The sequence below is a fragment of the Aphis gossypii genome, chromosome 1 (assembly GCF_020184175.1).
Source record: "Aphis gossypii isolate Hap1 chromosome 1, ASM2018417v2, whole genome shotgun sequence".
In the NCBI taxonomy this organism is placed as follows: Eukaryota; Metazoa; Arthropoda; class Insecta; order Hemiptera; family Aphididae; genus Aphis; species Aphis gossypii.
In genome coordinates, this window is record NC_065530.1 from 50683911 (window position 1) to 50972268 (window position 288358).

At 27.5% G+C, this 288358-nt stretch overlaps 11 protein-coding genes, 3 long non-coding RNA genes and 1 pseudogene across 19 annotated transcripts; 7 read left to right on the forward strand and 8 right to left on the reverse strand.

The window, feature by feature from the left end:
* Nucleotides 1-18444: 18444 nt before the first annotated feature.
* On the forward strand, nt 18445-28923 carry LOC114130026 (uncharacterized). The gene is made up of 3 exons (XM_027994912.2): nt 18445-18747; nt 25096-25763; nt 27480-28923. The coding sequence occupies exons 1-3, from the start codon at nt 18675-18677 to the stop codon at nt 28509-28511; spliced, it is 1773 nt and encodes a 590-aa protein (XP_027850713.2). The 5' UTR covers nt 18445-18674; the 3' UTR covers nt 28512-28923.
* A 3405-nt stretch (nt 28924-32328) lies between these two features.
* On the reverse strand, nt 32329-47116 carry LOC114130018 (very long-chain-fatty-acid--CoA ligase bubblegum-like). 2 transcript variants are annotated; one of them, XM_027994900.2, is made up of 17 exons: nt 46352-47116; nt 40181-40269; nt 40048-40094; nt 39913-39941; nt 39545-39743; nt 39336-39470; nt 38963-39158; nt 37539-37640; nt 37316-37462; nt 37191-37259; nt 36929-37110; nt 35252-35417; nt 35057-35191; nt 34815-34964; nt 34607-34747; nt 34290-34536; nt 32329-33956 (listed from the first exon to the last, which is right to left on the reverse strand). In XM_027994900.2, exons 2-17 carry the CDS (start codon nt 40247-40249, stop codon nt 33880-33882), a joined length of 2091 nt encoding a protein of 696 aa, XP_027850701.2. In that variant the 5' UTR covers nt 40250-40269; nt 46352-47116; the 3' UTR covers nt 32329-33879. The 2 variants fall into 2 exon arrangements, with proteins under 2 accessions (XP_027850701.2, XP_027850702.2); XM_027994901.2 differs by lacking the exon at nt 46352-47116 and adding an exon at nt 45906-46012.
* A 906-nt stretch (nt 47117-48022) lies between these two features.
* On the reverse strand, nt 48023-50252 carry LOC114130048 (cryptochrome-1). The gene has a single exon (XM_027994935.2). The coding sequence runs from the start codon at nt 49968-49970 to the stop codon at nt 48363-48365; it is 1608 nt and encodes a 535-aa protein (XP_027850736.2). The 5' UTR covers nt 49971-50252; the 3' UTR covers nt 48023-48362.
* A 21660-nt stretch (nt 50253-71912) lies between these two features.
* LOC114130044 (Golgi phosphoprotein 3 homolog sauron) lies at nt 71913-78896 on the reverse strand. The gene is made up of 4 exons (XM_027994932.2): nt 77946-78896; nt 74933-75179; nt 74671-74846; nt 71913-74562 (listed from the first exon to the last, which is right to left on the reverse strand). Exons 1-4 carry the CDS (start codon nt 78141-78143, stop codon nt 74314-74316), a joined length of 870 nt encoding a protein of 289 aa, XP_027850733.1. The 5' UTR covers nt 78144-78896; the 3' UTR covers nt 71913-74313.
* A 3158-nt stretch (nt 78897-82054) lies between these two features.
* On the reverse strand, nt 82055-83519 carry LOC126550699 (uncharacterized). 2 transcript variants are annotated; one of them, XR_007604753.1, is made up of 3 exons: nt 82407-83519; nt 82286-82343; nt 82055-82217 (listed from the first exon to the last, which is right to left on the reverse strand). It is a non-coding gene; the product is annotated as an uncharacterized LOC126550699 (long non-coding RNA). The 2 variants fall into 2 exon arrangements; XR_007604752.1 differs by having other exon boundaries at nt 82058-82147; nt 82199-82343.
* A 3200-nt stretch (nt 83520-86719) lies between these two features.
* On the forward strand, nt 86720-92400 carry LOC114130020 (phosphatidylinositol 4,5-bisphosphate 3-kinase catalytic subunit delta isoform). Its single transcript, XM_027994903.2, has 16 exons — nt 86720-87040; nt 87143-87371; nt 87448-87676; nt 87745-87986; nt 88052-88298; nt 88366-88766; nt 88831-89030; nt 89092-89232; nt 89298-89576; nt 89640-89783; nt 89855-90124; nt 90201-90389; nt 91159-91301; nt 91370-91521; nt 91588-91758; nt 91819-92400. Exons 2-16 carry the CDS (start codon nt 87225-87227, stop codon nt 92065-92067), a joined length of 3204 nt encoding a protein of 1067 aa, XP_027850704.1. The 5' UTR covers nt 86720-87040; nt 87143-87224; the 3' UTR covers nt 92068-92400.
* Nucleotides 92401-94371: 1971 nt separating this feature from the next.
* Nucleotides 94372-100037, forward strand: LOC114130014 (vacuolar protein-sorting-associated protein 25). Its single transcript, XM_027994897.2, has 5 exons — nt 94372-94592; nt 94689-94834; nt 98571-98658; nt 99252-99370; nt 99745-100037. Exons 1-5 carry the CDS (start codon nt 94543-94545, stop codon nt 99858-99860), a joined length of 519 nt encoding a protein of 172 aa, XP_027850698.2. The 5' UTR covers nt 94372-94542; the 3' UTR covers nt 99861-100037.
* A 187-nt stretch (nt 100038-100224) lies between these two features.
* Nucleotides 100225-176672, reverse strand: LOC114130012 (low-density lipoprotein receptor-like). 4 transcript variants are annotated; one of them, XM_027994893.2, is made up of 16 exons: nt 176166-176672; nt 158021-158194; nt 119356-119484; nt 114770-114892; nt 114138-114364; nt 111491-111752; nt 110808-111071; nt 108847-109147; nt 108433-108651; nt 107952-108306; nt 107001-107199; nt 106570-106641; nt 102155-102273; nt 101852-102007; nt 101647-101664; nt 100225-101418 (listed from the first exon to the last, which is right to left on the reverse strand). In XM_027994893.2, exons 1-16 carry the CDS (start codon nt 176233-176235, stop codon nt 101374-101376), a joined length of 2733 nt encoding a protein of 910 aa, XP_027850694.2. In that variant the 5' UTR covers nt 176236-176672; the 3' UTR covers nt 100225-101373. The 4 variants fall into 4 exon arrangements, with proteins under 4 accessions (XP_027850694.2, XP_027850697.2, XP_027850696.2 ...); XM_027994896.2 differs by lacking the exon at nt 114770-114892; XM_027994895.2 differs by lacking the exon at nt 106570-106641.
* LOC114130017 (uncharacterized) lies at nt 114285-115222 on the forward strand. The gene is made up of 2 exons (XR_007604751.1): nt 114285-114423; nt 114484-115222. It is a non-coding gene; the product is annotated as an uncharacterized LOC114130017 (long non-coding RNA).
* On the reverse strand, nt 125021-125440 carry LOC114130015 (mitochondrial import inner membrane translocase subunit Tim10). Its single transcript, XM_050202686.1, has one exon. It carries the CDS (start codon nt 125438-125440, stop codon nt 125195-125197), a length of 246 nt encoding a protein of 81 aa, XP_050058643.1. The 3' UTR covers nt 125021-125194.
* Nucleotides 125469-126947, reverse strand: LOC114130016 (uncharacterized). Its single transcript, XM_027994899.2, has 2 exons — nt 126762-126947; nt 125469-125613 (listed from the first exon to the last, which is right to left on the reverse strand). The coding sequence occupies exons 1-2, from the start codon at nt 126797-126799 to the stop codon at nt 125469-125471; spliced, it is 183 nt and encodes a 60-aa protein (XP_027850700.1). The 5' UTR covers nt 126800-126947.
* Nucleotides 163371-165412, forward strand: LOC126550692 (uncharacterized). Its single transcript, XM_050202666.1, has 7 exons — nt 163371-163462; nt 163711-163868; nt 163926-164049; nt 164126-164285; nt 164390-164576; nt 164642-164808; nt 165132-165412. The coding sequence occupies exons 1-7, from the start codon at nt 163408-163410 to the stop codon at nt 165340-165342; spliced, it is 1062 nt and encodes a 353-aa protein (XP_050058623.1). The 5' UTR covers nt 163371-163407; the 3' UTR covers nt 165343-165412.
* Nucleotides 176673-260292: 83620 nt separating the features above from the next.
* Nucleotides 260293-262278, reverse strand: LOC114130034 (uncharacterized). The gene has a single exon (XM_027994920.2). The coding sequence runs from the start codon at nt 262276-262278 to the stop codon at nt 260293-260295; it is 1986 nt and encodes a 661-aa protein (XP_027850721.2).
* A 3873-nt stretch (nt 262279-266151) lies between these two features.
* Nucleotides 266152-269649, forward strand: LOC126548914 (uncharacterized). The gene is made up of 3 exons (XR_007603032.1): nt 266152-266406; nt 266495-266797; nt 267946-269649. It is a non-coding gene; the product is annotated as an uncharacterized LOC126548914 (long non-coding RNA).
* Nucleotides 269650-271149: 1500 nt separating this feature from the next.
* On the forward strand, nt 271150-273483 carry LOC114130045 (venom serine carboxypeptidase-like; annotated as a pseudogene).
* Nucleotides 273484-288358: the final 14875 nt, after the last annotated feature.

The window sequence follows — 288358 nt, forward strand, 5'->3', positions numbered from 1 at the left end:
ATGAAAATGATTTCTATCCGGTTTGCATATGAACAAAAATATTGAATATACATGAAACATTACATTCATTTAATGGTCGTATTTACATAATAATCCCATGTACCTTAAATATACATCATGATACAAGAGTAAATGCGTTTATGCATGTGTAATAATATCATACCGGTCCTTTAGATTAGTAAAATTATTGTTTTTTTTTTTTTTTTTGTTTGTTTGTTTTAGAAAGCGTTATTATCATACTTCTATTATTTGTAAAAGGTTATGCTAATTCAGTTGTATTTTATTTTTAAAACGGGGACAACAAGCATTGTGTATAAACGTGAATAATAAAAAAATAAAAAAATAAATGGTAATTATTCAAAGAAAATAAAAGTTATTATATAGGTACATACATACTTTAAACGAAAAAAAAATCGGCTCAAAGCTAGAAACGTTTTTATTTATATACATAGTATCGGGCGGTAAAACGTAATTGTTTTATGTTTATTCAGGCTAAGAAATTAATTTAAAATGGAATCTATATTTACAAAAGATTCAAAGTACTCATTTAATTAACCATTTTACTATACAAACAAACAATAACAACTAATTATTGAAAACTTTATGATTTGTACGAAAACGATATATCTTTTACAAGAAATTTCAATAATATTAATGAAAACTTATATTGAAAATATTAAATAGATAAATCTAATTTGTATTTATAGTTTTATGTTTGAATGTAATATTATTAAAAGAGTAGAACAGAAATTATTTTCCAATATTATATTTTAATATTGTATCAATCTATAATCTACAAAGTATAAAACGATAAATTATTAGCTTTGAGCTTATTTACGATTTATTTTTTAATTTCAATTATAATATTCAACAAACTGCTGTTTATACAATATATATTATACTATATAATATGGTAGATGCATTTATTATAAAATAATCATATGGTTAAATTATAATTCGTGAATATTTAAAAAACAAAAAGGTACAAAACTAAAGACTTTATTTATGCAATACATATTGCATACTTTTAAGCATCTTGTTAAAATGCTTTGACAAAATCGACTATAATAGAAAAACGCAACATTCGTTGATTAATCGCGAGATACGATGACGTAAATAATTTAAAAGTATAATTTTTACGTACACTTTTCGAAAATCGATTAATAGTTGGTGCATTACTTAAATTTACTGTTGTAAACAATTTTTGCAGCTACTCGTGATAAAATATTTGAAACTTTGAGTTTAGGAAATGAAATAATGCGAAGATACAAACGTTTTATGTATAAAAAAAAAATTAAAAATACAACGTTTCTCTGAGAAACGGAAAAAAGCCATTCGACCATTATTATATCGCTGCAGTACACCAAAGAAATATTATACACATGCACTACACAGTGACAACGTAGAAAATTTAAAAAGAAGCAAATTCAATTAAAAAAAAAAAAAAAAGTTTTTCGCAAAAAGACGAGTTTATGAAGACTCTTATAACAATATACTGCCACCGCCGGAGATGATGCATTTTTGTGTATATTGTTGTATTATAATATTATATAATAAAAAGTAAAAATAAATTTTACGTTGAAAAATTCGGCTCGTATTAGCTAAACGACATTTCGGCGTGTGTGAGTTACGCGTAACGTAATATTATTAAAAAAGACTCGTATGATATTATTTCAAGTGCTAACTACCACCAAGGAGTCAGTACTATGTAGGCATATTATAGGAACTTTTAATATTAATATATTATACTCGTACATATAATATTGAACGTATATACTAAACTTGTATTATATGTCTGTATAATATGTTATTCATTAGTCGTCGTTTAGAAATAAAAATTGAAAAATTGTAAAATTACGAGTATGTAATTGATGGCGGTTTTTCGAGTAATCAATATTTTATACATGAACGGATCGTAATTTTTAATCATACACACCTAACATAAGTATTTATTTAAAATTTGTTCAATTTTTTATTTAAAAAAAAACAAAATAATTTTGTATTATCTATTGAACGCAACGAGTAGACAAAGACGCGATCCTATTAACTTCTAAAAATATTTTTTTTTTCTCCTATTACCAACTACTCCTTATAAACGCTCACATTATATAATATTATATTATGTAAGTAATATGAAATATAGTATTATATTTTCTCTTGGTAAATACAATTTTTGTTGATTATAAGTATTTATTAAATTCGCTCAATCCTTAAAATCAATAATCATCTTAGAGTTATAGATTTTCATTTTAATTATAATGGATAAAATAATGATAATAAAAGGCAAAAAAATTGTTTCTTTATTTTTAACGTGTTTAATGAATCAATAAGACGTGATTAAATTTAACTAGGGTATGCTATTAAATCACCAAAGCGCTCCTAGTTATGACAATAATTGTGTGTATTATAATAACATTGTCTGTCTAACGTATGACTGAAATATAATAATAATTATATTAATGACGATAATAATAAGTTCGTCGTTTTATGTTTAAGCGATCAAATTAAAAAAAAAAAAACAATCCATTTACCTACTAAACTCATTTTAATGTAAGCTTTTAATTGAATATTAATTTGAGACGTTTTCGACTGACGGTCGGGTGATAGGCGTACCTACATTGTTTTCATTGTTATAATGTACGGACATACACAGGCTTCAGGTTATTGAGGTTAACTATTGACAAGTATTCATTTTTCTTGTTTCTGTACTATATTTGGAAATGAATTATTTAGGTTGATGAAACGATTTCTCAGTATTTTGTTATGAAAATATACCGGCGTGCTTTGCTCCTTTTGATGTAATATTACTTTTCCGAGAATTTATATAATATTACTTCATTCAAATTTGAATTAAATTAAAAATATTAGTAATCAGATAATGTAATTTGTGTATTTGGTATTATGTTAATTAATAGTTATTTATCTCAATAGTTATATTACGAAAATATTAAATGCATTGATAAAATAGTTGATAGTGTTCGTAACTAATATTGTGTAGTTACAAGATAATATCAAATTACTCATGGAAATTATTCAAAAACACGCACTATATCTTTTAAGTCATCGAAACGTTTAAGATAATTAAAAAACTACTTATAAACGTTACAAACTCTTATCTTAAAAACGCGTTAGAAAATATAAACATATTTTTATACCCCGTTTCTTATTATTATTGTTATTCACATTGTCGACTTCAATTATTATTATTATGTATACTTTTGATTCCAATCGGGTAATGAAATTATACAAGAAAAAATGCAATATTTGTTTATGAATCACGTAACAAACTACTATAAATATAATCCCTAATATAATTATTATTATTTACTATACATTTTAATGTATTTTCAAGTCATTGTAATGAAAATGAAAATATAATATTAGTATGAATTTAAAATTAGAAATTAGAAAGGAGTTTGAGAAATTAAATATTCATTAATTATTATTATAGTGGTCGAGGGTCTCATTATACCATCCAACTATTGTTTAATTACCTAAAAATTCTTAAATGTTTAAAGCAATAACCCATTAATCATTAACTGTATTGTGTTGGTTATTATTTTTATTATTATTATTATTATTATTATTATTATCATCTAAAAATTGTTGATATCAGTGACGAGATAATTATATTATCAGATAAAATCATAGTATTTACATTTTTCAAGATTACTTTTTAAACGATGACGAAATCAATTTAATTTATAAACATTTTATTTAAGTATTGACTGCTTTTATTGAAGGTGCGAGACTTTCAATAAATTAGTGTTTATATTTTAATTTGGTATTTTTTCGGAGTTCGAAAAGTATGTTTTTGACTGTCTGTGATTATAATCAGATAGTGTACCACAAGCTTGACATAGAGGTTGATTTGACTTTACTATAAAATAATGAAGTTGAATTTATTAATATTTTTTTATAAGTCTAGACCGTTTATAAATTACACACATTGCCTAGTGCTTTTTAACATTTTATAAAATGTTCAAACATGATATTATGTGTATATACCTTACCTAATGGATTATTACAATATACTTTGACTGTAACATATATATATATTGTGTATAATGAAATGTATATGAACACATATGCTTTGCCAACGACATTGTAGTAAATTTTTACATGCTAAATAAACACATGTGAAAATTATATTACAAAATCAGTAAACCTAAGTAAATAGTAAATACTCCACAAAAGTTCACAAAGGTTACCCTATATATAGAATATACAAATTAAATATGTACAATGTAAACACGTTTATGTGAAATATACATAAATATATATTTCTATATAATATAAATAGGTATAAAAGGATACAATATGCAGATGAGTAATAAAATAATATAATATATAAAGTGAGTGTTATATTATTTCTTTGCAGTTTCCTCTACGTGGTAAACGTTTATTTTCAATTAAAAATAAGTATACTGAGTAGGCGAGAGCATAATATTTAAGAGAAAAAATAAACTTAATTCAACATAATATTATTTTACCAATTATTTAGGTGTTTTATTAAAACCTAGTATTTATTTTGCATCTATTTTACATATTATAATTATTTTACTACGGTATACTTAAACCTTTGTGTTTTAAATTTCAAGTGCTTGCCGTATGAGTGAAATTGGTGGCTAATTACAAACAGTTTTCAGAAAACACGTTTTAATTAATTGTAGAACATATTTTTAAAGCGTAACGTTTCTGATTATAATAAAAATTTGGAATCGTCAAATATTTCAAAATAAAAGATAAGTACTAATATGGAAATAATATTGTAAAAACATATTTCATATCACTCACTATGCTTTTATTATTTAAAATATAAAATTAAGTATAAATAAATAAACAATACTTAATCTATATAATAAATTATAATATTAAAAAATAGAAAAGTAGGCACCTAACCACTCTGCTGTAGAGTATTATTCCAATATACCTTATCAAAAAGAAGGTCACTGTAATGAATGTATTAAATTTGATTCAATAAAAAATTATTAGGCAATATAAAAAATGGTTATGAACAGACGTTCTGTTAAATTGCTTTTAATTATTATTGTAGTTTATTTAACTATTTACAGTTAACTATACTATAAATATGCAAAAGCATAAAATTAAACTAAATGTTTAAAAAATGTTTTCATTGTATATATTATAAAAGATAATAATAATATACACAACAATTTTAAATACCCTCGAAAAATATATTTTTGAATTACAACAAAATAACTAAAATCGTTGTTCTTAGTTTGAATATAAAAATATATCCAAATTTTAACTTAAATTTTTAAAACAAAATCATGTTTATATATTTTTAGATTTTTTTGTTTCTGTATGAAATACTTATAAGAGACCTTAAATTTAATATTTAAGCCATAGCTATGAAAATTGAATACTTTGTATCTAAATTCTAAACTACAAAATAATTAAAAATTTGCTGTGCTTTTAACTGATAAATAAGGTAGATCAAAAATTTAAATCAAAGTATTTTTTCTTATATATAAGTCTATATATTGTAGGTACTTTTCGGTTATCCCGACTACCACGAGTCTCAATTCCATATCTCGACTACGTTCTCAAAGTTATAAACTTATAGCTAATATATAAGTGATAAAAAAAAACTGAAAACAGTTTTAAATTTACCGTCAAAACTAATTTAGATCGACTTTCTCATATTTTTAAATCCCCTAAATTCTAAAAAGAAAAAAGAAAGAGAGGCATATGAGTACTTTTCTGTACTATATTAGATGTAGAGTTAATTACTTTTATAGCTATGTTAAATTTGAATTCAATAATATATCTTTATAATCAAAAAATAAAATGATTTTGAACGGAAAAAATCTGTCAACCTATTTTACCTATATTATATTATATTATATTATTGTTATTAACTTTTTAATTAGTATCAAAATAGCGTGAATATGGGATTATAGTATGAGTATATAATATCTTAAAATGAAATTATGTATTTTATTAATATCTTTGCACATACAGTTAAATATCATAATAAACGTAAAAGATTCAATTCCCGATGAAAAATAGTTTTGAATTGTAATATAAATAAAATATTTATTCATCATTAACTACGTAATTTCGTCCAAATTAAAACTTCAAATATACATATAAAATAATTGTGATAGTATACTTCTATATTATTTTAGGTTTTTTAATTTCATTATTAACTATACTTAAAAGAAATATTGTATTAAATGTTCACACATTATAATTTTAAATGCATCTTAAAAACAATTATGCCTATGTATTTTTTAAATACTTATACGGATAGGTACTAGCTAACCCAAAAAATGTTGGTTTGCTCAAAGAAGCACTTGTAGTATTTTTCAATTTTCTTGAAAACATTTCAAATTTTAAAATAATTTACAATTTTATGTAATTATAAATCTATAATACCCAATATATCATATTTGTTTGGTCATGTTCTATCGACATGTGGGTCAAGACAAATACATCACAATAAAAATCAATTTATTTTAATAAGAAAACACGTGATTATAAAACCAATACTATACATTCATCGCTCAGGGTCGTAACCACAAATAGATAAAAAAAATTATAATATGCTACGCGTAGTGCGTAAATATAGTTTGCGATAAGCCTTATTGTTCAATAGTAATAAATTAATGATATGCTAACTTTATATAATCGACCGGAAATAGGTAATGATGCTTATTTTTAAGTATCTATTTTAATAACATCGCAAGTATAATTCGGCAGTTTCATAAAAAAAAAAAAACAGCGCTGCAAAGTGACTTCGGTTCCAATAACCAAACTGACACGACATCACGTCATCTCATAATAATAAATAAAGATAAATAACGTCTAAATAATAACAACATTCATACAATGTACACAAATATACATGATGCACCTAGATTTTATACATTAAAAAACCTGTCAATCCGAGAATATCCGACGTATTTCGCATCCGGGAAAACGAACGCGACAATATTCAAATATCATATTATTATCATAATAATAATAATAATGTATAATATTGGTAAACGCGTACCCGCGTAATGCTATTTATTATACCGTCGGACCATCTAGATAAACATTCTTTAATTTCCTCCGGCGCTGACGATGAAAAGTTTTTCGCCATTTCATAAATTTGATGGATTTAATATAATATATTTTTTTTCGACAGACCAGCAATATAACTCGCGCGCGTTTTCTTCGCGTTAAATACGGTTAACGGAGAAAAAAACCTTCGACATCAGCGAAATCGCAAACATATTATATATAATATGCACCATTATATAATATTATTATACACAGTCGAAGCACATCGCAGCCGATACATAGGTGGTACAAATAGAGTTCGTTTAAAAGTTTCTTTTATTCTCGGTACTCGGTGGGCGATATAATTTAATTTATGACGTGTATTTATATATATATGTTTGTGTGTCTGTGTGTGTGTGTGTGTAGTTAAACGCGTATTATTGTGTTATTAAATATTTCTTCGCCGACCGGTCATTACTGCAGTTTATCCAACACGCAGAATTCAGTGGCAATGAGTGTCCGAAAACATCGAACACGCATACACTGCACACAATATCTAATACCATATATTATATTATATTACGATCGATCACAATGGCCGTAATCATTGCGGCTATACAGTTCTGTTTATTTTCTCCCGTTGCTGCTGGCGCTCATAAGGAAAATAATATGTAGAAAAAAAAAATCCTGGAAAAATATTCAGCCCGTAATTCGATTGGACCGAACGCCCCGGAAAAAGTTTGCTGACGCTCGTTTGCGGAAATCGACGGGACACAACAAATATTGCTTTACAGAGATGATTACACTTGACATCGGCGGTTTTTAAAAGTCATTCGCCACGCCGGAACACGGGAAAAATGTTTTCCCGAAGTTTATGCGTGCGGGGAGAGAGAAAAAATATGCTCTAGATAAATATTGTATGTATACATGCGTGATTATAATACAAATTTGGTTCTATATATACCAAAAACTTACTCACGGTTTATCAAAAGACCGGAAAACTTCCAATCAATACTAAAAAATTGTCACATGCGTGTGTGTGTGCGCGTGTACACGCAAAACGAATACCTTGAAAACGCAGTTTAAAATCACGTGTGAATTGAATCATAAGTAAACGGCATGCGTTGAAGTAAAGGGTGCATGACTATAATATATACCACGTGGTTTAGTTCCAGTATTGAGAAGTCTTTAAACGGTGTTCGTCGATTGTTCAGGTTTTTCTAGACTGTCTGAAATGTATACATTTTTGTGCCAGTGACTTCATCACAAGTCAATTAGTTGTGCATCAATTATATCAGAAAAATATTCACTTAGATATTTTTAGATATTTTATTTTAATCTGTAAAATATAACCCTTAAAATAATTTGCAAAACATATAGTATAATTTTAATAAATATAGATTCATAATAAATTTTGAAAGAAAAAATTAAAATAGCGTACACAATTTTTCATTGAAAATTTTTAGGAGGGAGAAAATCGTATTCACTTTCTTCTTTTAATATTATAATTTTACTCTCGTTGACATACGATTCAAAGTTAGGTTACACCGACACTTAAATCTAATTTTAGTAAATTCATCACATGAAAATGTATAATTTTTATAAAGAATTAGTTCTCTACCATGTTCACTCAAAATGACTTCCAATAGGTATAATACTATAATACACTAAATTGATATTTTAACGACATCAGACGATTATACAACCGACGAAACAATACTGATCATTTGGAAACAATAGTTATGTAACTTCATATTTTATTTTATCTTCAGATAATATTTTTATCGTATCTGTTTTTTGTTAATAAATATTCCGTTGTGACAAATCTATAATTTTATTGCATATAGATGGAACACGTTGATATACAAACGATATATACCTACGGCAACGCATATTTATTAACGTCAAAATATTTTTTTCAATACTAAAATACTTACTCAAATACCTACCTAATAATATTTTAGCAGGTAATTTCGTCTTTCGTCCGGCGCAATGGACGTATTATAACGTCTGCAATAGTATATTATATTAAATTGTCATTACTCATTACATTACAACCCTTCTATATTATTCAACCATATAATTTTTAGAATATTTTATCCCTTGAAAAGTTATTTACCTATTGTCAAATATTAGAACTAGTCTTTGATGCTTATTAATACAATATAATATAAGAATCATTTTTTTTTTTTTTTGTAATTTTCTATTGTAATATTTACCTAACGATTATTGAACAAACGTCGATATTGTTTCTATTCCAATAAAATATACTCAACGTTTAAATTAAATTAGTATAAAGTCATATAAATAAGTACCTAATAATGAAAAATACAAAAAAAAATTAACGTTATATATTTTTTCTGTCCTGTTCAACTTCTGAGAAATCGGGTCTTAGAATTGATTCGGTTTTCAACATTATACATAATAAGTCTCCGTTTGAACGAAAATTACTACGCTGATCTCATCAGGAATTAGATTGTTGCTTACACGCTGATTAAAAAAATATTAGGTATGAAGTACTCGAGTAAACTTAAATAAACTCAGTCAGAATTTGAATAAAAGTATTAATAAAGATTGTGGTATATATATATATAATATAGAGGTGTGAGCTTTCAGTTAAGACACGCGTTTATGTACATAATATATAATATAATTTTATGAATTTATGTGCATGAATTTTATGTATATCTACAATATTTAATTATACAAATAAAAAACTTTTGATACCCTCATCATGCAAATGTGGTATGACTGGATTCTAAAATTTTCCATAGATAATTCGTTTTATACATTAAGCTTTTTAAAAACCTTAGGCCTTAGAGACATTTGAGAACACAAATTATTATATTATAATGATTTGAAAAATATGTTTTCAAACAATTGTTGATGGTTACCGCTTATTAGTTATTGTCTCATAATTTTTTTTTTTAACTATACCAAAATAGTATGTAGTACTACCTACTAAAGTTTGTTTGAACAATCATTTTATATAAACAAAAAGTAATTTGAAACCATGTTCATATTATGTTAGTGTATGTAATATTATTTAACATTTAAATACAATGGTTAGTCAATTCGAGTGCCTTCTAATCATCAAGAGGAAGATAACCACGTAATTTGATCATATTTTTCTATACTCATAATATCATCAGCTAGAAAACTATAACTTTTTTTATTAATTTTATATTTTTTTCATTATTACATAAATAAGACCACTAGAAGGTGTTATAAACATACAAGAGTATAATATATTTGAGTGCTGTGATTAATTGTATTTGTTACGTCAACTTAGTAGAGAAAGACGTTATCAACTAGTTCTTAATATATAGATCTTTACGATCAACTAATAATTTATAATATTTTTAAGAACGTATAAATATTATACTTTTAAGTTTGGAACCAACGGCGAGTGGGAACTGCTTAAGCGTTACTTCCACGAAAAACAATATTTTATAAATTTTTTTTCAAAATTTGTTTTTATGTATTTGTATTTCAATCGTTACCATCAAGGGTCTTTATCAAAGTCTTTTTGTTTGGAAAGGGTAGAGTGCAGTGTGTAGCACTTGTATCCCCTTCTCTAAGAAGATAATTTTCACATGTGTGTGAAATTCACTCCCAGTGAAGTTGGTCCAGTGGGGATAAATGTAGACAATTAGAACGACGGCTGAGGAGACAAACTACTGCAAATTCTGCAGAATATTTTTTGCACTGAGCCGGGTTTGAACTGGTATATAATAAATATTACTAAAATATTATTATATATATTGTCCACGCCGTCCAACGTATCGTCGCCAAATTGTTTACTATTATATACCTGACAATTTACTTGAGGTTTTAGTACCACTTTTGTTAAGGAACATGTATGAATATTTTGACATTTTCAAATTTTTACGGATATATATTGTTTTTTGTATCTAAACACACTATTTTGTGTAAAAATGAAGCACATCTACTACTTACTAGTAACTATGTATGTATCTTTACTTAATTTTTTTTTTCGAAAAGAGAACATAATAAGTTACACAAAATAAGTTTTGTGTTTCTCGTTTAAAATTTGAATGTTGACGTATATGTGTTATATATATATATATATATATTATATATATTATTCAAATTAAATCAAATTTTAATATGCACATACTATTACTATATGAATACTTAGATTTGTTTCGTTTTCACACCAAATAGCATATTTCTGTGAAAATCTAAAAATGTCAAAATATTGGACATGTTCCTTAAAAAAAGTGGTTCTAAAACCTCCAGTGAACTGTCAGGTACCTATAACAGTAAAATATTTAGTAACGATATGTTGAACGGTGTGGATTTATAACTGTGACAAAATTATAATAAAATATAATATAGATTAGGTACTTATCAGTCTGTTTTTTATTTAATGAGTGGTAATAATATAGCCATAGATGCTTTATTATCTGTCACTACTTTTTTAAAATGTTCTATTTAAATTATGATGTACATGTAGTAACTATAGTAACTGATCAGTGATAAGTTGAATAAAATATAGTATTATAATATTTCATTTTATTTTTATCATTTACATTTTATTTCAAGTGATTATATTTTATTGGATATTTCTTCTAGATTGGAAACAAATAACATATTTTTTTAACTCATACGCAATTCTCTTGGCACTTGTCACAAGTTTCTGATTGTCAGATCAAATCAAAATCGTATTTATGAGATGATAGCTCTGGAAACTAGCTCACCGTTTCTAACACCTCGATAGGTATTTTTACATGTTTACATTATTTTAGGTCCTTAACGCTCCACAATAATTGCTATCAGCTGTATGCAATAAGCATATTATTTAAATATATTATATCGTAAATGTTTTAATACGTTAAGATACGATAGAGATAAATTAAATCGTATAGATTATATTTGAGTGCTGTATCGTAAGCCACAATTAGTTACCCTATGTATTTTACAGATATAACCAATAAAAATAAAAGCGCACTTTTTAAAAAGTTAAATGATGGCTTATTATTTTTTACTCTTATTCCCGATGATAAGAAAGTCTATAAAAACCGAATTTAATACACATATCTAACATTTCGTCTCGATAACTATCGATTATCAAAATGTGAGTTTTTATATATTTAATGTTGTCCAGCTGTTTGATGTTCGACAAAGTATGTGATGTCATTTTCTTGATGTTTAATGAGAATAAAATATATATTTTTACGACTATGGTGTACAACTTTGTAAATGTTATAAATATATGATTTATGAATAATGAATTAATTGCTCGCTAAATGACTGGACAGCGTGGCGAGCTGAATAATATTTGTATTGAGTATATTATTATATAAAAAAGTTAATTGTAAAATTTAAGTTTTCGTAAAAAAAACAATACCAAGTAATATTTAATATTATTAAGTAATTGGATAAATAAAAATGTTAATGAAATAATTATGGTCAGTTGAAATTTTCACCAAATGTTTACATGTGCAGACAGGCGTATAGGCCTAATTGAACTAAAACACAAAAAATATAATATATCGGTCAACATTTTATAGTCATTTTCAAAGCGATACAACGAATGCGATGAGTTTAGTTTTTGCTTGGAATTGTTGCCATGTGCATAGTCTATTCAGTAGAAAATATCTTATAGAAATGCGTATCATATTTTAGGTAAACACTTAGAAATTTGATAAAGAGGTAGTATAAATTAAACATAAATTACAACATTAACATGGTATATTATAATATGTATACAATGTAATACAAAAAATATATACAGTATATACGTCATATATATTAAATATACATTATTTTTAATGGAAATTTGCATGAGAAATCTAACAAAACAGGATACAAGTCGATTAATTGACAATATAATATAATACAAGACAAAACGAAATATATTGTATACTGTATATTAATTTGGTGTTTGAAAAAAGTCTGTGTGTTGAATAGTATTAAATAATAAAAAACATAATATAGACTTATGTAGGTGCGGCGATGATACACTATTATCTAGAGCTCTACAATATTATATCTATTAAACAAAATACGTTTTTACGTCATAACGAAAGGAAATATAATAAAAGTAATAAATTATTTTATTTCAATTACAGTTGTTTTGGTATGATGATTCTATGTTAATATAGTCAGCGCTACTTGACAACAGTTTCTAACGATATAACATCTATTATTATTCAATCAAAATATTTTAAATTTAATTTATTCTAAAAACTTTTAAACGTAGAAAATTAATATCAGACACGCAGTCATCAGGAAAAAACTATTTAAAACTGCAGGCGCACAGCGAATAACACCCTTTACATACCTTTTTTTCCATCCGAACGCTATTTTCCTTCAACAGTTATAAGCAGTAAAATATAACACTAGTTGATCCACTTCGTTTTACCGTTTCACCGCATTTTACTATTTTAAATGGACAAATCCCGCCACCCACCGCTAAGACCCATCCCATGTCACAATAAATTGCATTAGCGGTAGAAAATCAAAAATAGCTATAGTGTACTATTTGCGAACTAATTGTTATGCCAATATTATAACGTAACAATTGCGAAAACGGATTTCATCATCAAAATACTAATTATGAACATCAATTTAATAAAAATCATATGTGAGTTACAAACATAAATATTTTCCCTTACCACTTTTTTAGGATTTAGGATAAACTGGTAGGCGAGATTAAAAATACTAGTATTTGTGTCTTGTAAAAAAATAATCATTTGGAATTTTTCTTTGTACATTTCACTAAATCGTTAATAAATATGAGAGATATTTAAACAACCACGAGTAAGGTCATCGTTATAATGATTTAAAATATATTTTGATATCCGTCTCAAAAGCTCCAACGCAATAATCTTAGTTTATGTAAACAATAATGTCTGCAATCGTCAATATCAAATACGAATTCCCTAACGTTTGCAATCGTTACATCAAAACTAATTAATAATATGGGAAATCCGTCTGCAATTAGTATGTCACATTTTAAGTTTCGTCCGCAACTCGCGTGTTTTTATTATTTTGCCCAAAATTAGGAAACACCACCAAAAACATAAAGTGTGTATTATTCGGCCGCTGTTGATTGTTTGGATTCAATTATCGATATAACATTAAGGTTGTTTCTATGATCAATATTTTTTTCCAAAGCTAATACACGAAAAAAAACGATAATATTCACTCTTGTGAAATTAGTTTTATCTCATGACATCAATAATAGTTTAATCTATGCAATTATTAGTTTACAACAAAAAAATAATCAAAGTCGAATTCTTGATTTGATTACATAATCATATAGTATCTAGTTTTCTAAGATCAATAAATAATTAGGTAATATAATAGTAAACAGCTTTCTCCTTCTACATAAGTAAGTGATAACACTTACTAAACAATTTTCATAATCCTAAATTTTCAATAAAACGTTTGAAACATTTGACCTTTCTTACAACATAATTGCAGGTTAGTGCAGTGTAAGATTTAAATATAGATTTAGTGGTTATTGAATAGTTTATCGACTAAGATGCTGCACAAATTTTGACCTCTTCAATTTTGTAATTTTATTAAACGGTAAATGCAAAAACATTTATATAACTTAAATTTATACATACTAAAAATGTATTATTATATATGTAATAACAATTAATTTTTCTATTTAAAATTAATTTTTACATTCACAACATAACGTTGTATACCACCCATTACTATAACAAAAAGAAATGTGCAGCATATTTTCTAATGATTTTATGTTAATTGTTTTTTACTATACCTGTCAATGCTGCTTGTTCTTTTTCTAGCAAATTATTTTTCGATTTTCCATTGTATTAATGACTTTTTGTATCTCTGTGAATTGTCTGGTATACATTTTGTTTATTTTCTTTATAATTTGAAATTTTTTATTTGTTACTTTTTGATACTTACTATTAATAAGATCAAAAAAAAAATAAACTTAAAAGTTATGAAAGGAATCTCATAAACACTCCAGAGTGCACACAAAAGGATCCAGAATTCCAGTAACTACTAACTTAATACCCGTTTGGATAACCGAGTACTGAGTGCATGCATTCATTTTAAATGAATGAAGAAATTTTGATGTTATCCACTTAGTCATTTATTATTCTAGTGTACAATATAACTTTTTAAAAATATTTTATAAAATTATATTTAATATAATATTAATAATATTTTAATTATTTTATCATTATATAATAACAAAATATATTACGATTCTGCAAACCATCATAAGAGTTCGATTTAGTGGTTTTAAGCACCTTTTAACCTATGTATGTATACAGTATTCATGACCTACGCTCTTATTTATTCTATTACAAATTACTGACGTATATCACCGATTATTACCGTTCTATAACTCCTGAAAAAATAACCAAATTTGTTTATGTTTCATTTTTAAAGACGCGCGTAATCTATAACTATTTACAGAGCAGTTAGTTTAGTACAAAATTATATTAGTTATCAAAATAGTTACAGAAAGCTAACGAGTTATAAAATGTAATAAACAATGATAAGTATATTAAGTACTGGTAAACAAATAACAATACATACCTGAGTACAATCACAGACCATTATTGTGTGAATAATTAACAATTACAAAATTATAAACAATGTTCTAAGACAATAATTTTATTAACAAGCACTCGAGTGATTTATAGTATTATATCTACTATGTAGCACCTAATGATCTTTGATACAACGAAAAACACGCAATTTGTAAATTATCGAAAAAACACGTTATTATTATAGTAAATATAGATAATAATTATTATTATATTGTTATGATTTGGTTATACGTACATTAAATAAACATCATACTCGTGTAAACACTGAAACCGATTAACCGTTAACCAAATGAACTTAAATAAACATCAATCAGTGAAAATAGTACCTATTACAAAATGCCTGTTGCATGTATTATTGTGAATGGAGTAAATAGTTGATACATTATATCACTAGAACAAATTATAAAAAAAAAAACTTTAATGGTTATATACGTTTTTTTATTTTATACAAATAAATTTAAAATTTTATTTTCATAAAAACAATCAATAATACATACCTAAAAAATAAATCCAAAATCGTACATGAACGTCATACAAGATACTAAAAAAATTTCATTCGATCAAAAGTATTTTCACGGTGGTTTATATATTGCTGTTTGAGCTTTTAGTAACTTTCATTGAGGGAATATAAGTGATTCATTCAACCACTATTTTAACCAGCTGTGACAAATAATAAAAAAAACATATAGGTACTCAATAATTATATTACTGGTGGTGATCTTTATTACTTATATTTCTATGTGTAAATCCCGTAACCATAAAAAATAAAAATAAAACATGAATTCATTTCCGGTAAACGTCAGCCAGATAGTCGCAACTATAGTGAAATCTTTTCCATAACTCTATAATATTAGGTAAGGCTGCAGCAATGCATCAATATATGTATAGAAAAAGAGATGAACAGTAAGCTGGAAAGATTGAAAGACAGTAAGACTTAAACTTTTAAAAACATTTTTGAATGTGTCAGCAAAAACAACAGTTGTCTTGTTTAAGAATATTTCATACACACCCACACATGAGGATTTAAAAATTAATAGAACTAACAAAAAAATAATATTTTGGTAAATAACAATATATTAAACGGTTATCATTGAACACGAGTATAATTATATAACTGAATATAATAATAATAATAATAATAATAGATACATAAAATATGTAATAAATACCATTATACTTAATTATATTAAAAAAAAAACATGTATAATATCCATAATGTATCCTATATTCATTAAACCGCTAAAATAATTTTGAGTTTTTCATTCAATTAAGTAATCAATTTAATTATTTTATCATATTATATCAAAACAATGTTGTATTTCTATTAGGAATTATTACTCAAAGACTAATAATTATTGGCATAAATTGTTGAAGTTTTATTCCAGGAAATTGACCCTTCTGAAACATTTTATCTAAACAACGGACGCTGTATTAAAAACCATCATCTGAAATCAAATTACCTATATATATATAATGGGTTCTGCGTTTTATTTATACTAAACGATATCGCCAAAACAATAACCAATTTCGCATAGATATATTTTCATAATGTTATAAACGAAATTTTTCTTACTAGCAAATTTCTGTAACCGGGTCACTATAGATTTCAGTCGTAACTGTTTGAATTTATATTAACCGATATAGGAGTAACAATTTTCAGGATGCCGACTGCGAATTGACATAATATTGTGAACTGTGCGGTATCATTACTATCTAATAGGTAAGCTTTGGCATCTAGGTGTTTGGTATCATCTCATCTTAAACAATTTACTGCGCTGCAATTCATCACAATAAAAATTTACCAAAAAATTTCTCATCACAACTTAAAACAGTATAAAAGCTATTTTAATATTTATAGGCACAAAATATAAAATTAATAAAAAATATTAAGACTAAATACAATTAAACTTGCAAACTACCTTCGTACTAATTAATAGCAAATTACAATAGTACCCACTACCTTTTACCTATATATATTATATATATATATATAGCTATATTACATATTATTTATATTTAATACACTCAAAGTCACAGTTTTAAAATATTTCTTTACCTATACCTCATCATGTAATCACATTAGCAAAAATAAGTTTTATTTATATTATGCGAATGGTAAGTTAATAACATTTAGAGTCTTCAAACGATGGTGACCCAACTTGACTTTTTTGAAGACTCGTGAACATATTTTAAGCGTAGCATGTATTTTTTAATACATTGATTGGTAATCATTTAATACGTACATTTTTATTACAAATGTGAGCTTTATTGAACATAATAGTTGGTTGCCGCTGTTTAAAACTAGTAAAATGGCTGAAGACCCTTACTATATTCTTACAACGAAAGTTAACGACTAACTCAGATATAGAATAAAATAATTTTATTTTTATTTTTCTTGACGATGAATTAATTGAAATCTGCATTGATTTTGATTTATTGATTTTTTTTTATCGACTCTCTTTGGACACCTAAACACATAGTTACAATCACATTTTAATGGCTCAAAAAAAAAAAATGTCCAAAAGTGGCGTGCGTTGCGTTTTATTCAATGACGAAAAGTTTACGCGTAAATTTAATCCGATAAGGTGGCACTGACAAAATATAATACCTATGTGTCTAGTCACCGAACGCAATGTTGCGTACGGTACATTGGTACATACATATTAATATCATATTATACGCACATAGTAAAACACACACATACAAATATCATATCATATGTATACAGCATACACGTCTTTATTATTGTTATAAATGTACCTATGGTAGATGTATAATATTATAAATTTAACGTTGATAAGTCGTCTGGGGCAAAGGGGCATCACTCCGTAGTCGTCCTAATCGCGGCGGCGGCAGAGTCCATCGAGTCGTATCGAAACGTCCGGGCCGGCACACAGTTACTCGCGGACTCGATAACTGCGCGCACACACGCAACGCGGCCCACCCGGTGTGTTAAATAATATCAATCATAATACATCAAATCTGTCGTACGGATAATATTATTTGTCGGATGCCGACAACCGTCTCGTCGTCGCCCATCAGCACCACCGATCGGTCCACGAAACTTTCCGCGAAATTGTGATCGTCGGCATGAAGACGACCGTCGCAGTAGCCATCGCGCTGTCTCTGTGCGGAGTGCTTCCGTTCGTCGCACGTCCGGCAGGTACGTAACACACAAACTCAATTGTGCATTATCACTATTATTAGTATTCATAATCGCTGTGGTTATTTTACACTCGACGACCTCGAAAATGCATCGCGCTTTTTTACGGTCGTCGTTGTTATAATATTATTATTGTTATTTTCGCCGTTTGTCTCTAACCGCCGCCGTTTTAAGCCCTCTTCGCGTACGACCGTTTTACGATTGCAATATCGCGTGAAAAGGCGCACGATACATAATAAAATCTATCATTGCGACCGCGGACGACCTGTGCGAACGCCTGTGGTGCAGCGGAGATTTCCATTTGCAAATTGTATTTTCCGTCCGCGCGAGCGCGTACACATACGCGATTACTGACGTCGCCTTAAATCTCGAACCACATATTATTATTATTATTATACATATATATTATGTATATACGCCGAGTATAAATCCGACCGCCATTACGCCTCTGAAGTCCATAAATACACACAATATTTGCACCCTATATATCATATGGTAGGTACACACGTATTATATATGTGTACCATCAATGTAATGCACGGCAACTCGTACACACGCGTGTACGCTGCAGTACACATAATGTTACCTATATACGGCTACGGATCGGAGTAATTAATGATTGCCGCCGTTGTAATATATAATATCATAATGTGTACTTTACTCGACAGTTGGTCGTCTGTAGTAGAAAGTCTTAAAACAATACTAAAAAATTATGCGATGTATAACAGGTAGGTAGGTATAATATTGTAATAGCGTATATATTCGTCGGTCAACGATGTTTTCGTCACGCTCTGGATTAAAGTATTACAACAGCAGTATTATCACACCATAATGTTAATAATTTATAAATAATACCATAAAAGTCTCTCCGAAAATGTAATGTATTTTATCGGAGATTTAACCCTCGTGAATGTGGCTGCAGATTGGGATTTATATGATATAATAATTTCAAATTCTTTCTCATCGTTGTGTTGTACTCGACAGTATTGCCGATTATTATTGTTAATCGTAATTTGAACTCTTAAGATATGTTTTCTATCAACAAAAAAAAAACAGCTTTTGCACAATTCGTCCATGTCTTTAACACATGTTTATTTCAAATGCTACGACTACAGCATAACTAAAATAGTTCGAAGATAACACAGTATGTCCCCTTTTTATTTGTACAAATAAACTAAAATATAAATAATAAAGAGCAATATTGTTTCCGCAAGTAATACTTAGAATATAAATCTAAATAAATTGTTGCAATCAACATTTTAAATCACTGTGTAAACACATATAACATTAGACGCGGTACTATGTCGGTTTACACGTTATTGAACACATTATTTAAATATATTCAGTAAATAACTAATTAATAGCCAATAGGTATTATAATTATATGATATCCCATTTTTATCCTACATTTATGTATTGTTATCAATATGAAATACGCTGCTTTTCAATAAAATAATGATTAATTAATATATTTTTTATTTTTTCGACATTGTTAGCTATATGCACACAATGCACAACGTAAGAATAACATTGCGTACAGATATATACGATTAAAAACGACTAGAAACTGTTATTTTGAGATAACAAGTAATTAAAAAATATAATACTTTACTATAATTATTGCCTATATAGGTTATTCATTTTATTCATTTAATATTAAAATGATAACAAAATAAACATACTGAGAATATGCAATTGTGAATTGTCTATGTTATAAGAATAATATTGAAAATGAACCATATATTATTTTAAGCTCGTATATGTTGTTCAGCAAACGCAGTTTTAATGTAGTAAAAATTATCATTTATCAAAGAATACATTTGTATCTCACAAACAACAATTTTATTTATTTATTTATAAAAAATAAAACCAAAGTTATATTTTAAATAGTATTAACGCATTATGAATCGAATGATAATTCTTTTAATAATATATTATATTAAAAACCATTTAATGATTGATAAATGATAAGTAATACTTCCGATCATTTAAAATTAAACTGTTTTTATACTGAATTCCAAAAATATATTTATAATTCATTTTCTAATCTAAATACGTTATCTTTTATTACTCAAAAAGGCATACCGTGAAATAAGAAACATATATAACTTTTAAACCATTTGCAACACTCAAAGTATGTATATATAATATGATGCATGTAATAAAAAGTATAGATAGGAATGCTAAATACAAAGAGTTGATGTTGCGAGAGGTGTCCTCTATACAAGCTTTTGTTGTATTATTATAGCGAGTTGATGAATAATCTTATTCGTATAATCATTCTGAGAAGTCTACAACTATAGTGTTATATGTGAGATTTTTACAACATTTTAATCGTTCATAAAAATAAACACCTTTAAATTATCATTGTTTAAATAACTCTACGTTAAAAATAATTAATAATGATAGGTAGTGTAAAAACGGATTAAAACCTCAAATCTTAATTTACTTGAATTATGAAGTATATAACTATAAAACTATAATTTCTTCGTAATAAATATTGTTATTACATACGAATAACGTTATTGTTGCGTATGATATTTTAATAAAGGTCACGAGCGTTTACAGTCAATACCATTATAATAGTGTTATTGCTACTTAAAACGTAAAATTATTTAAAACAAATATGTACCCATTACAGAGACGTACTATTTTATTTTTGTTTACTTGGCACTATTAAAGTGTTAAATGTTTCAAATGGAACATCGTTATTAAATAGTATTCTAAGTTTGTATACCTATACAATAGAAATATTTTTATAGAAGTAAATTTGTTTGATTGAATTTGATTGATACTCGTGTATGCAACCATCCGGGATGGTGACTTCATGTGTAGGTTAAAAAAAAATACATTATGAGACTAATACCATAATCCTATTGCTTCCCTCGAAATCTAATACAATTGTATAATGTATATATAGCGACCAGCGGCGTAGATAGTACGTGTTAGTCAAGCAAATTGGTAATTCCTTTGATAATATTATGTTCTACAACCGTAATACACGCCGTCTGCACAATTTTGCTGGTTTAGACTATGTATTTTATATAAAGCTATAATATACAAAAGTAATACCGTCATCAGAGATTTTATTCTTTTGTCATATAATGTGTACACGGATAATTTTCACTATGAGACTCGCTATTTTACACATTTTATCAACATTTTTTTTTTTCAAAGTTCGAATGTCCCGACGTCCATGATGGTTCTAGCTCAGTGATGACCATTATTTTTTTACCAAGGGACATAAAAAAAAATTCGATGTACCAATAATTTAGACTTTTCCTTTTAATTGATTATTATTATATTTTATTAAATGGGAAATGGTAATTTATATTACATTTTTACATTTTTAAAAATCTAAATTAAATTTTTCTTTTTCAATTTTGATTAATTTGACGGGTCGATTAAATTAATGACCTCGGGCCGTACTTTGTTACCACTGTTCTAACTGAATAACTATAATGTGTGTGCTAAATTAGCCATATTTTATTTTAAAATTCATAAGACACATATCGGAATAATGGTTTTTAAAATTATTCACTCTGTTATAATATGTACTACATATAATAAAATAACAGTAATAAGTATAATACTTTAAATAAATTCTACTTTTAACTTTTTTTTGTTTCTACATAATAATTAATATTATGTACACCAAGCACGTTGAATCTCTTTTTTCCTTCAAACACTATGGGTTTATATAAATTCAGATTTTTGGAATTTTTAAGCAAATTTCAAATTCATATTAAACAAATTTCTTTTCAAATCATCATTTTCAGGTTGTACATTTTTTAGAGTGTGTTATAAATGGTAAACAATTAATATAAATACCTAAAATACCTATAAAAACAATTCGTCTTAAGGCTTAAAGATAATTATTGAAAATGTCAACAAAAAAAATCACAATCTGAATAAATGCATTATTAAAGGACGAAAAAAAGTTGATTCTTCATAAATGACCTAGTGTAATATTATACAAAATATTATGCTACTGTTCGCTTTCGGTCAATTAAATTAAGCCACGTGTATTTAAGTGCATGCAATATTTGTTTGTACAGAGCTATATAACCTCGCGTTCTCGATGACCCGTTAAACTATGCGGTTTCACTGGAATTTTGTCCATGAAAAATTCGTTTTACATAATATTATATTCTTCGAAAACCTTATTCACTTATGCTGCACAACTCATTACATTATCATAATTTTAAAAATATATATTATATTATTACCATTTATTAATGTCTGTATTTTTTTCAGCTCATACTTTAAAATATGTTGCATGCAACTAAAATTTGTTTAAATATTTATTTCATACAAACAAAAAAGTATCTAATTTTAAACTGTTTGATTAAGTGTGAGACTAAATACTTCACTTCTAGACTAAAATCAAGAAAAAATGTCTTTAAAAAATATTTTTAATTAATAAACCTTAATATGCTAGCTGTCTTTTAGTTTTAGATACAATTTTGTGATAATTATATATTTTATATTCTCTATCAAATAACTATTATAACTAGTTAATGTGATGATACCTACAAGGTCTCTAAATACAATTATAATAATATTATATTTATGAAAAAATGTCACAATTCATTTAAAATACTTAAAATACACTCTATCTATAGACATGTGAACAAAAACAATTTTTAGAATTATTAAGCAGTGTCATTCATTGAAAATGAAAAATCAATGATAAATCTTGAAATTCAAAAAAATATTCTAGTACAATTAAGATCTGTGTACTTCAATGATTATATAATAATAAGTTCCTAGACATTTTAAAGGTTAGTTATGAAATTAATAGTCGAGTAATGATTTTCAAAATGTATGGAATATATTATAATTAGTTAAGTATTAATATTATGATATGATTAATCTTGTAAAAAAATGTGATTATTTATAATTATTCCAAAGTACAAAAAAATGCCATAATTCTATTGTTTTTATGCAAGTATTTTGATATTTTGAAATTTGAATGCACAATATAATCATAATATCACAATAATTAATACTATCTTATTATTATTTTAATAATTTAAAATTAGAACAAAATATACATTTGTCATTATAATATTATATATTATATTACTTTAAAATAAATTTTCTAGTATTAATTATTGTAAAATTGTATTTTATTTTTCAATTCCGATTTATAATTAATAATATTCGAGGCAAAAAAAATTCTCAACATCATTTTCATGATTTTCCAAATCAAAGCAAAATATCGTATATAATATTATATATGCCTAATTTTATTAATTTATTCATTCAAAGCTCAAGTACCTATCTAAATATAGTTTATTATTATCCGTTTTATTGTTAGTTAAACATTTTTAAAATTAATGTATTTATGATTATCAGCATAATAGTATGTGCTTACCTTAATATAGATTTAATTTAATTTAAATTTTGGTCGCACCGTCAATAAATCCAACTTTAAGCCTTTTTCTCAACCAATAACGAATAATTCGATTTTAAAATGTGTCAGGTTTGATAAATCTGATCTTAGATTAATATTGAAACTAAAACGATATTTCTTTTTTTCATTTTTTTTCTTTAATGGAATTTTCTAAGAACATTTAAATTGATACACAAATTAAAGTCAAGAAACCAAATTTAATTACCCATCAATATTAAAAGAAATAATTATATAAAAGAAAAAAAATGATTTCTTCATTTCTTGATGTTATGAATATATTTTATAACGAGTATATACACGAATTTATAAATGTACTTCTCCATTTTATACTTTTATCAATATTATTTCGTCATAAATTTATAGTTTATTATATTGACATTGAATAAGACCAAAACATATAATAAGATCAGTGGCCATATTGCTATAACGTCGGTCGTGTCGTTGTTTGGCGATTGCATCTGATAAGTCGTTTATTGCTCGACATATACGAAAATGGTCCGAATAAATATGTCTTTTGCCGTTTTTGGATAAACTTGCTGATAAAGTTTCGAACGCAGAAAAGGTTCTCTTAAACTAAACGTCCATATCTGTTAACATAAATAATATACCATAAAATGTTCGATTGCAATCTATCGGAAAGAGTATATATTATTTTTCTTATTATATCATCTAAAACATATGAAATGAATTTTCGATGAAATCATTATTGTATATTTATAGAAGAAATGTCCAGTGTAACTGACTATTATACACAATTAATATTTTTTAAACCGAACATTTTATTATGAAATAGATCATCATGAAATTATAATAATTATAATAGCACATATTATAATATGATAATATCTAGTACAGATTTTAAGTGTTTGTTTTTCAATATTATCGCAAATATAAATCATTTGGTGACTAACATTTTTTTTTTTTTTTAGTCGCCTTACCGGTAGCTGCAGATGAACAAAATGAAAGTTTGACGACTGCCATAGAGGACTCTACCACTATCAAACCTCTTGAGCCCACGACCGAGAATGTGGTTCAGACCACTGCTGAACCAGAAGTAGGCACGACCGAATATGTGGTCCAGACTACCACTGAATCAGAAGTAGGCACGACCGAGTATGTCGAGATCACTACTAAACCTATATCTGATACCTCAACCAACATTGAAGTCCAGACCACCGCCGAACCAGAAGTAAGCACGACCGAGTATGTCGAGATCACTACTGAACCTATACCTGATACCACTATCGAAAATGTGGTCCAGACCACCACCGAACCACCGCCGGAAGAAACCAGCAGTAGCACGGAAGTTAGTATACCAACAACGATGGAACCAGAAAAAAATGTAGAGGACGGCAACAACACGATGCCAGCAGAAGTAGTCAAGGACAAGCTAAGCGAGCAGATCAGAAAAATCCTGAGACACTACCAGCGACCTGACCCTGTTGGGTTTCCAGGCGCCCCGATTCCCGATCCACTTAGCATACCTCCAATGAACAAAGATTTTGGTATGGTATTCATGACGTTCAAAAACATGACCGTACACGGATTGTCAAAGTTTAAAGTGGAGCACGTCAATACGGACTTAAAAAATATGCGAGTAAGTGTTTTTTGTAAAAAAAAAAAAAATTGTTCTGTCCATAATATTTAGCATAGTATTAAGCTGAGAAAGTTAAATACGACCCAATGAACTAAAAATGATGTAGTAACTCTTGAGTTTTTGTATATTTTTTTTAATTTACCGTATTTTTACAAAACGTAGTACTATAAATCAATAACATTGCAAATCGAGACATACTATATATCTATATATTATAATTTCCAATAAATTCATTTTTACTTTTCAAAATAAAAACACTCTGAGGTTCGTTTTACAACTGTATGATATTACAACAATAGTATCTCTATTGCGAGTATTAATTAAAAGATTATGTCAATCATAATAACATTGAAAACCACACAATTATCAAAATCAGTCATAACTTTTATTAAGTATAGTTTGATCAGAACCATAATATTATTATGTTTCGGTATGGGACAATACCTATATAACATGAATTGAAGGATATATATTATATAACTACCTATAAAGATTATTACTAAATTACTTTAACATATGATATTTTTATTCACCAGATAATTCCACCCCATGAAATATAGTACTCTTAAATATATATGTAATATTATTCGTTTATAAATTTATTAAAATATTGTAATTTGTGCAATTTTTAAATACCTAACTATGCCCTCTTTTTTACTATAGAGATTTTTAATGAAAATGTCGATTACTTATAACTTAATCGAAATTTAAACAGGTAATTTTTGAGTTAGATAACAAATTAGGTTAATATGTGTATATACATAGTGAACGCATATGGCAAGAATAATCTATACTCCTAGTTATATATTATACGTAATACCAATATACTAACGTCTATTGACGTTTAGAGGGCTACTAACGTTTCACAAGTTTTTTTTCTTAAGGTCTATCACAATCTCTCACTCTAGAAGACCACAGTCGTTCGATTTCTTAAAGCCATTCGAGTACCTATAATATTATTATAGGTCTACTACCATTATATTTTTTTGAACTCGAGCACCATATTTGGGCATAATATTTCCACCATAGGTATATTTAATAAATAACTTGTATAAGTACCTTATATACTACCTATATTATGTTCTCGGTGTTTAATAATATAATAGAGGTAGGTACCGTCCGCGATTGCCATTGCAACGCCACTCAATCGAGTCTTTATTAACATTCCGATGCGGTGCCCTTGTAAAGTAAATACTTTATCCAAGTACCTAAACCTTTTTTATACGTACCTACATTGTACAATAATACGTTTTAACGCGTGTGTTCGTTTGAAATATACCTTTGGCTATTCGATCGTTTCTTTGAAATCGTACATCGTTAGTATGTTTATTAGCTTCGAAGTTCAAAGTCATTTGAACAAAAATGATTTATAATAATATGTCGACGTATAATAACTTGAACAACTTCCATACTTCCATGTTAGGTATACGATTAATACTATATATGTATAGTCGTATATTATGTACAGTGGTCAAGTGTACGCGTTATACAACACGCTAGTTTTATACCACACTTATAATAATATAATATTACAATATTTATTAATGAAAATAATCATTAAAAATTGAATAGTCGAATTTTCGGTCGTTTATCAAACCTTAAGTTAGGGTGACCTGCTATATAATTATATTATCTCCATCACCGTACAACCCTTTCCGTACCCGATCTATACCCGACCAGCGTTTATAAACTCTAACAATGCAATGGCGTTTGCAGGTGTACGTGCTATTGAAAATCAAACGGATGTACGTACTTGGAAACTACACAATGAGATCGTGGCTGAGCCGACCGGCGGCTGGTCCGTTCAACGTGACGCTCATCGACGTGGAAGCCGCCGCGGAGGCTGCGCTGGAACCGGACGAGGACGGCGTGCTGCAGGCCACCGACACCGAGATGGACATGCAGTTCAAGGACTGCGAGTTGGACTTCAAAAATCTCGGATTCGGCGCTTCCATGTTACAGGGCGTCATCAGCACGATGGGGTCGGTGCTGTTCGAGGGCATCAAGCCGTTCATCATCAACGAGGTGAACACCAACCTGCGGGCGGACGTCAACGCCCAGGTGAAGGCCATCACTAGCAAGCTGCCCAAGCTCACGATGCCGGTGCCGGACATGGCGGTGGCCGAGGGCCGGGCGTACGTCCGGCGGATGGGTTTCGACCCGTACCACATCGCCGACCGGCACATCAAGGAGGGGCCGCTTAACTTCACGATCACCGAGCTCACCATCGCCGGGCTGTCCAACTTCCAGCGGGTGGGCGACATCGGGCTGCAAGTCCGCGGCCCCGTCCTTCAGCTGGCCGTGCACGTCATCACCGGCTCGGTAAACGGGTCGCTGAGGTGGAGCTACCAGCTGGGCCTGGTCAAGACGTTCGGCCGGACGGGCGTGTCCAACTTCACGGTGGACCACATCCAGGTCCGGGCGCTGGTCAACCAGACGCTGGACATCCGCAACAAACCGGTGCTGGAGAAGCTGGACATCGAGGTGGGCAAGATCGAGGTGCAGATGGACCGGAAGGAGCCGCTCGACTACGTCATCGAGATCGCGGTCAATTCGTTGCCGTCGCTATTGCGGCACATCATAGTAGACGCGCTCGAGGAACCCATCAAGATGAAAGTGCAGACCATACTGGACGACGTTAAGGTCGAGAAGCTGGTCGAGGACAGGCTGCCCGAACTCGACCGGTTGGCGGGTGATGAAACGACCACTGCCTCGCTCACCACGCCCCGTCCATCCTTATCGTCGTAGGTCCTTTTCGATTCGCCTACGTCAAATCCTGGGCCTAGAATTTTACATTAAATGTACAAAACATATTATCTTATGCTTAAGGTATACGTTATTGAAACCATCGCCGGCCACTTCGACAAATTATCTACAATATACATCACACGTCTTATGAATTACCTCATCGTGTATGTATACTGTATTATGTATACTGTATGATTCGTCATTTGGAATTTTCTATACATATTTTATTATTGCGAAACGTATATAAGTATACATTTCATTTCGATGTTTGTTTATTATCTATCACGATTGTAACATCCCGCCTAATATAATAATATGTGTAACTGTACGGACATTGTATTTGTGTGTAATTTTATCTCTAGGTATTTCATCATTTGCAATTATGAAATATATGGGTCATATTATACTGAGACTATAGAGGGCTTTTTTTCATAATAATATGTAACATTATACTGGTTTCAAAATGTATATTATAAAAATTGACCTTTTATACAGTTTAAGTGCCTACTATTATAATCGTGCAACGGATTGTTTCCGTATTGTAATGTTATTTATTATTACACACGGACGGGCATTGCCCATTTGCACTTAAAAATTAAAAATAAATGTTTATCTATACTGGGTTTCTATAGCCCATCAGTTCTAAAATTCAAAAAGGTTAAGTGTGTATCGACAGCCCTTTTGTGCCAAATTTATCTACGCTTACATTATAAATTTATTTAACTTGACGCTGGAAAAGGAAGTTCAAAAAAGTAACCCTGAACAAAAAAAAATAAAACAGTAGATAAAATTAGGTGAATCAAAATTTCAACTCCGAAATAATTATGGAAAAACAGCATATACACGGTAGCTCAAAGAACGATTTTGCCAGAGAATGTACAAGCTCATTTGGATTAGGATAAAAATGAGTACATATACATATTTGACAAGAATTCAAGTAATTCTATAGTTTCTTGAACTCCTAACACTTATAACACTAATAACTTATGAGTTATATATAGGAAAAAAAATCTATGGTTGATTTTTGACTCTCGCTTGATGCGAACGCTAGAAAGTGGAAGGTTTTTATAATATAGAGATTAAGGATCTTTATTGAAAACCCTATATAGTAGATGAAATAAGAAAAAAAGAGGTAACTCTCTTGGGGGCTACACGTAACTAAAAGGTTGTTCGGTAAATTCCCACACGAAGCATGGCAGCGAAGCGTTTACATATCATGTAAGTTCCTACACCAAAAAAACAAATACGTCCATACGTATATAAATTATAAGAAACTACAGGAACATAAACACCAATATACAATATGTAATTTCTTACATGGCGATAAAATGAAATACATTATAGTATCATCTACTATCAAGACTTAACTTTATTAGTTAAGCTAACATCGAGTAATAATATAGGTATAGGTACTGCTATAATAGTTATAATAAATAAGGTTCTTTCCCATTATTTATAATACGAAAATTAATATTATAGTTGTAGATAGGTAGGTAATCCAATTTTTTAGGATACGCAGTATACTCGTTGATTATTTACATTTCTCATCACACATTTATAAAACCAAACTTTATTTCTTTTATGTTTAATGAAAAAAGAAAAATTATTTTCATATAATATTATAATAACTATAAACATAGGTAGACGTAGCTAGGATTTCATTCAGGAAGGGGCAAATGGAAAAATTACTCGAAAAAACTCTTTAAAAAAACTCGATTTCTTTTTAAAGTATTTATTTAAATTATTTTTTTTAAATCTAGAGTTTTAAGTCTTAAGTCTTCGCAAAATCAAACTATTATACCAATTCCTAAATTGATTTTAATGTAAAATTTATACGTTTCGTATAAAGAAATAGATCTCAATTTGAGGTATATAGGAGAGAGGCAAGTGCCTACTACTATAAATTATTTTAAATAACTATCGAAATGATGGTAGGTATGATGATAATATATATTCGTTTAAGATTCGAAATTTTTTTCTTCTCAATAGGTACTTATACCTATTGAATTTGTACATTTACAGGAATTTCCTACACATGACATTAGGCACAATCATGATAATATGAAAGTTTTTCTTAAAAATAATGAAATAGTTAACTCTTTTAATGTACAGTATACATATAAACTAGATAACATATTATACACGATAAATACTTCTATTCAAATGTACTTAAAATACTTAAAATGGGTACTTACTTTTTTAATAATATTATTAACGACCATTTTCTAGGAGTTCGATATAGGCAATTTTCAAAGTTTCTGTGGTCGCGTAAATGGCGCATATAGTTAGTGATCACTGCAAACCAATAATCATTAATTTCGTTGTTTATAGCATGACGCCGTGGCCCGTGAGGTGCGATTGTAATACATCAACAATCTGTGATCGTCGGTCGACAAGACAAGATATTTTTCACGCCATGAAATGTGTTTATTTTGATCATCATATAGGGTACTGGACAACACTACTAGCTAGTAATGCGGAAATAAATGTCTGAAAACATATGTAATTCATTATGAAGTTAATATTCAACCCCCTTCTTCCCACCAACATTTATCTATAGGTAGGTAGGTACTTACAATTTTCACTGTTTAGTATTTCAATTTTCAATATCATATCACCTCTCGTATATTAAAAACAGTATAGGACATAGGCAAATAAATAATACCACTACGACTATCATAGCAAACATATATCATGTATGGAAACTATACACGTCATACGTATTTTTATCAGTTTTTTATTTTTCAATTTTTGTTTTAAACAGATAAGCACCAACAAAAATCACAGAGAAAAAATTATTTTTCGCAGAACAGTTTTTTTTTTTTTTGCTCGAATTAGATCTCTTAAAAGTTAAAACAAAATGATTGCTTTTATAGTCTGTTATTATAGTAATTATTTCATCCTAAATTATAATTGTAGCACGTACTGAGTAGTGTAAAGTGTAAAGTGTAAATACCCCTAAACGATACATGTTATAATTTAACCCAGTTCTTTATATATTTGTTTTCTATTGTATATTTATAAATAAAACCTGATGAAGTGGCGAATTAAGGGGGGCCAAAGGGGGCAATTGCCCCGGGCAGCACTTTTTTGGGGGGCAGTAAATTTAACTGGAAGGTTTTATTTTAAAATTGATTTAAACAGTTATATAAAAAAAAAATGTGTTCCCAGGGCAGCAAAATCCTAAATACGCCTTTGACCTGCAGTATTATATTCATCTAAAAAAAAATGATTTCACTAAAAACTAAAGCTTCTAATACATAGGTGTAGAGGTCTAGTACCTTTTCGTTTAAGTGAGCCATTTTTTCAAATACCTACCTAATTGAAACAAATTGTGGTTTTTAGACAAAAAAAAAACATGCTATAGTAAAAAAAATGACTGATTTATTTCAATGAATCACTTCATCAAAAATTGGTAGACATTAAAAACATAAAAATTAGTCTTAAATTTAGAAAAACTTTATTTTATCATAATTGAATTGAATTTTAATTTATATTTTAATGCTATCATTTTGTCAACATCTTAAGATTAATACACGATTCAAAGAGCTTTAAGTTCCTGATCCCTACACTAGAGTCCAGTCATGGACTAAAACAAAGAATATATATTCTTCAATTTGAATGTATATAGTATATACCTACAAATTTGATATTGATATTGTACATATAATACATCTGTCATATGATGTCTTATCACAACTTCAAAAGTCACTGGTTATTGCAAATTAGACAATTATTATACGCATAGATGATAGTGCCAAAGGAGGGGATTAATAAAAATAATAAATAATAACATTAAAAAATGCAACAATACCACTTGTCATCTTACTTTTGTTTTTTTTTTTTTAATAACATTTGACCATATTGCACATCAAAACAATCACAATTAAAAAATATTATGTTCTATAAGCTCGTAATAAATAGTGTCTAATGTTTTATACATTGTTTATATAAAAAAAGCTCATCAAACTGTTTGTAAAAAATATATCATTGTACTAACTTTAGAAATATTATACAAATGCAATATAAATTTTAAAAAATATAAATATATATATTTTGTATATGTACTCAAAGTACCATTGCTGCTGTTGGGTTAAAATATTAATTTTTATCCAACTATTATTGTCTTTTTTACAAATTCTGCGTTAAAAAAAATTTATAAAAATTTAGAACAACAAAAAAAACATAAATGAAATGATTTATGTTAGAATATATTCAAATGACAGAAAAAAGTCAATAATGCTAGAAATGTATTAAGTATCATTTCCGTCAAAGTACTTCAGTATTATGTAAAGAATTAGGTAATAGTGTTATATCGCTTAAGTAGGATGATTATTATTAAACATTGAATACAGATTGTAATAGCAATAACTAGTTCTAATAACTTTTAATAGAAGTTAATATTAAGTACTAACTGCTAAGAACACTAAACAGAATTGGTTAAGCAGCTTATTGAGTACATATGGTGGGCAGTCACACAAAAAAAGTTTCATACCAATAACAGATTCAAAATAATTTAACAAGTAAAACCAGACTAAAAAATTTAAATTAAAGACTAAACAGTTCTTCTGTGAATCAAATACAAAAAAATTAAGACAACTTTGTTGCACGATTTTTGTTTTACAATATACACAATTGATACATAATTCAACAAATAAAAATCACAAAATGGATACTATACAGTATACACATAGAATTATGTATAATATTACTATGTAAAATCATCATAATATAATTGTTTTAAGTAACACAATACTACATTACAAAGAATTGACAATATTATCACGGTTTGTACATGAAACCGTACAACAAGTTTGTAGTCTTTTAATAAGTATATATGTGCATATATATTAAATTAACAATTAATGTTATGTTTATTAATTTTATCACCAATTAATTAACTTAATTTTAAATAATATTCAATTAAAATATTTTATAAAAATTCTAGTTGTTTTGTTTGAAAAAAAAATATCACAATAAAAATATTTCTACTAAAACAATAATAACTTGTCTATTTAAAATAATTAAATTTAAAAGATAATAGTTACCTACAGAAAACAAATTTTGTACACAGAAAAGTACAGAAATTCAGATCACAAGGTAACGGAAAATATAATAAAAAATAACTTACTCATATTTAAGTACAACAACAATAGTTTCAAGGGATAAAGAAGGAGATATACAATTTAAAAAAAAAAAAAAAAAATTACAGGTTTACAGATGTTAAACTGGTACAAAATGAAAAAGAACTGCTGATTCAAACACCCTGTGTGAACAATTTGTTTGTTTATAATTTTTTTTTTTCATGTATAGTGTATTATTTATTGAGTAACATAAACAAAAATTATTTTTCACCAATGCGGTTTCATCAGTTTTTGTAGAACTCTTCAATTAAATCTTTGTATTTATCATTCACTACTGGACGCTTGATTTTTAATGTAGGACCTGAAACAGTTAATCATTTACATTAGTAACTGTTTATTAAATAAATCATTTATAGTTATCAAAAAAGATAAAGTTATATTAATGAGCAGCTATATAATAATAAATTATTGATATAACTGTTGAGATCATAATCATTAAAATAATATGTAATCAATTTAATATCTTTGAAACACTTTCAAAACATTTAGAAGGCCATTTCAACTCATTTAATGGCAGTAAATATGTCAACAATTATAAAGAAATATCTATAAAATACTAAATAGTACTAAATTTCACATAATGTAATAAATAAACAATATATATAAGTAAAATTTAGATTTGTAATTGGCTTACCTAATTCACCGGTAGGCAAGGAGAAATCAATAGGCAGAAGTGTAAACTTCTGGATTTTCTGAGCATTAGATATAGCTTTCTTGTTTGCTGCATCAATACCTTTTTGTATGGCGTCAAAAACTTCTTTAGGTTTGTTTGCAACGACCTCCGACACTTTGGTAAACTTACAATTAAGTGACGATAACCATGAAATCACTTCAGGTGTTAAAGTGTCAAGTGGCTCAGCGGTTTCAGCATTTACTTCACACTGAATACATACAATGTAATATAATAATACTGATAAAATATTTCAAGAAAAATAAAACACAAAAATATACCTTTAGAGATAACAGTATGGACAAAAATTTTCTCTTGTCTCCTATTAAGAAAGCATTGCTAACAACTGGTAATGCAGCTTTAACATTATTTTCAATCAATACAGGAGGTATGTTCTCTCCACCTGCTGTTATTAATAATTCCTAAGATACAATAAAATATAAAGAAATTATATAAGTTACAACTTTTACTTAATTTAATTTCTAATACCTTTATCCTTCCAGTAATAGTAACATATCCTTTATCATCTATTTGGGCAATATCACCAGAATGAAGCCATCCATCAGCATCTAAGGTACCCTCAGTTTTGTCTGGCATATTCAAATAACCCATAAACACATGACGTCCATAAACACACAACTAAACATGTTATGTTAAATTAATATTAGCTCAAGAAGTTGTGAATTATATGCATCTATATAGTATTTGAAAACAAAAATGTTGGTATTTACCTCGCCATTACCATCCTTATCAGGTTTGTCGATTTTTGATCTGACTCCTTCTAATGTTTTTCCAACACCAGCGACATTCTCGTCAGTTGGATTACTCAATGTATGTGCACCTCCGCACTCAGACATTCCAAATGCCTGTTAAATCCAAATACAATTAATTTAAAGTCCAAACAATTGTTAAGAGTATTATATTACTTCACATAAAGGTATATCCAAACTCATAAAATATTTTTTTAGTTCCACTGCTATAGGAGCAGCAGCTGAAATAAAATATTTACATCTATCGAAACCAATAGCACTTTTGATACGACTAAATATTAACCATCTGAAGAATTTATACGAATATGTTTCTCTATCCACTCTGTAACATAAAACATATTTTAAGTTATTATATAAAATAAAAATTGGATTAAAAAAACAACTATCAGGTTTAAATTAGTTTGTAAATATATAAGTAATAATTGTTAAAATGTTATAGATAAATAGCATACAATTATTGGATTAAATTATTATTTAAGTTAAAAGTTATTCAGTATAGATTAAGAACAATTTTAAGTGTATTAATTTAGTGATCAGTGCGTGTAAATAAAAAAATAAATATGAAAATAACCACTTATATTAAATTTATTAATAAAATATAAATTTATTATATTAAATAAACACTTTTATTACTTTTAATCTACTCTTTAAAATCATTGGAAAATATTAATATAAGTAAATACTCTAGAAACAGCAAAATGTAGATTTAATTTATTGTCGAGGGTAAGATCAGTGATCAATTTTTGAACTTATAATAAAAATTATGTTGTATATTTTTAAGCTAAAGGCATATATTATTAAGAACTTGCATATTAATGGCATTGAATTATTTATTTGGTGACATTGTTGATGGTGAGGTGCTTTTTCAACTAATCACCATATTATTGATATGCCCCCTATATTTTTAGAATTATAGTTGTCAATAAACAAAATATTGAAACATGAAAATGTTTTTCAATTTAATAAATTAACAAGACACATAGTTAGAACACTGTTTGTTTAAAATAAATAATTAACAATGGTAAGCATGTTCAATAAATGATATTCAAATACAACTAATACCAGTAAATACAACTACTTATATTAGATAGCAAGTACTTTTTACCATATTTTAAGAATTATAAAAGTAAATTTAGTAGAATCATTGATAAAAGTGTAAAATAATATTTATAATCGATGGTAAAATATATCAAAGTATTTTTTAGCATATTAAGGTACATTATATTTTAAGCTATTTTGAACACGAAATTTCATACGACTAATAAATATTAAAATTATCAGTACTATATAAATAAAGTTCAATTTATTAATGGAAAGCAATAAATTAAAACTGATCCAAAACTTTTATTTTTTCATGAACAATAAATAAATTAGATAATTTTTAGTGACAAAATATTAAATTAATCCGTATAATAATAGGTAATAAATAATACTATACAAATATAGATAATAATGTAATAGTAAAAAAAAATCATGAATATACATGAGGAAACATATTATAGAGATCTCGAAGCATCTTTTAAATCAATTAAGTGCTGAAAGTTAAAAATATTTTTCTCAAAAATGATAAACAAAATAAAATGTTAACAAAGAAAATAATTAAAAATAGTATATAATAGCATACATTTATACATATTATAATCTAAAATGATTACTCCTATTAAGCTAAATAAAAAAAAATGTAAAAATCCACTAATAATGAACAATTTCATTAAAATTTGTATTTCTAAATAATATTATCATAAAATACAAATCTTAAATTAATAAATATTTAGTTTCTAAACAATAAAAAACATATTTGTTATAATTATGAGTAGAACTAAGTGTACTAACCCTTTCATTGCATCTTCATAATGATTTAAGCCAACTTCTTTAGCCCAATCAGCAATGTATTTCTTCAATGAACCTGATTTTCGGCCAATACTCACTAATTTTTCATTAATTTTTTCCCAGACACGAGGAACACCCAAAAAAACTGTAGGTCTAGCAGCTTGAAGTGTGTTCACTAAAGAACCCTAAAATAAAAATGAATATTTTTTTTTGAATGAAATAGGTACACAACACATATTCAACATTTTAATTTTTACAAACAAACCTTTAGAGCGTCTTTTTCACCAAAATATACTTGAGCCCCTAAAGTGATAGCACTATATATATCAGTGATCTGAAAATATTAAATATTGTTAAAAATGAATCATACGCTATTGTACATATACCTACTTGTGCGGCTACATGACTTAAAGGTAAATATGATACAAGAACTTCCTTGCCATTGACTAAGGACAAAAATTTCGTGATCATGTATGCATTGTATGTGAGATTATCATGACTAACCATGACAGCTTTTGATGCGCCTTCAGTTCCAGACTAATTTTAATACATATAAAATAATATTATTAATATAAATAAAGATATATTGATAAAATATTTAAATATAATTTACCGTGAATACTAATGTACAACACTCGTTGACTCCCATAGTTTTCAATACAGCATTTAATTTATCATCAGATTCAGCTGATCCAATTCTCATCACATCTTCCCACTAGAAAAATATGAAAAGGAAAAATTGTATAATAATTTTAAGAAAAATAAAAGCCCAAATTTAATTTAAGAACCATATACATATACTAAAATTTACTAATTAGGGCCTTTATGATATTAAACACACATTAATATGTATACATACAGAAAGTATCACAATGATTTGACATATTCAAATATAATTTTAATATACAATTATCATATCTTCATGATACACCAGATAATTCATTGTAAAACACTAATTATTTCAAAAACTACTAATGTTTGAATAAGTATTTTTGAAGGTATTTTTGTTACATTATTTTAAGTTGTTAAAAAATAACATTAATAAAAATGTTGTATTATACATTTTTTAATCACAACATTTATTTTTTATTTATTATTCAAAGCAAAATATTTTAATGTATAAAAATTAAATTTTGGATAACTAGTTTATGTGTTATATAAGTATTTAATGTTAAGACGAACAGAATGATACAGACATACCCCGCAAAATTGTAATTTATAACTGGTTATTAAACGCTTTAAATACTTATAAAATACTCATCCAAAATTTGATTTTAAATACCAAAATACTCTAAAAAAATATTTTGCTTTGAAATACAAAATTAGAAATAAAAATATTGCCATTACAAGAAAAATTAAAATTAAAACATTCAAACATAGTAAAAAACTATAATTTTTTTCCAAAAATGATGTTTTATATTTAAATTTATTTAAAATATACATTATCAAAAAAAATAGTGTTTTCAATTTATTATAAAAATAATAATACTCTTAAACAGGAGTTTATTAACAACAAAATTTAATTTTTTTTTTTATGGTGTATTGGTATTCATTGTTTAACAACATTTTGGTCTACATCTCAAAATTCCTATTATGTTATGAAAAATATTAAAGAGGAAAGCATTATCAGTAATGTCCATAAATTAAATTTTTTTTATAATTTTATAAAGAATTAATTAATAATCAATATAAATTGAAAAAATAAAAACAACAAAAATTCTTCATTGATTTTTTAATTATTTTCAAATGATACAGTATTTTGTATCTAACATTTTTTTAAATTATTTATTTATGTATAATTTTATTTTACTTTTTTTTTTAGAAAAAAAATTTATATATAGGTATATATTATATATCTCACAGACACAAAAATTATAAGTGGTTAAGAATAAAAAGATCATAAGATATTTCATTTGAGGAAAGAATCCACCCAGTGATGACTTTTTTAGTTGAATATTATTATATATGAAACATTTTTCAAACAGTTCAATAAAATTATGTAACTTGAATGATAACATATCTTAACTAATCACTTACAGATAAAACGCCCTCTTCAGTAGGTTTGCCTTCATATTGAATAATGGCTTTCAAGTGGGGTAAACGACTTTTGACTGATAGTATTTTCTCTAATTGTTTGCTATCTTCAACTACAGCTATATTTGCTTTACTTGTCTCTAAACAGTGGAAACAAGCATCCACGAGATTTGTTGTATACATTCCAGCAGCAAAACCACTTCATTAACAATAAATAATTTATCAATAAATTTTAGATGTTAATAAATAATTACAAAATAAAATAAGTCTTACATCAACACATTACACATAAAATTATAGAGTAAAAATATTATTCTGTAGTCTAACCTAACTTTACATGGTACATTTAATTACAAGACAAAAAAAATTATCTTACCCAGCATAAATGGCACCCAAGTCTGAGTAAAACCATTCTGGAGAATTAAACCCAATTATACAAACGCCATGAAATCTTTCAAGGCCCAACTTTATAAATGCTTTGGCAACAGTTCTTACATTTTGTTCATATTCTCTGAAAATTAATTTTATGTTAAATTAAATTAGGTATTTGTGTTAAATATAATTTTAATACAAAAAAAAACCAACTTGTAAGTAACTTTGACCCATTTATTTGCCGATTTATAATTTAAAGCAGGTAAATCTCCATATAATTCAGCACTTCTAGTTAAAAGTCCAGGTACAGATATGGGAGTATTATCTGCACCAGCCTCAATTCTTAAAGTAACTCGGCCATTTGCTTCACTCGTATATTTTTCTGAAGCTGGTAAAACTTGATCTGGCCCATCTAAACATGACAAATTGTATTACTATTATACATCTCATAACTCAATATTAAGCAATTCAAAGCATTTAACATAATTTAAATATTTATTTTTATGAATAATAATTAATTAATTAATTTAGTCTTAAAACAAGTTCATATTTAATTTTATTTAAAAAATAATAATACTTACAGTTTTCTGCTGGTTTTGAGTTTTCAAAACTTTATATGGAACATAGAAAAATAAAGAAAAAAATTAAATAAGTTTTAAAAATTAAAAATCTAAAATCTAAATGATTAATTTTTTTAAGTTTTCTTAAATACTAACCTCATTTTTGTATTATTCTCAACAACAGCACTAGGTAAAAATGAATTCTGTGAAGCAAAATATTAATATTAATAAACCAAACCAAAGAAAATAACACAATTAACTATATTTTGTATTTAATAAAATAACTAACTTCTTTTATTTTGTATTGATTTCCACCATTTTGCATAACACTTGGAATTATATCGCCGTCATCACTCATAATGAATTAAATAGTAGGTACTGAAAAAATAAAAATAGAGATCAATTATTAAAACAGATTACAAATCATTTTATCTGTTAAATCCAATTAGGAAAATAAATAAATTTAAAATGTGATAATACAGATAAATCTAATTAACTACTTTAATTATAATATTACATTTTAAAATAATTATATTATATTATATTTCCATGATTTATGGTAGGATTAGTCATGAACCAAAGTTCATTTCTAAACATGCTTAATACCTATATCATGTACATAAGAAAACTTTTAATTAGCTTTAAAATGGAAGATGAACATAAAAACTATTTATTTTATTTTATTAAAGCAATAAGACCTATATTAAACTTTTTGAACACTTTTAATGGTCACAGTATAATTTTTTTTTTTTTTAAGATGTTACACATCATAGTAAAATCTAAAATTCTTTTTCTTTTTAAATCAATTATTGCTATAAATTTCAACAATGAATTACAAAAACAATAGATGAGGCACGTGTTGTTTATATCATAGGTAATTATAATCTTCGACTATTTATAGTTTATTTTATTGATAGCCTTATTTATTACCTATGTCATTGAACCTTTATAGACATGTAAAATGTAAATATAATGTACATTACTATTTTAAAGTGTTATTTTTTATCATATAAGTTATTTTATTTATGTTAAGTAATTTTGTTAAACATTTTTAGTATAAGTATAACTATTTATTATAACTATACATTAAAATATCTAAATATCCCAAATTTAGAGCAATTATATAAATTAACAATAGTTTTTCTTGTATACATACAATAAGCAAAGCTTTAAAAATTGTAAGTTATCTGACCTTACAATTTTTAAGTACCTATACTATTTTCATGTCTTCTTTAAAATAGGAAGGAAAGTATTCTTAAATGACCTTCATTTTATAGACATGCCAATATTTAGTATTGCTTATAAACTATAATGTTAGATTCAAGATAAAATAAACACCATCATTAAAAAAATATATAAATCAATGATTAAAATTACAATGTGATATATGAATTATATATATAATTTTTATACTATAAGATCAATATTTTAGAATTTTTTTAATAATATTTATCAGTAAAAATGTATAATATGCGACTTTGATATTTAAATAGTATATGAAACATAGTTATAAAAAAACTCTATATAGATGATATTAAAAAATAAATAATAAAAATACCTACAATATTAATAATGGTTAAATATAATATCATAGGTTGATCAGAGATTTATAATTTTAAAGGTTTAATATGTATTTTATCCATAACAAGCCAAATAATTGAACAGTAGAAAATGTATTCATAAATTAAGATAACATAAAATGAATTTATAGTTGATCTAAATGAGAGATCAAGAGTAATTAATTGATTTAATCAATGCAAAAGCACATGCATATGTACTTTCTGTGAAATATTACCTAATTACAGTATTAAGATAAATTGATTATTTACCAGCAATAAAAATGTATAGTTGCCAATAGTTTAGTTGTAATTATGAGCAATAGAAAATCATTAAATTAGTAGGAATTTTTAATTGACCACTTAGATAATTTTTAATGAAAAATTAATGTTTATGGTAAAACAAAAAATTATAAAAGCATTTTTTCAGAGAAATTCTAAGTGTAATAATTATATTATTATACTAAATTATAATTTACTAACTTAGTACCTTTTTCTTCTTCTTTTTAGTAATATATAAGCAAAAACAAGTGCTTACGCACTAAATTAAATTATATTCGTACATTCATTCATTATTAATAATATTTATAACAATGGTAACCTAGAACAATAGGATTCAGTACATCAACTTATATAATTATTTCAATTAAAAAAACAAAAGTTAAGAGAACTAGGTAATCACTTCATAAAATAATATTAAATTATAATAAATTGTATTTAAATTAAAATGTTTACGGGTATTAAAGGGGAAATCGAATAAAAGCATAAGTTGCTAGAACTATCATCTAAAATCTAGACTTGATTTCTTAATCACTAAATGCTATAATATATTTTTTAGATTTAATATTCTCATCTGAATATTTTATTTATTTCTATGGACTAAAAAAAAAAAAAAAAAACAGAAATCAATAAAATTATGATTACATTTAATTTACAAAAATAATTTGAAATGTTTAATTAAATGATGGATAAACAATGTTATTAACTTATTTAACAACAAATATAAGTATTTCATTATATTTTATAAATAAAAATAATAGAAGTAGGTAAGCATAGCATCTAAAAAGAAATCAGAAAACAAGGATATGGAGTAACTTAAATATTTATTAAAACAGGTTTAGTTTAAAATCAAGTTTATAGTTCATCTGTTATTCAAGATGACCTCAAAAATATATATACCTACCGACCTAAGATCAACTAACCTTATTAATAATAGTGCCAACTTACTATATAACTACCTTTTGATTTATATATTAGTGTATCAAAACAATTTAAAAAATAATTTTATAATCCCTATAGGTATATATTATATTATTACCTAAGCCATATTAATTATTTGTAAATAAATGTAATTAAAATCTTAAATATTTAAAAGATAAAAAAATTATTCAAATTACCTATTATGTCCTCTTAATATTTTAAAAACAAACTTAAAAGAATCAAATATTTATAATTTAGTATCGAATATATACATAATAATAAAATAAATATACATTAAATTATGAATTTGTTTGTTGTTTGTTATTTCATGCAAAACTGTATAGGTCACAGCTATTGATGTAGTTTTATAAAATAAAAAATAATATCAAATCAATAATTATATTAAATAGGTAATTAAATTAATAGGTATATATTTTTTTCGAGATTTTTTTTTACTAATTATTTGTATTTGGACTGTTAAGGATAAGATTTAGGATAAGAGAGAAGTACATCTTTTTTGTGTCAATATATAGCATCATTAAAGAAAATAAAGTAAGAACAAACTAAATCAGAATTATTAAAATAAAATAATCGACTTAAAAAATGGGCACATCAACTCACTAATTATTTATAAGTATATTAACACAAATCTATTATAATGCCTACCAAGAGTAAAACAAGATTCTGCAGTCTACATCCTATAAAACCTTTTAATTAATCTGATTCTGTAAATTTTTGTCATGCAAAAAATTTTTTATTTTATTTTAATGTACCTATCATAATTCATTTTCAAATTATATTGCAATAAGCATTTCCAAAATAAATTTAGTTATTACAATAAAATAAATTATTAATAATATAAAAAAAATTTGACAAGTAGGTAGTTGATTTTAATTTTTCCAATGACTAATTTATGAAAAAAATAAATAATTATAGTTAGATTTTTATAAATATGAAAAATAAAAATAAAGATCACTTGTATTCAAATTTTATTATATTTAAAATTAAAAATAAAACAGATTATCTACATATTTTTATAAAAATAAAAAAATCTTTGTTATAGGTACTGATAATAATTAGATAACAAGGATTTACTTAATAGTAACTATAAAAATAAAACACTTTGATATTTGAATATTTTAAAACGGATACACTGACCAAGGTTTTTTTCCAACTACTAGGTAATCTATAAAAAAAAAAATAAATAAATAATAAAAAGTAAGCGAGTAAATAATTTGATTAGTGGAAAATTAATTTGAACCTAGTGTTATGACTCATAAAATACACAAGGTCTTGAGTGATAACTAATTGTCTACATATATATAATTATTCATTCATAGCTTTTATAGCTTATGTAATTAAATAAGAATTTCAAAAATTTTCTATTAAAAAAGTAGAATCATAAATTGAATTCGCTATTTAAAAAAATGATTGCTAAAAAAATTTTAAATATTACAAATATATTTTTATGATACCTAAATAATTAAAAATGGACAACTTAAGATATTTAAATTTAAAACATCTAATATATTATATAATATATAAAGTATCGAGTATACTTTATTTGATTTTGTAAAATTAGTGATTAGTAATTACATTTAGGTAACAACATATTAGGTATATGTGGGGGTATATGCCTAATTAAGGTAAATGTAGGTATCTAATTAGAATTTAACAGTGAGACATAGAGGATGTACATTTTATAAGTAAACTGGAACTTGGTAATAAATTCTAAAATACCTATTTATATTATTTAAAATTAAGTGAAACACTTTTGTAAAAAACATAATACCTATTGTACTTTTCATACCTACCTATATTTTTAGTACAATATACTTCATATTAATATATTATTAAATTGTGCTGAAATAAATAAATATCAAATTGTGGATTCTAAGACAGTAAACCTGTAGGCTATATTAGATGTTTATTTAATTGTTGAACTATCATAGATTTTTTATAGGTACTAGTAGCTAATTTAATTTAAATCAAAAGATAAAAAGTCCCAATAATATAAAATAAAAACCATAACTTTTACCATTGATTATAAATACTTATAGACCAATTGTTATGTTTTCGATTTCTGACATGTGACGACGGATGACGACGACGTGCGACGGCGGTCGGCGATGACGACGATGCGGCCGGCGATTAGAATTAATTTTATTGTAGACGAAAATAATACCTTACCGCGCTCTATCGGAAATAATTTTCGCGCAGCGTATTTTGTATTGCAGTGAGCAATCTATAGTATTTATAATCAATGCTTTTACTCACAGAATTTGTATTTTAAAGATAAATACTTGATTGATATACCAACATATATATTTAATAATGTATCTACCTAAATAATAGGTTAAATAAACAAACATTCAAGGACAGTTATTTCATGTTTTAGGTAAAAAATGTAAGTGCATACATATTTTATTAATACATTTAAGAAGTAGGTATACCTAAGTATATTTACGATGACATGATTATAGGAAGTTTATTTAAAAAAAAAATCAATTGGTTCTTTTTTGTACATGAAGATATATAAAGTATATAGGTATGTATATATATTTTTTATGTAGGTATATAAAAAAAACATGCATTTATTACAATTAAACTTAAGCCAGTATTACACTGATTTACCATCAGTTCATCAACAAATACTATCCTTTGATGTTTACTGACTTTGATCTGTCGATCATTATAGTTTATTAATTAACATATTTTATTAATCAACTGATTTTGAACCAGCATAATACAGGTTTTATACCTACATATTAAAACATTTAAATTTGATAGGTAATACACATACAATTATGAGTATAAAACTAAATTAATAAAATATAACACTTTTAATAGCACAATGGTATAATATTCAAACATTGGATAAAATATTTATATTTCGGGCTAAAAATTTCTTATCTTGTGTCAATAATGACTATTTAAAATATTATATAAGGCTTCTTATAATAATGAAGAGCATACTCAAGGGTATGTACAAATATGACAAAACGAAACAATCTATAATTATCCACTGACCAGGAAAAAACCCTTGAGCTAAAGCTAATTTTTTGGACTTAAAAGTACCTAAGTACATTCAAATAACCAAATTCTGGAACCAAGTTCAAGTACCTATGTACATACAAATTAAAACTATAACATAAAAAAAAAAAATGTAAATAATGCAACAAAAAAAAACGTTTAGTTAAATAATTAGGTACTACCTATTTTTTAATTATGTAACTAAAAAAGTACACATTTACTTACTAAAAAAGTTGGATATTCCTACCTAACATTTATATTATAATAATATTATGCAAACTACGTGAAATAAAATACAAATATGCATTTATCGAAGCACAGTGGTCAACTAAACAAACAATAAGGTTTAAAAAAAGATCCCATTTTAATCAATTCAAATTTATCAGTTGGCCGCGCGAAACGTCCTGACCTCTGTGTCGGACGTATTATCATACATTACACATACACACGTCACACACACACACATTCACAGAAAGTAGGTATACAATATTTGGCAGGAAGTGTTAAACAAAATAATAAAAGTTCGTATTAGTAAAAAACTGAAAAATCACGAAGTATCTAACTACAATTAAAGGAGGGTAGTATCGCCATATTATATTATACAAAGGTGGCCCCGGTCGTAGTTTATCGGACGACCGTCCCCTTCGTGCAAAGTAAAATGCAGTATTTACCTTTTCGTCGGATGTCGGATTAACACAGAAAACAATCTTGTTATCTCGTCGGCCACGATACGCCTCGGAAGCCGAGTCAGAAACGTACTTTTGCCACCGTGAACGTTTCGACAGACGCACCGACAATACTAACACTTATCGTAGTTCGCGCGGGACGACGGCACTCGAACGCCAAAAAACTACGAATAATACGAGCGATGACTAACGGACGACGGTCGGCGGTGAATTGTAGAACCGGCTACGAAAGTACGAAATCCAAACGACTCTCGTGACTTCCTCCTCCTTCCTCTACAACTCGAGCCGGCTGTTAATCGTATCGCGTTAAAGACGGCGATAAGCAAATTTTATGACTGTTAATTAGGTGTACACACAGCAGTCGTGATTTAAACGACGACACGGTTTAATAATAAACGAAAATGCCGATAACGCGAACGAGAGACGTCCCGGGGGCCCACGGCGGATGAGTGTTGGAAATTATTTATAAATATAATTGCACATACATATATACCCATATAATGATATTGTACTATTATTTTTAACGCGACGGCGGCGGCTGATGATCGACACGGTACAGCGTGTGTAAGAAACAATTATTACAACAAATTGTGCAGCGTAAATAATAATGATCGTTCTATGAGCTGCGTATTTTACCTCGCAAAACTTGCGGACGGACAGGTAATATTTTACTACGGTGACAACGTCAACAGTGACACGCACGTACACTGGCGGGCGGCGAACTCTACTCGGTCCGCGGTCGTGGAAACGGTTACGGAATTGGAAATTCGGCGTTGGGCGCAAAGGTGATCGCTCTCGGTCGGATCGCGGCGGCGTGACGTCACCGTGTTTGCCCGCACGCGAGGCTGTGGCCGCGGTATGGTCATGGAACAGACGCGGCAGCGACCGCACCTGAGGCCCGGCGACCCGGCTTGAACGAACCGGCCGTACGCGCACGTGACGACGTGGTCGACGCTCGACCCGGCGGCGCCGAACAGTCGACGTATGGCTGGGCGGGCTTTCGCGATCGCACCACTTCGGCGGCGGCCAATGGGAAACGCGGACCGGGCCACGGCACTAAATAGAATACCGAAACGCGAATTGTGAATTCAGCGCGCCTCTTCCGGAACGAGGCGTACTTCTTGTTTGAGTTTTTTTAACTTTGTTCTTTTGATTTTTTTGGAAAACATAATGGTATGTAAAAACTGATTAAGAGTGCCGACGATATCGAGCTAATAAATTTAAAAAATAATCATCGCGACTAGGTATTAAATATCAAAATAATATTATATAATATTATGTTGTTGACTGGTTTTTTAGGCGAGTGTCCGTGATTATTTTTCGTTTCAAGGTTATCATTGTTATTATTATCGTCATCATCATCGTCATTCGCCACTATCATTATCATCACACCTATCATCATAACATTCGGTTGCCTTGTACTACATAGCTCAATAGCTGTGCTCATAATAATATGTAACACTTTTTTTTTTTTATATATAGTTACTACAGTAGTACAGTGTACTATCTTATATTTTACTTCCTTCTCGTGTCGGGTCATCGAGACTAAATATTATACCACCACACTATATACGATACTACCATCACACGTCATACAATATTGTGTAACAATTGACAATAAACAAGTAACGTTAAAACAAAAATCAACAAATGCAATTAATACGAGATTCGACATTTAATTAAAAAATTAAGTTGGGTAAAATTATCAAAAATAATACATTATAGAAAAGTTTTGTTGTACATTAAGTAACTTATAATTTATTATTATTGATGTGAAAATTGAAACAATAGGTACTTATAATTACTTTAATTATCTTATATTTACCAAGTATACCTACCAATGCATAAAAATATTAATTCTTGAGTTCAAAAAATATACATTCAAGTGTTTAATACAGTATAAATAGTATAACAATAATATAATTATTAAAATTATTAAAAATTAAAATCACATAAGAAATTATTTATTCAAAACAAATTGAATAACAAAACAAAATCATTTTAATTTAGCTTTTTTTATATTTTTTTTATCCGGGGATGACATTTCTCTAGATTTTTTAGTATTAGAAGAACTCTTACCAGCTTTGGTACTCTTATAAGCCAGTGACATTTTTGTAATATTATTTTTGTATACATCTTCATGCACTACCACTCGTTTTGGATAATGCACTCCAATCACACAACCCGCTCTTTCTTGAATGGACTTAGGTGCTGACCATGGTTCATATATATACTGATCTGGATACTTGGCCAATTCTGGAATATATTTTCTAATGTAATCACCACTCTTATCAGTCTTTTTACCAAATGCAACTGGACTGTAAACTCTAAAAAATTGATGGAAAAATGCTGATGCTGACAACCACATCCAATTTCCAGCATTCATTGACCAATCAGCATCTAGTAATAATTCTTCAAATACAGCTAAGCCCTTTTCCCAAGATATCCACAAATCTCCTCGGGTTAAAAAACATGCAACAGCATGTCTAGCTAAATGGTGTATCCATCCTTCATCTCTCAATTGTCTCATAATAGCATCAATGAATGGGTATCCTGTCTTACCATTTGTCCAGGCTTCTAACGCATCAGGATTGTTGTCCCATGGTACCTGACAGCAAATTGGATTGCCTTCCATTTTATCAAAATTGGGAGTTGAAGCCCCAACAGTATAATAAAACTCTCTCCAATACAACTGACCAATCAGAGATACAGGGGGTTTAGAATGAGGGCTATTACCAATAACTTCTTTTAATCTATAATAAAAATGACTGGCTGATAAACACCCAAATTTCATGTATGGACTTAATACAGTAGTGCTAGGTTTCAGACTATTTGGTGATGTGTTTGGTTTTTCAAATTTACATACCCATGTCTTGTTTTTCATATATTCTTCCAAACGCCTGAGAGCTTCTTTTTCTCCACCAGGATATAAACATGGTTTAAGTTCTGCGGGGTTAAAACCCTTTAAAGTTAATAATTCGTTCAATGTTGGCACATCAAACTCTTGGTTATTCAAGTCATCATTAAGTAGACACTCGGGAGGCAACGTATCTGGTGCAGGTATTGGTCGACGAGGATTTGGCATAGACTCAACAACAGATATAAACTTCTGGTAAGTCATTGGAACACTACCTCCATTTGCTCTGAGTACAAGTTCAGTATTATAAATAGTATGCGAGACCTTTTGTTCTACTTTGACACCATGTTTTCTGGCCAGTTGTTCCACTTGATTATCCCTCTCACGAGCGTATGGTTCAGTGTCCAACTCAAACGTCAACAGTTTTACATTCCATTTAGCAAACAAGTCCGGAAAAACTTCATGTGGCAACCCTCTGATAACATATAGCCGTGTTCCTAGTTTCCGTAATGTAGTGTCTAAGTCCACCAGGCTCTGCTGCAAGAACCTCCAACGGTTCGCACCTGCCCGTATGTATTTACGGAAATAAGGGTCCAGTATGTAAATTGGTCTAAGTTTGAAACACTCACCTTTACTATTTCTCGCTTCACACGATAGCCTAAATGCTGGGTTGTCATGCAAACGCATACCTTTCCTGAACCAGTGCACCGTTGTCTCATGTCCAACATCTGCATTTTTCTTGTCCATGTTGTTATAAATATTACAATATTATGATCTTGTTGTATCTAAATAGTAAGTATGTCAAGTAGAAGAGATAGGTAATTTGAAAATGTACGTTTTGCTATTTTGGACGACAAAAATAAAATTGCTACAAGTGATGTAAAGTAATGGATTTATTACGAGCGTTTTGGTAGTTTTAGCTTTGTTAGCGGTATAAGTACAAACATATTTAATCATTAATATTGTTCATTTGAAAGTTGAAAGTTAAAAGTTTCAACTTGAAATTGAAGTGTATTATCTGTATTATCTAATCAAACTTATCAAACGATTTTCATTGCTATTTGTTATCATTATCATAATATCGTGTGATAACAGTAAAACTGGTCACGGCTTTAGATAATATAACGTCTGTGTTAATCTTAAAATTTTGAAATTCTAATACTTTATTTTTTTTTTATTTATACATAACTTTAAAATTTGAAGACTGAAGTAATCAAGATGATGTGAAATTGTAGTTAAATACAATTTTTTTTACAATAAACAACAGTGATTGTGTTGAAATTAATTCTATTGGTACTATGAAAATAGGTACCTATAATAAAATAAAATTATAACAGTAATCAATATTTTTTCTATGAAAAAATTATATTCAGTATTCACTATTCATATTTGCCCAATTATTTACTATTAGCTCAATTTACATACAATATAAAAATTGTAATAAACTAATAAATATTAAGTTATTAGAAAAATAATAACCTTAGGTTAGTCCTAAGGCTTAGGATGTCTGAAATGTAGGTATTAATTCTATTTGTTGACGTTGAATAAAAAATATTTTGAAATCAATATAACCTTATGTCCATATAACTACTTTAAACTTCAAATATTCGATAAACAAACCACTAAACTGATGTGATTTATAATGTCTAAAATAAGAAAAAAAGTATAATTTTAAACTACGAGTGAAATGATACAATTAAAATGTGTATTGTGTGTGTCTGTGTACACGATTACTAGTAAAAAAAAAATCGTAAAACTGATGGATTTTCAACTTTAAGGATGATTTTATGTAGAAAATTGATCTAGCTTGTACTTTGAAGAGGTCAAAATTAAAAATTCCCAAAATTATTTTTTATAATCGGAAAAAAACAAAAATTTAAGGAAACCCACGAATTTTCAAATAAATCCAATATTATTATTAAAACAATTATTTTGTTTGTATACCTTAAAACTCATACAATTTAATCTTTAGGTACCTAGTTTAATGCAATTTGTAATAAGTACACAAAGTTGTCAAAGTATAATAGGAACAATACAAACACCTAAGAAGTCAAAGAAGTCAAATTGTATTCATAATATTATAACTTTTGAGCATTACATGCTTACAGGCTACATCACTTGAATGAAGCATGAATATCATTTATTTTAATAGGTATTTGAAAAGTGTGAGGACTCTAACTTTCTAAAAATTGCTTTTTTCATATAATTAGTAATCTACATTTTATTATTATTCATAGAAAATGATTAATTATTGACTAATGACTTTAATAGCTTCATCAAAAAACATATCAGACTGTTTCCGCTCATAATCGTTCTTCATACACAATGATATATCATTGAATTCAAATTATCACACTCATAATGACCGTAATAGTGACCCGCACTAGACGCCTATATAAATACCTAATGTTATAACAGAGCGGTACGCCGGTACTCACTTATTTTGTGTAACTAAATTTCTAAGACATTTTCATAACCTCCTCCAAATCGTTATTCGAAATTATGCTACCAATTTCTAAACAATAATATTACTAATATTAAGTATATCGTATATGGAATATATTGTGTATATTTTATAACTGCTAGTGTACACTGTACAGTGTACTGTGTACATGCTGTAAGTTGTAATGTGTATATTATAGTTTATAATAAATTGTATAGATAATAAATAAGAGACACAGAAAATCTATGATAATAAATATAAATCTATATATGTGTTATATCATACATTTAGTCATGTAATGTAGGATGTAGGACACAACTATAAAGATAAACCACGTAATCAATAAATTAAAACATTATTTATTATTATAACTAATTATTTATAGAACAATCTAGTCAGAACTAGAAGTCTAAAAACCAAAAATTCGAACTGTTGACTGGTACAGTTTTTTTTTCAATAATCCAACTCGACCCGGGTACAATTTTTTTTGTGTTAGCTCGGCCCCGGGATATGTCCCTATTTTTAAAACATATTGCATTATAAACTTATTAATATCACCCGCCAAACTAGCCCTGTTAAAACACAACGAAAAGTCCTAATTGGAACCAGTGGCATACTGGCAAGTTGTATTATTTTATCTGAATGTCGAATGAGCGAAGACTTGAACATAATACTATTTAACTATCAAAACTTCTCACTTCGCTCGCATTGTAGATACCGTTCGTTCATTCACAAACACACATGCATAACGATAACGATCCTATAGCACAACATTTATTAATATATTATATTTCTATGTTCATTACAAAATATTAGTTATTAGTTATTACGTTTTACAGTATAGTTATATAAGTTATATTTAAAACTATATAAATTATGGCGTACTTCAATTTCCTTCCTCATTAAACTGTTAAGTACATAAAATTAATTATGCTATTATTATAATATTACAAGGTTAAGTTTGGTAACACATAATAATTTACCTTGCAATTTTAGAGGAGCTGCAGCTTCTAAAAAAAATTATCAATTCGATATTGAATTCAGAGTATGACGAGTTTATCAGTCTATGTATAACATATTTCATACATTATTTATTATAACAATACATTTCTGTGGTTTTATTCATGGTTTTAATTAAATGAGAAGCCTGCTTGAAAGTTAAAATAATCAAACACATAATTTCATATCGATATCATAGTCGACATAGTCGTTAAATTGTCGTGTTTTTACCTGACCAATTTATTAAATAACAATTATATTAATTATGTATACAAATATAATACATAAATATATAATAATATGAACCTATAACTTTGGCCTGATTTAAATTTGAATAAATCCGACTGATGCAGATCTTTAGTACCTACTATTTATCTATTTATTATAAATAAATATAATTTACCGATACCCTTTGATTGTATTGGACGATAAAAGTTCCATTTGATTTGAAAAAACAAAAAAAATATGTTTTAAATTCTGAGCAGAGCAATGAATGTATTAAGTTTACAATGACGTGTGTACGTATTTTCGTCTATATTTTGTAAACACGATAAGTTGTCGATTTTCAGCTTGAATGCGCTTTGATGTTAATTTGAAATAGCGAATTGGATCTAGTTTGTACTATAGAGAGGTTAAAATTAAATATTTCCAGTAATTTGTATTTATAATCAGAAAAAAACACAAAAAGTTAAAGAAAACGGGTATTTTTATGTACCTAAATCAGTTTTTGACTTAACTGACCACTGCAGGGTTATATAATATACCTATGCTATTGTCGAAAAATTGATTAACTTAATCTATTCTGTGGTATACCTATAGTTGTCCATTGACAATAGTATTAATACTTAGAAAATGTAAATTTAATAATCATAACATAAATAGATATTATAATTATTTTACATACCTACTGGCTACTGTAATTCCATCATGTCTTTTTACCAAACTACTAATTTAAGAGAATTGTAATTGCGTGCATGCGCGCATTGATTAATAAATTATCCGGGATTGATAATATCTTAACAAATCTCACGGAATTTCCTGGACCTGAGTCAGAGTCTATTATAATATATGCTTTTACAATTTGTTTTTCTTTTACATCAATAAGGAATCAATATATTATTATATATGATTACTAATTACTAAATTATAACAGAATTTATTAAGTTAATTATAGTATTTAGTAATAATAAATAACTTTTTATTTATAGTATACCTAGTCGATACCTACTTAATCAATAAAGTTCCACTCAGTATTTCCGCTCACGCGTAGAACATTATAAATCAATAACACTATTATAATTTATAAGTTTATTAGAAAGTACCTAGCTCAAATACCAGGCACTTAATGCGCCCTTGATTTTCACTCAAACTTCAAAAAAATGTTATTAGGTGCAAAATTTTTAATTTTTTATATAATTTAGTACGATCGATAAAAAATAACAAACTGCTGGATATAACATAACTGCTAGTAAATTAGTTGGATATAATCATGCAACGGAATGGACCTTAATTACAAAAATTCAACTGGAAATTGCATCTGATAAAAAAAAGTAGAATTAAAATGATATAAGTGGACACGACTAAAAAAACATTGTTAATTAGACTAAAAACATCATGCAAAGACTACAAAACCAATATTACCTATAATAATTATTATATTTTATTTTTTTTATATCATTTTTGATTCTGAACGGTGTGAGGCATAACACACCCATTATAGTGACCTACTCTATATTCAAAGTCCGCTCGATACCTACTATACAGCAGAGCGTTACCTACCTGACCCCCCTTTTTTATTTTAAAATTATGTTCTTTTTTCCTTGGTTTTTTCTCTAGGGCTTGTATAATTGTGTACTGTACAAAAACAAATAAAAAATTCAAGTGTAATAAATTAATAATTATTAAGTTTGTGTAACATTATAATAATTATACTATACACAATACATAATATATTGTAGTTTATAATTATAATGTAGGTACTAAACTACTAAAATTATTAAAGATACATAACCTAGGTTTTTTTTTACTTGTTTTCTTATTTGCAAATTGTTGTTAAGTTTCATAAAAATCAATCAATCGCAAAAATAATTTTTCAATTATTATAATATCATTAATGATGCTACACATTTTCTTATGTCTGATTTATCTTATATAATATACTGAATACTTCTATATTTCACGTCGACTTTAAAGTATGCTCTTTAAGTAAAAAAATTGTCCACTGATATGGTTAAATACAATTTAATTGAAAATAAAATTAAAATACTTGGAGGCACAATAAACACATCATTGCAATGATACTTCATAAAACTATATTGATAAATTATATATCACTCATTAAATGATGCTTTACTTAAATTTACAATAAGTCCATAAATCTCATCATAATTTACAAGTTTATTCAACTTATTATCAAACATTCAAATATTTATTTAATATTTATTATGAATATATCTATCATTTAGTAATTTTTCATGATATCGAATTAGGAACATTTTTTTTTTTTAATTTGCTAAGTAAAATAATTATATTTATTGAAAACTTTTTTGATTACGAGGCATTAAAATATATTTCGTGGATAAAGATTTTTCCGGCGGTCATGCCCCTTTGATTTCCCATCCTTAATTCGGGCTTGGAAATATTGTTGAAACTTAAACAGCAGCATTATTAGCCATGTATAATAATAAAACCATTGTACGTATTACTCCCGCACGGTCAGAACATCTATTTAATTGTTTCATCACTAAATATATTTTAATTTTAATAGTCATAAATCATAATGCACTATGTAGAGTATTATGTTATTAAATATTGTGAAATCGATCTATTATTCTGATATAGCAATAGTCAATTATTATGGTTATAAACATTCTAGTAATTATAAATTTAGTAGTTTAGTACGAAGCATTATTGAATCAATGGATTGGAAAAACTTTATTTCCTATCGTCGCGTTTGAAATCAATAAAACTGTTTCAACGTTGTAGGTGATTTTCTAGTAAAAATTGAATCTAGTTGATGTGTCGTAAAAAAGAAATGCTAAGTACTTTTAAAAATAATTGTAAAAAACAAAAAAAAACAATAAAACAAGAATTTTTATACTTCAAGTATTTTATACTCACGACAAAATCATAATGAAAAAAAGACTTAGGTACATTTTTTCCTTAATCATTTTTTATAGAAATAAAATAATTTTCAAAACTGTTTAGGTTGAAAAATAGAACAGGACACTTTTTAAGTAGTAAAAATATTCTTAAGCATTTGTATATCTACATAATTTTAAATAAAATATGTTTACTCAAGTTTGAGTACATTTAAAAATTCCAAATTGCCTGTGAGTCTTACAAAAAAACAGAATTATGATGTCTTTATTATTTCAGGAGATATCGCATTGGATAAATCCTCACGGGACACCCTGTACATGTAAATATGACTCATCGACTGAGATTATTTAACAGAGCTGCAGAAGATAATTAAAAATGTATCTATATCTATACATATGTATAGATCACACTAGTCCTTTCATTCATATCATAAACTATAAAATATAAATGGGTATACGTATGAAACCAACTTGTAAACGAAGGGAGTGATGAACTATCGGGGCTCTAAATAATATTGTACTCACTATAGACTTTCCTAATAATAATGACTTACTTAAGTATAAAAACTATATAAGTTATACAAAGCTGTAAGTATTTAGATGTATTATTGTAATACCAGTATGCACCTACAAAATATAATTATATGGATGAACATTAAAAAATATGAGTAACTATATTATAAACGAAATGTGTTATATAAAATTAATTTACTATAGGTATTTAATATTATTTTGTGTATACCAAAATCTAACGGTCGTGGACTTTAGCATGTACCGTTGTACCTATTATATTATTTTATGTACCTATACAAGTATAAATATAAAGTGAATAGTGATGCACAGAGGTCAGATACGGGTCGTGTCATTGACGCATTTGCAAGTTTATTAATATACTGAAAAATATACTTTATTTTTTACCCTTTATAAAACTGTAATACAGAGTCAGACAATCATTACAATCACATGAAAATTTCCTAGCGGTAGCTCAAGGTGGATATATGTATATCCACCTTGGGTAAGCTATTATCGCCCGAATACTAATGATTAAAATTGATATAATTATTAAATTATGTAGGTACATTACATATGTATGCACATCCGGCACATTACAATTATTTTTATTATAACGATAATATGTATTGTACCTACCACTATTGTACCACAATTATATACAGTATATATCAAATGTCAAAAATATTATCTTATCCGAGAATCGATTATTTATATATTATGAATACAGATTCAGCATATTATATTTAATATTTAAAATTGTATGTACATATACATGTAATATGTACTATGTAGGTATTAGGTATATATTGTATATTTCCAAATATGAATAGGAATGAATGAAAAAAATGTCAAATTGCCTCAACTGAGCATTTTTTTTCTATTACTATTGGTTTATTCTTTTTTCGTTTTCGTGACAATAATAGCCAACATGCAGAAGACCATGCTTATATAGGTATTATTGTACACTGCTCATTTGCTGTAGAATCGTGTGTAGACGCCAAACAGTAAACCACAGAAAAACAATACATTCAATTTATATCTAAAAATTATTCAATAATTTAATACTATATAATTTAATTTTAAGTATGAATAGGTATGTATTTATCTAAATTCTAAAAATGCAATATAAAAGTTTCAAATTTAACAATATTCAGATTATACAACTTTTAAAATAAAAAACAATTAAATCGGGTGTGCATACTGCACAGTATTGTATTTTTGATGATTAAAAGTGATTTTAAGTTCCAGTTCTTATGTCAATTTATTGTATAGTACCTCACTAAATATAAAACTCATTTTCAAGGAATCTAGACAATGAACTCAAATTAAGCCATCTCATTTCGGAAAATGTAGTACTAAGTCTAGAAAATGAAAACGACCATCAAATTTTTCAATCAAATCTAAATACTTGATTTACTTTAGACTATAACAAATAGGTATGTAATAAATAAAATCATTCCGTCATATTAATATTACAATTATAATTTAAAATATCATAGAAATAACGATTAATATTGTAAATAGGTATATGTTCGTATATACTTTAATCTTAAAGTTGTTTAATTGATTATGTTTTGTAACTACCTATACATTATATAGTATATAAGACCAGCATGCAGTCAATGACTTTAATAGGTAATTTAAGAACATTTATTAATTATACCTTTGTTGGACTTATGGCCTAAGTTATTGAAATTGAAATTTTTTTTCAATATCAATAATAATGATAAAAAAAAAATAAAAACAATAAATAAACGATTATGTGGTATGACCACCACATCAGGTAAAAAAAAATATTCTTCTCGTGCAATTGATTCGAAAGCGACTCGACCAGTACTCTTTAATAGTTTAATCCTTATATTATACGTATTATGTATTATAGCCGTATAATATGTATAGCATAATGGTAAATGTTTAATAAGCTATAATAATATTATTATACCAATTGTAGTGTGCAAGTAAAACTACTGATTGACGAATCACATGTTGTACTTTTGTTATTACTACGTAGTCAGTTGTTGAATTGTGTATTATACCTAATTGGCAAAATAGGAAATAAGTACGAACGTTACGACAAAATGTATACTTGTTGCACACACATTATATACATTGTATATACATATTATACATATGAATATTTCCCGGTACAGTGTGTATGATTACAATATTACCTACATTATAATTATTTATTTATCGAATACTCGAGTGTGTATAAAATATACCGCTATTATATGATAATACTAATATATATATAATAAGTGTGTATAGATATCAAGGCTGAAGTTCATAATAATTTTGTTTGCTTAGCTTTCTGACGTAGGTTTATAAAAATTGATTTTGATACGGTAATATATATAATGATAATATGTACCTATTATATTGTTTATGTAAATACGACAGCAGAATTTACTTTATAGTTTCGTAACTTTAAAGTAATACAATAACGTTATATATTATAATATATTCTTATAATAGTAGCAAATCAAGTCACGTGGCTAGTGTTTTCACGCATGTGTGTAAATAATAAATGTGTCATTTAATAATAATATAGATACTAGAAGATATGTAGGTATTTACCTAATATTTACATTATGAATTATCATATATGATATTATATATTCATCAGAATTTTGATGTTTAGCTATAAAATACATAGCGTACCTAAATTTAATTCGATATAAACATCTTAAATAAATAATTATATAGGAAACGCACGAGTACGAGCAGGCCCTGATTTAATAAAATTAGGGCCAAGTGCACAATTTTTTTGGGGGCCCCCTACCCCCTACCCCCACCACCACAAGTCAAAAAAATGTTCCAAAAAAAATCTATATAGAGAGGAGGGGGAAATATTGATAATAAAAACAAAATATTTATATGTTAAGTATTAAATAAATATCCCAAAACTCATAAAATATTTGTACATTATTTCATGTACTATAAATACTATAACTATATTAGTTTATTTATAACATTTATTAATGTTTTTCGCTATTCATTCCGTAGATAACTGAATAATCTAAACCAATGGTTTAAAAATGTTAATTGTAGGAGCGAAATGCGTCACCAACGACGGGTTATCTGTAAATTCTGGGCTGGAAGAAATCTATAAATAGTTATACTTATTAGTTATTACGTATCAAATATTTCCGATGTTCAAACAATTTTCTATTATTATTATTTTAATATGTTGTATTGACTATTGAGGTGTGGAATGACTTATACTAGTATAAGGTCTATAGGAATTATAATTTATTAAAATATTAATTTAAAAAAAAATTTTAATACACAAAATTTTCTACAATTCACGGAGATCGGGGGGCCCCCCAAAATTGGGGGCCAAGTGCAAGTGCTCCATCTGCACTTGCGTAAATCAGGGCCTGAGTACGAGTATGTTTTGTACAACAGTATAATTATAATCAAAGTTTCTATATGTTGAATATTCACGTGTTACTGCTGTTAAACGAAAATTTTCTAGCGAAAACCTACTTGAATATTGCCTTTTTAATAATAAAATATTATAAACCATAATAATTATATACGTATAGATATAATGTCGTATAGTATTAGTATACTATAAGACGTATAACACACTTTTCCAATATGTTTGTTATGTTGACCCACTATTATTCCAATTATGGAGATTGGAGATATACAGTTATTTTGCCTGCAGTTGACTTAAAGAAAAAATCTAATTATACTGTTATACTGTATTATAGGATCTATAGTTTAATTATATAATTTAATCTAATAATATTATAATGAACCATCAAAAAAAAAAAAAAATGTTGTGAATGAAAACTGGATCACGATGACACGGTCCATAAGATGAGACTTGGAAAACACTATTGTTATAACTATATAGTTTCACTAAAACCATTTATAGTAGTAAAATATACATAATGCACAAGATGATTCTTTTAATAAAAAATATTAAATACTAATACAAATATTTTGTTACCTCGAAAAGTAAAAACGTTTTTCAAAAAAGTTATATCTTTTATATTTATCAATTTTTAAGTTTTTACTTTTTAATGAATATCATTATATATGTTGAGGTAAACGACTACGATTAATGAACGTTGACATCCACCAAAAATTTTAGTTAACTATGTTTACAATTCCTCAAAAAACCTTAAACCACCAAAAACCTTATATACTCAGAGACCTGCAAAGTATAACGTTTATGGTGTTCATGCAATTATAATATATCGACATTCACCGACGTATACTGACAATTTCTGATCAATATGAATAATATGATAACATTGACCACGATGTTTTGATTGATGTCACCAATTAATATTTATAGATTATGTTTTGATTGTTTCTATTCTGTGACGCAGACATGTTTTGTCGACGTGTATTACTTATTCAATGTTCGTACGGCACAATATCGTTTGCTTCATAAAAATACTAGTTAAATACTTAAATGGAAAATATAAAATAAGAGTTTTATAATAAATATAACGAAATAATAAATTAAAAAACTAAAAGACTGCAATCCCTATTTTTTCAATAAAGAAACCAACGATGTGTGAGTGAATTGTAATTTAAGTTCAAAGGCAAAGAAATTAAACAGAGAGCTGTATGTACTTTTTTGAAACGGTATAACGCCACAGGAATAATATCTTACAACAAAGGAACTTATTGTCCCATTATTGCCGTTGGAGGAAAGTTTAACTCGTGTTGTATTGTAACAAAAAACATAAAAGCACATGACAATATTAATTATAATTGGCAATCGTTGACTGTTTGTATTTAAATATAAAAAATATTACTGAACACTGGTATTTTTCATTTATTGTACCCTCAATATTCATCAAATAAACGAAATGCTAACATACACCAACACTTTTGGTGGATGTGACATTCATTGGTGCGTCGTGCGTGTCGACCTTCACCGATTGCAAACATTTCGTATTCCGATGTATAATTTTGATGTATATTTCAACATATAAAAATCAAATTTAAAATGACTAAATGAGTAGTTAATTAATTTATATATATATATATATAGGATTTGGATTAGAAGGCAAAAGTATCTTAGGGATAATGATAGAACGATAATTCTTGTATAAAAATGTGTTTCATTTAATTTCTAAAGTGATTGGCCACCTTTAAAATTTCTTTTATTTGCCTTTTTACCCAAAAATACCTTTTTTCTCTATTCTTATTTGTTACAGTGATATACATCTACTCGTACCATGTTAGGACTAAGAACACTTGACACCTAGCCTATCCTATAGAACGACTTCTCTGGTTTTCCAAAATAAATTCTTTACTTATTTTAGGTTGTTATATAAATGTAGGTATATATAAATTATATACGATAATACGATATACCAATACTAGATTCCAGCTCATGATTATTATTATTAATTTTCAAGTCTAGTACCTATATACTGTATACATTTATATCGTATAATACTTTTATATTTTATATAGGTCATAGCATAGCAATAAACTTGCAGCAGGTCGAAAATCGAAATTCATTATTTATTTAAAAGTCACTATCGACTGTTTTTGAGTATTTTAAGGGGCTTGGGGGCGTAACTATCTATGCGGCTACATAAATTACATATAAGACTGAAATATTATATTATATACGTTTATAATATAGTGGATTAATATTTTAGTGGATAGTGGAGTATTAAGAAAGCAAATTTAAAATTTATATCTACGAGTTTTTTTATGTCAATATATAGATCTAGAATTGCACCAGTATTAGAATTTAAACCGCTCAACAATAAATATATTTATACCCTATGTACACATTATTGATAGGTACCTATAATGGATATAGAAAATAATTATCGAATAATTGAGTTATATGTTTGTATTGGGGTGTGACAGGCGACAATATGACGCCAATATACCGTGACTTGTGTTAAATAAAAACAAAATAAATAATATTATTATGGTATAGATACGTAAATGTCAATACTGGTCAGTGGTCACTTATAATATTGAATATAGTTTATGATAAGTATATGGATATATTTTTATACGGTTATACAGACACAATAAAAAAATATTCATTAGCTAAACCTACGAAAGATTTTATTCTATCGAACACGCAACTATTGATCAATTCCTTATAGTCTATCTACACTATACATTTAATTGGAAGTTGTAACGACCAGATTAAAATTTATTTCTATAAATACATGTATTCAAAGTAAACTTATCTCGCGCAATGATCAGATTGGAGTATTGAACTCATAAATTAAATTCAATAATAATATCGCGCCAAACTTCAGCTAGGTTCATATTAAAGTTTAGCTGCTGTCGTAATCAATTCAAACAATTATGATCTCTCTAGTCTGAGTAATGAGTATAATATAAGTACAGCCATATCAGCTGTATCAAGTCCACACAATCTAAGTAGTAAGTAGGTACAATGTTGCTCCCTGTCTGCCTATTCTACAGCATTATTAAAGTATATTATATAATAATAATTATTTCATGTGTAAGTAGGTATATCTATATATACTGTAATACCATTGATTATAAAAATTATTATTTATAACTATTTTACTTATATCTGCGTTTGACCAAAATCCAAACTTACTGACTGATCTGATTTCGATTTTTCGTTATAAAATTACTATATAGAAATAGACAAAACACAAATGATTGAAACAGAAATGCTGAATGATTTAACTTACTAGAACTACATACACCGCAGCTGAAATATAGATGATATTATAAGTGCTAAAAATATCCAATCTTATAAGGTAGGTAGATAACATAATTATTGCTGTGACAAGGAAGTTGAGCATTTTTTAAATAAGTGTATCTATAACGTATATTAGGGAGTGTATACATTATATTTTACTGCTATTGACTATAGTAGAAGACGAGACACGCTGCAATACGAAATATCTATCCATTATTTATACAGCATAATAGCATTGTCTTACAGCCATAATTAAAAATAATGTACTATTTCTTTGAGAGATTAAAAAATATATTGATTTCATGCAAACTGTATAATGTCATATTTTGAGGCCCATTTTTCTTATTCTATATAATTTTACACTAAAGCAACGTAAACTACAACTTGAGTTATTTTGCTTGTGAGACAAGACGATTTTAGTAGCACCATTTGCATATTTTATCCGCTCAAAACTAACACCATGTAATATGACATATAATATTACCTATATTTCGCTCAAAATTATTATTATAATTCAATAAACCTAAATGTTACTAACAAATAATTCATATTTCAATGTTAAAGATAAGGTTTTCAGATAAAGTTACTTTTCAGACTATTTCCTAAATTTTTATTTTGAAAAATGAAGTTTTATTCACGTTTAATTTTTTTTTTAAATTATAATGATACTATAGGGTTGAAAGAGTTGAATTTTTAAATTCTGATCGTAGCGAAATTGATTTTACAATGATGTTCGTGTGTGTTTGAATATTTAATTTTGAAACTAGTTTTTTTAGAGTTTTAGAGACAGAATTAATAATTGTATAGTTATTTATCGTCATAATACATATTATATTTATAAAAAATTTACTAGACATGAAAAAATATTCAAAATACTTTATACTTTTCATATAGATATTTAAAATATTTGAGTTTTCAGTTATCTATAAATTTATGTATTATTAAATACATAAACATTATGACGTGTTAATTGTTTGTGAGTAAAAAAGCTTGAAAATGTAATACAAGATTTTTAAAAAAAAACTTCTGATGATTAAGTAAATAATAATATTTTTTTTTCAGTCGATGAACAATTTTAACTAACCAAAAATGACATTGTATTATAAGTTGTAAGCATATAACTTAAAAATAAATATAATGGTCATAATTTAAATAAATGTTGGTTTCATAAAACAAAAAGTGAATGTGTAAATGTGTAAATTTGTGAAAAAAACATATTCATTTTTTTTTTTTAAATAATCGAAAAATAATATTATAATATCAATATTTTTCCGGTTATTTTGGTATAAATTTTATTATGAAAACCAGGTTTTTAATCAACATACCTAACTTGTTTTTAAATAAAGTATTTTATCAAAAATATTGAATAATGTACCTACCTATTATATTATATACTATGTGTTACTGTTACATGTGCAATAAGGCAAGACGCGCATATGGGTACGTTTGTATGATTATACTACCGATAATAATGTGTACGAGGAATACCTACTCAATATTGTTATAGAATATTTAAATATTTATTCTACATAATATTATGTAAGAACTAAAAAGCATTTGTTTTTAGTTAAAAATGTTATATTGTTGTAATATTACATAATATACATATGTCGTGTACCTATCTTTCGACGGTACACCTCTATCTAACCTTGATAACATTTCCAGTGCACGTGCATGTGTCGTTACTATGTGTCTATGTACTGTGTAGCACCTCGCTGGGTCGTCCAACTAAAGCTATTGCGAAAGAGAACAAGAGACGACCCTAACAAATGGATTTCCTGTGTCCATAGAGTAGAGATCATAGGTTATATACTATCATTAACATAAACATTTTTTTTTTTTTTACCATGAAAGTAATTATTACCGGTTTATAGAGTGTCACTATTCGGGGTTCGTAATTTAAACGATTAAGACCAAAATTAACATATTTGTACCTACTTAGTACTTACCTAGCTCATTAGCTAGCACCTGTATATTGAAGCGCAATAATATTATTTTAAAACTAAAGATTGAAACCATAAATAATTTTATTTTTAAGATTTGAGAGTTGAATACAAGATTCCTCATTTTTCTACTTATAATAACAAAGGATTCGACGACTTATTAAGAAATTTTTTTTTTTTTTTTAATATAATATCCATTTTGTACACATTCAATTTTTACACTTCAATTAATCAATTTAATGAAATAATATAAATCGTAACGATATCTTGGGGGTTTCATTCATTTGTACAGATTCATAACCATTATATGTAAAATCATAAAATTCCAACCTCCGACCTCTAGACTATTAATAATTAATATTTATAAATTACCAACCGCTTCAATTTAATATACTTCCACACGCAACAGTATTTCACGATTGCAGTAGTATTTTCTATTAGAGTCAAACGCGCCGGTGTATGAAAATATATACACTCATTTTATAACAGTATAAACACATAATATACTTACCTCGTAACTGCTTGCTGATTCGATGTACACAGTGGATGTACTGTAATGGAGATCGAGTACGTGTTGTACAATGTACATATTTATATGTTATATACATATTATATATATATATATATATAAAATTAAAAATTAAATTCTTTGATACAAATGTAAACATGTTCTCTTAAACTACTCATCTGATTATCTTGGTTTTCTTAATGAATAATTGTATGAATGGATACATCGCGGAACATAATTTAAGTTTATTTTTGATTCTATAAATTAATGAAAAACGGTTATTCTTTTTTTAAATAATCAACAAACACGCACATACAAATTATTTTCCATTCATGTTATACCTGCAATTATTATAGTTATTACCTATTAGAAATTAGTATTTTAGTTATTAGTTGATGTGGTTTAACAGTACAAAACTTTTTCAATGTTTTTGGTTCACAATGTTCAAACTTTATGAGTTATTGGTCTATAGAATAAAAAAGAAATCAAATTTGTGTCATTAAAAAAAAAAAAAAAAAAATGAAATGCTACTGTTAAACGGTAAAAATAAGAGCAACGTTAGGCGGGACATCTATGCAAGTTATGATATCGATATGTCGGAAATATCATCTATGACATCTAAGTACTAAATAAGAAAACCAAATATATTATTTATAGTTAACATTGCGTTAAGCTAAATGTTAGCAATAAGCAACCAATTTTAACACGGTCTCATTTTTTACGGCCAACGAAGTGCACGGGTATAATTATAGTAATATATATATTTAAATTCAGTGTTTTTTCGACCAGGATTTGGTTTGGTGCACGCAATGCGAATAAATACCTACATTAGTTGTTGGTAAATTATAATTTTACAGAAAATATCTACATACAAACTTCCTATATAATTATAATTAACAGTTTAATATAACCATAGAAATATATCGCATTAATGTGTATTTATCAAAAATTCACAAGTCATAAACTCATAACCCACTCAAATATATAGTTATAGTAGACAGTAGTTATACCTACCGAAACTTACTATACATAGGTATCTATTAATTATTCTGTATAAGAATATGTACTTACCTTTTTGGATTTAAAATTTAAAATATTAGTTAGAAAAAAAGGTATTAAGGTTAGTGAACTTTTAATCAATATATGTAAGTACTTATAGGTACCTATACTCCGTTATTTTATCTACACCTGTATGAATCGCAATGGCAGTTTGACACCCGGAAAGGTTAAAAAAAAAGCCATTAATATCACCCCTGAAAATGTATTAATTGTAATAATAATTCAAATCATGCATAATAATGTATTATATTATAATCAATATATAATCACAATTACAATATAATATTATATGGTTTGGAAAATATTTCAATGATTAAGAAAACGTTAATATTATGGAGTATTATGCTATATTGCCTGTATTAGAATAGAGACACTTTTAGTGTACTAAAATATAGAAGTATTTAAATCATAGAGTAAGAATACCATAAGCCATTGAATTGTAATCTTTCTTGATTGGAATTTTATATTTTGCAGGAGCGCTTGTATAATATATAGGTATGCTCGTATACGGTATAACGTTACGTTACACATATATACCAAAATGACGACATCGTGTAATAAGCTAAATATATCATCTAGTTCAATTAATTTCTATACTCAGCAACCTAAAATATTAAAATACCTACTCTAAAATTTTAATTTTTTATCAATTTTTTAGAACATTAGAACCCACCAAATTTATAAAATATTTTAAATATGTTTAATAAAATTCTCATTTTTAATATAGTAATAAATATTAATAAATTAATATATCACATAAATCTCAAAGAAAATATTATTTATTAAAAGGTTTTAATCTTTTTTATGGTATTATATGTTTATGTATGTAATAGGTATACATGATAAAACTATGAGCAAGTTATTTAAAGCCCTCTATCATGCAAACGTTATATACAGCCTAATTAATTAAATTAAAATAAAGTCTATGTACTATAGATTAATAATTTGATTAAAAACTTTAAAAGCTTAAAGTTGTATTGTTTTATATGATTAAACATAATGTGATACCATAACTATAAACATCGAGCTGTTGCAATATTAGTGATTAAACGTTATTTTTAAATATTTATTACAAAACCAACTTTTAAAGATTGGTATCTAAAAATATATTTATTTTACTTATCTGTCTTAAGTTGTTGTATTGCGTAGTATAAATAGTATATAACACGAATGAACAATTAAGTGGATCGAATTTTTTCATATTTTGCAGTTGTAATTAGCTCACCTGCAATGATAAAAAACTGTGATTTTTACTTAGACAATAAAATTATAAAACAAATTGTAATTTGCTACTATAGTAACTTATTTTAAGTAACCACCTACTCAGCTACTTCATATAATACCAACGAGCATATAATATAAAATGTTTGTACTTTAGTAAGTTAATAAATTATAAATTAAATTTTTTGTATTCTGAAAACCGTTAAAACGTTATTCTTAGCCCTTAGGTGACATTTTAAATTAATTCATAAATGAAATATTAATTTTAATATATCATTATTAAAATGTTTTTATTGTAATCAACAATTAGTAAAATTATAACTACAGATATTTACTATGTATTAGCTATTTCTCCTAACGTATTTATGAACATTGTTGGTATAACGTGATCAAAAACTTCTATAGACATTAATAACAGTACCTATATCCGCTTTTTGTACATTTTGATGAAAAACCAAATTTACCTTCAATAAATACCCATAACCTATAGGTACCTAAGTACCTACCTATTATTTATTAAATTATTAATTATATAGTTACCTACGATGTAGGTACTTATGTATAGGTGTAAATTTTTCAAAATATTTTGTGTAATTTCTTAGTATAACGCGTAGATACTATAAATTGTTACAGAAATCGAATAATAAATAATAGGTAATATTAATATTTTATTTACGATATAAAAGTTGAACTCGATTTTGAAAAAAAATTTAACTTTTTTAGCTATCTTTTTGAATGCATGTGATTATTATTGTAAAACACACGACAAAATGTAATACTGTATCGAATAAAAAAAAACCCGCATTATTGTATACACTAAAGACTGAAAGAGTATATTATTTGATTAATATAATTGCCTATATTGAATAATAACTAATATACAAACACTATTATGAAACTATGGGAAATATTAAAAGTTTATAAACCGTGTGTACAATTTATGTAATGTGGATAGGGTCGATAGGGATCAGAATCCGTTTGCGTTGAGACTAATACAATTCTATACGATGCAGGCGCCCTCACATAGATTAATATATTTAGTCTCGACTCTCGACTATCACCACTTGAAGTATAAATTAATCATTTAAATAACATGAACTATTACTCATTAGGTAGACCGTATACATCATTTTTTACTGCAGGATATAAGTCCGCTAGACTGCCATGAAAATAATTTTATATAAAATTTATATATTATATTATATTATTGCTATACCTACCTGCTACACGAATGTATGAAAATAACTAAAAAACGGGTAATAACTAACTACTTATATTATTATTTGAGTACAGCATGTTTTGTTCAAATAAATATTTTTAAATTATTACATTTGTATACAAACCTATCGGGGGGAATTAACATTTTTTTTTTTCGAAAATATGCATTTATTGTATTATTAGTATTTATATAAATTTAAACCAATCAAATTTAAATCAATTTATACAATTCAAAATTTAATATTATCTTACTGTAAATACCGTAAACACAGTTGTCTATACTTATATATTGAAATCTGTGACCGTAAAACAGTCAAAATAGATTCATAGTGTAAACAGATAATAGATAATATCTTAAAATTAATCAAAAATGCCATTGTATATAGTAAAAAATACTAAAATTATAATAATATAATATATGGATACCTACGCAAACATTTGAAATTTCTCGAACTGTAATGATTTTAAATTTTGATAAAATTATAATTAATTTATCGTTATTTCTCTATCATTTAAATAAGTGAGTAATTTCGTAAAAAATTTAACTCGAAAAGTCTATACAAGTCAATGGTCTTTTTATATATTTTGGTTTCAATATAGGTTACTTTTGACGAATTATGTACATTTTTAAGACTTATAGGTACCTATTAAACGAAAAGTGTTTATGAATTTCTAACTACAAAATATAGTATGTACATTTTTAAGATTTTAACAAATTTATACGAAATTAAAAATTTAAACGCTTACCTATCAAAAAATATTGTGACTATTTATTTTAAAGTATTTTAATCTATTCATACATTTTTATCAACATTTATGAAACAATTTTTTTAAAAAAATCGAAAATTTCAACTGTCATGCCATAATATTAATATTTCGTGAAAATTGTTAGTTTCTGTGGACCACGGTTATTCGTTTTTGAATTATAACAAAATAAATTAATCTGTTTATTATTGTGGAAAACTCATAAATTGATTTACTATTTTTCCTTATTTTTTTGGTTATATTTGCTAATTCCAAAAATTGTATTTTATTAAAGAAATCTTAATTTTAAAAGTATAAGCTAAAATCAAGTTTTTAATAAAAACCACCTTCAAAGTTGAAAGTTGGAGCTTTTTTCAACTGCCTACATATTGTGTATAGGTACCTACACACATACACAACAAATTCTTGTAAAATCAATACATTCATCGCTCTGCTCAGAATCTAAAACATATATAATAACACAATTATTCTTTTGATGTTTGAGTTGAAATAAAGGGTCCATTAAATGCCTAGTATATCGTACTCAATTGAGATCATTAATGCGGATTTGAATAATTCTTTCAGAATTTTGAAATATAAAATATATATATTTTTTATAATATTAATATTCAATATATTATCATTATTATCATTTTATTCAATTGCATTAGTGAATATAATACCTATTGTAATGAACTGTATTACTGTAATATTATATCATATTATCGCCTTTAATCCATGGATTTCCTAATTATAGCCTATACCTATATATTATATATGCTAGCTTTACGTGATTAAAAATACGCAGTGAAACTTTTTTAATTAAGTAGGTATCTACAATACTATACCTAACTAAAAAATTATTTAAATACTAATTAATTTGATAAATGTTATAATTTAGTAGGTTATCATATATAAATATAATAACATATTGATTGGCAATTGATGTAGGTACCTAAGATTAAAACAAACCGTAGGAGCATATATTTATATATATATATATCAATATAATTCATATATATAGGGTATAGCCGTATAGGTATATTTAAAAAGACATCATGACATTATTGTAGGTACCTATGTAGAATAATTATAATATCTACTTATATGTTATGGTTATTAAATTTAAGTTCTATACTTCTTTAAGTACCCACTACCCATCAATATTAATATGAACAATGGACAACTAGGATAACCACAGAAATACAGAATACATTAAATTAATCAATTCTAAGACAATAACATAATATACTGATATACCTACCTATTATATAACCGATAACCCTATGATCAATTTAGTCGATATCTAACTAACTGTTTTACATAAAAATTCCCGTTTTCTTTAATTTTTTGTTTTTTTTTCCGAATATAAGAAAAAAAATTCTGGAAATATTTAATTTTAACCTTTCTAGAATACAAACTAAATCCAATTCGCTATCCCTAATGACTATAAAAAGCTAAAAATTAAAAACTTGTCATGTTACAAACGCACATGCACATATTAATGTAAAATTAATTCAAACATTTGCACGGAATCTAAAACATATTACCTACTTTGGTTTTTCAATAAAATAGAACTTTGATCGTCTATGCAATTAAACGATATCGGTCAAGTATATTTTACTTATAAATTATCTAAAAAAGTTTGTAATAAATTATTAACAGATTAAGTATTGTAATAAAAATAAAATTAGGTACAGCTAAATTAACGTAATATTGGTTTTAACTTTTTTTATATAAGCTTATTTTTTTATAACTTTTTACAGAATTTTTGAACTTTATTATTACTTTATTTTAAATTCTTTTCTTTTATTCTAAATCCTTTTCCTTTAGTTTTGTAGTGCTTTAAAATCTGTACTTAAATGATGAAAATGTAGCTCAAAAGAAATTGGGACTAATGCAAAATTGTGTTTACATTTTGGCACCCCTATTATATAACTCAAATGATACCACTGATTTAACTACTTCGTATAAAATTGATAATTTGTTTTTAAATAAAGTTTAAGGGTCTTCAACAAATTTAGTAAACATCAAGCTTGAATTTCAGAACACATTTAGATGTATTGGGCTATTTTACAAAGTTATGTAAATTATTATTAATGCCATCATTAAAAATAGATAACCAATTGGAAATTTTTGGCTTTTAATGTTTCAATACTCTTATATATTTTTGAATTATACAATTACACATCATAACTGCACAGTTCAAAATCACACTACATGACTACAATTTGTAATTTAAACTCAACATAAACATATATTTTTTTACAAATACAATTTATTGGACAGCACATGTGAAAAGAAAAACATATACTGCAAGTATTGAGCACCTGATGTTTTAATACAATATTAGGTATTGTAATATGTATATTGTATATATAATAATATAATGTCTAGATTATACAAAGTAATAATAAATTATAATATATGTATATATTAATAAAATTTGTAAATATGTTTTATCTGTACGAAACAACAGTGCAGCCTAAAAAATTAATCATACATATTACGTTGAATATAATTTAATACAACAACTGTTTACAGGTAACTTAAATGGTGTAAACATTAATTTTTACAATTAAAACGGCACAAGTTCAATACAAAATTATTAAATAAGTATAATTCTGAGAAGTATATTTTAACAAATACATATATATATATATATATATTATATACATAGTTGTCCTGGAATTTTAGACATTTTTGAGTGTCGTTCAATTTGCATTCATTTTTACACCATCTATCTTAATTATTATTAAATTACTTTAAATATTCGTACACTAGAGATTACTATTCATTATTTTATTAAAATAATCAAATAATGTATAAAGTACACAAACATTTTTTTTTTCTATAAGATTAAAATAATTTTATTTATAGGTCATTATGTTTAAGTAGACAGCGCACTGGAAGACTAAAATTATATGTGTAAATATTTTATTAGGTATTAACATCAGGGCTACGAGAAGCAAGAAATGACCAACCCAGTCTTAGTTTACATCAGGTTCAGTTACAAATGTTAACAATGGATACTAAAAATATAGTTATTTATAAAGGAGCATGTATTCAACATTACAGCAAGCATTAGATGAAAATAATGAGAATCCATGGCTACAGATAGAACAGGAGTTGTGGTATAGGTTGGTTACCACTTAATTTTTGAGCACTACAAATCCGCTTATCATTATAATTGAAATGATTGGTATTTCTATAGTGTACTATACATTTTTTTAAAAATTATTAATTTAATATTATTATATAATCATACACTTGTATATAAATTATGGTAAAATATTGTTGTTTTATTTGTTTTTTTTTTTTTTTTTTAAAGTCATTTATAAAAATAATAAGAATGTTACCCATATCCTAACCCTCACAATACAATAAACTTAATAGATTATTAAAAGCAACAATTTTAATACTTAACAAATTATATCATACTGTAGAGTTCTTATAATTTTACTAATAAAAAAAAATATTGAAATATTAAACATAAAGTGGAAACAATACAAAATAATAAACACAATATAATTAAAAGTTAAAATAAATAAATTTAGATGAAGTTTAATGTAGGTACATAATAATTATTGATGGTGTATTAAAATTTTTCAGTTATAGTCGTTTTGTGTATAAAATGTTTTACTAACTATATCAAACAAATTTTATGAAAACCCATCACAGCCAAATAAAGCATTCTTTTTCATACAACCATTGTTTACACATATCATACTTCACTGCTGAAATTATATAAGATATTATTCATTTAATTTATAACATAATGTAAGAAATAAATAGCATTACATTATGATATTAGCACAACAAGATAAGAATTTAACTTTAGATACACATAGATAACAAAACAAAAAAGGTATATTAGGTGTAAATAACCAATACTAATTGATCAATAACATATTATAATATTTCCAATGGAGTGAAATGTATTATATAAAAATGCTTATAACAAAGCTAAGTAAATGATCGTAAATACTTAAAGTTTTTTTTTTGTGATATTTTTACAAATATAATTTAAATCCAAAAACACTTGAAGTATAAATATGTTGATAAGTATGATATATGAATATTGAATAATGAAAACAGTTAAACAAATTGGTAAATTTAATAAAGGAATAATATATTTCAAACTTATAAAACAAAATGATCTTAAATTTCAACATAAAAATTTAACTAAAAATACATTTTCAATAACAATAGCGAATTTAAGAATAAATGGCACTAAAATTGTAGCTATATGATCAGTATTATTACAGAACTATAAGATGAAAATATGTCTTTTTATAAGTGTATCATATAAATTAATAAACTTACAATTTTAGTTTAACTCATAATGACCAAAAAGTAATATTAGGTATTACAAAATAATTAATACATGTATATTACAAGGCATTCACATTAGATATTTAACCATTATTTTTTGTACAACAGTCTGTTAACTTTCTAGTTATTTACATTTTTGTAAATACATTAGGTTTACCTAGTCAATGCATTTTAAATAAAAAATATAATATTATTACGAAAATCAATAAATCATAAAATGGCAAAAGATTATACAACAATATTATTTATTACATATATATATATATATATTCTCTCCCAGAAAAGAATTAAGAATGTTGGTTAACTTTTTGGTGCTAAATGAACTTATTTATTGAAATTGGCAAATACAGCCCAAATAACATCATTAGTAGAACCTTTCATTGATTCAACTTCTAAATCCATATCTGATAATTCTCTTAATCTTCTAGTGGCTAATTCATAATCTTCATCATTTAGTGGAGAAAATGCACTTTCTAGTACATCTGATGCTTGAGCCAGTAATAATAAAGCCAATAGTCGTTTATCCATTCTATGTGGATCATTAATCCATCGAGACAAAACAGCATCTTGTACCTAATATTTTACATGGGAAAATCATACAAAAATTAATTTAAGTTAGCAAATTTATAACATAAACAACAAAATAGATACATACAAACAAATTTATACTGAATTAATTACCTTTTTAACTAGTCTCACTTTAGCTTCATTATCTGTTAATGGATGAGTAGTCATGTCAAATAAAAGGAAGTTTTGTTTTTCAGTGGTAAGAACGCCTTTCTCAACTAAATTTTTTGCTAATCTTTCTCTCACATTTTTTAATTGATATTTGATTTTCAAAGGATTCCACGTTTCACCTATAATTAAAAATTAAATGAATTATACTCTTATAATAACTACAAAATGTTGAATAATCTATAAGAACTTATATAATATAACACACCACTCAAATATTCAATCCAACTTTGTATTGTTTCAGGAGGATTGGTCTCTTTGATATGTTTGAGAGCTTCATCTAATAGAACATCACCTGTAGGTGTCTCATTTTTTATAATTACTTTTCTCATTTGTAGGCTTTTTCTTCGCATGCCTGCTTTTTCTAGTTCAATTCTTTGACGAAGTGCAAGTTCGACAAGTATACATCCACGTAAACCAGATGAAATTGAATCATTCCAAAATGATGTATATCCCTGTAAAATAATTATAAAAATGAAATAGTACATTAAATAATTTAAATTATAATTTACAGAATTAACAAAAGTGTGAACAGCACGCTGTACTCTAATATTAATAATATGCTTAACTAGGAAATAACTAGGAATTGGTTAAACTTAAGTTTTTACTAATACAAACTTGTATATTAATTAAAATTTAAAAACTAATTAGCAGTAAAATAATGTTTACATTTAATAAAAAAGTACTACCAAACACTATTCAAACTCTTTGAACATTCAAATTATTATTAAAATTTTTCTTTAATTTCTTAAAGTTCAAGTGTTAGAAGAAAATTATTATAAGTATAACTAATACTTATCATATTGCTTATTTTTAATCATGGATTTGAAATAATTAATAATTTCAAAGGATAATCAATGGTAGATTTACAACTCTTTTGATACTTGAGTAATTGACAAAATTTAAATTATAAGTTCCAGGCTATATGCCTATCTAAGTTTAAAAATATACAAACATTTTAATATTTAATTATCTGTATGATTATTGTGTTTTAGATTCATAGTAAATATTACAGTAAAATAACATACTTTTACGATATAAAATAATAAGCATATTGTTTGTTAATTAAACAATTGATATTTGTACTTAAAAGGTTTATTGGGGTTCTCTAAATTAAAACAATTAATGTTACATTAATATTTTCCAAGTAATCAACCGTTACATTTACCACTAATATTATCTTCATCATATCATAATAGTGTATTATTTGTTTAACAAGCATAATATAATTTAACATGAATACCTAATATAGTGTATTAAATTATGAATTAATGAAATATTTATATGTGAATTACATCAATTAGAAATGAATATGGTGCTCAAATAAAACATATAAATTACCATGTTTGTACAACTGAATATAACTGGCCATTAGTAACAAATATATGTCGAAAAAGTAGATATGATGGCAGAATGCATATGAGTTAAAACAGTAATATTTATTTTATTTTAGTTCTTTAGCAATATTAAGAATTTATGATAAATAGTAAATAGAGTAGGAAACTCATTTTCACTTGTCATTATATTATTATTATTATTAAAATAAGTAACTTTATTTATTATACTACTGCCTACTTACTTTGACTGTTAATTAAAATAATTTTAACCCTACAAACAAATTTAAGTAGTACATATTAATACTTAGTAGCATTAATTCAGTTTTATTAAGAATACTTTTCTTTTATGCATTAATTAATAATTATTAAATAAAAATAACCATTTTGTTTTGAAAAAAAATAACATAAATCTTCAGAATATGTAATTGAATTCATTACTATAAAGTATCTAAAATTGTACTTAAATCGGGATTTTAAAACAAAAAAAGTATTTACCTATTTAATACCTTTATTCAAATACTGTATAGATTGATTAAAATAAAATAATTACAAGAATAAATACCTCACAATAGTTTTAACTTTTATTAAATGATAATATTAAGTAAGTAGTTAAGAGCATTTTTCCAGACCAATGTGGTTAAATGTTCCTCAAATATTATATTTTATATTTGTATTTTTGTTTTAAATACAAATATCAATCCACGATAAAAACTAGTTTTAGAAACAATAAATAATTTACATAAAATATAAAAAAAAAACCAAGGCTTTAGGACATAAAATGTCACTTTAGATTTCTTATAAAAATTAAATATTAGTATGCTAAATATTTATATTGTACACAATTAATGTTATACTACCTAGCAAGTTATAAGTAACAATAAGCACCAAAGTAAGTTTAATATATTTGTTTTTATTTTTTATGGCATTGTAAACAATGAATCTATAAAAAAATTACCAAGAACTATAAATTAACATGAGAGAAATAATTATTAATAAATACATAAAATAAATATTAGGAATATAATACCTACCTACTTTTATGCAATTAGGTAGACATAGTTTTGTTAAATTTTATTTGCAGTAAAATTAAAAATTGTTGTCTGCAAGTTTTTAAATAATCTACAAAGTAGACCTATCTATCAAAATCAACTATTATATTCAAAACTATACACAATATTTTTACAAGATATTTTTATTCATACAACATAACTCATACAATATTAATATTTTGTATAATTGCTTAAATAATATTACATAGGTACATAAATTTAGCATGAATAATAAAATTGTATTTTTTATTTAGGTACTGACTAACTTAGCTGACTAGTGGGTACCTAGTTATGTATGGGGCATGTTGAATTATGTTGTAAAAGCTTATCAATTTATTACCATGAAAAATGTTTTGGATTCAACATTAAACCAAAATTATACATAGCTTAATTTTATTTACGAGATTAGACTCGTGTAAAGGGACTAAACAAGTCTGAGGGATAAAGGTTTCGACAAGGCATAGGGTAAAAATTCTAAAAAATATATAATTGATTATTAAGAAATAGGCTCGGAAATAGGTATTTATTTAAAATAAAATAGATAAAATTATTTTAGCAGACACAGATATTATTAATGATTACTTTGAAAACATTTTTCTAATGGTAATACAAAGTTCAATAGTGATTAGATAGTAGTCAGTTTTAACCACTGGATATTCAGAAATATTCTTGAATATCATAGTTGTTTAATCGATTACCTATGTGCTCGAAACGATAGTACCTACGCTTAGTCGGGTTAAGGCCATAGGGTATATTTTATACAACAAATATTTCAGACGTATAAGTAAAGGCGATCACGAATCTTAATAGAAGTGAACGTACACCTAAAATATACCTCTTTGTCTTTGAGACCAAGTAGCAGGACTTCTTCCATTAAAGTGAGCCGTGTTTCTTTCGAGTCACCGTCGTCGATGTCCTCCTCGTAATCAAGTTTGTCAGCCGCCGACTGGCCGTTCTCCTTGGACACGCCGTCCGCGTTGTCCCTGTTGACGTTGCGTCTTTGCACCAGACCATCGGCGCGGCTGCTCATCATCTCGGCGAACCGTGTGTGGGTACTCGCCTGTGGTCACTCGGGTATCGCGTCCGAACCAGAATTTCTGTAAAAAAAAAAAAAAAACCGAACCCTATGACCGAAACACACGTAAGTCGCCGCGCAAGGGTTACGATCTTTGCGTTTTTGACGCAAACGCGAATTCCGAGAGGGCGAGAGCGCACAAATGTTGATAAGGATTTTTTTTTGTTGACGTCTACACAATATTACAGCAATGGCATATAAATATATAATAATAATAATATCGTATGGCGGTATCACCATTCACGATAATGTAATACGTTTTCACCGCCCCTTCCCTCGCACACAAATACCAAAACCACGGACTCGGAAACCACAGTCGTCGACTGACGATTAAATCGTTCTGTGGTCTATGGCCCGAGCGAGATGATAACGTGGCGTGAAAGATGTGTTCGTTATCGCAGCAAAGCGTCGCGACTACGACGACGACTTGACTTTCGAAAATCGAGACTGTGATAATAATTATTATTATTATGAGGTATATCAGTAAGTTATACGATCATTATTTGTAGCATTTTGAGTTTTGACGGACTGCGATCCGCGATCGAGCGTTGGTCACGAACGTATGGAAGTGAAATTAATGAATATAATCTTACGTGCGATTATGATTAAACGGAATATTGGTATCATAGTCATTGATTAAATTTAAATGTATTCAATCAATGGTTTAATATTAAATTAATGAACAGCAGCTTCTGAAAAAATTCTTAATGAGAAGCACGGCTAATGGTCATTGAACATAGTTACATAGATGATAATAATATGGTTGCAAACTTGCGTGACGGCCTATAGTTGGCCAGCTGACGGCATCAGCAGGGAAAAGCAACATGATTACATGAATTAATATTCTTATCAAATTCGATGAAAACATTTTTTTAACCGACGACGCCGCGGGAACTGCTTTCGCATTGCCTCCACAGCGCAAAATGAAAACCTACTAACCTATCGTAGAGTAATTACTCTATGAAAATGAAACCTACAGATATATAATTGTTTTTATTTATTTGTGAAGAAACCAGACATAAGTTAAAACTTAATATTACATATTTAATTGGAATAGGTAATTAAGAATTCATTAAGAAATATATAAAAATACAGACAATACAGTAAGAAGTTCAAAATTCTATGAGTACCTACTACCTACCTACTTGTTAGTTGTTAGTTACCTACTAACATAATTGTTTTATATTTTAATGATATCAATTTATGTAAATTTGTTTTCTTTATAGCGAATTAACCAATTTTGTTAAACATTATAATTTATAGGTAGGTATCAAGTGGATTCTAGTAGTAATTAGTGTGAAATTTAAATTTAATGATTAAATGAAATTAATTAACCATAGATATTCTGTCAGTCTAGTATATTTTTATTTTGTATTTATATTATATTGCTGTAAGTAATTTATTTTTTCTGTTAGAAATACCATAGGTAGTTATTTTTCAAAAATATTGCATTTGCATATTTGTTATTTTAAAATCCTAAATTTATCAGAAAAAATGGATACCTATACTATTATGTAATATTATATAGTTATGTGAAATCGGGGCGTATTTTACAGACTTCACTATATTTGCCAATTGTCACAATAACTGAAAGCGGGTAACTCGATAAATATATAACAATTAACTAATTAATTAGATCAATAAAGTTATAGACTTCTAAATCTCTACTATTTTAAGTAAGTTATGTTTTGTTTTGTCGATTGATCAAATTATCAAATCAAATTTAATACATAAGTGACAAATTAAAATTTAATATTTCCTTGCAAATTATAAATAACAATATTATTTGTTTTATCATAATAATAAGACCTCTGGATCTGATCTAGCTGTATGTAAACATAGTATATAATATTATATATATAATATATTAATATGTACCATGTATAGCACTGGAAATTTAAAATTATGCGTTGGCCGTTACTCTCGTAAAGTCGTAAGCACATTATACAATAAATTTGCATGAAGCATAATATACCTACCTAATATAATAATATTATGTGATTGATATCTCGATTCGTAACAGAATATACCTATATTTCAAACGATGCTGTATGCCTGTAAATTGTTTTTCCGTCACCAAAAGATTGTTGTTGATTGGTATACTTGTAGACCATCGATTAGGTAGGTATAGTAGTAAATACTAAATACACTGGTCACTGGTACCGATTTCTGTATTTAACGCCGTGCTGTGCTGTGCATATATTTATTTTGATTTCGATAAATCTCGATGAAACACGGTAGCTTAAAATATAGTACCGTTTTTTCAGACGAGGTATAATTTTAATCAATAAGCTAAAATGCTGTATAGGTATGTCTATAGTGGCAAAATTTTAAAACATTATTTAGCTACATATTTATACTAACTGGGTAGTTATTTAAATGAATAATTAAATAATTAATTAGCATTAATAATATTAAATAAGGTACCTTTCAAAAATGTTTTTTTTTTTGTTTTATAGTTAACTAGTCGAAATAATGCTTCAATTTCAAACTTCGGGGATGGTTTCCGATGGAAAAGTGAATATCCTTGATGCATTAATGCATTATAGAGGTAAAAAGTAAACATTTTCCAACAACTTTCAAAAAAATCGAGAAAACAAAAAAAAAAATAACGGAAAATTTTACCAGTTATTTAGGTTGGCATTTTATTTACATGATTTAATTTTCAAAATATTTTGAGCTATTTATAGACAACTGAAATTTTCAATTTTTCTGAAAAATTTTTTTTGAAGTGTCGATAAAATTGTTTTGGCCCAATCAAAATACTTGAACATTTTATACAAAGTTCCTCATATGTTATTTTTATAGTGATTAAAAAATTATGAGAATACATAGACACAATTTTTTTTTATTAGTATTTGAAGTTCAAATTTCGACAAAAGTTCGTCAAAATCATGAATACTTGCAAATTATTTTGTAGTTCAAAATTCATAAAATTGTTTGTATTTATATCTAACGTTAAATATATTCTAGACTGAAAAATCATCTCCGTTCAGAATCGTTTTTTGTATACAATACCTATCATTGCATTCAAATTTAATCTACCCTAGTCCGAAGTCCACCCCACTCCCTAATGTACAGCAGAGCGGTACCCACTTGCCGACTTTTTTAAATTATAATCGATAAAATAATGGAAATAATAGTTTAAGAAAAATATATCTTGATTAAAATTTTGGAATTAGCCAGCAAGTATAATGTTAAAATAAAACTAGGTCATGTATCCATACCTATAATGGTACCAAATATCAATACATTTCCAGAAACATAAATTCAATATTTTACGAATAAAATTATTATTTGATAATCCTAGAATAACTAAATCTGAGTTTAATATATAACTACATTTATTGAATGATTCTTTTTCTTTTAAGGCTTGGCATGTTATTGTTGGTAACGCTTTGAGATTGGGTTCCATAAACAGCATTGGTGACTTTATATTATTCCTGGCCAAGTGTTTGGTCACTCTGATTGTTGGTTATTTGACATTGTTCACTTTACGATCTAACTCAGAATTACATTTTCATGCTATACCAATCATCATTATATGTATATTAGGGTGTTCCTTAATTTTCAATTTCAAAATTTTTTTGGTCTCACCCCCTAAATCGGTGTGTACCTATACAATGTCGAATCTAACTATCGAAGCACAAACATTAAGTGCCGATGCTTGCAATGAACACACCGTTCTAATACTTTCCATCCTTTTTACTTTATTTTCGGTAAATTAAATTATTGTGTTTAATACTCATTGTTCTAATTCATATTCTAAATTACAGATTATTATACTTTTGTTGGTTTTGGCTATGCGTAAGCGATTGAATTTTTTGTCCACTTTGTTTCATGAGTCGGCTGATTGTTTGTCTCTGTATATTCTTTAGTCTATGTTGTATATGGATTGAAAAGTACATATGTATACGACAATAATTAAAACACTCTTGAATGTATGTGCAACTGCAACGGGCCTGGAAGTTTGTCTTACAGACGTACGAAGTACATTTTCAGTTATGACTTACCAAAATCCATTGAAATTTCCTATTTTCAAAATCGATGAATAGTATTATTGTTATCAATTATAATAATACAATTAAAATTAACATTACATTCATTATTTTTGTGTACGTATTTTTTCTTCTTCTTGATTTTGATATCTTCTTCGATCTATAAAATAAGAATAGTTATTAATTATTATTATTTTCACTAGAAAACTTCTATAAAACTTACTGTAATGTAACAGGATTTGTTTATGTCCGTTTATATTTAACGACTAGCTAAATAATTGAATTGAATTAAATTGCTATTCACTTATATAATAATAATGCAGGTTGCCATGTTCCTAATATTTGTTATTAGCCAGTTAAATAAAGTTGCTTGAGAAATAATATTTTTATATTATTACTCTGATAAGAACAAAAGAAATAATATAATCACGTAGGACATAGATAGGTAGGTAGGCAGGCAGGTAGTTTATATTTAAAAAAACTAATAATAATATATAATATATAATTCAATTATGACAATAAATAAAATTAAACACATACTTGTCTTAATTATCTGTTGGTCATGGAGAATATAATATGTTAAATTTAAAAAAAATGCATAATATGCAGGTAGATTCCTATGGAGATTTAGAATAATTTTTTAACAGTTACATAATTAATTTGTTTCCATATGCATTATACCATTTATAACATTAGTATGATAATATTTTATATTATTATTATTAGTAGTAGTAGTAGTACCTATATATAAATTATATTATATAATAACTGTCATAATAATTATTTATTTTTTATTTTTTAGAAATCCATCTTCAAATGAACTCAATCGATGAAATCCAATAATAAATTTGTTTATACCTACTACCAGATAGGAAATTAATAATCTGCCAATCATTGGAAAATAACCTGATTTTATATTTTTTAAAACATCTATGTATAATAATGCTATAGTAGGTAGTCTACATTAATCAAATATTTATTTACTGTATAAGAAGTTGCCCGGTCTTTCACAGCATGACAGATTAATTATATACGTTTTTAAAGATTCTTAAACAATTATAGACGAGTCGTAAATTTTTTAATTATACTCTAATAGACATGTAAAACTATTTTTTTTTTAAATTTAAATTTAAAGATTCTTATACGATTATGGTGGATTATGGTTAACGTTAAATTGCGCCTTCACGTAGTCAAACCTGACCCATCGTGGCTCTCTTAGGGTTTCCGCGAACGATGGACATATATAATAATAGGTTGCATTTGAAAACCGCATACTTGTTTTCGAACCGAAAAAGGTCGATAGAAAAAATCGCACACTATCGGTCTACACTCTAGAGTAAGTACATTATTTTTTTAAATTTGAATACTCGTAAATACATTTTTTGTTTGTTTAAGTAAATTATAAATTATAAAGTTTACATAAACTAATACATTACAAAGTATACGATTTTTGTTTATCAACCTTTTTGGGGACGAAATCAAAAGTGTGTCGTTTTAATCTAAAAAATAAGTGCGGTTTTAACCTACCAAAAGTATGTATAGTTTTGTTCTGTATTTTATATATTTTTAAGTGTGAGGTTTTATAGGAGTCAATGATATAATAAGTATTAGGTATCCACAAAAACTTGAAAAACCTTTAAATAAGTATGTATCAACTGATGCATCTTCTGATCTTCAGGTTATCTGCGGCGATTTACTTACTTACTTCGTTGTTATAAATATAATAATAAATTAATAAATAAGAAACATTTATTTTTTTAAATATTTTAGAGTGAATTTAATCAAGTTATAATCTTAATATTTTTGCTTATAAAAAACTGGATATTTAAGAACGTCTAAAAAAATTCCTTATACGTAAATAATTATCAAATAAATATTTATTAATATTTATAGGCATTTCATAAAATTTTTCCAATGAGCTGGAAGAAGCATCACAAGCCATTTATTGATCAAGTGTACAGAAATATCGCACGACTAGGGTTACATGCAATTCACTTTAGAAAGTGTGATGCCAAATTTTTTTCATATCGTCCCAATTGGTGACGAAACCGTGTTTAATTGGGTATTTCAAGGTAAGAATAAATCTTTTAGATAAGGCTTCATCTCCTACAATGTAGAACCTAGAGAGCCTATATATAATGATTAAAATTTTTTTAAATTATTTAAAATTATTATCTAGGCTCTCTAGTAGAACCTATATATCCGTATTTTTGTCCCATAGGTACCTACCATGACTCTTCGATGACGGGGACGCCCCCGACGGTAGATGAAAACCACGATCAAAGATATATTTAAGGTATATCTTTAATCGTGATGGAAACACAACAACAAGTGCGTCGTCATATCCGGCGAAACTTACTTTGCACAAACCAGATCTTATGTTGTTCTTCAATATTAACGTGTTGAGTTATATTATAATTTAACTTTAAAATCGTAAGGTAATATAAAGTATTATTTTTTTAAACATCTTATTATAAAATATGTATGAGTATGACTCATACTGTATGATCACAACACAAAGTAATATAGAGTAATTACTAATTAGTTTTAGTCGTGTTGGCAGACAACCGTCAATCATTTAAATTGCAAAACATTAAAGAAGCTGTGGACTTGCACTTGCACGGTGTAATTCAAATGTAATTTAATTTTTTACTCATTTTTTAAAAATAATTTGAATTAATTATAAACAATGCATTTTTGAAAGGTCATTTTATTGATATTTTTAGATAATTTTTTTGGAGTTTTAAGGTCATAAATTCATTTAATTGATATTTTTAGGGCATTTAAATTGGATCTTTACTAATACCTATATTATAATAAAAATAGTAATCAATAAATTCGCTTGATACCTATACTTGCAGTTCCGAGTGCGGAGTGCAGTTCGTAAAGGCTGGTTTTCAAGTATCCAGCGCCACGGTCGTGGCGCGAGCTAAGTAAAAAAAATAAAAGCGGCGGCACGACAGTGTATATTATCTCGAAGCAGGAGTTTCACATTAAAACCGTGTAAATTTCGGTGTTTTTTGTCAGATGAGATAATTAATTATCTACTGAATCAATTTATACCTAGTAAATTGCAAAACATGAGGAAAATCATGCAGATGATCCTTTTGTAAAAATCATAAAAATCGTACTGTTAGAAATTAAGTTATCAAAGGAAACGTGAAACATTTTTAATGAAAAATTATATTGAAATCTGGAATCACGGCGGCCGCTTCTCGCGTTGTCGTGCCGACCGGGAAATAAACACTAATATATGATATGTTAAATAAACATTAATATAATTAATATTAATTAATATATTTATTATTATTTAGGTATAAATGATAAAAATTGGTGATATCAAAACAAAAACCCTCCGTCTAACTCCGTGTAAAAATTAGCTAAGTAAAAAAAAGAAGAAAAAAATCAAAAAAAAAAATCATTGTATAACCAAAACTTTTTTCGCTTCATATAGAATTTATAAAACCAGTAATTTCAAAGCACTATAAAGATGTGATATCATAAATAAATGCTAAGTAGACTGAATTTAAGTATATTTAGTCTGTTTCGATAATTTATTTACTTGGCGAGGAAATTTTTTACTTCATACGATACAATGATACAATATAAGAACCGTGGCGCTGGATGAATAATTAGACAATAAGACATTATAAATTAAAAATATTACAGTTAACATTTCTATACTAATCAAAATAATACTCTACAACCAATAATAACACTTTACACTGTATACTCTATATTAATACTAAAATTTCCTCGCCAAGTAAATAAATTATCGAAACAGACTAAATATACTTAAATTCAGTTTACTTAGCATTTATTTATGATATCACATCTTTATAGTGCTTTGAAATTACTGGTTTTATAAATTCTATATGAAGCGAAAAAAGTTTTGGTTATACAATGATTTTTTTTTTTGATTTTTTTCTTCTTTTTTTTACTTAGCTAATTTTTACACGGAGTTAGACGGAGGGTTTTTGTTTTGATAATATATTATATGCACAAATGTCCGTGATTACGTGAATAAATTTAATTAAATGTTAAATTAACATGTATTAATTATTAAGTGTACCAGTGTAAGTGAATACAAAATTTTCATTCCCGACATTCCCGTTAACTCGGACTTCGTGTTCACGTTTCCATTGTTCACAATTGAGACCTCTAAGTAATTACTCCAAGTGTCCACTATGAGGGTCGATTTATTCATCAGTCTTTTTATAATATAATATATATCAATGCATGAAATTTACTGAACGCTACAATTCCTACAATCCTACACCTACACGCTTTAAGGCAGATAATCTATTAATCTCACAGTCTTCGTTTAATTTTAAATCAGTTAAATCGTGATGCTAGTGCTATCAATGAGAATTCTCGCACATAGATGGCACTCGAGGCCGAATCAGTGTGACCACGTGCACTGTCAACAGCCGTTTCCTTCTACCTTTCGTCATACAGGCGCAGTATTGCAGTATTTTTTTTTTCAAAATTATGGGGAAGAAAAAAAAACAGAATGAACAATAAATTATAATCAAAATAGCGAAAATATTTTAATACAATAATGCAGTGATAAATGATAATTCCGCGATGATAATAGTGATAACTTTTTTTTTATTTTCTATGTTTTCGTGATTCAGAATTCTACTTGTTTGAGTTGTTAATAATTATTAGTTTATTACTTAGTAGTCACTACTTACTAATCAGCACTCCTCCAGTAATTCCAAAGAAATTATCTGCCTACATCTAATCGTGTTGATTGACACCTTTTGAATTTGACTTCCTACTTATCAAAAAATATAATAACCAGTAATAATGGCATAATTCATGCAATAATGAATTATTATTTTAGTAAATAAGGTGAGTTATATACATTTCATATTGGTTTGTTACCAATTTGTCATGCATAATTAAAAATTATTGTTGTCTCTTGTTTCTAATTTTATTTTGTTATTTTACAAGGCCTTTTAGGCTCACATTGAGAAGTATGAGATGTTTAATATTTAAAATTATGGTGTGAACAGTCTTTACAAAACAATTCAAGATGGTTTGTGAAAATCCAGCTTTCCATTTTGATTTTTGGAACGAAATCAACCATGATTCTGTTGTGGAAGTCACTTGTTTAATGCCCAATAGTATTTCAATACCCTTAACAGTTTCTACAAGTACATCATTGCACGAGTTAAAAGAGGTGCGTTAGTAACTGTATTACCTTGAAATATTTAGGTGTTACTATTTAGTATTTACAATATTATGTTATTTAATAGGAATTATGGGAGGAGGCAGTCAAATATCCCTTGCATGGTATGTTGCACGACTCAAGCAGTTACAGCATAACTTATGTCAATGCAATGGCCCAACGTGAAATGCTTATGGATGAGAATAAGAGGCTATGTGATGTACGTCCATTTTTAGCAGTCCTGAACATTGTAGAACGCCAAGAAGATAAAGCAGATAATGTACTTAATGCCCAAATAAGTAATCTCATCGGTAAAGGTATGTGTCTATTGTTTTTCCATTATTAAAGAAAATGTTAAATAATGTAGCATATATTAAATATTTAGGTTTAATGGAATTTGATTCATTGAAAAGTTCAGAAGTAAATCAATTTCGTGGTAAAATGAAAGCATTAGCTGATCAAATGCAAGCTAATCGAAGACGACAAAAATGGTTAGAACGATTGTTATATCAATTTGCACCACGCTTAGCTGCATCTACTTTATCATCAAATGTTTTACCTACTACAGTAACCAGGAGGCTAAGAGATGATAATTTTTCAGTTGTAATAAAATTTGATAATACAGAGGTATGTTTTAAAATAAAACGTGTTTTTTGTGTCACACAAATCAAAATATTAATGTTATTTTTTAGACTGCATTTACGTTTAATGTTGGTCTTACAACGACACCTGATCAACTGATGTTGCAAATATTAAATAAACGTGCAATGACATTAAAAACTAGAAATGAAAAGTGTTCAGATTTTACCTTAAAAGTTTGTGGCCGAGAAGAATACATTGTTGGTCAACATCCTTTAATAGATTTTGCCTATATACAAGATAGTTTGTCTCAAGATCTCAACCCCATTTTGATCGCTGTTTCCAAGTTTAATGTTCCAGGTAGTTAATTGTTATTGTTTTTACTGTAATTATCAATCATAAATTTCTAATGGATAAAATATTTTAGTTCCAGAAGAAGTAAATAAAGATCAGACTGAATACATTGAACAAAATAAGACTCGTTCTACATTAACATTACGTAAAAAAACTAAACACAAATTGTCATTTGATATTGATGAACAATTTAAGTTCAAGGTGAACTATATTAGTAAATTAAACTGTGATGAAACTAGAACTGTTGAAGTTGGAATTGAAGCAGCCTTGTTCCATGGGGGTAAAGCGTTGTGTGAATGTGTAAGAACTTCTGAAAAGATTGTTAACAATGGTGACTGTACTTGGGATGAAGAACTAGCATTTGATATGAGTATAGCTGATATACCGCGGATGGCTCGTTTATGTTTAGTTGTGTATGAAGTTTCCAAGACATCAAAAGGACTAAGAACTCGGCGTATTAAAGAATCAAAACAAGTAAATCTAAATTATAATAAATAAATTATTACTTGAAAATTTAAATTTAAATTGTAATTTGTAGGAGATGTTTGTAACACCGATGGACTGGGTCAATACAACCGTGTATGACTTTAAAAATCAGCTAAAAAGTGGATCAATTACGCTATATATGTGGACATATGCTGATGATTTGCAAAATGAAGACTTGTTACACCCACTTGGTACTGTTGTGTCTAACCCAAATGTTGAGCAGACCACAGCATTAACTATAACTTTTCATAGGTTTAACATTATATTTTATTTTTACTACCTCACAAACTAATATTGGTTTAATTATTTTTAGTTATCAACCAGCTGAGCACGTAATTGTATATCCAAGTTTGGATAAATTACGAGAGTATGCTGATAAAAAAGGGAAAGAAGACTTAAAAGATCAAGCGGTTGGAGATTCACAATCACTAAAAACTTACTTAGATCAAATAAAGTACGATAGCATTTTTAAATTTTATTAGTAAAGTAATATTCATTGTGATGTTAATTGATTTATAGGACAATGGTTGAACGCGGAGAACCTTTAGACGAAATGCATGAACAGGATCGAAAGAAACTGTGGCGCCATAGATATCATATATTGCAATCAGTGCCTGGACTTTTAGCTAAGCTTTTAGATTGTGTGGAATGGGGTATACGGTGGGAAGTCGCAGAAGCCACCTCATTGGTCTCTAGATGGCCTCTATTAGGACCACAACAAGCTTTGGAATTGCTAGACTATGCTTATGCTGACCAAGTAGTTCGAAGTTTTGCCGTCAAATGCTTACAAATATTAAGGTAAGTAGATGCTCTCTAAAGTATAATAGTTAAACATTAATAACAAAAACTGTGTTGTTTTAGTGATGAAGATCTTTCATTGTTTCTTTTACAACTGGTCCAGGCTTTAAAACATGAATCTTATTTATGCTGTGATCTAGTTGAATTTTTACTTACAAGAGCATTACAAAATCAAAAAATTGGCCATTACTTATTTTGGCATCTTAGGTATGTTAAAACTATTTATATTTTTGTTGATAGTATATCACTATCACTAGCATTATTGTCATATTTATTAGATCAGAAATGCAAGTTGCGTCTGTGTCTGTACGCTTTGGTTTGATGTTGGAAGCATATTGCCGAGGGTCAATTGAACACATGAAAACATTAATAAGACAAATGGATTTTTTGGAAAAACTGAAAAAGACCACTGAATTAGTAAGGCAGCGCCGTGATAAAGAAAAGGCACGGTCTTTTTTACAAGAATATTTTCAAGAAGGACATTGCATTGAAGCTATGTCATCTGTACATAGTCCTTTAGATCCAAGTTATAAGTGCAAAAGAGTTAGGTAAGTTGAATTTGTTCAGTCAATTGTTATAATATTATAGTATAAAATAACGGTCTTATTAAATGATATAATATAGGACTGAAAAGTGTCGCGTGATGGATAGTAAAATGAAACCTTTATGGATAGTTTTTGAAAATGTTGATTCACACGGTGATGACATTTATGTGATATTTAAAAATGGTGATGACCTGAGGCAGGATATGCTTGCTTTACAGATGATACGTATTATGGACAAACTATGGAAAAATGAAGGTTTGGATTTGAGGTAAGTTCTAAACCATAATATAAAGACAATTTTATACTCCATTTCATGAGAGAAAGTACAGGAGTTGCACATTCAACTGTACCGTCAACAGCATGGAGGTCAAATTTCTTCCACTGTTTGGGAGAATACCTAACCGTATATGCTGACCGAACATTTATTATCGTGACTGAATGGGCAAAAGTTGTGTAAGATACACATCGGCCAACAAAAAACCATGTACCTTCTCTCATGAAATGGAGTATAGGTTAAAATATCTAAAAAAATGTTAGTAATCCCAATACCATTATTGTATTTTCTATACAGGTGTTTTAATTAATTTTTCTGTTTACATCATAAATTTATATACACACACTGTTAGTTATATTATAGCCATAAAATAATATATTTATTTGATTTGATGTTTGTATGAAAATATACAAATACAAAAATAACAAATATATACAATAAAAAAATAGCTACAAATCATTAAATGCATATGTCAAACTAGATTTAAGTTTACTCATTTCTTAAAAATATGAGTCATATAAAGATCAAGCGATGAACTAGATTCTATTGCATAACAGTTCATTTTTATTTAATACATTTTAAACTTTATGAATAAAATTATATTATATTGTTATTAATATGAACTTATAAAGCAACCTATAATACCTACCTAAAATTAAGAAAAATATATTTTAGTATATTAATATTATAATTCATAAATTTTTTGATTGAATATCATGGAACATTAATTTAGTACTTTAACTTAAATTCAATTTTATTCTAGGATGAATCCGTATCAATGTATATCGACAGATAACCGTGTGGGTATGATTGAAGTAGTATTGAACGCAGAAACCATAGCTAATATTCAAAAAGAAAAAGGAATGTTTTCAGCGACATCTGCTTTTAAAAAGGGATCGTTATTAGGTAAGATTCTATTGCAAAATTTAATTATCAGAAATATAATCAATTTTTTTTAATGATAACATTATTAGCATGGTTAAAAGACTACAATCAAACAGAACAGTCATTGCAAAAGGCAATTGAAGAATTTACTTTTTCATGTGCTGGTTATTGTGTGGCAACTTATGTACTGGGTGTTGCTGATCGTCATTCCGACAATATAATGGTCAAAAAAACAGGACAAGTGTGTATATTTAAATATTATAACTTAACAGTTATGTTTGTATTTCTTAATGTTGTTTATTTCCAGCTGTTTCACATTGATTTTGGTCATATTCTTGGTCATTTTAAAGAGAAATTTGGTTTCCGTCGTGAACGTGTACCATTTGTTTTGACTCATGACTTTGTACATGTTATTAACAAAGGCCAGACTAGGAAAGAGGCCCTAGAATTCCAAATGTTCCAGAATTACTGTGAAAAGGTAATTCAGTAGTTACTAGTTTTCAAACTATTCAAGTGTATATAAATGTTTTTATTTCAGGCCTTTCTAATACTAAGGCGCCATGGTTCATTAATATTATCTCTTTTTGCAATGATGATTTCAACTGGTCTGCCTGAATTGGGCTCCGAAAAAGATCTCAACTATTTACGCGAGACACTTGTGATGGATCTATCAGAAAATGATGCTAAATTACATTTCAGATCCAAGTTTGAAGAAGCATTAGGCAATTCATGGAAGACTTCACTTAACTGGGCATCTCATAATCTAGCAAAAAACAATAAACAATGACAAAAGTTTCTAATGGGCTTGGAGCTGGCCATACTGCCGTAATTTCAGTTTGAGCTTATTAATACTGTGTTTTCCTATAAAATAGTAGAAAAATTGTATTTAAATTTTAAAACAAATGTTTAATTTGTAAATGGGAGAGAAAGACGTAATTCATATTATTATGGTTACCTCAGTATGATTTTTTTTTTCTAATTACATAAGTGTATAAATTATTTTTAATATATTTAAAACATGCAATATTAATATATATTATATTATAAATTATTAATTTATATATATTATTATCAACTATATTATAATAGAACTATATCAATATAGTTAAATATGATTTATTTTATTTGTGTTAAATATTCTACATTGAGCAGGATATTTATGACGGAGTCGGATTAAAATAAATTATAACTTCTACAGTTGTTCATTGGACTGTTTTTCATAGTAATAACTAATGATACATACAGTTTTGAATTGAATAATCTTCAAATTTGCATGCATAATTATTTAAAGATTTTTTCAACTTAATTAAATAATTTACTAAAATGATAAATCTAAATGTTTTAATTGTTTAATAATACTTTTATATTGTATTTTTATCTAACCTCTGTGGTTGATTAATTTCGTTTTTAAAGTGTATGATAAATTTTATTTAATTTTTTTTCAATATTTTATTTTCACAATATCAACAGATAGCTCCATCATATTTCCCTACTAACACCATAGTAGACAATTAGAATACTTCTCCTATTATTTTTTTTTCAACTCAAATAGTAATATTTTCTAGGCTTATACTCAGGGCTTAAAAGTTATTACACTAAAAATGTACATTTATTATTTTTTCCAAACAAACTTTTAGATTTTTAAATTTTATAAATTATTTTTTCAATACAATATTATAATAGAAATTTAGGAACTATAGTAAATGAAATATTGCAGTACAATGCATCTGACTTTATTATAAATAACTAATGAATAACTTGATGTAATTGGCGATAACAACCAATAACATTCTATTTATTTCAAAATATTCACATATTTACTCACATTTTTATTCCCTATTTGGAGTTTTAGTGTTTATTTCCTTTATATAAAAATATGTTTATAATTAGCATTTAAAACTCTAAATTAGGTAACCGTTAAAATGCATAAATTAGCAAAATAAAATTTCTCATATGACATCAGATTAGCATGAAACAAATTTGTATCTTACTTCATACTTTTAATGTTTTATAACCTACAAAACAAATAAAAATATAAGTAACTTCCGAAAATTGCTTATAGTAAAAGTATATGAGAATCAAAAACTGTAATATCCTCTTAAAGGAATAATTTAAATTCAAACTTATTTCTTAAAAAGTTAAATCAATGGAAGTTTTTTTAATCATATCCTCAGTATCCTCATGTTAAAGGATCCATATCAAAATTTTGTCAGTATTACCTTTTCTATTACTATACCTCCCTATTACTAGCTTTATATAATTAAAAGTTTCAACAATAATTTGCATAATATTGAATATACCTACAGGGTACAAATCCATAAGGGGAATAATGACGATTGTACCATTAAATATTAAACTTTTGAACTGATCAATATATTTTTTATTAGTTATTGAATATTGACTAAAAATGTCTGAACATGGTTGAAATTGTATGTATATCAATTTGAAACTCAATTGGTATCTTTGTTATAAATGATTGAATGAGCTATACATTTAATAATGTAAAATTAGTACATTTAAAATGTAATAAACTATAAACAGCATATTATTATTATTTATATCATCATTTACCTGTTCTTAACAGTTTATATCTAACTTTATATTATGCTTTTCACTTTTGTGATATCTTATTTTTATTTAAAAATTTAGCAATAAGCTAAGAATTTAAAAGTCAGGATATGGTGGTGTGATGTAACTTAAGTGATGCACATTACAAGCAAAACTTATTAAAATAATCTTAATTTGTTCCAATTCTATTTTTTTTCTCTAAGGCGCATTGTTATTTGATCCTAAGATATCTACAAATTTTCTTCTTTTGTTATTTTTCTATTGTCATTTTAGGCCCTCTTTAGTTTCCCCAGTGTTCAGGATCATTGTTGATCTAATGACTAATAATGATGGTAATGTCATAGTGGTGTTATTTTTGGTAAATTAAATTGTTAATTTATAGCTGCTTAGTCAACGACAATATTCAGACGTTACGATAATAATCGTCTATTGCATCATAGAATGTTCGACGGTCGCACTGTATATTCTTATCAGAGCTATAGTAGTAATGTTTTTTTTATTTTTTACCTACTTTGTATGATAACGATAACTGATACGACGATTCAGATAATTTGAATTTTTGTTATTTTAAATTTTGTAAATGAAATTGTAGTTTTTATAATTTTTTGGATTTTTACCGACTGATTTTTTCATCGTTCAGAGGTTAAAATTTTCAAATAACGAGAACTGGCCTATATGTATATGTAACACTGACATGGCTGACATCCAATGGCCATGGCAATACAGTTTCCCACCGTTCTTCACGTAAGTTTGAAAAGTGTCTGAAATTAACATTAACATTATTATAATGTTAGATGTATTTGAAATTACTATTGTTATTGGGTCGATTATGGTTAACAGGATCCAGCCAAATGTGGAGACGAGACGGAAGCAGTTAGACGCTTGGAGGACATTGGTGTTGGATTACTGTCGCACGCAGAAAGTGTCCGTTATCGATGTGCGTGAAGGAGACCTATTGCCGGTCTTCAACAATACTGCTATATCCAGTAGGTGTATAAGTACTAGTAGATAGAATTTCATGAACAAAATTGACAGGCACTATAGAACTTTAGTCTTATAAAATTTAGGATCAATACCTAAGTACTTCTATACTAGAATATCAATTGGTGTTTTTTTTACTACCTACTACAGTTTTAACATTTTATAATAAAACAAAAAAACAGCTATCTATATATTTTTAACCTCCAGTCTTGTTAGTTGTAAGTATTATCATGCTTTTAACAAATAATTCATGCATTCAGGGTTCAAAATTTCAAATGTTTTGATGAAAACCATTATTTTTTATTGATTAACCATTAAAAATCCATAAAATATCAAAATAGTCTTATCAGCATTAATGACATAATGGTAAATTGGATCCATTAATATTAAGTTGGTTGTGGGAGACCTAAACAATTCTGATTTATAACTCAATAATTTTACTTTGATGAAATAGTACTAGTAAAAATAAAATTACAGTAGTCGACTGGGAAATGATATATTGATGTATTGTTTTTTGATTATATAGAAGAAAGTCCCTAAAGTAATATCTGTGTTTTAATGGGCGATACAGTAAAGTTGATAGTATAATAATTTAAAGATAGTTTTTTTTAAAGTCTTATTTTCCACTAATTTACATGTACAATTATATTATTCAATCAAGTTTAATTGCCAAAATTTTTGATGTAGTTTGTTCTAAAATATACTCAATTTTAATTAAAATAATTAAACCAGTATAATTACATTTTGTGCAATCTATTTCACTTAGAAATTATGAATAAACTTGATTCAGTTTTGTGTATGCGCATTAATTTAACATCAAAACAATTAATTTGTCTATGATTGAAAAACTTTTTCTATTTAATAAGACAGATAAAATTATTGTATCTATCTTATAGATTAGAATAAGTTAATTGTATGTTATAAATTATTAGTGACTTATAACTTACAATGTTGTACATTGCGTACTGAATACTGATTTTAATGTTTAGTATAAATATATGAGACTTGATCTATATGAAGGGGGGATGGAAGTGGGGGTTCGGGGTCTCATGTACTCCCTTAAATACGGCGCCAGGTGCAGCGAGATTTATTACAGCAGATAAATAAAAAAACTAAAATAATATAAAATGAAGTAAAATAAAAATAAAAAAAACCTAAACCAAATTTAAAGTATCATTACTGGCCACTGGGGGTGGCTAATTCTTTCCTCAAATTAAATTACTCATGTTCTTTTATTCTTGATTTACTGCATAATATACGTCTTATTATGTCCATGTGCTATATATTGTATATTTTTCTCCTAAAAATAATAGTAAAAAAAATATCTGTATAATTGTTTAAAATATTGTGTCAACAATAATAGTATAGTCTGTACCTAGGTCGTATTTAAAACTTTAAAATGAAACAAAACATTTTTTTCCGGTTTGAAATTATTACTTTAAGGTCGTTGGTAATAATAACATTGTCCTTTGTCAATGAAATTGTACGAAATGCGGAAATAGTCGGGATTGAAATGTTATTAAATTATTTCAAACGAGTTCTGAGTGTCGTAGGTATGTTGGCGATGAATAACTAAAATAAATACATATATCTAAACACATGTAACTAAGTTTGTTCTTAATACGTAATACGCACATTTACAAATATATAATTGAAAATATAAGAGCGGCTCGTGCTTGTTTTTAATTATAATAACATGTAGGTGTGCTTTACTTTGGTTGTCGTCTATAAATTATTATATGAATTCATTGAATAATTATTAGTTTACCCTCATTGGCTCATTAACAGTGCCGCTCTGGCGAGTAAACAAATATGCGCCTTTCCCCTTATAAATAGTAGAAGTTTTATATCATTGAGGCGCTCCCCTTTCAACAAGTGCCCAGGTCGCCCACCCCTAACGCCGGCCTTGCTCATTAATATACCTACTCATATGTAATGTAATATACTAATTTTCTTTCATTTGGAGTTTTTGCTAAAAATCTGGTCTTCACTTTTATGGTAATGACTCGTTACAACACTTAATCTTAATTTTTTAAATGGTCGATATCGATGTTATAGGCGTACTTCCAGGGTATGTGTGGGTTAAAACAATAATAATCCAATATCTATAACTATTTAGTTTATATTTCGGTTTTTACATATTTTCTTATTAATTAATTTTTTTTTGTTACTATAGTATAATAAATGTATAAAAAATCCACAACTGGAATAATTGAAAAAACCAATAATAAAAGCATTTACATAAAAAAAGCCAAAATAAATTGGTTTGTTTGATATCAGAATGACGTGAAACGAATATTTATGTTTAAAAATTAGATTTCTATCTCATATAAAAAAAAGAAGCATATGCTTTGAAACCTAGCTCTATAGTAATGGGTAATACTTAACTATTATCTATTTGTAATACGTTTAACGTTTTTATGTTATATTTTCTTATATTATTAATTTTTGTTACCTATACGTTAAACTGTAAACAGTCGGTGCTGAATTATTAGGTATGCTTAAAAACGATAAATCACATTTACTCAAGTAGTGCATAGTATAACTTTCGTTTTTTACTTCTATAATATTTTTAAACGTTTTAAACTTTTAATCGATTCCGTTTCAATAGTACGTTTTTAATTATAAATAGAAATGTGTTCTAAAAGTGTTGTACATATTATACCTATTAAAGAAAAATGTTATATATAGTATAATGTATTTTGTATAATATATAAAATATAACTTATTCTATATTTTGTCGCGTGTTTATTTGAAACTTCTATGCATAAAAATAAAAGGAAATCGAACTAAAATCGTCGATAAAAAATAAAATGTTCTTTTCTTCATAATTTAACATATTATAGTAGTATTATGTATTAATGAATTGCTATTTGTGTTCATATACCTACGTCCGTTTTTACGTAAAGTTTACTTATATATATATTTTAAATATATTTAAGAGTTTAAATCATTGGCTGCTCTCCGCATTATGCAATTAACTTTGTTGATTCAGTTTTGAATTTTGCAATATTATGTACTATTTGTCAAGTTAATGTTGCATCAAACCAATACCTATATGTAATTATATAAGTTAACAATTTTATTGTGTTTAAATTTAAACCAACCATGTATATATAAATAAATATAGTTTAATAAATTCTATAGATATTCATACACATATACAACTAAGTCTAATGGCTTACGCTGAAATATATAATATGACTTAATCGACTTTTATATTTACGATGAAAAAGTAGAATATAGTTTTGGAAATATTTTCGAATTGTTTCTAATTGTCGTATAATATTTGTAATCGTCCGTCTGAATGAGTCGTATTACTAACAAACTCTGTTCATGTACGGTGAGGTACCTCGTTAAAATGTGTCAAAAGTAATATTATACGTCAGTAACGCCCATAATATTCTTTGAGATAAATTACAGGTCTTTTATTTTGTCTTCGCTGGTTATTAAAATGAATTTTTTCATTCGAAAAAACAATTCTTTTTTTGTCTTCAGTACAATATTAATAGCAATCTATCTATAACGGAAATAATTGATATTGTCGTGTACCTACTTGCCGCATAGATATTAAATACCTAATAATCATAGTAAATTAAAAAAAAAAGACTTATTTTTAAAACAAAAACGAACAAATTACGAGTGTCTTCACTATAGTGTTTTTAATTATAATGAGTACTGGTGTAATGTAATACATAGTAAAATATATAAATATTAATAAAAAGTATTTTTCTCTTTCAGGAAAACTGTCACCCGAAGCGATAATGACGGTTTTAGGAGTTTTACAGAAGACGGGAAATGCCGAACCGCTTGACAAGACTAGAACAAGGTACTTATACACTGACATTAATTCTTATATTACACAGCTCCGTAATATACATGTGCCTACAAATATTTTGAATGAGATTTTTTTTACCATTACGAATGGGTGTATGTGAACAACTTACTTTCCATTCCGGGCTCGTATTATAGTATCTGTTGATTGGCAGTTTTGTTTGTTTTATATTGCTATGCTCATTTGAGAGGGAATTTCTATGTTACTCTATGACAGATACCTAAACTACACGCCGTGTAAAAGTTTGACGTAAATAAAACTCGAAATGGTATTTTCGAGAATTCACACGTTCGAAGGTTTTGGCTGGTTTCAAGACGTCGACTCAGATTGTCGCACGAAATTCTTTAAAATTTCAAATTAATGTGACACGATAATAACATGCGTTGGAATCTCGCGCGCACACTACCGTTACAAATGCCTGCTGTTTAAACTTTTAGAGTCATTATCGCCTCGACGAGTTTTGATCTGTATGATAGTAACTTAAACAATTTACTCACAAATTAAATTATACTACTGATGCTCTACTGGAATGTAAAAACATGAATACGTTTTTTTTTTAAATAAAACATTATTTTTATCATTTTTAGGTGGAACATTTATTGGCACACATTAGACGAATGGGCGTCAATAGTGTACAAATGGGCTCAGGACAACGCTATGCTCAACACGGTGTGTACGTTCTACGAGATAGCCAGCGACAGTGGCGGTAATATAATTGAAAAATTTGTTTTAGTGGAGTAGGAGGAAGGGGTCTTGAGCTATACATTTAAATATGTTATATATAATAATATAATATACGCTCAGTTTATAACCTGTGTATGTATCCTAAATGGCTAAATATTTGAAAATTTATATTATGCAATAGCAAAACCAACTTAAAATGCCTCACGAGCAAACATAATATCCGCGAGTAACTAATTTAGACAGTTACGAGTTACAGTTTAGAGGCCTAAACACCACGGGGAGTTAAACTCCATCTCGATTATCACCTTAGATTTCCACTGAATATATTATAGTTTTGTATAAATCGTAAGCGGGTTTATCAAAATATCAATTTATTTTTATTTTTTATGAACGCAGATTTGAATGGTATTGACGATGCCGTACTGACCAAAGCGTTGAAGGTGTTGGAGCGACGTCAACAAGCCGAAATACTTACGCTGGAAGGAGGATCGGGTGTGAAATTTTTCTCGTAGACGCGGAACTCCTGTACCAGCTACGAGGAGCTACTATGAAGCTCGTATATACCTAAAAAATATGACCTGTGCAAGGGTATTATATGCATAACGTATGAGGTGAAACATATTTGTGCTATATAGAAATACTATTAAAATATGTATGATATTAATAAGATAAAAGACTATAGCGTATAATGATCGATCATGTTTATTTAATTTTTTTTTGTTTATCCATCGATTAAAAAAAAAAAAAAAATTAACAAACCACTCTTCACTATATGTTTGAGTTTACAAAATGGGACTCACTAATATTTATATTATATAATTGTATAATAATTAATTAAATTTAAATATAATTATTTAAAACAAAAAAAAATCACAGTTAAATAATATAAACTATATATTTATCTAACGAAATGTTATACACATACATAAATATATGTTATGTCATGTTTTTACAACCTCGATGACTAATATAAGTAATAAATGGCAATGGGTCTTCCTTCACAACATCGTTTTGTAAACCGAGACATGAGTGTGAGACGTGTTTGCGTACACGTTCGTAAGAAGAATGTGCGTTTTAGCGAAAAACAATGTACAGTTTTCGAATGAAACAAATCCAATACGCTTATCACTATTTGCTAAGCTTATAACTGGTTCCTTTATATGTACATTTATAATAAATTATTATTTTAAATATAATATTATCCAATTAAAAACACGATTTGTTTAATATATAATAAGACGTTAAGCTTAAAAAATATTTTCAATATATAACGGAACTATAATATATATAATTAAATATAATTAGCTGCTAAATTGACTACTCAACAAGTAATGGCGCTAAAATACACACACACATATATATATATACGATATATATACACATACATATATTGTTAATTCCTTATAATTACAATAATAATTTTATATTACTTTTCCAAACAAACCAGAAGGGACAACAAATTTACCGATTAAAATAATTGAACAACGAGTGAACTGATGCAGATCGAAGGATTCCTACTTTTGAGCAACAAACAATAATAAATTAAAAAAAAACTCAATTTATAATTTTTGGCACTTACACCTCAGTCGTTAAAGGCAAACCGCATATCTTAAATAAAATATTCTTTTTTCTTTTTTTTACACAAACATTAATAATATAACTTAAAAAAAAAATATACAATAGGAACTGTTTCGTTTAAACATTGGCGTGAGGAATAATTATATTATTACATGTATACCAAAAACGCGGGGAAGACTTTGAACAAAGTTATACAACATGAAATTAATAATAATAATAATAATAATAATATTAAATGAAAGAAAAATACGGAGAAGATATTAGTCGTTCGGTAAGTTGAACACTATTTGAGCGCATTTGCGCATGAAATTGGTAACTCGCCAGATATTTCGTTGTGGGCTGGGCACAAATTGCGCTCCGTCGTGAACAACGCGATTTGTAATTTGTTTATTTTTATTTTTTCATTGACTAGTGTTGTGTGCAGAGAAACTAAAAACGGTCTATACTTTAGACGTACTCGTTCGTGCCAGGACGAGTCAACGGCTCTTCGGCCTGAAAAAAAAAATCAAATCAAATAAACAACGCGTAGATATACGTATGAAAAACATCGTCCCACGCGTGTCGCTTATATATTATGTAAATATAAAATTGCACGTGTGATACGTATTACTACTACTACTACTACTACAACATGAATGAATATGACGTCGCGACTGGTCGCGTCGTACACATTTATAAATATCATATTTTTTATATACTATAATTGTTCGGCGGACTTACCGAGTGGTCGTTAAAGAACTAACACGCAGCGTGTAAAAATGCAAACAAATTAAGAGCAGAAAAGATCGAATATAGCTTAACGGTGTTGCATTGACGATAATACATAAGTAGGTACTTGGCCGTGGTTGTCGGGTGGGGGATTAGGTGACGGGAGGGTGGGGAGAGGGTGTTTTCAGGGTCTTTAAATAATAACGTTGAAGTTTACCTCCTCGCCGACTGACGTGGGGTACACCCTCGCCGGTTGATACTGACTCTTCTCCAGCGTGAACTGGTCTTCGGTTGTTTTCCTGTAAATCGGGTTGTCGAAGTTCATGCTGGTCACGTTGCGGTGCAAGTAGTGCCGGTACAACAGGAAAGCGCCCTGGAATATATAAAACGACGTGGGGTATTAGAGGCGCTCATCACGTGATGACAGCGTAGCGCGTATACCGCGGTACCCATGTCTGTATACAGCCAGGTTACCGCGATATACCGTGACTGTCCGAGGGGGGTTGGGTGGCTCACTCACCAGGGCTGCGAGAGTGATCAATAGCGAACCGGAGAATATTATTATGGCGGCTATGAGTCCGCTGTCCTCTGGTTCGGTGTGGTCGTTGACGTTTACTTCCGTCATCGTTCTGTTCGTATCTGAAATGAGAGCGAACGGGCGTTATGACATATTGTCGATGGACGTGGGGGGAATCGCAAACAACATGATCTATATACGTGTATACTGTATAGTGTATACGACTATAAATAGAACGAAGTCGATCAATATATTTTATTATGGTACAATTTGTTATATGAGCAGCACCGCCACCAAAAGAAAAAAACATAAATAGTAATAAAAATATTATATAATATTAAATAGTGCACTAAAGCAACCGTTGACGGCAGACACGTAGGTACATATAAATAATAACAGACCGAAGGTAAATAAAACGTATTGGTATGTATATAACATATAGTTCGTCGGAAGTCGTATATTATAAAAAAGCGAGAATTGTAAAAAAAAAAAATATCGTATTGGTATAATAATAGGCGTATAAAAATAAAATAATGTTATTTATAAGACGGTGTAATAATAAAATGCGTACTATATAGAATTTGAATAGGTACAGTACAACGAACGAATTTACAGGTGAGAAACGTCATCTGGTCTGCACCATAGACGATTGCTGATGATCGGCTGCGGGTTTTTTTAGACGAAAAAAAAATGTACAAAGTGTCTTTTTAGGACACGCGGGCCCAATTCTTTTATAACACACAATATACTTATATATATATTTATACAAATTATTATTATAATATACGATATACGTACAACCGACGATGACGAAAAGCCGTCCATAGAGGATCAAGAGACTCGTTGCGTATCATACAAAGCACTTACCGTGTTTTTTTTTTTGGATTTTGGCCGCAAACGACAGAAACAAACAGTTGTATAGCAATGTAAAAAACTATAAATATATATTATACCTAATACGCAGTACTACAGTAGAATATATTATTATTATCGAAGTTATAAATTATTATTAATATTGTTGTTTTTTTCGTCGTTATTACACGTGTATCACTCAAAAACCAAACAAAATAGATCTCCCGACAGATATTATAGAAATATTCTAATACCTATTGTTACGATAACTTTGTCGTGTTCACACCGCGACTCGGACGGAAAGAATACACCGACTGCGGGCGAGGCGCGCGTATATATAATGGGTACAAGCACAATAATATTAATAATATCTCATGATATTATGTACTGTACAACACGAGCGCGCAGCGTCGGCTCCGTCAAGGACTCCTGTGCGAGCGATTCGATTTTATTATTTTACTTCCCGATGCGGATTCCAAGGGCATATATAATATATATATATAGTCTCTCTCACTGTTGGTCTCCGTTGTGGATCTTTTCGAATATTAGGAATAAATTATAGAGGCGCGATCGTTACGCGCAAAAATATACGTAAGTATAAGTATTAAATATAATATGTTATAGGTGTAATATTGTATATTATACGACTGCGGTCATAATATATTATTACATACGATATTTTTTACTATACATATTATACGCGTATATAAATTGTTATTAGCTCTATCTATGAACCACCACCTGCAGAAGATTATACGCGTAAAATATAATATAATATAGCGTGTATGCAGCAATTTTTAAAAATATTTACAAGCCATAATATTATTATGTCACACATATACGCAGTGTCTCTTTGGACCGTTTTGGGAGCGTCGAGAATGTGCGACGAGCGGAGGAATGATGTCGTGGCTGACTCGTCGGGTTTCTATTTCGGTACGATGCGTGCGATGTGCATAGGTATGTATTATTTTTATTATTTATACGTTTAGATATTGTGCGTGCTCATGCATTTTCAGAAGTGCGTACTAGCGAGTCTATGACATATATAATGCTATTGTTATTTTTAAAAGTGTAAAATATTTTTTATATATAAGTATAATACACATATGGACCGAACGTCGCCAGGTTCGATACTCAGACTCCCGTCAAGTATAATCTCTAAACGGCTATAATGTACAGAAACACTTATTTGAACCATAACAAATTTACTAAAATGGCAGGCATATATTAAAAAAATAATCTATACATAAAGGACCGAATTACTTATGTAAAGTCGGTTATAAACGTGTTATATTAAGTATTATTAAAGTTTGACAGTATACTGTACGGTCAAGTAATTTATTGTGTTCGATTCTATATATACGTACGATTATATAATATTATAATAATTGTTGTGCAGTGACTTGAGAATTACAACATGTACCATGTACGCAGTAAATATACGTATAACACGTATTAAAAATATAGCGTGTTAGCCGGGTGTATATTAATTTTGTCCTTGTTTGATGTTTGGTTCAATATAGTATGCATTACGCGCCACAGAGCTTATATAAATTATAACGATATTATATTATTTAAAAATAAATATATAAAAATATGCGGGGAATTGAGAGATATTTCGTGGTCCATGCATATTATATTGTTGTACTATAGCGCATAAAGTCAGCAAAATATTTTTCTCAACCGAATTTCATAAATAACAGTAGGTATCCACCTGTGTCCTAAACGCTATTTCCCTGCTATATGACATTCGATCCTAAATGGTTTTTGTTTTTGACGGTCGTTGAGCTGACGAAACCTATACGGTACGATCCAATTTGAAGTTTGATTCACAAAGGAATATTGTAGACGAGTTTTTTTTATGGTTTATGATAGTTATTGATATTTTATTTTATCCTATATTATACATTTAAAATGAATGCGAATAAATTTGTATTATTTGGGCTTCATTGGGTATTAGATTTGAAAGTTGAAATAAATTATTTTTGAATTGTGGCAAGTCATATTGTTATAACAGCATACGTGATTTCTAGTTAAAAAGCTAGACAGTTGCAAACAGAAAAAAAATCCTATGCTAATAACATGTAAATTATTGAACAATAAATCATCTCGATGGAATTCACTTATTTAAAATTCTAAATTATAATATATTACTGCACAATAAGCATACTTTTTAAATATTTCAAAGTTATTTTTTCTAAAGCTCAAAGTTTTAAGTGAATTCTTTAAATATGAAAAGAATATAGTGTCTCTTTTATTTTAAAGGAAAACTAAAATGACCCTCGAAGTGATGAAAATAAATAAAGTTTAACGGTGAGAGAGATCACGAGATCTTAACACGCATTTATTACTTTCTCGCGACCCCGGGAAGTTTTCTGATTGTTCAGGATGGCGTGAGCTGAAAGACAGCTAAATAGGTATATATCCTTCGAAACTCATAAAACAAAACCCACAGTGATATTGCCGCATATTGATCAGTATAATAATATAATATAGTAGTTTGCAGTTATTACTGTCACGTACTTGGTTTGAAGGAAAATATAAAGTTTTTATTTTGAAAATTGCATTGATGTGGCAAACTTTAAGCAGCTGCAAAAAAGCGTACACAAAACACTGTCGGCCGTTCAATTTCCGATTTAAAATACATCGAGACAATCCAAACTCATCGACGTGGTGCGTCGGTATAAATATATATACACGAATTTATTCATGGTCTTCCTCAACGCCATCGGTTTAGTTTTAACCAGATAATAAACACATTACATAGGTAATAAAAATGTAATATTTTTAAGTGGTTAACGAGAAAAACGACGACATGACCGTATATTAGAGTATATAGAATTATAGAGACAGGCGAAGAGAACACAAAAATGTACAAGGTATAACCAACCACCGCAAGCATGTGTATATTATAACGTGAATATGAATATATATATATATACAATATACATATAATATACATGTAAACATGATTTAGAAATGGGCAAATAAAGTATTTCATAATATATTTTGTATTTTGTACTTAAAATACATATTTAACATATTTGAAGTTTTTGAGACGCATTTTCTAAATCAAAAACGTTACATTTTTAATTTCTTTTAAGTCTATCATGGCATAGCATACAAATAAATATGATGTTTTAAAATTTAATGTTTTTTTTAGTATAACTGTAATGGTAAACTTTTTTAATAAATAATAAATTTCATGTGCGACTGCAACAATGAAGTTGAGTTTGTTTTATATTTATATTATTATCTATATCCGAGTAATAAAAACCTTCTATGATTTTTTATGAGATTCAGTGACCGAAATAATTAAGTACCTACATATTTAATCTTATTTTGAATATATATATGTATATTTAGTATTTTAGACACATAGAACGTATTTATTATGTAATTGGGGTATGAATAGTAAAATATTTTGCCCATTCCTATAGTATAATATATATATATATACATATTACATTATAATATGTAGAAGAAGTTTTGCACAGAAGAAAGAAGAAGATATACATTAATATGTACACAGGTTTTCGTCCACGGATATTGATTTATGTACTCACTTAACAGCGTAATATTGACTTTTTTATAAGGTCTGTGTTTGTTGTGTTTCGATAAAACCGTTTTGTTCTTAACTGTAAAATTATTCAACCAAAAACAAAAGACGATGAAAAACAAAAACAAAAAAATAAAAAACGAACAAAAAAAAAACGTAATTATAACTAATAATAATTATCATCACACAATACTGTCCACTCGGAAGAAAAAAAATCAATCAATCAATCAACTACTATTAGATTAGTGTTACAAAAATATATAAATAAAAAATATAATAATAGTATATGGTTGAAAAAACAACATTACCGTTTCCGCACTCTTGGCGGGCACCGTGTACTGAGCGACGAATAATATAAAGTGTTGTGATAGTAGTACAAATTATAATACCTATCATGTAAATCGAATAAAATTATGTAATAGTAGTTACGGCGTTTACCTTCTTCGGCGCACATTAGACCATCGGACATCAGCATCAGACCGTTGGGACAAGCGCACGAGATTTTCGGCGATTTGCTGGTGATTTGCGGTGCCGGCAGGCACAGATGGGAACAATGGCCGTTGACGGCGGCGCAGTGGTTCACGCCGTCCGGTTGCCTGTATGGATGGTAAACGTGCACCACCATAGGATTCTGAGTCTAAAATGGCAACGCAATGTTGTTATAAATATATAAGTATATTGATGTTCTTTTGACAAAGATTGCCGCGATCGTATGATAATCGTATAAAATTTGAGGTCGGTATTTGTGAGAGAGGCGTTCCTACCTTGATGCTTTTGGGCTTGTGGCCGATTATCTTTTTAAACAATATCATTCGTTTTTGTGATCAGGGACATGCAGGTGTTTAAATTGCGGGTTTACACGGGAGTAACATGCAGTTACCCTCGTGTACTTTGCGTTACCCAATAAAATCCTCTTATGATTCAAACTTTGTTCATTTTTTTTTTTATTTAAACTCGTCGTTCACAGACGACATGGCTGTTTTATTTTATACCTTTATGTGTGAATTTTCCAATTATTTAAAAATTTAATAACTTGATAGTTCATTTTTATCGTTTAATATTCCGTGGGTGGGATTTGGATTCATAAATTTATGCATAAAACCTGTTCTATAGTAAGGTCATTTGTTTAAATAAAACCGCATAATGAACAGATGAGTGGTTCCCGAGATCATTGGAATTTAAGATTCACATAAATGTTATTTAAGATAATGCATATAGAAATGTCCTTGAATTTGATTGCAGAGCCACCTACCCGGCTAGATTGTGAATCTAGTGACCATCCAGAGACCCACTCGAACATACACAAACAATTTCATCAAAATCGGCCTAGCCGTTTAGGGAGAGTTCGATGACATATTCACGTACAGAAAAATTATATATTATACATACCATGTGCAGAGCAGTAACCGTGGTGATGTTGGAACCATTGAACTTGTTAGCCTTGATTATAGCCTTTTGGTTCCAGTCGGACCAATACAATGAGTCCTCGAACGTGGATATGCTGAACGGGTGAGGTAGCCAAGTGGTGCTAAACAGAACTAGGCGCCTTTGACTGCCGTCGAAGTTGCATGACGATATGGTATGCAGCTTAGCGTCCACCCAGTACAGCCTGCCGGATACCAGGTCCAGGGTAATGCCGTTCGGCCATTTCACGTCGAACGAGGCAATCACTTGGCGGTGCGTGCCATCCATGCCGGCCCGTTCAATCTTCGCGTTACTACCCCAATCGCTCCAGTACAACCATCTACCAGAGAATGTGTTTGTATTGTATTATCAATCAATATAGTGTGACAGGAAAATTGGCGGCGTTGGCCTTTTGTTTTAGTGTAGATGGGAGGGAGGTATAGATGGCGTTATTTGTGAAAATTACCCGTTGAGAGGATCCACGGCTATAGACCTGGGTTCCTTCAGTTCCGACTTGAAAAGCGTCTTTTGCATGTTGCCCTCAAAATTGGCCAATTCAATTGAGTCCCTATCTGCGTTCGTCCAGTAAATGTGCCCGTAAATCCAGTCTACGGCTAAACCGTCGGCTGACGACAAACCGCTTTCCACTACGATCGATCGTTCTCGACCTTCGTCGATCGGTGCTCTGAGAGAACAATAAAAAATAAATCCACCGAAACAAAACAATTATTTATTATATTATATACTATCGGTTTGGAGTTTATAACCACCAGCCACCGAAAACGGTACTGTTTTATTTAAACCGGTTTCTTGTAATTATTGGCATTTTGAAAATAGGCGTAAGAATATTGCGACAGTATGGCTGTATGATACCACTTACTTGTAAATTTTCTTTTCGGACACGTCTCCCCAGAATATCATTCCCGTGCGGAATACAAAATCGATGGCGGTGGCCGATTTCGTGCTATTGATGATGGCGGACATCTCGTGATGATCCAACGATATCTTCCGTATGTTGTGTTGCATGGAAAATAAGAGGGACGCGTGTCCTTCCATAGCCTTGCATCTAGTGTGATCTTGGGGGTCTCGCAGGTATCCCGGTTCGCATTCACATTTGTACGTGCCTTTTTCGTTGATACATATTTGTGAACAGCTGCCTTCGATCTCGCATTCGTTCACGTCTAAAAATTTTAATATTACACGATTAATAACCATAATCGTATCGGTGACACTTTCAGTAAGTAGATTTATTGGATCGATAAAAAAATATTTAGTGCTACACGCTCACACGCTACAGTTTAAAAATGTGTTCCTGTAGACTAATAAATTATGTGTATAGGTTCAACTTTACCATCCTGGTATTATAAATATTTTATCGGATCTATAAACCCCGGTATCATCATAATATTGTATGTGGTTATTATTATTTTTGCTTTTACAGTATGAATCGTGGTCTGAAAATTAAATTTATTATAATGAATTCCGATTTTCCATTTTTTGCATATTCGAGACAAGACTTAATGATTAATATAATGAATATATATTATTTCACGTCACGCAAATGGATTTAAAAAATAGAGATAACCCAGTTTCTCTTAATGTTCAAATAAATATTACGGAAACTTAAAAAAAAATTTGAGTCGATAAAAATTCAACCAGCATTTAACAGGAGTTATCAGAGTTATAATTTCTAGCACATAATGTGTTTGGATGAACCCAAAAATTATGTATTGATAGGTACTTATAGTTTTTTGTTATAGTATTTTCCTTATCAATTGGCAATAATTCATTTATTGACATGAATTAATATACAACTATATGAGTCTTATACACAGCATTATCGACTACCACTGATGCCATAAAAATATTAAGGCGTCAGTGTATAGGTAAATACTTTAATGTTATAAATTATATTAATCTGTTTAAATTCGTATATAATTTAATTTTTATCAGACCACTTTTTTTCGTACAAATGTACGATAAATATATTTAATACATATTTATAATATTTAATAAGTAATCATGTTACAGGAATTTTTGGGAACTATTAACTTTTAAAATATACAATTTTTGTAGTGTCATACTCCTAAAAAAAAATGCACATGATTAATCATCAGTAACTGAATCAATCCACGGAAAAGAAAATATAATCGTGACACATTTATTAAATAAATGTAAGTACAAAATTATTATAATTATATATTATAATTGAAGTATGTACATCGATAACCGTTCTAATTACTTTTGTTTTCTTTGGGTATTATTATGTTTAAAATTTTAAAATTTATGTTGTTAACAGTCAGTTTATATCGTTTGTTTTCGACTTAGGATTATATTTTAGAACATCGTGTGCAAGAAAGATACGACTTGCAAGTTCTCGAAATTGTGAAATAAATTTTAAACGAACGAGACCGTTGCACGTTGAAATTAATTTAAACTGTATAACTGATATAAGATAACCGTTGACACATTTGATACCGCCCGTAAAAGCTATAGAAGCTAAATAGTTATTGATAAAATATACCTCATTGCGTATATAGCAGATTTCTGAGGGTGCGCCGCGCTGCCTCGTAAGAATAATTAACTTTAACACCGAATAATCACGTATTCAAGGGTGACCACCTGTCGATTAGTTCTATACCCAAGCTGGGAAGAGGAAATAAATAGGTAGGGATAAGTACTGTAGAAAATATCAGATGAACGTTTATAATTAAATTATACCCCACTCGAGGTATACTAAGCTGACGATTAGAACCGAGGGTTGAACTCGTACATTATACACTATATAGAACGATTTCGACAATGACGATATCAATAAAAAAAAATTATTATAATACAGACCGTCACATGTGTTGTTGTTGATGAGCTTGTAGCCGGGCTTGCAGGCGCAGCGGAACGTGTGCGGCAAATCGACACAGATTTGCGAACAGCCTCCGTTGTTGATCAAACATTCGTTCACGTTGCATGCTTCTTGTTCCTCGTCCTCAGATCCGGGACAGTCCATTTTCTTGTCGCACACCTTCTCCAAAGGTATGCATATGCCACCAGTCTCATCGTTGCCACAGTCGAACTCCGTGAATGGGTCACATTTATGCACTGGTTCTTCTGATAACGAAGACGGCCGATTAAACAATTTTATAAGCTAAGTTTTCCGAATTAACAATTAACAATTATTTCTAAAACTATTTCGAGTGATAAGTTTAATAGAAATTATTTTTTAAATCAGTTTTGTGAATAAATTTCAGGGAAATTGGTTACAAAGAAATTAGTTTCCGTGTATAATAATTTCGAACTATAGGTACCTACCTATAAAAGCAAATCGAGTTTTTAAATTAGTTTTAAAAAGGATTTTTAAAATTGAATATGTTAAATCAATTTTTAAAGTTAGTTTGATTAAAGTACTCTGAAAAAAATTCAATTAATTGTTCAAACTAGTTTTATGTCTAATTATAAATATCTATTATAAACCAGTAGGGAGATACAATTTAAATGTTATAATATATTATAACGTGCGGCGGACTTACTGCAATTTTCTTCGTCGCTACCGTCGGCGCAGTCTGGAGTACCGGAACAATGGAGGAACCCGGGAATGCACGTGTTGTCCCTACAACGGAACTGGTCGGACCGACAAGTGGTGTTGTGGCATCGGTGAGGCGATTCGTCGGATCCGTCGGCGCAGTCCACGCTGCCGTCACACACCCACGACTGTATGACGCAGTGGCTGTGGTCGTCGCACTCGAACTCGGAAGAACGGCACTGCGATACCCTGGTCGTTTCGGCGCAACCCTGTAAGTGTTATAAATATAATTTAGGTATGTATCGGAGCCGATCATGACAAGACGAACATCGTAAGCAATGGTATGTTATCATCCATTACTGATGGATATTCATCAGTATTACGGTGTTTACGCGCAAAACAGTCGATCTAACCCGTTGCGAGTGGGAAGAGGGGACAGTTCATAAGTAAAACAAATTCAAATTAATCTTATTTATAAGTAGTAGGCGTGTCGAGCAAAAAATATTGTTTGAAAACATTTAAAAGTGGATTTGAACCCCGAATCCGAATTGGATCGATAAACATACTTCATATATATTATAATGTTCACTGTTTAAACGTTACTCTTAGAAATTACAGAAATTAACCAGCCATTCTAAAAACACTGCCGCTTATATTTTAATAAACCTTTTTGATCGGTGAATGTTTACTTTAAAGTATTAAATTAAATACTAATTATTTCGTTCAAAGTTTGTTAAAGTTTAACTTACCGATATTTCTACAAAAAAAAAAAAAATTGAAAATCATAATTAATTAAAAGTTATTATGAAAACTATTCATTTATAATCATAGTTAATTTTTTATAAAATTATATTCAGAATAATATTTTATTTATATATAGATATTAGATGTGTATTAGGACCATTAAAATATAATATAAACAATAAACATATAAACTATATTATGATAATTAATAATTTAATATAATTAAATTAAAATATAGTAAAACATGCATTTTTGAAGTTTAACACTAGTTATTTTTGAAATTAGGAGATAAAAACAAAAAAAAACTTGAAAATTCATGTTTTTTCGAATTATTAAAGTTTGAAATATTGCGAATTTTGTATATGTAAATAATAATATAGAAAAATTATATACATAACATCAAAATAATATTATGTGGTTAAATTAATAATCTAATTTTAAATAATGCTGTTTGTATCACTGACACCATGGTCGTATAAGTGCATAACTTTCCGGTATTTCATAATTAATTATTATATGGGATTTCACTACTTCAGTTATAGGTATCTGTATTATCATATTTATTGTAGGATACCGAATAACGCACCCTCGACACTGGTGTAGCGAATTAGCCTATCCAGAACACCGTTTAATAATAATGTTTCGTATTTTTTGAATGCGTACAACTAAATACAAAGCGTACCTGCGTACTTACGTTGTTTCAATAGCATATTCTATTATATCATCAAACGTTTTGTAAATCGGGATTGTGGTATTGTGATTGGTGTAAATTATTATGTGATGAACAATGAAAGGTTACACAAATACTTATCATACGGTCGTAATTTACAAAATTTATGATTTAGTCAATAATTCTTGTGGGAACTATTTGCGATTACATTTCTCGTGTACACAATGCGAAATGTCTTTATTCATAGGAACCGTTTTCAAGGAATAATTATTGTACGATCTTTGAAATTTGAACTTTCACATTTAAGTTCATTAGAACTTATGTACTCATCAAAAGAAAAGCACCTACTTCAATACATAATAGTTTCAAATACGATGAACTTGAGCGCTGAATTCTTGGAACTTGCGGTGGGAAATCATTTTAACAAAAATGTAAAAATCCTAAATGCAAGTGCAGAATTTTCATAATGTTAATAAACACTCGAATACGCATAACAATTGTGTTTACTCTTGTTAATTATTATATATATATATATATATATATATATATAGCAGGCCGTATTCTTCAGCAAAATTATTTTTTGGTTTTAAAATAACAATGAGTACAAATTATTAATTTCGTTCCATCACAATAACTGTTGTTCCTTTGTAGTAATGAATATTAAAACGGACTTTTGTGTCACTTAATAATTTTTTACAGTTCTTAATCCAACTCATAATAATAGGTAAGTACAAAATATTTTAAGAAATGCATACATTTATTGAAAAATTGCAATGAAGATAGTTTTTGTATTTATGTCAAGAATTATTGTTATATTTCTATGGCAGCAATAATAGTTTTCAAAAAAGTCAAGTTCCCCCCCTCCCCAAAAAAAAATGATATTATGAATAAATAATAAATCTATAATTAAATGACGATTTAGAAATGAGTATCGTATGATTATTAATTATGTAAATTTTTTTTGGTCGAGCAATTATCCACTTAAAATTAGATACATATCTAGCCTTACATGTGCACGTTACATATTTATGTATTATTTTATATCGATACGTGATAGGATGTACGAATACGATAAAATAATCATCGTATAATAATAATTACATATTATTTTTTTTTACTTCGTTAAGGCACATGGCTCCTGAATAGCATTTATCCACATACCATTAATTTTTTCAGTAAGATTTTTTTTTTAGGCAACTAAATTATAAATGTACTCAACGGTCATAAATTCATCACTTACGATTTCGTCAGTTTGGTCGGTACAATCGAAGTCGCCATCGCAACGCCAGTTCAAAGTTATGCAAGTGTTGTCTTTGACGCATGCGAATTCAGATTCTGAGCATGTGATGTTGGGACAGTTGAGCTCATCTGTGCCATCTTGACAGTCGTCATCTCTATCGCACACCCAAATCTTTTGAATACATTTTCCATTGCCACATGTAAATTCGTCATCTCTACATGTTTCGTCTGAAGTGGACGAAATAATAATAAAAAAAAAACAAGCGATCAGCTACGATGATTATAATGTACACTTGATATATATATATATATGTATATAATATATATTCTATTATATATGTTTATAGGGGTGCATAAATAATTCATTATGATATTAGATTAATAGGTAGCGAATATAAGTTAAAGATATTAAGAAGAAAATTGTATACAACCAACACCGAGAAAAACTGATATCAATTAAATTACTGATATTATAAAATATACGTAAGAATAATAATACAATTAAATATAAATATTATGATGGTATATATTAAATAGGTAGTGATGAATGTGATGGTATATATAAACGAATCGTAATTTTGGAAGGGAGGAGAATGGGAAAAAAAATCAAAAAGTTATCGTGTCGTCGCTTACTGCACTCCTTCTCGTCTGAACCATCCGAACAGTCGGGATTACCGTCACACATCCATGTCAGCGGAATACACTCGCCTTTGGCCTTACGGCAAGTGAACTCATCTGTGTTGCATACTCGTTTTTCTGAAATCAAAACACAACAAGAAATTCGTACAAATTCATGCAAATAATGATGTTAAAATGATGGACGCCGATGACGATTTGATGACTACTACATTATAATATGATATTATTTTCAAATTATCTATACGTGTGTAATATATGTGTCATGCTTGTGTGTATTATTGTGTTACTTCTATTTATAGTATATATATTAAATATGTATTGTAAATTATAAGTATTTTTATAGTTATTCATTAGATTATACATTATGTTATTGTTATATGAGTGGGTAGTAGGACAGTATGTACATGTGCAGATGACACAAAATATATTCATATTGATAACATTTAATATTTATAGTATAATAATTATAATTTTTATAGTATATTAGTATAATGTTTAAAACCTGCTATGTCATCTCATTTAATAAAATTATCAAACAATATATATAATAAATAATAATAATATGTAGGCATCATGGGGCTGTATATATTTAGTATTTCTGTATAAACTATTTTATGTATATAAAGAAACCGGCCAATGTATTTAACTGTCCATTTTAGAGGTTTTTTTACCTCATACATACTTTATTATATTTTTTATGTTATGGGTTTAAAACAGAGCAAACTGCTTGTATAATAAAGAATAATAAGCTTAACTATTTTACAAATAATTTACGAAAAAACTTTTCTTTATTAAAAAATTAGTAAAAACATTATTTCATTATATCTTAACTGCAATATTTTTATTTATTTATTTATTTTTTTTGTTGAATCAAATAAAAATTATGAACATTTTAAGATAAATTAACTGTACATAATTTATCATCTGATTAGAGTTTAAAAAATCACCTGTATTATGAGAAGTAAGAATAAAGATAACAAATTAAAAAAGTTTATTGTTTGCACCATTATTTCTGAATTTTAGGCTTAAAAGATAATAATTACATTTTTAACTATTAAATTAAAAACTTAAGGCATAATAATAATAATGCTGTTTTTAAAATTAAGCTTTGATAGGTAATGAAAAATAATAGGAATGCTGTATATGAAAAATTATATGAGACTTATTTGCGGAATTGTATGAAATGGGAAACGTCGTAAAAAATTTAATTAAAAAAAAAAAAAAATGACGAGAAGTCTTATGATGAATTCTACATTTTTGAGAAAAAGGGATTCTGTTCGCCGATACATGGTTACTTTTAGCATATGATTATGATCAAGGAATGGAGAGGTAGATTGTTGCAGCAGGGTACAACAGCGTTTTGACTGGTGAGCACCAACATTTTATCGGCAAACGAAATATAGGTACGATAATAAAACAGTAAAATTGTAGTTATTTTTTAGTTCCTGCTTACAAATATTATGAATAAATAAGTAATGCAGTTTTTCCAAGTACATAAATTTCATAAAATCCTATTTTTATGTTGTTATTTTAATAGTATTTCTATAACTATATACTGTTTCTTTTAAATTAAATATACCTACGCATAATAAAGTATTGCATTGAGATTAAAATAAAAAAGACGATGCTCAAATACATACATTTATGTTTACAATATAGTTTTCAGTTTGGTTCAGAGTCCAGGTATACGGAAAATGTTTTAATAGTTACTAATACACAAGGGAAAAATATATTTGATATAAATTATAATAATTAATACGACTCATTAAATTAACAAGGTATATTTTGTTATAACCACGTATAGTTTAGTTTAATAAAAACTTTATACGAAAGTGGTAGAATGAAATTTAATAATAAACTTTTCTGTAATTAATATTAAAACGTCATGTTGGATAGAAAATTGAGTAACAAAAATAATATCAATAACCTATCCATACAAAAGAAAACGTTTTATTTTTGTAAAGACTTTTTATTTGCAATAATTATATTGTTGTTGAGAACAACAATTGGAAATTGTCGTATTAAGTTTCAGTTGTAAAATAAAGCAACGTATATAAGCACAAGAAAAAAAAACAACTTAATGTTTTCAAGTTTGGTCCTCTTCAAAACATTCGATTTCTTCTTATATAGTTGTTATACGGTCACGAACGCAGTGAAGAACGCTTCAAGAATAACATATAAAAATAAAAGTAAATAAAACCTGTCATCATTTCATCAACCATCACTATGAAAATCAAAACGTGTTTGGAGTGACAAACTACAATAGTTTTAAATCATAAAAATGTTTTTGAGAAAATACAAAATTACTTTTTGTTTTTCTAAATTTTCACACATTCATAAACGATTCAGAGAAAAATATAGTTAAAATAAATAATCATGATAAATTAAATATACTTGTTTATTGTATTTTATAATATTTTAAATAGGAGTAAAAGAAAAAACAACATAGTCCATGATTATATGTTTGAATTAAACGTTTGAATTATCACTTATCAAGAGTAAATAATTTTAAAAAACATTAAAAAATTATTAACTATAAAAACCTGTTAAAAATAACACGAACTTCAATTCTTTTTCTTTACATAAGAAATATGTCTAATAAATAATTCCTAAGCTTTCGAATCTAAAATATAAAATAATAATAATTTAGATTTTGAAACAATAAGTGTATAAGAATATCATATGTTGAAAAGAGTGTTTAACGATAGAACAGATAATTATTAAACATACCATAGATTGTTTTCAATAGAAAACTTAAAAAATAATAACAATTGTAATCACACACGTAACCAACAGTTTGTTATTTAATATTTTTGTAATTACGTTTGAAATTTATACCTCAGAAAAATATCAACAAAATACGGTAAAATATCACAAGAGACGAGCTAATGGCTTTTTCATCGCATAAACGTTAGGTACTTCATTGAAAAAAGAATAAAGATATACATTTTTATAGAAAAAAAAAGGTTATTTTATTAGGTTATAGATTATTTTTGTATTCAGAAATATAATAGAATACAATACTACTTAAATTAACATGCAGATAATATATTTTAATAATAAGAACTAAGAAGTAAGTAAAATCATTTCGAAATTCAATTAAAAATAAGAAGCAAGTTATGTGAAGAAAATATAATTTAATTTAAGTTTATTTTTTTTATTGTTAGCCAATCAATAATGATTATATTTCAGTGGATGATATAGTAATTATCAAATGGAATAAATAAATATAAAATACGAAATGCACAACTAAAATTAAGAAATCTTTAAAGTATATTACATAATATAAAAAAGAATATTGCAAATGTAAATATATTACAACCTACATTGACTACAATATTGTCTAATAATTGTATAATACTTTATGCACGCAATAAGAAGCTAACTTCAACGACTCAATTTAAAAATTCACTCATACGTTGTTACTAGTGTCTAGTAATATAACAATGTGATATCGTATTTTCCAATTTTATTTACGATGCAAAAAAGAAAACGAGTAAAATTTATGCTTTTTTTTATCAAAACTGCAATTACTTTTTTACCAATATTATGGCAATTATATATATACGAGTAGATTGACATTCCAATTAAATGCATAGATGAGTATATTATATTAAGTTTGGATCTTATATAGTATATAGCATTGAAATAGAATATATTATTTATAAATAGATTTATTTGCATTTAAAATAATTCATACACCTAATTTTATTTCTTTATTAATACGTCATCTCCTTTGAAATGCAAACTTTACATTTCACAATTATATAACATACTATATTTTACGATATTCATGTCGTTTTGAACTTCTGTAATTTATAATTTGTTGAATAATTTAATGTTATTTCAAAAAAACTCTTTAGGGCATCACAAATTACATTTTTATATGAAAAAATGGATTATATTATAATTTTGACAAAATATATAAACCTGATCATACCTACAAGTAGTTTTAAGGATTAATTAGATATTTTCGAAAAAATTGTTAAAAAAATTGAGTATATTAGTTTAAGGTTTATAAGTTTTATATTTTAACTGATGAAAAAATGTTAACTTTGTGTCAAGTACAAAAGTGAAATTTAGATAACAAAAATACCTTTGTACATAATAATATTATTGTCTGTGCTGGGGTGAAAGAATTTAGGGGATAAGTGTAGCCCAGCATAGAAATAGTTAAATTAAAAAGTTTAATTGGTTTTATGTAGATTTGAACGATATACATAATAATTTAATTTATATACAGAAGCATTGATTATAAATGGCAATTTATAATTGATGTATAATCAATATTATAGAAAGTTAAACGACAAAGCTATAACGAGGTTTTTGATAGCATAGAAATATTTTTTTGTGTCAAGTATATAATAATAAATTGAAATAATTGTTTTGTTCAAAGATGGATTCAGTATTTTACTGTCTAAACATTAGATTTCATAGTATCTAATAGCTATATCTAATCGACGATAAATTATCGCCATTAGCGCAATATTATTATTTATTTCAATATCACAATTTAATTAAATGCTAATAAATATATAATAAATACTAATAAAATTATTGGCGAGTTAATGGACACTTACGGCATATTTTTGGATCTTCGTCGCTACCGTCTTTGCAATCTGCTTCGTTATCACATTGCCAGTGGAGCGCTATACAGTGTCCATTTCTACATTGAAATTCACTTTCTGAACACGTGACATTCGCCATTCCTGCGAAAAATATAAACCATTAATATCTACACGATGTAATAACGACATCGAATCAAGTAAATAGCAATGCATTTGAATCGACATTTGACCGAGTGTGCTCTCGGGGAGACATAAAGTGCGCACGATTTAATCCGTCATAACTATGTGCGTTCTATAACACACGTTTCTAGACACCGTACATAATAATATATATATATATATATATATATAGTTTTCAAAATCGATTTCAATTTATAAAGTAGTAAATAATATAAAATAATATATACAAAATCGCGAACATTATTGTTTAGTCTTATCATCATATAGCTAGGATGTATCTCATAGACTTATAAATAAAATATCTTAATATGTCTATGAAGTTTACTCGAAAGAAATTCTATAATCATAGTATGTATAATGTATATACAGAGTGATTCGTCAAACATGCTCTTTTCCATTTTATCTTTAATAATGAATTTATTAAAATTGTGATTTATGGAATTTTAAGTAGGTATATTTTATATTTTCAAATAAGAATCATTTTTTTTCCTGTGATTTAGTAAACAAAAAATTGGTTTTTGAGTTAAAGTATTTAGCTATTTATACAATGATTTTAAAATGATAGTAATTATATTTGAATAGTAATTTTTAAAGGGAAATTTGAGTTTGAGCATGTTCAGTGAATCACTATAGGTACTTATACCGGGAGGTCGTTTAAATGTCACGGAAGTTCAATTTATTATTTTAGTCGGGGGTCACACAAGAAATAAATTTACATACATAGGTAATCGACAAAGATTTTATCACACACTATATACTTTGAAAGACCTCGTAGACAGGCATTACGTGAAATCGAGTTTATCGGCACGAGACGTTTTTATACGACACGACTATAACATTATTATAAGTAGGTATAAACGTGTGATGTGCTCCTCTTGCAATACCTATATGCTAATCGTACACCGTTTGATCGATTCCCCGAATGAATAATTTAAAAGAAAATGTATTATATCGTATGGGAAAACAATTAAACCATGTTGGCGGCCATTACAATATAATATACTATTACAGTGTACCTATATGTATACGAATGCGTGAAGCGATATATAGTATAGATACCATTTGCCCGAAAGAAATTCTGGAAAACTCTGCACATACACAATTTTCGCCACCATCTCCTACCCCGCGGTCCGTAATCTCATTTACCTCATTTCGCGGCACCTGATTTCCCCGGGGAACCGCAGGCGCAGTCAATTGAGCTCGCACACTCGCACATCACATACACTCGCGTGCGCGAATAAAAATAAAATAACATCAGTGGACTTTGCAGTGTTCGACCGAGGAGGCGAGAGAGGGTTAAGTTTGTGCTTATGCGTGGCGGGGCAGGTGCAGTACTTACGGCCTTAGGTTAGGTAGGTAACCTATGCCAACTCGCGACGGTGAATTATGGAGAAAATGGAAAACACCGCGGAGACTGAATTCCCACGTCATATTTACATGTAGGTACACCCGTTCTATACATAGCCTTAGATCATACTATTCATGGGATAATAATATGATCTAAAGGTTGGTTTCCATTCGACCGTTCAATGAACGTCGATGGACATCAACAGAAGTTTGTCAAAAATGTCAACACATACGTACGGTTGTACAAGCACGTCCTTCATGAAAAATACTTTGGTAAACACGGTAAGCGTTTAATCTTAATGGTAAATTTATTAACTTACTATAATTTGGCCCGACTCCATAGTGTAAATACACTTTAATTAACTTTAAAAAACTCTATAATTTTAAAGGATTATTTCATATAATTTATATTATAATAATGTAACATAATAATTATAAATAATTATTATTTAAGATTTTTAAATTTGTGATTGCTGCCATCGCTCAAATTAGATCATTCGAACGGAAATGGTTGAATTAGATTCAACTTCGTGGTATCGTGGTTATACGCGTGGTAAGAACATATAAACTTTCAGGTATACCAAAAGTTTACCACGTATACCAACCGATCACAGAAAAGTATTTTTATGCACGTACACGTACAGTGTACACATATGTAGTGGAAACCCGACTTTAAGCTGTATAGATACACAGACTGTAAACATCTTTACACAGCCACACGGGTTTGATATAATATGGGTATAATGATTATGTACATATTATTATAAAAATCTTTAAAATTTAAATTATATACTATATAATTGTTGTGTGATTACTGATTATCATGTATAATAACAGAAGTAATGATGATCAAATTGGTGTAGTTCCTGTGGTACATTTTTCTCTAATCTAGATTCGGGATTTTAGGCTTTAGCCAATTCAATTACTATGTTAGGAAATATTTTTCGAATAATATCGCCGCGCCCATAACACACAGTCGAAATTATAAAAATGACAGATGTGGGAATATGAGCGAGTGTGGTGTCACATACGCGCGAATTAGATTTTTTGCTACCGAAATACTTACCGTCCTATATATATAAAGGTAATGAGAACTTATATAATATGACATTGAAGTATCAAATAACTTTTCAATTCCGACGTTTTCGAAATAATCCCGTCAATATTATTAAAACAATAAATACTTGTCTAGTTTTATCTATGGTAAATCCCCGTGTCTGCAGACTGCAGTAATGTATCATATAGTCTACATTTTACATTTTGGGACACGGCTTAAAATCTTCGAAAAAAGAACGGTTACGTATAATTGAACGATCGCGATACGATTTTACATCGTAAAATTTATATATATTATTATATTATATAATATTATAAAATACTTATATTGAGATTCGATAGTCGACGACGCGCACACACACGCACATCCACATATATTATTAATAAATTACACGTCGGAAGTTTATTTTTTCGCGTGCAAAACTGTCGGCACACGCACACGCCGCTACGACGACGGCGGAAATCAAATCGAATTTCGATTACTTCCGCTATGATTTTCCATGCATTTATATGGAATTATAGATATTATGATAGTCATGCGAGTTGTATATTATAATAATATATATATTTTACCTACGACAGAAATGCCGCAGCCGCCTTTGTCGATCCCATCTAAAGTGAGGTACGTAATAATTTTATTGTTTTGTTGCATATAATAATATAATGTATTACCTATGTCCTATACATGCGCGAACACGATAACCGACGACGATAATTTATCACAGCAATAACTGTGCAATAGAAAGAGCTTTTCCAACGAAAAATCGGAAACTCCGCCTAATACATTATAATATACTATATTAAGTTTATTGAGTTAACCAATTATAGATATAGTTACGACGTGGTCCGACATTCCATCGTCGTTTTTACACAATAATTAATAATTATCATAATGTTAGATAAATATTAAGCCTTATTATACATCACCTTCGAAATCAGTGAACAATTTCCATAAACTTAAGGAACACAATAATAGTATATATAATTATTTATCAGGTTAAATAACTAAATACCTTTTGAGTGGTCGACTACGTGACGGTTATAAATCATTCCACTGAAAATGGGTGTATGGATTATATATATATATTATATAGGTTAGGTTAGGTTAGGTAAGTTCAAGTTGAGGTAAATCTATTTATAATATATATTAAATATATATATACAACCTTGCTATGCTATTATATAGGTACTTCATAGGTAGGTGGCAACTATATTATATATAAATATATTTATTTTGCTACTGCTGAATTTAATTATTTCCATCCATTCATTAGCATCTTAATGAACATTTTATTATGCGAAAACCGAGTGAACTTTCTTCTTATTCTTCTCTCTCTCTCTATTTATTTTTTTTTCTTCTGTAAAGTAATGCCTACATCTTAAATAAGAAATTAATGTCTAAGGTCATTAGGGAAATGTCTGTTACGCGAAGTAATTGTATTTAAACGCAACGACTTTTATTTAGTATACATTAGAATATTATACGCATGGAACTAATAACGATTCAAATTCAGACCATATTTTTAATTAAACAAAATAGAAAAAACAGCAGATTATACAGCCATTATAATTATAAACGGTCGGTCGGTTTTGGTTATTCTTTAAAGAACAATAAAAAAGATAGATACACGGAAATTTACGTAGCATCAATTAGGTGTTTTTTTTTTTTTAAAGGTGAACTTTGAAACATTTAATGTAGTTCAAAATTGTTCGCTTTCATAAATAAAAAAAAATCGTTGAACAAATCAACCGTGAAAAAGAAAAATAGGTACTGTCCGGGTAAATTGACCAAAATGAAAACGTGTAGATGGTGGACGGAACGGACCAATGTTTTGAGGAAACGTTTAAAAAAAAAGGCGACATCGATGTCTAAAAGTGACTGAAACGGCGAGGGAACTAAACTTTTAACGTTTCTCCAGGGATTGCGTTTGAATAGTGTTTATATTGCTTAAAAAAAGTTTTTTAAGTTCGGCTATATATATTTTGAATAACAATAAACTATAAAATGCTTTCATCGTTTATTACCATTGCATTCGTATTCCAAAATTATGATTTTTATTTATAAAATTAATTTATGTGTATATAATATATATACATATTCTATAAGAGCTCAAATTAAGTGTATTAATATAAATTATAAATAATAATAACATAAATATTGATAAATTATTTACTAATTATTAACTCCCAAAGTATAAAAAAAATATATATTCATAAAATATAATAGGTAGGTAATATATTATCACAATAATGATTTGTTTAATTATTTTGTTTAACCTAACCTTATCTATAAGATATAGTGTAAGGCTATAGTCTAGACTCAAGAGACCTACATAAGTTTTTTAATATTTTAAATTTAAAGCAAATAATCAACTTTTAACTTTTAAATTAAAATAATATAAAAATACCTACACAGAACAATCCTAAAAAATATTCTTATTTTGAAGTTTTGATAAATCTTTTTACTCTTATGTTTCAAATAACAGAATAAAATTGATTATTTTTGAATGTAGAGATTGCTATTATGTGTTAGTAAGATGGTGACATTGAATGTTAGTATTAATACATATATTATAATACTACATACTTATATTATCCTCAAAACACCAAAGACTAAGCATTTGTTCTCCAAAGCATTGTTAAGTATTTATTTATTCGTTATTTGTAAATGACATTGAAACACCAGTAGTTTAAACTAAAGATAGTAATATGCATTTACTTTACTTGTTATCATATCATAACTTGAATAATGCATATGTCAATGTGAATTTTGTCAACATACCATTATTAATCATAACAATGAATATTTGATTTAACCAGTATACATATAATTTTAACCTAGTCATTAGTGAGCCTTCTAAATCCACAGACACAATTGTATGCGGAAGTTCGTTACAATACAATTTGTGAATTGTAATTTTAATAGAAACAAACAGAAGAATACATTTTAAGACATTCATTTATACATAAAACACATTTACCAACAACATTCCTCATTGTTAAATACTTAAAGCAATCAAAATAGTAGGAATAATAATTTTAAAACAATTTAATTAGATAATAATTGTTTTATCATAAAATAAATAACAATACATATTGTAAAGTGTATCCCTTTATTATAACTCTTAGATAATTTGAAGACTAGTAAATATCTAAGACTATATTATTTACTGTTGATAAGTTTAGTACAATATAAAATAAAAATTTTCATCTAGCTCAACTATTCAATCTCATTTACAATCAACAATAATTTTAAATACATTTTTTCTTATTTGGCAGCATTAAAATCAAGTCTTAAATTTTTGCCGACATTCTCGTGCATTTGAAAATATTTGACAATGCATCGATCCAAACATACACTTTCTCCTTTATTCAGTTCGCCTGCCTTATGTTCCGGCTTAACGCATTTCTTTCTACATGTTTCAGTCATACGGCCATACATATCAGCCATCATGTCTAATTCGACTTGTTGCAAATTAGTGAGGTTCTGTGGTATTTGTACAGTTCCAGCCATGATTATATATTTTTTTGCAAAAATAAAATTAGAATTTCCTTGAACTTTGATCGTATTCTCCTATATTTGATAATCGCATGCGTTCTCTAGCTTTCATACTATCATAACGCTTGGAATCGACATATCGCTTTGATAGAACAAACGAATAAAGACCACCGGTAATAACAATTGACCTAAAAAATAAAATTATAATTTTTTAAGAAATAATGTTTCAATATTGTTTAATAAAATTACTTACAATATAATATTATGTAAGTTTAAATTTGAGTTAACACCATAATGATATATATTTTCTATACTAAGAGGACGCTACACCCGCATGTCTTGTCTCCATCTTACAAGAGATTTACACTCAGCAGGTTACGTTTAGCTCCATTAGTCTAAAAATTAGAATGAATCGATCTATTATGAAACTTGGTGGTAAGACCATTATCTGAGTTTATGTATTAGCTTTTAAGTGTGAGTGAGTATTTTGAATTCACACTATATTATAAACGTACAACTTGCTAAAACATTGAACTATCATAAAACCAACGTACAAACACAGATAATATTCTTACCATTAAATTTAAAAAAGTTAATTGACTTTAATTTTTAAATTAACGGAACTTAATGTGATCTACTGAGTGTAAATTGACTATGTTACACACTTATAAGATGGAGACAATAACTCATTTGGGTAAGACGTCCTCTTAATAAAATTTAACAAGTACCAACACCAATTTTATTTAATTACCATAAAACCATTCGGTACAAAATAAATTTTAAGCATAATTAGCAAATAACTTTTTCATTAATTTTATTAGATGTATTATCTGTTTAAAAGTCAAATAAACCTACTTTATATTATTATTTTAATTAATTTATAAATAGGTACATAAATAGATAGATTAAATAATTCATTTTAAATATGTAGGTATACAGAATAAATCAAGAGTTGTAGCTTTTACAAATTTGACAGATAAATTAATTATTTTAAATATATTTAATTAATAAGTGATACATGCATATTATAATAAATTGAATTAATTAATTATAAAATATAAATTATTAAATAAAAGAAAAAATCATAATTTTTGGTGTAGATATCACGGTCTATTGACAATATTATGTTATCACTGAATCCCATACCTACACATTACAATAAAATTGATAACAATCGTTCTATTCAGAATTTCAGAAATATGATCGAAAAGTATCTTATTTTATATATTATAAAAATGCAATATTATATGATATATCATATATGATTATAATCTACGGTAATATTATGTTATATTATACAGAATTTACCTAAATAATATCAATATAAACGACTTACCATCCAATGAAGACTTTTTGGAAATGATTCAATTTCATGCTTTCCAAATCAACACATTATAACTGACCGCTTTACTGATAGAACTGTTTTTAAAATTTAATATAATATTTGACTTATAAATCACAAGAATAACAAAAAAATTTAAAACTTTTAACACGTGTTTGAGGACCGTACAGATCGGAACGATAAGGTTATCTGTGCCACTAAGCCAGTAACCATCCGGACGAGCGGCGCGCCCGGTTACAACTATCGATTTCTCTTACAGTGTGACCGTACAACGCAATATTTATTGTATAATACAATATAACGGTGACGGTTGCATTTTTTTTCAACATAATCATAACAATAATTTTACTTTTACTACATTTTAGGTACCTACCGTACTATAACTATAACTACTAAGGCAATTATAGAATATTAGTTATTATGGTAATGTTAAATATGAGAGATGAAGATTTGATAAATGTTTTATTGAAATAAAAATATAGAATATTATATACCTATTATATTATATATATAAAAAATAATCAACGCGTCATCTTAAATTATTATAGTTTCACTAGTTCTAAAGCTGGCAAACGCAATACGCAACGTTGATCCGTATTTATTATTAAACATAAATTACGTATTTATATTCACATGAACGATTAAAAATAAGTTGTTTACGTGAAATAGGTACAACTGGTACAAGACAATTCGTCGAAATATAGTGTAAACTTCCTGAATATCTACATATTAATATATTATGTAGGTATATCATAAAGACGTGATATATAAATGTATAATTATAATGATTTATGAAAAACTATTAAAACTGTAAAAAGTTTTATATTACTTATATAATACAATAGAGGAGTATTGCTTACTTTTACTTTTCACTGCGGCGAGGGTATATTTGTATTAAATTTATATTGAATTTAGGATCTTAGCATCCAGGAGCACAATTTATATTTATACTAGTACGACGTCGGGAACGAGAGTTTTTTACCATTTATTTTATCTATGTATCTATATACGGATCGTGATTTTCCTAAAGCCTTCAACGGTTAGATATATACCTATGTATTACAACAATTTATGTGAATTTAGGTCCGAGTTCAAAATTAAAATATTGTTTGTTTTGTATAGGAAGCTTCTCCTTTTTAAGTTATTTAAGTCAATATGAATACTTACATGAAACAAAAAAAATAAATGAAAAACTTGTTATTTTAGAAAATTGTGTTATGAGACTCGCATTCGAACTATACGAACAATTTTAAAATTATTAGAATAACAAAAACATGATTTATTTTATGTTAACGTCCTTATTATTTCTACAGAAGGTCAGGAAAAGCAAAAACATTAAAAAATATAATCAATAAATTAATATATTATGAATATTTTACATAAACCTATGACATATAATAATATGTATATATATACGGCGTAGTTTTTTGAACTATTTTTTTTTTTAATTCTTCTTAATTTGTTTTGATAAGTCTATAAGAGTATATTTATACTAATAAATACAATTTTGTGATATGCAACTAATAATAATCAATATTGATTAGGTAGGAATAATTCACAAGGTAAACTTAATTTAAATCTAAACCTAAAAAGTTATTACACCTTTTGCAGTATACTATATTATATCTTTTACATCTTTTGAATATAGTAGGTATATAATATTATGAGGTTTTACGATTCTGAGAGAGAGTTGCTTCAACTTTTATCCCTTATATCTTTCTCACAATCATTTCCCTGCTTGAAATTTTATCAACCGGGTCACCGACAGTTGCAGCTTCAGCCCGCTCGTCTTATATTAGATAATAGCTAATGAGTAGTTATCAGATATAGTACGTATAATATCATATTAATCCGATCGGCCTACCGCGAATATTCGCCACCGCCTACACCTATATATATAGGCCATATAGTCGTTGTACAATATATATGACATAATTTATTACACGAGCCGGTCGCACGATATATAATAATATATGTACGTACGTATAATGTATTACAGCTTCAAAAATTCAATATCGAAAATACGCGTACGTCATAATACATATAATATGTTCTATAGATGTATAGTGCGTACATACCACGCTATCGACGTCGTACCATTAGCCGCGCGCGTCATCTTTATATTCTCTATTTCTATATTTCTATAATATAATATGTATACTGTTGTACACACGTTCGCACAAATTCACATAAACTTATATTATATAATATATGCAGTATATACAGATTTACCGAGCATATGATGCTTACCCCCATTCTTCCGTGTAATAATGAATTTGAATATATTCTTGTTTTTGGAATTTTTAACTATAATACGCCTTGAGTCTATGTAATGGAATTCTTGAGGTTTTTTGTACTACTTAACCGAGGCGACACAAACTTATGTATAAGAACCGTTGTCTCTTATTTTTCTACAGTAAATTATTCAGTGGGTCGTTTTTTGAAAATTCTATAGTAGAGTAGGCTCCTAATACAAAATTAAAACTGCGAGTAGTTTTTAAGTTATTATAATATTTTAAATATTTATATTAAGGATTAAAGTCTTTGAAAATGGTTTCACAAAAATATAAAAGGTGCGTAATGTTGGAACTAATATTTATTAGGTATACCTATTTGGAACATTATTTTTTATGAATTATAAATATTATTGTTAGATTAATAAAAAAATACTAAAATGTCCTATTACCAAAGCCCCCATATAATCGAAACCTATTATCGTGGAACTAACATCCTTAAAACTGCAGTTAAAACTCAAAGTTAAATAACTCAAAACTATTGCTTATTCGAATTTCAATTTTGATATACGTCGTTTCGATTTTCAGAATAATAATATATAATTGACAGCAGAAGCGGTTGGTTGTCAATTGAAAAACAAAAGTTTGCTTCAATATTTTTAAAATATTATTGTCTGAGTATTGTATTTAAATAAAAGGTTTTGAATAAGTGCATTAACGAAGAAGAAAAAATGGGGTGAGCATGCTTTGTGAATCACACTGTATTATATATAGTTGGCAAGCAGCATCAGATCCTAATATTTATATATACATATTGTATATGCATAGATATCGATTTCCTTGTTGTATACTATACGCGAGGCGCGTATTCGAATAATTGTGTTATCAAAACGTTATCAAACTTTGGACACGACCGTGCCACCGTTAAAGCTCGGGAGGGGGGGTGGTCGCCCGCCACTGTCTCTAATTTACGACGAGGGACGCAACCGCGGTCGCCGCGATTTATTATTGTTGCCGGTTTATAGATAAACTCAACCGCTGCCGTCGCTCGTTCAAAAAGCAAACAACAACCACAGCCGCATCATCCATTACTCTTTCGCGAGTCACCCTCCCGTCCGTCGCACTATCGTTCTTCCACTATCCGGGGAGGTTGAGGGTGTTTTTATTATTATTAAAAAAAAAAAAAAAAAAAAAACAAAATAAATAAATAAACCTATACATTATATACATGTATATATACGGTACAAAAAGGGTAACCGCGTTATACTGTAAGCGCACAAAAACTGGATAAAAAAATGTACGCGAAACAGGGTTGATGGATGTGATCACGCGTGCGCCTGCAGATCGCGTACACACGGCCCTGCAGAGAGATGGCAAACAAAACGAATACGCCGCGAGCGTATTACACACCCACGCACACGTCTGTATCGCCCCACGGTCATGTTTCGGGTCCGATAGCCAAGGAGAATAACAGTGGTGTATTCGGAAAATACGAGAGAACACATAACGATTCACAAAGTACGAGGCAGAGATGCCTTTGTACAACATTGTGCACCTACGTATTATATTATTATATACGGCGTATCTATACAAAAGAACGCGAGAAAACACATGTATTGATTAGAATTTCGATAGGAATACTTTCAATATACATCATTAATTATAAGGTATTGTGAAATGTATCGTTTTGTAAACGATATTACGCGTGAAGTAGGTATCTTACAGCGTACCTACATATTATACCTAATATTTATGATTATTAATTATTATTCGTTTAAATTTTTAAATGTCTTAATCATATACTTAATACTTATGTTTAGATTAATATATATGTATGAGATCTAGAATATATATTATGCTGTCCCTTATTTTACATATTATCTTATATACATTGCAGGAGATTTTAAGATTGCATTAAATAATTTATACGTATAGTTAATCAAAATATAATATTACAAACATTTGTATTTTCATATAATTAGCATAATTGGAGATTATACAAATTTATGATATCATAATAATATGCGGTAATTAATAGTTATATACTTATTCTAATTCAAAATACAAGTAGAAAACTAGAAAACAAAAGCATTATTATTTAAGAAACCATTTTCCGTATTAAAATAAAAACATTACAAAGTACTAAACAATGATGTCTGTGTTTATGTGGACAGGTGGAAGAATACAATTTGAAAATCTAATTAAATTTCACATTTGGAAGGATGTTAAAACTCCCCTAACGCCGAGCTATAGCACTTAGTTAATGGCCCTTAGTTGCACCTATGATAAAATTGGTTTTCTTTTAGTACTCCTCATGGTGTTCTTATGTTAAATTAGGAACTATAATAATTACTAGAAGCGGATTTACACCTAGTAACTTAGGGTTGGTGTATACGAAGAAATCAATGACAAAAATTTCGTGATTGAATTTTTGCTATACGCTTCTTCGCTGAGCGTAATTACTTGACTGTTATGGAAATCAATAAATATAGTTGTAGAGAAATTGAAAACTATTATATATACATATACATATATTAATATATTACATATGTATGTATAATTCCAGTCAAGCTATTAGCTGAATAACCTTTCGATACTGTGTATAATGTAAATATATATATAGTTTTAATAGTCTCCTTGATCTGAGAAGTTCCTCCACTGCCAATTACCAGTGCAGAGCCAGCGAGGTAGTACGTCGGCTATACTGCTATGTATATTGTATAATAATTAATAGATAAACATATAGTATAACATAATATAGTTAACATTAATGTTATATACCTACGAAAACAAAGTTTAAAGAAAAAGAATGCAGGGGTGGGTCGGCGACCGTGAATTTTTAATTCTATCATCTCCATAATTGGCATAATCATAATAAAATTCAAATTATTTTTTATTATATTTACAACTCGCGTATGTTCCTATTTATAATAATATGTATTTACTTTCATACTCCATACACAAAATAAATAGAGCAAATAATCGTTCATTTTGTTTTTTTATGATGTTTGATATTTCAAAAATAAAAATATGATCAGTCATTATATTCATTAAAACTCTATCAAATTATATACTATAAATGCAATTTAAATATATATGATATTTCCGATGTATCTAAACCTGTATACCTACTTTATTTTTACGATACACTTTTATGCAGAACGTGTTTTATTATTGGTGAGTGGTGCAGAGTGGTGACAATACATTTTATTTAAATCGCATTTGATTTTATATTAATAACATAAATAATAATATAATATGAACTATGTTATTTTTAAAACATTAAATATATTAAAATAATAGGTACTTACCTATATAATAATTTGGGTCTATTTTTATTATCAAATCCTAAGTATTCTAAAGGCATTTACGAATAACATATTGTGTAGATTTAATACTATAAACTTTCTGGTATAGACATAAACTTTTTAGCAAGCGTATAGTTTTAAACAACAAAGACACAAAATATATTCATTAAACTAAACTGATATACGCTGCTTAATGCCTAAAGTCCATGTTTAAATAATTTCCATGCAAAGAAAATAATTTTTTCTGTGTCTTTTTTTATATTAGATAGTATACTAGTGTGTTGCTGTTTTTGTTCATTTAAATGGTTTTTAATATTTTTAGAAGGAATTTACAAGATTAATTGTCCAATAAAAAAAGTAAAAATCAGACTACTAAACTGTCAATCATACGCGAGTCACAAAATATTTTTTCTTCTCGATAACGTGTTTTAGATTTCTTTTTTGATATATCTTTTAAACATTATCAAAAAAAAAAAAAAACACAAAAAATCGTTATAAAATGTAGGTTCTGCTGAGGAAATTACTCATGTTGGATAATGTATATTTAAACGGCATAGAACATTTTTTGCACATTTATATTGGACAAAAAAACTGTGAAAAATAAAAATGTCAATTTGCGATATTCTAATAATAGCTAATATTGCTGTAATATTTTTGATTATAACGGTGAGTTTTTAAATTACTACGGTTTCAATAATTATAATGCACTCGTATTTCGTTTAAATATTATATTATATTATTATGTATACATAATAATAGCGATGATATTACCAATACAAACCGACGGGTTACTTAAATTTTCAGGGTAAAATCGATTTTGGAAGTTAATATTATTATTGTTGGATTTTTTTACAGCCACACAGTTAATTTTTTCATACGTAATATTACTATTATAATAGAATGATGTATTATTTTTTTCTTCACCAACAGTTAATGATTATTTCTCTACACATACATTATGCACATATCGCGGATGTGTTTTTGGTTGTGGTGAGCGTTCCTGTGTGTGTTGTTTACTGTGTGGTTGTGTAAAGCCACTGCCGTCACCACTACCTACCTACCTATCAACCAGCCGACCTACCTACCTATAAATCTACCATTTTTGGGGAAAAGTGTAAGGGGGTGAATGCAGCGGATGTGTCGACGGAGAATTAATTATACGAACGGCCGAGACATCGCCGCACAAAGGTCCTAAACATAATAACGCATTATAGCGTGTTGGATAAGTCTAAAGCGGATGTTTGTGAGCGGCGTCTATATTATATATTATATTATAATAGTGGCTTTTGTGTTAATATATTATATGTACAAGATGAGTTGGTTTGGCAAACACAATAGGATTACAAGGAGATAAAAAAACCACCATTTCAATATTTTTTACAACACTTAACACAATAATATTATATTTCAGTCGCACGATTGCTCGAATAATGTAGTGCGAAATGACACGATACGATTTTCAGCAAAAAGTCGCAAAAATTAGACGTATGTTTTGCCTTGAGAATTTTTCAAATTCTCATCAGGATATTATCGTAGGTATACGTCATATCCTGTTATTCTTTTACATAAACGTCTACGGTATGTAAATCATGTTAGTCGTGTGGAACTCTGGAACAGATTATTTTTCAAATAGTCTCATAAAATATCAAATTATCAGTAGGCAAATACCTACCTAACTACAAATTATTACAAATCTATAATTACTGATGTGCGATTGACAAAAATGACAAAATATTACTGAGGTTTTGAACTTGTCAATTTAGGTGAATTTTCTATTTATCGAAACGTCAAAGAATATTAAATATAATAATACATTGGGTAATAAGTTACTATTTGATATTCGATAACTGAATGCAGTGACAGACCGCAACGACCACAGTGACGATCGAATACCGACATAGCGCTTCTACAAAAATTGTCAACGGCTACTCGACGAGACAATCTGATAACATAGTCGTCGTAAACACATTATTAGTAAAATAGAGCGGATATAGCAGATTGCAATGATTTAGCCTTTAACATAAACAATATTATATTTTCACGTGAATTAAGCCAGAGATTTTCAATCTTTTTAACAATGCGGCACACTTCATTTTCTACACAATTTTTGCAGCACACCAATCCATATAATATATGAAGCATATTTTATATATAATATAATATTATGTAGAATATATTTACAGTTTATTATTCTATTAGAGAGTTAATTATAGTGAAATAAATTAGTACAAATGATAAATAGATATGTTAGCAGAAATATATTTATTTATATTATTGTTGTACAATAAAATAAAAATACACCAATCAATGAGATATATGTGCTTGATGTGTGGTGCACAAGTGTTAAATTCGAGGACGAACTGTCGACAAGTTTACTTTCAGTTCTTCTACGGATTGAAGTCGTTCTCTCTTTTTTTTTTTACTTTTTATTGTTATGACTGCTGAGAATCCTTATTCGCACAGATACGACGTGGATAATGGTAGTAAAATTGTTATTGCTTTTATAAATATTTCAAGAAATTATGAGCATATATCATGACATACCGGTCGTTGAAAACCACTGAGTTAAAATAAGTTATGAATGGGAATAAGAAAAGAATAAATAGAATTGAAAAGCTATCATTTGTAGTTTAAATAATAATCTTTCAAATGTATTGTTATTACTACTCAACAACTCGTATACATAAATATATAAGTTAGGTAAGCCAAAAGACTAGAAATTATTGTATAGTATACATATGGATTGTATCATACTGTATACGAATTTTCACTTTTGAGTTTTGAATTTCCATGCTTCCCATCGTTCGAAAAGTACATTACAGGAAATCCAGTATAATAAATTATAATAGCTTAAACAATATAGGTAGGTACTCGTGGAAGTATATACTGTATAAGACGTAGGTATTCTGAACTTTTGAAAATAAACAACATTTTTATCATATTTTAGGGATAACTTAATTTCATTTCGTTTACATGAATTGTGAAACCTTCTAGAAAAAGACCCATTCACCAGAAAACGCCAACGTCAGTATTTTTTTAGAAACAAAAGGTTTTTCGAAGGGATAACCTCCAAAGAAATGTCATCAATTTAAAATGTCAATATTATAGAATAATATAACTTTTTTGGCGTTGTAAAATATTAAAATTATACCGAAAAGAAAATTTATTCTGTAAAACATGTTTTAACAATTTATAATACTCTACCTTTAAAAATACTACAGGTACCCCCAAATAGAAGGTATACTATAATAATTACATCACGGGTATAAAGTAAAAAATATATAAGCAATTGAACCAAGCCGTTTTATTTATGAAAAAGTATAAACTTCTTAGGTCATTTTAACACGCAATTCTATTTTATCTTTTATTTTCGAATCCTTCGTTGGAAATATTTCTACGAATACATAGGTAGTATATTTATTTAATATAATACCGATACCGTAGTCGAAAGTGCAGGAATACAATATATCTTAGGTCAACGATATCTGTCAAATATCTCATGTTATCTTTCAAATAATACAGGCTCATGTTCATCTCAGTCCCAGGTACCTGTCAATTGTCATACGACTCACATATGCACTTCACTAAATTATAAACACTCCATATGATAAATATATACTATAGAAGCATATATATATATACACCCCGATCAAAATTTCTCGAGGTGCTATAATTGGAGCTGCATAGATATATAATAGTTATATAAGTAATGACGAGATGACGGGGGGGACGCGCGGTGAAATCCTTACGGGATAGACGATTATTTTCCCCGGGGAAGGACGGTGGCGTATAATATTTACTATATTATATACTATAGTGTGGTTAGAAAGTGACGAAGGATAATGGCGCAAGCACATATACATGTGTACCCACATATATATATATACGTGTGAATGTCTAATGGCTATAATATATGAAATTGACAGCCGTAACCACCGTATTCCGGGTCAAATACTTGTCAAAATATAAACGAACATTATTATATTATTATTATTTCACGATAAACAATATTATTATCGAGCACATGAGCGATATATATATTATAATATAATAATCACTGCGGTGGGATAAGCATATTAATATCGTATAATTATGTAAGTCAGCGAACAGAGACGAGTAAAGACGCCTCGTCATGATGTGCAATATATACTGTAGTAGCCTGCAGAATAAGACTTAGGCGGCGGTATATTATACGCGTGAGTTATTGTATACATACACGGGTTTTCAGCTCGTCGAGAGGATTATGAGTTTCCGAATATCCGAAACTCATACGGCGCGATCCTTTATGGTCCTATATATATATATAATAGACACGAATGTGTGTGCGTACTGCGTACACAATATATACACTGCCGTCGCCGCCAACCTCTTATACATATAAAGCGTACGAGTTTCTCATAAATTATAAGCTTATTCGCCGATAGTAACTCCGATGGATATATATATGTGTGTATGTATACGTGCAGGAACGGGCTGGGACATGTGCACTGCAGCGTGTGTGGATCAGCAGCGAAGGGCAGGACCATACGGGACCACCGCGGAAGCTGTGAGAGAGAAGTAGGACGGAGAGAAAAAGAGGAGAGAGAGAGACGAATAGAGAGGAGACAGTGAAAAGAGTGAGAGATTTAGAGGGCGAAAGGGAGGAAGTGAGAGAGAAAAGAGGAGAAATGAGAGAGAGAGACTGTACGCTATCGTCATGGCAACCGATGGTCGTGTGGCTGGCTGTTTTGGTCCGCGGAGAGCGCGCACACACAAAATATTGCGCGCGCCCGATGCGGGAAAAATAAAAATAAGGCGAATATATTTTGTCTGTCCGTTATTGATTTCGCGACAACGATTTTTTTTACTTTCTTTATTTTTAAATACCGTAAAAGGTGATCTTTATCAAACTATATATATATTACAGTCAACCGATCTATCCCCGCCGTCTCGTTCGAGATACACCTGAACGCAACGTTATTTGTTAATAGAAAATTTGTCGTAGAAAAGTTTTTGAGAGTGGTTTAAATCTACCTGGCTATACCTAAGCTTTAGGTACTATTATATATAAATAAATGTTCGTACTCGGGCGTTTGTTGTAAATTGTCCTTAGGGTATTTTCGAGCAGGGCGATGTATATACGAGTTACTTAATAATCTATTTATAGTTTTTCCGATTTGAAATGGACCAAAATGCTTCTTATACTAAATAAGATAGATAGAAGACCTATTATAAGCATCATAATATTATATTCGATGACATCGTCGAGTATATTCAAACAGACAGCGAAAAAAACATAATACCAATAGAAAGGGAGTGAACGAAATTTCTGACATCATAATACATCACAAGAGTTTGTTAAGAACGACGGTTGTCGTAACTCACTTTATTTTTACACAAATAACATAATAATTTAATTATAAATCTGTATTTTTAAACCATAAATATTGTTTAAGTTCAATATACCATATACAAGTTAGAAAGTTTTTCTAAACTTAAATATTTCAATGCGAGATTCAAACGAACACAATTTTAAATTCAAATACTCGAGTAAATATAAACGTTTAATCAAGTTTTATTTACAAAATTCGTAAATATAATACAGCGATGTTTTTGATTTTTATTCTTAAACTTTGATAATTCTATTCTATTGATTTTGTTTTATAGGTAGTTAGGATTAGTAGAATGTTTTATATAAATGAGAGTGGATTCTATAAAGTATAATACGAATAAAACATCTGGTGAGTGAAGATAATATTATTACTGTCCAAACAGACCAATCAAAATTCAATGTGAATATCAAACGATATTCAAGGGATGAAGGGAACGAATAATGCCTATTGCAGCCTACTTGTGAGATTAGTATAGATCAGATGTTACAGCTCAGTATAGGACGAGGAGTATTATAAAAGAAAGTACATACCTTAAGCTTATTATTATTACGACTAAAACAATATTGTAATATCCTTATCATTATCAATAGATTTTTATTTTATTCTTTATGGTCAGTCTTTAAGAACAACGGTTATTGTTTATTACATATTAGGCTTCTACAAGTTCGTGTAAAGTTTTATATTCTTACAATCTTACGAGCAACGGCCAACGAATAATATAAATGTACAATTAATTATTATTATTGTATTTCGTGTATTTCAGTTCATAATAACTTATAATATAACTTATGTATCTATCTACACTATTTTTGTAGGTATTTAGTTTGCCATTTGAAATTGAAACTATAGGTATTTATAATAAAATATACAATAAATATAAAGTTTTATTATAATTTATGATGAAAAATAACATTTCATGTAACATTATGTAGGTATCTTTAGTAATTATACATTATAGAATATAGATGAACAAAATATATGTACAATGAAAAACATAATGTAATAACTTGTAGTTGATGAAAAATAAATAAATATTTTTATAATTGTGTAGAGTTATTATTATTATTATTTTATTTAGTAATAAAATTATTTATGAACTAATTCTTCGTACCGAGCATACACCAACTATATGTATAAAACAAATGAACCGTCGCACTGAATAACGCTCAGAATTTTTCAAATCGTTTTAGAGGCACAAAATAAAGAATAATGAACCGAAAAATCACGAATGAAAAGGGGAAGTAATGGGTTACGTTGCAATTCAATCGGAGTTTCACCTTTCATATATACATACATGCGTTCAATCGTTTAGGTTTTTTTTTTATTGTACGATTTACACAAGGGAAATTATACGAATAGCAGGTATTTTATGTTTATTACAAATATTGCCTGTACACCGGAATGCCGGTCGATTGGGCTACTTAATTAACTTAAGTCTATAATATGATAGGTATGTTGTATCAAAATTTTATATTGTCCATGACTAATAATTAGTGAACCGATTGACATTATAATCCTCATACAAATGTATACACAATACTATATACATACGAATTACGAGTAGTTGCGTACGTTTATAGATCAATAGGATAAAATATGGTTCAATATCGTTTGTTTGGTGATGTTAAATTAAAAACAAAACAATGCTTTCGTATAGAATATATTTAGTCATTTAGACGATTCTCTTTTCGATTAATTAATATGAATTATCTACGGCGTACGTCTAGCAGATTTTTAAATGGCACATATTGTGTGCTCAATCAAAAGCTAACACGTGTATCGCACGTAGAAAGCTTACCTATATAATATTATTAGAGTTCACGTCGGGCTGGGTACAAATGTACAATATTAGACTCTTATTATAGTTTATGGACAACGGTTTTATTACGATGTAGAAAAACGTGTTTTATTATAAATATGATGTACATATTTATTATATGTGTATTGTGTATGTGTAATGATAAATCCATAAAAATATACGTTCGATTTGTTATGGATTACCTTGAAAAGTAGACTACCTGTAATCGATAATAAAATAGTATATATTATAGAAAAATAAAAATATTTCTTGGAGTACTAAAATATGATATCTATCATATTAAACACGTGCACAAAATAAAATAAAAAAAAAATAAAAAACGTGCACATATAACATTTTAAAGTTTTAATAAATTTAAAATACGTGGTAGTTAGGTTTGGTAGGTACTTATACAGAATAATATTTTAAATACATATCATTTTATTGTATAATAAATTAAAATTAGATATCCATCGTTTAAAAAGTTAAAACTGTAAAAGGAAAATATATTATTTTTTAATATTATTAGACACGTAATTATATTGGTATTTAAAAAAATATATATAAATTTTAATGGGAATATGCATTTTTTAGACGGCGACGTTAAATGAAATGAAATTTACATTATTATAGAATTGGAAATAATTATAATCTACAAATGTACGGTTCGAGAATCATATTCATAACGAGCTATCATTATTTGAGTGTCTAACTAGTAGTAACTAATGAGTTTTATGAGGCTGAAGGATAAAAATATTTTATCCAATCATAAATTCTTGTTTATTTTGTTTCATCGTCATTCGTCTCATTCATAAGTCCATAGATACCAAAGTTTTGAAACTACCACAGGTGATTCGCTATAATAATTGACTGCAGAACTATACATAAACTATAATATATATATAATACCTATTTTCTGTAAATATATCGAACTAGCGTATACTTTAATAGACCATACAATAAAGATAGACACATAAACAATTATTATTGTTTATATTTTAATTAATATGTAAATATGCAATGTAGTATAGTATATATAATATATATAGCGTCGACCCATTTACAAACAACAGTATGGGTTTCATAATGATGTGAAAAAATTATACACAATTTGTTAAAAAAAAATGGAAGGAAAATAGTTTTGAAAACGAAATTTTCCACGCAAATTTGATATTATTATATAATACACGTCATATTACTTTAGCCCACAGCTGTTTATTATTTGCAGTTTCGCTGAAGTTATTTTTGTTCTTATATATCGCTTACTAAATATTTATTTTTGTAATATTGGTGTACAACGCCACAAAAAGTTTTTTCTAAAATAGTATTTTGACAATTTAAAATTTAAAGCTTTTCAATAGTGAACGCTTTTTAGTTGCTTATCATATAATAACATGCATAATATGCATTAACTGATTTAATTGTAATTCAATGCTGTATACACATGCCTTGTATAGTCGGTTTGGTTAAAATAATATTGCATATAGTTAGTAAATACTAAATACGGTTTTCAAATGAAAACTACAAATTCGTTACACGTTAATAATATTTATTCAGAACATCGATTTCAAACTTATGTATGAAACAGTATATTGTTTTTCCCGGGAAATGAGGAAAAATGTTCTCGAAAGGAAAAACGGCCACTCGGATGATATACTTTCAATCGAACAATATATACACACGAATTTATATTTATAAAACTATAACAATGTTTATTATCATATTTCAGGTAATGTAATATGCTGATTTATTATGTAATGCTCTATATTATATAATTTCAACGAAATATTATATTAATATGAGTGTATTATTGAACCGCATGTAATAAGCAATACATAGTACTAAAATTATTATTTCAAACTATGTTTAATAACATATTAAAATTATTAATTTATTATTCAAAAGCAAATTTACAACAATATAAAATATATTGAATGACTATTGTTACGTCATAATCTATAACTAAATATTTAGTATAAATCACAGCACTTTATAAGTCATAACGGAAAAATCAATTTTCAGTATATAACGTGTAAATAGAGGTAAAGCGTTGATTTTTTACTTTTTAAGTACTTTTTAGGTTGATAGTATACTTAGTTACCCTATTTTACTATATTATTTTCGAACAATCATTTTGAGTACGTACAATAATATTATATGACACAAACGTATAAATATTATAATATTATAATATGAACTACGAAAACATGATACATGAAAATTGATATTCACTCTAGAATTATTATGGCTGTATGTTAGAATGATATGTCTGGTGCAGTAGCATCACCACACTGCAGGCTCTCTCGGCGTTATTTAAAAATAATTAATCTTAATCAAAGAACACCGCTGCAGCGCAGCTACGCATAGTTCCGGCTGCAGATTGTAGTAATTAGTAAAGCTGTGCCCGGCGACGCCATCGGGACTTTATAATAACGCGTTTGACGGACGGACAACTTAATGACGACAAAAACCCTTTTCGCCACCGCACCGTCACAGCTCTGCTGCCGCCGCCGTACTGATACCACTGCGACCCGCGCGCGCGATGTCAAATATGAGCAACGCTCGCTGTTTCGTTAGCGGTCGCACAATGGACTTTCTTAATGGCCGATCCCACGGTGGCATAAAGTTATTATTATAATATTATTAATTCGACCGCGCAATACATACTTCTTGCTAGCGAAACGTCGAGTTGGATATAAGCCCAAAGTGGCATTCGTGACAACCGCGGTATCACGAGCGTATAGTATGTATATATACGTCATATACATGGTACGCATCCCCTGCAGCGGCTGCAGAGCGAACCCTTCGCGCACCGAGTTTAATGTAACATTGTTTATCAGTTGTCACCGACCGGATTGCAATTTTTGAAATTAATTTATAATATACGTCTTGTGTATTTTTTTTAAATCATTTGAACAAAAAAAAAAAAATACATCATCTTCCTGAAGCAGTGACGAAGCCATTCATTTCGTGTTTTATATACGCGTGCATTTGTTTTTTTTTTAAAACTTATCAGTAACGAAAATTAAAAAAAACAAAAACCATAAAAAAGGTCAACGCCGTCAATATACACCTACCCAATATTATGATTACATAGAATCGTTTTTTATTATTTATTATAAAAAAAATATTGATATTAATAAGAAACTAATAAATAAAATAATGGCATGATGATGGCAGCAGAAATTATGCGTGCTATCTGCGTACATTTTTTGACCTTAAAAATAAATTAGGCTATAATATAATAATGATGTACCTATGCAATACAACGAGTCATAATTCATAGCTGGATAATGTCAAAATACGATAAAAATATTAAACGGTGTATCTACCTATTCACAAGATATAGTAAATAAACATAATTGTCTATAATTACCTACCTATATGAATATATAACTATACTCATTATCAGTATATATCTAACATGTAATTATATACAAGTCTTGTGAAAAAAATCGAAATCAATTTAGCACAATATATAAATCGTTTTATAATGTTATCAAATATTATTAAAATTATAATTATATTATATTGTTTAACTATTGAATATAATATTATATGTACTTAACAATAATTTATAATTCTAATCAAACTAAATCATCTCTTTAAAATCTATATTTGATCATATTATTTTAGACTATTTCCATTTATAATGGCGTAATCACAATAATATAATAAATAATATGTGTAAATTAGATAGGTATTATATTATTTACATGAACACTTAAATAAAACGTTAAACTGTTTACACTACTTTTATATTGCAATTTTAAAACGTAATAATAATAATTCAAATTATAACTACGCATTTATACTTGTATAACAGACCCACAAATTATTCGATTACATTTAATAATAGCATTTAAAATTATAAAAAAAACAATTAGATTGAATTTAAAATAAAATTAAGAAACACTTATTTCTTTAGTAAATGGCGCCGGTGATGTCCTCTTTTACGACTTCGGAACCACCCGGTTGATGGCCCCTTATTTATTTTGTAGAGCTTCTACTTTTTTACCCTCTGAAAAATGTTGATGGATCACTTGTACTTATTCATCCAGTATTACTGTGTATACTACTCCTGAGACCGATCCGTTCTAAGTTTTTTCAAACTTTATATCGTTTACATAAACAAAGACCAGTCGTAAAGGAAAGAAAAAAAATAAAAATAATAAATCGACAATAAAGTATAGATAGATTTTTGATTTTGAAAACAGTAAATTTGTAGTCGATAAAAACAATAAATTGACGGTGGAAAATACGCATGGTATGATAAAATATGACAAAATAATTTCTATATTATGTTTTTTGTGTAACACTTGAACATTAAAATTAAAAATTTAATAATGAATATTATTTAGATATAAAATATAGTGGAGGCTGCGGCTTTTGTGAAAACAATATTCTCGTGTTTTGTATGTTATTATATAATATGTGTTTACTTTACTGTACATGTCGGAATTAAAATTTTAATTAACATAATAATAAACTTAAATATTTACTGTGAAATAATGCAGTGTTTTTCTGTATATTAGTTTGATAAAATATAATAATATATATATATATTTTACACGAATTTTCGAAGTAATATTATTTTAATTTATTTAATATTAATTATTGGGGAGATTCCTAGTATCTACGGGTGTTATAAAATGCATAATATATATATATGTAAATAAAATACAATTTAGATATTTATATATAACACCATTGGCTATCGGCCGATACCGGAAGGTCATTGTGCAAAAACTTTTGCAATGCAAATGAACAACAACGTTACATAAAAAAAAAAAACATATTTCGACGTTGGTATAGGTATGTGATAAAAGCTCAAAAACTACCAAGTACAAGCGCACACAAAAGATAAATGAAAAGTTATGAGCAACGATGAAGAGTTTGAAACCTTTCTTATCTTTTTTTCCTCATTCCCTGGGAATTATCCCGACCACCGCCATGCTTTGTACATTGTATGTCTCTGTATATAGAGGCTAAATACATTTATCCCCAAATTGTGGTGATATAGGTGGACTGACGGTTGAAATGACAAAGGTCTGCGCCCGAGCTCTCCCTATATATCCAGGAATAAATATCAACTATAAAAGATAAACTCACCACGTGTTTTTATAAATCTCTAGTACATTTTTCACTGTATAGGTATAATTTAAGTATAAGTACAATAATGGTAAAAATAATGATAATATATTATATTGTGTGTGTAAAAAAAAATAATTCTAATATTGTAGGCGGTTTTGACAACAGTTGTAAAATGATATAAAAAGTATTTTATTTTATTTTAAATAGTAATATTAATGTGGTACGTATAAATGCACCTGACCTTTATATTATTACGTTCAGTTTAAATACGTTAACTAAACAAAACCGATAGTAATTAAAATGTTGTAGTATATTTATTTTCTAATACACATTAGACAATGACGGTAGACACTTTAATATTGATCGAATCTAAATTAGTTCAATGCTCACTATAATTATTTGTCTTTCGAAACTCATTACGAAAACACAAAAATAGAATAAACATTTGGATTCGATGTTCGTTTTTAGGATTTTGTTTTTAGGTAGGTATGTTTGAAAGTATTATTGAAATTGAAAATTGTAGACGGTTAAGTACTTATTAAAATAAGGTTCTATTTATATTGTTTTTTTTTACTTGGTAATTTAATTATGTGTAAATAGTATATACTAATTTATGCTTTTATACATTTTAAATAAAATATAGTATGTTTTTTATTCGCAAAATTGTAATCAAAATATACATACAAGTGAACTTTTATTTTTAATTACAAATGCATTCGGGTAAAATTTATTATAATATGTTACTGAAAAAAATTACTTTTTTTTATTTTTGTGGGTGAATTGACATCACATATTTTTAAATTTAATTTCATGTGTTTTCTATAATGTAATATTTATATTCCTTCCTACGTATTATGTAAAAAAAAAAAACCTAACCGCACTAATGGGTAAATTCCAAATGTTATATTTTTCGTTAATTTAATTTTTCATAATAGGTATATTTGTATTTACATATGTATTCAATCAATAAAAAGCTAAATAGTTATGTATGTACGTTGATGATGTACAAATATAATAATTATACAGCTATAGGCCTATATAGGTGTATTGTTTAAAAGAAATAATATTGTTTGATATATTATTTAACAAACCTATTATGATACGCAATCTATATAATATGTTAATAACAGCAACAATAATAGTATGATGTTTTGTTAATTGAACATAAATGTAAAACATTCCGCAAGGATTTTTGATTTGTCTACGTTAACAACATATAATTAATATTGTATAGCACATACTATTTACAATAAAAATAATACAATATAATGATGATGATGATATATAAACTGTAAGTTTTGTTTCGTCATCGAATTGATAAATATAGACACATATCATAATCATACGTCTATAAGTCGATTGCGGAATATTTTAAACTGAACCAATAAAAAACGTATCTTTAACTTCAGACATGTATACCCATAACAATAAATTTATATTCTCTAAAATTAAACTACCACTAAAGATGTATCTCGTGTTAAGATGATGTAAACGGCATATACATATACATATAAAAAAAAGACAAGCTATAAAATATATATTGTTATCGAACAATATCTACTAGTAAGTATTTCAAATTACGAATGATCATCGTTCGAATATGACTCGCGGAGGCAAGTCAAAATATCGTATTGAAATAATGAATAAAAACAGAAAACAACCATAAAATAATGGACATCGTCGTCCGCCGAACGATCGACTGCGTGCATTACACCACACGTCATGTATTTCAACGTTATTAGGTATTACTGCATCACAGTGCACGTGCTCACGAGGGACGATTAGTTCAAAGAATACGGCTGAAACGCTGTCCGCACGCACACGTAATAATATATAAAACGCGTCGTAGCGGAACGGTGAAAATCTCGTGACCTTTTCATAATATTTTACCGTATATCATATTGTATTACTGCTATTATTATACAACACTATATACTGTACAGGGTGGTTCGCCGGGCACGCTATTAAATGATATTGAAGAAGTAAAAATTAACAATTTCGAAAATTCGATTTTGAACAACTGCACTGAAGAAGAAAAAGGAGATAGCACGGTCGGTAAATCATCTTGTATTATTGTAGGTATATGCTGTGTACGCGGCGGTGTTGTATTATGTTATTGCGATATTTCGTTGGCCCGGGCGAACTGTGTACAAAATATATTATCGCGGTCCCTGATACTTATAATTACCACCGTGTGCGCCCGGCTACGGCAGGCCTCGGGAAATTGAAAGTACACACAATAGTCTAATCAAATGAAAATGTTTGCCGTAATTTGATTATACGGCGCACGTGATCATATTACGTTATATAATTATATACGTACCTATGCGCGTTTTTCACCTCTCCGGTTTTTATCCCGCGGAATATACCTACGTTCGTCTTGTCCGAACCGCCATTACCGACCCGCTATACATATATATATAATACACCCTCGTGTGCTTTCGCCGTTTTTCATTTAGGTTTTAATTGTAATAATATTATACATCACGCGTGCGTTTCTCGTTTTACAGCCACGGCGCGCACGTGTTGTGAATTAAAACTCCGTTCAAAAATCGTTAAAAACCCATGAGGAGAGTTCGTGGAAAATTATTAAATTCTCGAACCGGGAAAAAATGAAAATCTTCGCAAAACAGTGTGCCGTTTTTTTCTTTTTTTTTATGTTACATAATATTAATATTATCATACGTCGTATGCGATTATCGTGGTCGCACGCGTTAAGTATTCAACGCGCATTTGATATAGGCGATCACTCATGCACACCTGTACATGAGATGGCGCGGTGTCTGCGCCCAATATAATATAATATTCCACGCATGTGAAATATGCGTATTATAACATAATATTTTATTTTGTATGTATTAAGGTTTAAATTCCGTTCCGGGGCGAAACGTTTTGCAATCACGCGCAATGTGAATAATAATTAATAACGCTGCGGACGATTTTTTAGCACAGGCATCAGGATTTGATCCAATACCGAATTAATGTAGTACCAATTAGTATATTATAATGTTATTGTGGTTAAATTAAAAGTATAGATGTGACTTGCTGTAATACGAATTATGCAACTGTCATTACAACACTTTTCATCATGCCAAACAAAAATAAAAGTTAAAATGCAATACAAACACTTCAAATTTCGAAAGTTTTAAAGTATTAAATGACAGATATTTCATTAATTTTTTTATACTATAGCTTTGATATCGGGGGTAAAATCAAAACCAAAACAAAATTGTACAACTATAGTGTTAGATAAAAGGAAAACTAGGTACTTTTTTGATTAGTATGGTCTCCAATAAGCATTTCCTGCAGTGGTGCAATAAAAGAGTGCTAATATTTGTGTTAAAAAGTATTTCTCTAGTTCTGATAATTGATTTATTTTTATAGAAATCGTTAGATCGTGTAATTAATTTCGATTTGTATTCTAGTAAAAACAAGATACCTCAGACATTGTCATCATATCACAGTTTTAACATATTTTGAATTGAATCAACTTGATCAACTATATAAATAATTTTGGTACATTTATGACGTACTAAAACTGCAAGTACCTACGTTATTATATTGTTATGCATTGGAATAGATTATTTGATATTTGATTGCACTTAATCTACAATTACGTAATTATTTAATTAGGTATATGTATATAAATTTAATTTTTCGAGTGGTGTTCTCGTGTAAAACGTTATGATTTGTAAGTTAAATATGTCATGTATATATTATCTAAGTAGAGTAAGTAAATATTTTACTTAATTGGTATTTTTTTTTCTTAGATATATATTATATATTAATACCAAAAACAATGGCATCAGTGAACTTCCAAAAGTAAACATCCATATAATAATAACTAAAGTTTATTACATCGTCACACCCAGGTCGAAATTCAAAAAAATACAGTTAATGTTATGAATATCGAAAAATGTTTTAATTTGTAGGATATACAATTATTATTAACGAACGTTCACTGTTTTTTTTTTTTTTTTTTTATTAATAGTTTAATGGTTATTTGTATTGAAGATGTATGTCTTCGTAATATAACGATCTCCAAGGGCAAATATATTAATTAAAAATATTCAGCGAGCCCAATTACTTTGATATACACATAATAATATTGTTATTTGTTTTTTTTTTTTATTGTGAACGATTGATTGCCACAAGAAGAGAGACACATGCGCAATTTCAAAAAACAAAATATTCCTAATTGGTCATTGTTATAACAGATATAAAAAACAACACATCATTGTATTATAATAATACACTCGATCGATAATAATAATCGTAATAAAGATAGCTAAGTTATAATAGTAATAACACGAGTAAACATCACGCATCAAGAATTGTGTACGGTGAAATTGGGTTAAAGTGTATCGGAAAAAACAACCAGACTGATTTCGACGTTTATTATAAAAGTTAATGATGCTGTGTAGGAGTTAATTAGGAAAACACAAAGATAGAAATTCATATAAACTATAGCAATAAATAACACTAAAACAATCGATATTCGATGTTTAATAATAAAAATAAAATTAATGAAATTAGGACAAACCACTCTGATAGGTGTTAATAGAGTTCAATTCGGTTCAAATTTTCTATCAATCGATGTTATGTACCTACACCACACGTACGCTATAAAAATATGTTTATGATTTTATATAAAAGCAAAGCTAAAAATCCGATAGATCTCGAAGCATGTTGAAGACCATTAAGGCATTATAATAGGTTCCTATCTACATATACTTTTAATTCTAAGCATAAATATTTTATAAAACGCTTTAAGAATTATAAGCTTTCAGGTAGGTACGTATAAAATATTTTGAGTAGCACGTGACGGCTACTATGTCCATATTTTAATGTTCGCACGAAAACCCACTAAGATATGATTTGACAGAAAATAAAGCTTACATCATATTCAAGTACAAAGTCAAGATTCCGGTCCGAGTGTTGGGGACTTTTAGGGTTTATTGCCCATTACTAGGTAGTAGTTTAACACCTCCATAATGCGTTATGCATTTACTGGTAACTGCTGCAGGGTTCTATAAGGTAGCTTCGTGGGTTATAAACCATTACGAGACCCAAACAGTACCGTATATTAGTAAGTATATGCTTCTCAATACACTTCTCGACAACCATAATGAACACGTAACCCTGGAAACTCCGGAAATAATTTGTCCAACCGCATAAACAGCTTAAAATTGGCATTATCTGTTGTGATACATACATACGTCTTATAATTTATATTATACACTGTATCTATCTATACTATAAAGTAATATAGTAACATTTTTATATTAATCGCTATATTTTTATTTCTAACATGTTTTGTGTTAAGTTAATTTTTCATACTTCAACATATTATTACGTATAATACACATTCAACAATATATTTTTAATACTTAACCGTTTATACAATATTCCTCGTACTTATAATACACTCTTTATTTCTATAGAAATAGAATTACTGAATTATATGGATTTTTTTTTGTTTTGTTTTTAAGAAGACAAAAAACTAACAAAATGATGTATTCCAAACATGTTTAATAGTAAAGAATTAATTTTATATTTGAACATTGACGGTTAAAAATACTGTGAAATATATTTTTTTATTTCATATATATTATATAATGTATTTACTGCACCGATTATAGTCAATAAAAAAATATGTACCACATACATGTCATATTATATATCCAGATTGGTATTTTCATTGCATTTATTACTTTTTCGATCATATTTTTCACCTAACGATAAAAATGGATAAAAATATTTTAGACATATCCTAAAGTTTTCATTTATTGTATATTGATCAAATGGTCCATTAACGGATAAAACTATAGAGTATTAAATACTGGTACAATATAATATATTATAGCCACTGCATAACAAAAAAGTTAAATTAAAACAGGTGGCACGATATTAACCAGAAACGCATATTTGATAAGCAACAATAACAGATTTTCTAAACGAATTGTGTGATAATTTACTATAATACCTAGAACATAACGTTATAATATTATAGATTTTTTACTTGTTATAGCTAAAATGTTGTACAATAAATTTAGTGAATAATGAGTATAATATATAAATAACTTTATACATTTTAAATGAAATACGATTTTTCTTTATCTAAAAACTAAAAAGTAAAGTCCTATAAATCTATAATTTCTTCTGATGTTAAAATATTGTCGTCTTTCATTTCGCTCGAAATTCAATTTATAATTGAACTCATTTTTTGGGGTAACAAAATAAACTGAAAATGTTTTATGCAGTACTTATAGATAGATACTTACATCGAATGCGCTGTGTTAAAATATAATACAAAAAATATATAGGTATATATTTTTAATTATTTTATGTTATCTTCGAAAAAATCGAAAATATCACTGAAGATAAACAGTATTATACTCATTTATAGATAGGTTATAGGTGACATTTTTGGATAACCAAGCCTTGCCCATGCTTCGTTGAATTGTTTTTATTTTTGTTTAATACAGTTTATAACTTTTAATTACTGTTGTCTTTGAACTATTGAGCAGACGGTAGTAACTTATATAATTTGTTAATTGTATGTATTCTTGACCATCGTCACTTAGATGTATGTCCTTGAACTATAGTGACATAATTATAGGGTGATAGTATGTATAATAATATATATAGATTATAGGATAAGTAGATAGTGCTGATATAGGTATTTATTATGAAATAGTTTTAATTTTTTAGTTTATGAATGGAACAAAAATTAGTTGAATTTACATTTTATATATTTTATTCCAACAATTTTAGGATAATGTTTAGAATGCAATATATTTATTATTGATTTTATATTTTAAACAACCGTTATAACTTAAATTGAAATTTATTTATATACGTAATGTATAAATATTATTATTATACATTTAAAACTAACTATTAAACACTTTTTTTTCTGAAAGTATTTGAAACCCATTTCGTCACATCCACGAAACCACATGATGTACCTACCTGATTTATTTAAATCATGGTACATAGTATTGTGTGAAATGTATTATTTTACTTTTACTGACCAAACAGGTTAAAATCTCTACGAATAGAAGTTTCATTAGGATATTTAACTGTACATATAGGTACAATGAACATAATACATTTTACATATTTAGATAAACATTGTAAATTATGCCAAACCACAATAACCTGATACTGTTAAATTAATACATAAATATATCATATTATTAATTATTGAGCAAGTAATTACTTGCCTCACAAATTTAATTATTTAATCGTCTGTAACTATATTTTTACAATAGTTATGTTTATTGATTTACAAATATACAATCAACCAAATATATGTATCTATATAATAGCTATAACCATATTAATTATATTTTTAAAACAATATTTCAGTACACACACATATATTAACAAGCATAACCCATAATATATAATATTTATTATTTAACACGAAATAGTTTGGAAACGTTTATCCAGCTTAGCTAAAGATTATATTATAACCACTCACGCAAGACATTAAATATTTGACAAGATATTAATTATATTTTATCGATTTTATGTATCCACCTATATAGGCGCTAAAAGATAGGCATAAAATTACCATAAGATCTGTGAACACTTCGTTCAAAAATCACCTTGTTTATTTGTACTTATCGAGATTGCGTCAGTGAAATATATAGCAAAGCCTCGACAAAACAGATAAAAACTGTCTGCATATTATGGTAAAAAGAATGAATACGTTTATCGGCTGCCCAACGTGGGATTAGACATGAAATATATGCGGTTAAATAAACATTTCTTTATTCCTTTTTATTTATTTTTTAACCTCCCTGAAGATATAAATCGGTCTCTTTTTTATGTGTAGGTACTAAAAAACAACATATATATACCCCTAACAATAGGTACCGAAAAAGTCATAAATTGTGGTTTAATTGTTCTAAGAATCGGGGCTGGTGAGAAACAAAACAAAACAAAACAAAAAAGGAAATTGTTGTTTTTTATAGAACTGGCAGAAATAAAGTACTGACATTTATAATACATATAATTTTCATTTAACGTATAAAATGTTGTCATATTGACTGGGTTATACACGAATACAAACGATTATATCATTGTGAATCGAGAGGTACTTCTTTCCACGAGTTACTTCGAGGGCCTTTACGACTACAAGGTATAATATAATATAATCCAATGATGTCTAGCCGACCCTTTTGAACGGACGCCAATATCAACGATCAATGGGGATTCGGAATATTTTTAAATCGTAGCCATTTAAGCGCCACGCTGGGTAAACGTTCGTGCCCAGCCGATACAAAAATATTCAAATTTAGAATAGGATACGATATATATAATACATATATATGTGAGATCTTAACGTTATAGAACATAGAAGGTATAAAAATAAAACGTTCTAAGACAATACATAGAATCTTCTAAACTTTTTCAGAAAACTAATAATTCAAAAGGAAACTTACCATAAAAATATTCAAAAAAATTCTTGCACATGCAACTTACAAATACATTTTTAGCGTTTCGATTTCTATTTCGGGTAAAACTAAAAAAATCAAAAAATCATGAAAATATTGCAGTTTTATAAATTACATGTCAACAACCAGTTACATAAGTCAAAACCATCAAAGGAATAATTAATATTATATGCTAATATATGGCAAAAAGTAAATTATATAGTTGTTCGTTTGAAATTACATAAATATTAATTTAAAACAAAAAAAAAACTTTTCATACATTGTAAAGTCCTTATTAGATATTCAAATTTAAAATTCAAAGGATTTTGAATGCCCATTTTGAATGCTAAAACTTTGTATTCCAACATTAAATTAAACAAGAAAAGTATATATAATAAACAATAATAATATTATACCATAATATTAGACATAAAATATTCAAAGTTTCATCAAATTATTTAATTTGATTTATGGTAATATAATAAGACCAAATAACTAGTGATAATTAAAAAACAAACTAATAAATAAATTAGTAGTTATTTAAGAATAAACTAATCAAAAAATATAAAGTAAGATTTAAATGCAGTAAAATTGCTGGGATTTAATTAAAAAGTGATAAAAAGTGTTTTTAAGGAAGTAAATGTTAGAAAAATTTGGAATTAATGAATTTAAAGTTACATAAATTAAATACTGGTGGACTTGATATTGCAATGTTAAAACTATTTAAATAAAAGAAATATATAAACTAATATACAATATACCTACTTTATTTCAAGCATAATTTAGTCATCTGTGGATATTAAGTGTTAGAAACCATGGAGCACAACAAATCTTTATAACTTTATTGTATTTTAAACAAGGTAACAATATTTTTGAAAATAAAATATAAAAATATTAAGTTCCTTGGTCTGTATGTATAATACGGTATTGTTGTTATCATAACGTGAACGCTTGCATACGTGTCCGGTTAAATAAAGTAAAAACAATTAGAGTGATACGTATTTAATGTTTTAATTAAAGTTTAATAACAAAATTTATTTATAGTTTGCAGAAAATTTCGATAGAAGAACTATTATGATAAAACTATCATATAATCATTTTCAAAATGTCAAAACGAGATAGATGTCTACGGCGTACAAATACAAAGTGAAGGGTGTTAAGCTATTAGACACACGGATTAACACGTCGTTAATAGCCAAACAATTTTACACGTACATGGGTCCGTACTACAGAGGATTTAATTATTCATCAACGGAAAACTAGAGGCGTCAGATCTTCTCGCGCGTTATAGAAGGAATGCCTCATTAAACCCACATCTTTTCACATTATTTGATTTCTTGAAGACAATGCTTACAAAAATGAGAGAATAGTGAATCGTGAAGTGATGAGTTTTTATTCCTAATCCCGTGAGTTATTTTTATTATGTAAGTCATTATTCATATAAGCATTGATTATATATTATAATGATATAAAATATTAATGATATCATGTACCAAATAATGAACTTCAGTCAATCATGTCATCACAAGAATAAGAAAAATTTATAAAAAAAGACAATGCATGATATTTTTAGAAACGTTTTCAAAAAGATTTATGTCTTACATATTATTTTACACTCGTTTAAGTGGGTAACCTTGGTAGATATACCTACTAATGATAATACTATTGATATAATAACATTATATGATTATAAATTATAATGTTATTTTATCGGTATCGATCGAGTGGTCACAATAGAGACTATTGATAAATAATAGATGATTGGTAACACAATAACATATAATTTGGACTTGATGTAGGAAGATATCATGAACTTGTGGGAAGGGAAGTGAAACAGTATGGTAAATATTGAGATTAGTGTAATATTTTTTGGAATGTAATTTTTTTTTCTGACGCTGATTATATAATAACCATTAACCATATTATTATCATAATGATATTTTTAAATTTTTAAAGATAACTATAAAACGTTATAATTAATTGATGTGTATGTAATTTATGTAAGTAATTTCTGATCATCAAGATCCAAACTGCGCAATTATTAAATAATTTATAAATGTTTACTATGTCGAATAAAATGAAAATAATATATGTTATATAAAAACAACCAAATGAAAATTATGACAATATAATAAATTGATTTAAATATATAGATATATCAAAATATTTATTTATAAAAACATTTTACTTTTAAATTTTAATAATTCGTTTTATAACCTACCACGGTTATTTTTTTTCAAAACATGTTACTAGGCCACTAGGGGGAAAAACTAACTTGACTTTGCTTTGAATTCAAGGTCGTTAACTACTAACTTTTCCATTATTAAACTGGTTAACTGTTAAACTTAAAATTAAATTTATTACCTACCTATATTCAAAACTTTTTGATACTTCCTATAATTGTAGATTATATTGTAGAATACCTACACAATATTTACCGAATGGTGAACTAAAATTTCTTGTTTCGAATTTCGTAAGATTTGTTCAAAAACATGTATCTGATTACTATACCTGATGTAGGTAAAATATTATTCAAATAGTAATACTATAACTGTTATGTTGGTCAGGGATTATTGGTTCACCTTATCTGCAGTATAGAATAAATAAAAACAAAAATCAAATCACTTGATTAATATTAATGTTAATTATTAATACCGCATAAATAATAATAGTACCTATAATTTACGAGTAGTTGAAGGTGTACCTTACTCTTAGACACTGACGTCCGTCTTGGGTATGTACGTTTTATTGGCCACATACTAAATTTTATAAAAAACGGAGGGAAAAAAACAATAATAAATCACAGTGATGTTGTTACAGATATAATAAATTAGACATAATATTATTATTTTGATTGTTTTAAAGGTTTCGCCGGTGCTAGTCGAATCGTTTCCGATGGGACGACGGATGATGACGCGACCTCAACCAGATAAGTACCTACCTCCAACTATATTATAATATGGGATTTAGTAGTCACGGCAACTAGAGCTCAGCTGTGTCAAAATTGATAAATAAACATACGATGATAATACACGTTACAATAATATTATTGTTGTATCATAATTCATAAACTATGCGGAGTGACGTGAATACAGAATGATTTTCAAAAACCTATCTATTTGTTTCTATTATCATAGTTGAATAATCTTCCGAATGTTCGTAACCCTCGCGAGGCAGGATCACTAGGCGATGGAAACGGTTTATAAATTTATAATTTCACCAAGAAACAATTATAGTAACATTCGATATTGTAATATAATATTATAACGATTAACGATTACTTCGCGCAACGCTCTGTACAACGAATGTGAATTATATTATTATATTTCAAAATACGAAAAAGAAAAACATTATTTTCGTTAGACTTCTGTTGTCGGCAGGTATGATAAAAATAAATTATGTTAACAACATTTATTATAATATGCATTTAAATTATTATTGCTGAACACAGTAAGTCCGTGTAAAATATTGTCTTCTCGTAACTGCCGCCGCCGCCGTCGGTAACACGAGTTTTGAATACGTACGCACAAACTACATTGCTGTAGTTGCCGTCGTCATACTCGGCACTCGCACACACACATACACACATACGCGCGACCGATACAACATCACGCCATATCACATGACCCATTGCTGACCAATCAGCGATCACGTGTGTAGCGCCGTCGTCATCGTTGCCGGTTCTGGGTCGTCGTACGCCGTCGCGGCAGCCGCAGCCGCCGCATTGTTGACGTACAATACTTAATAATAATAATATAACATAATAGAAGTATAATATAATAGGCAATAAACAATGATAATAAAACACACCTGTACTGCGGCGGCGCTCGCGAACGGTAATCGTTTTGATACGTATCATCACAGGAGTATAAGGAATCTAATATTATAATATTATTGTTATTATTATGAGTGCTGTGCGTTCGGAACGTCGGGAAAAGTCAAGAAAATTACGAAATACGTACCTACCTATATCTATACTTCTTTGCCGCGAATGCCGAATATCTGTATAATAAGCACATAACAACTCATCATTCAAGACTCTCACAAACGATCTATTTAGGTAAGATCGGTTTAAACGGGATTTCGAGACGAAACTTTCAATTAATTAGAATTTTTGATCGTGTATCGTATCTTTTGCACCCTCCCACAAAGCGATTACCTACGTAATAAGTTTAAGTTTTTTCGATTATTTTTTTACAGACAATTAATTTTGATAAGAATATACCTAGCTTAACGGTTATAACTACTCGCGAGTAGCAACTGCGTGTAGCGTATGAATGATAGTCGTTATTTATCAATCGGTTAATGGAAAAATGCCTAATATGCCTATATTATATTATAATAACAAACATTTTCAAATTTTCTTATCAGCTAATGCAATAATAATCTTGGTCATGTTTAAAGTTAAAACGTATACAATATTGAATGTATAATAATATTGCAATATAGTACTAATCTTACGTATCTATACGAGCATACGACTGAAGTAAACGAGTCGTGCATAACAGGCGAGAATGCTAAGACTTCCCAATATAAGACAGCTGCAGTAGGCATTATAGGCTGTTTTAGTGGTTGTTATACAACCAGGCCAATTTCTAATGTTAACGCGTTAGAAAGTAATACTGAAAATTGCACCGATAAAATTAAAATGGAATGTGCATAATTATCAAATTTAAGTGCAACAATGCACACTAAAGTATTCACACTTTGAATACTTTAGGTAGTCATAAATTTATAAACATAAACAAAGTGTTGCAGTAAATAGGTAATAGGTATACAATCCGTGTGTTTACAGTATTTATTTATTTTTTTTTTTTATCACAAAATATAATGATTTAGTCTGTGAACTTGAGCTTAGGTATGCCTTATATTATTTTAGTATTGTACATATGTGTTTAAAATAAAAACTCTCAGACTAGGTACCACACAAAAGGTCAAATGTCTACGAATTACGATTAACAATAATTTTATCTGGTTTTGCGTCAGTATTAACTATTTACCTGTTTTGCACATGTCGGGTAGCTCGTCAGTATTATCGCCACAATCGTCATCACCGTCGCACATCCACGCTAGTGGCACGCATTTCCCATTACCGCAAGTATGCTGCCGTAGGGTACATTCAACATGAGGTATTGGCCGTCGGGTGGTGGTTGAAACCAGCTTATCTGAAGAAACTGTAATCAAACAATTTTAATAAAATATGTATATATAACTAGTGTTATGATGTTCAAGTATAAAGTAATTACAATTTTGAAATTACGATCGAGTAAAAGAACAATAAAATAAAATTTACGTAGGTTGAAGGATATTCGTATAAATGATCTAAGTATTTTTAATTTCACAAATTATCGACATTGCATTACAAATTTATATTCGCGTAAATACCTACGTATAGATAGACAGTAATAATAATGGTTTTTAAATATATTACTATTTTTATATTATGTTGAATTTTTTCATTAAATCTGAAATCACCGAGAAAGAAATTGTAATAAGTAGATAGTTGCTTGTGAGTTTCAGTTATATTTTTAATAAGTTCCTACGTTAATATTACTATAAATTTAACAATTTAACAATTTATAATTCAATATTATTTGTATGGTTTTAGACACAAATAATAAGGCCAATAATACATTATAATGTTGATTATATGCACACAAAAAACATAAATTGTATATAATTTTTATCGATTATTAACTCATTTGACGATGTCAACAATTTAAATTTAATAAGACTATTATACAATTGTACACAAATACAATACGAGTACATTAAAATCATTTTATAAATTAAGAATACCTAGATAAATCATATCAAACGTATGAAGAATTACCCTTTCTGTGAATTGGCCACTCGAATAAGTTAACTAGAGTAGATATCTAAAAAAGTGTAGTCATTAATACTTTTAAAGTAATGATGCGTCATCTTAATCAAATGATGACTCAAAAAACCTCAAATTACTATTGCTAATGTGATTAATATAAAATAAAAAAGAAAGATTAAAAAAAGTCTTAGAAAAAAAAATTGCAGTAGTTATACATACAGACGATATACCTATAATAAGTGTATCTATATAGAACTAAAATTAGAGTAAGAAAGAAAATTTATTATACTATGACCTATTTATTTATATACGTACGAACTATTTTGCAGTATGATCGATAAACTTGTTATCTAGATGATGAAAATTATAATATTCTTTGTGTAATTATAATTAAGTAATAAAATATAAATATAATTTTTTATAATTAAAATTACTAATTGAACTTTGGAATTCATCTATCTGTATATACCTCAGATATACATGGTCTTAATAAACATCTAACTAAAATATTCACCATATACTACGACCGTCACGATATCTTCTTTCGATCTAAAATCATTGCTAAATCTTCTAAATGATACATTTATCATTGTTGTACCATTGTACAACAATTGCTAACAATTGACACGATACCTAATGCAGGTATATTTCCTATACAATATAAGGTATTTATAGCAGTTTAGTTGTATTAAATATTTCTAATAGATAATTTAATAAAGGTAAGTTTCTTTGCAAAAGTTCATTACAAGCTGCAAAGTAAAATTATTGTTCGATCACTCTTAAAATAAAAAATAAGATAACTAAAACCTCCTAATCAATAGTTCTGGGATGCAGTAGATGCTAATGTAATGGGAAGTTTTTAGATAAAAATTATAGGTGAAGATTAAAATGTGAGTAGAAATAATTAAATGATTTTAAACGAATAAATTCTATCAGTTACAATTCATATGACGTAATTATAATTTATGCTAAAATTATGCTAATAAAACAGACCAATGTAATTAGGTAGGTACAGACTATACAATAAGACATGTTCTCAAGCAAGCTGCAATAAAAATAAAACTATCTGATATCTGATATCTATGGAAGTATAAAATGATGAGTTTAAAAAAAATATCAAAATTATTAATTTATTTTTTAATTGTTGTGTTAGTTATAGACTTATGTGCTTACTGTTAATAAAATATTTATATAATTGTATTTATAGTATAGCTTTATATGAGTAGATTATTGTAGATACCAATAACCTGTTAATTATATATATATATATCATATAAACATAAATATAATAAATTTAAAAAATTTAAAAAAGATTTTTTTAACTATATAATTTACCTAACCTTAGAAATTGTACTAATAAAGCAATTAAGATATTAAGATTAATATTAATTAATATTAATCTTTATGGCTTTAAAAAATATTACTATTAGAGTAAATTCATTCTGACGAAGTGATAAAATCTTGCAAAGTGTAAATTCTATTTCATATACTTGCAATGTTTTTATTTTCTATTCTACATACCTACGTCTAAATTTCATTTAATATGTATGGTTCCTCTTAAGTATTCATCTCCATCTCAAGCATACCTTAAGGGAAGTGAGCAAACACATGTAAACAAATTCACTAACTGTAATTAGTCTATAGTTGTTTTTGTTTGTAAATAAATAAATAAATATAATTATGGTTAATATTTAAGTAGATTCCGAGATGTATACACAATTTTAAAGTATATAATCAAATGTTTAATTTATAATAATATATATAATTATCATAACAGTATAAATAAATGGATAAATATTATTTTATACCTAATATCATATAATTTTCATATTATTTTATGATATAGGTAATTAATTAATGAAAGTTTTATGTAGGTATAGATATTGTATTTGTATGTTTAATTAATAAATGCATGAAATACAATTCATAAATAAATATTACTACAAATAAAATAATATGAGTACTTTTTCTAAGTTTAGAAAAAAATTCTTAATTTGATTTTTGATTTTCAAATTAAGAGGAAAAGAAACTAAAAAAAAAAAAAAAAAATAAATAAAAAAAAATAATGATAAACATTCATTATGAGTGTAAAAAATGCAAAATATTACACATTTTAATTAAAATATACTTCGTTATTTTTTTCTGGATTTTTAAATGTTACACTAATAATAATAATAATTTAATAACTAAAAACCTATCTTAAAATGTTAATTCATATAATTATTAAGCAAATAGAAATTATAATAAACGATCAGTATTAGTTGGTTAAGTTTTTTTTGATCATGTCTTGTTTGTATCTGTTGAAAATGTGCCAATAGAAAAATTTCGTCTACTTTTGTCAGCAGAATCGTAACTGCAACTTAACTAATTGAATGATTTGGCGACGAAAGTAATTTTATTTTATTCAATGACTCATTTGGCTCATGTTAAATTGATTTTATCTTTACTGCTATTGTTATTAAAGTGTGTAACACGCATTGAGCTTACTTTTTATTTATTAAAACATTTATACACATTGTTATAAAACAAGTCTAATTTTATTTTACTTCCATATTCTACACTAAGTTTTTTTTAAAGTGTTGTATTTATTAATATAGATACAACTGCAGTTGTGTAAAATTGCTGTTTTATTTAGAGTATAAAAAATGTAACATAAAATTTCAGAATTGCGCCTAGCCAAAATATAACATTGTTAAAATTAGACAATAAATAATCGAAGTAAAAAAAAAAAAAAATACTATGATGTTCTTGTATTTAAATTCAATGTCCTCGATTGAATTAATCATATTTTGCATAGGTTAATTACAAACGATAACATTCATTATACGGGACAAAATAATTGTAAATACTCACAATAATAAAACATACGAAAAAAAATATAAACAGGTAGATAAACCAGTTCAAACGATTACGCAAGGTCGATCAAACCGAGTTTATTGTATTGAAGGACGCTTTACGTCACTACAACTAAAGTATCAAGTGAAACATATAATATCAATCAATGAATTATCTCATAACTGTACAGAACCCATCACATTGTTTCAATTTCCAATTATTAATCAACAATGTGTATGAAATGTCGGTACTGTATATTTTGCAGAAAACGTATATTTGTAATTTCAATAAAATAGAAAATTCACAGGTGTGGTGTAAAATAATAAATATTATATAGTATTAAAACTTTTTTGTTGTACCTATATGCTGTTGCACGGAATTAAAAAAGAGCGATGGGGGATTTTATAAATCATAATCCATCAAAAATACAATTTTGACAAATCGGACATCGATTAAACCTACTCTGAGCTTCACTGCAGTAGGTACCAAAACTCTTTTGAAAATTAATTATTATATGCTGGGAAGGGAATTAATATTTCTAATTTTGGACTACATGATTCAGTTTGTCAAATGAGATATATGATCATGTACATATTTATTTTTTAATGGTAGAATCATTTCATAAGCTATTAATGTTATGTTAAAACGGACTATAGGAAAATATTTTATTAGAATATTATTTATTGTATCTATAAAGTTATCTCATATTTGAGTTAAAAATAGCAGATTTCATATTGTTTAAAATAATTTAGCCTATAGTCTTATCAAGAAAATTATAATTACATAAAATATTTATTATTTATAAATACAAAAAAGTACTTAATAAAATCTAAAATAAATATAATAAATAGAAAAGGATATTATATTACCTATATGTTTTTTTTATAAATCAAAATAAATATAAATTTATTCAGAATACCTATATTAAAAGAGTTTATGAGAGTTTTAAATATCAACCACAAAAAAGTTTTGCTGTTAGAAAGAGGGTGAGTAAAAAAAAAGAAAATTATTCATGTTTAATAATTTTTTTTTTGCTCTTTATACAGTAGTATAAGCCGAGGTATGAGTATCACTCTAACGTGATTTGGCGACAGCAATTCCTGAGTATCCTCCAATACTACTGAATACTATGTCATTGTTTCTACTACCCCCGCCAATTATTTTGATCGTATATTTACACTAATCACCATGCGAGGAATCATACCCTTTGTGGTCAAGATTAAATACAATATTTCTTTTTTTATTATATTGTTATTATTATTTATTGAGTTATCATGAATGAAAAACAATAATATTATTACATAACAGAAGGAAAATAGAGAATAAAAATAATTTTTTTTTTAACACTCTTTAAAGTTTAAATGCTGATTGCAAAAAGTTCATAAGATTTTTAAAAAATCTTTTGGAAGTCTACTGAAGTTTGAATCTATAATACATATATATATAATATAATATATACAGTAGCTTTAGGATTTAGGGACAATTGACAACGTGTAGGTATCTATAACAGTATCTATAACAACGACCGCTACAACAGCAATATTTAAATTACTATATTTTGTAATTTTTAGTTGGCTTAATTTTAAATAGTTTTATTTCAAAATTTTGTAATTGGAATTTTTATTTTAACATGGAGGAGACTGATATAAGTACACAAACCAATAACAATAGTTCTAAGACAATGTTATAGATAGCGATGATCAGGAAATAGCAGAATATGGAGACGATATGTTTATAAAGCTAAAAGATCGTGATATAAGTGTCACTGCTAATATTAAATTTAGTAAATACTAAAATACTATTTTAAATATAACTATAATATAAAATAGTTGTCCTACACTTTATGTCCAATTGTTTTCCTGAGTTTGGTTCTAATTTTGAATAATAAATTACAATTTTTATTTACAAAATAAACTTACATTTATTTTAAGATAAAATTTCATATTAAATCATAAGTAAAGTAATTAACAAGAGTATAATCAATAACTCAAGAACTACAGTTTATTTAAACAATTTATTTTTTGATACTAGATTCATCTACGGCTACTGACAAAACTAGTGCCCAAGAAACTGGTATAGCAAAACCAAGAAGTATAAACCTAAGCTTTATTGATATTTTAGACAAAGTTTGTTTTCAAAATATATTGAAAGCGTTAGAAATAAATGCACCAAAATATACATACATTCAGGTTATTAATTGCATTTTATACACAAATAAAAATGTTGAACAATGAATTTATTATTAGGATTTAAATCTAAGTAACAATAATATAAGAAGTGAATATGTCAAAAACATCATTTCTTTTTTAGAGAATAACAATAGAATAGAAAAATTAAATTTATCTGGAAATTTTTTGAACAATGAAATTGGTCTGATAAACATTATATAATAATATTAAACCTAATGATTGTTAGTTATAAAAATAAAATGTTTGTTTTCTTAAAGCCTTGTCAGCTCTTATGAAAACTATAGGAGATTTAAATGAATCCTTACAAGTGTTAAGTTTGGCATGGAATGGCATATCAGGAGAAATTTGTACAAACATAATTAGAAACCTTATGGTTAGATCGAAAAGTTTAAGAATATTGGATCTTAGTTGGAATAAGTGAGCATAACACATAGGTTGGGTACGATGATTTTAATTAATGAGAATTGAAATGCACTATTTTAAAAATTAGATAAAAAGTTGCAACTGAAATTATTGAATAGTTTCAGTGATGTTGGTAAAATATTAGGTCAAGGAATAAATCAAACAACCAGATTACAGAATTTGGATCTAAGCAACAATCCGTTTACAGATGAAGATATTGTTGATATATTGAATGGTATAGTGAATCCTACTTCATTACGAAGTTTGGGGATAAAACATGTATTTGTGAATGAACAAATTGAAAAAGTAATCAAGTCAAAATAAATTAATGAGACTTGCAAATATTTTTAAAAATTATCCATTAAATGTAGGCAATATTGAAAGCTCAATCACGAGTACCAGATTGCAATGTTAATGTAGCTGTTTATACAGGCATAAAAACTGATCCTGAAGTCGATCTGAAATCATTGTATCTAGAAAGAATTCATTTTTTGGGAGTTACTAAGCCAAAAAAAAAAAATCAAAAAATAGATATTGGGTAAGTTTTTCATGATATTTACTAAATATATTAAAATGTATAATTACATATTCCACTATTTTATAACATTTTCATTTAAATAATTAATTAATTTTCTTATATCATAAATTATTAATTAAAACTTGTGATACATTTATAAATAGGTACATCAAAGTTAACGTGATAATTTATGAAATCTCAATGATAATAATCTTTATCTTATATAATATTCTACGATACCGTTTAATATTATTGTATTTTACTATTTATAACTTATCTAAGAATTTAGGAAAATATTAAATAGAGTAGTTGAGTTATTTTAATTTAATTTTTTTTAATTATAGTCACGTGTTGCTAAAAATGAAAATTGAGACAAATCTAGAACCTATGAAATTAAGTTTGTTTTTGTCAACGTTTGAAAATTTAAAAAACGTAGCAATTATTGAACTACTAGGAGATTTGGCTAATCAATTTAGGAATGCAGATAAAGCAGTTGACGTAGCTCTTATGTTAGACAAGTACTTGGAACTATATCCAGACACTACTTTAGAGTGACTTATTATCATTATTTAGCATAAATAATTTAAATAAAAAAAATGATTAAAAAAATACGAAAACTAAAGAATGACTAATTATAATACACTAAAAAATATCAAAAATATATAAATATTTAGTTCTTTATATTTTGGGTGTTTATAGTATATTTTTCTTATATTAAATTATAAGCGTTTTAGAATTTTAGCTTATATAAAATAATATAAAATAAATCTTAATACAAATTAATAAATTTAATTAGAATAGTTAAATCTATTATACTATACTATTAGTATAGTTTCTACTTGATAATACATAATATATTAATTTCATTAACAGTAATATAACAATTTATAGAATGTTCAAAATGTATGAAAAATAAAAAAATTAACTTTTAAAATTTAGCTTCACCATAAATAATTTGAAAATATTACTTTGAATAAATAATATTTCATGTATTTTTTCGAATACAATAAAAAAAATCACAAGTATTAAATGTTAAATTATGTTTATTAAATAATTTTTAAATTTTTAAAATTATTATGTGGGTAAATATTATGTAAAAATATTCAAAACAATTATGCAGATAGGTAATCATTAAACTATTTATATGTAAACATTATTATTATTCCAATACATCTTTGCTAATTTAGCTATCATTAATTATTACAATTCTACGTTTCTAACAGGAAGAATATGTCAGTAATATAACAATGTTTAGGTTATCATAAGATATGATAAGAACATCATTGACGTAATACTATTACAAGACATCTGTAACGAGATACATATGCAAAAATATGAATGTATTATTACGTATTCCTTTGAGTGTAAAGTGTATATATGGTTATGGGTATAAATACATACATTATATAAAGTATATAGGCTTATGAGTTTTGGAGTGATTTAGTTTGAATATCTAATACAATGTTATCTAAAACTAAAATTGTAACACAATAATAATAATAATAAAAAAAAAAAAAAAAAAATGCATTAAAATATACCTTTCAATAATGTCGAAATATTAATAATAATAGAAAGATATGTATGATAAAACTAACTCTAAATGTAAAGACCAAAGCCAAAGTGTTATATCAATTTCTTGATCAATGTTCATAAGTTTTGAATAATTATGTACATATTTGTAATTTTGTAAATATAAAATGTAAACAATACATTAAATGAGGAAAAATGCATTTGATTTTCTAAAAATCAGTTCAAATTGAAAGAAATCGAAAGAAATTGAATAAAATATTTTACTAGTGGTAATCTAGTATAATGACGATAACGGTGGAGGAACGTTTAATACTATGAAATTGGTTAAGCTATATAGTAGCTAGTGTAACTTTTGACAGAATGTAGAAAAATCCTCGCCTTCATAGAAAGGGCTAGACAGTATAATTTAATTAAAATCATCTCTTCCGACCATTAATCGTTCGCAAACTGTAGCAATGGTGCCGCTTCTTCAAGAATAAAAATATTTTGGCGGGATAAAAATTGGATAAACTAAGCGGAGGAACGATGAATCATTTCTCGGAGAAACTTGCGAGAAACGGCAGCGACAACGAATAACTGTTCGAAATGTCAGAACGAATTAATCATCCCTCGAGACGCAATTTCATCCCCAAGACCAACCGTATTTTATAAGCGTAAGTCCTATGATAACATGTATAACGACAATAAACAGAGAAAAAATATTGTAAGGTGGGTGTTAAGCATAATTTTCGTCCCATGAACATTATAAAGGAACGTAATTTAGCCATCGAGTATTGCGTTCTAGAAAATTTCATTAAATTTGATTTGATTCTTTATTATAAAGTTACAAAGTTTCTAGTACATCATCATCATTATTATTTTTTTATATTATTTAATTCAACGATAAATCAAACTTCATCAGCATCGCCTATTTTAAAATGTATAATTTAAACGAAACGAAAAAGTAATTTGTGTTTTAGTGGTATATTAGTATGTACCTATGTGTAGTTTTTAAGTGTAACCTCTTTTGGTCAGTAAAGAGTTCAAATAGGTAGTATAATTTTTTGAATATGTATATTTGTATAGTTAACGAAAACTAACATTTTCCTTGTAGACAGCAAGTGAAAAATTGATTTTGATATAATTGTATTCATTTAACAAAATAATATGTAAAGATAACTTCTTAAATTAACTACTTTATTTTTAACATATTTTTCTGTATATTACTTACTAGAAAGTGCAGTAGTAGGTCACACCACGTATTACACTTAAAAATAATAAGTTAAAAATAACCAAATATTCAAAGTCAATGTTTGTTATGTTTGTAATAATTTGCGTTTTAAACAATAAAGTTATAGTATCAATAATATTTTTAGTACGGTTTATTGTTAGTAAATTATATTGATACTTAAGTCATATATAAGCATTACAATTATAATGCTTAAAAAAAAAATAAATATTAAAAACATAATGATTTGGTAAAATTTTGTAAGTTAAATAAAACATTAAAAAAATAAAATACATCTACTTAAGTATTAATATTTGTGCAAGTACTACAACATAATAAATGTATTATTTAAAGATGAAACTATACCTGTACTATTACTAAAACTATATTAATATACCTAATATAAAATAACAAAACATTCATTTATCATTTTTAAACTCCTAAAATTATAATCTTATTATATACACGTTATTCACCAAATTTTTAATTTAATTAAATGCATGCCATTACATTAACGAATGAACATTTCGAAATAAATATTGCAATAAGAATAAGAAAAAGTAAACAGATAATAATATAAGCACTATTGTTTTTTTATAATCTATAAAAGTTAAGTAGGTACTTAGGTACAGTTAAATATATTGTATCACAGATATACAGATGAGTTGTGTAAGTAAAATAGGACGAGACAATTTTGTCAACTAATGTATTGATAAAAATTCCACGAATAAAAAAAAAAAGTTTAAATTATTTTTTGCATTTAATATAAAGACTTTGGTTAGTGCATTTTGATCATAATAATTATTTAGTACAGTTAAATCAAATGAATATAATGTCTTATTGTATATAATTTAAACTACTATTTTATATCGAAGGATAACAACTTTGGAGATACTAATGAACTTAAGTTATAGCTTCCGTGATTTTATATTTAACGAATCAAAAAAAACCTTAAGAAATTTTCTAACATTTTTATAATGTTATACATTCGACCGCAAAAAGTATACTTGGTGAATGAATATGATTTGTTAGCTATATGATTATTCATTTTACAAAGCATATATACCTAACGCATTTATTAAAAATATTATTTATAATTGCATAATATAATATTAGTCTATTGTGAAAATTATTTTTAGAATGTATATAAATTATAATAATTATATTTGGGTAATTATTTTTTTATTTATCGTTGCATACAAATAAGTTAACATATCACAAATGTTTATACTAGATATACTTATATTGAATTAGATATTTATGATCAAATAAAAATGATTTGTTCGTTTACGTGAGTTTTTTTTTATAATAGTTACTATATTATTTATGATTCTTAGTTATAGTTTGGTATATCATTATTAAACTTGTATTTGTATTTAATGAAAATATATACACATTAATAGGAAATTAACAATAGATTGAGTTTGACACCATTACAGCTTTAAAACAATCATGTGGGACACTTCCTATAGAAAACAGAAACATAAATTACAATACTAAACACAAAGTTTTCAAAGGTGTTTTTAAAGTACTATTTTTCAAAATAATATTATTTTTATTTTTAAACTGTTAAAAAGTATTTAAAATAAAAACAAAAAAATTAATATAGAATTTGGCAATGATCTTTTAAAATATTAATTGTGACCATGAATTATAAGCAGTAATTATAATATTATAATAATGTAAACTATGATTATATTTTGTTGATTAGATTACAATATATTAACGCTTACATAGAATAATATTATAATTTTTAATGATAACCAACACTCATTCATGTTATGCTAGAAACAATCAATAGAAAGTTCCATTTTAATATTTTAAGTTTTCTGTTGAGACACGTATGACAAATATTTTTAGTGACCTACGTTTTTTGGCACTCAAAAGAGACGCGTAATTTCTTATCAGATTTAGTGATAATGTGGTTATAAACAATATAAAAATAAACAAATAAACAATATGAATCGTAAGTAACAGGTAATTACAAAAAATAAAAATAAAAAGCCAAATCAATTTCTATTAATTTACAGCGTTGATTTTTTACATCCACAAAAATACAAATCCATTTTAAAAGGGTTCTATCCATTGATAGTTTTATTGTTCATGTTTATCAATTTTATCGATACCATCAAGTTGGAATGTTTTTCACACATCTTGTTCGTTAAAATGAGATGGTAACTATCAACTATCATATTATAGTCAATTACCCTTGCAATTACCCATTGTACACGTGATATGTGTTTTATACGAAAACAAAAGACTAACGTCAATGGATTTCATTTTACTCATTTTAAACATGTGTCTTTATAAAAATATTTTTAAAAAATTTAAAGGAAGAGCAGTAGACTCAAAATAAAATCCACCAAATAAGTAATCGGATTTTCCACGCGTGAACAAGGAAAAGTTCAACGTACACTGCGAAAGTTTTAACCGCATTAAAATGTAATTCACCAAAAGCTGTGCGTAGTCAACGGTGGTGGCAATCTTTTTCCCGTGAGCAGGAAGCAAACGAAATTCGACGACACCTTTACCGATTTAATCAAAGGTTTTTCCTTCGGAATTCGATTTTATCTCGGTTAGTTGTTTGGAAAAAAAAGCCATACCAAAAATACTAAAATTTCCAAAAGTCATTAAAGATTCTACTTTATATTTAAATATAATATAAGGAATTGAAAATATTTTGTTTTCTATTATTTATAATGTAAAGCTAGGTCGTACCTACAGTGTTTTTTTATATACCTATTCTATTTGAATATATATTTTTTAAATAGTATGTTTTATAAATATTATAAATACCTATATTTATTAGGTACATGATATTAACTAAATAACAATTATACAGTTCAATAAACAATAATAAACTATTTACTCACAAAGTCAATTTTAATACATATATTTAGTATGTTATATCTGTGTAAATAAATATATACCTACATATACCTACATAATTATATAATATCTGTCTTTGATATAATATTATACAGCTAACATAGAAAATTAATTAAAATTATTTAATACTTTATATATCATTTCTATTTTATCTCTTAACACGTATATTGTTATTATATTCTTCGTTATATCTATACTAGTTTTTTACGAAATAATGAACATTTTATTATGGTTAACTCAAAAGATCATCATGAAAATAAATATAAATTATCTATCAAATTATACGATAAGAATGAAGGAAAATGAATGTTTACTATAATAATATTATAGTCTTTACTTACAGCAATGTTATTTTTTTTTATTGAAGATGTTAATATTTTTGTGCTTATAAAAAAGAACTATATTCTTAATTTGTATTAATCACTTTTTATTTTAAACTTAAATACATTAAGCTCATAATATTGTTATTAGTTTTAACAAAGGTTAGATGAACATCGTTAGCGATCGATATTAATATTTTATATATAATAAATATAACACGTATACACTATACATGTTATATATTATAATATACATACACTTTTTGATATTTTTTAATCAAAACCATATTGTCTTAACACTTATTGAGGACATAATATTGTCTGAATATTTTTTTTTCGATTATCTGGATCATGTTCATACTTAAATCAAGTAGATATAATTTATCAACATAATTAAACAAACAGTCACTTAACAATTAAGGATAATTAATTTAAAAAATATTAATGCTTATATGCATCCTTAGGGCGTTTTTTATAGTATAAATGTTATACTGATAGTACTTGTAATATCATCATAGTATTTTCATATTCTAATACTATTCTATTACATTTTTTTAACTGTATTTGACATGTCAAATATTGCGATCAACATTTGTCAACCTAAACAACTCGAAACCAAGTGATTTGTCAATCATTTATGCTCGGTGTTAATAGAGCTGAATCGTAGATTATAGAGTTTGTGAATTATATAAAACGATCACAATAAATTTGAAAAAATAAATCCAAGGCTATAATTTAATTAAATAGTAAGATCTAAAGTCAAATTTATTCTTAGGACGTTATGTCAAAATTGCGAAAACTGTTTCTTATTGTAAAACTTATATGACAAAATATTCTTTACAAATATATAATTAAACTTTAGTTATTTCATAAAGCTCACCCTAATTCATTTTTGTTCGAAGCATTATTGAAATTGTATCGGTAACTTCATAAGTATTATAGACAATAATAAATTACGTCAACAACTTTTGTTTTATAATATTATATCATCGTCAAGATTAAGATTTCATATGATAGACATACTGAGTTTATTCGCAGACGCATTTAAACGTAAATATTATTCGCAATCCCTTAGGAGGCACATGTCCAAATATTATTAACGTCAAAACAACTAGTAACGTTTTAGAATCCGCCAGTACGCATGTCAAAATAAAATATTTGGTTTAGTAAAATATGTCATTAATATAAAATTAAAATATTATAATAGTTTGTCTAATATATAAGTATCAAAATAATGTTCACAATAATATATATACATATTATGTAAGATATGAATTTTAGTATTTTACATAAAGTAACTGTTTTTATTATTTATTGAAATTCGAGTTAAAACATAATTATTATCAAACATCAATCAGAAAAAAACTGTTTAATCAAATTTTGACGATTAACATTTAAATATAGGTATATTATATTGAAATCAAAAACAATACTTTGTATAAAAAAACAATCATTTCAACAAATCACTTATAATTGTATGTATATGTTAAATTAAGTTTCGATAACTTGGGAAATTAGTTATGGAAACTGTATGTTTGTTACTGTAAGGTTCTACAGGTATAATAGTACTAGAGGTGTTTGGAACATTTGGAATGTGTTTTTGTACTGAGGATATGACTTCAACGCAATGAATCCGAGTGGTTATACTCATCCGAGAGCAAGCTACGTCGGACGGTGTTCGACTGTAGCACTATTTATAGGGACTACGGATAAATATTTTGTAAATTTCAAAGCATTGAAAAATATATATATTTTAAAATTATTATTATATCGGCACATTTTAGAAATAGTTAATATTGGTAATATAAAAGCAATTATTTTTAATCCTTGTTGATATTTTCAGTTTTTAATATGTTTATATATTTATTATATAATACAATAGGTTACATACACATTGAATAATTAAAAAAAAAAACTATTTAGAATTCTATGAGTATACTGTTTGAATATACAAATTTTTATTGACCTATGGATCTTTCGACACCCAGACACCCAGATTAATGGTTTATATGCGTTTGAATACAACATAAAAAGGAAAATTGAAAATTGAATAAACTGAATTTCCATATAAACAGAATAGAAAGTATCGAAACACAGGTGAAGTGTGTTTAAAAGATGAGGGAAATGTGCACCACGTTTAATTTTTTGTGTAACTCCCCTTCACAAACACACACACACACACACACACACATACACAAAATAAAATTTCTTAAATAAAAATTTCGACTGGATGGACAAAAGACAGGAAGGTTGAAGAAAAAAATTGTACCTACATTAATTATTGATGTATTTCCCAAGCGGTTTTTTCCTCACCGCGTCGATATTGCAGGCTGAGGTATATAATGTTGAGGAAGCTGTCGAGTTAAGACGGTGATTGATGAAGTACTTACCGATGATCTGTGCCTGTGCAGGGTGCATGTATCTTATATAGGTATATATCACGATACAAGAAGAAAACAAAATAAATAGGTATTCGCATATACCTGGGTCACGGTTAATGGTAAATGTGTCAAAACTCCTCGATACCTCGGTATGTCACCCCCTTTAGCCGACCTCATGACAAAAACATTTCGACCATTTTGATTACAATATAAAAAAATAGATGTATTTTATTTAAACACCAAAAGATATGATACTTGATATAGAGAAATTTTTAAACAATATGGTACTAAGAAATCGACCACATACAAAGAAGAATATCTTGTTTATATTATACATATATAATATTATATTATATTCGATGAATTGACGTATAATAGTCATGTTAAGGTAGGTAATATAATATTACGGAATTCCAATAAATGTCATGTGAGTGGGGACACGAATCCTCTATCATTTGTTAAACGCATACTGTATATTTGTCATCGATAGTTAGGGATCGGTGAATAATTAGCTCAGTACATGTAAATGATCATCCTATGAAACTATGAAAATCATAATATTATGTCATATCCTTTTAAACAAACAAAATGTTTGTCAAGTATGCATAGCGCATAGATATTAAACATAATATTTGGCTTAAATCATTGACTAATAATATACTCTTTAAGTATTTTTTTTCAAATTAAAACTATTGGATAGTATATTATCATGCACCCTAATAATGAAATCATATATATAACTCGATGTTATCATAATTGGTAATCAACATAATAGAGGAAATTAAATCCAGATTAAACTATACACTGTATATTCATAAATTTATTAATATGATTTCATTAATTTTACCTATACCTATACATCAACTTGTTCTTCGATCGTATACACTAAAATAGTGCCTTAAATTTAAGTTTAATAAATAGACGAGTAAATAGTATAGGTACCTATATTTATATACATATGCATTTAATAACTTTACAATTAAGAAAGTTTTGATCAAATTGTTTATTTAGGATTATTTATACTTAACGTAGGCAGTTCTAGTAAATATGTTCAAGTACCTGTAAGTATTAAAATGTTTTAAATAATCAATAGTTTTTAAAATAAAAATATTATACAATTTTTTAAATTTTTAAATCATTATCAGCTATTTAATTTACTTTTTAAAAATGTATATGGATAATAACTAGAATAATGACTACAAAGTAGTTATGAGCTTATGGCATACGAGATTATAAGTTATAACTGAATTAAAACTAAAATGGTAAGAAAAAAATTTTAATAAACATTTAATAGAGAACAGACTTTATAAGGTGGAGTTGGATTATTTAAACATTATTATAAAATATACCTAAATAAACATTTTAAAAACTATAACCCAATGAGAGGCTAATATATTACAGAACATTGTAATTAACATTTATATTTTAAAATTTCACTGCCTAACAAAAAATAGTTCAAAATATTAGGCACTTTATAAATCTGTAACAATTAATTAAAAATTAATATTTATATGTTTGCGTTTTGGTGAAATTTACTATAACTAGTATCCTATATCTATGAAAAAAACAATAAGAATTTAATTTATAAGGAATTTTAGACAATTTTGTTTGAACAACGTAATATATTTCAGCAATGATTTTCACTTCAACGCATTATTATTATTTTTCGATAATATGTAACGAGTGTGGCGTAAGTAATTTTTTGACTCGTTTTGGTATGCTCGTACCAATTCATCACCCGCTGATGTGACTATCTGAGACGGTAGCGGATAAAATTTGAATTCCGCGTCTGTAGTCGAGAGGCGTTAATCTAACCTCTTCTCATATATAATATATAATATCGTATACATATATAATACTCGTAGTGTGTATATACCTGAAGTGTATATAATATATTATAGGGAACCATCAATTTCACCCACGCCGCATACACCAAATCCCGAGTTCCGCTGTTTTGCCCCATTAGACAGCCTTCGATATTTTACCTAACCCACCGTCCCTGTAATAATACTGCAGTAAAATTACATCGTCTAACGTTCTCTGAGTTTTCTCGAAATCCATAGATGTAGGTTTATACTCGCGGGTAAATAATATGCGGAATAATAGCTAATAAGGAATAGACCGTATACATTTATCAATACTGATAGATTTTAAAATGACTAAACCTACACAAGAAAACATGTTATTTTTTTACTTAGGCATTTAAAAGAAAATAATTTAAATAATCACAATAACAATAACAATAATAATAATAATAATAATAAAGCATACTCAAAAACCGCGGGAAAACGACAAACGCACGTGTCGATAACTAAATGGTGTGCATATATACATACATCGTAAAACCTAATATAGCCAAGTGTTTGATAATGCGTTTGTATTCCCACCAAAAATGTTACAATACATTATAGCAAAATAACGACATACTATTAATCGGTGTAAGATGAAATAAAACCTTAAGTGTACCAATACAATGTTTTTAATGTACCTGCAATGCATTTTAATGTGGTTATTAGAAGAAAAAAATGGTCAATGTCTCATTGACTATTTGATTAATAATTATGTTTCCGGTTTGGTTGAAAATGTATTTTTTTTTACCATACATACGATGGTTGTTACGCCTGTCAGGGGCATACCGCATACGTTATGTGCCCTAGTATAAATTGTTTTTAGTGTTATTAAAACATTGTCATTGATGATTTTCCATACTTATACACAAATAGGTAAGTACTTACACAGTTACACATTCGTATGGTGAACCACGAACATATTTTGGGTATTTGATGAAGACGAACCTAGCAATTTTTTCATTAGAATTATTATTGCTCAATAAGAATAATCCGAACAAATTTTTGAAGATCGAATGCCAATGTGTAATGGTGGAGTATTAACCTAACTTAACCTAATCGAAATGCCTATAATAAGCAGTACGTAATAAATATACGGATAAAAATAATAATATGATATCATCAAATTTATTTTTTTTTTGGCGCACGTTAGAATTACTGTAGGTACATGATATTATATAATTATTTTAATATAAACACTCACCTGTGGACTGGGCCAATGTGCCGCCAAAACACAGCAACAATATCGCGAACATGATACTACAAGTCCTCATTTTTATATAAATATAGTATTAATAATTATTATCTATTGTCGCTGTTTTCTAAACGAATCGCATACACGGCGTAAGTAGGTAATATACTTCGTATGCGTGATCGATGAAAAACACTCGTCGTTGTAATTGTTCGGTAAGATCGCGCGATCCGAACGACGTATATAATATTATAGTATTTATTTCTATGACAATTTATTTGACGGTCTAAACGGACAAACTAAAAAATAATAATAAAAAAAAATTTAACCGATTGAAAAAAAAAAAAACCGAAAATAATATCGAACAGAAATAAACTATCCGTTGGTCGTTACTATACGCGAGAAAAAGACGCGGAGAAAAATCGACAGTAAACGAATAAATAAACACGCAGGAAGGAAGCGCGTATGAACCGCCACGCGACGTATCAACGAAACGATCGACTGACGACTGGGTGGCTGGACCCTACTAGCTCGTGAACGGATTGCCGGTGACGCGGCGGCGTCGGCGGCAACCGTCGCCACCGCGTTGGCCGGGAGAGGGGCCCGGACCCTCGCAGCCTACCTTACACGCGCGCCAATTATTCCGTACGCGGCTCGCGTATCTATATATATAAAATATACAATTTACCTCTGACGTGTATCTATGAACAATTTTCATATTTTCTTCCGCTGCTCCGTCTTCAGACCTTAGATATTATAATACCGATCGATGATCGTCAATCGTCGATCATAGCAGTGGCGAGTCCGTCGATCGGTGAGCAGACTGTTGGTTCAACCAAATAATATATTTTATCGGACAACTCGTACAGATCGTAATAATATTCGATGACCTATAATTATTACGATTATTTTTAATATAATAATATAATATTTACTATAAATGTCATTGCCGAGTGACGTTTGAGGCATGCCTATCACGTAAACAGAATAAATTCAAACACAACACCGGTATTTCTTGGAATGAACGTATATTATACAACTACCGTAGTGGTTTAATTTTAATTTCGTAACGAAAAATCGTTAATAATAATTAAACGAAATTTATTTTTAGGTTAATACCGTGTATTGGGAACAATTCGTCGCATAAATGAGCTGTAATAAGATGCATTTCTGTAATGTACGATTGATAGGAAATTACGAGTAACTACATATTATTTACATTAAATTAATTATTGTACATTATATTATATTATTATATTGACGGATTTTATAACATTACAAAGATCCAATTGATATATTTGGGGACAAATTGTCAAAATGATATGCTTTTTATTAAGCGATTGATCAAACAGTTTTTATAAAAAATATAACTTTTAAATTTAAAATAATCTTATCTTCAAAAGTTATTGTCTTGCAGATATAGATATAGTTCCCATGACACTGCCGAACCCTGAAGGCCGAAGTTAGCGAGCGAGACGAGTGTATAATTCCAGAAATTATTATCCTTTTTTTCTGAAGGTATATCATTGTTATGTACGTATTTGACATTTTCCTTCGGTACAAATCTTCGTCTGGGTACGTTACATACATTTTATTACCAAGTTTAATGGTCAAAGCCAACAGAATAATATATTATTTTACCATTTCAGTCCCCCGTAAAGAAAACATGCTCAATCCTAGTATAGTGAATGTATAGATACATGAATTCATATTTAACATCAGTTAAAAACACTGATGCTCTGTTTAAATATTTTATAAAAACACAGAGTATATTACAAACGGTAAATTATCATAGATAATAAGTAGGTATTTACTTTATAATTCTAGAAGTTTGATAACAACTATGTATAAATATTACATACCTATGTATATATATATTTATATATATATATTAAATATATTCTAAATTATCATCAAGTTATCATTATAGTATTATCGTTACTCATTATGACAATATCAAAAGGTATATACTATGTACAACTGTATAAATAATTAGATTTATTTTGATATTCATGGTTGATAAATCTTGTGATAATATTAAATATATGTATATTATATTGTACCTTTCCTTATTTGATGTGTATAATATAATCTATTTTATATATTTTACAGTAATTTTAAGTAATTATTAGAGTAATTACGTATTATCGAAAATTATATTTGAAAGTATAGATTTATGTAATTGTTGAAGTATCAAGGCATTAACTAAAGTAAATAGTATAACAATAATATAAAAGTATACAACATAAATTTCAAAAAGTTTAAATAAAAAGTTATTATTTTTAATTTTTATAAAGTTTAATACGAAATTACGGAATAATCTATTTTGAACATGACATATATATATATTTCTGAGTTTTTACAAGATTTATGACATTAATGTATTATTAGCTAACAGTTAAACAGTATTATTAAATGAAGATTCTGCAGAAGACATGCAGGATCCACATTATTATTGATTATGCTACGTGATAGGTTAATTTTTAAGGTAGTTTGTGGTAACAATGGAAACATAAAAAAAATCAAAAAATCACAGAGCGGGAAGATCATTGAGGTACTTTAAAATATATTAAAGAAAGTAATTCAGGTGAGTAATATTATCTCCTAACAATCAATCCAAGAACTGTTAATGCCCGAATACGTCTTCGCTTCGCCGAGAACACTAAACCAAGTTGTGATGCAACAGGTTCATAGTTAACTCATGATTATGAGGTTTACAAGAGACATGCAAAGCTTGCATATCTTAAGCATTTTCGATGAACCTTTTTCAGCTTTCAATCATTATAGATTAACTGTTATTTTTTCAAGTCAAACTTGACTTGAATACTATACAATAATTGCAAACTATATAAATTAAATAATTCTAACTCAATAATATCTGTATAGAATTCCAATATGAAATCCAAATTAATTACTTTCTATTCAATGTATTTTATCAGGAATAAGTTCCTTTACATTTATTAAGAATTTATTATTTTAGTTTTTAAGTAATTATAGTCTTCATGTTTTAACAAGCGTATTAAAATAACATATAACTGAATGGATTTAAAATTTTTAAAAGTAGTTAAATCTTAAATTGTCTACTGCTAAATAGAAATCTTTGTAGAAGTTTACACCATTATAGATCATATATGTTTATTGTATATATCTATATAATATATTCTATGCAATTTTATATTATTTTTAAATACTTTTATGAGTAACCTATACTTTGTGTATTTAACTCATATATTTATGATATTTTCAAGTGGTTTTGACTAATAAATTGCTCTACTCTATTGAATATTGTAGGTAATAACTTTAGACAATAAACTCTCAGTTACTGTGGTTAAACATTTTTATAATTGCTTAAAATAAAATATATATTATTATATATACATAGTTAACTTTGTATAATAGTATTTTAAGTTATTAATGTCTTGTAAAATTGAAATTTATAATTAAATTTTTAAAATCAAACTTGCATACATATCTGATTTTTCACTATTTAATTATCTACCTACTAAGATAATCATCCATGTAAAATAAATCCATGTAAAGACTACGTTTGAAAGTTTTGAGGTAGTTTTAAAACAGTTTATTCCCCTTCACATCACTGATACTTAGTATTAAATTATTGCAATTAATTTATTTCTAAGAAAATAATGAATAAAATTAACATGAATATAATATATTATATTCATATCATTATTAAAGAAAGATAACAATAAATAGAAGCTCATCATAATATATAAATTAAGAGCTTATAGTTAATGTGTTTGAACTATTAATTGAAGTATTTCCGAGTTTTGACAGACCTATTTAGTATAGTAAAGTATTTGCATTTAACTATAGTTAGTTAATTATATAATTAACTTGATAAATTAGTAAGATAAATTAATTATTATTGTAATAACATCAGTTTTTTTTTTTGGTTAATTTGAAAAATAATTGTTTATAACTAAGTTAAAATCATGTTTATACAAATATATAAAAGTGATTAAAATAAAAAAAAAATATATATATTTTTGTTTAATAATTTAGCATAGCACCAAATATATAATTATTTCAAATACTACAATATTTAATAAGTAGGAAAATCTATTATACTTGTTTTTAACCGAGTTAGGTTTTTATCCATATCAACTTAAACTTTAAGAATTAAATATAAGAATAAATTATGTGAAATGTGCAGTACTGCACAAATTGGTTTAAAGTTTTTATTAATTGCATTTAAAAATATTTTCAATGAAAAATGGTTTTATTTTATAAGCTTGACATTAAAAATACCATTAAAATGAATAGTAATAATATTTATTAATAAAAAAAGTGACACTCAATTAAAATTTGGAAGTGACAAACAACAATTATTATCCTTAAAAAACTATTAGGAATCATTTCTAGATATATCCAACATGGCAACATCATTCCAAATTCCAAATTTAGATTTAGATCTCCATGAATCCATGAACCATTAAACTGTGTATACCAAATTCCTCACATTATTAATTTCACTTATGGGAACAAAGTAATACTGTGCAGTAGTAGTTCTCGATGTGGCCCATGTCCTTTAATAGATTATTCCATAAAAAGACCTTCTTTGAACTTATAATAAATCCTCCCTATTCTGATTAAACCTTACCTGTAAAACCATAATTTTTCAGTTCAAGTGAAGATTAGTTTTTTCAGATATTCAGTAAGATTTCACGACAATAGCTTTAAGTCTCCCGAGAATGCGACTTAGCTCTTTTTATATACTTATATACTATTTTTTTTTTTTTTTTACAACACACCGAGATATCTTTGAAAATACTAAAAAGTTACCCTCAGACAGTATTTCCATAAAATAATGTTAACATAATTCAAGAGCAAATCATGATCTAGAACAGATATGTTTTATCTACTCTTCTTCGTTTCAAATAATTACTAGGAATAAATTCTTATTTTATTTATCTATTATAATCAGACTAATGTACTTACTCTTATGGCATTCAGAAATGAGACTCAACCAAACTTTCAAACCTAAATACTAGAAGGATTCAGGATTTTTAGTTTATTAAACTTATAGGATATTTTGAAATAATAATATCCACAGTGATTTAAATATTTCAACTTATAACTATACAAATCATATAGATTCCTACTACCTAAAATGTTAACCTATAAAAAAAATCCGATAATTAATTCACTATTTGTTCAAATAATATCAAATACCTCACACACACACACACACAAAATGAATTATTAAAAAAACTCAAAATTAATTTGAGCAAGAAAATTTCTAATTTAATCGATCGGGTGACATTACTATAATACAATTGTATTAAAAAAGTTGTAATTAAAAAAATGAAGCTCGGAAGCCATTAACTTTATATTATGTTATGTATACATATATTTTTTTGAAGTGGATAAATTTTATTTTAACAAATTATTAAATAAAATTATTATTAACTAAAGATATACCTGTCTACTTAATACTTGTATCACAATTTACCTATAGGTTTTTTTTTGTTTTTTTTTTATTTTTTTTTATTAGTGTTTTGGTGATATTATAAAGTTATAGTTTAAGATCGTTTGTTATTTAACAGAAAAATATCCAAAACAAAAAAAATTGATTCACGTATTTATAAATGTACAATATTTTGTTGCTCCTTTGATAGAATTTAACGTTTTGAATACTTACAGATAAAACTTCTATAACCATGTTGATATCTTAATTTTTTAATGTAATTAAGGATAATATTAAATACATTTATTATTATTAACGTTATTATGTACAAGTATCAGGTATACATGTTATACTTTATTTGTACATAGTTATGGATAAAATGTTTATTGTATATTAAGTTTCAGATTCTGAGAAATCCCAAGAATGTATTTGTTTTACTGTGGTATTTTCATTTTATCACTTTTTTTGCTAGAACAGTTATTTGAGTGTTCAAAAAGTTTTATCTGGTACCTTTAAAGACTGGCTGTAATCAAGGTTGCGTTATAGTAAGTACTTTTGAGAGTTAATTTTACGATTGTTCTTGAGAACGTGAAAGAAAAATAACTCAAAATATTTTGAGTTAACTGTAGTGTCTATAGCATGATTTTGTAGATATTTTATCAAATTCAGCTATTTAACCACAAATCAAAAGTAATTTGAATTCAACATTTTTTTTTTTTTTTATAAAAATATTATTATTAAAGAACAAATTAATAAAAGTAATTAATTGTTTCGTAGTATCTATGTATTAATATATATTGGATTCTATATTCTACGTTTCATATCGTACTAGATAATATATGTTTAATATTTTGTACACAAAAGCTACTTAGTGTAGTATTGTAATGTTTAAATATTTTAAACGCCTAAGTTTAAAACTTTTTAATATGAATCTTATCATGAAGTTTATTAATACATTACATAAAATTGAAAACAATGTTTTCAAAAAAAGTATTGTTTCATTACCGAATTTTTAAGTTGTAAAAGACTGTAAGAGTTCGTGAAATGTTTCTCAATAATACAGCGATGCTACATTGGTACGTGTTACGTGATTTTTATCAAGATGCATCAATCACATTTATTATATTGAATACGAGCATAATCTGCTGAATCAATTGTTACCCAATTAGCTTGATATAAAAATGCATTGTCATGAATGCCGTGAATGCATAATCAGTCGTGGTAATAAAACACATCAGTGCATATACCTATAATTCAATATTTCATGCTATCATCAAATAAAATACTTACGTAAAATTTCACGTTTTAAAGTCATTGAAAAATAAAAAAATTGATCTAACTTCAAAAAATTAGTTATAAAAAAATATAATGGTGCAGGACTTTACTCATATCTTAAGCGATAAGAGACATTTTTGTTAATCCACAATGAATTTATTAATATTGCACGTAGTTTAAAGTCATATTACTCGTATATTGTTAACATAAGCATAGTATAATTTATTCCTTATACTATGAACACAAGTACATGCAATACGAAATTATTTGATTGTGTTTTTAATTTAATTAAATAATAACAATATTTTTAAATGTAAATAAAATTATTGAATTATTGTTCTTGTAATACAACAATACCTAATTTAATCTTCAAAATAAAAATGTATTTGTTTGTTATAAATTGAACTTTGTAAGATATTTTACTCTAATTTCATTAAACAAAAAAATCAAATAATCTTACCCATGAAAGTATGTATAAATATCTAATAGATAACATTTTGTCAAGTTCAATTGATTACGCACCTAAAATATATTTTGTACGCTATTTTGAATGAATGCCAGAGAATTGTTTATTAATGATTTGTTATTTTCTATTATATTTATTTGATCATGAATATTCATGATATATTTGTTAATTTTTATTTAGAAATTACTGCATAATCAAATTGTGTAGTAAATTCACCTTGTTAAAATAGATTATTCAAATTTAGTAAATTTACTACATAAATCCTCTAACTCTCTAAAGAAGTAATTTATACTTAATACATGTACAATACACATTGTATATAAGTTATATTTTAACAGTTTCGTGTGTGAAATTGATTACAAAACTTTATAATAAAATCCATAGTAAATATAATGCAATGATAGATATTAACGAGTATATTGACAAGAGATTCATAGGAATTTTACTTTCTGCCATATTCTGTGAAATTTATTCAAAATAATTTTTATAAATATTTTTAAATAATATAAAAGCAATTTAGTATTGTATATTTACTGTAAAATTTGCGCACATGGTCTAAAGCATGCATACTACGAATGTTAATTGTCCTTATAAATAGACACCTACTATAATAATAAATTACCTATACCTATTGTGGTTGTTATTACAATATTTAATTAAATAATAAAATAGGAATTTAAATTGTGTTGATATAGATTAACATCGTATTATTATGCAACACTGAATTTTTTGATAAAAAATAAAATATGAATTCATATAAACGTTTCTTTTATTAAAACTTTAAAAAAAAACATTGAATCGTGATAGATATTTTAATTATTTAACAATACACCCACAATATAATTTTAGATTTTTTTTTCATTCATTTCATGTAGATTATATTGTTCTTTACACACTGGAAGTTATTTTTATCATTCATGTAAGGTGATAACTGATTAAAGATTTTTTATATTATGTAAAATATATCGATGTTACGTATTCTATTGATACACAAAAACTGCATAATATATTACTAACTGCATGTTATGTCATATAATTTTGACTACCGACAGACTGTGTCAATTTGTCGTCATCATATAATCAAACGATGAGAGGAAGCTTTAGTACAGCACTAATTGTATAATAATCAGACTGCAGATTTCCCTTTTCGAGTTTCCACATCATCACTCTGTGTGAGCTAGGTATCTGACATATATTACTGTTATTATATAGTCTCAAGTATAATATTATGTTATAACAATAAGATTCACGGGTGGCTTTTTTGTTTAATAATATTACAATTTAATATTTATACGTATTAAATCGTATCATAGTGTGGCACGGGTGTGTTCCTCGATAATGATACATTTTAAAAGCGTTAATACTGTTTTTTATTTAAATGTAAAAATGTAAAAAATGTATAGTTAAAAAATCATTCAATAATACCTGTTAGTTGTTTTAACTATATGTTTGATTTTTATACCAACTATTACAACATTACTTATGTGAATTCGTGAATATGTGTATTGCGATAGTCAAATTGTAGCTAGAAATTTATTAGTTTTTTAATAGGTCCGAAAGATTTGAAAAACATTTATTGAATCTAGAAAAATAACTAGTTAATAATGGTTTGTGTATTTTAGATTCTGAGCGAAGCGATAAATACATATATTGATTTTATAATTATTTTGTGTAGGTATATATACATAATGAGTAGTCTAAAAATGCTTTGACTTACTGTTTTTGAGGATAGTTTTAGAGAAAAAAATGATCCAATATGTTTGTTAGAGAAGTAAAAATTAAAAATTTCAAGAATTTTGCAAAATATCACAAAAGCAAAACAAAAATTGACATATAAGAAAATTAAGGAAAAAAATAGAAAATTTCACGCATATTATTCAGTTATAAATAAAATCAATTTGTTTTTTTTTTGTGTTATTCAAAAGCGAATAATCATATATATTTGAAATTTTCAAATGTGATATTTCCAACAAAAATTAATTCAACTTTCTGTATTATTAATAATAAAATAAATTACTTTACCTAATAGCAATATCGAAAAACATAACATGAAATATTATATTTAGTGATATAGGTTTCAAATACACTAGATTATCTACTAAGAATCATTTTTCATATACATACATCATTGAATTGAATTCTAATTTAACACATCTATCATATAGCAATGAACCACTCGACATCTACCGTTCAGAAAAAATGATACACACTTATCCAACTTTTTACTTTGATTTATTAAAAATGCAATATTTTATGGTAGGTTACTCGAGTACACAACTTAATAAAAAATAAATAATGATGAATCTATAGAAACAAAAATGTTTGTATGTAAATCCAATAATAAATATAAATATTTTTTGTGGTCCAGTTTTTTCCAGATTGTCGGATCCAGACTATCACAGACTACCTATTGCTGTTCATGAGAATGAAGGATAACTGAAGTTTTATAATGAATTCAAGTTTTTTATTTTATAACGATTCATTACAAAACGATAGTATGTTGTGATACTAAAATTGTGAAATGCAAAATGCGATAACGATAAATTGTTGTGCAGTATACATACTTACATATAAAATATGAATTGAAATCATTTTAATACAACTTTTTAAAACTAATTTACTATATTATTACTTAACCAATTTATTTGAGTCTTAATGTTGTATATTAATTTGGATGCATCCTGATTTTTTCAAATGATTTTTAGGCTCATTAGCGAATGAACCATTTCATTTAGATATTAGATCTGTTATTGTGAGTTTTATAAGCAGCATCCACTGTACTAAGAAAATATCATTCTGCTTGCAGTGTAATTTCACCTACATGTTACATAATATATTAGTGTGATTAATATAATATATATACATATTTTTTTTTAATGAGCGTTGAAGTGTTTTAATAATTTTGAAGACTGAATATACCCATATTGAATACAATAAATCGAGTGACTACAGTATAACTAAGAATTTAGGTCAACACGAATATACAAACAGAGATATTTTAATAAGACATTCGGTCTTACAAACGTACTTAATTAAAATTAATTGTTGGTCTTATTAAGCTGTTGATAGTTTATTCTAACCTACTGTTTTGTTTTGGAATTTTTGTTGCATTTTATACAAAATTCAATAGTCGTTAAATGGTTAGTGTTAAATTATTTTAATTTTTAAATATTTATTTATTTGGTTCTTTTTATTAATATTACTATAAAGTATATAATAATATAATAATGTTTATAAGTTATTATTCGTTACACGTAGATACTTATGTGTATTGATATCCAAGATTTAATATTACATTATTCACTCAAAACTTAAATTTTAATATTTTGAAACATTATTTTGTGTAGCTGTAGTACATCATTGTGATGTACATCAAGCATTGTATTTAGGATTAGAACTCTCCAAAATGTAGCTTAACGTTCCTTTTCGGAAATCACAATGTTCCCAAAATCATTCCTTGGAATTAAAACAATTAGGAAGTATATTTATATGTTTTTTCTTCTAATAATAGGTAATTTATAAATTTCAAATTCAAATTATTTTATTATTAACAGGACAGATACCGAATTTTGAAATAAATATTAGTCAGTAAATTAAATTAAATGTGAATTTTGAAATTTATCGATAAGAAATTCTGTCCTAAACATAATGTATTGGGACTTGGGTTTTACGTGTTTAATTTACAGTGTAGTTATTAATACACTACCTATATCACTTTACTTATATATTATTCTGAGGTATGATAACTCTTATAGGCGCCATGTGGGTGATGTTTACCAGTTATTAATCAACTTCGAATTTTTGTAACATTTTAACAGCTGAATACGAATTAAGTCTCAATTAAATCTTTTATGATGAATTGATTCCTGGGTTGTTCTAGGGTATGTACTAATTGAGTTGAGTTTATGTTTAAATACTAGCTAAGCTATGACAAACTTAAAAAAAAAACTACAGACTTGGGGCTATAATGGTAAAAGTTTATGTAGATATATGTGATGAAAAAAATAAAATAAAAATTTTTATATTGGCAAAAATGTATATAATATATTGTATATATTCAAATCGAGTTAATATTTTGTTTGATCGTAAGAAAAATGAAATCACTTAGTCGTTTTTATACCTTTACACGTGTAATAAGGCTCATTTAGATGAAGTAGCTTTTGATGCTCGACACGGCTGAGGCATTAGTGTGACAATAATAAGTATATATTTTAATACTATGTGACATAATTTCCGAAGTATCTGAATTGTTAATTTTATATTTTACTCAAAATAATTCTTGGACACAATTAGCATATATTCCGTGTGTACCTGGGATTAAATTAGTATAAAGTAATTTTAACGTGGTATTTATGCTTGCGTCTAATGATACACAATACATATTTTATAATTCTATTGCTGAATATTTTGATTAAAACTTTCAACACAATCCAATATAATTGGACATTTTTCGGATAATAAATTATATACCCACAAAAATAATGCTAAAATTAAGAAACTTTTAATAAAAGGAATGTTTTTTAAGTATAATATAGCCAGCATATTAATAATATAATAATTAATTTTATTTAATATTATTCGATTTCAGTTCAATAATTTCAGTTATTTTATCATAAATAATAATATTATTTATTGAAACATTCCAATGAAAATATTACGTGTATAAAGTAATAATATGCAACATTAATTTATTATTGATTAATTCAATGAAAATTATAATTTTATTTAACTTATTTTCACTTATAAGTTATAACACTAGGTATACGTACATAAAATATAATTTTAATAGTTTAATAAATACGAATAAAATAGTAAATATCTATACCTATAAATATCAATAGGGGAAGTAGTCATAGTTCCTTCATCCTTGGAACTTGGATCTATATTGGAACTTAATTTCAGTATAAATTTGTACCATATTTTGATTCATGTAGTTGTTATACGGTTAAAATTGGAATTATCGCATTTAATGTCAACGGAGGCTAACTATTCATTATTTTCAACAACTGTCTATAGAGCATAACAATAAATTGTTATACAAACTGTTGTTTGGTCAGATTCTTCAAGTTTTATGATTTAGACATTCTAATCGTAGATATATTATTGATGACATTCGATCTATCACTTTGAAATTGACTATTGGTCAAGAAGAAGTTGATTTGAAAAGATTCATCTTGTGGTGTTGAGGAATATATACCTACTTCAGTTGCCTTTTGTAAGATAAAATATAGAATACGAACTTTATTAATAAATTATATTAAACTCTCATATATGTAAGTTCTTTCAATATAATCTAACCTAAATTGTATTCATCTTTGACAGTGGTTTCTAATTTCTCCTACTCTATTCACCCTATGAGATCTTAAAAAGTCTTTTCCCCCTCCTATAAATTGAAAAAATTGAATATACATACAATATAATTAAATAAATATAAATTTTACTTCGTGATAACTTCTTGCGCCTCCCTAGAAATTTGTAGACGTTCCCCAGATTGGGAAACACTACTATGAGTAAATATTTAATATACGACATAAAGATTATGCGAAAGTCGACACGCTTCATCGTATGTCATTAGGTATCTTGATAAAATTAGATCAAGACTTACTGTCACACTTCTTATCTCGTTTTCGTAAAGTTATAATGAGAACCGATTAGAATAAATCACATAATATATTTCATCTTTACCAAATGGTAATGTGTAAATAGACCTTAATAATGAATTTTGCTAAGAATGTTGATGGTCATTATATTTTATATGTAATGTTATTTGCATCAGAGAAACTTCGTGGAAGTACCCGATCATTGTTCACACATTTTGCAGCTGCATGGAGTTGGAGTTATTCAAATAAAAATAATTAGAAAATTCCAAAAACAAGAAAATGATACAAAATAAATATTCTTCTTAGTAATTGTTATTTGTCAGTTATAATTATATGGAATTGAAATATTTTTAAAATTAGTAGAAGTCATTTTTGTATAGTTTTTTTGTTTACTCTGATATAAATAATAACAGTTCTGAGTAATTAAATTTTCGTATTCACATCTATTTTTAAAATCTTAAAATACAATAAATAATAATTTTGTTACCAAATTCAAAATGTACAACTTTTATATTCTATTTTTTATTTTGGAAATATTAAATACAATCTTATAGGAAAAATTCTGATTTAGAAAAGATAACTATCATTTGTGATAGCTGAAAGATTACTGGAGTAAATAAATTAAAAACTATTTGAATACGTGTTCAGTGATAATGTTATTAATAAACTGAGTATTTATGTTTAGCTACAGGTATTAGATATCACTAAATTTTTGCTTGTAATATCGAATTAAATAACTAATATATTTTATATTATCATTATATAGTTTTATGAAATACAAATAACAGTATAACGCTAAAATCATTTAAAATGGTTATAATAACTTTTGTTATGAGAAAGTAAATCTTGCTTTTCCGACTTATACTATTATACATATTACTTCACAATTTATATTGTTATAAATTCTCAGCTCAAATAACATAAATATAATTGGGATAGCGAGTAAAACGAGTAAGGGTAGTTTCCTTGTTACATTTTAAAAGATAAACAATTATACAAATATTTCTTTTAATCATTGGCTACCAAACATATGTATGTATTACCTATCTAATATAATGCGTCACTAATATTTTTTTTATTTTAGCATTCTATTAAATGATAGAGTTATTATAGAAGGGTTGCCTGTTACTTAATCAGGATTTGAATTTTTTATTTTATGAACAAGTAAAAAATAGATTATTATTATTATATTTACTATAGTTATTATATTAACATCATTAAAAATTTAATAAATTCCAATTTTCATGATTTGTTGATAACCTTGGAGCTTCTTAAATTATTTCAGTGAGGTTTCAATTAAATAAGTACTTATAAATAAAACTACAATACTAAATTACAACATTACATTACAAAATTAGTGAAAAATCATGTAATTATTCATTTTAGGTACTTAATTGTGTCTGTATTCTAGTATATTTCAACTAAAACAACTGAGGTACGATAATAAGATTGATTGTAACCGGGTTTAAGTCAAATCATCTATTAAATAACTTTTTTTTTTATAGAGAGGTACGTAAAATATAAATTAATCAAACTAACAAACATTGTTATGAAATAATTCATTGCATTTTTTTTTCTTTTTATTATGTAGTTTTTCATATGCTGATCTACATGGTATATTAAACGTCATGACTGACGTAACAGTAAGCTTTTGAAGTACATATTAAATATTAACATATAGGTATACACTATACATAATACGTCATGGTATAGTAAAAGTATTATTATTATTTTATTTTATTTTTTTTATTTTATTATACAGTTTATACTGAATTAGCACAATATGATGATAAAAAAAGAAAAGAACATGATATGCATGGTTAAAAAGTCACCTACTAATGATAATTATCTAATATTTTGTGGGGAGATTGAGAAGAAAGATGGGAAGGAATTACTCAAAAGATGAGAAAGGAAGATCTGTCTACGCAAAACATCTCTGCACCATCTTCTTTTCAGTCGACGGCAATGGTTATCGAGAAGCGTATTTAGGTTATTGATTAGTGGATTATTATGGTTTTCTGAAAATAAGAAAAATCACTCATAAACTATTATAGATTCTTCTTCAGTAATTTTAATATGTAAATCACTATGAAGTGTTACTAGTATATACAAAAACATAGCAATTCATCAAGATTGAGAGTATGTTAGAGCCGTTAAGTTTGACTAGGGTTGAATTCAAAAAAAAAATGTATTCCTTGAATCCTTGATTATTTAGCCCATTCTTAAATCATTATGTGTATAGGTATGTGTGTATTATCAGAAATATACTTGAAAAGGAAAATGAGAAATATCAGTATTTTCTTACTATTTAGCTTATAATCTATTATTAAAATAAAAATTACCAATGAACTACTCATTAATACCAAAAAGTAAACTATAACATTATTATATATTACATAACAAATATTTTTAAAATTACCCAGCATTAGACATGATGTTTAAAACGCATATTTTTTTTAAATGTTCATTTAATATATATATATATATTTTTTTTTATTCAATATATTATATAGGTTTTTAGATTAATTAGTGTAAAAATAGTGTACCTAATATATATATTTTAAAAAGTGGATGACTAATCAAGAAATATTTAAACTTTGAGTGAACGATACAATATCAGTAAAAAGTATATACATTGTACATACATTTTATCTATTTACTAATAATAATTATAAAAGTTTTAAAATGAAGTACTTGAGTACATTATTTATGTTTGGTTTTGTACTCAATTTATTAAACTATATTATTACTATTATATTGATCATAAAGTGTTTATAAATATATAAATCATTTTTTAAACTTTACTTGATATATTGCAAAGTATAAATAAATTGAAAAGAACTCAATATATGAGTCATAATATATTCAATGCCCAGTGGGTATGCGTAGTACCTACACCATATTATAGTAGGTATACTAACATACTCGCTAGATCAATAGAATTAAACGAACGTCGTCAAAAAGTATAAAAATTTAATAAGGTTTTGGCTTAGTGGAATTTTTTATAGTAAGTACTAAATAATATTTATATTATTCTATCGTTTATTAATTTTATTTTTAAAATGTACTATATAGCAAGTGTTTAAAATATTATTTGGGACGCTGAGTGTTCATAATTAGAGTACTATAGTTATAAATCGTATTCTATGAGAATGCCTTTAAACAGTTTAAACAGTTTAAACATAAATTGTTTTATTAATAATTCATTTTTAAGCTACAATGAACTGTAAGCAATACCCAAAGTAAAATGTAAACTTGTAATGTTTGTTCTATTTTTACATCTCAAGTTCTTAGCTGTTAACAAATTGGTAACCATGTACATTTAATTGTGAAAATTTATCAAAAATACATCAAAATATAATCTTTTAGAAAACAAGTATTCTAACAGAATATTGTTGATAGGTATTCGAAATACAGGTTATTCAAGCAGTTTATGCATTCAAATAGTATTGGTGGGCGGACTGCTTTGTTCGTTATTATTTATCAACGTTACTATGTTATACATATACAAAATGTACATAATATTTGATATATTATATGCTTGTGTGTGTTTATTTGTACATTGTTGTGGATCGATTTTCAATCAAAACGTAATTATTACAAAAACGAATAAAATATGCTACACTCACGTTCTCGGGATAATATAATATATATTTTATATCTCGGATAGTAAAGCATGATGACATCGTTGTGTGCTATAATTAAAGTAATGAATACAAATCACAAAATATCAATTCATATAGTGAAACATGCAGTAAGTACTGACTTTCGTGGACCATAAAAAGTGTTCGTTATAGACATTTGTGTATCGTAAATTATATTTAGTATTTTTTTAGTCAAACTTAAATATTATAAAATATGTATCTTTATTTATATTAATGAAAATATTGTATTTTAGTGAAAAAAAAACGATAGTGGATATTAATAAATATTACTTATTATGACCATATGGGTGAACATATAATTAAACATATTTTAATACTTCTTACTTTTTTTATAAATATACGCAATTTATTTTATCGTTATTGGCAATACAGAAATATCTAACATACTCGGTTGTAATCCATGCTATACCGTATAGTCTTATGACTCGTAACAGCCAGCGACGCTGTGATATGGTACATATTATACGAGCATGTATACAATTATATTTGAGTTTAAACAAAACTGTCGTCCGTTATCAAATTATCGATGCTAAATATTACTGTCAGTGTCCGTAATAGAAAACCGAGCCCCTTACAGGCATGTCGAAATACACTGAAACGTCTTTTTAACATTTTTTGCTTTGAGAGAGGTGTCCAGTCAAGTTTCACTGTGCAAACATATAGTGAATCTTAGTTCCTAGATAAAAATTGCACTAAAATAAAATTCAAATATATTGTCATATCTACTAGATTCACTCTGTACACCATGGTACGCCGAGATTCTCGTCAGACCTCGACAAAGACAAGTGACAACAGATGCGTTATTTTATTCCTCTTACATGAATCATATATCTGGAGAAAGAGAATAATATGCAAAGTATAAATCACACGTATTTACGTATATATTATATTATTATTATTATTATTATCGTTAACAGCAACAATATTGTGCCAATTCGTGCAAGTGATATTATAATATTACAAGTTATGTGCAGTATTTTGCACGTGCGTCAATATATCAAGAGTGGTGAGTATGTGTTTGTGTGTATATCGAGGCGAGTGGCAAACATATATTCTGAACTCGTAGAAGAAATAAGTTTTTCGCCAAACTTACCAGTAGCATACAGAACGTATAGGTATATATTTTATATTGTGTACAGTGCTCAAGATACAATAACGTACATAATATAACATTATGACGTATATGAGAGTGTAAAATATCAGATATATTCACGAAGATCACTTCTAATTAATTATCTATAGTAATATTGTCTGATCATTGCGTGATACACTCTGTATAGTGTATACTGCTTATACCTAAAAACGTGTACTTTGCATGTAAACCCGCTCGACTGGCTATGACGTATATTTACACCCGATAATTCTTACGATTATTCTAATTTCTTATGCTATAATATCATGTCGTTTTTATGCCGGGTTTTTTATTGCGTTTCGTAAAAGTATACAATGGTTGCTGCCACCGGATACATTCTGCATACCTATATAGGTATATAGGTACACTGATTTCAGAGTGCGTAGTTTAAATTCGTTGGAAAACGAAAAGGTTTTCGTTATAACACATACACACACGCACACACATATATATATTATATATACACAGTACACACCCATAATATTATATACGCAAAGTATGCGAAAATACACATTTTACTCATCCATTAGTATTATTCTGTACAAATACTTCACAATATAAATCATTAACTTCAATAAAATTCACCTTTTTCATTAATATAATAATTTAAAATATTATGTTTAATTTTTTCCCTTTCATTATCTAACAATATTATATCATTTTCAGCAATAATATTATAGTTTGGGATTAAATACATTGTATTATTAATACTTAAATAATTTAATGTATTGAACAAATACGCACATTGAGTATTGTGATATTGTACCTTTATATTACTTATAGATATACATACATAAAAAAGAATGTTAGATATACGTTATTGAGTTCCCACTGTAATATTATTTGATGAATAACTTATGTATTTAATAATAATAGGAGTTTGGTGGATAAAGGTTAATAGATATCAATGAATAATTATTAAAAAATATATATTTGATGTGAGTGATGTGGAGACGTATCCTACACACACTGATCTATTTAACCTATATATACAATTCAAGTGCCCTCAAAAATTAACCACAATAAGCGTATAACATAGATACTTGTCTGTTTAACCTCCAGAAATGGATTATTGTCGTCAATTTTTCAAGTAATAATCTTTCATTACTTCTTTCCCACACTGGCACATCTACTCAGATATAAGCTTTACGTTGTCTCAACTCCTAAGAAAAATTAAAATATATTTTTGAATTGTAAATTAATGTATACATATGAATACATATCATATACTAAAATAAATATATATATAATATGTATATATAAACCTGATAATAAGAATTAAGAATTGTATACTAGCTAATCTGTTGATCCAGCATGGTGTTGCTCGTGACAAACTAAATAATGCTTGTGAATTACCTTGTACTAAATTCCGTTAAATGTAAACTACATCACATATTCTTAAAATCTTAACATAGTCATTTGGGTGATTTTGATCAAGTATAAAATATAGGTCTAAAACTATAATATCCAATTATTACTATTATAACTATTTTATTTCCTTGTAATTAATGGCTACTTTAATATTCAAATAAAATAATATTCGTTTTTCGTGAGGCATCAATTCATTGTATGAGAGTCCCTCTTGAAAATGCTAATTTAAAAAGTTGTCTTTGAGGCATTCTTTCTTTGATATAGAAATATGAGAATACGTAGTTAATAGTTAATATCAGAACATTATTACAATAATAGATATGACTATAGATCTCAGTTATAAACACATTCACACACACATAAATACTTGTATTAATGCATTAATGTTGTAGATTCAAGAACACCTTTAATTTATACTTATTGTTAATTTGGTCATTCAATGCATATGTTAGATATATTATTTCTAAGAATTAATATCTGTAATTATTATTAATCAGTAACTACTTCTATTGATTATAGTTATATTAATTACATATAATATTTATTTTAATTTTTAAATGTTTGGTTTTATATACTTAAATGTAAATGTAAATTTAGATACGTTATATATAAATTAATATTAAAATATGTATTTCTACAGCTGATGTGTAGGTACTTACATTGTTATTGTATAATAATATTTGAATTGTAAGCACCTATCATTACTATTATTATTAAATTGTATGTTTTTACTTTTTTTCTACAGGTATTCGTATTTGCAATGCGATTAAAAACATACTAAAAAAATATTTTAATCATTTTGGGAACGTCTTTTTACGAACAAGAGGAACGTAAAAAAAATCTCCTTACTACAGTCGAGAAAGGATTTATAAATAATAAAAGCCAAGTGTTTTTTAAATACGTGATACCTATGTCACTAAAAAATTGAGAGTAATTCATCATACTTTTTCTACACATATTAATATAATACAATATGATTACATATATTTTCATTGTTTTATATTTTAAAAAGCAAAAGGCATAGAGAATTATATACCTACTTTTTGTTATAAAACAATTTTTTAATTAGACATTAAAAATTGTTTTGGTATTAAACTTTAACATGGGTGATTTCCACCCACAGGCATATTTATGTCTGTTATATGATTTATACGTCATACTAAATGTTAATGCATAACATTTTTTATTTTAATTTTAACAACTTGTGTTAAATGTGCGTATCAAACAAATGGATATAATTGAAATTTTTACAAAGTAAAAGTATAACTTTACTCCATCATAATTAACAATTATTATATGATATGTAGGTATATATAACAAACATTTGTATATTCAGATTTCATCGTATTTTAATACATTAAAAAAAAATACTACAATGATTTGGTATTCAAAAACAAATGTAAAGACGATACAATTTTCATTCATATTTCCTCGATGTCGATCTTGTGAGATTAAATTGTATTCACTAAATATTGTTATATTCTAAATGCAACGAGTAAAATCTAAATACAAAGCGTATAATATTTTAACTTATAGATACTTGAAATAATGATTGTGTTGCTAAAAAAAAGTACACAGCTCACTAAGTTAATACATCGTGAATTATTATAATAACCTTCACTAATTTTTATTGAGCGTCATTTATTTTATTTATTAAAATTTATTATTGGAAGTACTAAAAAATTTAAAAAAGGCTATTTAATTTATTATGGTACAAATATTGTTTAGCTAAAATTTTTTGTACAGATTGTATTCATTTTGTTGATAAGTTTATCATTTTTAAATATTATTTTTAAATTTTTAATAAATAATTTAAATATGAATGCATTGATAACAAGTGAGTAACTAATGATTTGCTGTACGGTAAAAGCCGAGTGTATCTGGTCATCGAGTGTTAATTGACTGCAATAGGTATAGTGTTACATTTGAATTAAATAACAAATCATTGTATATGAAAATCTATTCTAAGTGAAGACGATCTATCAGTCTATATTACTATAAGTATATTATATCATAATATTATATTTATATATATATTTGTCTTGCTATTACAGTGATTTATTGCAGTATATAGTACAGTATAAATAGATAAAGGTTTAAATGTTTAAAATTAATCTAAATATTTTGAATATGTCATAAAATATGGCAAAACATAAAAATATACAGTATAATTTTAAGTTTTAACAAATACTTTTAAATCACAACAAAATAGCTTAAACTGTTATTTTTTTGTTTAAATATACAATTTTATCAACATTTTAATATCTAATATATTTATTTAAGTTTTTAGTTTCATTCAGAATTACATATTATACAGAAATGTGTAATACATATTTTTCAAGTCATATAGCTATAATCAATATTTTATACATTTTTAACTGCAATAAAGTTTAAAAATAATGGGTTATTTTAGCTAAGTATTTTTAATATTTTTCAAATGCGTTAAGAACGAATTATAGTTATCATCTAAAAAAGTTAACATATTTTGTAAAAGTCAATTCTACTTAATACAAATAAGGATATTTGAAAAATTAGATATTAACTTTTACATACTTAGTTCAAACAATTAACTTAAAATATTTTATTCAAGAGCCTTAACAATAATATAATAGTCATATTTTTCATAATTTGTTCAAATAAACTTTTAATTGTAAGTCCTGTGGATTGCACATATATTGTTCACGATATCTTATTCTATACTAATACGTTAGAACTATATTAATTAGTGTTGCACTTCAACTTTCTAATCTCGCGTTTATCTTAATGAAAATATTATAATTTAAATTTATAGTTTTGTTTTTTTCTTTATAGAGGTCGAGTCTATCAAAAACATAATAATGTGCATTTATGACGATAATTATGGCAAATAATAAAACGATTTATCCCATAACATGGATCGAATAATACATTATTGTGTAATATAGTGAAAAAATATATAGCAACATATTATTTATAAGTGTATTTGAAAACTATGTAACGATGAATGATGGTATGAAAATGCAAAAATCTGATAAAAAGGATGTGCACTTTGTCACAAAAAACGAAAGTAGATTTCCACTAAATAAAACTTACGTAAGTTTACTATAGTCTACTTACTTTGAAAATTCTATGTTTACATGAATAAAAGGTAATGACTTATATGATTACTTTCCTGCATAAGCCGTCCTTGAAAAATAAAACATTGTTGACCCTCATACATTTGGAGTGTTTATTTTCTAATTTTTCTTTTTTCAATTAATTATGAATGATAAATACTTACAACAAGATGCGTCTAATTGGATATTTTATATTATACTGCTCTTTATTTGCGTATTAAAGAGTATATATTTACTCAGAATAAGTAATATAAACACACACACACACACACACATATATATATATATATTATAGCCTTGAGGCTTTAAATCTATCTATAAACGTTTAATAGTTAAATTTCAAACGTATATTTCGAAGAGATTAAAATAATCAATAAACTGGTTAAAAACAAGTTGTAAGTTGTTTAAATTTATTTAAGTACTATATTATGTAAACCCTTATAGCGCGTTTTACAATATTATATTATGATATTATAAGTTTCACATGTTATGATTATTAAGTTGTATTTAATTCTCTTCAAGTAACTACAAAAACCTATCTGGATTAGCATAGAATATATTTTAGTTTATAATTATTATATACATTAATATTGCATTCATTATTTTACATGCCATTCAAAAACAGTAGAAAAATGTATTTAATAACAATACTAAGTGTACTTCATAGATCAATATTTCATTAGTAAATTAATTATTGTATTATAAATTATAATTAGTCATAAAATTACATTACTCATATTTTATTAAAAGTAAATATATATTAAATAATTTAAAATAGTATTACTTTAATCTAACATTTATTAATTTAATACAACGTGGAACTTTAAATATGTTTGAAATAAAATTACTATGACTAATTATACAACTTTAGATTGAGGAAGCGATGAATCTATTGTTTTACATTTATTTGCATAATTGTTTTTTTGTTATTTTGTATTAATTAACTGATTTCTTATAATCACGTGTGACGCAAATATTTTGTTTTTTGTAAAGTTATAAAAATATCTTATAAAAATGATGATCTTCCTGGCAATTATTTAATCCACTAAAAGCTCATAATTATTTTTTGTATGGAACTTTTGAGTCATTCGGGAATCTCTTTAGGCATCGAATTATTCATTTTATATTTTAGAGAATTTACAATATTATTACATTATTCTATTATAAAACTCATAACTGGAAAAAAAATATAATATATATAATACAACGCTCTAGATATATTGCTCCCGAAATTTTTATTTGAATTTTTTTTTCATTATGTTTCATTATTTACATCAAATGTGTTAGTTTCTTATACACTTCTGATTTTTCTGATTCGGAGACTTTTAGATAAAATTTATAAAACTTATAGTTGAATTTGATTAGGTTAGATAATATTTAAAAAAATATAAATTGTGTTCCTTTGCCTATTTTTTCTGATAAATTTTAATAGTTTTGTTATTTTTAATTTATTACTCGGTAATTAAATGCATTGCAAAATTTATATCAATTGTATATTATAATTTGTTTATATTTTTTAAGTTAAAAGTATTGCAAATAAATTGTACTAGGGAAAGTTGATTAATATTGAAATAATTTATACTTGATGAAAATAAATCAATAATATTTTAGGTGGAATAAAATTGATTAACATAAATATAAAATCACAATTAAAATAAATAACATTTATCAACTTAAAGGTTTTAATATAGATAGAGTATAATACTAACAAAATATTTAATAAAATGTTTAAAAACAATAGATTAGGTATTGTAAAAATTGTGTGAGTATTAAAATCGGACTCAATTTATTTTTCTTAGTGAATATAATTTGTAGGTATGGACGATATCAATTATTTCTATTTAAATTACAATATATAATATAATATGTTTATTATGATAAATTTTAAACCAAATTATAATAATTTTTATATCTTCCTACGATTTATATTTAATGTAAATTGCATTGTAATTTATATTTGTATACATTTATAATGCATAATACAACAATACATAACGTAATATACATAAATATATTAATCTATTACATTACTATAAAATATTTATTATCATAAATACCTATGTGAAGATGAGTTATATATAGTGTAAGTATTATATCTGTATTAATGATAATATTTAGAAATGATTATTCAATTCAAATTTTATGCCATAGATATAATATGTTCAATTTAATGGTTTTTTTTTTTATTTAATTTTGTTTGTAAATAAATGAATCAATTTTCAGAAAATATAATACTCTGTACGACTTAATATTTTGAAAAATGTAAAATTTTTCGATGAAAAAAAATTGTGTTAAAATATTAAAACCATTGTTTGTTTGCCTAAAAACGATGTTATTATAACAAAACGTAACTTGGATGATACGAAATCAAACTATACATATTTTATAGAGTTATATTCGACTTTTTTCTTTTTTGCTCGAGGAATTGTATTATATTTTTAAAATATAAAATAAAGAACAGTTGCTATTTAAATGTTCGTAAACAACACAATATGAGGAGTACACAAATACACAATACATACCTAATATATGTTCATCGTATACGAGTGTTAATAATAATGTGTTCGCATAATCTATAGAATCATTTTATATATTACAGAGTAGCATTGTAGTTTTTTTTCATTTTTACTTATACGCCAAAGTTCTTTATCACACGTTTAATACTCACAATATTACGGTATAGTTATAATACCGTATGCGATAGTGAGTACGTACGGGTGGACATAGATCTGTTGTCTACGCATCAAACAAATACATTTAAAATATAATATTATTGTAAATTTTTGTAGAATATCAACGGACCGCGATCGAATTACGGACCTATACGGTCGACGAATGCAGTTTGTCATATTGATCATATTAAAAATAACGTTGTAACCATTATCTATACATCGTTTGGTTTGAAAGTTTGGAAAGTTTATTATTATGTTTTAAAATGGTGACGAGAGCTGATGATCCGAATGTGTAATATAGTTAAAGATCTAAAAATTAATACGGCAATATAACGGCGTTACTACACTTGACGATAAAAATATCATTCGTATTTCGTATAAATTCGGAGATTAAATTATTAATTATTTATAATCGTTTATAAAACGGTTTGTTTATTTGGAAACGAACGGACATGTTAATGTAAAATTGTTGAAATCCGGAGATTGAATTTACAATTATTTTGAAAATTTTTAAGTGAAGTCGGGGAGGGGGGGCAACTTAGTACACATAAAAATGTCATTGGCTAGTGCTTGGAAGTTATAGGTTAAAAATGCAAAATGTGTGTGATATAAATATATAATAATAATTGTATGCACATGAAAAAAATGTTTAATATATAAAAAAATTAAAATTATTTGGCTAATTCATAAAAATATGGGATATGCTGAATAAACATTGTTGAATATGTATATCAAAATATTATATATATATAAGAATTATTTTTAAAATATTTATGACTATATACATATTTCTATAAAATTAAAAATTGTGTGTTCAAACATTTTGGCCCACTAAGAACTTTTGATATTTTATGTGGCCTTTGAATGAAAAAGTTTAGTGACCTCCGATTTAAAACATCGAAGGAAAAGCTTGAGGCAAAAAATAGAGTTAGTAGGTTATAATGAAGATTATTTATATTTTTTTAAACAATATTTCCATTGTTGTTAAACGACTGATAAGTTAAAATATCATGTGAAAACCCGGAAATACCACTGTCGAGTAAGAATTAATAGACTTTCCACGACCATTCGGCGTAGTAACACTTCTAAAAATTTATTTGAGACATGTCGTTCGTTTCTCGACCGCAAGCTTCGGCGGGGATTGACAAGATCATAATAATCTATGGAACTACGACTGACTGCTGGAACCAAAACCTATGATGAAATATTGTGCTATTATCTGGATGATGGGTTCAAAACAATTGACATCTGGATAATTGTAAATTTGTACATTTTCTGAGTATATTCAAAAAAATAATATTAAAACGCTATTGCCGGTTATCGAACAATAATGATTTTTGAGGTATTATCTGTTATTATAGACACAACATAAAAAGCGCAAAAGTGGCGTTCGGGAACTTAGATAATGAAACATTTGCAAATAAATTTATTTGACTGAATAACTTACCGAAATAATAGATTATCTTGAATTCGCCAACTATCGAGATAGCAACATTATATTATACAATGACTTACGAATATCGGCAAAGACGGGTTCAAAGAAAACTTACGATTAACGATTTACTATAGATAAGTACCTGGTTATAATCATTATTGTATATAATTTGTAGGGTTTAATAGTTGTTTTAAATTTTAATAATGGCACGCAAATCATTCATATTTATTTTTATCATTTTAAAATAACACGAATGTACAATACATGTTTAATATATTATACGTAATAAAACCTAATGTTAACATCTGTACGGTAATCATCATACTAAGTAATTGTGGAAATCAGTCATAACTAATAACTTATTGAATTAAAATGTTAATAAAGAATTTAATGTTGCTTTCAGTTTTTTTATTTTTATGTAAGTGTGTATGACTAGCACTTTCACAAAAGATAATTATACAAGACAAAAAACATTATTTATATTCAGCTATATAAGCTAAACCATTATTTGAAGTTCAACATAAAATATTTTTCACTGAATTTAAAAACCATAAAATGATAATCAGATTTATTTATTAAGTTCATTTATACAATACACAATATTTCAATTTATATTTACATTTATAAATTGATAACTATTCTCTGTAAGCATAGATGAAATCCCCTTTTCTCTTTTTTTTAAATAAATCCATCATGCGTGTTTTTATCTAAAAATACTTAACAAATTAGCTACTTTTTATAATCGAAAGCCATTATTATTTGTAACTATAATATTACATTTGTAAACAATTATAAAAGATAAACAAAAAACACTTTTTTAAACTTAAAATTAGATTTATAGATGAATTGAAAAAATATAGGTTTAATTTGAAAAATTCAACTGGAAAGATTTTTTGCATTTAAATTAACTAAAGTTCCATTATTCAAACACAAATTATAATAAACAAATTTGAATTGTGTCATCCAGAAAACATGCTTTCATCAACAGAATTTTGAGCAAAAAAATAAAATAACTATCGTGGTGTTTAAGTACTTAAAGTGTAATGAACTAGGTATTTTATAACGCCATATAACTTTTAATAAAAACAATTTATATTTGTTTGCTGAGATTTGAGATAATATTATAACTTATAAGCATGTAAATATGTAAATAGTTTTAAAATGAGGTTAACATTTTTTTTGTGATTCAGGAAGTTTTTCATATATTTATTATTAAATATTTGTATATTATATCCCAATTCCCTGGAAATCACACTTTGATGATAACTACCACAATATAGTTTGATATAGCTATATATTATCACTGATATATATATATTATTAATATAGCTATCCATGTTTATTATATAGTATTCTGAAATGATATTGATATATTTATATTCTATGGCGATCTCAGATTTGCTTTTATAAAATAAACAATTAATAACTTTAATGTATTTGGAAATATATTTTATTATGGTTAATAAAGGATTTTAATGTTTACAATATTTAAAGTGTTGAATTATAATAATATCATAATAATTAAATCCATAACTGATTATAATATGAACACACATGACTATATGAGTTATGGCATTAAAAATAATAATATTCATCATAAAGTGTTCAATAATGTATCTTTGAGATACTATGCACTAAAATAAATACATTAATATATGTATATAATATTATGTAGGTATTAATATTATATTATGATACATATGCATAAAGTATTTTTAAGATTATATCTAGAAGAACATAATATGTCAATGTTTTATTAGTTTTGATTTTATAATAGTTTTAGATTTGATTGGTCAACCATTGTAGATACTTATGTATATAAATATGATGTTTTATTTCTTTTTTGAACCAAGACAATACATTTAAATACTTTAATTCTATTAGGTACTTTTTGAATCTTAATTAAATTGTATGTACTTAATTAAACCCCAATCATGAATATTATATGATTTACATAATCGACTATAGTATCGAAGGTAATTAAAAATAATTAATTAGTTAATGAATTACTAATTATGAAAGTAACTGTTGTAATTATTTTAATGTATTGACTATTATGTTAAAAGTAAATATTCTATGAACAATTTATGAACAATTTCTCCTCTTATAGAAATATATTTGTGTCATTTATATTGATTTGCAGTGTTGAAAATTGTGTCACAAAAAATGTAATAAATTGTGTTTGTAACCAAAGTACGAATCATCATTTTTGTAAATTGGGTGACAAGCTCAATAATATAATGTAAAACAAAGAAAAAAATTACGGTGAAAAATGGTAGAGAGCACGTGTTCAATATTTGCATATAATATAAATGATAATACAATGATTTATTTCGAATTTATAATGCACAATAATATACTGATGTGCACGAGCCATTGGTGGTGTATCTTACTTGTGCATAAAAACGTATATTCCGATTATTAATCTTTTATCTGCGAATTCTTTAATGCATAATATACCATTATAATACGTATTATAATAATATAACCAAGCGGGAATATTATTAGAAACGGTCTTGATTTCATTAGATAGTAGAAAGCTGTCCGCATGAAATTGGAAACAGTATTACTTTATGTCTTTATGAAGTAATATAATTATACGCTGAAGTACCGAACAATATAAATTTACTGAAGTATAATAATGAGATGAATATTCTATTCTCTCTCATATCTTTGCTGAAACCTAATAAAAATGGGCTTCAAATAGTGTTCAAGATAATAATAATAATATGTATCTTAATACATATAATATAATATTTTATTATTTTAAGAACTCCGTTGATAAATTCCAATGTTTTTGAAAGATTACGACGTCTACGTTCCGCGACAATAAAAATATTGTAGTTACATTTAATATAATAAGTGTAACTATTTAATAGGTTAAATAACACTGAACTAGCATAATATTATTATACAAATATAGTGCACCGATGTTAGTGGAATATGAATAGTCATAGTTGGTGAGAAGTTATTTGGAACTTGCTCGTTGTTTTCTCCTGTTAAAACCATATGTGTTCCTCATAAACTTGACAAAATAATGTATCACTTTTAGTAGTAAATGTTGTGAAATGTTTATTAAACAATTATATTTATTGAGCTAACTAAGTTTTAAAACTAGTATGTAATTTTGGCGTATTAAAATAATATTGGCTTAGGTAAACTAACATTGTGTACTTACATTACGTGGGATGTCTAAAACTTGGTAGATAATGTTTTAAAATAACAAAATTTAAACCTACATTTTCTACGTATTCTAAAACAGTTGAAATTATAATTTTATCAAGTGATATTACATCATCATTTATCGCAAAATTAGTTTAATTACATCGAAATACCTATTTTATTTATTATTAGCGGAACCATAAATTCTTCACTCTTATAGATATTAAAGTGGATACGGCTTATTATAAGGTGATGATAAATTTCTAATGAAGACCTAAGCATAACTTAAAATAGCAATTTACATTTCAGAAAACATATTGTTAAGTGTGTGGAAAAACATATTTATAACTATTGGATTTTATTAAATAGCACTCATCAAATTTGAAGATTTATTTAAGATCCTGTATGTACATTAGTTAGGTCTATCTTAAAATATACAAATCACCTAGAAGCTATTTGAAGTCCACATTTTAAAATCGATATAAATTGTATTGAAAATGTTTGAAATCGATGTCTTACATTTAAAAATTATAGATAAAAAATTAATAATTAATTTTAAATTCTTAGTCTTCAAATTCAGTTTGATTATTGATAACTGCGATTATATTATATAAATTGCTGCAACTTCTAGCTTCTAAACGTAAACAACTGATGTACCTTTTATTTTAAAATTAATTAATGGTAAAATTGATACTCTCAATTTACTAACTTACATTATTCCTTTTAATATTTGTGATTACTATATTTAATACCCCTCCTTGTTTTATATATCAAACACATAACTCAGACTTTTTGAAAAACTATCCTATTACTATGGATCTACGCTATAAACTCTCAAAATTGAGGATTTTCACTTTTTTACTATGGGGGAAATTTTAAACTTTCATTTAAATAATGATACGTATTGTCAAGTATCCAAAACTTTTTTTAACTTATAAATTTTTTTTCATCGGTTTTTGTTAAAGGCCACAATTCATATAGCATTCTATAATGTAATTGTTTAATTAAGCACTTTATATCTACATTATTGTTGTTGATTTTTTAATAGGATTTTAGATTAGAAAAATGATTTTAGAATTTATAAAAACATTTATTTGTTGCACTTATTCTGCTTCTTGGTACTATATTGTTCACTACTGGTTATAAATATATTAATAAATTCTTAAAAAGTTTCCTTTCTCTTAAATCTCATCTGTCTTATTGCTAATTCCATTTGATTGTGAACCTTACGTGACAATATTACGTACTTTAATTTACGTTTGTTGTTATTAAGCTTATATTTTTAATTTATACGTAAAAGACCACTTGAATGGGGAAAGAGTATAGTGGTTCACTCTGTATAATATCTACACTGACATTTTCTATTCATTGTACACTAAATTATTGATATCATATAACAGTGGATTAGCTATATTTACTATTTACTAGGTCCATGGAAATATCATATCAGAGAACTATAATATAATATTTATAACTATTTATAATAAATCATTGTATAAAATACTAAAACAGCGATCATGGGCTAACGTTAATTAAGTTAAGGTGTAAAAAATGCATAGTTGCTTCCGTAATTTCATTAAAATGATTAAGTATATATGTAAATGATTTACAAATATAATACACACTATATATATTATACAAGTGATAGATAAAAAGACTTATTTGCTGAAAGTTTTATGATGTTTTTGTGCTGAAATCTAATGCGTTAAAAACCTGCCAAATTATGTGATATATAATATTTTATGAAAACTTTGTATGTTGAATCTATAAATGAAATATGTGAATGAGGTATAAAGAGAACTTTAAATTAGAGTATATTTAAAAACATTAAAGATTCAGGGTGTGTGGCAGAAGAAATAGTTTTTATAACAGTATATTCATCATAGATTTGTATCTAACTCTCTATTTATAAATATAATTTAATATAATGTATACAAAAAAAAATATATATATTATATTAAAATTAGATAGCCTTTTTCAAAAATATTGTTTGTATTGTATTCCTTATTATGGAAACTTACAATAAAAATTACTTATTGAAGTTTCTAATAGTTCTTTAATTAAATTTTATAAATATTATAATTTTTTATAAAATATTCTATAAATTGGCAGATTTAGTACGATAGATTAAAGAATAGTTAAAACTAAATATATACTTTTTATATATGTGTGTCATATGTCTTATAATAAATTCTTATAATGATTGTATTTTGAACTTAATCGTTTTTATCTGCAGGTGTAAAAGGTTACATCTAGTAATAAGAATCAAACTTCATACCTGTATGATGTTAACCGTAATTAATAATGACATGAAAAAATAAATTGATCTGTTGATAAATAATCATGATAACTGATAATTATAACCATATTACTATATAAATTTAAAGTTATTATATTATTGACTGTCAAAAAAAATATATATATAATATAAATGTAATTTAAATCAATCAATTATCTAATTTTTGATTTATTAATTTATTATTAATTTTTTTTAGTTCATAGGTACATTGATATTTTATTATATACAGCCAGTTATATTTGGTAGACAGCCTTTTAACCTCCGTAGACTAAAAATAAATTATAACAGTTTAAACATGGCGCCACATTAAAATTAAATCGTGAAATATGACCATCAATTATTTATAGTTTCAAAAAATATATTTAATTTTGATAAGCTAATATAACTATTAATTTGTAATATTTTAACAGCGTACTTACCTATATAAAAAGCAGACAGTATTTTAAAAAAAAAATGATTCAGGATTGTAACCAATAACGTTCGTGTAAATAATAGTTACTCATATTAATACAATACACTGTATTATCAAGATAATATTATATAGTATTGAATAATCGAGAATTATATTCGTTCGAATTTATTTGTGGGTAATCAACTGTCCCGTGATTAGTAAAAATATTTTAAATAATAATTCCTCTGTTTTAATAAAATAACACATAAATACACACACTCATACATTTATATAGGTTACATAAGGTTTAAGGTATACTATAATATACGACTATATTATTATAATTGCCCACTTACCATAATATGTACAATATACTGTTTTTTCCTCAAATATTAATACTCATATTGTATAATTTGTTTGAATAATTATTAATAACTGAAATAAATAATTCAACTTTTTAGATTTAGAAATTGATTTTATTCTAGATTTTATTTTGATAACATTTTTTACTTTTTTGTTTAGTTATACCTAAAAATACATAAACTACAATAATAAGAATTGTAAATCTCCTGTACAATGAAAACTTTTCGAAGTTATATCTTATTAATATAAATTGAGAAAAAGGGAGAAAATTGGTAACCACTCTGCTGAACAGTAGGTTTTGAGTGTACTTTGTCATTGAAGAGTAAGTCACAGTAATCTGTGTACTCAATTTGAATTCTATAATAAAATATTGCATACACAAAGCTATTATTACTAAGTTTATTTTACGATATCTTTACATTGCCAGTAACGTAATTTACTTTACTATCGTTTATCAGTAATACAGTAATAAAGTTATTTTGAAAAGTATTGTAAATTTCTTACTTATCTCTCTCTAAAATAATAATTAGATTCAAATTTTTTTTATAAAAAAACCACTTCCAATATTTAAAATCAAAGAATATTTTCAACTATGTACAAAAGTCACCAGAAACAGAAAAAAAAAACATATCATTGTAAAATTAACACATTTACTACTCGCTCATAATTTAAAATATTATCGACAAGAATAATCATTTCTATGAGACATCCCACCGTAGTCGTATAAATATATATATATATAAACTCGTGATGTTATTTCGATATAGATTTCCTGTAGCGAAAGTTGGTTTTCCAAAGCTGACTAACTATGTATGCATATAATGAATAATATTTCAACATATTATGTGTTTGGAGTTATAATTATATTACCAGAACAGCGTATACATATGTATAAATACAAATCATCGATCAAAAATTTAGTATCATCAATCGTCAAAATATGCGCAAATAAGCTCTGTATTTTTATTTTGTGTAGAGGGAGAATATTAGGAGAGCTATGTTATTTTTATAAAATCTAACACATATCTCTAAAAAAATATCATGCTGATGTATCTTTAATATTTTTATATTGATATAATAAAAATTAAAAACTCATGTAGAATTTTGAATTAAATTTTCAAGTTATTGATCCAGTGGATATTTTTTTTATCAAAGTGTATATAAAATAAACAAAAAACCTAAAGTTTTAATTAAATTAAATACTTTAAAAAGATTCAAACAATTTTAAAATGTATAACACGTATAGAAAACATGAATACAAACAAATTTTGAAAATGTCAAGTATTATTTATGAAAATTCGATTTTAAATTGATAAAATAAGAAAATCTATTTTGTCAATAATTAGTTTTGTATGAAAATTTCCATTTTTCATATTTTTTTTATTCGGTTATTTTGAAAATTATTGAGATTTTACAAGTACCAAACATTTTCATATTTTTTCAAAAAAAAAAAACAAATATTGTAGTGAAAATCAAAGCATTTTTTCTACTATAAAATGTTTTGATATTTAAAATTGCATGATTCGTAACAGATAAACAAAAGAACATTTTAAGTATATTTGGAAGAGAATTTTCGTACAGTTTCATTCTACCCCCTCCCTTTCAACTGTTTTGATACGTACCAAGTATAGTAATATATTTTTATTCTTTGATTATACCATCGGATTTTGTATTTTACTTACACGGCTTAATGTATAGGCAATATAGGTACATTAAAGTGTATAAGACGTATTACTGTTGTTATATTAGTAATTATAATGCAAACGATGAAATCGGTGAAGTACAATCTTCGAACTTCTAACAAGTCGCGAAAACAATAATTTCAACTCGATTTTTAATTTGTATTTTTATACCAATGCGATTTTCAACATATTAAAATAATATTTCTTTGTTTGTAATGCCAACAATATGTACTTTTAATAGTACTTAAAAAAAAACAAAGTCTTAATACCAATATTATTATAATTATATATTATAGCTCAAAGATTGACAATGATTTTATATTAAGTACATAATATACATATTTTGTGGTCGGTTATTTCCAATCAGTAAATTGAGAAGTTTTTATTCAAGTAAAATAGATATTATCTTGGTATACATGTATTAGCAAAGCAAATCAGTAAACATTATTCGATGCATTATATAAAATTATCATTTAACCATTATTTCAAAGAATTTTGTAGATAGTATATTTTTTTTCTATAATTTTGTACAATCCTTTTAAATCTGAGAGGATGTATAATTGAATACATACAATTACATACGATATATTACATAAATGTATAATAATATGATGTGTATATATATATCATTCGTTCTGATGAAAAGGGAAGTAATTAATTATGTTCGCATGGATTTGTCTCGTTTGTATTGTATAAAGCACAAAAAAAAAAAATACTATAATAAATTGATATGTGTAGAAATTATAATGGTTAGTATAATTATAACTATTGATTATTATATTATTATCAATACTATTGTTGGTACATTTCGTTGTTGATATCATAACTTATCTTTTCTAGTAACTATTGCTTAATACATTTATTAGGAATATAAATACATTATTAATTGTATTATACATTTCGATATAACTTGGTTATATTGTCATTAATTACAATGTATTTATGCAATATTTCCTTTTAATATTAGTTATTGATTCAAAATAATCAGTTTATGTATAAATATTATTCTGTGGCCTGTGACTTTAATATCATTAGTAATTAACAATCCCAAAACAATGTCTGTTTAATTAGTACATAATAATATAATATACAATATGTATTATTTTCTTGGCGAGGTTTGAAAGTTAAATTATTTGTTTTTTGCGACAATTGGTTTAAATATTTGCTTTTCCGTTTATTTTATTTTTCAATTTAGCTCAAAAACAAAGAATTAATTTATGACTTCAGATGAGTGTATTATCAGAATACAGCGTTGAAATTATTATAATATTGTTGTATTATAGTACCATAGATTTTCATATTTATGAGTTGTAATGACGCACACGTATCATAATTCAAAATTGCTTCTGTTACCGCAAAGTTTAAAATTAAGTGCATAGCCAGTACAAAAATAATGTGCTGAATTCATATACTAAATAGATATCCATACCAATTATTTTTTATGTATTTAGATATATAATTATAAGCCGGCTTTACTCCTTAAGGTTATACAACTATATGCATATCTATGAATATTTTGTAAGTTTCTGATCTTATGTGACCATGTATGTTCTGTTTTAATAAAAAATGTCAACCTTTTTTCCAAATAGTATATGGAAGTATTTTAAATATTCTCAGTATTATAATTTATAATATATAATCACGAGATGCAAAACTGCAAAATTCCTGAAACTCAATTCAATCGTTGTGAAAAATATAAAACGTAATATTTCCTCTTTAGGCATTTAATTTTCGTAAGAATTATTTTATAATTACAAATGAAATATTCAGGTCAACATTTAAACTATTTTAAATAAGAAAAGTTTATTTCACAATTGGTATATTTGTATGGTTCAGTTTAGTGTTTTGTAATAATTTCGATTAAATTAACAATAGAATAATACTTATTTATTGTTTAGGAATATGTATGCATTTAACCCATACTTGTATTTTTTTACAATCATTTTCATTAAATATTAAATTCCTTAATTTTTTTTTTATTCATGTGATTTTAATAGTTGAAAGTATTGTACGCTAGTTCGAACTCTTAGAAGTTATAGTTTCTAAAAATAATAGTAATTTTTTTAACGGGCCATATAATGATCTGGTAAATGCTTAAGTACAAAACAACCGACCAATAGTTAATACATATAGCATAAAACATTTAGTATTTCTTTAATTACTATGCTATTGTTATTTTATTAAACGAATTGCTCTAATTTTACGTCTTGTACTGGTACTGGCATTCAATTAAGGCAATCAAATATTGAATTATTAAAATGAGGTCATCAATGGATACTCTTACGATTCCTCAAATGGTGCAACTATGTAATACACGAACGCGTATAAAAAAAAACTTACGATAATAATTCAACGCTTGAGTTGTCTTATTATTTTAAGTGATCGCAAGGCCACCGTTTCAGAACGTTACTGCTTAGAGTGTTGACGCCAAGTGGAATATAGTACGACGTGGTTTAAAAAAAAAAATAAATATATATATATAGTATATACAAATAAAAAACAAACAAAAATCGTAAAATAAAAAAAAAAATTTCTCCCAGAGAAAATTAATCAAAAGTAATTGTTGTTATAAAAGTACCTACGACATTTTCGTGTTCATAAGACCTCCGCCACTATCGTCGCCGGCGCGCACGATTAATTATATGGAGTTTTATTGTTGTATTATTACGCATTTTATGCGCGAACAATATATACGCCCGAAGAATGAGCCGAGCGATAAACCCTTTTTCGAGAAATATTATTCTCTGAATTCGGCCGAGCAGTATATAATTCCTCGACTCGTCGAGAAGTGGTGGCGATGGTGGCGCAGGTAGTGGAAATTTTGCGGCATAGACCAGCCGAATCGTTTAATTAATTACCAAAACAAAAAAAAAAAAACGAAAAACGCTGAGCGTAAAAAAGCACCGTGTCATCGGCAGGGCAAACATAATATAATCAGTGCATAGTGCAGTGCGCGTACACATTTTATTGAAACTATAATATATCGGCACGGGGATGAGTGGGGCTAAAACTGTATAAGAGCTGGCTGGTAAAATTTAGGATGTGTATGTGTGTGTTGTACTGAGAATTATCTAACCAAAGTTACTGAACTTATACACTGCCCGTTCTGCTTATCGTCCGAAGTCATACGTGCCCAAAGTTTCATGTTATCACGAATATTCTTAGCACAGCGATTAATACTTAAATGCGCGTTTTCCAGCAACAGCAATGTCGTATAATGTTATTTATCATACGACGTGCGCACTTATCAGTTACCACTAGAAAATAGTTTCAGTCAAGTCAACAAATCCACCTGACTTCAGAATACATTAAACTTGTAGTTACTCCTAATTTTGATTCATATTTTGGGATGTTTTTTTTCTATAATAAAACTCACTCGGTTGTTATACTATCAGAGCAGTATTATACGATTTTCTGGGTATTATTCAAACTGTATCGTAATATCGAATCTGGAATACAATAACTTACTATACAACCAACTACGTGTATATTATATTTACACTTACATAATTAATAAGAATAATATTATTTGAAAGTATTTATTTCATAAATATATTTGTTAAATAATTCCATATTTCAAAAGAAATAATAAGTATAGTTATATACTGATTCATCAAGCGTGCTCATTTCTTAACTTTTTATTTTCTTCTTCAATAATACAGTTATAAAAAATCTGATATTTAGAATTTTAAAATATGCTTAAAGACCTTATTTACAGAATATACTTGACATTTTTTCGACTACTCAAGGAGTGTCCTGTGTCAACAAACACTTTTATTTTTAAAATGAATACCAGATTTCTTATTTTCTGTATGATATTTCTGAAAATGTTGACGTATCAAAATCAAAATTCAAACCAGTTAGTTCTTAAGTTATTTAACATTGTTTCTAATAATAATAGATACACGATAATTTATTTGGTAGATATATCATCTATGATTCGTTGAAAATGTACCTATTTTAGTAATTAATACAAATAAACCAAAATTTATAATTTATAAAAATGGTCCTTCTATGGATCCAATATTACATCTATTTTATATTTTGTTTAAATAATTTTCAAGGACTATAAATATTTTAATAATTATTGAAAAAACTTCTTTTGATTGAGGCACATCAACATTTTCAAAAAAATTATAGATTAAATAATTTACAATGAAAAGTGGAGTTCACATATTTTGAAAAACAAAAGTTTATTGCACTACAGGACATTCTTTGAATACTACAAACAATTTTAAGAATTTAAAAATATGGTCTTTGAGACGTGTAGTACTAAAAAATTCCAAGATTATTTCAATTCCAATTCTAAAATCAGAATTATATTAAATTCATTAATTAAGGGGTAAGCATGATTGGTTAATCACCCTTTATATGAATCCAGGTTTAATTTATTCTTCTTACCAAAAAAAGTATTTTCAATACGCCATTAAAGTTAATTTTGTGCTAACCTTGGCGTATTTAAATTAATTTTAGTTTATTAAATTTATTTGAAAATATTACACTATTAATTCCTCCTTGAATCACGACATCACTCTCCGAATTAATTATTTAATTGATAATCACTTAAATTATGAATTTTATATTGTTATTTATGTGCGCAATTTATGCGTAATGGAATATCCTGTTCATCATAACATACCATAAAAGATAAATATTTAATGATTTAATTATTTTTAACTAAAACGATATATTTATCATATTTTAAACTATGGCAAATGATTTAATCTTTTTATATTAAAATTTGATCTCATTTATAACTCAACATGCACTTTATTACATTTTGATAAAATTATATATAAGGTATTTTAAATATTATGAATAGGTAATATTATTATATAGGTACTATATTCATTAAATATAGTCAATACTTATTACTACACAATGATTTGTAAATATTCAAAAAAGTCAATATAATATTCATTTTAACATTATTTTTAGGTATTCTATTAAAATTCGGAAATTTTAAAATATATTTTTAAACCATAATATTTGCATTTTCTGAATAAACAAAATTTAATTAAATCCAGCTAAATGGTAAAATGTCAATCAAAATAGTATAATAATCAAATACCCTCCAATACAGCCAAAATGTTAATTCATTTTACCATTTCTCTACATAATAATCATTATTATGTTATATCGATTAAAAGGTATGGTGATATTAAAATCAAAATTGTATTTACTATATCTTGCAAATAATTATTAAAATGTTTTAAATTCAACACCTAAGAGTATTATGAACAACTAGGAAACATAATGTAGAATCATAGTTGTAATGACATTTTTTAGTATAATCTATAATGTAAACTGTAGAGTCATTATCGTCATTTAAGAGATCGATTATCGTTTTTTGAGGATTGGAATGTACTAAGTAGTGTAAGTACCTATGATGTATAATATTAAATAGTTGTTTTTGAGAAGTAATCTAAGAATTATGCAAGTATTCGGTGGAAAACAACATTTTTTGTAAAAAAAAAAAAAAAACGATAAAAATGTAGTAAATTGAATTTCCTATTGTTGTAGTCCAGTTATTATAGCTCTTAAACATTATAACATTTGACCTGTGTGCAATACTTTACACGTGCACGTATATAATTACAGATTTAATAATTAATATGTATATTATGTATACGCGTGTATGTTTGTTAACTGTATCGTTAAAAAAAAAACATATAGATAGTAGATATAGTCTGGTATATAACAATATCTAAATAATGTATATTTATCTATCAATTTATAGTTTTAGATTTAAATTTATTAAAGATTGACGGTAACTGATTACCAATGCAATTTCTCATTATCTACTGACAATTCAATTTGCAAGTAGGTACGTGGTTTATCATTTCACATTTAACCCGGAGGTTAAGAGAAAAATTATTTATTATAGTGATGCATATAAGGTTAATGTTTTATATTGTATATAATATATATAGATATTTAACTATATTACTATTATAATAGTATACCACTTTCGTTTACAGTTGTTATTATCATTTTGAAACTATAAGTTAGAGAAATGTAATAATTGCTAAAAATATATTTGATATAAGTATATTGGTTTGGCTATTATACGAGTCAGCTAGTGTTGCGAAATAGTTGAGGCGTCGTTGATAAAAGATGTGTTCGGCGTCTGCTCGATAAATTGCTGTTTATTTATTTAAAAATAAAAAGTCGAAACAAAAATTACTTTTAATCTGTAGAATATAATATATTATACTTGATGTACGAGTATTGTATGCGGTATTCCGTATAATATTAAACGGGAGCTTCACAAACTTTTCCTTCAAACCAGCTGTATTTAACGATTTTATCTTAAATTTGATTATTTTATTTCCAATATACACTCGCGGGCTGCAGTGCGCTTTTACGATTAACAGTGCATTAAACTCCGCGATAATATTAAACAATATTACTATCGTTATCCATGAGTATATTTTCTTTGAAACAAAGGTTTTTTTTTTTTTTTAGGAATATTTTCCATTAATGTCGGAGCAGTACCAGCTACTATTATAATAATATAGCCGCAGGTAGTATAGACGCGTAATACAATAATCACGTCACACCCACGCTCTCACTTGAAACTTAAAACCCGCAGAATTATCAAAGGATTACCGGGGAACGTGTAAAATTTATAATATTAAGAAGATGTTCACCGAGATGGCTGTTCGCGTGGTATAGTATTTCGACGGCGGCGGTCATCGTATTTCCGTTCAACGGCAGATTTAATATACAATACATAATAATCTTATGTATATTGTATATTACGGGTTAGCACAAGCGATATAGGAAAATGAGAATCGCGCAGTTAATTCGCAGGCACACTACGATAGGATCTTCACATATTATTATGATCTCGTGTAATAGCTCGAAACAGTTGAAATCGATTTGAATCGTATAGGCGCGCGATTACGATCGTGCAGTCGTGCGGGGTGTGAGCGATTTACTGTACCCTCCGCTCCTCCCTTATACAGTCGGTAAATTTTTTTTCTCACCTATATCACCAACACTTCAAACTCGTATTATTATAGCCGCAATATATTAAATCATACTTTGATTAGGTTTAACCGTAATGATTAAAAATTATCGCATCGCCGTTTTGTTTAGTCAGCTGCAGCTAATAATAGTGTTATACACGCATTTTATGGTTTTGGGTTTTTTTTTTTTTTTGACGCACTCTTTGACGCAACTCTGTAGAGTGTAGACACCTATATTATAATTTGCTGAGAACGACTTGTCGGCTTGTGAGGATCACGTCATGTAGATATCATATGCACTTACATATCATGATTACATGCGTATTATAGACGTGAATCAACACAGTTAAGAGGTCTAATCATTTTTTTCAAAACCTATCCACTAGGTATTTACCACTGTTTTTATTTTGTAAAATAGGTACTAATAACGATAATTGCTGCGGAATTCAATTAAGCTTTTACCAATATATACAAAGTATACTACCATATAGAACTACAATAACTGTATTATATACTCAGGCTTAGCGTACTATTCAATAAACAACTATTTGTAATATTTGCTTATAATATTATAATATAATACTTAATACCGGGGATTTATAAAACAAAATATTTATTTACTGATATATTAAAAAATGTAATTTTATTATTAAATTATTCGTATTATTTACTACAGTTTAATGTTCATATAAAATTTTGTTTTACATTTAATCATTTTTGATATCTTATTTAGTTATCTATAGTAATGATTTTGCTAATTATGTGCAATTACTAAATACTCAACAAACATCAAAACAATCTTTTTTTATAGACTTTTATAACAACTCCGCATTTCTGATGGTGGAATTTCTAGAATGTATTTAATTGAATAGATTAATTTTAAAGTAATTTTTTACGAGGTTCCGAAGAAAAAACTTAGTTATTTTCAAGTATATGTACAAATTCGGAGTATTATTAACATTATTTTAATAAAAAAAAAAAAATTCCAACAAGTCTAATACTTCATTTACGTTTTTACTAATCATTAAAAAAAAGTTCTAGACCTCTAACATTCACTTTTTTCAGAGAAGGTATTAATATATAAGGTATAACAGATATATTATACCAGTTTGAAGCATTTTCTATTGTTATTTCTAGAAGGTGATGAACATAATAAGATATAATAAATAAAAAAACACGAAGTTGTAATATCAATAAATTTATCACTCCCCTCAGAATCTAAAATGTATTATGTGTGTGTAAAAGTATTATACTGAACACTATTAAAACTTTATAGAATTTATTTTTAAAATATCAAACAAAATGTACATATAAAAAAAATTACTAAAACTAGCCAATTAAAATTTTAATGTACACTTAGTTTATATTTCTCGTTTTGATTGAAGTACGTATTGCAAAGAAAAAATACCAATTGTAAAATATTATAAAAAAAGTATAGAGATCTGTAAAACTGTTCTGGGTCAGTAAAGCCAATAAGGTGCTTTTTAATGTTTATATTGTTTGTGCTCATTTTAGCAATTAGAAATGTGCGCGTCGTCGTCGTAGCTGCAAAGCATTACAATATTATAGCGTTGTAATTTTTAACCACGCGATTATAGTTGTGCAGGTAAATACTCATCCCTGGTGTGTGATAAGAAATACTTTTTATACTTATAATTTATATATTTCTTGAGATGTTTTATTTCCATTTATTGCACCTCTCTTTGTCTTTGAACCAGGTTAGTAACCACTTCAATAAATAACGGTAGATAAAATGTACGTGGGTGTCCCATTGGAGTAAGCATTTGATATTGTACAAATGTTATAAAATATACTGGCGATGAGACAAAAACTCAGAAAACCAATCTTAAGCGAAGGTTGTAAAATAATATAAATTCTTAACCATATTGTATACATTATACATTATGCCAAGCTTGTTAAATATTTTCACCCTTGTAGTTTTTAAATGGTACAATTTATATTTTAATAGCGAAATGCAAATTTGTATGGAAAACAAATCATGTAAATGAATGAAAAACAAAATAACTTTTATTTTATCTAATAATTTATCAAAGCACAAAATATATAACTTCGCCATTTTTATATTATCATTGCCGTCCATCAAAAATAAGTCATTACACTCACTACAACTTACCACCATATTGCATTATAGTATAAAATATATTCTTTATTATATCCAGTGCTGATATTATTTTTTGTAACACAAGTTTGTAGTTTATAAAAATGAAATTAAACACAAATCGATTGGACTATTACTGTTAAATTATTTTGTTGTTATTTTATTCATTTATCCCGAAAAGTCGTTTTATAAAATCTGTAATTAGTAAAATAACCAATAATAATAAAATAAATTAAAAGTTGTATATCAACGTCTTGAATTCTAGTTTTAAATATTTGAATGTTTCATTTATAGTAAATTAAAAATTTTATTATATAAATATATTATTTACTATACATCCAAAATATGATTATTATATAGGTATTTATTAAGAAATAGATCAATACATGCGGTAAGGGTTGTTTTCATCCCCACACCGTTTGTTATTTTTATAAAACTGTTAAGTCTTATGTCCTAGTGTGATAATCATCCCATATATTTTTCCTTAGTAAAAATGCTCAAATAACATAAAAGAAATATCGCTGAAGCGAAATTAGGTTAGTCAATTGTCTAAAACATTGCTATCTAGATCTCCCTCAGTAGGTATTTACCTGTATGTATTATTTAATTAATGATATGTATAATATGGAAATTAGTAATTACCATATACGATATGCTATACAAACGACTCATCCATTTCATGTAAGACACTCATTATTTCGGAAAATACTAAAGAATCACTTGAAAATATTTTATTTTTACATAATATTAAGTCATTAAAATAAGTCTTGACCATTTTGATCATTAAAATTTTTTAATTTATTTCATTTTCTTAATTGCAACATTTTTAAATTAATTTTTAAAAGTAGAATAGTTTTTGAATTCCTTGATATACAAAAATTGAATTTTAAATTAGGCGATAAAAGATGAGTATTTAAAATTTAGACGACCGAATTGGAATAAAAATATAAAACAAAACTTTTATAGGTCAACATTTTCTGACTTATATTATCTACTTCAAAATATGAAATTAAAAATATATGTTGTTATTCAAAAGAGTAAAACCTTAGTATAAAAAATATAATTCATGTAAAAATAATCGAGTATAATATTACCATAAATTTATTTAAATAACTTAAAGTAATGAAAATATAACAATCTACCAGAATTTGAAAGTATTTAAATCATTTTTTCATTAAATAAAAAGGTATAATACATAAATATAATATCTACAATTTATTCTAAACAGTTTACATATATAAACATAATACATAAATTACAATATCCATATAGATATTCTTGTTATCCAACAAACATTAAATTCACGATATGTAATAATACCAGTCGGAGGACGTATTTTTACATTTTACTTAGTATTTGGGAATTTTGGGTTATAAAATATAGTTTCAAATTATGAATAGGTCAGTTTATTATTGTTGTATGATATACCTCAATAAATATCTCTTTATATTCATAGTATGTATTTTTTTCTCACAAGTTAGAAATAAGATATGTTTCTGTCGTATGCAAAAAAGTTATGGGGAAACAGTGAACATGATTAGAGATTCATTTAGTTATAATACTTTATATTACCATAACACACTTTGAAACATGATAATAATATTATCGTAAGATTTGAAATAAATGACACTCTTTTCAATATTATTTGATAATGCCAAACAAGCGCGAGTCACTATTTCATTTATAAATGGTATAGAAATGAAAAAATGAAATGATAATGGCCATTCCGGTTAGACTCGTTTAAGTCACAACAACAACCGACTATTTTCAAAAACAAAATAGTTTGTGTATAGAACTACCATTATCAGTTCAAAATTGTGCATACGTACACCTTATAATATTGCCTGACATAACGATATAAATGGGTATTGTGTAAAGATAAGATACTTATATGTATATCTATAATTAGTGAACAAAACACGTTCAACTATTATAATGTTGCGTACGCGTGTAACTTTCTACGCCTTTTTATTAAATTATTATGATTCTACATGAAAATAAAACGTATATAGTCACTAATCTGAACGTCGCAATTAAAATGAAAATTATTTAAATATCTTTGGAATAATTAAGTACCAAAATATTTTATTTTGTTCTTGGCGATAAAAAATATACATATATAATCTTCGATGTTATACGAACTAAATCCGAAATCGTTTAAAAGTTCACGTACGGGTTGCGCGTAATTAATTTGACTCACAAAAACTTAACTGCATAATGTGTTCTTTACATATTATAGAACATGTGCTTCGAATACCTGCATGTACTTACACGCATAGCTTATATATTATTTGCTGTTTCGACAAAATAATTATATCGCGTATCTCGAGCATAATATTTAATATTCCACACGTCACGTATATCCCGTTGACATAATATCAAGTTCATTAAAAATTATTTTCCTTGCTCGACCGAACGATAAACTGTTTTCTTTGGTTTTTATCATTGTTATTATTATTTTCAACCGATTTTATACCAAATATTACTTTTGTGATATTTTACATGACGACACGAAACACTAAGAATAATCGACGAATTTACATGTAAATAACCGTTTGGTGATGCAAAGTAATAACCGAGATAATTTAATGCACGTGATGAAATTATTCAAAAATGCATAGATAGGGTATATGTTACAATAAATGGCGACGTATTTATTACGAGTATAATACTATAATAGTATTATTATTGTTCATACTATCATGCCCGTATGTATTGGCAAGTATTTAAATTAAAGTATTTTGCACGTATTATGCTCATTTCTCACTCGTGTATAATATTATTAAATACCTACCCAAAACTTACTGCAGTGTGCATAATTTTGTTTCAACCGGAACGGTCCAATTCCGTCGTTTTCAGAAATTGCATATTATACATACTATAATAATATAAAATATGAATATAATATTATTTTGTGAAGAATGATGCGCAATGATCGCGCATAAAATACATTATACATTAATTGTGATAATAATAACAATATATAATATTATTATATGTGTTATTTATTTTTATATTGTATAATAACATAATAATATAATATAATTTAATTTGTGAATTCCAATGGATCATAATATTATCTAATATCAATACATTTAATAGTACACACATTTAAACAATAACATAATACAATTGTAAGAATGCTTTAAACGCTAAACCTTTTATTTAAATAATTATTTGTAAATCTAATGGATTTATGATGAAATAATAGAATGGTTGTTTAATTAGCTAATTAAATCATCTAATTTTTATGAAAAGCTAAGACATAAATTATTTTTCATGAAAATACTTAAGAATATTAATTGACCTAATTCTACGCTATTGGACTAAAATCAAGAGCATTTAATTAATCAGAAAAAATGTATTTTCTATCTATGTGTTAACTACTAAATAATATTTTAAAAATAATAGGAAATGACAATGTGGCTTATGAGTTATGTTATATTTTATGATTATCAATAATTCAAGGAAAATATTTTAACATTATAAAAATTATAAATTAATTTTTAAATCATAGAAATCAAACTATGGGATTATATTCAAATTCTGCTTGAACTAAAATAAATAAATAAAGGCTTTAAGAAAACATGATAAAGACGGTTTTGTCGATTTTAATAAGAAAGCCAAATTTCTAGAAGATTTTACAATTTTCATAACTATACAATTTATTTTACTTTTTGAACGATTTAGATAAACTTGTATGAATAATATCAATTTTCGTCAGATACAGATCCATCTTTTCTGATATCATATATCTTTTAAAAATAATAGATTTGTTGTCGATGTTTTATAAATTACATCTAATAAAATGGAAAGCAACGCTGTGATATGTTTTATTATGATTGATTCAAATATTATTATTTATAGAAAGTAGACAAATGGGGCAATAATTATTGTTATTCATGTTATATCACCTTTCGAAATAACTAGCGTATAAAACTTGATTTCAAGATGTTATAAACAAACCAATTAATAAGGATTATAGATTAAATAAATTAAAAATGGGAATTTTTAATACAATTTTAACGATTTTATTTCAATTTTTTTCAGAGCTTTTCAACTATGTATTTGTGGTGGTCAAATTGTGTTCACCATTTTTAATGTTAAGTCAAGTCAATTAATTTTCATTTAAATTTAATAAATATAATATTATATTATACTCATATATTCCAATAATTAATCGATTTTGTATTGAATTGTGATAAAAATACTAACGTTGCATTTTAATAACGTTCACATCCATATACCTAGTAAAAATTCCATGATATACGATATAGCAGTATATGTTTAAAAATATAGTTGTAGATAAAATTCACAAATTACAATAAAGTATATTATTTAATAGATTTGATTCTGCGTAAGGTATAAAAAATTGAGTCATTTTTGAAAAATGATTTCTTTGTAATTAGCACGAACATTTATTTTATAGCAAGCAACAGATATAGCCGTATAGGTACATGTAATAATTTATATTAAATTTATTTAATAAAAGTAGTTATATTTTTTGTATTTTAATTATTATAGCTGGGTTTATAACTTTATAAACACCAAGACAGAAGGGAAAAAATCATTTCGTTTCCCCACCTATGTTCTGTTATCATCCTTTCATTTTTCGTTTTGAATAAAACAAAACTTTTCAAGGTCTGTAAGTTTCAGAAATCCAATTTTAGTATACTCAGCAAACACATAAATAAAATCACTGAATACTAATAAGATCAATAGTATGTTACGTACTCGTTGGAAAAAAGTGATTATGACTAAAGCGCACTTGGGAACAAAACGTTTTACGAAGATTTAATTGTTTTTTTTTTTTTTTTTATATAGTACTTACTAGTTAGTAGTTCATATTACTACGTACAATTAGATAACTTTCAGACGGGTAGAAAATCAGATTTACTCCAGTTTCTAGTTGATTTATGATGTCGTTAAAATACATTTATGTGCAATCAGTTTAATGAAAATACCCAATTGCACAAAAAGAAAAAAATCTTTTATCATTTGGTAATAATGCAACATTTTCAGTGAAGATTTTAGTAAATAAATCACTACTGAAAAAGTATAGACAGCTGTCTGATCAGCAATTCCTGTAAATATATGTATATGTTATATATACATAATATTAATATATTATTATGTATTATATTATATTGGACACAAATCTAGGTGCAATAACCTAACCATTTCAGATTAGTCATGTATTTGATTAACTGTATAAAATATTGAGTTTAAAAGATAAATTTGTAAGTAAATATTAAAAACAATCTATATTTATCATTGAAATAATAAATCACTAAAGAACTATATCTAGAGTTAAATTTAGTGTCCGTGAAAAAATTAAAAAACCCATGCTGCCAATTCAATTAAAGTAGATCAAATAGCAAAAATACAATACAGAATAGCCATTGTATTATATTTTCAAATACATTGTGAATAAAATTATAACAGCTTGCACAAAAACTAAATTCCAAAATATTAAAAACTAATGTAATAGTTATAATAGCTTATACTTAACATGGACAAAGGAAAACTAATAATATTTCACAATGTTGATTTATCGTGACGATTCCTTTTTTTTTTTATTAGTTTTTATTAAAAACGAATAATTACATCAATACGTCATACAAAATATATTAAGTTATTTTTGAAGTTTAAATCTTGAATTTTGACGAAAGTCGTCAAAGTAGTGAAAAATATGTATTGTAGGTAAAACTTCATAAAAATATTTTTCTAAAAAAAAATGAAACTCGATGTAAAGACATTTATTTTTTACAAGCGTTTGAAGTTCATGTTTTAACGTTATAATATGTATATGTGGACTGTTGACTGTTGACTTTATATACAATGCTATAAAATACATATTACATATACATATATAAATATATATAATGTTACATTTTCAATCTACTTTTGGAAATTTAAATAAAGGAAGTAGAACATTGTAGCTCCTCGATCCGCTTTACTATATAAAATCTAAATCATTCTTGTAATTTCAAAACTTTAAAATAATTAAAATAATTTGCTTAGACAAAATCAATTCATATTGAATAGGTTAATTAAAATTTATCTATTTAGGTATATATGTATATTTATACTAATAATGAAGTTATAATTTATTAAAATCAATTACGTTGAAAACGCGTCCTTTCATCTTACAGAGTTAAAACAAAAAAAAAAAGCTAAAAGAAAAAACCTTTTCCTTCGAGTTTGCAGTTTACAATGTAATTAATTTTACTGTACAATAAATTTAACTACACATCTATATAATATGTATTTATATATTTATAACGTAATACACCTGAAGGCTGAAAATATATGTTATATCAAAGTTTAATTACAATATACATTTTTTATTTTTAAATGAAACACTGTTATATCGAAATTAATTTTACACGCCTAATATTATAGTCATATGAGATAGAATTACAAAATGTCGTACCAATAACATTAACATTGCAGATATAACATACTTAAAAAAGAACTGTTGAATATCATATATTGAAATTATAAAACATCGTGTAAAAGCACTAAATTTGTAAAGTTTATATTTTGTTAAGTATAACAAAACGCTGGAATTCTGAAAAACAATTATAGTAAAAGTATAAGCATTATATTTAAATATATTATAATATACAATAAATTATTTTTATGATAATGCCATAGCTGAGTATGTTATATTATGTTTATAAATAGTTCGAAGTTGAGTCAGAAAACGTACACGCTGCAATAACTTTTATACTGTCTATACAATTGCAGATAACACGATAAAGACGTTTCAGTATTTTGAACCTTCCAATAAATTATTTTTATTATTATTTATACGTTCATAATAATATTACACGAAATAACTGCCATGACGATGAGTTTGTGCTATTCCAAAAAAAAGTGCATCATCAGCTGATGGGGTGGACAGACAAAATCGCGATGACCGTATCGTTTGCACATTGCACACACAGCATATTAACATAATATTATAGGAATTATATATATACATAGCGCCTATTGTATAATAATAATAATAATAATACAAGCAGTTGTGTGTTACGGAAATGCGAGTTTTATCGTACTATATTGCAATTTTCAATTTATTGTACATTTGTTCGGCCTAAGCACTATTATAATAATGTATGCATTGCAGTGCATTTGTCATTGACGGTCGAATGAGAAATTCTATTTTAATTAAGCCTAACCGGCGCCGCAATAAAAATGCCGTTTGGACGGTCGAACGGCGGCGGTGGCGGTCATTTGAATCATTAAAATATAAATTAAAACGAAACGGTTTTTTGGACTATTTTATTTTTTTTTTTTTTCGGTAGATTTAATACCGTACACCGCATGAGCCGAAACCGGGTCAACGGAGCAGTGTGTGTACACTTTTGCGCGACTTTGCCTATTATTGTGATTGTTATGTGAGCGTATAAAACGTATACACACACACACATAATATAATATATTATATTATAATACTGTATACCGCGCATGCGATACGATTAAACTTTTTAACTGTTCTCACGCGTGTGAAGAACGTTTGCACACGGGTTAACTTCCTAATTATGTGCAGGACGACGCGGCGGTGGAGGCTGCTCGGAAAATTAACTAAACCCTTTCCTGTTCGCAAAATTCGACCCCGTAACGATAATATAATTTCACATATGTATATATATATATATATATATATATATGATATGAACGCACTGTGTAATGGAGTCGACATCGGGTGGACATCGTTTTATATTACATCCGATGGTATAATAATATAATAGAACGTTACAATTACTATTATACTCCTATATAGATGAATGATGTGTAAATATAAAATATGCTGAAGTCAGAGAAAGAGGATCGTTCCGACTTTTGGATACGACTGTAACCGACATAATTTTCTTCAGAGTTTTTGTCTAGTCCCGGACAACGGTTTTGCGAGTAGCTCGTCGATACTATTTTTAATATACCGCGATTCGTAACATCGTTTTATAGGATTATAATAATATTTTATTGCAAACATTGATTATAGAAAATCATTTCATGTTACGGCGGTGTTCTTTTTCTTTTGGTTATCGATCATTCAATGGCACATTTTCACGGGAAATCGCATCTTTGTACACATTAATATATTATTATTATTATAAAGCAATAAGCATTACGCGTACATTAATGAATACATACGATTAATTCAAATTGTCGCGTTCTCTCGTTTCAAAGTTGTAAGTCAACCGATTTGAATAGTTCCTATAGAAAGCCTTTGAGTACATACTGTAAGTAAAATAAAATGTAAGCATAAAGGTGGTTTTTTCATCTTAAAATGAAACTATTTTTGTTGTTTGATATACAATTTTTAGATGACTTGAATCACAGTTGTCGCTTTTTTTTTCTAGAGTGTGGCTCATAAACTCGAAACGATAATATTTTTTCACGGTTGTGTTTAAAAGTCTAAAACTCTTATCAGGTACTACGCACATACGTTTTTTAATATGACACTTTTTTGCGGTTCGACGAAACGCTCAAGCGTGAAATTACTATTCGTGTATTTTCCTATCGGCTTAAAGTTTTCTTATACCGTTTAACTCGTTAAAGTTGCTAAATTCACGCCAGAGTAAAATTTGGTTTTACATTTACCTAGGTGAATTGCGATTAGTGAATTTGTTATATTATATATTATATTATGACGTATTATGTCATATAATAATAGGACGTTATTTTTGTACTAAAAATATTAAATAATTGTATTTAAAATATCATGTAAATAGGAGGAGTAAAATATTATAATAATTGTCTTAAAAAAACATCAATTCAATCAATAAGTTTTAATAAACGGGCGATGCGGTAAAATGGAAATATCGCAATTGATAATATTCAATGAAAAACTGGCGAATTCATGATTATTTAGTATTGTTGATTAAGGTTTTATTGTAACTTAACTCAAATATTACATGATTATTCATTAGTTTTACAATAATAAATTATTATATTACAACGACTGTCGATTAAATTATATAATAATATTATATATCATATACCTCTATGCGAAAATACGACGACGAATTGCAATTTTAATGTCCGTACCAAAAGTATTAATTATGAAATCTTAAACCTTATAAATATTTTATTTACCGCGTAAAACTGAAAGACAGTGTAAGTTGCCTCTGGTTATACTGTTTTTTTCTAATTCAAATTTTGTAAATATTTAATTTGATCTTTACGGATGCCGGCGATGGCGACGTTCAATATAGCCGGATAGTGCTGCGATGTACACTTTTATTTTCTCTTACCCGTGTCTCACGAAATATAACATAAATTGACTGCCGAACACTTTATATGGTACTGACTGTCGTAAAAATAACTAAATAAAATATATCCTGTCGTATATCCGTATGATGTATAAATGATTGGCGCGATTTCGTTCGGGAAGAAAAATAACATCGTAATATAATTATACAGTAAATCAACCGATTGACTCGTCATGCTGGGTAAAAAATAACGTTTGCGCGCGTGTATCTATATATAATAGACAAATATAATACTAATGTGACGTTTACTTGCTATATATATATTATTATATAATATTATAATGGTACCGATCACGAGTCTCTATCGTTTTGCTTCAAACTAATCGACACAATTCATGGTGCCACGTTTCAGCTGCAATAACGGTTTTTAGATAAAGTATACTATATCTGTATTATTTACTATATTGGATAATCAATTATTATGATAAAAATTTAATGTTTTAATGCAAAGACGTCAGAAATTTCAGTTTATGACACCTAGCAAGATATATTATGTACGATAAAAAAATAATTATACTTAAGTACGAGTATAGTTCTACTGTACATACCTAAGCCAATAATCTTATGCGGTGGCTGTATGATGCCGCAGTTATATTAGGTAAATGGTAATATTTAGTAAATGGGCTCGACATGCTCGAAAGTTTTGACCAAAATAGCTGAAAAAATAAACCGAAAGGCCTTATTTTATGTGGTACTTACACGATACACCCGTACATTAAAACATTTAATTGCTGAAGTGATTGGTGGTCATGGATGTAGATAGAAACTTTTAAGGGTGTGATGGAAATTTTTGGTAATATAATGTTTTTCAGGATTACTGATTTTTTTTTTTTTTTAATAATCATATAATTAATGATAGTAGTATATTAAAACAGAAACAATTGATCTGATATAATAATTTATTGATTTCATATGATATTGTTAAAATTTCATTTTTCTTGTAACAGTTCAATGTAACTTTCATTGAAAGCAACTACTAAAGATTTCAAATGCCTAGAATTGAATAGAAATCGATAGTCGAAATGTTGTGCTATATAAACATTCAAACACTAATATTATTGTTCACAACATAAAGTCTAATAACAAGACGTCTACATTCTTTTCTTGTCTTGCTAGACTCTAGAGAAATATATCAAAAACTATTGAAGTACTGGAAATGAAAAACAAAATCGTTTTGAATTCCGACGTGTATATAATATAATATAATACTATCAACTAAACCAATATAATTTATTGTATTATCAATAAGTATTTTTTTCTTTTTAAACTTTTCGAGAAAATTAAAAAAAAAATGGTTTCTGGATTTTCAGTCTAGTCTACAAAGTACAAATGTGGTATCGTGGGTATTCGGTGCCGTGAATCGTCAATGTGAAGCCACACAAAGTACGCGAGTGTCCTACAAGATGCTGAGGAAAAGATGTTTTATCATTTTTTTATTCTATTATTATAATAATATATTGAGGTGAGAGAGATGTCGTTTGGCGCACTATGTTATTTTTAGTAGTTTCATATTTTTTTATTACTATTATTGCATGGGACTGTCCACTTGGGATCGACCACAACCATGAACCCGCGAGGGGCGCTTGCGCGTCCACCAAAGCTGTGACTTCTTATTTTCTTTCTTATATTTTTTTTTTTTTATTACAACCCATGTGAATTCCCATCCCACATCACCAGTGCTTGTTGAATTATTTATAGCTACGTGAAACGAGTCTGAATCGGAAATCTGTCGTTTGCTCGCGAATCGACCTACCATATTATATAATATTACGTTGTGCAATACCATTTCACACCGCAAACTGTTCGATAAAATAATACAGTAATGCTGGTAAGGTGTTTTCTGTCTGCGGGCTATAATATAACCAGTTTATCTTAAAACTTAAGTGATTCCTTTCCTAAACTGTAAATTTTAAAGTTTACCGTTAATATAATATTATTGTCTTTCTTATTGCATTAAAATAATCTATTACTGAAATATTTAAAAAATAATGATAAATTAGTTAAAAATAACAGTTTAACTTTAATTCTGTGTACCCATAGGCTGTTATTTTTTGTATTATAACCCAACAGCCTTACCAAAGGTTATTATATGAATATGTCATAAATACGTCGCCCAATTAACCATAAATCTAAAATAAAACCATGAATTGATATTATGTTTACATATGAATTTATAATTATTATAAATTTCATATTTTAAAAAGATAAACTTTGAAATTTAAATAATGAAAATAGTTATTATTATCAACCCTCTTGAAAATGAAAAAAAAAATCTCCCTGCAGTTGACTCTTTGGACACAAGGAATGCTTTTATATACATAAAAAAAGTGATAAAAACAAAAAAAAAGAAATACAACGAACAAAATATAATATAATGGTCGGCCATGGTGTTGTTGGCAGTACGAAACTATTATCGCTGTCCGACTAATAATTTATTAAAAATTTCTTTTTGTTTCTTTTTTACAACAACTGTGCATATTCATTTATTAAAAAGTAAAATTACTGACTAAAGATAAAAAGAAATTTAAACTCGAATAATCAACGAACTTTTGTCCAATAACCTTTTTATTTTTTGCAAAAGCTTTATGGCGTTTGAACATTTTTCAGTGTTCCATACTTGAACGTTACAAATGTTCATATTACATTGCTATTAAAACATAATCTTCAGTCTAAAACCATATTTAAATTTCAACAAGCAGATATATGCAAAATTAAAAATGCAAATTATATGCATCTACTCAAACACTAGGTACCGTTCTTGTTTATAGTATTTTATATATTACTTATCACACAGTCATTAATAATAAACGCATACAAATATGTACGAGTATATTATATTATTTGCTCAACCTTTGGACAGAAACGCCTTATTTTTTTTTTTAAAGCGAAGCGTTATAATATTTTACAATTTTACATTATAAAAAAATATAATATATATTAGTAAGGTACGTTCAAAAGATCAATATTGACCCAAATATTGAAAATTTGTTACTTTTTAAATTTACAATGATATTTATTGGTTTTACTTTTCATAATTTTGATACAAGTTGTGAAAATTTTACAATTTATATAATATAACGAATAATCATGTTAATATTTTTTTCTTTAAATTGTTTATAAGTCATATAATAATATTAATATTAAAAATAACAGAGTAAAGCGAATTTTTTCTGATGTAAATTTGATGCGTTAGTAAGATTTTTATAGTACGTCATTCGGGTACGACGCGACAATTGTAACAGAGAAAATAATAACGGAACTTTTGGACTACTAAAACGTTTGCTCGTCTTTCGTTACATAATGCTATAGTTCTTGATGTGAGACCGTCGGACTACGTGCATAATAATTAATAAATCGAAACGTGTAAATAACAATATTCATAGGTCATTATCACATTATCAAGTGGTTTTAACTAAATATAAATTGATGTTTTCTACGGTTAACTATGGAATATATTAATTTTCAAGAAATTGTTCGACCTTGGCATAGTTGGCGATCAGCAAGAAAATACCGTTTCGAATCTTCTCAGTTTCTTGATGACAATCAGAACGTTTTGCACTTGAACTATTAGTTGAAAATAGTACGCATATTGGGTTTCTTATCAACATTGAATAATAATTATGACCATTAACGATCAATGATATAAAATTTAGTAAAAATAATGAGGGTAGTCTCATACATTGTTACTGTCATGCGGTCGGTGGCGATGTGTTTGGTATTTATTTCGAACAGATTCCGTAAACGGTAAGACAGGTAAGTACCATACTATTAGTATACTACCATCGTTGTGTTATGGATCTTAAAATAATATTGATGTATTTTGCGTCCTATTATTTTTTTTCATTTTAAATTCCGAACGCGTATACTTATAAAAACATGAAACATGACGTATGCATAATAAATATATAGGTTACATAACGTTTCAAAGAAGTTAATTTTGACAAATAATTGATTGGATTTCTATGGATTATTCTTTTTTTTTTTTAATTCATTGTTCTCAGCTCTTATTCTATACATCTTTATTTTTATTATTAATCTGAAAATATTCATACCTATACATTGTACAATCAATGAACGTACAAAAACTGTAAAATAAACTAACATCTGATGTTTTAAGAATAATATGTTCTAATTATACCTACATAGTTATAATTTATAACTAGAAATGGAATTTAATTTATTATAAAACTTAAAAAATGCAATAAAAATCTCAAAAAATACACTTAAAAACCTTATAAAATATTCATTAAAATCTCAAAAGATGCAATATAAAATGCACTATAGTCTATAAGTAAACACAAGAATCATACTTTAAAAAAATATAAAAATTTCTCAAGTGCAAAATATTTTAAATTAAAGACATAATTAATTTAATACAACATACAGTAACGTAGTAAAATATTTAAAAGACGAAAATGAAAAAATAAGTCTCAAAACGAGTGTAAAAAGTTATCACTTGACGGAAATAATTAAACATTTTGAAAAAAAAAAATATAATAAAATAAGAATCTTAAACGCAACAATGGTTTGTATTTAATACTATAATAAAGTACTTCAGTACTTGGATTGGGAGTGGGGAACTTAGGAGGATTAAGTATCTACACTAAATATTCAAATATTTTTTAGCTTACTTTAAAATTAAAATGCATAAGATGGTAATTTATTTAGGATGTTTACTAAATTCTTAAGTTGATATTTTTTTTATGTATTATAAATTCATTGATAGGTATTTGCATGTGTAGTATTATATGATAGTTATGTTTCATAATTTAATATGGTTATAACTTATAACTTTTAAGAAACTTCAGTAGTAAATAAATATACAACCTTTTAAATTTATCATGAATAATAAAAGATGAGACAGCTAAAATTTAAGAATATTTGTCCTAAACGGCAAGAAGACAATGTTATAAATTAATAATATCCTCATTAAATCAAGATTAATAAAAATATAAAACTTAACTATGTTAAATTAATTTTTTTAATTTAAATTAAAGGCCAGACATTTTCTGTCAATGTTAACTTAGACGTTTAGTCCGTATTAGTTTATTATTGTAATAAATTTGAATATTTGGTACTGATTTAGACATTTTAGACAATGAATATACATTTTATATATTATATTTATAGACAATGCGCGCATAATAGAATATATTTAAAATAAATAACTAACTTAATTAAAATATTTAAAGCTATATTTTATTATTCATCCATTAAAAAAGTACGAGTACCCCTATTGTCTGTAAAATAAGTCAATCAAATACCTACGCACGCGCACGGTTGAAACTTTTATAGTAAGTTAAAAATACTTGTTGGATTGTTTGTGGCAATATTATATTTAATGGTTTAATAAATAGGGTATGGAGGTCAAGCTCCCTGGTGTTAGTAGTAGGTTTATTAATTAGCTATAGGTACAGATGTACATTTTTTGTGTGTCATTAGAATAAAAGTACTTCTAATACTGTCTTACTATATATAACTCTTTAAAGTCAAGCACTGAATTATTATTAAATTGTTAATTGGCTGCATAATAAATCCGTTGCAGTTTGCCACGCGATCAATATTCAAAAGCCGTTTGTTCTGTTTAACATTTTAAATACAATAAAGTTTCTCACGCGTCCCCACCTTATCCACTTATCTACTCACACTGAGTTGGAATTGAGTACCGGCACTTTAATTTGATTTCATTTTTCGTGCCACGTGCCATACACCCATTCCATACATACCCGTACATATTTTCTTTGTTTGACTAAAGTAATTTAAACGCCATGGAGCACTATTAATATCTTTGTTACAACTGTTGGTTTTTATTTTTATTTTTTTTGATTTCATTACAATTTATTGGAAATTAATGTGATATAATTTCCGTCGACAAAAATATACTGTAATAGGTTTTGTAAAGCAGATAATAAGACTTATTATCTGGAGCATATTATAATAATTCAATAATATTTACAAGCATTAAATCCGATCGCTGTACGCGTTGTTATATTATTACAAGATTACCTATATATGATTGATTTTGGAATTTTCAAGCTAAAAAAAATACGTCATATTCTAATAAGAATTTATTACCTATCTACTAAAAAGTTTTCAATGAAAATTGAAAACAAATTGCAAATTGTGGAAACAAAAAAATAAATAAAAGATATACAAAGAGAGAGTAATATAATATTATATTAATTGGTTAGGAAAATGTTTATTAGAAATATAATTTATCAAATAGTAAAGTTTTATACTGTAGTGTTATATAAAGTTTTGACTTAATTTTTAATAAAATATTGTTTTTATAACACGATTCCTCGGATAATATTATGCATTTTCCATCATTCATTCTAAACACGTTTGATCTGTTATCGTATCTCTCCCACATAGTATTTTTATAAAATTGTTATTGTGTATAATGTATTATTCTATAAATATTTTGTAAAAGTTTTAAAACTATACTTTGGATGATATAAAACCATATTTTTCAAATAATGTCTGTTATATGGTTTATACTTAGGTATTACTTTTGTTGTTCAATGTTCAGACAAAACATACCCACATACCCACTATAATACATAATATATGTACATGTGTGTATTCGAACTATATGAGATATTTTGACAATCCGTGATCTAGTTATAAAATTTGGGGCAGATTATGAGTGTTTGGTTATAATTCAATTTTTTTTTTTTAATAAATTATAACAAACATTAGAATAAAATATAACAGTAGATGCGTAATTGTAAATAAACACGAGAGAACCTAACCCGGTTGGCCACTATCATGTCCATCTGACGCTGACTTCTGATAGCATGGCAATTACATTACTTTACGGCCGCCTCACTATAGACGAATAAATATCAATCTGACGAGACAGTGCATTAGTATAACAATGTAAACGATAAGCTAATGAACAGTTGAATGACGTTAAACTGAAGATTATTATTGAATACTTTTACGTATAGTTTGTAGTATATATAAAAAACAAGAAAAAAATCATTACTAAAATACATTCACCCGGATCATATATTATACCGTATAATAAAATTATTGGATTTTTTATTTTATGTCATATCAAAGAAATAATTATAAACCGATAGTTCTATTGATGATAAAATATAAATATTTATATACGTCAATTCCATAAGTAGTAGTTTTACAGCGAAATCACGATTTGGTCAACCGCGACTACGTTGCGATTACAGTGTTAATAATTATGCTATATTATAATATATAATATGGAGAAGAATGTTTTAGTTTGTATCATTTTTATATTGTCGTAATTTTGTAAAACAGTTACATATTTTAAATATTATATGAAATGTACCAAAAGAACCATTGATTTGTAAGAATTTATTAATTAACAATATTCCACTGAGTTTGGTCGTTGATATAAAAACGCTGTCAACAATTTGAAAAAAAAAATTGAGTCATTGTATAATAATAATTGTGTACATATGGTTGATTTTTATAAATATGTAATCATATTAAACTTACTCGGTAATGTAAATTTATTGACTTTTTTGCCAAAATAAAAGTACAAAGGGCCTTCAGATTGAACATTTTTTCAAGGTTAATATTTATAATTTAATGAATGATATAAAAGAAGTTGTAACAAACAGTAATACAATGTCAATATCATATTTTTGGATTTTTAGACTATATTTTCAAAAGAGTCTCAAATATTATATATTTTCAATTTTAATAACAAATTGGCACACATTTATATATATATTATTAGTTCAAATCTAAACCAATTATTAATCCTTTTACTTTCGAGCTGAATTATTTAACACCGCAGCATATGTAACATAAATTTGACTTTTTTGTTTTTAAACTGTTTCTTACATTTAATCCAACTTTTAAATATTTTAAAGCCATCATTGAATTTGTTATTAGAATCTTTTATTAATGTATACCATGATTTTTACAAAACATGTATTATGTATTCATATATCGTTGTATTACATTTATAAACAAGTGCTGCTCCTGAGGGTTTCATGTATATTTAATACCGATAATATCAAAATTTACAGAATTTTTTGTAAATTCACGTACATTTTACATCGCTAGATTTTTAACACAGAATTTTAATCACTTGTGATACTAGTATAGCAATACGATATTATGGCAATTTAACATTATTCATTTTTCATAATAATTTCGTCAAAATCGCTGAGTTGGTTAGCAAGTGCGACGTCTTCATAATAGTATTATTATAATATAATAAGAATTTATTACAAATTACAACACTTGACGGTACGATAAGAAATCTAACTATGAACATTTTAAGGCGTCATTTTATGCGACCCGTCCGTCGTTTATATTCCTAATTTAATCTAAACATTGTTATAAAACGTGATACATTGATATTTTCATTTCAAAGGCGTTCTAGCTATTGACTGGTCTGTTAGGTTATATTTTTCCGAAAAATTTTGCTAGTACGACTTTGATAAAATATATACAAATATACATGTTTGGTATAATTTAAAATATTTTTTGTCCGTTATTCGCATCCGGTATTGCACATGGTATTCATCTAACCTACGCCGTAAACGGGCGAACACAGAAAATGTAAAATGTGAAACGAAGAAAAACACGCGATGGTAAATCGTCGCCGTGTGTTATACATGTCACCGTTTTTTTTTTTATATTTTTTATACTTTTAATATTTCGTTTTGTTTCGTTTTCCTATAGCGTTTGAATATTTCATGACAACTGAATTGGACACAAACGCGTACACAGGAATTGTATGTAAAATCACATATATCGGTTATTTTTATTGTACGCACTGAAATAGTCAGTTATAAATTATAATATAAATATAATATATGTATACGTCATCACGTTTGTAGGCTTTTTTTGGGGTGGACGAGAGATGTTTTCATGAGAGTTTCTTCGATTTGTTTTCCACGCATACATATAATATTATAATGTATATAATATTTTATTTATACACTTGAAATAATATCAACATTTTTAGGATCGTAAAATATCTCGGGGCTACATTATAATTTATAATAAAATATACCATTATGTACTGGCTATCATTGGTGCCGGACCGAGAGCGCGGAGAACGTGAACTCAAAATATTATCTGTACCGCGCGTAAGGCACGTGAGTGATACAACGATGGCCGTTGGGGATGATCTGGTCGCGGGGGTTCTAAGTAGTCCCCGGGCGAACGTTAAACCCTGGAATTATCCTCCCTAATAATCCGTCGGATAATCGCGTCAGAGGCCCGAGTAGATTTTATGGTCTTAAAAAGGTGAAACCGCCGGTAAAGTGGTTTTCGGAAACTACTATTTTTATCAGCCCGCAGCAAGTTATGTTTATAGATACACGCTGCTGGTCACACACCACTCAGGATTCCTCCCCCTCCCACCCCCCTCTCACTATAAGTCACCACTAACCGATAGTGAATAGTACGGGACATCCATATATTATATTATTGTATATATATGATCTTTGGCCGGGTAATAAATCAAAGCTTCTCGACGAGAACGGCTTATCGGAAAGACCGTTGCGCGAATTTACCGCCGGCATCTTCTCTCCGTCATATATAATAATATTGTACCGAACGATTCTTTTATAGTTGTACGCTCGACGCACCTTAACCCGACCTAAAGAAGTTATAAACGAACCTCACTATACAAGCGATATAGATAAGGTAAAGGTATGTATATAAGTAATACCTGGACAGGTCACGGCATATTATCGGGAGTTTGCTGTTGAACGGGAATCGCACTGTTTAAAATATTATATTAAATTTTATTACAGGTACATCATCAGTGATTACCAGTACACACGCGATAATTATACGAAGTTAGTGAAATGTATATTATACCTATAATTGTTCTACTCGACCGGATGTTTCCGCTAAATCGGCCTCGAGGATCAATGGTAAAGGATGATATATTATTATTTGTAGACTTCGATTCGTGTTTGGCTGCGCTTTCGAAATTTCGAGTATATGCACCATAAGTCCATAACACTAATACAATGTTAATGGTATAAATCGGTAACGTCGTCGATCTGCATCGTTCGCGCCTTTGCGCAAAAGTGAATACTGCATCAAACTATTCGTAAAGGTCTTAAATAATACTATATAGTACATCGGTACATGCAGGTAGTGAGTACGAACACATCACGTCAAACGGTCGGATAAATAGGAAATTTTAAACTATTCGTCGGATATGAATCAGTATTTGGGACACGGTGGCGATTTAATGTCCTTGACACATTGCTGGCGTGTTAAATGTGTACTGCTGGATTATCGTAATAACAACAATAATATGAGTTTTATTACTTTTTAAGTTATTTTGCAGCTATGGATAAATTGTATAATAAATCGAACGAAAAACAAAAAAATAATAAAATGAATTGCGATCAATCAAAGCAACACCGCATAGAACACAGCGGCGTGTGATGTTTTATAATATTACAGTTGGTCGGTATTTGCAGATCAGAAACTGCGAATATTTTAAAATAGTGATTTCTTGTTTGTCCTTGGACGACGTTGAGTATTTTAAATTATATTATTGTAAATAGCCAATTTTATGAGTGGGCGTCAGCGATTGCGAAGACTTACTATACACACCGTCGTCGTCACCGCCACCGTTGTTGATGTATTGCCGTGAATTTTCTTTGGATTTTCGGTTAAATTCGTTATTTCTGTAATCAATTCACTCGCCCACCATCGTCTTTGGTGCTGAAGGTGACAGAAGGTTTGCGGACAGCGAGTAGTACGTGCCCGATAGGTCGAAAGAAAATCTATATGCATCACATAATACTGTTTACGTACAGAAATATATTATAAAACGTCATCACAAATCCTATTCTGGATCACCGTCGATTCATCGAATTAGCAGCCGGTCTTACTTTTTTTCGTGGTCCCGAAAATTCTACCCATTCATCAATACTGTGAATTCGGCCACGTTCGTATCTAAAACCGATATTAAGTCCAAAAAATAATAATAATAACAATATTATTGCGCGTTTGGATGCTTAGTTGAAATAAAAGAAACTTTAAATTTAAATTTTTACTATTATTGTGGCTGTATTGCTTTTATTTATCTGTTTTCAACGGATTATAAATTAATATGCAGTTTTTATCAACGTTTATAGAAACGTCTATGATGGTTATGACATTGTAAATTATATCAATATACTTTATTAAAATTAATAGTTAAATTAATACTTAAATTAAAAGTTGATCCAACTATTCATACAATTAATATAACTATAAGACATATGTATTTATAATTTACAATATGAATGGCTAAACGTTCTGTTAAGTTTTTGGGTTATTTGTGGATATTAATATGTCTGTTTTGTTAGACTATTTAAGACATTTATAATTAATTAAAGAAATATTTTTTGAAATTTCATAAATGAATCGGTCGATTTTATTGAATCTTTACGGATAGTTAAATAACAGAATTAATCGAAATGAGCAAAAACGTTATTTTCAGGTACAACATAATATTTATTCATTTTTTAAATCAAACAATATTTTAGTATAATATTCAAACATAAAATCATATTTGTTCACTTAATAATTAATATTCAAGCTTATAGATTCTACAAGAACTTTACTGATTGGATCATCTACGCACTATATTCACTAGCTTGATATAACTTATTGACAAAAATATTATAATATGATCAATTATGATCGCCTAATTTAATGTGTTGATCTATGTATTGTTTGTAGTATACATACACATATTGTGTATGGTGTGTCCAAGTACTATAAAAAAAAAAAAAAACTGTGCAAATTTTGTAGTTGTTATACTCGTACACAGTATTATTATATAATGCATAATGGTTTTACTCGTATATCAAAAAATACGATTACGCGAGTTGACTTTATTTTACATTTTATGTAAACTAAAATTATTGTGAGCTGTAAAAAAAATATTCGTCTGCGATTGTGTTTACACAAAAGCTGAACTATTATTGCTTTTTTTTATATACAATTATATTACATAAAATATAACTATAACTATTAATAATATAAAATAATATTAAAGTATACTGACTGTACTAGTTGTTTATTTTATTATTATTATTATTTTTTGTAAAACGTTTGACATACGATTTATTCAGTTTTAACAAAATATAGGAATCAAATACTTTTGTTTTGATCGAAAAGCAGAATAAAGGATCTATAATATATGTATTTTTTTATTAATTAAATTGATTTTACAATGATTTATTGTAAATTTTACAATTACCTGAGCGGTGGTCCAGCCAATTCCAATACCAGAATTTTATTTATTTATTTTAATTATACTTTCAAATTTTAGTTTTAAACAAAATCAATATAATTAGTTATCCTCGTTACTCTCTGGACCCAAAGCGATGATTATAATATAGTTTTATACATTATACATACAGTTAATTACAAAGTATTTTAATATTTTGACTTTTTCATCTTGTTTACACTAAAAGGTAATTATATTTTTATTTTTTTACTTCGCTTTACTCTTATTATTACTACCCATAAGTAATTCTATCGGTTATTTAATTTTTAAATAAAAAAAACGTACGGGTATAGTTGGTTATAACGTTTCACTTCTACTTAAGCAACAACGTAAAATAAATGTGGTTAAACATAAATTGGCACTTTTATCTTAACCCTTTTGAATAATTACTCCATTATATTGAACATAAATAATTTATATTAACGTTTGAAAAAATAAAAATAATAAAAACTAAAAGCGTCCGAAAGTGTTTCAAATAAACTTTCCGTGGCTAGAGAATTTTTTGTACAAGTCAAAAAATAATAACCAGCGGAGGCATTAGTCGGAAATGTATTTTTAATTTTTTTTCTTTAGTACTGTAAAATTAATTTTGTACTTGAAAGTCTAAAACATGAACGGTGATAATAAAGTTTCAAAAAATGAATCACCACCGGCACAGATCATTATAATATATAATTACTAAATAATATTATGCGCCAAAATATTGATTCAACTCGTATACAATGTATAGTATATAAATATACCACTTATTGATTTTATATTACTGAGTACAGGTCATGTTGAGTAGGTATTTATTTAATTTACAAAGAAAGATCTTAAACCCAATATTAAAAATTAAAATTAAAATCGAAAAATAAATAATAATTAATAAATATCGAATAAGTACCTAATATTGCTAAATGGCGACTGTGCAGTGTACAATCTATTATTATGCGTACATGTATAATTCCTGCTACGAGTAAACGCGTACCATAATCGAATATCATATTATTGACGTGTGAAAAAATAAGGCTTGTTTATCATACATATTTGTCACTAGAGACAGCTGTCAAATCGATTTCGCCATCCGTAAAAACCTCGAGTACGCTTTCAAAACCGTATAAATCGCTACGAGTATTATTGTATTATATATATATGTACGTGACTTAAACGAGAAACCGGAAATTGAAAGGCTCTATATTTATATAGCCAGCATGCCGAGGCCATTATACACTTGATCAAAGTTCATTATCTGTTATCAGCTCCCAACGGCCGTTTGCGTTAATAACCCGAGAGCAAGAAGTTCGGTCATTTGGTCGTTTCTTATGATATTGTCTATATGCCGTTAACGGATATAATACACGGTTTTTAGGTGGAAATACTTATACGATCGAAGTCAATTTTACCGGAAATAATAATATAATACAGTTTAAAATACTATATTATATTTTAGGCGCTGATTATTGTTATTTATTTGCTTGACCCTAGATATCGGTGCTCATCACTTTATTTCCCATTCGATTGTTATAGAGGGTCTACCAAAGAATACAATTCTATATCTCATCAACAATTAATTATATAGGTCCCTAGGCTGTTGTTATAATACGCCCTACACTTTCATTATTTTTTTACTTAAACTTAAAAAAAAAAAAAAAAAAATGAAACTTATACCTACATTACCCATTGTCCAATAATATCAATTGATCTATATTGTTATATACATCTCCGGTATTTAAATTATCTAAAAAATACTAACAGTTTTAATATTATACATAGAAATCTTGTTCGATTCAGTAATAGGTAATAACTGTCTTAAACATTTCAAGTGTTTTAAACATTAATAAATTGAGATACACTATAGTAAAATAATAAATCTAAAGAATAATATTGTTAATTCTATACATAAAAAAAACCGCAATTAAATATTAATACGTTAGCTGGTAGCTACACAATTTTTCTATTCGTCATGTCTGCATCTCACAACGTTTGTCTCCGTCAATAACTTTTATTATGATTGATATTGTTTTGACTTTTTATTAAAAATTTTAATTATGATTTTTAGTTTATTTTGATTTTATCTTAACTTGAAATAAAATTATGAAAATATTCGTTTTTACGATTCTTTAAAACCTGAGATAGCAAATTCATATAACAATGAATTAATTTATGTATATATATTTTAAAAGTTAAATTATTCATTTCCATCAAGTATTAACATAATTATACGAATTTTCAAGTTAAGCTCGAGCAGAAGATTATTATTGCAGTGCGTATAAAATATAATAGTGGGTAGGCTACCGACAGCCGACAGGTAAATACGAGGAAAATCACTGTGGCTATCCTGTAGAAATATTAATCAACGACGACTACAATTGTTTTCACTTTTTTCAATTATTATTTAATATTGATAATAATAATATATTATATATGTCTACCGTATCATAATTTAAACAGTATTGTTTGGCGTTACAGATCGAAAAACTATAATATATTTCAGACGAACAACAAAGTATATTACTCAGAGGTAATACTATCATAAGTTACAACATCAGCCAACAAGGCGTAATATTTATAAATCATAATACGATATACTACCGCAGCCGTCGCTATCTCTAATACGGTAGGATTGTAGGAGTAAATTATATAGTATGTGAAATTCTAGGATTTTAATCGAGTTTTTGAATGTGTGATATGAATTCGAAACGCGCTCGTCATGAGTTGTAATCGCAAGTGTACACAAAATAGAAAAATATATCAGTACACCGTGAAGGTGGATAACACGACGTTAATTCGATAATATAAATGACTGCAACATGTACTGCGTACAATTTCATTATTCAATTTTGGCCGGTTTATAGAAACAGTATCAAACGTTGTTTTTAAACTAGTACGTTTTACTTTTATTAAATTATAGACGTGATGATTAAAGTACGCTACGTTGTACTCGCGCATTGGAGGTTGCTTAACAGTATTATGTGCATATGCACGTATTTAACAATAATACAAATAGTGATATACATAATACGTAAGTAGTATACCTCGTATATTATAATTCGTGGCCCGCGTATTCTCATCTTGTTTTATATTGAATAACGAAATTTGTAAAGCAAATTTAATCGAAAAATTCACTCAATGCATAATAACAATGCGTACACACCTGTCACTTGCAGATTGCAGTGGCGTGAGCGAAAAATTTAAGTAACAAAATACTATTACTAAAAAATAAGTCAAAACATTATTTATATTATAGTCCAATGTTTATTACATAAAAAAAAAATCTTAAAAACGCATCTGCATGCAAGTATACTCAAAAAAATATTAATGTATATTTTTGTTATAATAACAAATAAATATGGCATTATAAAACATAAAAAATTGAATTTTTTTCTAATATACAATACACGTTTTTAATAATGTTCTCGTCGCAAAAACGATTAAGTATGAATGTCAAATAAATGTACTTTATTGTTAGAAACTACACTTTTTATTTCATCGTCTTTGTAAAAGCATGTATGGCAATAATTTTTGACAAGCACACCCATAATTACATCTAAAAAAAAATAAAAAAAACTTAAACATTTTCTTTGAAATCTTAGTTTTAATAAAAAAAAATGATTTAAATATAGCTTCTACAGTGTATTAAGTGTATAACAGCGTAAAATAATCTATTACAATATGTCCAACTTTTATTTCTAATTTTAAGATATTAATTTATATTATAAACTCTTTTATTATCTCCAAGTTAGATGACCAAATGAAAGAAACTTTAAAATAACTTCTAATACAATATGGTTATCGGTTTTGGGTGCATTAGAATAATGGCAGTGTTATATTCGAAAGCGAGTAACACGAGTACCCACTTGCAAATTAAATTGTAGACATTCTTACAAAGTCATATTATATTATATTATACTATTTTATTTTTATTTGCTATGGAATACAAACATTTTGATGTTTTAACTAATTATCAGGTATAGGTATAGCTATACTGTATTTTGTAAACAAATAAATATATTTATTGTGACATTACGTTAAAAATTAATCAATGCACAATTGATCGAAATTAGATTATTAATGGTAATACATTGGATAATATTAGTTATGACGTACTCCTCAATACTTTTCGTCGAATTTATATCATTTTATACAGTTTTCAAAATCATTTAAAAACGTGTAATAATATATTTATTTAACATTTTTAAGATTTAATTATTTTATACTTCATGAGCCATTTATTACGCCGTCTACTACGTTTTTGTACATTTCAGGGAAACCCACGTCCTAATGAGAATGAAATTGTTTTGAATCCAGTTAAGTGCGTTCTATTTATCATGATAAATTGTTTAGTTAATTTCTCTCCCTGAAAAGCATTAAATCTGATATTACGGTTTAAACTGTTCGTAATATAGAAATGTATTTTCGAATGTGATCCACGTCTGCCAGGTCATATATTAGATACAGTAGACTACTGGTGATCAGTTTAAGCTTATGAGACAATTATATGTATAGAGATTATAATACATTGACTATTAGAGCTTATAATAACATAGAAATTATCAAAATATATTTTAAGTTTTAACACCATATGTTGCATATTCAGAATATATTATGTATCACACGTTATGTTTATATTAATTATAATATGTATCTTATTACATGATTGTTGGGACTATCTATCGGTCTTTAGCGAGTAGACAATTTTAATACACGGACATTATTACGATTTAAAGAGTTAACAGTTAAGGCCAATAATGTACGAGTTTTTATTATTCAAATTAGTAATGCACAATATAACATATAATATAATATATTAAAACCATAAATTTAACATCCCACTATTTTAAGAAGATATTGATTTAATTTTGGTTTTCAATAAAACCATTAATTATAAATTTACTTATTGATAGTAGTTATTATCATCATATAATAAATATCTCAATATCTTTTTTATTGTAATTATAGCACATTTATGAAGGCTAACTGTGATAGATAGGATAGGATATATTTTATTTATAATTTTAAACACGGTATTAATTACTATAATAGTACAAAATAGTTTTAAGTAACATATATGTATAGTATAATATCTTGAAACTCGATTCACTTCAATTTTTGACTTCTTAATAAATATAAAACAATTTGTATCATCTATTGTTATACATTATTATATTATATGTTGACATATTATTACACACCTAAAATTCTAATAATCAATTCAATAATATGCTTAATTTCTAGCAAGGAGTAAGCAATTTTAAAACTAGTTCAAAAACATTTTGACGGACAATACACTTTGATGACGATCATTTTTCGTCTTATTGTGGCTTGCTATTAAAATATTAAAGTATTCTTACCACTATTGGTTAATATTTGACAATTTAAACACGCATAATAGTCACTTTTAAACACTCTGTGGTGTACTCAATGTTGAATATCGTCACTACTCTAACTTTACATGTCATAACAAAATATACTTCAAACGAGTATAAAGTATACACTTGTTAAGGTGCTACCGAAAAATATTATCGTAAAAGTATGTTCTTATTAATCTTAATTTCTACAGTGAATACCAAGTTAAATAATAGAGAAACTGAACTAATTTATCATACATAGTTTTATATCATTTTATTTATATAATTAAAATTTGAAAAATTGAATACAACATACTTTAAAATTGAAAAAGATAAATAAGTATAGTTAATTTTTTATAAAAATAAATAAATAAAATAAGTTTTATTAATTAATTAAAATAAATTAAATATTTTGAAAATTAAATCATGTAAAGAAAATGCCAATTTATATAACTGATGAAATTTTACAGCATCTACGACTTATGCTTTTTAAATAATATATCAAATATTTAAAATCGTTTGAAAATAAATCGTTCTCGTTGCTCGATTTCGTGAAAATTTGGAATTCAAACGTTCATACAATTTTTCCTATAATGATGTTTTGAATTTTATCTATAGCTATTTGAAGGAAAATTTATGGATAACTTAGTGTTGAATTTTTTAACTTAAGAAACGAATACGATTTTTACAACTACATAAATTAATTGCAAATGTTCGCGATATTGACATATTTCATAAAATTTTAAATTATAAACGCTTATAAAAAAAGATTAAGATCAATGATTTTTGATATTTTTTTAACTACAATAAGAAAAACTTATAAGGAACTTGTATTAAATTTTCAAGTTTTTTTGAACGCCCAAAATTTTTTTATCAACACTTCAAAAAAAATTCTAAGAAAAATCGAAAATTACAGTTGTTTTTAAATACCTCAAAAAAATTCAAAATATTTTGAAAATTTTACTGTATATAGATGACACTAATATAAAGATTTGGTGAAAATTTCAAGTATTTACAATGATTATTTTTTGAGTTACTAACATATAGAAAATCGATTTTTTTTTTTTTAAAACTAGTTTTGCTTAAAAATTTCAGTTTTCCGTCACTTTTTTTTTGTTTTTCTCGATTTTTTTAAAAACTGTTGAAAAATGTTTACTTTTGACCTCTTTAATGCATTAAGGATATTCACTTGGCCATCGGAAACTACCCCCGAAGTTAAACTCAATACACCCATAACCTAACCTAACCTAATCCATTAGAATTTAAAAAAATACGGCCAATGGGGGGGGGGGGTGTTCAAATCCCATGAACCCCCCCCCGTGAGTAAGCTCCTGGTCAGTTATAATAATAATAATAAAAAAAAAAAATGATAGGTTTTATTTTATATTTGTATATAATACTTTTCCTGTGATTTCTTCTAGCAGTGGTGCAATTGTTACAACAAATTGTAGGTTTACCAAGAAAAACACATTTAATTTCTATAATATATTCCTTTCCGTCATTATTATTTAATTTTAATTTTTATAGATAGTAAAATGTTTTTCTCGCATATAACCCAACTATAAAACAAAGGTTGTGCTTTCAGCCTACTCTCTTAGATGTAGGTATTTACACTCACGTACGCTACTCGTCGATTAATGTAGGTACTTCGTAGCGAATTTTCGTCCTTAAATAATAAATGGACTTCGTAATTAACTTTTACCCAGCTACTTTTGACATGTAAAGAGCAGCTGTATTTATAATGCACTATATGCAATGTGTATGAGCGAGTTGTTCATTTAATTATGCCCTGTATTTTTTAATATTAAGAAGGTGCCTACCTAATATTGTATCTTAATAATTGAAATTTAGTAAAGTCATCATCAAAAAGAACGACCCAAGAGCTTTAAATAAATAATACGTATAATATTGTAGGTGTAGGTGGTAAATCGAACACATAATATTTATTTGTACAGTTTTCGTTCATCTTAATATTAAGCAGGTAAAAATATGTAATGAAATGTATAACTAATATTATTTATTTCTCACATACAGTACACGGGTTAACTGTAATTTATAAACACAGTAAACGTATTGCAATATACAGGACGAATAATCAAGCTACCTCAAATTTTCCTTTTAATAACACATTTATTCAGGTTCTAATTTTTGGAATTTTTAAATAATATATACTTACATATGGTAATATTTTACTAAAATAAATTTTCAACTTATCATAACCCTTATCATTTTTACATATATAAATTGTTATGAATCTGTTATCCTTATAGTACATAAAGTTGAATAACTCAAAAACTGATCATTCAAATTTTGATTTAGATGCGTCAAACATTTCAGATGGTAAACTATCTATTATAATTATCATTTTTATTGTTTAGGAGATAATGGGTGTAAAAATTGTAAAAATACGAGTTTGTGACGCCACAGTGCATATCATAAGTAGTATATATAAGTTCAAGGATTTGTAAATATATACTTTACATTTATTTAAAAAATGCTCAAAAACCAGATTTTAATAACTATATTATAATTGAAGAAGAAAAATGGGTTAAGCATATTATTGAATATATTGAATATTTCATAGGTGGTGAAAATAATAAATAATAATTATACACGAAAATATTATTATTATGCAGTAGTGAGATTCATACCCCAGAGATGTTTTATACTGTTTATTTTTTCAGCACAAAAACAAGTTCTCATTTTGTGACATTGCACAATTTTCTCGAACAAATATTCACCGAGTTAAAGGTCTTCAGAAACCCAAAGTTATTCAATTTAAGTTTATTCGTTATGCACAGTACACAGTATTGAACTATTCAGAGGTATGGCAAACTTCATTGTTATAATAATATTATATGTATAGCATTATTTTTTCGTTTTGGAATGTAAAAAATAAATATTATTCTGTTTTATACATAATCAATAATTTATTGTTATATCTTGATGATTCACAATATTTTCATATTTATATTTCTCATGATAATTATTTATATATTAGTATTATTATTATTATTAGTAGTATAATATAATAAATAAAGTATTCACCGAAGTTTATTTAGGGGACGGATTTATGCAGGTATAGAATATACATTAGGTATACACCTATTTGCTCAGTATTACCGATTCAAAACAAAATTTTGGTAAAGATTTCAAATAATATTGTATATTTTTCAACAGGTTCATGAGGTTTTCATGAAAGTTTTTGTTTAATGAATAAACAAATACAAAATTAATAAAACCACGCATTCAACAAGTTCAAAGTAAATTTAATTTAAGTATATACCATGCTATACACAAAATACAATTTTATTTCTCGAATAACGACCATAGATATTCATTATAATTTATATTTAGATATCTAAAATAATATATTCCCTTTTATAATTATATAACGTTTCGATGAAATTTAATTAGCACAATATCGATTTTTTTCCTGGTACATTCGTGATTATATATTCCGTGGCCTAAAAAAATTCAATTTATTTCTGAACATTTTACTGTTTGTTTAAACATAGGTTTTTTTTGCTGTCGTCCTTTCCGTCTATACATAATACAAATATATACATATCACCTATACATAGTTGTCGTTTGCAATGTAAAATTGTTGTTTTTAAAGCAAACATGTAATCAAACCGATTATTTTCATTAAGCATTTCAAATTTATGGATATTATATATTAATATTAATAACAACAACGACAACTATATATATAAACGAGGAATAAAATAAAATATACATTTCATCAATATTGATAAATAATAATATTTATTACGATATAATATAAACTGCAAACAAAATATTGACGGACGATAATTATTTAGTTTGTCATCCGCACTTATATGCATAATATTGAGCTCGAGTAGCTAGAATTTATTTAGTTACAAAATGTCAACACACCCATTGAACACATTCACAGAAACTAGGACTTCCGTTTCGTTGCAGACTCCATAGTAGTCCTATATTATATTTTATGTGGTTATTCAATAATATTATAATATTATTATAATAATTCATAGAATTGTAATAATATTATAATAGCTGTCAATTGTCAAGGATCTATGTAACATGTTGCCTATAGGAATACATTTTAAAATGCCACCCTTTACTACTATTTTATCCATTACCTACAAAAAAATGACAAATTTTCTTTGAGCATTTTCGAAGAGCAATATTTTTTTTTTTCAATGCTAAAGTAAATTTAATAACCTAGTAATAGTGTACGATAGGAAAAGTAGAAATGAACGGTAATGGATTAACATAGATTCAGCTAGGTAATTGATTAAGGATATGTATTTGTAGGTCAGAAGGTTTTTATTTATAAAATATCAATTCTCCTCTTCTTTATGTTGCAAGTAGATTTTCTCAATTTGCCAAAAAGCATTTAATTAAAATAAAATACAAATATTGTTAAAACGTTTTAAATTTTATATTTAGCTAAATATTATAATTAAATAAATGATAAAAATCAGTATGCAAAATGTTTATACAATTATATGCGTTTTGAGTTTATAATAATAAATATTTTTAAGATTATTTGATTAAAGTTAAAGTAATGTACTTCTAAGTTCTAACCTACGTATTTCATCAGCTCCGTGTCATTACTATTTAATACAATTTGTAAAAGTTAATTTTTACTATCAAAGTTGGCTGGCAAGACCTGTTACTATCTCTCTTTGTGTATTTTTCAATTCATTTTAAAGGTAGAAGGTGTGTCGTATGAGTTTCAAGACTAAGCTTGCTCGAGGGAATGACGTGTATTATATTTGTACTGTCCAGATCCGTACAGCGATAATACGCTCTCTTGGACACCAATTTACTCCGTATGGTGAACTAACACCTAGAAATTAAATTAATAAAGAAAAACTGAGTATACAATGGTGTAATACCATGAACAGTAATAATTGGGATTGTTAAGAAAATACTGATGATGAAAAAAATTACTTTTTTTATATATGAGCAGTATGAACGTTTTATTAAAAACTAGAAATGGACACAAACTAAATTGGTAGTAATAAATTATAGTTTTACTTTCATGTATGAAAATGTTTTTATCCAATTTGATTTTATTAACATGAAACTATAATTTATAAATGAAATATCTATATAAAAAAAATAGTTTAAAACTAAAACCTTATATATTTTATCAGTATTAATAACTGAGTGACTGTTTTCTTTTCAAAACAAAAATATTCTTCTATTTCAAGTGTGTCAATGCCGTTTTATAACTAATATTCTTTGAGGTTATCTTAAAAAAAAAAATTGACTATAGAATTTTTTAATGAGAAGTATATACTAATCTGAAAAAATAACTCGTTAAAGAATTTTTTAAATCAGTATGTAATTAATTTTATTTTTTAAATTTTAAAACATAATTAAAAACGTATTTTTTAGTAGATTATTGTAAATTTAATGATTCCTTGCATTTAAATTTAATTATACATATTGTATAAGTATGGATTATTAATGACGTTTATAATTGTAAACTAATTGAAAAATGTATGAAATAATTTATTTAATTCATATTTCATATATATAAACATAAAACACTATTTATTCATATAATATGATTAAGAGTACTATAATATATAAACTTTTTCCGTCGTTTTACAAAATGTAATGGAGATTTATTTAATATTTATTTGAATTTAAAAAAAAAAATGAACAAATATAGCTTATTTTAAATAATATAAAATAAAAGAACTATATGTATATCTATGTACCTATATATTTATATATTATGAAAAATATTATAATATTTACAGAAATGAGTAAAGTTTATTTAATTACTTAAGTAAATTAACCCAAGTTGTATCAAGTATAATATAATATATGGTTACATATTATAAATTTAAATGACCAACGTCTGTTATTTACGCTTATAAATTTTCCAGTTAACTTTGAAAATAGTTGAGCACAATTTTTGGTTAAAATTAAAATCTACTGTGCATAATTGGTTAATCCACCTTAGGATATGACTGTTTAAGTATTACAATGACATTCAACATTGCACAGCAAGTGGATATGATTATATTTTGCTCGAAAAATAGATTAAAGAGATCTATATTTTAAGTTAAGATATATTTTTAATACACTTGTTCATGTGATGGAAGAATAATAATTTATACAAAAAGTACGATGAAAAAACAATTTTAAATTTGATGGTGTTTATTGTGCGATAGATTATTCGATCAGATTAAGATAGTTTAAGATTTAAGATGCATGTGGTGCTTAAAATACAAAAATAGAAGTAGCATGAGTAAGGAAATTACTAAACAAAAGCACTTCATATGTAATTATGATGATGATGATAGTATTAGTTATAATAAAAAGGTATATATGTATAGTCAGGTATTAGCGAAATTTTAAAGTCATTGCCGATCTATGGTTAACTATTATCTTTAACTACAATAATAATAACAATAATAATAATGAATAATTTAAAATATAGTTATACAATATAGGTAAATATATAATGGCAGAAACTCGACCAGTTGAGGTTAAATAATTAATATTGTTATTGTTCAAAACAACTTTTGAAACGTACACATGGCACATTTAATAGCGAACTGCCAATTTTAACAGTATGCTACCTATAATATGAAATTGTATTTAATATAATTCTAATTTTATTGCTTAAAAGTCACTCTGCTCTATTCAGTAAGTTTCAAGTGTCCTCGTAATTTAGTAGGTCACTACCTTTATAATAAAAACAGGGTTAAATTTGGATTCAATGAAAAATTATTGCATTAAAAAATATTTCTGAACCTACAGCAGCTCCTTTATATGCATTTTTTCTAATTTATTTATTTTTATTTAGTAATACGGTGTTTTGACATAATAAACTATTAAAATATGAAATCATAAATTATTAACGTATAAATCAATATTTCAAATCCGTTAAACGATATGATTAGATTTAAAAATTGTATGAATAGCATAGGTATAATTTGTCTAAATATTGAAAAAATTGTATTATGAAAAGAAAATTATAATTTTTTTAATAAAAACATTGCGTCGAATTTCTACAATTAATATTTTTTAAACAATAAACATAATAAAATTGTAGTTTTTCTAGAAAACACAACAGCAACCCATGGTACTAAATAACTTAACCGTATTAGTGGTTTTAAATTAGAAATAAAATGTGTTAAACATTAATATATATTTTTTTTTACTAAAATTTCCTATTCTGAACTCCTTTATGTGTAGTGTCCACTTAATATTATAATGTTCACGTTTTAAAACCAAAAAAATAATGTGTTGAAAAAATTTGTTTTTAAAGTGTTAAAAAAACAAATCCTGAAGAATGTGTGTATGCAAAACTCAACATCATTTCAGAATACGTACCTAACTGAGATAAAACAGCAAAAATATTGTCGTTAAACGCCACACGCCGTGATTAATTTTAGGTGTGTGTACTGTGTAGCAATTTCCGCGAGTGTTTTATTGTTTTGCGCGGTGGTGCGGAAATATACGACATCCGGTCCGGCTCCGGTAATAACGTCACGACAAAGCTCTTGCAGCAGACTATAATATTGTTATAATAACGTTGACAACAATAATAATAATAATAATAATGATAATAATATAATACTGAGTATATACAGCAGCAACTGTACAGTGTTATTATATTGTTACAAAACTATATAATATAATATATTGTATTGTATATTAGTATATTATACTGCTATTCACTGTATATATTCACTTTACTATGTCAAAGTTTGACCGGATACCACAAAGGATTTTGGTAGCTGTACTATATATATGTGTGTGATATATCGCCAAAAAAAATGTATGGCGCTCTTGTAATTGCAGCGAATAAGTTCACTATTTTAGATATTCTAGATAGATCGGTTGGAGGTAAGGTTACGATATGCGGGTGTGAAGGTGAGAGCAAAAAATTGTATATAAAAAAAAAATATATTTTTTTTTTGAGTGGGCTATCGCTCGTCCTGTCGAATGCTTTCTATAGTTATTGGAAGTCAGGACGCGTTAAAAACGAAACACGCTACGGGATGGTGTTTTTGCATTTGAAAATAATATATTATACGTATTATGTTGTAATGTTTTTGACTACATTTTATAACGCTCCACCTATATTTATATATTTATCATAATACTAGAGTTTTAAAGCGTTCACAAATATAAATATACACGCCAATTATCGTTTAACCGATTTGAAAAACGTTCCTCGATTGTGACCCAAACGGAGCACACGTATTATTATAACATTATAATATTTTATAGGCAGGTACGAATATACTCCCATCGTCGTCGGCTGGAACTATGATAGAAATATATTTATAATAATATGTGCCTGCGCATAATTTGACTTACGATTACCTGTTTTATGAAACGCGTTTGCACCATTATTAACGCGTTGCCACTCCTCCCTTCGATATAATATATAATATAATATATTGTAATATATTTGCCGAAACGCCGTGTGTAATTATCGAAAGCGATATATTACAATAATACCGCGCGGACGGCACATCGGATGAGAACTTTCCACTCGATAAATATGTGCGCCATACACGTCCGTAATATAATAATAATATATATTATTGTGTGTGGCGACGTTGCGTCGTCCTTATACCGTTATCGTGTCGGATTCCCAATAAAGTCCAGTCTTTTTGGTTTTGTATACCGCTATAATAATTATAATACGAGATCAAGAATTAAATGCAATAGTCAAAATTATTTGTAAATCCCACGGTCGGTACTTGAATATCTTTATTGTTTATAATTATTATTATCACCTAAACTATGTGGAAGGTATATGTATATACTAATTACATATTATATACGGTTTGAATGTAACAATACGAAAATATCGACATAATTACCCGGTCGTAATTACAGACTTCCGAAAAAAAAAATCAATACAACAATAAAAACAAAATATGTGGTGTGACACGCTGCTCGAAAATTTGGCGTATTTAAAATATTATATAACATTAATAATTGTAAGACTGACAGATTTTATTCCTGATACATATTATATTGCGTATCAATCAGTTCTACTACGATCGCATTATAATGTTTGTGTATACTTGTACCACATCGACGATGTATATTCGTGTGTATATTATCATATAATACTATTATACTGTATAATTTATACAGCACTTTTTATTCTACTTACTTTTTTTTTTTAAATTCCCATCGTCCGAACAGTTTGCAGGCGTCATACTATACATTATGGCTAAAAAATAGGGTCTAATCGGTTTTCCAGGGAAATTTAACACCTAAAAAATCTAAACCCTAATTACATCCTTGAACGTTTTTAAATCTCAAATATTATTTAGCCATTGTGGTTGTCTGTATATAATTTTTCGCTTAAACTTTTAAACCCTTTGAATTTTGTAGTTCCGTATTTGTAAAATAGTTTAATACCGGTCTAGAATTCTAAAAAAATAGAAAAAAACTTTAATTATATAACGTATAATTATATTTGTATTTACAGGTCATTTAGAATTTTTAAAAATGGTTTTGATCATTAAACAAGTAAATTATTGCATATAATTATATTCTTACCAGTTAATGGACGTTTTTTTAGTTTTAAAATTGAAAAAAAATAAGATACTAAATTGTCGTAAGAACAACTAATCTTTAAATTCGAATTTTATAGCGGTCTACAAAATTATCATTATCGTTATTATTATCATCATTAACTATACTTTGAGTGAATTTATTTCCGGTTTTCAGTTGCGAGTGGCATAAGAATTATTATAAATAAAACATTTTTAATATAAGCGTAACGTTTTTTATTATCATATAAAACATTTATTACAATATTATGTAGTCATACTAAAGTTATATGATTGACTATTGAGATTTACATTGGAGATTTTCCAATAAGAAACACTATAAAAATTGTATGATAGAATTATTTAATTATCGACATAAATAAACGTGTCTATGCAATAATAATATTGTATTGTTGATGTAGTGTTTTTTGACAGTCGATAACGGTTTGAAGTAGATTCGATGAAAAGTACACAAAATAAAAAAATGTTGGACTTGAATAATTTGTAACAAACGATTTGAAAATCGTAACTTCAGTCATCGGTACCTTAAAAATGTTTATATTCAGAAAGATTAACAGTAGACCTTTTGAAGACTATGAGTTTGGGTATAATATTGTCAATTTCGTCTACAATTTTCGGAGTGCGAATACAAATACTGTATACGTATTATAATATGAATGGTTATTTACATTATTCTACAATAAGGTACGCATATAGCAGTATATATTTATAAGGAGAGGTCTGTATTGAAAATATAATCGCAAGGCACTAGATATTTTGTTAAAGGCCGTTTGTAGATGTATACTTATATTATAATCATGAAAGCGCCGAACGGGTACTATGCTGCGTGTGCTGTATGCGAGACGTGAGTGCAATAACGTATTATGCGTATTGTGAATTATGATTTTTGTAAAATTGAAAAATTTCATTGCGCTCAAACTATTAGTTGGGATTTGTGATGGTATTGCGTATGGCCACACGCGTTTGTCAGGGATATTCTATTTTTACGTGTCAGCAAATATGGTAATATAACATTAACATACGCTTCGTAGCGTGTCGGTGTTCAAAACCAATGACATACGTATACCCATAACCTGCCACAGCTCACTTATCGCGATACTGTCTATAATAAGTAACTGTGATAAGAGTATAAGACTGTGCAGCCAACAGCCAAAAATAACATAATCACAATGGATTTCTACTTCCTAACACGGAAATAAGAATATTTATAAGAAATGTCATTTTAACATTTAAAATTCGAAAGCAGCAAACTTAATATTACATTTTCAACAAAAATTATTTTAGACGACTGAAAAAGAAATTAAAATGGTTCTATTAAAAGTCTCGCCTAATAAATAAATTCGAATTTATAAAATAAAACATAATAATATATATACCTATGATTTTATAATTTTTTATTAAACCACAAATGTATTAACAATTTAATTGTACTTGATTAAAAATGAATAGAGTTTAAATAATTCGTTTTGTTATATTATTTTATTTTGCTATTAATACGAGACGAATTTTTAGCTTAACTGTAGTTTTATGTTATGAGTAGTCCAAAGTTATTGTAAAAATGAGGAAGAAAATGTTATAAGGGCTGCAGTTAATACGTGTCGTATCAAAAATCTTGTGTTTAAATTTAATAACTTTGTACCTACTTACAACCAAAAACATCATCCGGAATTTCGGACAATTCACAATAAAATTCTTCACGGGATGCAACTTGTTACAAATTGAAGGTGACAACCGAAATGTGTGAAAATTCATAACAATCATACCTATGACTTGTCATTTAATGGTATTTTTTGTATCATAGGCGTTAGCGCGTTACTTATTGTTTAATAGACCGCTTAGCAATTTACGAGCAATTATGAGTCATAGAGGATAACATACTTGTGATAATATTTTTTTGACCTTAAACACAAATTTATATTGTTATATTATGTATTATTATAATAACATATTGTTATAAATCATAATCGTATGCTCAGAATAATGTGTGACCTCTAGTCTCTATCATTGGCTGTGTTTGCGCCGCAACCGCTCCTGCCTTGAGGTGGGCGCCTGCGACTTGCACCTAAATTGGAAACTTAACGAATGGCTAATAGGAATGAATACAATTATGTTAGATATATGCTATTGATGGATTACAATATATTTTACCACAATATTTAAATATACTAATACAAACAATGTTTCACTGAAGGTGATCAGCCACCAGTGAAATAATATAAAATAGCAAATAACAAAAGTATTAATTACAATAACAATATTAGAATAATAGAATAATATATATAGCGAACTGTCGTTAACAAATAATAAAAAAAGGGGGAAAATTGAAGAAGCTGAGCTACTGGAATTGAATAAAACCACGAGGTTTGTGGTCGAGCTGACTAGAACGAACGTATCTAGTATGAAGATGCGAACTGCTAACTGGTGAACACCGATGTGAGCTGCTTGTGATCGAAAACACAGTCGAATCAATGCCGATGACGCCGAAATATTATATAATATATTCACCAAAATGATGGATGAACAAAAGGTGTAAATTAAAGCACTGGTTAGGAATTAAGACCTCTAACACTCACGAGCTGTGTGTAAAACGACGACGAACATTACGAACGTCACACACACACTGAACTCTTAACGGCGAACCAGCCGTCGTCCGATCTGGATCAAGAGGGAGAGGAGGAAGCGTCCTCACCCAGTCTGACCAACGTAACCTTGCCGGGTCAGCAGGGCGGTCACGATTAATCGGGGCACAAACATACTCCCCCTTGGGATACACAGGGCGTATCACAACTTAATGTCGAGCTGAACGGCATGTTGACGGAGCGGTGATCGGCAGAGCTGGAACTGGAACGGAACAGATTGATTTGGAGAACGAAGCTGACCTTGCTGCCATTAGGCTGGAGCTGTTGAAATGACGAAAGAGCTTATCTGGTCTTCGGGGGGAATACATTTAATTTTTTTTTTTATTAATAACGAGCAGTTACCATAAATACAATTGATTACAAAAAGAATATAGTAGATGACCTTATAATACAAATAAAACAATAACAAAAAAAAAAAAAAAAATACATAAATACATAATATATCATACGAATCGTACATACTAACCGTCGTAAGTCATCAGGTTATGCGAAGTCACCAGTACCTCCCACTGCAGCAGAGGCTAGGCGGTAGCACTTCACAGTAGTACAATTATTGTCATACAAGCAAGGATCATGGAAAGAGGATACTAATTTATGTAGATCTTACAACTAGTATTGTATATATATACATAATTAACGATTAATATACTGACCTAAAAACAAATAATAATAAAATAAAACAGGGAAAGTTAAAATGTAGTGGCTCATTACTCAGTAGGGAGAGGAATTAACTTAACTACCGGTCTGGTAACAAGTACTTGATTGATAAATAACTTGACAACCCGAACTACTCCATCTGAGCCTGGGAGGAGTTCTTGAACTCGGCCTAACCTCCACACTAGTGGGGAGGACTGATTATCCTTAATAACTACTAAATCCCCTATCTTTACATTATCTTGGTCCTTGGCCCAACGACCCTTTACCTGTAAGGTGTTAAGATACTCATGAGACCATCTGTACCAGAAGGTTTGAAACATTTGCTGGAGGAGCTTCCAACGACATCTAAGACTCAACGAACTATCAAGAACCTTAGCTTCGGGTACCGCACACAACGGTCTACCTATCAAAAAATGACCGGGTGTAAGACACTCTAAATCATTAGGATCATTTGACGAAGGGGTAAGAGGCCTAGAATTAAGAGCAGATTCTATCCTACATAACACAGTTGACAATTCCTTCAAGGTCAACACTTGGTTTCCCATAATTCGCACTAAAAAGTGCTTAGTCGAACGGACCGCAGCCTCCCAAAGTCCTCCAAAGTGAGGAGCACTCGGAGGGTTAAACTGCCAATTACAAGTGAACGTTGAACTGAGCTGTTCTTGAGTTTTAGGATTATTGGCTAGATCAAACAGCTTCTTGGAAGCACCCACAAAATTTGTACCACAATCAGAATACACTGACGAAGGCAATCCCCTGCGCGCTACAAACCGATTGAAAGTCGCCAGAAAGGCTTCGGTCGTCAAATCAGACACGAGTTTAAGGCGAACGGCCTTGACACTCATACACACAAACACAGCAATATAGACTGTTATGGGCTATGAGATATCTATAAGATATCAAGGCTAAGTTAGTATGACTATGCCTCTTGTCGAGGGTAATGCTGATGCTACTATGACCATGACACGTGTCGGGATAGTAAGCGCACCAATAATTACAGTACACTAATGATGCATTTGAGATGTTATTGCACATTCTCAAATTCGGGTCTGAATTTGCAACAACAACTACAAGGACACCTGGTTTCACCCAGAAGGCGGCAACTCGACGTAAACAAGAGACGCACCACAATATATAAGGGAGCCCGAAGACCAGCAACGGCAGATGTACCAAAGCTATCAACAACTGAGCACTTTCACGACACTCAGCCACTTATTTTGTTTGTTACATGTATTTTATTTATATGCAATAAAGACATATTTCGTTATTAAGTTTAACATTCTTTCAAATCAACCATTTGGATTCAAATCTGATACTGGCACGCAACAAGACTTTATATTGTCGTGCCTTGCGCAAGCTCGTTTCTTTCATGAGCAATGGCCCGGCATAGTCGATGCCTACTCGAACAAAAAGAGGACTTGGTTGAACTCGAAAATCCAGCAAATTGGCCATGATGGGCTGTGAGTTGCGAGCTGCTAACCTCACGCAAATCGTGCATTCGCTGATCACACGACGAATAACGTGACACTCACCCACGATCCAGCATTGTCTACCAATCATAGCGGACACGAGACGAGGACCTGCGTGGCATGCATATAAATGCCAATGCCTAGCTATCAAAAGTGCTAAGTGTGAAAGCTTTGACAATAAAATAGGAAATTTGCGACGATCTGTCAGCAGGGAATGACGTAACCTTCCACCAACCCGAATGATTCCTGAATTGTCAATGAACGGAGACAGACGCGCCAAATATCGCGAAGAAACGGGTCGATTGTATAATAATTCCTGACGTAAAGGCTGTAGAAATAATGCCTGAGAATGTTTGACGACAACCATAAGTGCATCATTATATTCCTGTAAATCAAAAGAACCTTTGATTGATGATTTATCGCGACAGCGACGAATAAAATAACGTAAACGTATAATGGTGCGAATTATTCGGTTGAATGACGAGAATCTGTTGTAAAATTTTGACTGCTCCCCCGTAACTTCCACAATATGACACAGCGGATCCATGACCTCGGAAAGCTGTTCCTCGGGCATTAGATGAACATCGGATGACCAACCTTCACCGGACTGATGAAGAAACTCAGGGCCTTCCCAATACAGGCTGAATATGGCTAATATTTCTGGGTGTAACTCCCGGGAAGCACAGTTAGCCGGGTTCATGTCCGAGCTGACATGAAACCAGCGACCAGACGGCACCAATTGATGGATTTGATGGATCCTGTTAGAAACGAAAACCTTATAAGCCACATGTGGCATGTTCAACCATGACAGTACTACTGAAGAGTCAGTCCAAGCATAAACGTTTTTGATCTGGATCCGAGAAGACAAAATATTATATAAACGATGAAGCCAACGAGTGAGTAACCCGGCTGCACACAGCTCCAGACGAGGAATGGTCATAGATTTAGTAGGAGCCAACTTTGTCTTACAACCTAATAATGACAACGAAACATTACCACGACCATCCGTTACCCGAAAATAAACAACTGCAGCATACCCCTTGATAGAGGCGTCAGATAAACCACATAAATCATATTGACATCCTTCGGTGACCCCAACATACCTCGGTATATGGATCAACGACAAATGACGGAGCTCGTCTACAAATGACAACCAGACCTGTTCTATCTCCACGGGGAGACGTGCATCCCAGGAGACGCCAGATTGCCAAACCCGTTGAAGCAAGTGTTTAGCATAGAAAATTACTGGGGATAAAAACCCAAGGGGATCATAAATCCGGGCAACCACCGATGACATACTTCGCTTAGACGAAACAAACATAGTCGAGCTGACATCGTAACTGAATAAATCGTCATCAGGGTTCCATTTCATGCCCAGAACCTGGACCTGAGGTGATTTTTCATCCTTGAACGGCAGAGGGCCAGCTGCCCTATCTTCCGCTGGTATATTCTTCAACAAATCAAACAAATTGCTGGCCCACTTTTTCAAATCCAAGCCGAACTGGCTAAGTATGGACACTAGATTGTACTGGAGAGTTTGAGCATATTCGATGGAATCAGCGCCAGTGCAAATATCGTCCATATAAGTTTGAGACATAAGAGCTGCCTGAACTTGTGGATAATGTTGACTATGGACAACAGCTATTTCTTTGAGCACCCTTAGAGCCAAGTAAGGAGCACTCTCTACACCATACGTAACCGTGTTTAATTCGTACTCATGTATCTTGTCCTGAGAAGAAGCTCGCCACAAAATGTGTTGATATCGACGATATTTTGGAGCCATGAGAATTTGTCTATACATCTTGCGGATGTCGGCTGTAAATACAATGCGATGAATGCGGAAACGAAGTAGGATATCTACGATATCTTGTTAGAGCTTTGGACCTACATACAACACCTCATTAAGAGAGGTATTTGACATAGGTCGAGCTGACGCATCAAACACCACTCGTAACTTTAATTATTCTCCGTCGTATTTTTGGACCGCATGATGAGGTATAAAGTATACACCAGGAGCCTTGGTCAAAGACATATGTCCCATTTCTTCATACTCCTGCATAAATTGCTTATAAACATCGTACAAGTCTTTGTCCTTGGATAACTTCCTCTCAAGTCGCTCGAAACGAAATAATGCCAACTGGCGGGAACCTTTGAACATAGACGGAGAGGGTGGAGCTCAAAATGTAAGGGGAACAACGAATCTACCTGCACTGTCACGATATGTTTCTTCAGAAAATATCTCCTCACACTTCCCTTCTTCAGTAAAGGACGACGGGACTTCGTCTGGTTCTTCTACTTGCTAGAATCTCTCCATCACGGTTTCAATCGAGGTAGTGAGTAACGAAACAACTAACGACTGTGGCTACGCGGAAAAATAACCCTGATCAATTGGGCCTAGAAGGATCTGTCCACTTCTTGAGATGAAGCCCTAATCGTTTGACACAAGCGGACGTCATAATGCTTATCTGTGAAGCTGGGTCAATTAAAGCCCGAACTGGGCGTAGACAACCTGTTATGTCACGAACGTTGACAGACGCGGTACCCAACAGAACCGATCTGGAACCTAATGTACCAACGAGAGAGACGGCCGGCTGCTTGACCGGATTGACCTTGGCATGCGAATTGTCCCGATGTAGTAATTGATTGTGACGACCATGGCAAAGGGAGCACGAAGACTTGCACTTATTGGCCCAACGACTGTTGGCAAAACATATCAGGCATAACCGATGACTGCTTACTAAGGTGTATCTGTCATCAATGGATAGCTCCTTAAACTTAGGACATGCCGACAATATATGAATACCGCTACATTGTTCACACTTGTGAGGTTCTGTAGAGGTTTTATGAGCCACTAATGCAACTGGTGGACCAGAAGAACTACGAGGAGGTTTCAAGCTAGAGGTGGCCATTTTATCATTCCCAAACTTGGGTCTACCACTTTGAATTTTATACTGAGGTTTACTAACCGATTGAGTCATGGTTGTATCAGCATTCTCCAACACCTCGACACGATTTTTGATGAAGACTAACAACACATCGACCGTAGGAAAGTCTAAAGTATTGTCTTGTTCGAATACGGCGGTGACTAGTTGAGAGTAAACACCGAACACCGATTGCGAATAACAAGAAGGAACCCAGATCTGGGATGTTCAATGACCTTAGCAACGCTATATTTTCACCGAACTTGTTTAAAAACGAAATTAGGGCGATCAGAGACTCCTGTTGGTGACATGCAGCACTGAGCATCTCAGACACTAACGTGGTAGCTAATTGCCGAGGTTTATCATAACGGTTCACCAGAGCCGACCAAGCTAGGCCGTATGTAGCATCGGAAACCGTGATGCCTTTCACTACATCAGTGGGACCTGGCTGCAAGCAACCTAACAAATAGTAGAATTTTTCAATGTTCGATAGATGAGCTTTCTGATCTACCAGAGTAATGAAACTATCCCTAAAATTGGGCCAGTTTTGAAGACGCCCGTCGAACGTGGGCAACGGAATTTCCGGTAACCGGATGTGAGACCCAGGTGGAGCAAGACTGGAAATACGTGGACCCAACCGAGCTGACGGGTTCAACACTGGTTCCACCTCGGGAGCATCCTGATCAACGGAATGTTTTTTAGGATGGCTGACCTCACTGGCTGCCACACTACCGGAGCTGGTACGAAATTGTTGCGCTAACGACTTTGCGTTGATCAAAGTATTACGCACCTCTAGCTCAACGTTATTAGAAAACTCATTATCTGTGCCTAACTCGATCATGGCCTCTAACATAGTGTCATTCTCTAGAATAAATTTAGACCAATATCCTTCCAAATCATCTGGGGCTATTAGAAATTTCGACCTGGATGAGCTATCCGTTGAGGCCTGAGATCTGACTGGCGGCAGCGTCGCGTCGAACAGAAGCGCGTTGCTTGTTCCGCGAAAGGCGCTCTAGGTCAGCCATTTTGACGACTTGGAAGAGAACCCGAAATAGAGATGGATAGGACTATTAAACAAAACAATATAATAAAAGAGTAAAGAGCTGAACTGGCAACCAAACAACTACCGGAAGACTCAGAACATAACACAATAACAAATAAACCGAAAACTAATTTAAGTTCAAACACAAAAAAAAACTTACTAAATACTAAACAAGATAAAATAATTAAATATTATATCAAAGTAATAAATAACCTAATCCCAATGAAGTTTATTAAAATAATATCGAAATAGAACAAACTGAATTAAATTCAATAAGAACCTTTTACGATACTAAATAAACAATAAAATAACGAAATGCTATAGGGAAGTATTGAGCTTAACTCCTACCTAAGCTAGTTTATGGCAAAAGAAATAAACCAAAAACTAACTTAAGTTCGTACATGAGTTTATAAAACAATAAGTAATAAAAAAATATAATATAATAAACAAAATACAGAATGTATGATGATAACAATTAACTCCAAACTAGATGTCTCTTTCGCAGTAGCGGCTCGTGAGTTAATATTCTGGGGAGACTTAAAATTTTTTAACATAAACTACGTACAACAACGAAAAAGAAAAACCCTGTTATTGAAAATCTAATAATATTTTAGTATTACATATTTAGTTAATATTTTTAAGTTTAATTTGATTTTTTTGTTCGTAAATTAAAGTATTAAAACCACTAGTTAATAATATGTCTATTATATTGTCTTTTTGCATTTTTAAAATAATTAGAAATATAACAAATATCAAATAGAAGATAGTATAAAACCCTGAAGTAAACGTGTTATAGTTATTAAATCATAAAAATGCATTAAATTATGACAGCGACTAAGAACGGCGCGCTGTACGGCAATTATTGTCGTGAACCCAGTCTCAATAGAGTCTATAATACGCAGCTTATTCTCCCTGCCCCCTCCGGCCCTCCATCAAACCGGCCGTAACATTTTACATGTTATGATTGAAACTGTCGGGCGGCAGTTTCACTGTAACGGCGACCGTCACCGTCATCGATAAAACTAAAATAGCATTTCTATTAAAATAACTATTTAAAGGTTTTAGACTTGGTTGCTTTCAATTTATAATAATAAACAAAGAAAACGATATAAATTATATAATATTATATTTTCAATTCAAATAAAAATATTTTAATGCATTATTATTTTAATTAATTATTATTTACAAGTAACTGGGTTTTTTTAAGGGGGAGGCTCAGTCTCAAAGTCTCCCCTGACGAGCCGCCCCTGCTCTTTCGACATTAAATATTTCCATTATGTAATTAAATATACATTTTAGCTAAAGAACATGATCATTTAATCAGAAATATATCTCTTATTTATATCGACTTAGCCTATGTAACTTACTAAAATTCCCGGGCTTTGTTCGGACACGAAAAAATTAATAGTTTTGTGACGGCGTTAATTGCCAAAAACATCAGTGGATACGAAGTATCATTTATATTTCCTTAAGAACATATTATACAGTTTATACAGCTTTAACTATTTCCTTATTAACGCTAACTAACATAAATGGTGTCATTCACACAAATACATACATATACATAGACTACTGTCAAGTGTCAGTGTCCAAGTATTCCGCAATAGCATCCCAACGATGGATTATTTTTTTTATTTTTATTATTCCACGACAAGCAGAGAGTAATATTCACACAAAAGATATTACGAACAGTTATCAGCGTTGATTTATTCACGACTGCACATTGAAATTCCGATCGTCGGTCTGTGATAATATAACACCACTCTAAATCATATCTAATTAAAACGATTAATAATACTAGTCCTCTGTACGTCATTGAGAACTCATATAAATACGAGAAGAGGACTTAGTATTATTCAGAAGGTAGTTAACTCCAGTGTAAGACTATTGCTCGTCGTGGACTTTGTCACAGCCACATCGCCACGAGTTTACGGTCAATTCTCAAAACTTGTAATTTTACATAGCAGTAAGCTATTTTAACTTTGTTTTATGTCATTATTTATTATTTTATTGTTAAAACTTAATAAAACATTTATTTTTTTTAAATTAAAAAGTCGCAGTGTCTTGCACAGCGATCACTACACAAATTTGGTGTCAGGTGTGGGGTCATCTCAATCAAGCGAAATATAATTATACCAATATTTTAAGTAACTTGAGACCCACCGACGAACCACGTTCTACGGGACAGCAAGAGTTATCAAACCGGATCAGCAGTCAGAACAGTGCAGTTCAAGGACGCCGTCTTTTCAGCCAGCAAGGCAGCTCAAGGAACCAAGTTAACGGAGCAGCGCAACCTCGGCAGCAAAGCGTATACAGGCGCGCAGTTTTTCACCTTCCGAAACAAAGATGAGCAAAGTGTAAGTTATTTTTATTATCTTATACTGTCAAATCTGTAGGAAGAGATTGAGGGTTATACTCAGTAAATGTACTTAAGGAGTAAAGGTTCAAGTGAAACGGACCCAGCCTTAATAGCACCGGTATCAGTAGATTCTGGTTTAACGTTGAATACCGAAAGTACCAAGGAGTAGACGAGTGATTTAATAGACCTTAACCGAACATTTAGAGGGGAGATAATAAATATGGCAAGTCACTTAGATTTTATTACAGCTTTGAGATTTATTCCGGAATTTACAGACGGAAATGAGACTGATCTAGCATCATTCATTGCCCGATGCGATTTCGTATTTTCAAAAATTCCCGACACAATTAAATCTGACATTCTAGACGTAGTACTTATTCAGTTGAAAGGTAAAGCTTTTGAAGCGGTTATATACAGGGAAATTACATCTTGGGAGGAACTTAAGGCACATCTTAGGACTATATTTGGGACATCACACTCTGTGCAGTACTTGCAAGCACAATTAAGTTCGATGAGACAAGGTCCAAAGGAAATGGTAAAAAATAAAATAAACTCAAAATAATACATTGGAGTGTGTCGAGGACCACCCTAAATATAAATAATCTTTTTTACCAGGTGAAGGTTTCCCAATCTTCGTGCCTATACTGTGCGTACCCGTAAGTCCTTAACACCCTACATAGAGATTGGGTATAGGTGAGAGTGAACGTACGCGTCAGTAGCTCTACTGTTTTTTTATTAGGAATTTTGGAACGGTGAAGTAAGCAAAGAGTTAAATCTCCCCAGGACGTTAGGACGGAATTAAACATTTTCTGTTCTATACGAAACGGTTAATTGCTCGGGAAACAGCCAAAAGACCCCCCCCCCCCCGAATTGTATATGTTTTGTATCCTTGGCTGCTAAGTAGGTATACACACATCTGAGTTGATCAGTGAAGTTACAGCTTAGTTTATCTTAACTTACGATTAGCAATACTGTTTCGTGAGAACGGTCTACACATCTGAGTTGATCAGTGAGGACAACGTTCATGATTCGTATTGTTTGCCTACGCTATTTTTAAGTTTCTTGGATTGGCTGATTGAATTTAGATTAGCACTGAACTTCTCCGGAATTGCTTTACCATACTGGTTTATTCATTTTTTTTTATAGGTTTTGGCTGTGCTAAATCGGTGACGTTCTCTGCGACGGATCTTTTGCTGATTTTTTGAAAAATCAGAACGAGACTCTTGGAACTGGCTGATCGGACTATTTTAGCATTGATTAATCGCTTGACTTGTAGAACCATACTTGTTTATTTTTTTTTTTTTTTTGGTTTTGGCAAAACTAACCTAGCGTTGATCGTTGCGACGGAACCCTGCTGACTTGTTGATTTGATATTTAATTGTAATTAATATCAAATACTATGTATACGAAATTAATTATTTTGTTTTCCGTAGTCTGTTTATCACAATATTCTTTAGTTGATAGTATTAGTGCATCTCAGTATTTTAATGGATCCTACGTGGATTACCACCCTGAAATAGATGTTGATACGTTAGACTCAGATTTCCTGCCTGATAGCGTGTCTGACAATACTTGTTTCAACCAGACAAAGTTTATGTTGAATGTTCGTAAATCTTTAAAAATCTTTTGTTCCTTCATAAGACCTTGTGATCTGAGATGTCATCAAAAGTTGCGCTACAAACCCCATCATATATTTGATAATGATGGTAATAAGATCCACTTTATGCGCCTCACTTCCACCGTTAAAGTTCATAGAAGAAAGGACAAATCAGACGCTAAGGAATTTGTTGCGATTCATGATCGCATTTATAAGATTTCTCATAAACGTCGGGAACGTTCTCATGACTTGTCGTATCGTAATTATACTCACTTCATATCTCGTCGTGCACTAACCGGTATCACTTCAGAACAGGCACGCAAAATTGTTGGCGCCTATGAAGTTGGAGTAGGTGTGGCATGTTTGGCGGCAGGAGCTTCTACAGCTGCGGCCGTTGGTACTGCAGGTCTTGCTTCACCGATGGCGGCATTTTCTGTTTCTGCCTGTGGTATTTTGGGTTTTGGTTTATTAACCCTTGAGGGGCTTAATAAAATTTTTTCATGGTGGTAAGAAATGATATCATTTATTCATTTATTAGTCCACCGTCATTGCATGTGTTTTTTTTGACGTTTTTCACATGCTCTTATAGTATAACGTCAGGTTAACCTTATCAGTTTAAATAAGACGTTTTTTATTACTTTCTTCTTAAATCAAAATATATTTAAATTAAAAAAAGAAAAAAAAAATTATTTATGTTATATTATTAAATCATGTAGAAAATGTGTATTAATTTAAGTAATACACCTACATTGTAAGCAATACGCCGGAGATCAGAAAAACATGTTCTTTCCGTCGATTGATTAGCATTAACTCAGCGGAAACACCTGGTTATACTTATATAGGCCAAAGATCACCAGAGATACGTATTTTCCACAAATAGGAAGTTTTAGCCACATTCAGCGGAAACAACATGTTAGATTAAATAATTATGTAAATTACCATGGTAATATAATACCACTCTAAATCATATCTAATTAAAACGATTAATAATACTAGTCCTCTGTACGTCATTGAGAACTCATATAAATACGAGAAGAGGACTTAGTATTATTCAGAAGGTAGTTAACTCCAGTGTAAGACTATTGCTCGTCGTGGACTTTGTCACAGCTACATCGCCGCGAGTTTACGGTCAATCCCCAGTACTAGTAATTTTACATAGCAGTAAGCTATTTTAATTTTGTTTTATGTCATTATTTATTATTTTATTGTTCAAACTTAATAAAACATTTATTTTATTTCAATTAAAACAACAAGTGTTTTAATTTACAAACATATACCTTTCTCATAACAACTCAAGCTCAACCAAGGAACATGCTACGTCGTTTAAATAATAATTGGTACGTAGTCGCAGTGTCCTGCACAGCGATCACTACACTGATTATTACAAAATTGTAGATCTTACACGTTGGTCCCAATCCTAATTAATGATTATTTTTATGTTTATTATTATTTTTATTTTACTACTTCGCGTAACAACATTATTGTCCATCGCTTGGCGTGTTTATTTTTCAAAGGAAGGTTATTTTAAATTTTATGGAAATATATTACCTTATATTGTGTTACATATATTACGATTACGCGAAAGTTTCGACATTATACAACGCGATAATAATATTATGAACATTATTACAACACTATAATAAATATATATATATATATACATGTACGGAAATATTCGTTCAAAACAATGACTACCTTTCCGTTGCTGCAGTATTATTATAATATTAAATACATATTGTAGTATCGTGCACAGTGTGAATTTATTAAAGCTGCGACTTTTGTCGTAAATACACTCACTATACGTGTATAATATAATAATATTATATCATGACACGAGGAATGCCAAATGGAATAAATTAATTCTTCACGTTCGCACACAATTACGCCTGACCGAGTAACGGAGTATACATACACGCATACTATATTATAATATAATATTGTCGTTATGACCCATATCAAATGAATGCAAAGTTCTTAACGAGGCGATAAGTAGTAGTATTTGTAGCAGTTGCAGTGTATATAATATGTGCGATATGCATGAATGTATGAACGATGTAAAAACAAATAAAAAAAACGATGATAATAAAACTATTAAAGTATAAATAGAATATATATGTATAAAATATAAATGTATATAATATAATAAATGTATGTAATATATAAATACATGATGAAATAGATCTATTTTGTCATGTATAAATGTATAAAACTAAAAAAGGAATTATCAAAAACATTTGTCATTTGTAACTTTGTAAGTTGTAATGCAAAATTTGTTTTTTGTTTATAACTTATAAGGTTTAGTACTTGCCTTATACTAGCATTTAAATACTTAAATAGTTTTGTATTTTGATACTTAATAAATAGACAATGCCTAAGTGCTGTGTATATTTATGTGATATTAACAGGGTTGGTAATCTATTTTAATTAACCATGTACATGTTAAAAAATTAAAAAGATATTGTTTTGCCTAATAATTTAATATTGTTAGATGTATATGTCTCAATGTTCATTTGTTTAGATTTTACATATACCATTAACATTTAATGTATATTGGATTTAACTCTATTAAGGTAATATAACTATTTATAAAATCATTTAATTTTATATTTGGTCTCATATGTGTTGTCGATGTAAATCTAAGTATAATTAATGTATGTTAACACCAACAGGTACCTATATCTATAATAAATTGCGATTCATAAAGTATGTCTTTTGTAATTAACAGATTTTGAATAGGTCATTAATATGGCTGAATGAATCACGCATGGGACTCTAACCTGAACAACGGATTTATTAGGAAAAATGAATTTTTGACAAAAACAACTGCAAAAGGATTAAGAATAAGTTTACAATCTACTATTGATTTAGTGAATTATTTGTTAAATTATTGCAATTTTTCCTATGTTTTAACTGGTAAATTGAATCAGGACTGTCTTGAGGTAATATTTTTCCTGTATTATATGTACTTTAACTTCAGAACAAATTAACGAAGTTCCCTTGTACTGAGCATAAGTCTCAAGTTGTGTGTGATATATTCACATACTATATAACTATGAGTATGCGTCAGTTCACATATATGGTTAACCAAGAAAATAAAAAGAGCAATAGAAATAAAAAATAAAGTGACAAGGGACAAAGGGCAATTAACTAAATACGGATTGATTGACGGTAACTTTATATTATGTTATTTTACCGTCTAAAATGTTCTCATTAAATAATAATATTATAATACTGGCCAGGGGGGAAAAAATAACGACAGTTATAATAAATACTTATACGCTGTCGAAAAGTTTTATTTTATTTAATTATCGAACAATTAAAATACTTAAATTAAATAATTGAAAAAAATAACAGTAGGTGCCTATCTATAATAATGTGCTCGTGTTTAGCTTTGTTTAAATAATAAATAACTACTGATAATATCCAATATAATAATTGAGGGAAATATGAAAATATATTACAATAGGTATAATGTCGATAATAATTAATATATTAACATAGTAAATTAACGTTGTTTCAAACGGTTACAGAAAACGGAAAGCGGAGATTCGAACAATATGAGAGTACGGTTCGAGCTCAGATCCTAGCTGGTGACTTCAAGGAAGCTTTCCGAACGTACGACGAGATGTTGAACGGCAGATTATATCAGTACCCGACGCTGTTTAAGAACCTGACCGGAATGCAATACTACTACAACGTGTTGTTGTTGGACCGGAAACCACCGTCGTCCAATGATTGGATGGATTTCGTGGAAAACACGTCCGTGAAGGCCGCGTTGCACGTGGGCTCACGGCGGTTGAACAAAAATACGACGGTGGTCCAACAGAACTTGCTAAGTGCAATCAGTGGCCCCGTGGTTGGCCAATCTGTTGGATTCCGACCAGTACCGGGTTTCTGTTATACAGCGTGCAGCTTGGCATCAAGTTTAATCACCTGGGTAACATGCGTATGGCCCAGGCGCTCGAGTGGACAGATGCGGAACGATTTAGGAATAGTGCGATGCGTACCATTTGGCGCGTTCTCCAACGGAAAAATGAATTTGAAGACGGAAACGAAACTGTCGTGGCCGGTTAAGCGACAACATCCGGTCCGCTGACCGTGCTGTTGGTAAGAGATGCTGGTCACATGGTGCCAACCGACCAGCCGGTTTGGGTTCTGGATCTCATCAACAAGTTCACGGCCGGCATAACGTCAAAAATTATTATTATATTTATTTTTTTTATTCACCACAGAACAGATCAATATTTAACCAAAAACAGCAAAAAGATACTAAAATTGAATTAGATGAAAAAAACCAAGCAGTGATGGCTGGAGCCCTGGCAGTGGAAAAATTATATAATGCTCTGAAGACCCATTTTAAACCGGACAACCCAACACATGCAAATATTGGGAAGATCAAGTCATCCTACAATATCAATAATATTTCTAATACCCACAATACAAATCTTACTATTATTAATAATTATTATAATTATAGTACCACAACCGAGGAGAATATTTAAACCAAAATATGGAGGTATGGTAAGTATGTAAACTATATTCTACTAGTCTTCACAACTCACTATATGAAAGTTTTTAAGTATAATGTGTGAATAATGAGAATCAATGATTCGTGGCTTGGCGTGACTCAATAAGCAGCGATTATTTTGACTTGTCCTGTTTAGTTTCTGAGTAAAGACCCCGTTGTCTCATTGTTACCTCCATATTTTGGTTTAAATATTCTTCTCGGTTGTGGTATTATAATAATAATTATTATTATTAATAGTTAAATTAATAGAAATATTATTTGTATTATAGGAGGACTTGATCTTCCCACTATTTGCATGTGTTGGGTTGTCCGGTTTAAAATTGGTCTTCAGAGCATTATATAATTTTTCCATTGCCATGGCGCCAGCCATCACTGCTTGGTTTTTTTCATCTAATTTAATTTTAATATCTTTTTGCTGTTTTTGGTTAAATATTGATCTGTTCTGTGGTGAATAAAAAAAGAAATATAATAATAATTTTTATATATTCTATAAACTTAGTATTTCCTAAACTTAATGATATACACGATAAAATAATAATCATGAAACATATGAATTTCATTTTGTTTTTGTTATTATTTTTTTTTTAATTATCAAAGGATCACAGTCTTCAATCTAAAAAAAAAAATACGAAACATTATTGTTTTCAGTTACAAATTATTGGAAAAACATTATAATATAACTAGCAGCCACGTAACTCGCTTTAAGTGAGTACCCAAGGTCAGAGACACGACTTTAAAAATAATATCGTAATAAGTCTAGTAATCACATCACAGATTTTTATATCGAACTAAAGATTAAGCTACCTACAAAAACATAACAATATAAATACATATACAACGATATAATACAATTTATTGAACCAAATACAGTATTGTAGGTACATTGGTTAATAAATACTAGACGGTGAATGAAACATCAACGTAATTATACGCGAAAATCTAAGCAAAAGCACCTACCTAAAAGCTAACCTAACTGAATGAATAAAAATAAAAAAACCCGAAGGAAACGTTGTCGGCGGTCGTACTCATTACCGCGATCGCGTTTACTACGAAATAATATAATAATATAATATAATATAGGAAGGAAGATAATATACTTACATCAATTATGCAGGAACCACAGTAATTTGTATTCATACCTATGTATAAATATTTTATAATACGAGTTAAATAACAAAATAATATTAATATATTTGTGTATCGTAACCATGTATGGGATATTATTTGTTATAAGCCAGTAATCCTTATAAAAATACAGTATTTCGAACAATATATTATTACCTATTTTAAATATTTTAAATATTTTAAAGCATTTAAAATGTTGATAAAAGTGTGGTTGCATAAATCCCTTGCAAAAATAACAGACTGTGACAACAATCTATAGTGTGAAAATGAAATGACGCAAGAAACCTTCAACGATTTAAAAATGCCAAAAGATGATTCAAGATCAAGATTCGTGACCTTTTATATCATTGCATTGTAGCAGACGACAACCACAATTATTAGATTTATAAAATACGCACTAAAGGCATTATAACAGACGGTGACTTCCCATACAGCAAAATAATATTTTTAATATACTTTCAAAACGTATTTCAAGAAACGAAAATGTTTTTAATTAGTTTTCATTACATTGTAAGGACATCTAACGCGTACGGAGAAGAGCGGAAAAAATATCGGGAAACTTTAGAACTCACGTCAGAAAAAACATATCGATTACGAAACGGCGTGGTGGCGGCGGCAAATAACGTTTTCGAAAAGACCGCGGCGAAAAGGAATTTTTCGTTTTTATTTCCTTTTAATGTCTATTTATGCTTATGGTCGTAACTAACTGACCATTGACGTTTGGAACATATGCATATCATAATGTCATATAAGAAAATTATTTTTATCAGATTCTATGTTTTATATTTTTTATTTGCATGTTTATTTTTCACGAACACTTTAATAACAAACTTTTATTTGATTATTCAATAAATATTACTACCTACATGGCTACATAAGATACATTTCATCAGTATAGAAAAATTATTGTTCAATAACAAAAACATGTATTATCTCCTTATGTATACCTCTCAAATTAATTTTTTGTGTTTCATCTATAGTTAACAACTGTCCTTGTAAACAATTTATTTTAAGTACATTCACCTGACTACCTTAATGAAATGCAATTGTATTTGTAAACTTGAAGCCGTTGTCTTATCTTTAAAAGCATCTGATAAATAACTCTTAATAGTAGTATATGGGGAATTTGAGGACACTTTTTTTTTTTTTTATTAAATTTTTTTCTTAAAAAAAAGTATCAAAAACACAAAAAACATCTAAAAACCGACCTTATATTTTCCTATTAAAAATTACAAAAAATTTAAACTATTTTAAATTATTTTATTAATTTTAATTATTTAATAGATTTCTCTACCTTTATTATAAGTGACTGGTTTCAAATCAATAGTACTAATTATTTAAATTTAGTTAGTATTAATAAATTTTGATAAAATTCTTCTAATAAAAATAGTTATAAAAAAAGCGGGTAAGTGGGTACCGCTCTGCTGTACATTAGGTGCCGTGAGGATCTTTATTATATATTTTAGAAGTGTTAAATTTTAATCCAATGATAGTTATCATTGTATACGAAAGACGATTCTGAACGAAGATGATTTGTCAGTCTAGGATATAATTTCCAGTGGTTGGTGAAAAAGGTGGTTTTTATTAATGGCCTCAATACACTAAAATTTAAGTTCTTTTATAATTATTGTAAACTAAACTTATGAAAAATCTTGTATTAAATTTTCAACTCTTAGCTACTTATGCAATTTTTTTATGAACTATACCTACAAAATAATTTGCAAATATTCATGACTTTGACGAATTTTCGTCAAAATTTGAACTTCAAATGCTAATAAAAAAAAAATTGTGCCTATGTATTCTTATAATTTTTTAATTACTATAAGAATAACATATGAGGAACTTTGTATAAAATTTTCAAGTATTTTGACTCTGCCAAAAAAATTTTATCCACACTTCAAAAAAAATTTTTCGGAAAAATTGAAAATCTCAGTTGTTTATAAATAGCTCAAAAAAAGTCAAAATATTTTGAAAATTAAATCATACAAAGAAAATACCAATCTTAATAACTGGTGAAATTTTCAAGTATCTACGACTTATACTTTTTGGATAATAACAAATATTTAAAATCGTTTGAGGATAAATCGTTATCATTACGCGATTTCGTAAAAATTTAAAATTCAAACGCACATAAAATTTTTCCTATAATGATGCTTCGAGTTTTCTCTATAGCTATTTAAAGAAAAACCTATGGAAAACTTAGTGTTGTATTTTCAATCTTTAGTTATAAACACAAAACATTTTATGATTTTTCAACTTCAAAATTACTTGCAAATTTTCGCGTTTTCGACAGATTAGTTCAAATATTTACAAATGGAGTTTTCCAAAGGGAAAGAGGCCTTTAAGAACTCCAAGGAAGAGTTGAGAAGATCAGATAAAGACATTAAAGGTCCTGTATAAAGAACGAAAATATTAAAATAACTGTATGATCGTTTTAGTAAGTTAGTTTTATACATTAAAAATTCAGTTAAGTCTTACGAAACTTGGCAATTTTTTTTTTATTCCTATTACCCTATTTACCCATAAAACATAACACCATTGATAGAGTTTTGCCGAAATTCGATTCTCGATTCCATTATCTCGGGTTACTCACGGTGGTATTTTATTAATTTACCTCCCACAGGACAATAGTTATATAATATACGTATATATAATATAATATAATATGCATAGACGCATTACTATTTCGAAATCACCAATTAACGTTAAACTTAAAGTTTAAAATAATATAGACTACTGTATAGCGACTAACGAGTTACTGTTTGACTGTTTTTAAACTGTTGAATTTTATAGAAACCCTTTTTAGCTGGCTTTACACACCGCAGCAACTATAGAAAACTTAAATAAAATAAATGCATACAAATTTGTTTTTATATAAACTGTTAAATAATGTAATGTTTTTTTTTTTTTTGGATTTACGAACTGTAAAAAATAAGCAAATTTGATATGACGTGAGATGGTAACACTATGACTGAACAAAAATTATTGAATTCATTACAACTGAGCAACTGAGTATTTTAATTCGATTATACGTAATAATAGTACGTATTATCTTACCTGCATATAATAGTCAGTGGATAGATACTTAGTAAATATCTCTAGTACCAACAAGCACAAAAGTTAGCCACTGTTATAGTGGATTATAATTTAATACAATATCTAACATTTTATTACATTACTAAAGTTGAGCGTATAATATAGTTTTCAGTATTTACGAATTATACCTGTATGAATATAGTATTATAATATATTATAGTAAGTTATGAAACAAAATAAATAAAATGCAATAATTTACGTTATTTTACTAAATAATAAAAGGTATAAAAAAAAAAATCCGTCGAGAACGAACCATAACTATGGTTTATGTCATAAATAAATACATATTAGTTACATAGCGTTATTACCCGGGGCATCTATATTATTATATTGGTTGACAACATAAATATATGTATACGTTTTAAGATGTTTCAACGATGTAACAAATAATCAAATAATGTGTATATATTATAATGATATATAGGTACCCGGAAAATAAAAAGTATCAAAGTGCATTCGAATGTCGGAGCACTTATGACAAAAAAAAAAAAATCGAAACTAACCGTGTGAAATCCAGAGCTATTTTCCAAACAATTTTTTTAAAATACAAGTTATTTGGGCATCAAGAGATAAGATTGACTTGTTGCTAACCTAATCTTTTGTTTCTATTTTTAAGAGTTATAGTTTAAGTAAGTTAAAAATTAGTATAGTATGACATTTGTTTCGATTAGGTTATTTTAGTAAATAAATTACAATAATAATTCATTATTTAAATATGTTACATTGTAACACTTATAACTAAACAACTTTAGTGGTTTTTTTTTTTTTTTTGTAGAGTAAAATGAATGAACAATAACTGCCTTCAACGAAAATTTTTAATAGTTAGCATAATATAATCATTCTACTCGAATTAACATCATCGGTATCCAATCATAAGGTTAGGTTAAATGTAATCCTCGGTCAGTCGAGGAAAGTCGAGAGTGAGCAAACGACTAGCGTGTCTACACAGAGCATCTTTTAGTTTTTTTTAACAGAGCGTCATATAGATTTAGTCAGAGCATCTCGTAAATTGTAATAATATATTCATTATACAGTGTTTTATTAAATAAACCTTTAATTATATACCTAGTAAATTCCTGTATTGTTTAATTTGACGTCGATATTATTATTTGAACACCATTCGACGGTGGGCTACACTTTAGTGTATATTATTGTTATGTGATTGATACTAATTTGGTAGCTACAGAAAGTATGTTTAAATGTGTTAAACATCTACCAAAAAATCTATAATTCCAGTACAGTTGAACGGAAAACGGGATCCAAAAATATGCGTATATCGTGTTGAACACAAATGTTTAATATGTTTTGTTTATCCTAGCACTTGGTGTCATAAGTCGTTTCATTTGTCGGGTAACGAATTCGCACACGACTTCAGTGCATTATGTAGGTACAGGAAAACGGTGAAATGCGACAACGGAAAAACAAGCTTGTCAAATCGGAAAGTTTAAAATTATTACGTACCATAAAATGATTGACGAATAAATATGACGAATAATAACATTACTTTTATACATTTTCATTTTATACAAGAACGAGACTGTTGTGGTTATTAGCGTAAAAGTTGAACTGTTTAATTATTGTTAGGTTTTTTTTTATTTTTCATACAGCCAAATTCAAGGGAAATTGACAACGTTAATCAGTTTATAACAAAAGATATTTACATTATTCTGATAGGTTTATATGCTGCATATTTTGAATGACTGTACCACGTACGAAGCATACCTGACCAATTTTTATCAATTATAATGTATAACATACTATTACCACAGGATAATATATAATTAAGTAATATATAATGTATTTTTAAGCACTAAGTAAATAGACGCGCATTGTATGTTTAAAACGCAAGAGAAGATATGGACGTATAAATATAGAGTGAATAAAATGTAATGTAATATCATATTGTTTTTGAAAGTATTAATTTATAATGATACGTTCGACTATCATATTATTTGTCATTACTTTTATAATAAACAATAAACTATTATGGTTGATATGCCGTACATAATATAGTACCTACAGACATAGATACCGTACACTTGCTTAGGTTTTTTTGTTTCTATAAATATACAAGGTATTGTCACGGATAGTGTATTCACGTTAGTTTAAATTATCTACACACAATCATACACAGAGTAAATCACCAAGTATGTCCGACCTCATTTTTTTATAGTACATTTATTGCAATTCCAATTTTAGGAATTTTTAATTATTCTCAAGAGTCTTGCAATTTTATCCTTGCTAAATCTATTTTAATAACTCAAAAACTACTGGTATAATTTAAATTTAGACCCAACATTTTCAAAAAAATAAAATAAAATTATATATATATACTTATCTGCTCGACAATTAACTAGAAAAAAATAGATAGTTTTTATTTAATAGAAATGATATTGGATAGGATTTATTTATCTTTTATTCTCTTATTCATAAATGATACTCTATTAATGGTATATAAAAACCTAAGCATTAAAGAATACCAAAAATCAGAATTCCGATAAATACATTATTAAATTATAATAAAGGAATAACTATGCATGGTATATATTAAAATCAATAAATAGTATGTATGCTTTGTGGTGTTTTGTTGATTTATTATACGGCTATATTTCCACTATTCGTCGTTGCTGAAATAATGTGATACTTAATATTTATAGATGCGAATTTCTGTAACTTTTCGATTTTAAATTTTATCTTGCGTACAATGGAGTATTATTATATCATGTAAAATCATTTCAGCTACTTATAACAATTTTATTGAATTTATACAACATACTTGCTTATGAACAAAACATAATTTCACTACAAGTTTTATAATGTACTTTTCACGTTTTTTTTCACAATGGGTCTGAAATTTGTACAGTTCATACTCTTAAGTAATGTTGAGTAGACTTTTTGGGTTGTATCGAGTTATGAATTTCACTTATTTATATAATAATATATATTTACGATAAAGTTTTCCCATAAATATATAATATTATATCATGTTATATTATTTAATTAATGTATTTTAATAAACTTTTAAGGTATGATGTAGGTAATCTAATTTATATTTCGTATGATAAACGAAATATTTTGCAATTTTTGAACGATCTCAAATTACACCGAATCAAAAATAACAACAACTATAATTAGAAAAAAATCTTTAAAACGGGTTTTCATAAAAATGTGATAATCTGAGTAAATATACGCAGGTCGCTGTTGCATTATAATATATAGTATACGCAGTAAGACATTTTAATGTATTATGATATTTTATTATAATAGTATATGTATATTGTATATACTGATGAGTAATTGTTTTACCGAGCGACGGTAAAATTAAACATTAAAGGGAAAATGTATACAATTAGAAATATTATGTATATATTATAATGTACATGTTGGTCGCGAATAAATAATAATATCAGCAGAACAAGGTGGTTTTTGATGTACACGGAAATATCGTAATTAAATGGAAATAATTAATTCAGTCAACGGAGGAATACGATTTAATTTTTTATATTGCGTTTAGATTTATCGCTGCTACAGCAATCAGATCAAACGATGTTACTTGTTTTAAAACAAATCGGTCTAATAACTGAAAACTGTTTAAAACATAAAATACAGACGTTGGAAATTTAATAATTTGGAATTATTATGGATTATATTTGTTCACAGGACCAGAACCATTGTACTGCTGCAACAGTGACGATGTAAATATTGTACCGTATTTCACAGTAACGTAAAATAGTTTATCAGAATATTTTTCGTGATTTTTTTGCACGCAGAGATTCAAAAAAAAAAAAAATAAACAAAAGTTTAAATGTTGTAAGTCTGTAACTACCTATGCTATATGTATTATTATGTAAAGTGTAACACGATTATTTTTAACGTTTCGTGAAAACTAAAAGAACACATAATGTATACAATACATAGTAGCGTTACTATTATAACGAAATCGTGAGGAAAAAATATATTATTTACTATTGCCTGCTAGGTTTAAATTTTGCACGACCATGTTCACAATACACATTTAACCCTCCAGCCTTGAAAAATGGCCAACACCGCAATCTGTTTCGGGAACGAACCTGACGATGACTGGGAAACTGCAAAAGTGATTAGTCGTCGATTGCCGTCTATTTCACGGGAAGTCCTACTCAGGAGATGCGCTGCGGGCGGGAGGAAAAAAAATAAGAAACTACTGCAGTAGATCAAATCAACCATCAACCCTCTTAGGGCTGTATTGTTTACTACGCACATGTGATTATATTATATAATATTTATAATATAGATAACCAAGTCAGGATAGAGAGTGTATGGGATATTGATAAATGAACAGCTGCATGATAATATAATGTTTAAACAGGACAAGTAAAGTAAAAGTGTGTAAATAAAATTTAATTACCATTTCTTGACGACGTATTTCAACTGAGAGGTCTCTTCAATATTTTTGTGCTGTATAATATTGTATAAATTAAATGTATTGTTCAAGTTGTAATAGATTTCTAAATAAAGAATTATGTGTTTTAGAAAAAAGTAAGACAAATAACTTTTGAACTTTCGCCGTAAACTATACTTTATTTGCGATGAAACAAACACTGCTCTCGGCAAGTATCCTTCGAAATTCTATTTGTATGAAGCAAAAAAATGTGGTTGAAATAATTTGATAGTGGTTAATGCTTCTAGGCGATAAGGACCTTTGAAACTTAGTGGTAATTGTTTCTACTAATAGAACGCAAGAATATGATTATTTCCTCAGAGGCATTTTCAAATACACATCTAAAACGAAAACACTAAATGAAGCAATCCGTTCATTCTATAGAATGGGCGATACGATTTTGTTAAACTATTATTAACACAAAGTGAAGCATATTATAAGTAAAATAATAATCATTAACATGTGTATAAGTAATAATAATAATAATAATAATACCTATCATAAGTGTTTATGAATTCGTAGAAAGTATATTTTGTGAAATTATTATAATATGTACCTTGTTGAAAATCAAACAAATTCGTTTGGTATACAAGCGTTTAATCAAGTATTCGATCACCCTCCAGCCATTTTATCTTAAAATAGTGTGTTTATTCCATGGAGTAATATTAATTTATGATTTATTCAAACGCAGATTTTTTGAAATTATTATGTATTCTTATACGTTTTCACTATTTCAGAGTTATATTTCTGTGGCCATAGTACCAATTTAACTTTTTTCAAATAAGTATCATCACTATTTTTACTGTTAACTGTTAGCTATTTTGATTTTCTTGAAACCTATACGATACATGTAGTGTGGTAAATTTGCAGTTACAATAAAATATACATGTAAATCAATTATTATGTGTATAATGTATATAGTAACTACTCTATAGTGTTTTATGTTTATTATTGTGTTAAGGGTAGTATAACACAAACTGTTTTTTTTATTAAAACAACCTGGAAATTCGATCTTGTATACGATAGATATCATTACAGTAAGTGGTCATCCAGTTACATAGTACTACACATTAGTATTAGTATGGAGTATTGTGGTTGTCGAGTAGATGCGATTAAAATATCGACTTCGTTGTAGGGGTTAACTTGACATTCTACGTATATCATTAGAAAGCGAAGGATAGTATATAGGTGCCAAATCAGAGATTACAATAAATTATTATAGGTATCCAAGGTGAATTCCTCGCCCTAAATCTATAACCATTATAAAATTAATGATGATCAAACATTATTTATATAAAATCGAAACAAGTAGTTTAGTTAAATGAGGTTGTATTTTTAATTAAATTAATAAATTGTATATTTTCAGCGAGTATTGCAAGTATTTTAAAAATAATTTCTCCATCAACGATCGTATTAGACGTCTCTTTCGACATTAAATATTTCCATTATGTTATTAAATAATATACATTTTAGCTAAAGAACATGATCATTTAATTAGAAATATATCTCTTATTTATATCTACTTAACCTATGTAACTCACTAAAATCCCGGGATTTGTTCGGACACGAGAAAATTAATAGTTTTGTGACGGCGTTAATTGCCAATAACATCAGTGGATACGAAGTATCATTTATATTTTCTTCAGAACATATACAGTTTATACAGCTTTTACTATTTCCCTATTAACGCTCACTAACATAAATGGTGTCATCCACACAAACACATGCATATACAAAGACTACTGTCAAGTGTCAGTGTCCAAGTATTCCGCAATAGCATCCCAACGATGGATTATTTTTTTTATTATTATTATTCCACGACAAGCAGAGAGTAATATTCACACAAAGGATATTACGAACAGTTATCAGCGTCGCTTTGTTCACGACTGCACATTGAAATTCCGACCGTCGGTCTGTGTAGGTCCGTTTTTTCTCCTCTAAGAAATCGATCGAGATTTTGCGCTTGTATTATATCACACGATTTTGACATACTTGTATTATGAACTTAAGCTCGATAATCGTTTTTCGTGTCACGTGTGGGTGGTAGGAGCCTTAGTGTTCGACGACAGCGTAAACAAAATAATATCGTCGTCTGTTTAAAATGCATATCATATACAATATATATTATATAATAAGGATATAGTTTGTAATTCGTATTTTAACATACAAGTTTCGCCGTTAATATTTTGATATATTTAAGTATATATCGGCGACACGTTCAAAAACTTACTACCAGAACTTCGAATTCTAAACATTTTCTCTTTCCTCCAGGAGTCAGGATTGAATACATAAATATAATATAAACTTAGTAAATTTGTGTTTATTGTTATTAATTTTACCATCGTAATTTATTCTTTTATTGTATTTTACTGTTAACAATAAAAGAAATGTAACCCCTAATCGCAACACCACAATTTCTGATGGTTATCCTCTATTGAATAAAATAAAAACATACTGTTTAAAAAAAAAGTTCTGATAAAACATATCTGGTCAAAATTCACAAAAAGTGGCAACATACACAATACACTTAAAAAAGCAAATTTTTAGAGTGGTGAAAAGTTACTAATTACCCGTGCGTGCGGCTTATAAATTAAATTAAATTTTATTATTTCCATAATTGTTGGTTTGTCGGTATAATTATTAATATATTGATATTGTGTGGCGACATATTAAATGCGTTTTTGTAGCACCGTTAATTGAAATTTGTATAGACCTATGGACATAATGGTTCATCTCGTTTACGAATTAAGGAATATCGTAAGAGACTCGAGTGTAAATTTATTGTGCACCAAATTAGAAATACAAAATATTTAGTACTTATATATAGTGAGAGCGATTTAAACACGAAAAGGGGAACAAGTTGATGAAAACAATTAACTTAGGTTTGTTAAGTTAATTCAAGTTGTAAGTTAATAAATAATTTATATTTGATTCTAACTAGTTATTAGGTTACCTATTTGATTTAATTTTAAAACGGATCAACTAGTTGAATTAAAAAGTTTATGAAAATTAAGTTTATATTTAAACTCGTTGCTTTAAACTTTTTAACTAACTTTGAAAATAATACACACTTATATAGTATACCTACCCGTGTGCGGTGGATAATACGTCATATCGATTTATCGTGATAAGCGTCAAACGACAGTGCTATAATATATAATTGGCGATTTATTAAGCCCGTGTCATTATATCATATATATACACTATAATAATATTCTATAAGTCGTCTCACCATTTTGACGTCCCAGTGTAGTTAAACGGTAATGGTATGTTATTATTATTATTGCAAATTTTTATGCGTACTCGGTGGCAATGATAGTATATTATAACGTCATTATATTTTAAACGTACTACATACGTTAATGATAACAATACATTTATGCATACCCGTAATATTCTATAGATACTATACGTCGCATTGTCGCCGCCCGCAGGATGGAAGTTGAGAGGATTCGTGACTATTACAGCAGTATGTACGGTGCTCATCTCATATTATAATATACGTTATATTATTATTATTATTATTATATTGTTGTGCCGTTATTAATAATATTGTTACACGTACGTCGTACTTCTATGAATACTGTCGCCGTCGTGCACATTATAAGGCATCGCCATCGCTACCAGTGTTATAATATTCTTAGGTATATATATATATATATGTACAAGTATTTTCTGTAAGTTTCGCATATTCGCACAACGTATACAATATGCATAATATATTACACGCACCGAATCCGGGTCTGAATAAAATTATTATTCGTACGTGTGATCAAGAACTATAGGCGCCTATACGTAATACCTACTACGAATATGCTACGTACGAGCATTGATTGAATAAACTAATATATAATATAATAATATATTTAATCAACGGAATGAAGTCGTTTTGTTAAGAACGCCGGATTTGATTTCGATAAGCATTTTATTTTAAGAAACTCAAACATCGTGGTCATCACACTAGCGGTAGAGTACTGGTGTATAGTATAGTCGTGGTACTGTTCTGCTAGGATCACATACCGCCAGGAACAATATAATATTGTAAAGCTGGCCGGGAAAAAATCCACACAATTCACAAATCCGGTATTCTTAATGAAACACAAAACACATAAATATTTACGTAACACGCGTTGTTCGAACAATATTTAACGGTAGGTTTACCCTAACCACTGCAGCTGCCAGAAAAAAAAATACGAAATTCGTGCGAGTGTGCGACAGTTGTTGACCGAAATGTCAAACGAGATTTCCACTACAACGGGCGTAGGTTTATGCGAGTAGGATATTATTATATTTTCACGCGCGTGCCATATCTGTTGGATATTTATCGATTTTCGTGAATTATAAAAAAAAAAAAAATGAAAATCTGACGAAGCGACACGGGGGAGAAAAAAAATACCAAATGGAAAATAATCGCCACGTCCCGTTGGCGCACATACTACACTGCAGGTGCTTGAATATATATATTATATACGTATAATGTCGATCGTAAATCAAAAAAACGGCCTCTGATGCCGCTAAAGGTGTACCCGTGAAAAACGCAAAACCGAGACGCAAATATTATATTATATTTTATTTCACACACACACACACACATACACACCTACACTTTCATATACACTCCTAAATACATACACAGTGCATGTGGTATTCTAATGACACATTAGAAATTAATAGACCGCACACAGACCGAAAAGTCGTGTGTTTTGAATATAGGTATATATATAAAGAATATAATGTATGCGTATATAATGACACACACAGAACCCTACACACACGCATGCCGAGGAATTTATGTTCTTTTTTATTGTTACCTAAATGAGAAGTAAGCCATATATATATATATATATATACCTTTTTCCTATATTATATGTGTGTGAGTAAAGGGTTGTTTCGGGTTTTTTTGTCATAATATTACTGTACGGTCAGATCGTAAAAATAAATAATAATAATAATAATAAAAACAATACAACGTAAAATTGGCATAATTAAACACAAAAAGTCGGACGTGCTTCGAAATATAGTATTATCTCGAATTCTCTTTCTCTCTCTGTGGACGTCAGACCTCAGTAATTCGATTACGTCCAACACTAGTGGTGTCGTTATAGATGTTGTCGGAAGCATTTTTTGTTTATTTTATGTATATATGTGTGTGTGTGTGTGTGTAATATAAGGCTTGTTATTAAAATTATACCCAAATGTTTTGGCGTACAACTGCAGTCAACGGCCGAAAATCGCGTTGAAATAGCGTGGACACTTGCAGATAAAGCTGCCCGAAAACGATACGCGTCTCGTGTGTTAAATATAGTTGTGGTATTATAACTGTCGCAAAAGAATACAAATGCCATAATATTTGAAATGCTATATAAATATTCACACACTATCAACTATGATTTTGAATATATAATTATTTAAAGGTTTCTCGCTTTTTATTTTTATGATGTGATTGGTAACGACTTAAATCGATAGTATAAACGTAATATTATATTATTTACATTTATATCTATAGTGTCAACAATTCGAAGAAATTCCATTTTCCCACTCAAACGATATCCCGCATACATTATTCGGTATTTTCCAGCTAATTCCAGTACATAATGTCACAATTCACAATAATATATTTTATATCATTATACTAATCGATTTCGAGCCGTCAACATCTCCATAAAATTCAGTTATTGTGTTACAAATGCATAAAGTTCGTAGTATATCCGATATAGGTATAAATAGTAATAGGTATATTGTACAATATGCATAGATCAATTTTATATTTAGGTAATAGGGAAATACTAATAACTGACTACACGAGCATAGGCTAGCAATAATGTTTGTATACATATTATATATAAATATATATTATTTTATCTATTGGTTGAACGATTTATTAGGCATTTGTATACGTTTCAAGTCATTGGTCGTCGGTGTAATATACCTACAAACATACAAATATAATAAATTCACGCAAAAAGTGTCATACGAATTACAAGATCTTGAACAAGTTACAACGCTTTTCATAAACGGATTGATTTTCATGTTCCTACACAAATTTAAAACGTTTTACTCGACGTACGTATAAAAATCCAAACGGAATAAGTTATTGTGCGTCCCCTATAAGTAATATTAATAGTAGAGTTAATAAATACTAGAAAGAGACAGAACCGTAACTAAAATGTAAAATCGTTTTCACACCCCTATCATTAGAAAAAATAACATTTTTCATTTATGATTTAAAATTAATATTGATATAAAATTTCAATATTCCACCCACCAAGTATTGATCGGTATTTAAATTAATTTCAAACCTATATTACCTTTACATATTATATAGTTAATACTAATAATAATTCAAGCATGAAACGTTTTTCAAGAATAATAAATTATGTAGTTTCCTAAATATTAATTTATCTCATTTAGCGATTTTCAGTATTATCCTTAACCCATCCCGTTTATAAAATTTGAAAAAAAAAATTATTGCACCTATAATATATGATATTATGCTATCTACAACATTGTACAATTTTCTATTTTTTAAGACAATCGTGGTACTTATGATATTGATTATTAAACTTTAGGTCATAATTAGTTTGGTTTTCGGTATTACAATATTACAATTATTTATACATAATAGTAATAAGCTATACTTTATTGTATTGCGTTCTTAAATAAAGTCTGGAGTACAAGGTACTATTGTAAATTGCAATAATATTATTATTGACCTAGCGCGCTAGCTATTTAGAAAAATATTATTATAATACCTATATATATTTTTTAATAGTCGTGCATATTTTCTCTCGTT

What these genes read in the sequence shown, in the direction of transcription:
- LOC114130014 (XM_027994897.2), top strand. Translation starts at nt 94,543, where the DNA reads ATGGCTGACATCCAATGGCCATGGCAATACAGTTTCCCACCGTTCTTC. An exon ending in AGTTTCCCACCGTTCTTCAC is followed by an intron (nt 94,593 to 94,688) that starts GTAAGTTTGAAA and finishes TATGGTTAACAG; the next exon opens with GATCCAGCCAAATGTGGAGA. An exon ending in CAACAATACTGCTATATCCA is followed by an intron (nt 94,835 to 98,570) that starts GTAGGTGTATAA and finishes TTTCTCTTTCAG; the next exon opens with GAAAACTGTCACCCGAAGCG.
- LOC114130034 (XM_027994920.2), bottom strand. Translation starts at nt 262,278, where the DNA reads ATGTATAGACAAATTCTCATGGCTCCAAAATATCGTCGATATCAACAC.
- LOC114130012 (XM_027994893.2), bottom strand. Translation starts at nt 176,235, where the DNA reads ATGAGGACTTGTAGTATCATGTTCGCGATATTGTTGCTGTGTTTTGGC. An exon ending in ACCCGACATGTGCAAAACAG is followed by an intron (nt 119,485 to 158,020) that starts GTAAATAGTTAA and finishes TATTTTTCGCAG; the next exon opens with GAATGGCGAATGTCACGTGT. An exon ending in TCCGAAAAGAAAATTTACAA is followed by an intron (nt 108,652 to 108,846) that starts GTAAGTGGTATC and finishes TTGTTCTCTCAG; the next exon opens with AGCACCGATCGACGAAGGTC.
- LOC126550692 (XM_050202666.1), top strand. Translation starts at nt 163,408, where the DNA reads ATGTTTATAAAGCTAAAAGATCGTGATATAAGTGTCACTGCTAATATT. An exon ending in CAAAATATACATACATTCAG is followed by an intron (nt 163,869 to 163,925) that starts GTTATTAATTGC and finishes ATTTATTATTAG; the next exon opens with GATTTAAATCTAAGTAACAA. An exon ending in TTTTTTGAACAATGAAATTG is followed by an intron (nt 164,050 to 164,125) that starts GTCTGATAAACA and finishes GTTTTCTTAAAG; the next exon opens with CCTTGTCAGCTCTTATGAAA.
- LOC114130020 (XM_027994903.2), top strand. Translation starts at nt 87,225, where the DNA reads ATGGTTTGTGAAAATCCAGCTTTCCATTTTGATTTTTGGAACGAAATC. An exon ending in GTATTAAAGAATCAAAACAA is followed by an intron (nt 88,767 to 88,830) that starts GTAAATCTAAAT and finishes TGTAATTTGTAG; the next exon opens with GAGATGTTTGTAACACCGAT. An exon ending in ACTTACTTAGATCAAATAAA is followed by an intron (nt 89,233 to 89,297) that starts GTACGATAGCAT and finishes ATTGATTTATAG; the next exon opens with GACAATGGTTGAACGCGGAG.
- LOC114130018 (XM_027994900.2), bottom strand. Translation starts at nt 40,249, where the DNA reads ATGAGTGATGACGGCGATATAATTCCAAGTGTTATGCAAAATGGTGGA. An exon ending in GTTGTACATTAGTATTCACG is followed by an intron (nt 37,463 to 37,538) that starts GTAAATTATATT and finishes TATTAAAATTAG; the next exon opens with TCTGGAACTGAAGGCGCATC. An exon ending in TATGAAGATGCAATGAAAGG is followed by an intron (nt 35,418 to 36,928) that starts GTTAGTACACTT and finishes TTTATGTTACAG; the next exon opens with AGTGGATAGAGAAACATATT.
- LOC114130015 (XM_050202686.1), bottom strand. Translation starts at nt 125,440, where the DNA reads ATGGCTGGAACTGTACAAATACCACAGAACCTCACTAATTTGCAACAA.
- LOC114130026 (XM_027994912.2), top strand. Translation starts at nt 18,675, where the DNA reads ATGAAGACGACCGTCGCAGTAGCCATCGCGCTGTCTCTGTGCGGAGTG. An exon ending in GTTCGTCGCACGTCCGGCAG is followed by an intron (nt 18,748 to 25,095) that starts GTACGTAACACA and finishes TTTTTTTTTTAG; the next exon opens with TCGCCTTACCGGTAGCTGCA. An exon ending in CGGACTTAAAAAATATGCGA is followed by an intron (nt 25,764 to 27,479) that starts GTAAGTGTTTTT and finishes TGGCGTTTGCAG; the next exon opens with GTGTACGTGCTATTGAAAAT.
- LOC114130048 (XM_027994935.2), bottom strand. Translation starts at nt 49,970, where the DNA reads ATGGACAAGAAAAATGCAGATGTTGGACATGAGACAACGGTGCACTGG.
- LOC114130044 (XM_027994932.2), bottom strand. Translation starts at nt 78,143, where the DNA reads ATGATGAGCAGCCGCGCCGATGGTCTGGTGCAAAGACGCAACGTCAAC. An exon ending in TTGGTCTCAAAGACAAAGAG is followed by an intron (nt 75,180 to 77,945) that starts GTATATTTTAGG and finishes ATTATTTTACAG; the next exon opens with GGATATACATCATTTTGGAA. An exon ending in AAGTGAGACTAGTTAAAAAG is followed by an intron (nt 74,563 to 74,670) that starts GTAATTAATTCA and finishes GTAAAATATTAG; the next exon opens with GTACAAGATGCTGTTTTGTC.
- LOC114130016 (XM_027994899.2), bottom strand. Translation starts at nt 126,799, where the DNA reads ATGAAATTGAATCATTTCCAAAAAGTCTTCATTGGATG. An exon ending in CAAAAAGTCTTCATTGGATG is followed by an intron (nt 125,614 to 126,761) that starts GTAAGTCGTTTA and finishes TTTATTTTTTAG; the next exon opens with GTCAATTGTTATTACCGGTG.